We start from the raw sequence: 288358 nt of genomic DNA, 5'->3' as shown, positions 1-288358 counted from the left end.
GGCCCTGACCTTGTGGCTGCCAGGCTCCCAGCCTCCTCACGTGGCCCTGCAGTCGTCACTCTGGCCACAGACTGAAGTGTCTCCACCTCCCTCTGTCCTTTCTTCCCGGCTCCCCTTCCTCTGGGTTTGAAAACCAAAGGAGTGAGGAGGGAGCCATGTTCTTTTCAGAAAGGGTCCGCTTACAATACACAGTTGTCCCCCGAGGAGGTCAGAGAATGGCCGCCTGGCAGCCTGGCTCTTGGAAGGAAGTTCCTGAGTCCAGCAGTTGGAGTGACGGAGGGTCCCGGGAGCCTCTCGAGGGGACCCAGTCACCTAGCCTGCTGCCTGCGGCCCTTCCCTCTGCTCTGTGAGGCTCTAAGGAAGACCCATATGGGGACCAAGGGAGGGGTCTCCTTCATGAAAAGCAGGAGGGAATCCATAGGGGAGAGAAGCCCAAAGTTGAGGCCCTGGAAAGGAGATGGCCCGTTCAAATTCCAGAGAAGTCAGGAGGGTTTTTTTTTTTCTAGGCTTTAACTCTCCCGTGTGAGGTAGAACTTGATGCCTTGGATGGAATGGGGAGCACCAGAAAGTCCTCTCAAAGCTACCGAAGAGTCCTATCCCCCCCACACGCCAACGTCAGCGGCTGGCCGGTGGGAGCACCTTGTGTGGGACTGTGGGGAGATGGGGGAGGCAGCCCCTGGAGTTTCGAAGGATTAAGGGGAAACTTGCCAAGCCGCAGACACAAGTTCTCAGGGAAGAGCGGCCCCCAAGTTTGCCTCCACGAGGCCACAACAGCTGGGACTCAGGGCTCCGGGCCTGGCTTGCCTGGGAGCAGCAGTTGTCTGCACCCGAGGGGCTGAGAACGGCGATCTGGGGGCCTCAGCAGGGAGCACCCAAGTGGGTCCATCCTCACTCCTGGGACCGCTCCTGCCCAAGCAGTGATCCGTTCAGATAAAGCAGATCCAAGCGAGAGCCAGGGCTATGGACTGAATGTTTGTGTCCCCCTAAAACCCACATGGTGAAGCCCTAAGCCCCAAGAGGATGGCCTTTGGGCAGTGGGGGTTTGGGGAGGAAGTAGGCTTAGATGAGGCATGGGTGGGGCCCCACAATAGGGTTATGTCCTCCTGGGAAGAGGAAGACGCCTGAGCTTTCTCTCTCCCCCATGCAAGGACACAGGGAGAAGGCGGCCATCCACAAGCCAGGATGAGCCACCTCACCAGGAACCGATCCCGATGGTGCTCCGATCTTGGACTTGCAGGACCGGGAGAAGCACAGGCTGTTGTTTAAGCCCCCAGTGGGTGGTGGGTGCTTATAGCTCCCGAGTGAGTCGGTAAAACAGCGCAGTGTCGTTGACTTGAACTGACCCCCAGGCAGAGGGCCACTGAGGCCCCCAGGGTCTGCCAGCCGTGTGCCACGGACCCTCCCAGGACTGTGGAAGCCCTGGGGCAGGGGGTGTCGTTTTATTTCATTTTGTTGTTGCTGGTAATTTAGTTTTATTTTCCCAGTTCAAAGGCAAGAGGGGCTTAAGGAGAGACTTTTGATTTCCAGCTAACCCTGGGGGGGGCAGGGTCATAAGAAGACAACTTCTCGGTATACCAGTTTCTCATATTCGTATGACTTTTTAAAAATATTTTATTTATTTGAGAGGGAGAGAGAGAGAACGAGTGGGAGAGGGGCAGAGGGTGAAGCAGACTCCCCGCTGAACAGGGGCCCCATGTGAGACCCGATCCCAGGACCCCAGGATCCCCCAGGTACCCTCTTCATACCGATTTTAAGGGTCCCCCCTCCACTCCAGTTTTGTTGTTTCCTCATTTCCCTGAGCCAAGGCAGCAACACACGAGGAGGCAATGAGCAGCTGGGACCCAGGAGTGTGGAGAAAGGTCTGCAACCAGTAGCTCCACTGTTTACGTAAGATAACATTAAGAAGTGACTGCATCACCTCCAGGGACCTGCCCCCTACAGGTGGGCCCTCCCTCCCTGGTCCAGCTCACGGATGTGGCCTCCAGGAAGGGAAGGAGGGAAGGAAGGAAAGGAGGAAGGACCTGCCCACTTTGCAGGGTTGATGAGGCCGCAAGTCCAAGGTCAAGGAAACACAGACCTTACAAACGGCCCCAGAGGAGGGTTTCCAGCCAGCAGGACAGTGTAGGAGGTGACAGGGAAGCAGGGAGGTCCACAGATGGGCTGTGCTGGGCCAGGAATTGTAGACTCCCTGGTCCAGACCCAGCCTGACCCCTACCCAGCTAGTTACTGATGGAGGCAACCCCCAAACCACTTCCAGCCTCATTTGTCTCAGCCATAAGACTAGGAAAAACATTGCCAACCCTACGCCTTCACAGGCTTGTCATGAGGACCAAATCGAATGGCTGTGGTTTGTTGAAAGCATTTTTTAACATTGAGGTAGAATTCACAGAACATAAAGTTGATTTTTGAAGTGTAGAATTCCATGGTATTTTGCACACTCGCAATGTTGTCCAGCCAGTCCCAACACGTGTTATTCGCCTGGGAAGAAAGCTCCATGTTCCTTACGCCGTCATTCCCACAGCGCCTACCAAGCACCAGTCTGCATTCTGTCCCTATGGGTTTACTTATTCTGGAATCTTCCATGACGGAATCCTCCACGGTGGGACCTTTTGTGCTTGACTCCTTCCACCCAGTGTGATGTTTTCACAGCTCATGCAAGTGGTAGCAGGTGTCCTTTCTCCTTATGGTTGAATAATTTCCCACTGGAGGGACATCGCATATTGTGGGATCCATTCATGCGCTGGTGGACGCTGAGTGTTTCCGTGTTTCCGCCACTATGAAAAGTGGGGCTGGGAATGTGTGTGTGTGTGTGTGTGTGTGTGTGTGTGTGTATTTGAGTGTCTGCCTACAACTGTTTGGGGTATCTACCTAGACGTGGACGTCTGGGTTGTGCGGTAGCTCATGTTTAACTCCCTGGGAACCATCGCCCTGTTACGTTGAAAGCGTTTTTGTGAAGTCGAGAATGTGTGTATCACCACCTCGGTCCCTGTCCCCTGGGCACACTCTAGTTTGCCATGTTGTCTTTTGAAAAACTGTCCCCTGGGCTTTGGGTACCTCCTGACCCGAGCATACTTCAGAGGAACAGTGATAGTCAACTTCTGTGTAACTATGCTAATATTTGCATTTTCACTTTGTGGCATTCTCTTATCTGGTATCTGGCCAGATTTTTTTTTTTTTTAATTTTTAACTGAAAAGGGGAACTTCATCTGTGTTCATTTGTGTCCATTATATTGTTAGTTTGTATCAGGAACTGAGGCACAAGCAAGGTTAAGTGACTCATCCAAAGACAGATGGCTAGTAGACGGTCAAATCTAGCACCGGGATGATGAGATAGGAGCCCAGGTAAATCCCTGGTGTCTCCCTGATTCTCAGAGTGTGTTGTCGACGGTGCCATCCATCTAGGGCCATCTTCATTCATGTGGTTGATGAAAACAGGTTAGACAGGATCCAGCCAAGGAAAAGTCCCATGGCACAGCGCCAGTGCCCCTCTCCCAGGATGGCATCCACCCCTATAGCAGCCTCTGAGCCTGACTGTGGGATCACTTCCAGCCCTCCAGCCCAACCCACACAAAGACGCAGTAAGAGATGTAATCAGTTGACACCAATTGTAAAACAGAAATTAACTTCGCCTGTGTGACTTTTTCATGTTAATTTCAACTCGCCTCCCAGTATACATATATCCACCTCCTTAGTAATCCACTCTAGAATCTTGGTAGAAAGCAACAGCACTTTACAGGTTGTCTATGATTTATGAAACTCTTACTCTCTTTTCTTCTCTTGGAAATTAAGGTATTTCCCTGTGTCTAGTTTCCTGGGGTTGTTCATTCTCTTTAATCCCATTTATTCATTCAGTCAGCATTTTATTAAGCACCTGCTGTATGCCAGACATGGCACTAGGCACCAAAAGGAATCAGACAGGGATTCTGCTTTCCCATCAGCACCCAGGGGTGTATGTTGTCTGGGCAGGGAGCTGCCTGCCCTCCTGCCCCCCTGGAATGCTCTCTTATATAGTTGGGTCTGCTTTTCCCAGGGAGCAAAACAGAGCTGTTAACTCTGCGCCCTTTACCTCCAGTTCCAGAATGTTCCTGCCCTTGTTGCTCCAGATTCCTTTCCTTCTTCTGTTCTTTGCACTGAAGTCAAACTGGGTCTTTCTGAGGTTGGCCTGACACTTGAACGCAAATCCGTTCTACTTGCCTTCCCATAGTCATCGTTGCTTCTGACCTTGGGCTTCGGTGCTTTGTCCCTTTGATTTCTTAAGTTCTAAGCAGCGTCCAAGGGTTTGGGGTTGTTTCAGATGCCTCCTCCTCCTGTTGTCGTAGTGGTTTCCGTTTTCTCAGTTTGGTTTTTGTAGGAGGAGGAGGAGATTGGGGATCGTGGGCTATGGGGGTGGCATCCCTGTCCTTCTGGAGGGAGGCGACTGCCAGGATGGAAGAGCGGCTGCTTCCAGGGGGTGGAGCTCTGCACGGTCTTGAGGCCCCCGCAAGCAGAGACTATATCCTACCCCTCCGCGTTTTCTCCCCACTTCAAGGGGCTGTCCCACGGGTCACATGGGGTAAACAGCCAAAGGAGGTCAGCGCTGATTGGGCAGCTCTTCCAGAACCCTGGGCTGGCTGAGCCACTCCAGACAAACGGGACTTGAAAAGAGACGCCCTAGTGACGAGTTGCTAATTTTATATTCTCTTTCCCAGGATGCTCGGCAGTGCATCTGATTCTGGTTGTTAAATACATTTCTCTAGCTGTTATAACGAGATGCACCGAGGAACTGTTAAAGGATGCATATGATCGATACTGTGAATATAGTTATTTATGGGCCATGACCGAAATGTCACTGTAAGCTAAAAATGGGCAAAGTCTCGAGCCTTAAATACTTCAAGCCGTATGAAGGAAACTGGCTGGTCCGAAGGTAGTGAGTCATCTCAATTGATTGTTCACAGTCAGTTACAGATTGAACTCCTTGTTCTACTCTTTCCCCCCTTCTCACTACTGCACTTGACTGGTCTTTTGCTGAGTCCCCCTCCCCCTACCACATTAAATTCGTTCTCCACTTTTCTTTATAAAAATGTCAAGTCAAGGGGCCATTGGGTGGCTTGGCGGGTTGAGTCTGTTCGGTGGGCTCAGGTCATGATCTCAGGATCCTAGGGTCAAGCCCCAGACGGGGCTCTCTGCTCAGCAGGGAGCCTGCTTCCCCCTTTCTCTGCCTGACTCTCTGCCTACTTGTGATCTCTGTCAAATAAATAAATAAAATCCTAAAAAAAAAAAAAAAAATTAAGTCAACACTACCAAGTAGTGCTGCTATGTTTGTATCATCAAGGTAAGGGCTGGAAATACAAAACGATATTTTAAAATATAGTCCTTCACCTTTAGGACCTAATGATGAGCTTGGGGAAGCCAACACAGACCCTCCTCCCTGCCCCCCAAATCAAATAGAGATGATGAAGGTAGTATATATATTTTAAGAGATCAAGGAAAGGAAATAAAAAGGCCTTTATTTTTCTCACTTTTTAATAGCGTGTTTTTTTATTCCACAAATCTTTATTGAATACCTGCTACCTGCCAGTAACTCTTTTTTTTCTTCTCCAATGTTTATTTAATTCTAGTTAGTTAACATGCTGTTCAGTGATGAACTCAGTGATTCATCACTTACGAACAGCACCCAGTGCTCATCACGACAAATGTCCTCCTGAATCCCCATCGCCTCTCCAGCCCATCTCCCACCCGCCTCCCTCCATCAACCCGCAATATGTTCTCTAGCATAAAGAGTCTTTAATGGTTTGTTTCCTTCTCTTTCTGGTTTTTCCCCTTCCCCTGTGTTTATCTGTTTTGTTTCTTAAATTCCACATGCGAGTGAAATCATATGGTATTTGTTTTTCTCTGACTTATTTCACTTAGCAGAACACACAAGCTCCATCTGTGTTGTTGCAAATGACAAGATTTCATTCTTTTTGATGGCCGAGTAACATTCCATTGTACAGACATACACCCTATCTTGATCCCATCATCAGTGGAGGAACACGGGCTGCTTCCACAGTGTGGTGTTGCTGATGATGCCGCTGTAAACATCCGGGGCAAGTGCCCATTGAATCTGTATTTTTGTGTCCTTTGGGTGAATGCCTAGTAGTGCAGTTGCTAGATTATCGGGGGGGGGGGTTCTATTTTAGAGTGGGGTTTCTTTTGATTTCTGTATTCCTTATGTCATTTGCAAACCAAACCAAACCAAACACCAAAGGAAAAGTCTTTGATGATGTGCAAGGATTTTTAAATGTGTTGAGTATCCGCAGAATGAGAGACTAAAATGTGATGACACAACTTAATGGGCAAAATTAGGAGACATTTCAAAGTTGGCAATCCCGTTAAGTTTTGAAGACAGAGATATGGACATTCTCAAGGAGGAAACATTTAGGAAGAAGAAAAACCAAGTCCGGGAGTCTGGGGACAGACAAGAAGGTAGAGAAGGGAGAGTGCATTGTGGGACACTCAGGTGGGGCCTCCGAGTCCCTTCGTCATCCTGGTTCTGCCCTTACACTCTTGTGTAACCTTGGGACCCATTCAGCTGCCTCCTCCTCTGTAAGCAGGGGTCATGACACTGATTCACCTTTCTCCTTTATGAAATGGAAGTGTAATTCCTTTTTTTTTTTTTTATTTTAAAATTTTGAGTATTTATTTGATAAAGCACAAGCAGGCAGACAAAAGGACAGGGAGAACCAGAAGGAGGCTTCCCACTGAGCAGGATGCAGGCTCGATCCTGAGACCCTGGGATCATGACCTGCGTGGAGAGCAGGCACTTAGTGGACTGAGCCACCCAAGCACCCTAGAAGTGTAATTCCTAACAGGGTCAGAAGCAAGGTGTAGTGCCATATGCCGGCCACAAATGTGTATCTAATAAAGGAAGCTATTTGGTTTGTTCTCATAGGTTCTCATAGGTGTAGGCAATCCGGGAACACACTGGATTTCCCTAGTGCTTCTGTGAGCACTGTCTTGTGGAGTCTCAAGGTGACCCCATAGGGAGGTAAGACAGTGTTATGAGCAGCACCCTAGGATTTAGAGACCAAGGGCTCCGGTGGGTGTTCTCGATCTGAATCTCATGCCCTTTCCTGTACACTGCCCTGCTTCCTCAGTAATAGATACACATACGAGGCGGACCACCTTACCTACAGTGGCTTGTTCAAGCCAATTGATTAGCTATGATCATACCCCAGCAATTAACACAGGATTACCATGGCTGAAGAGCAATGAGTGATACTCTGAGGAAACAACGGTCTGCTGGCCATGGCCAAATGCTCCACGCTTGCCAAAGAAAATCCCCAGTTCGTACTGTATTTTATAAGATGCAAAATATGTTCATATTATTCATTTCACAATATTCTTTACAACCCAGTTAGGTTAGTGGGGCAGACATTACCATTCCACAAATGAAGAAACTGAGTCTCTGAGAACACATGGGTAGCTCACGGCCCACCACAGAGTTCACGACTTGTGGGACCAACATAACTTTTCTTCTTCAAGAGCTCTCTCTGCTACCCCACAGTGAAAAACCCACAAAGTGGAATGCCTGGGTGGCTCAGTCTGTTGAGCCCCCAACTCTTGATTTTGGCTCAGGTCATGAGCTCAGGGTCCTGGGATGGAGCCCTGCAGCGGGCTCCACGCTCGGGTAGGAGTCTGTTTGAGATTCTCTCCTTCCCCCCACACTTGGTATCTCTCTCTAAAATAATAAATAAATCATTAAAAAAAAACACCACCCTGACAAATAATGGTAACAAAGCCATAAATCAACTGCTGTGGTGACCCAATCAATGGAAACATGTCCTTCAAACACAAATCTAGAGCAATTCCAGATAGGTCGGTAATAAAATGAGATCGGGTTCAGGGGATATAAGTAATTGATGGTGGAATAAACGTCAACAGGGACACAGAGGAACTTGAGAGCAGAGTCAGTTTCTCTGACCCTAAGAAAATCTCATCCTGTAGGCTAGGGGACTGCACAACCCCGTTAGTCTTGATGAGATGCGTCTCCTCTCCTGAGGATTCCTAGCCAGATAATAATACCTGAGAAGCAATAATGAATGGCCGGACCAGAGTAATAGAATAACTCTAGAAGGAACAGTGTCCAGCATTACTTCTTTCCTGAGACTCATGTGACTGAGATAGGGTTGCCAAATAAAATACAAGATGCTAAGATAACAATGATTTTTTTGTATATCCCAAATATTGCATGGTATATTCTGCTGTGTATTTGCTAGTGTATTTGCATACACTGTAGTTTGAAGCCAAAATGATCTTGATTTGCAAAAACCTGGCATTTGAAAAGGGAAAGGGGATTTTTTTCAATACCAAAATCTTGATGTTTTACTGGAAAAGCAAAGCTTGGTGGACCCAGGGTGTGGAGCTAATACCATGAACCACAGAGTCAGCGGAATGCATAAGGGTCCACGGGCAGTTTGTCGAGGGTTCAGAAGAGACTAAAGCATCCCTTCTGCCAAGCCATAACATCCTTGGGATTTCCTTTGTCATCTTTCTCTGTGTTTTCTGTGAACACAAACTTCTAGATACATACATTGTTTTGCTTTACAGAGTGACGCAGAAGCATGCTATGCGAATTACTTTGCAACTTGCTTGTGCTCTTTGCACTCCATTATGCTACCCCCTTGCTCTCCTGCCCTCGCTCCGGCACACCTGACACTGGGGATAAGGAGGCACATGAAGCGTGGTTCATTCCCTAGGTCACCTAAACCCTGGCTCCCCCTGTTTCCAAGAAAATCTGGAGACAAGAGGACGTTCCTTTTCAGCATGATCCATGCAGACCCCAAAATGCTGCTGTCTAGCAGTCCTCTCTCCTGGCAGGTCTTCATCATGCACAATGCGTTTACTGGTGTGTTTAAGAAACCGTCAGTCAGGAGCTAGTAGTTGCCTGGCCTATAGGGGGAAAGAATTGCGGCCCCTACCTTCCCCCCGCGCAGCAAAAGGCTAGTCAAGTGAAGCAGTGGGAGTGGAGAAGGAACAAAGAAATCTGTAACTGGCTGTGATCAATTAATTGTAAACACCACTGCACTCGGACCAGCCGAAGAAAAGGTGCCTATTGCCAGTTATATAAGTCTCCAAAGTTCTTTCTTCTCTTCACTTAGGGTGATTATAGTAGGAATTACTTTTAAACGTCTAAATAAAGTCTTCATATATAAACCACGTATTTTAAAGACAAAAACACGAGACAACTCTGTCGAGAAAAAAGTCTTTCTCTCTTCAATGGACTTAAGAGAGCTCCGGGCCAGGCTGCTCAGAGCATTGTGGGTGATTTGCATGCAAACAAGTAGCGGCCACATCCACCAGAATCCAAAAGGTGGGTGCTGGCGGTTCTGTTAAGTACACCGAAGTGACACGATTTGCCTTAAATCTGCATTTGTCTTGTCAGGGCGTCTTCCTAGGCAGGACGCTTGTGGGGACGGCATGTGGGGGGCGGATCTCTTCCGCCTCTCCGAACTGCCCTTCCCGGGACGCAGGTGCAGGGATGCTCGGCGGCCCTGCGCCCCCAGCCCGGAGCCCGACCGCCTGGGGCCTGATCTTCTTCACCCGCCCGGCGTCCTCGCTCGTGCTTTACCGGCCAGGCTCCATGGCAGTGGTCTGCCGCTCTCACCAAGCGATTTTGTTTCTACGAGAACTGGGTGCTGCCAGCCCCCGTCCCGGGAGAGGATCCGGGGGTCCCCCCGTGCGAACAGAAGGGGACGTGCATGGAGGCCGAGACGGCATATTAGTGGAAGTCAGTTTTACAATGCTGCCAGGCCGAAAAGACGCGCGAGGTAACCGCAGACAGAAGTCGTGGGACGAGCAATTTCCTTGGTTTCCCCCGGGACCTGGAGGCGCGTCTCCCGGGGCCCTTCCCCCGCCCTTCCCCCGCCCGGCCGGGACTGCGCAGTCCCGTCTGAGCGCGCGTCCGCGTCCCGGAGCTTGGCGGGCCGCGGGGTACCGTCTGCCGACCCGGGTGCACAGCCAGAGGTGGGCGCGCGGCGCTTGGGGGAAGTTCTCATCTTCGGGTCCAGCAGCCGCGACCCCCTGCTTGACCCCGGATGGGGTCATTTGGAGCATTCTTCTGTACGACCGATATTTTCAGTCCTACCCCTGTAATCATCAGGACTGATCGCTCTTTCCTTCGTTTGTTTTAAAACAAGCGACTGACAATTTGAAAAGGAAGAAATGTACATTTTAAAGATTTTATCTAAAGTCGGTAAATTATTTCACGTATGAATTAAAATTTGCACTTACTAAATAAAAATATCATAACTCGCAGTTCCCCCTGTGGCTGCCTGTAGAAAATAGACTTTTAAATTTTAAATGGAAAAAAAAATCAATATTAATTTAAAAACCAATTTAAACGAATTTATTTTAAAATAAAACTTCAAAATTCATCTAAATTAATTTTAAATTAAGCTTTCACAAATAACAATTCCAAGTGGTGACATAGGATGATAAAAATCAAGTCTCTCAAGTTCTGTTTCTTGTCTGAACAATCACTATCTTACGATTTTTCAGTGTTGTTAATAGACTTAACTTTTAGGGCAGTTTTAGGATCACAACAAAATTGAACAGAATAAATTTTTCTTGGGGTTTCTTCTCTGACTCATGGGTTATTTGCAAGTGTGCTGTTTAATCACCAAGCATTTTGGATTCCCCAGCTATCTTTCTGTTACTGGAGTGCAGTTTAATTCTTTTGCGGTCTGGAGCAGACATTTTACGATTTCTAGCCTTTTAAATTTGTTAAGGTGTGTTTTATGACCCAGAACTGGTCTGTCTTGGTGAATGTCCCATGCGCGCTAGAGAAGAATGTAAATTCCACTTTTGAATGAAGTGGTCCATAGATGTCCACGTAACTTTTCATAATGTTGAATCCTGGGGAACCACAGGAACTCCCTCCTCAGACAAATAAATGCTCCAGCTGAGTCCACAGGTACTTGTTGACTCTATGCCCAAGGGTTCTCCAAATTAACTTCCATACAGAATAGGATGTGTATTAAAGGGAGCATTTAAAATAGGCGAATCCCAATTTTAGAGATATTTATTAAATTCAAGAGTAGCAGCAATATTTTACAACTCGGACAACCAAGAGATTTGGGGAGAGGAGAATTTTATTTCTGGCGTTGTTTAAAATTACCAGTGCATAATGATAATAAAAAGCAGGCCACCTTCTAATCGGCTTTATGATTGTTTCTTGGTCTCATTGGACAGTGTCCTGTTCCCCGTGAGCCTGCCTCCCTGGCACATCCTCTGGCACATGCTCTCCTTGGATTCGCATGCCGTGGGGACAAGCTGTTTCTCTGTTGTTTTTTCATTTTGAGGGCTTTGGGTCTGAATGGTTCTGCTCATAGCCATCTCCAACCCCCGCTCTCCTCCCCCCACCACACCCAGGCTGACTCCCTTCTGCCTGTGGCTGGCTGCTCGCAGAGCTACTTTATCTTGTTCCCTTTCTGCTGCCCAGTCCCAGCATTTCCCTAAAAGTCACAAGACTCTGCACTTCTACCTCTTCCCAGGTTGCGGATCTGCTGACTTGCCTCCAAATCCCCAGGGAGGCACACATCATTCCTCAGCCTGCATCCTAGCCTCTCCTGGAAACTACACCGGGGACTTATTTCCTTCCTCTATCCTGCTGCGTGGAATTTGTTCCTGAATTGGTCCAGAATTTGGTGGTGGTGGTAGTGGGGGGGAATGTTGGGCATTTCTTTCCACACTCATCATCAGTAACCAGGGTTTCATGTCCCCCTCCCCACCTTACCCAAGAGTGAGGACGGATTTGCCCTAGGCAGGGTTATCAATAGTCTTAGGTAGGCCTAAGTGGTAAAAGGTCCCCTTTCTTAATTTAAAAAAGGATTTTAATGAATGTCATTTATATGTCAATAATTAGCAAAAATACAAAATCATTCCACGTAATGTCTAAACCATGTATAAATGTCCAAATATGAAATACAAGCTAGTAGAAACATGAATTTTAAATCACAATAAATAGAAACTAAAAATCATTCTGATACAATAATTTGCTATACAGTAGTCTTGTGTACAGGTCTTGCTTTTATAAAACGGAAATGGCAGTTTTGATACTTATTTGCATTACTGAATCTTTGTACTGAGAAAATTCCCTCAGCAACAAATAAATTGTTTTTATAATCTAAAATAGTAAACCAGTATAAGGTAGTTTCTAATTTCTGTCTAGGTATATGTGCTGCCGAAGCGAGCACTAATTTCTGTCTAGGTAATACATGCTTTCTGGAGAGTGGAGATGATTGTATGCAAGTTATTACATAATCAGAGTGCTTATGGATGTTATTTGGGAATTCAGCAATATAGTTCTGACCCTGGAAAGAAACCACAATGCAAAGCGTCAAATTAGGCAATGTGCGAGTTAGTGCCCAGAGAGGGTTTCACTTGAAAATAGTCACCAATCAGGGCAGGAGAAGAGCTTCTTGTATAGAAGCATAGGTTATTTCAGATATCGATCAACAAGATTTTTTTCTTATCAAGCTTTTTCCTTCTTTGAAATTCCAGTTGGAATGACCAATATCGATCCTGTTAGAATAAGACTTCTTCCATCTCTTAGAAAGTGTGTACACTAATTTTGTAAAAACAAAAACAAAAAATTATTTTTAAAATTTTATTTTTAATTAATTAATTAAAATTTAAATTATTTAAATTTTGTAAAAACAAAAAATTATTATTGGTGGAACATTATTAAAAATAAACATATATATATCACCCATCATTGGAGTCAATACAATTATAATAAAAATTTAAATATTTTGTAAAATAATGAAGATATCTGCAGTGGGGGTGGCATCCATGCATATATGGTGCCCTTGTGCGGGGCACACCCTGAGCAACTGTACATGGAGCCCAGGCTTTGGAGCATCAGTAGTCCCTCAGGCTCTCTCGTTATAGGTGCACACACACCTTGAGGTGGGTGAAACATCCATAAATAATGAATCTGTGTCTGGAGACCAGGGCTAAGCTAACACTTCTATGGTGGTAATTATATTGATATCCAAATGTGGGGTACTTTAGTCTCCTTAGAAAACTGCTAACCTTCTCTTTGTTTTTGGGTTTTTTTTTTTCAATTTATTTATTTTCAGAAAAACAGTATTCATTATTTTTTCACCACACCCAGTGCTCCATGCAAGCCGTGCCCTCTATAATACCCACCACCTGGTACCCCAACCTCCCACCCCCCCCGCCACTTCAAACCCCTCAGACTGTTTTTCAGAGTCCATAGTCTCTCATGGTTCACCTCCCCTTCCAATTTACCCAAATTCCCTTCTCCTCTCTAACGCCCCTTGTCCTCCATGCTATTTGTTATGCTCCACAAATAAGTGAAACCATCTGATAATTGACTCTCTCTGCTTGACTTATTTCACTCAGCATAATCTCTTCCAGTCCCGTCCATATTGCTACAAAAGTTGGGTATTCATCCTTTCTGATGGAGGCATGATACTCCATAGTGTATATGGACCACATCTTCCTTATCCATTCGTCCGTTGAAGGGCATCTTGGTTCTTTCCATACTTTGGCGACTGTGGCCATTGCTGCTATAAACATTGGGGTACAGATGGCCCTTCTTTTCACGACATCTGTGTCTTTGGGGTAAATACCCAGGAGTGCAATTGCAGGGTCATAGAGAAGCTCTATTTTTAATTTCTTGAGGAATCTCCACACTGTTCTCCAAAGAGGCTGCACCAACTTGCATTCCCACCAACAGTGTAAGAGGGTTCCCCTTTCTCCACATCCTCTCCAACACATGTTGTTTCCTGTTTTGTTAATTTTGGCCATTCTAACTGGTGTAAGGTGATATCTCAATGTGGTTTTAATTTGAATCTCCCTGAGGGCTAATGATGATGAGCATTTTTTCATGTGTCTGATAGCCATTTGTATGTCTTGATTGGAGAAGTGTCTGTTCATATCTTCTGCCCATTTTTTGATGTGTTTGCCTGTTTCGTGTGTGTTGAGTTTGAGGAGTTCATTATAGATCCTGGATATCAACCTTTTGACTGTACTGTCATTTGCAAATATCTTCTCCCATTCCGTGGGTTGCCTCTTTGTTTTTTTGACTGTTTCCTTTGCTGTGCAGAAGCTTTTGATTTTGATGAAGTCCCAAAAGTTTATTTTCGCTTTTGTTTCCTTTGCCTTTGGAGACATATCTTGAAAGAAGTTGCTGTGGCTGATATCGAAGAGATTACTGCCTATGTTCTCCTCTAGGCTTCTGATGGATTCCTGTCTCACGCTGAGGTCTTTTATCCATTTTGAGTTTATCTTTGTGCACGGTGTAAGAGAATGGTCGAGTTTCATTCTTCTACATATAGCTGCCCAGTTTTCCCAGCACCATTTATTGAAGAGACTGTCTTTTTTCCACTGTCTATTTTTTCCTGCTTTGTTGAAGATTAATTGACCATAGAGTTGAGGGTCCATATCTGGGCTCTCTACTCTGTTCCACTGGTCTATATGTGTCTGTTTTTATGCCAGTACCATGCTGTCTTGGTGATCACAGCTTTGTAATAAAGCTTGAAATCAGGTAACATGATGCCGCCAGCTTTATTTTTGTTTTTCAACATTTCCTTAGCGATTCGGGGTCTCTTCTGATTCCATGGTTCTCCCAATTGATGCAGAAAAAGCATTTGACAAAATCCAGCATCCTTTCCTGATTAAAACGCTTCAAAGTATAGGGATAGAGGGAACATTCCTGAACCTCATCAAATCTATCTATGAAAGACCCACAGCAAATATCATCCTCAATGGGAAAAAGCTTGCAGCCTTCCCATTGAGATCAGGAACAAGACAAGGATGCCCACTTTCACCACTCTTGTTCAACATAGTATTAGAAGTCCTAGCAACAGCAATCAGACAACAGAGAGAAATAATAGGTATCCACATTGGTAATGAAGAAGTCAAACTCTCTCTCTTCGCAGATGACATGATTCTTTATATGGAAAACCCAAAAGACTCCACCCCCAAACTACTAGGACTCATACAGCAATTCAGCAACGTGGCAGAATACAAAGTCAATGTGCAGAAATCAGTGGCTTTCTTATACACTAACAATGAAAATACAGAAAGGGAAATTAGAGAATCGATTCCATTTACTATAGCACCAAGAACCATAAGATACCTGGGAATAAACCTAACCAAATAGGTAAAGGATCTGTACTTGAGGAACTACAGAACACTCATGAAAGAAATTGAAGAAGACACAAATAGATGGAAGACCATTCCATGCTCTTGGATTGGAAGAATAAACATTGTTAAAATGTCTATACTGCCTAGAGCAATCTATACTTTTAATGCCATTCCGATCAAAATTCCACCGGCATTCTTCAAAGAGCTGGAGCAAATAATCCTAACCTTCTCTTTGAATATTGAAATAAATATATTGTTTCCAAGGAGTGTCTGAAATTTTCTCTGGTATGTACAGGTGTTTTGCAACTCACAGCCAAACCTATGATAGGAATAATGTGACTTGTAAGCAATGTCTCTTCTTCCATCTGTGTCCCTTGTCCTAATTGCCGCTGGTCCCATAGGCCCAGCAATTGTAACATGTTGCAAGATTGGACCTCCGTCCTGCAGAGCTGTTCCCACAGGCACGGGCAACCCCACCATTCGCACACCGCCTTCAGTGGTTTCCTGTTGTAGGAAAATACACATACCATTCGCCATATTAACCATTTTTAAGTGCGCAGCTCGGTAGCGTTAAATACATTCAGGGTGTTGCATGGCTCTCACCACCATTTACGTCCAGAACCTTTTGCATCTTGTAAAACTGGAACTCTAGATCCATGAAACAAGTACTCCCCGGTTCCCCCTGCCCCTACCCTGCATCTCCACACATCCCACTATAATAAGGATCTCACATAAGCGGAGTCCTACAGTATTTATCTTGTTGCGAGTGCCTTGTGCTCACGTCCTCCAGGTCGGTCCCCCTTGTTGCCGGTTGGGATTTCCTTCCTTTCTAAGGGTGATTGGAGCAAACATACCACGCGTTGCTTACCCATTCATCTGGTGAGCGGCGCGGGGCGGGGGAGGGCGTTGCGTGGGGGTGGGGGGTGGTTCCGCTCTTGGCTGTAGTGAACGATGCCGCTCTGAACACGGATGTTCAACTATCTGTTGGGGGTCCCCGTTTTCAGTTCCTTGGGGTGTATACCCAGAAGCAGGATTGGCTGGATCATCTGGTCATTCGAGATGCAATTTTTTGAGGAACTGCCACGCTGTTCCCTCAGGGGCCGCACCTTCTTGCATTCCCAGCCCGGCACACCTGGGGTCCAACTTCTCCACACTGCTCAATTACTTTTAATCATCTCCTTCTTTCTCCTCGTAGCCATATCCCTTTTCTGAGCGTTTCTTACCTTTCAATACTCGCGTTGCTTTTGCATAAATGAGACAGTTTTCCTAAAAGACTTCCGTACTGCACTCCGGCCGCGACCCCAGCTTGCCTGGGAGGAGGTGGAACGATTGCTTGACCTCCAGCGCCATCTGTTGGCCGTGGACAGCGTAACAACAAGCCTTGGCTCCAACATTAAAAGCCTCGGGAGCCAATACAGCCGACACAAGTTCTGGGCCCGGCTGGTTTGGCCAAAGTGTTCCTTTCTCAGAGGCCTTGGGAAGGTCCCTGGAGAGGATGAGCTCGTATGCCTGGAGGCTTCCGATGAAGGATTGGAGAGAGTTCCATATGCCTGATGCCCAGAGAAGTAGGGTCAAGGGTGAGATGGAGGGGGGTGGACAGTGGCAGAGAGATGTTTATTCAAGGAGTTTCCAAAGAAAAAGGCATGCAAGAGATTTACTAGAGACCAATGCCTGTGAAAGGAAAAGAGGAGAATGGGATTGGGCGGAGGAAAAAGTTGAACTCCTACAACCAGCAATCCACTACTGAGCTCCAGGAGCAAGCTGAGCCCCTCAGAATCAAACTAGCTCTCAGTGCTTACAAGAAAAGGAACACTCAAGCAGATATTTGAACACCGCGTTCGCAGTGACATTATTCCCCACAGCCAGTGTCATGTGTCCATTAACAGATGCACGGGTCCAGCAAATGTGGTACATCTATGCAATGGAATCTTATTCAGCCTTAAAAAGGAAGGAAAGTCTGGGATGCTGGGATGGCTCAGCTGGTTAAGCAGCCGATTCTTGGTTTCATTTCAGGTCACGATCCCAGGGATGTGAAACGGAGCCCGCGTGGTGAGGCCCATACTTGGCAAAGAATCCACTTGTCCCTCTCCCTCCTGCTCTGTGCACATGCTCTCTCTGTCTAAACTAAATACAATTAAAAAAAAAAAAAGGAAGGAAAATCTGACCCATGCGACAAAGGATGAACCTGGAGGACATTATGCAGAGTGAAATAAGCCAGTCACGAAAGGACAAACACTATAAGATCCCACTTATCTGAGGTACCTAGACTGGTCAAAAAGACAGAAAGTGGAACGGTGGTTGGGAAGGGCTGGGAGGAGAGGGAACGGGGAAGGTGTTTAATGGGAGCAGAGTTCCCAAGACGGGTAACACTCGGCGTGACTGTACTTAGGGCTACTCAACCATACACTTCAAATGGTTAAGATGATAAATTTTAAGTTATCTGTACTATACCATGACTTTAAAAAAGAACAAAGGAAGTAAAGAAGTGTATGATACAGAACAGCAGGACATCTAGATGACACCGGACCCTAGGTATGGTCCGGGAAGGGCCCTGACTCAGTTTCCCTGGAATTCCTAGTTCTGCTTCGTGTGTCCGCCTTGGCCTCATGGGGGGCTTCCCTCTTCAGCAGCTGGGGCAACGAGCTCACTTGTTCACATCCAGCAGGAGAGAGGCACCTCCCCCAGCAGTGGAACAAAGTCTTTTCTGTCGATAGGATGGGACCACGTGCCCAGCTCACAGTCGATACCAGACCCAGGTCAAGGCCATGCACAGCTGGGTTGAGATCCGGAACCAGTTGAGGAGGGACTTGGAATTACCATGTTGGAGTGGTCTCAGCAAGGGTGCGGGCTTCCGACAGGGGTGGAGGGTGAGAGCCATTGGTGTCTGCTATAACCTCATCACAGTCCTAACAGCAACACCCTCTCATGCGTTCCCCTCCCCCTACAGCAGCCTTTGGCTTATTACGTATTTGGAATCCGTCTGGGTAACTGAACTTGGACTTGACCCGCAGCAGGAGCCCAATGTAGATTCCTCCATTATTTGACTCAAGTTTCATGTCCTTGAGGGGATAAAATTTAGGAGAATTGCCCAGTTTAGTGGTTGATGTGTTTTCAATAGATAAAACTCCACTTCAGAAAAATGCACTTTTAGTCTTTGAAAAACTTGGTTTAATAAAGCAGCACCGTCAACACTGACCAAGGACAAGCTTACAGGTACAGTGTGACGGCCAGGCCCGCTCTCTGTGGGACCAGGTGGGTCAAATGGCAGAGCAGGACAGGGGCTGCGGGTGGCGGGGGGAGGCGATCGCTGGAGGGTCTGCAGAGCAGAGTTTTATCAAAGTCCAGCCACTCTAAAGGCCGTGGCAGTGGCCTAATAGGTTGAGACAGTGTCGGGCGCCAAGCTGCTGTCTTCCCTCTTTCCCCAGGGCTCTTAGGGAGCGTCTAAATTTTACCTGACTCTCAGGGAGCGTTCCGACCGGAAGTGTTGGTCGGCTCCTTCCTTCCACTCTTAAGATCCCGGATGGAGGGAATTTTAGAACTCCAGAAGCTTCAGGGAATGTTGCCTAATGGAAGACGTTTGTCTCAATAAATCTCCATTTCCAGTGTTAATGGCTCTGTGATTCCCCCGGCGCTCCAGCTCAGCATCCTCCGCTCCCAGCAACCGGGGAGCCGTCGCCAAAGGTGTAGGTCCTGGCCTGTGGGCCTGGGGGCGTCGTTTGGTCAAGGTGGTCTTGGCCAGACCTCCCAGCGTGGTGGGGAGGCTGGCGGGTCACTGTGGGGGATTCGGAGCGGTTGTTCCTTGAGCGGAGCGGAGGAGACCCTGGTCTTTGTCCTCATCTCTGGAGTTCTTCCTTGTCTCCTTATTTCTCTTTCTTCCGTCTTTCTTTTTACTGTAATTCTGTTCTTACTAGCCTAGAGGTGGGACGCAAGTATCTTTTAAAGTGTTCATTGTATTAGTATAGTTCTGTGTTTCCGATAGTTTATTCTTTTTTTTTTTTTTAAAGATTTTATTTATTTATTTGACAGAGAGAAATCACAAGTAGGCAGAGAGGCAGGCAGAGAGAGAGAGAGGGAAGCAGGCTCCCCGCTGAGCAGAGAGCCCGATGCGGGACTCGATCCCAGGACCCTGAGATCATGACCTGAGCTGAAGGCAACGGCTTAACCCACTGAGTCACCCAGGCTCCTAGTTTATTCTTTTTAAAGTGCGTGAACTGAAGGTATTAGAATCATCTCTGAGCAGCGAGATGGGCTCGTCTCCGGAGAGAGGATCAGAAGGGAGCCAGGTCCAGGTTTCTTTCTCTTCCTCCTCCTCCTTCTTCATCTTTGTCCTTGTCGTCGTCGTCGTCGTCGTCTTCTTCTTCTGCTGCTGCTGCTTCTGTTGCTTCTGCTTCTTCTAATGCTTCTGCTTCAGCTGCTTCTGCTTCTCTTTCTGCTTCTGCTTCTTCTGCTTCCGCTTCTGCTTCTGCTTCTTCGTCGTCGTCATTCTCCTCGTAGTCGTCTTCTTCTTCTGCTGCTTCTGCTTCTACTTCTTCTGGTTCTTGTTCTGCTTCTGCTGCTTCTTCTGCTTCTGCTTTTGCTTCTTAATCTGCTTCTGCTGCTTCTTCTGGTTTTCGTTCTGCCTCTGCTGCTTCTGCTTCTGTTGCTTCTGCTTCGTCTTCTCCTTCTTCTGTTTCTCGTTCTGCTTCTGCTTCTTCTACATCTACTTATACTTCTTCTCCTGCTTCTGCTCATCTCCTTCTGCTTCTGTTTCATCTTCTGCTTCTGATTCTTCAGCTGCTGTTTCTCCTCCTCCTCCTCCTCGTCGTCCTCCTCGTCGTCCTCCTCCTCCTCCTCCTCCGCTCCTCCTCCTCCATCCTCATCTTCTTCTGCTGCTGCTTCTTCTGGTTCTGGTTCAGCTACTGCTTCTCCTTCTTCTGTTTATCGTTCTGCCTCTGCTGCTTCTTCTGCTTCTTCTACTTCTGCTTTTGCTTCTTATCTGCTTCTGCTTCTTCTTCTGGTTCTCGTTCTGCCGGTGCTGCTTCTGCTTCTCCTCTATCTGCTTCTGCTTTTCCTTATTCTCTTTCACGTTCTGCTTCTGCTGGTACTTCTACTTCTGATTTTGTTTCTTCTTCTGGTTCTCGTTCTGCCTCTGCTGCCTCTGCTGCTGCTCCTTCTGCTTCTGTTTCTCGTTCTGCTTCTGCTGCTGCTTCTTCTACTTCTGCTTTTGCTTCTTCTCTTTTTGCTTGCCTTTCTGGTTCTCGTTCTGCCTCTGCTGCTTCTGCTTCTCCTTCTCCTTCTTCTGTTTCTCGTTCTGCTTCTGCTGGTACTTCTACTTTTGCTTTTGTTTTTTCTTCTGCTTCTGCTTCTTTTTCTGCTTCTGCTGCCTCTGCTTCTGTTTCTCGTTCTGCTTCTGCTGCTTCTTCTGCTTCTGCTTCTGCTTCTTCTTCTGGTTATCGTTCTGCCTCTGCAGCTTCTGCTTCTGCTGCTTGTGCTTCTCCTTCTTCCCTTTCCCCTTCTGCTTCTGCTGCTTCTTCTACTTCTGTGTTTGCTTCTTATCTGCTTCTGCTTCGTCTTCTGGTTATCGTTCTGCCTCTGCTGCTTCTGCTTCTGTTGCTTCTGCTTCGTCTTCTCCTTCTGATTCTCCTTCTGCTTCTGCTTCTTCTACATCTACTTATGCTTCTACTCCTGTTTCTGCTCATCTCCTTCTGCATCTGTTTCATCTTCTTCTGCTTCTGATTCTTCAGCTGCTGTTTCTCCTCCTCCTCCTCCTCTGCTCCTCCTCCTCCACCCTTATCTTCTTCTGCTGCTGTTTCTTCTGGTTCTGGTTCAGCTACTGCGTCTCCTTCTTCTGTTTATCGTTCTGCCTCTGCTGCTTCTTTTGCTTCTTCTACTTCTGGTTTTGCTTCTTATCTGCTTCTGCTGCTTCTTCTGGTTCTCGTTCTGCCTCTGCTTTTCTTCTTCTGCATTTCCTTCTTCTGTTTCTCGTTCTGCTTCTTCTGGTACTTCTACTTCTGCTTTTGTTCCTTCTGCTTCTCCTTCTTCTGGTTCTCCTTCTGCCTCTGCTGCCTCTGCCGCTGCTCCTTCTGCTTCTGTTTCTCGTTCTGCTTCTGCTGCTGCTTCTTCTACTTCTGCTTTTGCTTCTTCTCTTTTTGCTTGCCTTTCTGGTTCTCGTTCTGCCTCTGCTGCTTCTGCTTCTCCTCCTTCTTCTGTTTCTCATTCTGCTTCTGCTGGTACTTCTACTTTTGCTTTTGTTTTTTTCTTCTGCTTCTTTTTCTGCTTCTGCTGCCTCTGCTTCTGCTCCTTCTGCTTCTGTTTCTCGTTCTGCTTCTGCTGCTTCTTCTGCTTCTGCTTTGGCTTTATCTGCTTTTGCTTCTTCTGGTTATCGTTCTGCCTCTGCAGCTTCTGCTTCTGCTCCTTGTGCTTCTCCTTCTTGCGTTTCTCATTCTGCTACTGCTGCTTCTTCTACTTCTGCTTTTGCTTCTCATTTGCTTCTGCTTCTTCTGGTTATCGTTCTGCCTCTGCTGCTTCTGTTTCTGCTTCTCCTTATTCTGTTTCTCGTTCTGCCTCTGCATCTGCTTCTGCGTCTTCTACTTCTGCTTCTGCTTCTTCTCCTGCTTTTGCTTCTTCTCGTTCTGCTTCTGTGTCGGCTTCTACTGTTTCAGATTTTTCAGCTGCTGTTTCTCCTCCTCCTCCTCTTCCTCCTCCTCCTCCTTCTCCTCCTCCACTCCTCCTCCTCCATCGCCATCTTCTGCTGCTGGTTCTTCTGGTTCTGGTTCAGCTACTGCTTTTCCTTCTTCTGTTTATCGTTCTACCTCTGCTGCTGCTTTTGCTTCTTCTACTTCTGCTTTTGCTTCTTAACTGCTTCTGCTTCTTCTTCTGGTTCTCGTTCTGCCTGTGCTGATTCTGCTTCTGCTGTATCTGCTTCTGCTTTTCCTACTTCTGTTTCTCGTTCTGCTTCTGCTGGTACTTCTACTTTTGCTTTTGTTTTTTCTTCTGCTTCTTTTTCTGCCTCTGTTGCCTCTGCTTCTGCTCCTTCTGCTTCTGTTTCTCATTCTGCTTCTGCTGCTTCTTCTGTTTCTCGTTCTGCTTCTTCTGCTTCTGCTTTGGCTTTATCTGCTTTTGCTTCTTCTCCTGTTTATCGTTCTGCCTCTGCAGCTTCTGCTTCTGCTTCAGCTTCTTGTGCTTCTCCTTCTTCCCTTTCTCCTTCTGCTTCTCGGCTTCTTCTACTTCTCCGTTTGCTTCTTTTCTGCTTCTGCTTCGTCTTCTGGTTATTGTTCTGCTTCTGCTGCTTCTGCTTCGTCTTCTTCTTCTGTTTCTTGTTCTGCTTCTGCTTCTTCTACATCTACTTATGCTTCTTCTCCTGCTTCTGCTCATCTGCTTCTGCTTCTGTTTCATCTTCTTCTGCTTCTGATTCTTCAGCTGCTGTTTCTCCTCGACCTCCTCCTCCTCCTCCTCCTCTTCCTCCTCCTCCTCCTCTTCCTCCTCCTCCTTCTCCGCTCCTCCTCCTCCATCCTCATCTTCTTCTGCTGCTGCTTCTTCTTGTTCTGGTTCAGCTACTGCTTCTCCTTCTTCTGTTTATCGTTCTGCCTCTGTTGCTTCTGCTGCTTCTTCTACTTCTGCTTTTGCTTCTTATCTGCTTCTTCTTCTTCTTCTGGTTCTCGTTCTTCCTCTGCTGCTTCTGCTTCTCCTTTTCCTTCTTCTTTTTCTCGTTCTGCTTCTGCTGGTACTTCTACTTTTGCTTTTGTTTTTTTCTTCTGCTTCTGCTTCTTTTTCTGCTTCTGTTGTCTCTGCTTCAGCTCCTTCTGCTTCTGTTTCTCGTTCTGCTTCTGCTGCTTCTGCTTTGGCTTTATATGCTTTTGTTTCTTCTTCTGGTTATCGTTCTGCCTCTGCAGCTTCTGCTTCTGCTGCTTGTGCTTCTCCTTCTTCCCTTTCTCGTTCTACTTCTGCTGCTTCTTCTACTTCTGCGTTTGCTACTTATCTGCTTCTGCTTCGTCTTCTGGTTATTGTTCTGCCTCTGCTGCTTCTGCTTCGTCTTATTCTTCTTCTGTTTCTCGTTCTGCTTCTGCTTCTTCTACATCTACTTATGCTTCTTCTTCTGCTTCTGCTCATCTCCTTCTGCTTCTGTTTCATCTTCTTCTGCTTCTGATTCTTCAGCTGCTGTTTCTCCTTGACCTCCTCCTCCTCCTCTTCCTCCTCCTCCTCCTCCTCCTCCAGTCTTCCTCCTCCATCCTCATCTTCTTCTGCTGCTGTTTCTTCTGGTTCTGGTTCAGCTACTGCTTCTCCTTCTTCTGTTTATCGTTCTGCCTCTGTTGCTTCTTCTGCTTCTTCTACTTCTGCTTTTGCTTCTTATCTGCTTCTGCTGCTTCTTCTGGTTCTGGTTCTGCCTGTGCTGCTTCTGCTTCTGCTGTATCTGCTTCTGCTTTTCCTTCTGTTTCTCGTTCTGCTTCTGCTGGTACTTCTACTTTTGCTTTTGTTTTTTCTTCTGCTTCTGCTTCTTTTTCTGCCTCTGTTGCCTCTGCTTCTGCTCCTTCTGCTTCTGTTTCTCGTTCTGTTTCTGCTGCTTCTTCTGTTTCTCGTTCTGCTTCTTCTGCTTCTGCTTTGGCTTTTTCTACTTTTGCTTCTCCTTCTGGTTCTCGTTCTGCCTCTGCCGCTTCTGCTTCTGCTGCTTTGCTTCTCCTTCTTCCCTTTCTGGTTCTGCTTCTGCTCCTTCTTCTACTTATGCGTTTGCTTCTTTTCTGCTTCTGCTTCGTCTTCTGGTTATCGTTCTGCCTCTGCTGCTTCTTCTTCTGTTGCTTCTGCTTCGTCTTCTCCTTCTCTGTTTCTCGTTCTGCTTCTGCTTCTTCTACATCTACTTATGCTTCTTCTCCTGCTTCTGCTCATCTCCTTCTGCTTCTATTTCATCTTCTTCTGCTTCTGATTCTTCAGCTGCTGTTTCTCCTCCTCCTCCTCCTCCTCCACTCCTCGTCCTCCATCCTCATCTTCTTCTGCTGCTGCTTCTTCTGTTTCTGGTTCAGCTACTGCTTCTCCTTCTTCTGTTTATTGTTCTGCCTCTGCTGCCTCTTCTGCTCTTCTACTTCTGCTTTTGCTTCTTAACTGCTTCTGCTTCTTCTTCTGGTTCTCGTTCTGCCTGTGCTGCTTCTGCTTCTGCTGTGTCTGCTTCTGATTTTCCTTCTTCTGTTTCTCGTTCTGCTTCTGCTGGTACTTCTACTTCTGATTTTGTTTCTTTATCTGGTTCTCGTTCTGCCTCTGCTGCCTCTGCTGCTGCTCCTTCTGCTTCTTTTTCTCGTTCTGCTTCTGCTGCTTCTTCTTCTACCTCTGCTTTTGCTTCTTTTCTTTTTGCTTCTTCTTCTGGTCCTTGTTCTGCCTCTGCTACTTCTGCTCCTTCTGCTTCCATTTCTCGTTCTGCTTCTGCTTCTTCTTTTTCTACTTCTGCTTTTGCTTCTTCTTCTGTTTTTGCTTCATCTTCTGGTTCTCGTTCTGCCTCTGCTGCTTGTGCTTCTCCTTCTCGCGTTTCTCGTTCTGCTACTGCTGCTTCTTCTACTTCTGCTTTTGCTTCTCATCTGCTTTTGTTTCTTCTGGTTATCGTTCTGCCTCTGCTGCTTCTGTTTCTGCTTCTCCTTCATCTTTTTCTCGTTTTGCCTCTGCATCTGCTTCTGCTTTTTCTACTTCTGCTTCTTCTCCTGCTTCTGCTTCTTCTCGTTCTGCTTCTATGTCGGCTGCTACTGTTTCAGATTTTTCAGCTGCTGTTTCTCCTCCTCCTCCTCCTCCTCCTCCTCCTCCTCCTCTGCTCCTCCTCCTCCATCGCCATCTTCTTCTGATGCTGGTTCTTCTGGTTCTGGTTCAGCTACTGCTTCTCCTTCTTCTGTTTATCGTTCTGCCTCTGCTGCTGCTTTTGCTTCTTCTACTTCTGCTTTTGCTTCTTATCTGCTTCTGCTGCTTCTTCTGGTTCTCGTTCTGCCTGTGCTGCTTCTGCTTCTGCTGTATCTGCTTCTGCTTTTCCTTCTTCTGTTTCTCGTTCTGCTTCTGCTGGTACTTCTACTTTTGCTTTTGTTTTTTCTTCTGCTTCTGCTTCTTTTTCTGCCTCTGTTGCCTCTGCTTCTGCTCCTTCTGCTTCTGTTTCTCGTTCTGCTTCTGCTGCTTCTTCTGCTTCTGCTTTGGCTCTCTCTGCTTTTGCTTCTTCTGGTTCTCGTTCTCCCTCTGCTGCTTCTGCTTCTGCTGCTTGTGTTCCTTCTTCCGTTTCTCGTTCTGCTACTGCTGCTTCTTCTACTTCTGCTTTTGCTTCTCATTTGCTTCTGCTTCTTCTGGTTATCGTTCTGCCGCTGCTGCTTCTGTTTCTGCTTCTCCTTATTCTGTTTCTCGTTCTGCCTCTGCCTCTGCTTCTGCTTCTTCTACTTCTGCTTCTTCTCCTGCTTCTGCTTCTTCTCGTTCTGCTTCTGTATCGGCTGCTACTGTTTCAGACTTTTCAGCTTCTCTTTCTCCTCCTCCTCCTCCTTCTCCTCCTCCTCCTCCTTCTCCTCCTCCTCCTCCTCTTCTTTCTCCTCCTCCTCCTCCTCCTACATCTCCTCCATCGTCATCTTCTTCTGCTACTGCTTCTTCTGGTTCTGGTTCTGCTACCGCTTCCCCTTCTTCTGTTTATCATTCTGCTTCTGCTGCTTCTTTTGCTTCTTCTACTTCTGCCTTTGCTTCTTATCTGCTTCTGCTTCTTCTGGTTCTTGTTCTGCCTCTGCTTTTCTGCTTCTGCTTTTCCTTCTTCTGTTTCTCGTTCTGCTTCTGCTGGTTCTTCTACTTCTGCTTTTGTTTCTTAATCTGCTTCTGCTTCTCCTTCTGGTTCTCCTTCTGCTTCTGTTGCCTCTGCTTCTGCTCCTTCTGCTTCTGTTTCTCGTTCAGCTTCTGCTGCTGCTTCTTCTACTTCTGCTTTTGATTGTTCTCTTTTTGCTTCTTCTTCTTGTTCTCGTTCTGCCTCTGCTGCTTCTGCTTCTGTTTCTCGTACTGCTTCTGCTTCTTCTTCTTCTACTTCTGCTTTTGCTTGTTCTCCTTTTGCTTCTTCTTCTGGTTCTCATTCTGCCTCTGCTGCTTCTGCTTCTCCTTTTCCTTCTTCTGTTTCTCGTTCTGCTTCTGCTGGTACTTCTACTTTTGCTTTTGTTTTTTCTTCTGCTTCTGCTTCTTTTTCTGCCTCTGTTACCTCTGCTTCTGCTCCTTCTGCTTCTGTTTCTTGTTCTGCTTCTGCTGCTTCTTCTGTTTCTCTTTCTGCTTCTGCTGCTTCTTCTGCTTCTGCTTTTGCTTCTTATCTGCTTCTGCTTCGTCTTCTGGTTATCGTTCTGCCTCTGCTGCTTCTGCTTCTGTTGCTTCTGCTTCATCTTCTCCTTCTGTTTCTCGTTCTTCTTCTGCTTCTTCTACATCCACTTATGCTTCTTCTCCTGCTTCTGCTCCTCTCCTTCTGCTTCTGTTTCATCTTCTTCGGCTTCTGATTCTTCAGCTGCTGTTCTCCTCTTCCTCCTCCTCCACCTCCTCCTCCTCCTCCTCCATCCTCATCTTCTTCTGCTGCTGCTTCTACTGGTTCTGATTCAGCTACTGCTTCTCCTTCTTCTGTTTATCGTTCTGCCTCTGCTGCTTCTTCTCTTCTTCTACTTCTGCTTTTGCTTCTTATCTGCTTTTGCTTCTTCTTCTGGTTCTTGTTCTGCCTGTGCTGATTCTGCTTCGGCTCTATCGGCTTCTGCTTTTCCTTATTCTCTTTCTCGTTCTGCTTCTGCTGGTACTTCTACTCTGCTTTTGTTTCTTCTTCTGCTTCTGCTTCTCCTTCTGTTTCTCGTTCTGCCTCTGCTGCCTCTGCTGCCTCTGCTGCTGCTCCTTCTGCTTCTGTTTCTCGTTCTGCTTCTGCTGCTGCTTCTTCTACTTCTGCTTTTGCCTCTTCTCTTTTTGCTTCTTCTTCTGCTTCTCATTCTGCTCTGCTGCTTCAGCTTCTCCTTTTCCTTCTTCTGTTTCTCGTTCTGCTTCTGCTGGTACTTCTACTTTTGCTTTTGTTTTTTTCTTCTGCTTCTGCTTCTTTTTCTGCCTCTGTTGCTTCTGCTTCTGCTCCTTCTGCTTCTGTTTCTCGTTCTGCTTCTGCTGCTTCTTCTGTTTCTCTTTCTGCTTCTGCTGCTTCTTCTGCTTCTGCTTTGGCTTTATTTGCTTTTGCTTCTTCTCCTGTTTATCGTTCTGCCTCTGCAGCTTCTGCTTCTGCTGATTGTGCTTCTCTTTCTTCCCTTTCTCGTTCTGCTTCTGCTCTTCTTCTGTTTCTCTTTCTGCTTCTGCTGCTTCTTCTGCTTCTGCTTTGGCTTTATCTGCTTTTGCTTCTTCTTCTGGTTATCGTTCTGCCTCTGCAGCTTCTGCTGCTTGTGTTTCTCCTTCTTCCCTTTCTCCTCTGCTTCTGCTGCTTCTTCTACTTCTGCGTTTGCTTCTTATCTGCTTCTGCTTCATCTTCTGATTATCGTTCTGCCTCTGCTGCTTCTGCTTCTGTTGCTTCTGCTTCTGTTGCTTCTGCTTCATCTTCTCCTTCTGTTTCTCGTTCTGCTTCTGCTTCTTCTACATCTACTTATGCTTCTTATCCTGCTTCTGCTCATCTCCTTCTGTTTCTGTTTGATCTTCTTCGGCTTCTGATACTTCAGCTGCTGTTTCTCCTCCTCCTCCTCCTCTCCTCGTCCTCCACCTTCTCCTGCTCCGCTCCTCGTCCTCCATCCTCATCTTCTGCTGCTGCTGCTTTTCTGGTTCTTATTCAGCTACTGCTTCTCCTTCTTCTGTTTATCGTTCTGCCTCTGCTGCTTCTTCTGCTTCTTCTACTTCTGCTTCTGCTTCTTCTTCTGGTTCTCGTTCTGCCTGTGCTGCTTCTGTTTCTGCTTCTCCTCTATCTGCTTCTGCTTTTCCTTATTCTCTTTCTCGTTCTGCTTCTGCTGGTACTTCTACTTCTGCTTTTGTTTCTTCTTCTGCTTCTCCTTCTGTTTCTCGTTCTGCCTCTGCTGCTGCTCCTTCTGCTTCTGTTTCTCGTTCTGCTTCTGCTGCTGCTTCTTCTACTTCTGCTTTTGCCTCTTCTCTTTTTGCTTCTTCTTCTGCTTCTCATTCTGCCTCTGCTGCTTCTGCTTCTCCTTTTCCTTCTTCTGTTTCTCGTTCTGCTTCTGCTGGTACTTCTACTTTTGCTTTTGTTTTTTCTTCTGCTTCTGCTTCTTTTTCTGCCTCTGTTGCCTCTGCTTTTGCTGCTTCTTCTGTTTCTCATTCTGCTTCTGCTGCTTCTTCTGCTTCTGCTTTGGCTTTATCTGCTTTTGCTTCTTCTTCTGGTTACCGTTCTGCCTCTGCAGCTTCTGCTTCTGCTGCTTGTCCTTCTCCTTCTTCCCTTTCCCCTTCTGCTTCTGCTGCTTCTTCTACTTCTGCATTTGCTTCTTATCTGCTTCTGCTTCGTCTTCTGGTTATCGTTCTGCCTCTGCTGCTTCTGCTTTTGCTTCTCCTTCTTCTGTTTCTCATTCTGCCTCTGCATCTCCTTCTGTTTTTCTCCTCCTCCTCCTCCTCCTCCTCTCCTCTCCTCTTCCTCCTCCTCCTCCTTCTTCTTCTTCCTCTTCCTCCTCCTCCTCTTCTTCCTCTTCTGTTTTGTCTGCTTCTGCTTCTGATTTTTCAGCTTCTTTTTCCGCTCCTCCTCATTCTCCAACTCCCCCTCCTTCTCCTCTTCCTTCGTCATCTTCTTCTTGTGCTTCCTCTGGTTCTGGTTCTGCTACCGCTTCCCCTTCTTCTGTTTATTGTTCTGCTTCTGCTGCTTCTTCTACATCTTCTTTCGCTTTTTTACTGCTTCGACTTTTTCTTTGGTTTTTGTTCTCTTCTGCTGCTTCTGTTTCTGCTTCTGCTGCTTTTCCTTCTTTTGTTTCTTGTTCTGCTTCTGCTACTACTTCTGCTTCTTTTTTTAAAATTTATTTTTTATTGATTTTCAGCCTAACAGTATTCATTATTTTTGCACCACAGCCATTGCTCCAGGCAATCCATGTCCTCTTTAATACCCACCACCTGGTACCCCAACCTCCCACCCGCCGCCCACTGGAAGAGATTATGCTGACTGAAATAAGTCAAGCCGAGAGAGTCAATTATCATATGGTTTCACTTATTTGTGGATCATAACAAATAGCTTGGGGTATGGGGAGTTAGGGAGGTTAAGGGAGTTGGGCAAAATTGGAAGGGGAGGTGAGCCGTGAGAGACTATGGACTCTGAAAAACAATCTGAGGATTTTGTTTTTGCTTCTTATCTGCTTCTGCTTCTTCTGGTTCTGCTTCTGCTACTTCTGGTTCAACTTCTGCTCTTCTGGTTCTGCTTCTGCTTCTGCTGCTGCTTCATCTTCTGCTTCCTCTACTCTGCCTCTGTTTTTTTCTTCTGCTTCTGCTGCTTCTGCTTCTTTTTTTTTTTTTAAGATTTTTATTTATTTATTGGACAGAGAGAGAGATCACAAGCAGGCAGAGAGAGAGGAGGAAGCGGGCTCCTCGCTGAGCAGAGGGCCCAATGTGGGGCTCGATCCCAGCACCCTGGGATCATGACCCAAGCCGAAGGCAGAGGCTTAACCCACTGAGCCACCCAGACGCCCCTGCTGCTTCTGCTTCTGCTTCTGCTTCTGCTGCTTCTACTTCTTCTGCTTCTTCTTCTGCTTTTCCTTCTTCTTTTTCATCTTCATCCTCATCTTCCTCGTTGTCGTCCTCTTCTGTTTCTTCTACTCCTGCTTCTTCTTCTGGTTCTGCTAATGCTTCTAGTTCCGCTCCTTTCTGCTTATGCTTCTGCTTATGGTTCTGGTCCTGCTTATTCTCGGCCTCTGCTGCTTCTGCTTCTTCTGGTTTTCTTCTTCTCCTTCTCCTCCTCGTCCTCATCCTCCTTCTTCTGCTTATTCTTCTGCTTCTTCTGCTTCTTTTCCTGCTCTTCTTCTGCTTCTTCTTCATCCTCTGGTGCTGCTGCTGCTTTTTCTGCTTCTGCTGCTTCTGCTTGTGCTTCTGCTTCTTCTTCTGTTTCTTTTTCTTCTTTTCCTGATTCTTCTGCTTCTTCTCTACTCCTTCTTCTTCTTCTCCTGCTGCTTCTGCTACTGCTGCTATGTGCTTCTGCTTCTTTTCTTCTTCTTCTTCTTCATCATCATCTTCTTCTTTTTTAAAGATTGGCTCTGTGTCCATTGTATGGTGGCCCAGCACAGAGCTTGACCCCACAATTATGAAATTAAGACCTTAGCAAAGATTAAGAGTTGGATGCTTAACCACCTGAGCCACTAGGCTGCCCAACCAGGCCTGGCATTCTAACAACTTAACATGCTAATTTCCTGGGTGGTGGTTGTATACAGTGGCCGTCAGTGTAATAGAAGTGTCAGAATATATCCAAACAGCACTTTGCACTGGGAAATGTAATTTTCCAAAAGTACTGTCTCTTGGGTACACCAGCAACCCCATACGTGTGACTTGTACCCTCACAAAAACACCTTCTCCCTAACAAGTGAATCACAGTGCTGCAATTGTCAGACTGTTATGAACGCAGAAATCAAACAACTGCTTAGAACCTTATTTTTCTCATATGTAAAAGGAGGGATATATCTAAAGACCTCTAAAATGGATCTCTAGGGTTCTATGATTCTGAAATGATTTTAACTCTATTGACATATACACCGTAAATTTCATACTTTTAAAGTGTATAGTTCAGTGGTTTTCTATATGTTCAGGGTTCTGCAACCATCACTACTACTAATTTTCATTACCCTGAAAAGAAACCACATATCCACCAGTAGTCATTCCCCCACTTCCAACCCCCCACTTCCCCTAGCAACCACTAATCAATCTACTGTCTGTCTTGATGTGCCTGTTGTGGGGGCTGCCTATGTGGCTCAGTGGGTTAAGCATCTGCCTTCAGCTCAGGTCATGATCTCAGTGTTCCGGGATTGAGGTCCTGAGATCGAGTCCTGCATAGGGTCCTTGCTCAACAGCGAGCCTGCTTCTCCTTCTGCATGCCACTTGCCCTGCTTGGGCAGTCTCTCTCTCTATGACAAATAAATAAAATCTTAAAAAAAATTTTTTTTTTTTAGATTTGCCTGTTCTGAACATTTGGAATGTAATCATACAACATGTGGCCCTTTGTGTCTGACTCTTTTGCTTAGGATGTTTTCAGGGCTCTTCCTGCTGTAACAGGTGTCAGTGAGCCATTCCTGTTTGTGGCAGAAGAGCATTTGACTGTATAGATATACCACATTTTGTTTATGCATTTAGCAGAGGATGGACAAGTGAGTTTGAATATTATGACTAATGCTGCCATGAATATCTATGTACAAGTTTCCAATATGATTTTATTTTATTTTTTTAAAAGATTTTATGTATTTATTTGACAGAGAGAGGGAACACAAGCAGGGAAGTGGGAGAGGGAGAAGCAGGCTTTCCGCTGAGCAGGACACCTGATGCTGGGCTCAATCCCAGAACCCTGGGATCATGACCTGAGCCGAAGGCAGACACTTAATGACTGATGCCCCTCCACTATGATTTTATTTTATTTTATTTATTTTTTTTTTATTTTTTAAAGATTTTATTTATTTATTTGACAGAGAGAGATTACAAGTAGGCAGAGAGGCAGGCAGAGAGAGAGAGGAGGAAGCAGGCTCCCTGCTGAGCAGAGAGCCCGATGCGGGACTCGATCCCAGGACCCTGAGATCATGACCTGAGCCGAAGGCAGCGGCTTAACCCACTGAGCCACCCAGGCGCCCCTATGATTTTAAATGGTTCTCAGTTTCAGCAGATCTTGATAGGCTTTGTACCCCTGTGGGTCATGAGATTGCAGGAAAGAAAAGATTCTCCATGCCTGCCCTTCAAAACAAGAGAAGGAAAGCCTACCAAGAGGCATATCCTGGAGTGCTGATACCTATTCGTTGAGTGATTGAAAACAAAGACGGAGAAAAAGAATCCAGTGATGGTAAATGGCCAGATTGCTCTTCCCAGGCATTGATGGTAGATCCAAATGGATTCGATACAAGAGGGGTAAGTCATTATATAGTAATATCCTGGGAGCACATGGGATTAAAAAAACAAAGAGAAAAATGAGGGAAGTGTTCAGAAAGCCTCTCTGCCACCGACATAATTTGTGGGAGACCCAAAGTCACATGATACAACTCAAGGAGCCTCTCAGGAGTACTGTAGACTCAGAATGAGCAATGCTTTCTGGAGTTGTGCAGTGGTCAGCCTGCCTGGTCAAACACAACAGCATGGGCAAGGCCTCTTCGGGGAGGGGCAGAAGGTTGACATTCTCAATCGGCTCTCCCTGTTCGCCGGGGCCAGCGTATCCATGTCTGCTCTGTGGGAGCCTGAAAAAGCGTAGGGTCAATACTGAGGCTTACATTTTCTATTTTAACTAAAACATGACTTCCCAGGGCACCTGAATGTCTTCATTGGTTAAGCTTCTGCCTTCTGCTCAGGTCATGTGATCTCAAGGTCGTGGGATTGAGCCCTGGGTTGGGCTCCCTGATCATCGGGGAGCCTGCTTCTCCCTCTGCCTCTCCCCTCCCCTCCACTCATGCTCTCTCTCTTTCTCAAATAAATAAAACCTTAAAAAAAGAAAAGAAATGGCATCTTGCCATCCCCCCATTGTCTAATTTTTAACAATGATGATTTTTTTAATAAGATTTTAGTTATTTGACAGAGAGACAGCGAGTGAGGGAACACAAGCAGGGGGAGTGGGAGGGGGAGAAACAGGCTTCCTGTGAGCAGGAGCCTGATGTAGGGCTTGATCCCAGGACCCTGGGATCATGACCTGAGCCGAAGGCAGATGTTTAACAACTGAGCCACGCAGGTCATGATGATATTTCATAAACATGCATGTGTATTCTAATAAGAATATAAAATGTAAATATCTGTTATATATAACATAACATAACAGAATAGAATATAGAATATATATGATGTGACATGGGATATTATATTCTATATTCTTCATATTATACTTATCTATAAATAAATAAGCATATGGTTATAAATATGTAAACATGTAATATGTCTATTTGAGATATTGCATGTAGCATAATACATATTGTATGTTATATATAAGATACAATATTTGGAATTAATGTATTCTAATAAGTGAGCTGTGATTAATGAATCATACACATAAGGCCACCTTAATGCTGCAAGGATGAAATGATCACTTACTTCAAAAAATAGATTGCATAGTTCTGTCCAATAGGAGGAAATCACTAATTACAGTAGGCAATTAATCTTTCTATGAGTTCATTTTAAAAATTCAAATATTGTAATTAGAACATTGCCCAGGGATCCAATTTAAACTTAATGATACTTGCTAGCAGGCACTGATGTTTTAACAAAGACGATAATTACGCTGTCGATGAGTGATGCAGTGATTAGCTGGCCCGCGTGTCACTGCTGACAGCGTTGAACAAACAAGGCTTCTCCGCCACTCACGGCCTCTTCACCGCAGGTCACACAAACTGTCTCCTGCTCCCTTGTGATACCCACTTGCCCGGTTCTTGCTCCTTGAGGATATATATTCAAAATACAGAGCAGACTCACTGTATTGAGAGCAAGCTATGCACAAGGAAGGGACAGAATGCTTTGGAAAAGGGGTCTGTGACAGCTCACGTCGGAAGTGTGAGTGTGTGTGCATGGACGTTGGAGTTGTCACGATCAAGAGAAGTCAGGCCACCAGAGGAATGCAAAGATTACAGTGTTAATAGCATTGAGACGCTGGCTGGCTCAACTTACCACCAAAGAGGATGGTATTAGAAGGGAGAGGAAAAAAGAGTAATTTTCCAGTGGAGAAAACTGACAAATCCTCAACCAAGTGAGGCAAAGTTAAGTCCACAGTCAGGAGTCGTATTGATAGTAGGTAACCTTCATATAGTAGGACGGGAATGGTACTCCTGGTACTATTTGTGAGAAAAAGTCAGAGAAATCCCAACGAGGGGACATTCTACAAAATACCCAACCAGCAATCCCCAAAGCTGTCAAGGTTTTCAAAAACATGAGAGTCAAGTATCATATGGTTTCACTTATTTGTGGAGCATAACAAATAGCATGGAGGACATGGGGAATTAGAGAGGAGAAGGGAGTTGGGGGAAATTGGAAGGGGAGGTGAACCATGAGAGACTGTGGACTCTGAAAAACAATCTGAGGGTTTTCAAGTGGCGGGGAGCGGGAGGTTGGGGAACCAGCTGGTGGGTATTGGGGAGGGCACGGATTGCATGGAGCACTGGGTGTGGGGCAAAAATAATGAATACTGTTATGCTGAAAATAAATTAAAAAATTAAAAAATAAACTTAAAATACAAAAAAACCCCACAAAAAAACATGAAAACCTAGAGAAACTGTTAGAGCCAAGAGAAGCCTGAAGAGATTTGACTTTCAAATGTAATGTGGTATCCTGGGCAGGATCCTGGGAGTGAAAAAAGGATATTAGGGGAAAACAGGAAATCTGAATAAAGGATGGACCTTAATTAATAATAAAGTATCAACATGGGTTTACTAGTTGTGGCCACTGTACCCTACTAATGTAAGATAGAGGAAACTGGGTGCCGGGCATATGGAAACTCTCTGCATTATCTGCTGAATAATTCTGTAAATCTAAAATCAAAAAGCTCATCTTTTTATTTAAAACAAACAGGCCCCTTCAAAGTTGGTGAATATTTAGGTGTTCCCTTGTAAAGTGATTTATCCCTTGCAGTGAAGAAACCAAGGAACTCAGAGTTTCAACCAGAAGCAAAGAATGTGTGGTCCGCTTTCCGTGGGGTCCTGGCTGGAAACAGTTTCCCTTCTGAAGTCAACTGTTCACCGTACTGGTGCTGCTAACATCTTCCATCTTCCATCTTTCACCTTGAATTCTTGAATTACGGGGATCAGAGGTACATAGGAGTAACAGGGAGGTATCTTCTAAATTGCTGGAAGGACAGAAATAAGGATACAGTTATTCACTTTGGAAATCACTCCCCAGTTAGCATAAAGTATGGAACCGTCTTATATCAGCTTAGGGCACCTGAACTGGGCTGTAATGAACTGAGCCACACAGACACCCCAGGATTTCATTTTTTAATGGTGAAATGGTTGAATTTTTTCTTTTTTTTTTTTAATTTTTTTTAAAGATTTTTTTTTATTTGTTTATTTGACAGAGAGAGAGATCACAAGTAGATGGAGAGGCAGGCAGAGAGAGAGAGAGAGGGAAGCAGGCTCCCTGCCGAGCAGAGGGTCCAATGCGGGACTCGATCCCAGGACCCTGAGATCATGACCCGAGCCGAAGGCAGCGGCCCAACCCACTGAGCCACCCAGGCACCCCAAATGGTTGAATTTTAATGGGTGAATTGTTGAATAATGTTCCATTGTATATCTACAGTATAGATGCTACATACATAAAGAATGTTGATGGAGGCGCCTGGGTGGCTCAGTGGGTTAAGCCTCTGCCTTTGGCTCAGGTCATGATCTCAGGGTCCTGGGATCAGGCCCTGCATCGGGCTCTCTGCTCAGCAGGGACCCTGCTTCCCTACCTCCCATCCTCTGCCTGCCTCTCTGCCTACTCGTGATCTCTGTCTGTCAAATAAATGAATAAAATGTTTTAAAAAAAATGCCGATGTTCATTCATCCGTGGAGGAACATTCATCCCTTGATGAACACTTAGGTTGCTTTCATATCATAGCTGTTGTAAATCCTGCTGCAATGAACATGGGCGTACAGATAATGATTTCATTTTCTTCAGATGAGTATCTGAAAGTGGGATCGCCGGGTCATAGGGAAGTTCTACTTCTAATTTTTTGAGGACCCTTCATACTGTTTTCCACAATGGCTGCTCCAGTTTGCATTCCCACCTGCATCCCTTTTCTCCACATCCTTGCCAACACTTGTCTTTTGTCTTTTTGTTAAGAGCTACTCTGACAGGCGTGAGTGATACCTCACTGTGGTTTCAATTTGCATGTCCCTGATGGTGAGTGATGTTGAGCATCTTTTCATGTGCCTGTGGGCCATCTGATGTCTTTAGTCAGTTGCGGTTTTTAATTTCTTCTTGAGTCAGTTTTGGTAACATGTATGTTTCTCGAAATCTGTCCATTTCATCTAGATTATCTAATTTGTTGGTGTCCAATTGCTCATAGTATTCTCTGATAATCCTCTTTATTCCTATCAGGTCAGTAATAATATCACGGTGTCTATGTCTGACTTTTTCTTAGTCAGTCTAGCTAAAGGTGTGCCAATTGTATTGATTTCCAAAGGACCAGCTTCTTCCTGTTGTTTCTATTCACGCTCTTGATTTTCAATTTTGTTTATTTCTGCAATAATCTTTATTATTTCCCTCCTTTGTTGGCTTTGGGTTAGTTTGCTCTTTTTCTAGTTCCTTGAGATGTAAACCCAGGTTATTTCTTTGTTTTTGTTTTGTTTTATTTTTTTAAATTTTGTTTATTTTTTTAAGTATGCTCTAGGCCCAATGTGGGGCCCAAACTCAAAACCCCAAGATCAAGAATTGCACACTTCACCAACTGAGCCAGACAGACACCCCTTGTTTGTTTATTTCAAATGTAAGAATTTAGGGGTGCCTGGCTGGTTCAGTTGGTGGAGTGTGCAACTCTTGATCTCCAAGTTGAGTTCTTACTTATAAAATAAATGTAAGCATTTATTTTTCTTTTTTAAAATTAATTTATTTATTTTCAGAAAAACAGTATTCATTATATTTTTATTTTTTTGAAGATTTTATTTATTTATTTGAGAGAGAGTGAGTAAGAGAGAACATGAGAGGGAGAAGGTCAGAGGGAGAAGCAGACTCCCTGTAGAGCTGGGAGCCTGACATGGGACTTGATCCTGGGACTCCAGGATCATGACCTGAGACGAAGGCAGTTTGCTTAACTAACTGAGCCACCCAGGCACCGCTAAATGTAAGCATTTATATCCACGCATTTCTCTCTGATCCCTGCTTTCACTGCATTGCATACATTTTGGTATGCTGTGTTTTCACCTCCAGTTGTTTTTAAGTATTTTCTAGCTTCCTTGGGGATTTTTTTGACCTGCTCATTGTTTAAGAGTTGTTTAATCTCCATTATGTGTGAATTGCTGTCTGTCTCCAGTTAATGATTTCTAGTTTCATTTTATTGTCAGAGAAGACATATTATATGATTCAATCATTTAAAGAGAATTGTCTTATGATCTGAAAACATAACATTAGAAGGTCTGTCCTCATGTGTGCTCCATGTACGCAAGAGGAGAAGGTATATTCTGCTGGCGTGGTAGGGTGCTTTGTGTGTCTGTTAGGCCCCACTGGTCCACAGTATTGTTCAAATCCTCTTTTCCCACATTGATCTTCTGTCTAGATGTTTCATCTACTGTTGAAAGTGGGATATCAAAGTCTCCAACTATAATTGTAGAACTATCAGTTTTTCCCTTTGGTTATCAATGTTGCCTCATATATTTTGGGCCTCTGTGGTTTGGTGTGTATATCTTTCTGTTACACCTTCTTGGTAAGTTGATCCTTTTATCATTACATGAAGTCTTCATCTCTTATAGTGATTTTTTAGTTAAAATCTATTTTGTCTGACATTAACCTAGCCTTCCCAGCTCCTTTGGTTATACTTTGCATGGAGTAATTTTCTATCCTTTTACTTTCTATCTATTTGTGTCTTTGTTTTTTTAAGATGACACTTTTTAAAGTAATCTCTATACCCCACAATAGGCTAGAACTTGCAACCCTGAGATCAAGAGTCATGTGCTTTACTGGCTGAGCCAGCCAGGTGCCACTGTGTCTTTGGATCTACAGTGAGTGTCTTGTAAGCAACATATGGTTGGAATGGGGGAAAATTGACTGGGTCTAGAATGTTCTTCTAGGATATTGACCTCCCTCTAGTGAACTTTTGATTTCAGCTAGTGTATTAAGCTTCAGAATTTCTATTTGGTTCTTTATAAAAATAATACCTTTCTCTTTATGAAGATTCCCTTTTTTTTTTTTCATACTTCAGGCTTATGATTTCCTTGCTTTCTGTGCCCATGGCTCCTTCAGCTTTTGGAGCATATTTAACACAGTTCATTTAAAGTCTTTTTCTTTTAAGTATAATGTCTGGGTTTCTTCAGGGATAGTTTCTTACTATTTCTTTCTTTCCTGTGACTAAGCCATCCTGTTTCTTTGTATGCTTCCTAATGTTTGGTTGAAAACTGGGCAGTTTGAATACTGTAATGTGATAACTCTGGAAAAAAATTTTTTCTCCCTCCCTCAAGATTGATGTTGGTGCTTTTTTTTTTTTTATTTGAGAGACAGAGCACGATGCAGGGGTGGTGGGTGGTTGGTGGAGAAGAGGGAGAGGGAGAAGCAGACTACCTGCTGAGCAAGGAGCCCAATGTGGGGCTCGATCCCAGGACCCCAAGATCATGACCTGAGCCGAAGGCAGATGCTTAACTGACTGAGCCACCTGTTTGTTCAGTGACTTTTCCAAACTGTTTTTTTGCTGACTCTATTCCTTGTTATGTGCAGTCACTGACTTCTCTATTCCATCATCTCCACAATCAGCCTGTGATCTCAACATCTGAATCAGCTACTCCTTTCTTTTTGAAATAAGCATAGAAAGGGGTAGCTGGGTGGCTCAGTTGGTTGACTGTGTCCACTCAGGGCGTGATCTCATGTGTCATGGGTTGAGCCCTGTGATAGGCTCTGCACTTAGCAGGGAGTCTACTTGAAGGTTCTCTCCCTTTGCCCCTCTCCCTACTCATGCTTGCGTGGTCTCTCTCTCTCCCTCTCTCAAGTAAACAGATAAATCTTAAAAAAGGAAGGAAGGAAGAAAAAAATGCTTTATCTCTTTAAATTCTTTTGAGAGAAGCTGCTTCTGCCTGAGCAATTGAAACCTGGCCAGATCTGTGCAGGTCTTTCAATGATTCACCACACAGATCAAAACACACAACCTTGATTTGGGGGCGGGGTGGGGGACACAGTCCTTATGCCCACTCTGGCATCATCATACCACACCAGAAATGTGTGCCACCTTCTCTGAGGCTGCTGGGGAGGGGGCCATGGGCTGGTGGCTGCTCCATAAATACAAGCAAATATTCTTCAAGCTGCTGTCCCAGAGCCTGTTACATGAGGCACAATGGTGACCATGATGGTCAAGCAGCTGGGGGTGTCCTCTGGCTCCTGCAGCTGATAAGTGCGCCACACAACACAGCAGTGCTCAGAAAGCCACCCAGACTTTCTTCAGAAGTCCCCATCACTAGCAGCCACCAAGGAGGTGGGCCACCTTGAATGCAGGTTTCTGTAGCCAATTTTAACCCTTTCCCAGTGCAATCTCTGTTGATAACTCCTTGGTGGATTAGGATGATCACACTTCCATTCTGCAGAGATGGAAGTAAAGAAGAAAAAAAAGAACTGATGCTGAAACAATGCTGATGAGAGCTCCCCTGAGAATCTTATTGGAACCTCCATGCACCTGCCAAGCTGAAACTAACACACACACATGCTTCCTGTTTGTGAGTGGTTTTATTCTGGAGATAAAGTGCAGGGAGGGTTGTACCTAAACATGAAAGCTGGGGGACACAAGGCTACCACATTAACCCTTCTGTGGAAAGGTGCAACTTTCAACAAATAAAACAGGCACCTGCTGGATTCCTGCGAATGACCCTGAGGGAGGCTCTGGGTGATAGGAAACAGCATCAGGGCCTGCCTTCCACTTTCAGAAGTTGGGAAGAAGTGGGACACCTGGGTGGCTCAGTCGCTTACTCATCTGCCTTCGGCTCAGGTCGTGATCCGAGAGTCCTGGGATTGAGTCCAGCATCAGGCTCCTTGCTCAATGGGGAGCCTGCTTTTCCCCTTATTTGTGTTTACTCTCTCTGACAGATAGATAAATAAAACCTTAAAAAAAAAAGTTGGTGAGAAGTGAAGGTGCTTCTGAGCTGCTTCTGAGTTGAGTGGTTTCAGGGGGGCCTTATCAGCATACCTCCAACCACTATGGCTCCAAGCCAGCAGAGAGCTCAAGGCATGACCAGCGTGTTCCAAGAGAGCCACCTTCGGCCTTGTCCATCTCCATTATGTCCTTCTTGCCTCCCCCATTCGCTTAACCCCATAATTTGCTAATCCCCTTCACCACCTGCAGCAGCTCCCACAGGGGGCCCGCTGACTCAGCCCATTCATCAGGAATAAACTATTAGACCTAGGAATTGAAAAATTTGCATATTATGCTTGGTGAATTTTATGAACTATTTATTCAATTGTTCATTCATTCCAGAAACACTTATTGAGTACCTGGGAAGTGGGAGTTTGGGTGTTCGGCACAAGGAAAACTTGGGGAAAAGAACTTAGGAGACACTCACTCTTGAGCTGGGGAGCCAGAAAAGTGGGTGGAGAATGAGAAACTGAAGCCATAGGTGGCAGGAGAAAGACCCCACCAGGGACGCTGCCTGGAGGGAGGGAGGGTTTTTTTTTTGCCAAAGGCAGTGGCTGTGGGTTCAGTGATGTGGTGGGGGATCAGAGAGGTGGGACCCCAGGAGCAATGAGTCTCTCCAAGGGATCAATTTCCATTCTGGCCCCTGGAGAGCAAGACATTTGATATCTGGCTCAATCAATTATTAGTCCTCTAGGGACCATGAGGAGAAAAGGAGTGGGGTTGCTACAATCTCACGGTTCAGGCAACTGAGGAAACGCTATTCAGATATAAAAGTGGGGAGCAATGGGAAGGCTGCCTCAATTATCCAGATATTTGCTTTAGTTCTTCGTTTCCTGTAACTGGTGGAAATGATGATGAAGTTTGGACTAGAGATCATCTAGCATGGTATATCCAGGGATTCTGACTACGTGTGTTTAGTCACTCAGCCCCCAACCATTCCTCTTCTTCCCCACTGCAGAAAAAAGAAAAAGATCTATGCATTATTTCCTCCATAATCAGAAAGTTTTGGGAGTGACTTTACCCTGGTTATGTTCTCTGCTTTGCTCCCATGGGCAACCTTATTCTCTAGGAAGCAAGGATTATGCGGGTTTTATGGTTTTATTATTATTTTTAATCATCATTACTATTTTAAACTAAAGCAAATATAATAGAACAGCATAGAGGAAAAACTTGTGGCTTTCTCCCTCTTTGCCCCGCACCTTAGTTCTCATCCCTAAACTCCTCTAAACAAAGTGGGTAAGCCTGAGCTACTGAGAGATGCTCTCAGAGACAGATAATTGACAAGTATTTGCAGCTTAAATAATAGGTCACCATGACAGCAAGGAGAGCCTTGACCCTCAAAAGAGACAACCAAGGGAGATTGTCTCTGGTCCCCTGAAAACCGCTCCTCCCTCCCAAACAAACAGGCACCTGGCACAGTCCTCTTTCCCCTTCTCTCCCCATCCTCTCGGGCAGCCGCTCCCTCCCAGAAGACTGCTATAGCGCAGGTGCGTGTCCATCCCCGAAGCCATAGGAAACTGGCATTAGGCTAAGCACAGATGGAAGAATCAAACCCGAAAAAGATCATTTCTGGTAGGAAAAAAAGGGGGGGAGGGGAGATTACATACCGTCATCATTAAATTTAGAAAAAGAATGGTATTGTTCCTGATTGTTACAACTGCATTCAATTAAGAATGTTTTCCCCCAAAGTGAATTGTTCACCGTGTTATCTTTGTAATTGGATAGCAAATCAAATGGTAAAAAGCCAGTCAAATTTAGCAGTGGGGGGTTGTATACCAACTTTAGTGACACTAATGTTAATAAGTTCTGATAACCCACTACCATCGGACCAGCCAAAAGAGCTGCTTTCACTTTCATTATATAAATCTCTTAAGGAGCTACTCCAAATCACTTAGGATGACATGTTTTAATAATTTTTAAAAAGCCTTAATGTCACATGAACCATACAGTTGGTTGTGACAAAAAATAGTGTATTTCCTGGTTATTTTCCTTGAGTTTTGGATAGTTTAACACAAACTGATATTCAAAATGAATGTAGTTGCATGATGGGAAATAGAAACAAATGGCCAGGTGGTGGCCTCTTGTCCTTCACAAATATCTTAGGACATGCGGGGCTCGCAGAAAAAAAGTAATGAACATACTTGTGCCAAATTTTCAGCAATAAAGGGAAAAAATATAACGTCAACAAAATAAGCTTTCATTTTTTTTTTTAATCGTCCTCCTGTCTATGAGCTGCAAAATGCCTTTCTGATTCAAGGCAGCAGCAGATGGCAGTAAACACACAGAGGAGTCACTTTCTGTCCAGTTTCTATGTTAGCTTTGGCTAGAACACTTCATAGCCAAGAGCACATTTGGTGTTCACACTTGTTGTTTTCTAGACTTCTTCTTCTTTTCCTAATAATAATCCCTAATAGTCACAGTTGGTGGAATAGTTATGCCAAGTTTAATAAGACTGTATCCTTCCAGTTCCAGAAAGACTGCTGTTGCAATGCAGAGATTGCCATAAATGCTGAAAATAGCCTTTTGCGAATGGTTATGTTGGTGGAGTCCCACTCAATGACAAGGTGTGAGTACCCTGGCCAAATTCCAGGTAAGAAATCTCACATTAGCCAGGAGAAAAAGCATCAAGAAATCTTAGTTATTATCTTTGCCTGCCAAATCATATATTGCTGTTTCAAAGATTTTAAAATACTAAATGTTAAAGTGAATTGAAGCTTTCAATGACAGAAGAAAATGTGTGTTCAAGAGTATGATTAACTTGAATGCTTAAGAAATGTCACTTTCTATGGAATGACGTTTGCCAATTTCATATGCATTGAGCCTGGCTGGTAGCAGGGAGTTTCCTAGGTACACCTGGCATGAGAGTTCGGACAGTTCCCTGGGAATGGGGGCTTAGAGAAGGGAAAAGGCTGAGACTTCTGGAAAGTGTAGAGAGAAGGTAGTCTTTCTCCTCATCCTTCTAATCCATGCAGCAATTACGATCGATTGCCAAAGCAGGCTAGCTGGGGGTTCCTGGAAGCCTGACCACCCCAAAATTACTTTCCCCTTTCCCATATTTGAGAGGTTCCGTTCATTTGCATGGAAGGCCATTCTGGTCTCCGCCATCTCATTAAAATTTAAGTAATCAAATTTTGTTTAACATGGTAGCCTGAACACATGCATTTTTCTGAATTCCTTCTCAAATCCCACTATCACTGAGTGAAATACTAAACACAGGACAAAGAGAAGAGAAAGAAGACACACTTGCATTCCTTCCTCCTGCCTAGAACGGGGATTGGTACCTAGAGTTGGAAAAAAAAATATCTTGGCACATTGAGGACACCTGGGGCCTTGCTCCAGCCCTGGACCCTGTCTAGCTCCACACTTCCTGGGTCATGATGACCGTCAGTGTGCTTGGACTCAAAGCACTGTTATTTGGTTTTACTTTTAGATGCAGCTCAACACATTCCTAACTTACGGAAAGAGTGTACTAAGGCATGGGATATGTTTCACTGGATCACAATCGGGAGATGGGAAGTCCTAGATTGTGCTGTGCATGGGCTTAAATAACACTGACTCCTATAATGAGAACGTCATTCCTTTTGGTCCTTCCGATTGCATCGATGATAGGTCTTTAACACCTCCCATTTGCTCAGCTTCTTTTTTAAGCAAAGGGAGAGGAGCTTTTGCAGCAACAGAATCTCAGTAGAATTTAAGAACATTATTTTGTTTTCATAGTATCCATATTTGTTTTCTTTTATTGATGGTAATTGGTATTGATTTTTTTTAAAGATTTTTAAAAATTTATTTGACACAGAGAGAGAGAGAGTGAGAGCGAGCACACAGGCATGGGGAGCGCAGAGGGAGAGGGAAAAGCAGGATTCCCACTGAGCAGGGTTTCATCCCAGGACCTGAGCTGAAGGCAGACTCTTAACGACTGAGCCACCCAGGTGCCCCAATATTGATTTTCTAATTTGCATAGAGAGATCAATTTTTCTTGAGAAAATAAACGTATTTCTAAAAGTTATTGGGGAACAAAAGGAACAAATTAGCAATAGATGCAATAGCATGAATGAATGTCAAGAACAATAATGAACAAAAGCAGCCAGTTCCAGCAATGTACACAGTGTACAATTTCATTCATATGAAATTCTAGGGGAAAAAATAATCTATGGTAACAAAAGCAGATCTGCAGTTATCTGGGATGGGGATGAAGGTGGGAACTTTGCAAACGGCCCTGAAGGAACTGTTTCGTGGTGATGAAAACATTCTGCATCTTGGTTGTGATTCCGTGTCGGTATACGTTTGTCAAGCATCATTGAACTGCGCAATTACAATGGGTGCATCTTATTATATAAATTATTCCTCAATAAGGAGAAGACATTAAAAAGAAGTACCTAGGGGCGCCTGGGTGGCTCAGTGGGTTAAGCCTCTGCCTTTGGCTCAGGTCATGATCTCAGGGCCCTGGGATGGAGCCCTTCATCGGGCTCTCTGCTCAGTGGGGTGCCTCTTTCTCTGCCTGCCTCTCTGCCTAGTTGTGATCTCTCTCTCTGTCATATAAATAAATAAAATCTTTTTTTTTTTAAAAAAGCACCTAAGTAAAATAATTTATTTGAAGAGTATATTGGGAGCGGCCCCCGGGTGGCTCAGTTGGTTAAGGGACTGAATCTTGGTTTCAGGTCGTGATCTCAGGGTCATGAGATCGAGCCACGCGTTGAGCTCCCACTTAGTACACAGTCTTCTTGGGACTCTCTCTCTCTCTCTGCCCTTCCCCCTGCTTGCTCTCTCTTTCAAATAAATAAACAAATCTTAAGAAAAAAAAAGAAAAGAAAATATCGTGTAGATAACCGTTAGAGTGATATTTGGGCTTCACAAAACCCGTGGAGTGAGCTTCACACGGCTGGGACTTGAATGGGAGTCGAACAGGTGCTGAGCTCAAGGTTCTACAAGGGCACCCAGGAGTGTAGCTTCTGGGGTGGGATCGGGGCCTCAGAAGAGCTAGGGGGCAGCCGGGAAGGGATCGGAGAGGAAGTGGGATGACAGACAACATAATTAGCCTATCTCACAGTTGGGCTTTGGCCTACCTGGAAAAATGGCCATTCTTTGGGCCACTTGGTCATAGGGATGAATACTTTTCATGTGCTAAGCTATTTTTGTCTTCTGAATGTGCTGGAAACTCTTCCATGGCTCTTGCCATCTTCAGATGACATTTAAACGCCCTAATGTCTCTGGGTCCTGTCTTCCACAGGCTCATCTCTGCGAGCTGTCCATGACTTCTGCTCTCCACCCAGACCCAAGAACTGCTTGCCGGTTGCTCCCCACTCTCCAGCTTCCACCCCCCCACCCCTCCATGATAACCAGCCGCTTATTAACCGGTAAGGGAAGCAAGCAAACCCTATTTAAGGGGAATGTTTTTGGGGACAAAAGCATCGTCAGCCAGCTGTGTCTAAGCCGGTCTCCCCTATGATTTCTCCACTTAAAAAAATCTCTCTGCATGGGATGTAAACAGACGCTAAAATGCTGAAGGAGAATATAATTATTGAAACAACACTAGCAAAATGTCCTTTGGGCAAAGATCACATAGGAATATGGTGATGCTATAGTGGTAGAACACCAGGTCATTCTTTTTCGTAAAAATTTACTTGTACCGGGTGCCTGGCTGGCTGGCTGAGTCAGAGGGACACGCAACTCTTGGTTTCAGGATCTTGAGTTTGAGCCCCACATTGAGTGTAGAGAGCACAAAACAACAACAACAACAAAACTTTAAAAAATAAATACAAACAAAAAATTACTTGTATGGGAGGCTGGCCTTAGGGGCCCAGGGAGGGGGTGTCACATGTACTGTGGGGAAGGGGGTAAAGCTACATTGGAGAATGTGGGCAGGCCTCATGGCCCCGGCAGCATTGACCAAACCAGGAAACAGGAACTTGTCTTGTGTTCAGACACGTAAGTCAGCCAGATGATGAAGCTACAGGTGAACCCATGGAGGTAGCAGTTTTGTTCACTGGGGTTTTGTTTTTAAGCGATACATCCCCCCCCCCCTTTCAAGTAGGGTCCATGATGTGGAGCCAGAACTCAGGACCCTAAGATCATGACCAGAGCTGAAACTAACAATCCCATGTTTAACTGACTGTGCCATCCAGAAGCCCCTAAATAAATCTTATTTATTTATTTATTTATTTGTGAGAGAGCGAGCAGAAGCAGGAGGAGCGGGAGGCAGAGAGAGAAGCCGAGTGCCCGCTGAGCGGGGAACCTGATGTGGGACTGGATACCAGGATGCTGGGATCTTGACCCGAGCCGAAGGCTTAACCAACTGGGCCACCCAGGCATCCCAGCCCCTAAATAAATCTTAAAAAAAAAACACATCGTTACACTCTTCCGGATTCTGATAAAAATTATACATCTATGTTCACCAAAGTTCACATACTCTGTGTACAGTATTAGGGTGTTCGAGGACCCCACCTAACCCCGCCCCCCCCAGCCTGACCATGAACTCAGATTAAGAAAATCTGATCCCAGTACGTGGTGGCTCAGTTAAACGTCTGACTCTTGATTTCAGCTCAGGTCATGATCTCAGGGTCATGGAGCTGAGCGCCGTGTCGCAGCGAGGAGTCTGCTTCTCTCCGTCTGTCTCTGCCCCTCCCCCTATTGGTGCGTGTGCGCTCGGTCTCAAATAAATAGGTGAATCTTAGGGGAAGAAAAAGAAAAATCTGATCTAATCTGAGGAATACAGATGGCCGACTGCAAAAATTGTTCAAGTATATCACGTCTTCTGTCCCTTTCTCCGTTGCTTCTCTGTTCCTTTGTCCCATCCTGAGCTGCCCTGGGGCAGCCGTGCCCAGCCTTCAAAATCGGCACTGGGCCCCCAGTCGTAAAAATCCTTGTTCCCCCAGATCGCCTCCAACAAGAAGAAACATAGTAATATATCTTATACATCTAGTTGTAAGATGGAAACCTACACAGATTAAAAGTAGAAAATTGGGAAGACCCGGTAGTACGAAGGAAAAGGTTTAAAATATAAAGTTCAGGGGGAAAGAAACAAAAAGCAAACCAAGTCAGACTGTGCTCAGCACACAGAAGAAGGGCAGGCAAAAGCAAAGAACCCTGAAAACCGGACGCTTGATATTTGGGACAGTGTCTCTTTCCATTGCTTCATGTAGGTATGACCTCCCCGCAGCAGACAGTGTTGGCGGCGTCGTTGGCGCAATAATCCGAAATCTCACCCTCATTGTTTCCGGCTCATCCAGTTAGAAGAAGCAAAGCAGAGGAAACAAGTCCCCCGTGGCGGGAAGAGCGCGTATGAACACCGATGTCTGATGTCGGCGGAATTCTGCAAACCCCAGATGACCCCGCAGAGGAGCTGGAAGCCACCAGAGCATCGTGAGCCGCGGGCTGCGCCGCGGGCTTCTTAGCGCGGCTTCCCGACCGAGAAAGGGAAAAAAAGCGGAACGAAACCGGTGTTTCCTCCCCGTCCGTGAGCCTTCCTCCCGGGGAGGCTTGGATCCCGCCGATGGCACTCGTCGCGGGCCGGGGTCCCGAAGGATGGGAGTCCTCCAGGCGCCGCCCGTGGCTCCGCGGGCTGCGGGACAGGCCGCGCCGGGGTCCGCAGCCCGGGGGTGGGTGGGGGGCGCCGGGCAGAGCCGCGGTTCTCGGCGTTTCCAGGTTTTCTCCCGCAAAAGGCTGCACCTGGACGGTGCGCGCAGCTGCGGGCGGGCGCGGGGCCGAGCCGGGCCGGGGGGCCGGGGGCCTGCGGGGCGCAGAGCCGCGAGCCGCGGGCATCAGCCGGCGCCGGTGCCGACCTCCCGCGCCTCCGCGTCCCGGCGAGGGACCGACGCTGCCGCGTCCTCCGGCTGCCAGGTGAGGCGGCGGCGCCACGGCCGACCAGCGCAGCAGCGCGCTCCGCGTTCTGACCCCTCGGGAGCCCTTTCCCCCTTTCAACTCTTGCTCCTTTCTCCTCTGTACTTACCTCTCCTTCTGCCCAGATGAGACCTCGTGCCCCGTTCTAGAACCGGCTCGTCCGGTCGGTCTCCGCTTCAGGCAGCCGCGCTGGGGCGGGAGGGCGCGGGCGGGGGAGGGGTCGGGGGTCTGGAGTTGTCCCCACTCTGCCGCCACGTGCCACCACGTGCAAGCCGTTTCGTCTCCCCGGGTCTCTCTCCCTTTGTAAAATGGGAATGTGTGTTTGCTGGTGCAGGGGACGCTCGGGGGACCTTGTGGCCACGTTTGCTACGTTCGAGGTCTTGACTCCCCGTGGCCACCACACCCTCTCTTCTTTCTCCTTTATGGTTCCTAAACCAGCTCAGATGGCCTTGTTCCAGGTCTGTCAGTGAGTATGGCATTAGTAAGAGTCACTGCTGGGAGTTAAGTTTTTTTGTTTGTTTGTTTTGTTTTTGTTTTTTTGGGTTTGTTTGTTGTTGTTGTTTTTGTTTTTTTTTTTTTTTTTTTTTTGCATCTATGTTGAAACTGCCTTCAAGGACGATCCTTTATTGCCGCGTCTGGTGTTCTGGGGGAGGTTTTTAGTCACCTGGGCATTTACTCACCCTGCAAAGGCCTCAGAACGGGGTGCTGGAGCCCTGAGATCACTCAGGTCCTCTGCCAGCCCCAGAGGCAGTCTAGAACAAAGTAAAGCTGGTGGTTGAGATCCAGGTTGGCCTGGGGGTGGCGAAACTGACAGGAGGCTAAGCTTGGGACACCAGGAGCAGATCAGCTGGGAGGTATAAGAAGTATAAGAGGTATAAGAAGTCTAGTTCACATCAGTCACCACAGTAGTTACAGTGACAATACTTTTTCTTATGAGAACTTTTAGGATTTATTCTTTTCCTATGGTGAGTGCTGTGAAGTGTGTAAACCTGGAGATTCACAGACCTGTACCCCTGGGGCCAATAATACATTATATGTTAATAAAAAATAAAAAATTTTTAAAAAAGATTCTCTTCGTAACTTTCAAATATACAATACAGTATTATTAACTGGAGTCTCCAAACCTTATATCCCATGACTTATTTGTTTGATAACTGGAAGTTTGTATCTTTCCACCACTTTCATTCATTTGGCCTATCCCCTCTCCCTCCCCCCACCACCCCACCCCACCTCTGGCTACCACCAGTCTGTTTTCTGCATTGAAGGTTTCGTTCTTTGTCTTTTGTTTAAGATTCCATGTGTAAGTGAGAGCATATGAAATAATATTTCATTTAGCATAATGCCCTCAAGGTCCATCCATGTGGTTGCAAGTGGCAAAATTTTCCTTCCTTTTTTATGGCTGAATAATAGTCCATCATATATGTACCACAATTTCTTTATCCATTCATTGCTAAATGGATACTTAGGTTGCTCCCATGTCTTGGCTATTGTAAATAATGCTGTGAACATGGGGGTACAGATATCTTTTCAAGTGAGTGTTTTCATTTCCTTCTTTTTTTTTTTTAAAGATTTTATTTATTTATTTGGCAGAGATCACAAGTAGGCAGAAAGGCAGGCAGAGAGAGAGAGAGAGAGAGAGGAAGGGAAGCAGGCTCCCCACTGAGCAGAGAGCCCGATGCGGGGCTCGATCCGAAGACCCCGAGATCATGATCTGAGCCAAAGGCAGAGCCACCCAGGTGCCCCTTTTCATTTCTGTCTGATAAATACCCTGAAGGGGACTGTTGAATCATGCGGTAGCTCTACTTTTAATTTTTTGAGGAAACTTCATACTGTTTTCCACAGTCGCTGCCCCAAGTTTGGATTCCCACCAACAGACTCCGAGTGTTCCCTTTCTCCACAGAGTCTGGCATGTGTCATTTCATGTCTTTTTTATAATAGCCATCCTGACAGGTGTGTGGCGATATTTCACTATGGTTTTAACTGGCATTTTCCTGATGCTGAGCGATGCTGGGCATCTTCTCCTGTACCTGGTGGCCATTTGTGTGTCTTTTCTGGAGAAATATCTACTCAGATCTTCGGCCCATTTTTAATTGGATTGTTTGGTTATTAAGCTTTATGAGTTCCTTATATATTTTGGATATTACTCCCTTATTGGTAAGATGTATGACTTGCAAATATTTTCTCCTATCCCATAAGGTGACTTTTCATTTTATTGGTGGTTTCATTTGCTTTGCAGCAGCTTTTTAGTTTGAGGTAGAACCACTGTTTATTTTAATTTATTTATTTAATTATTTAAAAGATTTTAATTTCATTCGAGTCATCTCTATTCTGAACACGGGGCTTGAACTTACAATCCTGAGATCAAGAGTTGCATCTCTACCAACTGAGCCAGCTAGGCTCCCCACTCCCACTATTTATTTTTGCTTTTGTTGCCTTTGTTTTGGGTGTTGAATCCAAAAAAGTCATCACCAAGACCCACGGCAAGGAGCTCACACCTATGTTTCCTTATACCCATTTTCATAATGGGAAAACTGAGCCTCCAATGCCTATATTGCACATGATGGCGCTGCTAGTGGCCGAAATGGAATGCGATGGGCCGTGTCCCAGTCAGCTCGGGCTGCAGAAACGAATGACCATAGGCCGGTGGCTCAGAGAGCAAACATTTGTTTCTCAGAGTTCTGGGGGCTGGACGGCCAAGAGCAGTGTGCTTGCTGGCAGATCTGATTTCTGGTGAGGGCTCTTTCCTTGGTTTGCAGAAGTCTGTCTTCTCTCTGTGTCCTCATGTGGTGGAGAGGAAGATCATTTCTCTCTTCTCTTCCTAGAAAGGCACTAATCGCGGTCGTGGAGGCTCCAAACCTCCAAACCTCCAAACACCATTGTGTTGGGGACTGGGGGTTCAACATATGGATTGAGGGGAGACATAAACATTCAGTCCGTAGCAAGGTGGCAACAGCCTCCAGGTTTTAGCACAGCACCCTTCTCTAGGCACTCAGGACCCTTCTCTGTATGTGACATTCAGAGCAAGACACTGGCAACGAAGTCACTGGATTCGGACAGCACCTGTGCCGTGGAATGTGGTTTTCATGTAGCCACAGGTATCTGCCGCGTGTCTGCTGCATACAGGAAGCTACAGATGCTCGCTTGCACCTCTGCTGAGTTGTCCTGCTTATTATCTCCTGGAAGAGGCAAATGGAAACGACAAGTTATTTCCAGGAAAGCAAGACTGCAGTAGAGATTGCTGCCAGTTGTTCCAGCTGTTTCCTTCCCATGAAGTGACCCTGTGTGGCCTCAGAGAGATCTCTGTCCCCTGTTGTAGGGATCCCTTTACCCTCCCATTGCCTAGCAGTTTCCTCCTAACCAAACTCCTTGCCACGAGCACACCCCACTGTCTGTGCTGCCATCACAGGACAGTGGCACGGACTTCCCATCACCAGTCATCAGTCAAAAATCACATATGTTCTTTCCTTGGAAATGCATTCTCTTACCACTCACACTCCTTACTGTGTATATTAGAATTTTATGGAAGCTTTTTTCTTCAGTCATTTTCACAAACTGAATAACCTACCTTGTAAATTTGTATGGCGCTTATCATTTTCTTCAAAATACAGTAAAAGCTCTTTATTTGTTTAGATTTCCTTTTTAACCCAGCATGGGGCTCCAACTTGGAACCCCAAGTCCAAGAGTCACATGTTTCTCTGACCGAGCCAGCCAGATGCCCCTAAAATGCAGTAAAATCTCTTGAAGTCGTATATAGCCTTTCCTTTTCTTTGGAAATACTTCAGGCTGAATGTGTATTCCTACACACCCATCACAGTCGGGGGGCAGTGGCATCAGGCTTGGCATCAGAAAAGTGGAGTGGAGTTTGGGTTGGGTCGCCTTCCAGCGAGCGGCGCATTCTTGGCTGAGCCACGCAGCCTCTCTCGTCTGAAGTTCACTGTCTGTCCGCTGTGCCACGGGACCTTACATCGTGCTTTGGTGTTATCTTATACTTTGGAGAAAAACACAGTGGCAGGTAAATCATGTTATATATACTTGGCTACTCGAGGACAGAGGTTATTTCTCATATGTATTCCTCGCCACGATGCTTCCCCAAAACGGGCACCAGTAAATATTGACAGTCTCCTTATTAAAATGATGGTATTGACGACTTCGTGTAAAGGATGGCAAAGACAGGAGAACTCAAGGGTTAGCTGGAGGCTCTCTTGAATCCCTTTTGAATTCAGGTCCTTAGGGATTAAAAGAAGTCCCTGAAGGCAGTTATTTCAATTGCTGAAGAATGCCCAAATGAATGCAAATCCAGTAACCACTTTAAAAGAACACTGTCCAATAATAGTAGCCTGGGAATGCCTCAAAATGGTCAAGTTCACTGTGAATCCTCTGTCCTGCTGAGTTTCGTCACTAGTCTTAGCAGTTTGGAATCTCAAAAAGGTCGACTGCAGCTGATGGAACATCAGAAATTGATCATCTTTTGGTGCTTGCATGACTTCTGAAGCCACCCACGTCCTGTCTGTAGTTGATAACATGGATCTTGGAGATGAAAACTGTCCATCTACTTAGAAGTAGTCTTCAGAATAAGCGACAGCTCTGTACAAGGTATTGTCAGGCTAATAAAATGGATGCAGTTGCATTCCCACCAGTAAAGAGGTTCGAATTGACCTGGGGGCATAAGACACATTTACAAATTATTATAAAACAACAAAAGATATGTTAATAATAACATACAGCAAAGATATAAAAAGGGTCTTTTGTGGTTCCCAGGAGGAAGGAACAGACTAAGGGTAGAGAATTGTCCCGGGAATGGAATCAGCAATGACCTTTCTCTTGGTTGTAGCCAGCAGGAACACATCCAGCCAGACACCCTCACGGACAAAAAAAGAACATGAAAGAGTGGATTTCTCAGTAAAGGAACCCTGTGAAGTAACTCAGTAGTTCCTCCGAGGCCTCTAACACAGTAGCTCTTGTAAAACCCTCTCCAAAAAGTCATTTGTGCCACACCTGGCACAAATTTTGCTAGCATTGCAGTTGCATAAGACCCCGGTTAGCCGAATGAGTGGAAAGTTCTAGTCAAAGTCTGACCATGTTGCTTAAAAAAAAAAAAAAAAAAGTTGTCAAGTTTTACATAAAGACCCAGATCTTTGTTTGCTCTTTGGAGCTTGTACCTTCTAAATTTGACCAAAGACTTAGATGCTCTGATTTCTTTCCTTTCTCCTATAGGAGAATGTATTTAGAAACATTAATATTTTGTATATTTCCTAAACTCATCACATTGAAATATTATCTGTGTAGAGGTGAGATTTTATCACAGTGAATAAGAATCTGTCCTTTGTTATTATCATGATATTACTGTACGAGATATAACTAGCAATCAAGCAAACAAGCCAGATGGCTTTGTAGCAAAGAGCAAAGGCCCAAACCGGACTGCCCGGATTAGGTTCCTGCTCTGGCACAGACCCTGTACACCCTGCCCTCCAGCAAGTCCTCTGCCTCAGTCTCTGTCATCTGTAAGACAGATAATAGCATGTAACTCAGAGAGTAATCATCAGCGGTATATGTCATACATTTGCTAGATACTAAGTAAACACGGAACAACTCATTCCTTGACTAATTTGTATGTTAAATCTAAAGTAAGCATTATCCCTTTCAAAATGATCCCCTTAGAAGGATTATTCCAGTGAGGTAGTCATTGGTTAAAATCTGCAGGTAAGCGAAATTGTCTTCGGAAGCTGTGGCATATTCTTTCTTAGTGTTCCTAGTGGGGATGAATCTTCCTCATCTTTGGAAGGTAGAGTTTTTTTTTTTTAAACAGGCCAGAGTCTGTCAAACAGAGTCAAGAATCGTGAACACAGTGAGAACAACCTGGGAAGTGCTTCTTGGGAAAACTGAGGCGGGGACTAAAGTAACACAGTCCACTTTTTGTGTGGCTCTCACTTAGAGATTTTGGGAACAGAAGGATTCCAGATCTGCTTAAGCAATGGCAGCACTTTTTGGCAAAGTCTATGGATTAGTTATCTGTTCCTGCACAAGATTAGCCCCAAATTTAGCAACTTAATTTGCAGGGTTTCAGGGTTCTCTCTCACAGAGTCCAAGAATGATTCTCAGGGACAAAAACCTGAAGTGAAGAGAACAGAAAAGAAAGAAAAGAACTCCCCTGAGTGAGAAGGATCCTGAATGGTTGCCACGGGGGCTGCTTTTAATTGGGTCTTTTATGGGAAACTGACCAGGGAAGTTGGTCAATTTCTTGTAGATACCATAGTGGGTTTATGAATATCATGTCTATGTTCAGAACAAACAGGGTGGATGCCTAACTATCATTAGAACAAGCCAGGTGTTCATGTCTATTTGTCCTCTTGAGATTTCTGTGAGCTGGTTACATAGTCCCCCTGGGTAACCCTAGTCACAATGCCCCCTACATGTCTCTCCCTACCTGACCTTGCCTGTCCCTGACTCCTTAAGACAAAGAAGCATTGTCTAACCCCCCCCCCCAAAAAAAATATCTGGGTCAGGAATCTGGCCACAGTCAGCTGGATGCTAGGCACAGGGTCGCTCACTCTGAATGGGCCAAAATGCAGACTATGGTCATCTCAAGGCTCTACTGGAGAGAGATCGGCTTCTAGGCTCACTCACAATGCCTCAGGCCTGACTAGCTGTTGGTGGTAGACATAGTTCTATGCATTTCCATGGGGCTGCTCTCTACCCCCAAGGAAAGAGGGGAGAGAAAGCACAAGAACAAGCATGAGAGCTCTAGAAACACTCATAAAAAATGACCTTTTTCAACCTAATCTTGGAGGTAACACCCCATTACTTTTGCCTTATTATTATTATTTTCTTTTCCCCCCAGAAATGAGTCAGTAAGTTCAGGCCTCACTCAGGGAGCCATGACTACACAAGGACGTGGGTACTAAAAGACAGGATCATTGAATAATTCCCCGGGAGTAACAAGGTTGAATGATAACCCTCATTTCCTTAAGATCTCTCTTTCTCTGATTATTAAAATTTCATTATTTTATAAGGATGCTGCATTTTTTCCTATGATATATTTTTGTGGGAAGATTACCCAACACTAACATCATCTAAGACATTGTCATTGTGGGTCTGAGTCATGGGTTGAATTACATAGGGAAGAACTAACTCCTAGTCCATCTCCTTCAGGAGAACACCTCCCCCCTGGCAGGTTTTTAGTCCTCCAAAGCAGATAATGAAGTGCCCATCGTGTTTACAACATTGAATAAGATTCTGGTCTTCTAACATTTCTAGACTAGCAGTCACCTAGAATTTGGGGACTTTGTATCTTACTGCTTTTTAATCCAGGATTTAACTTATTAAGTCCAACAAGCCTGACTGACAGAAAACACCTGTTTTTAACAATCCCCCAGCAACCTGTGAATGAGAGCTGCTGGTGCCTGCCCGTTAAGCACCGTACTCACTAAGAAATGATGCCCCCCTCCTTTTTTTTTCTATCAAGATTGGTTAAACATAGAGATTTTCCTTCCAGTTTTTTTTTTTTTAAAGCAGAATTACAATAGAAGGTGCACATTTGCAACAAAGCTGTCAAGTTTATTTGCTAATGAAGTAAGTCAGTGTGTTGGAACCTGTTGTTTGAATCTTAGTGTCACCTCTAACATGACAACAAAGAATGAACAAAGCAGATTGACAGCTGGGTGACAACTGCAGGCAGAAAGGGTGGATGAATGTGGAGCAGGAAGCATTGATACAGAGTGGAAACTGACTTACACCTCCTCTCAGACCTGGTTTTAAATTGGATATTGATCAGTGCCTGTGAACCTATGTGCTGTATATATATATGAAATAAGCAAGCTATTGCAAAAAGTGTACGTTTTCTGCTTATTTGCAGACACCTACAAAATTATTAAATTGATAGCGACAAACTTTGTATATTTTTTTTAATTCTGAAAGTTTCTTTAAATGTCCTCCTTATGTTAAACAGTGTTAATAATTTGGTGTATATCTTCCAGATTTTTCCTATCCATCTACTAACGTGCATATATTTATATACATAGACATATGAGATGGTACTATATATATTCTTGAGAGGAAGTTTCTTCAATTGAATTTTTCCTCTTCCCTCCTGATTTGTAATAAGAAATACATTACTGTCTAGCTACAAGTTAACAATCTTCCTTATAGGATTTCTAAAAACCAGCTATATTCTTGAATAAGTTTAAAGCTAATTCAAAACGAAGTCGTTCTTGTTTTTTGTTTTGTGTTGTTTTGTCTTTTTGCAGGCTCTTTGAAGGTTAATGCATAAATGCTGCTGACAAGTTATTTTTTACTAAAAATAATTATGAACAAGTAGGTGATTTTGAAAGGCTTTTCCGATTCAGTTCATGAGCTAAAAATTCCTTTCATTTGCACTTTGGTTAAATTTTTGTAAACATTGCACAGGACCCTTCTTGATTGAGGTAAAACTCTAAGCCAGTCAAGAACGGTTGTGGGGGGAGACAATGTTAAACAGCTTAACAATAACCCACAACCTTCGGACCAACTACAGGAGCTGCTGAATCTCTGACTATTTATAGTTCCCATCCAGACTATTTTCTAGGTAAGGAGACTTTTCATGGCCTATGCCACAACCACAAAAAATAAGACGAGTACAACTTCCCAATTAAACAGAAGGTTAACAAAACAAAATCGCTATTTTAAAAGTAGGATTTGTGAGGATTTCGTTAAATGCTGATCTTTTTTCTTTTATTTTTGCATTTCATTTTTTACAAATGCATTATGGGTAGTGCCTCGCTGACTATGAAAGCAAACCGGGCGGGTGGCGGGCAGCCGGGAGCGTGAGGCTTGCGAAAGCTGCGCCTGGGTCTGGGCGAGGACCGCGGGCCGCGGCGGGGAGGGGCGGCGCTCCCCGGGGCCTGCTGGCCGGGCGCTCCGGGCGGTCCTGTCGCTTTCGTGTCGCCGTCGGCGGCGCGCGGCCGCCTGTGGACCGTGCGCGCACCCAGCACGCGGCCGCTGGGCTGGGGAGGGCGGGGGCGCCCACCGCCTGACCCTCCCCGGGCCCGGCAAGTACCACCCTTCAGCTGCTTTTATCCTTAGGAGCCCTCCCCAATCCCGAGCGTCTACACCCACGTCAGTAGTAGTTAGGGATTAGAGGGGAGTTAGGGAGGGAAACAGGTGGCTCCAGCGAGTCCCTCGCCCCACCCCCCACCCCCGAAAGGAAACCTCGAGTGTGCTAAAAACCCCATTCTGGGAGTTCTTCAGCAGCCTAAATCACCCATAAATGACCAATGCTTTCTCGACCCACCGCAGGGGACCCTGTATTCCTTCTCAAGAACTGATTGGGAATGTGCAAAACCTTTGCTGACCTTTCAAAGCTTTATTATTATTTTTTTTTCAAAGCTTTGAATATGTACAGTGAAAATTTAAGGACAGACAGAGGAGATTGCCCAAAACGTGAAGTTATTTTTCTTAAGGGAGAGGGTTTCGGCGCAGATATGGGGCTGAACTTTGGCTGTATATGTCAGATGTGAATTACTGGTCCCAGAAACCAAACAATGAGATGGATTTAATACATGAGCCTTTTGGAATATTGGCATTATCTGATCCCCCCCCCCCAAGATAGTTTTGTCTTTTTTTTTTTTTTTTTTTTAATTAGAAAATTCCTTTTGGGGAAACTTTGACAGATTTCCTGCACTTAGTCAAACTAAAGTTCTTATTCAATATATTTCTTAAGGTTTTTCCTACTAACTTAGTGTTCGTTCTTCCTGTAAAGACAAAACCAGGAAATTATTTAGAAAAAGGCTTGAGCTGGCTTCCTAACTACCTATTGTGATTAGTGAGAAAAAGTTGGGAAATAGGGACTATTGGGGCTGGGTTGATACTTTTGGAAAAATGGGAAAATCCTCAATTAAAGATTTTAAAGTTATACTACTAAAAATGTACATACAAAAGACCCAGCAAATTCTGTAGTCTGAACTAGCTGATTCAGTGATACTTAAAAAATACATGTAAGAAAGGCAGTAGATGAAGAAAGGTATTTATAATGTTGTCAGTTCCTGCATTTTAAAGGTGAATAATTACTCTAGTGACATCCTTATGAATTTTAGGATTCTTTCTTTTGACTAAGATTGGAATATATATAGTAGTAATCATTGTAGTTTGTACAATTTCCACTTTTCTTTATATTGCCTCATTTATTTTATGTCACTGGTATCTATAATTATCTTTAGGAATTCATAGAACGCATGAGCTTTTACTCCCTTTTGTAATATTAACTGGACCTGAAGGGAATCAGGTCCCCTTTGTGTTACCCCCAAATACGCCACACTGACATACAATTCTTTTGAGGTGAAGGCAATAGAGAATCAACAGAGGAAGAAAGCAGATTGCTCAGAGTTTCCCTTATCTAACCAGAAGCAGCAACTTCTGGGAATTAAGGCTGCTGTAAATTCCCTCTTTGGGGAGTGTCTACTCATAAATGCCCTCTCTGGGAGAGTTTTATGGCCCTGCAGAAGACAGAAAGACCCCTCAAACTTGCATAGATAAACATCACAGACTTTCTTATCTCCTGTTCTTCTCCTGAAAACCTATTTGTCTCTCCTAAAGAAATCTTGTTGTTCATCCCCCAGCAAACTTTTCTCCCCCTTCCTTTCCCCGACTAAGTACATAAATTCCAAATTCTAACCACCCCTTTGAGTTACTCATCATTGAGCACTCTGCTTTCTTCTCTTACTATTGTCTTTTGTCGGAGCAATTCACAGATCTAGACACTCACCATGAGAAGGTAGAGGAAAAGTTTTTTCCTCCCTTACTGATCTGAAGGAATTAACATGAAATATCAGGACATGCGCTGATCAAAGAGGTTAAGGGGGTTTGGGGAAGGGGGCAGAGGGGAGAGGAGTTTAGCCCTTGATCTTTATAGGAATGGTCTTAGTCCTAGATCTGCAATGCCCAAGTTAAGTCAGCTTTCTTTTAATGTTTTACTGAGGTCCACCTCCCTGACAAGCACTGTGCTAAGATCTTTGCTAGCGTTATCTCATTTCACCCTCAAAACAACTCCATCAGGGGTGCCTGGGTGGCTCAGTCGTTAAGCGTCTGTCTTCAGCTCAGGTTATGATCCTAGGGTCCTGAGATCGAGGCCCACATTGGGGTCCCTGCTTGGCAGAAAGCCTGCTTCTCCCTTTCCCACTCCCCTGCTTGTGTGTTCCCCTCTTGCTGTGTCTCTCTCTGTCCAAAGCAACAACAACAAAAAACCACAAAAAACCCCCAAAAAACCAAAACAAAAAAAACCAACAAACAAACAAAAAACCCCCAACTTCATCAGGTTGTTAAGTCAGAGAAAGTAAGTAACATCCTCTGGGGCCACATACTATAAAAACGGAGGAGATGCTCAGTCAGTTGGATGTCTGCTTTTGGCTCAGGTCATGGGCACACGGTCCTGGGATCAAGCCACACAGGGGCTCCCTGCTCAGCAGGGAGTCTGCTTCTGCTTCTCCCTCTCTCACTCCCCCGCATATGCTCTCTCTCTCCCTGTCCCTGTCAAATAAATAAATAAAAACTATATTTAAAAAAAGAAACACAAGATGGGGCAAGTACTTTCTCTGAGCTTAAAAGGCGAAATGCTAATATATCAAAATGCTACTTCGTGCCCCACACATCTTTCTCTCCCTCGAGGATATCACCGCAGGGCTCAAAGTTACATCATCTAATGCCAGGCACATGTCATAGACACTCAAGAAAGATTCATTTGAATTTGTTCATTAATGACCCCTGAGTTTGATTCTCTAGAGTTTTAATAACTGACCCGACCCACTTTGCATCTGTGTCTTTTTTTCCTTTCCTGTTATGATTTTCTATTTTCCTGTATTTACACTAATGATACTTCTTTCCTCTTTAAAGCTACCCAGTTGTGTACAACTGACCCTAGGTTTGAGCCACGCAGGTCCACCTGTAGATCTTTTTTTTTTTTTTTTTTAAGATTTTATTTATTTATTTGACAGAGAGAGATCACAAGTAGGCAGAGAGGCAAGCAGAGGGAGAGGGGAAAGCAGGCTCCCTGCTGAGCAGAGAGCCCAATGCGGGGCTTGACCCCAGGACCCTGAGATCATGACCTAAGCCAAAGGCAGAGGCTTAACCCACTGAGCCCCCCAGGCGCCCTTATATCTTTTTTTAATACAGTACTGTAAATGTATTTTCCTTTCCTCATGACTTTCTTAATATTTTTTCCTCTAACTTATTTGATTATAAGAAAACAATACATAATACATGTAACATACAAAGTAAGTGCTAATCAGCTCTTGTTATCAGTAAAGCTTCTGGCCAATAGTAGGCTGTTATTAGTTAAGTTTTTAGGGAGTCAAAAGTTATATGCAGGGACGTCGGGGTGACTCAGTTGGATATCCTGCTGTTGCTTTCAGCTCCGGTCATGATCTTGGGGTCGTGAGATTGAGCCCCCCCATAGATTTCCATGCCTAGCATAGAGTCAGCTTTGAATTCTCTCTCCCTCTCCCTCTGCCCCTCCTACTTGTGCCCTCACTCTCTCTCAAATAAATCATTGATCTAAAAAAAATCATTATATGCAGACTTCGGACAGGGCGTGTGGTGGGGTAGGGTTGTTCATGGGTTATCTGTAGAGCTGTCCGCACTCATACAGGTAGAGAAAAAAGGATCATATCCGCCGGCCTATGTGGACCACAAGTAGGAATGAGACAGTTCAGGTTAATTTTTAGTTGTCACAACTTTTCTTATCCAGTTTCTTCCACTACTTTTAAGTTTTAAAGTTCTTGATGATAATTTGGTTAAATATTCACCTACATTTCCTTCTAGGTTTTGTTGTTAATTTCATTCAACTCTTTAATTTTATTTCAGTGTGAGTGATGAAAAACCAGTTTCTCATCTTCCTTGCCTGGCTGTTCCCTCTTATCTTAATTCGGATTTCTAATTTCTGTGGGGTTTCTTAGCTTTAAAACATTTCTAAGTCTGGGTGCCTGGGTGGTTCAGTGGGTTAAGCCTCTGCCTTTGGCTTAGGTCCATGATCTCAGGGTCCTGGGGTCAAGCCCTGCATTGGGCTCTCTGCTCAACCGGAAGCCTGCTTTCCCCTCTCCCTCTCTCTGTCAAATAAATAAAATATTAAGAAACAACAACAACAAAAAAGACCATCTCGAGGTAGTGTAAAAATAGTGAAATTTTACTATGCTGCAGGTGATTTTCTGAGAACACCGCGCTCCTTCAAGAACTAATGTGCTAAATGACTCTGGGCAACTCTTTTCACCAGTCTGGGTCTCAGATTTTTCCACAAAATAGGAGACTTGAGCTGGATCAGCCCCCCACCCCCACCTTAGCCCCCTGAATATTCTGAGCCCCACAGGTTTGGCAAGGGTCCATGAGAAGGAATTGTGCGGGCAAACTTGTTTTGGAAATTGAGTTACACAAAGTGTAAAAGAGTTGCTATGTTTTATTTTACCTCTAAGATTACTAGTTATTCGGAAGCCTTTACTGGATGCCTCCTAAGCCAGGCATCCTGAGAGGCAGAGCCCTCCGGCCAAGACACTGTGGCCCCGTGGGGTTCATGCCTGTGCGGAAGGACAAACCATGGACCTTTCTGGGGGGATCTGGGAAGGGCTGTCAGGAGTACCAGGCAGGAGTGGGAGCTGCCCAGGTTAAGGGCAAGGGTGGCAGAGAAAAGAGCAAATAAATGCTCTCTAAGAGAGAGGACATGGAATCCTGGAGAAAGCGGAGAAAGTCAGGCGTGAAGCTAGATCACTAAGGAACTTGAAAGCCTTTAGTGGGATTTTGGACTTTATCCTAGGGGGAAAACAAGCTACTGAGAACTTTATTTTATTTTAAAAAGATTTTACTTATTTGTTTGACAGAGCACAAGTAGGCAGAGAAGCAGGCAGAGAGAGGGAGACGCAGGCTCCCGCCCGATTTGGGCCTCCATCTCAGGACCCCGAGATCGCAACCCGAGCCGAAGGCAGAGGCCCAACCTTCTGAGCCACTCAGGTACCCACTACTGAGAATTTTAACGGGGGGAGTGATATTTATGTTTCTGCAGGGACCCTTCTGGCTGCTTTGTGGAGAGTAGGCAGAGCCGGTAGGCGGCCTGTCATATTTTAGAAGAGATGCTGGTGACATTGGGTGACGGGTGTGAAAATGGGGCAAAAGTGGACAGGCCTGAGAACAATTATGGAGATGTAATTGCAAGAAATAAGGGAGAGAGCATAGTTAGGAACAATTCCCCACTTTCTGGCTTGTGCCATTGGGGGGATATGGTACCCATTTCAGGATGGTGCTGATACTGAAATGGAGAGTATTGAAGGGGTGTGGAGGCCAAGGAGGTTGGTTTTGGAGCCAGTGTTGTGAATCCCTAAAGTAAAGAGTTTGCAGCATTTGTCAAGTTTATTGGACCCTTAATCCATTTCTTCTTGGCAGGATATCTCTCGGGGCCAGGGTTCCAGAGAACACACTTTGGTAAATGCTGTACTAGTTGCTCTGAAGTTCTCTCCCAGCTCAAATAGTATCTTTCCCTATAATGCTAACAATAACCAAAAAGTGAACTGCATTGCTTGATATTTTAAATAATGTTTTGAACTGAAGTGTAAGAAAGATAGAAGGTGCACAATTGAATTTTTATAGTGACCATGCCCGGGTAATCGCCACTTAGAACAGCAGAAGGCATTGTCACAGAAGCCTGGGGGCGTTGTCTGATTTTCAGGTCTGTCCGTGCAACCCTGTCCCAGGGAGGCTGGTGGGGTAGACGGCTTGGCTGAACTATCCCTTCCACTTGACCTCTCGGGGTAGCTCCATCCCCAGGACTTGGTGGCAGAGAGTGGCTTTGAAGTCAGCTCAGCCATCACTATGCCCTGATGTGCATCAAGAGTCAAGGGCCCTTGGTCTCTGTCCTTGAAGAGACTGGTAGTAACCAGTACACAAGCCTTTGTGTAACCTCAGGAAGAAAGGGAAGTGTCTCCATCCATTAGCCGAACAATCTCTAGTAGCTCTTGATTCCTTCTGTTAATGGTGACCCCAGCACCAGGGTCAATAGTATTGACTGGGTTAACAGCTAGCTTCTGTGCTGGGAACTCGGGTAGGGGTCAACTCCATTGACTGGATTTGACGGCTGGTGGCTCCTGCCTCTGGTAGGCTATGACACAGTGGGACTGGAGAGCGTGGGGCTGGGCTCCAAGTACTTGTACTTGTTTCCTGCAGATGTTCATGGTAAGGGAAGTTGTCATAGGTCCTGGTACTGGAAAAGTCTTCCCGCATTCCCCTTCTAAATTTAAATGCTTCTGGCTTTGGTCTCATTCTACATGAAAGTGTTTTTATGGCTCAGGGAGGTAGAAACAGGAAGAAATTTTGGAACATGCACATTTGGTCCTTTATCTTCTGGCTTAGTGAAGATGTGGTTTTGAGGACATTGGGGATCTGTCAGTTCTCCAGATCCCTCCCAGCCCTGTAATTCTATGATCTAATAGAATTTACAACAATATGTATTCTGGTAGTGACTGGTGAATATTGCTTTGAGGGGATTACAGATGGTTCTGTAAGTATATACTTTTAGAAGAACATAATGCAATTTGCTTTCTAGCCCCAAACCCTAAAAATAATTAGGTAGAGTTCAGATGAGTGTTAAAAGGCAGTTGTTTCTGGTGAATCCAAATGGATTTAAAAAATCAATTTCATTTATCCTCAGAGGAAGACTTGCATTTTAGATTTCTTACGGTTTATTGAGTAGTAAAACACAATGACCACGCTGGCATGAGAAAAGTAAGCAATGAGAAAAAATCAGAGCAACACTCCAAATTCAAATTAAGTATAATGGAGTGAGAGGAAGGAATTTCGGAGTGTGGGAGGGAGTAATGCAACCGAGACTTCAAGTGTTGGCCTTGAGGGATTTTCGCTCGGTCAGATGTGTGACTTCAACATATGGCTTCCATCTGACTACGTCTGTAGCCCCTCGTGCTTTGGAATCGTCCTGACCCATCTGGTTTCCTTTCATGAGATCGGAAGGAGACTCTGTCCCTGAAGTTCAGGTCAGAGCTCAGCATCATGGGTGCATCGAAGGGTGGAGACCGTTCAGAGGGGAGCCGAGGGCGTCTGGACAGCGGTGGCCACACTGTGGACAGCCTTCATGTAGGCACGAGAGAACCGTTTTGGGGGTTTGTCTTCAATAACCTTTTATAATGAAAAGATAATACCTTTGATGTGGAAAAATTAGAAGAAAATAGAGAGGTCCTGGGGTGCCTGGGTGGCTCAGTGGGTTAAATCCTCTGCCTTCGGCTCAGGTCATGATCCCAGGGTCCTGGGATCGAGCCCCGCATCAGGCTTTCTACTCAGCAGGGAGCCGGTTTCCCCTGCCCTTTCTGCCTGCCTCTCTGCTTCCTTGTGATCTCTGTCTGTCAAATAAATAAATAAAAATCTTAAAAAAAAAAAAAAAAGAAAAGAAAACAGAGAGGTACCAAGAGGAAGTTGTAATCTTGTTTTTTAGAGCCATTGTGATTGCTTCCTTTTCTTTTTCTTTTTTCTTTTTTTGGCTGGGGAGACTCACTAACTAAGTGATACTTTTAGGAATTAACATGAGATGGCAATGTAGGGTCTATCAAGGGAAGAGCTAAGGCAGGGAGATGACTTAGGAGGCCAATTCATGGGTCACTGGGCAAAATGGTGGTGGTAGCCATGACCAAGAGGAGGAAGGGGCAGATTTGAGGCAACTGGAAATGGGGGATGAGTTGAGATGAGGACAGAGACTGAGATGACGTCACAGGGGACATGGAGAATGCCACTGGATGTGGGAGAATGCACTGTTCATTCATTCAACAGAAGTGGATTGAGTTCCTACCACACTCGTGGAACTTAGAGCACGATGGAGGAAGGCAGGCAGAAAGAACATTAAATAGCTCCAGGACGTAGCATGTTGCGTGATAATAAGTGTTATGGGGTAAAAATCAAGCAAATTGAAAACAACCTGATAATAAAACGCCAAGGTCATAACCAGGAACCATAGATGAACCACAGCATTTCCCCGGAAGCCTCGGCTCGCCAGGTGCGTTTTCATCCTGTGATCGACCTTGATGAAGGACTGATCTTGCTGAAGGACAGTTTATGGCCCTTTCACCTTTTTTTTTTTTTTTTAAATTTTTAAAGCTTATTTTTAAGTAATCTGTACACATAGTGTGGGGCTCAAACTTACAACCTTGAGGGCAAGAGTCACCTGCTCTACTGGCTGAGCCAGCCAACTGCCCCCCTTACCTTTATTTTAATGGATGAATGAATGAGTAGTCAGTTTAAGTCTGACCTCTGATCAGTGTTGAAATCCAGAAGACATTCTAATAGTTAAAGATTCTTAGGACCTTTTTGGTGGGGTCAAAAATGCCCTTGAGAATGCAGTGGAAGATTACGGATCTCCTTCCCGACAAAACCGGACTTATAGTGTTATTACATGCAGTTCCCCAGGATGCACAGGGTCAGCCGGCCCACGAGGAGATGGCCCACCAAGCACCTGAGAGCATGGCCGCGTTTTTCTTGTGAGAACTAGTTGGAACCTCAAATCTTGACCCCAGAAAAGTGTCCCGCCCACGTTACACCCTATAGCATGACAAAGATTTGGGCCTGGAAGTTTTTTCAAGGGCACCAGGGTCCCAGACTGCTTAGAGCAGGGAAGTCTGACCCAGGGAGTCTGTTCAGGAGATGGAAGGCGCGACCCAGGAGAGAGGCTGTGAAGGCCGCACTGCAGCTCTGGGGAAGGTCAAAGCCAGCACACATTCAGAAAGGGCAGAGGGGGTGGGCTACCTGTGGAGAGTGAAGGGAAAAGGATATAGACAGGACTCTGGGGGTGATGCCTGCTTGGCTCAGTTGGTGGAACCTTTGACTCTCAAGCTCAGGGTCATGAGTCCAAGCACCATGCTGGGCCTGGAGCCTACTTAAAAAAAATAAATAAAAAAGAACTCTGGGTTTGCAAGCCCAGAACAGGCAAAAGAGGCCCTCGGATCTAAGGTGAAGAAGGGAACTGTTTTGATAGCAGATTCCACTTGTTGCTTATACAATCATAAAGCCCATAATGTTTGGACACTTTTACCCCTAGTGGCTGAGCTTGTAGACACGATAGAAATGATAAATCACATTTATGAGCATCTTGAACTTTTCTTTCATGGTAAACACGGACTTCGTTGCTCTCAGCTCCAGCGGCCCGGCTCCCCTTTTCTCCACAATCCGTTTCCGGTTGTCCTACGACCTGCATTATATTGTACATAGCTGTGTGATGACCGAGTCCCCAAGTTAGATGAAAATTGCTTTTAAAGGGTATTTACAAATAGTTTCTATTGCATCCGCGACCTAAATCATAACAGCTCAACATTCTAAGGGCACAGTGTGAAATGTTACATTGGGATAAAGTTCAGGTTGAATGTGTAGGCTGTGTCTGGGGGAAAGGACAGCCTATAGGCCTCTGTAAGTTGTGACATCTTAGCTCTCTGAGTGCTTATGGCCATGTGTGTGTGTGCAAACGCACAGGAGAAGTGCTCAACAGGCCAGGCCTGCTGCTAACAGCAGCCACCTTTAAGGAGGAAGGTGGGAATGGGGTAAGGGGACGGGATTTTCCCCTTTTCCCCTACATACTCATTTGAATCTTTTATTTTTTTTTTCAAAGATTTTATTTTTATTTACTTGACAGAAAGAGAGCACAAGCTGGGGCAGGGCAGGCAGAGGGAGAGGGAGAAGCAGGCTCACTGAGCAGGGAGCCTGATGTGGGGCTCGATCCCAGGACCCCAGGACCATGACGTGAACCGAAGGCAGACGCGGAATGACTGAGCCGCCCAGGGGCTCCATCATTTGAATTTTTTAAATGGAGAATATATTTTAAAATCCCTTGTGAAATTTAAAACAACTAAAGAAAGATGGACGCAAAAATCTCGAGGCCAACACAGCTGGTGGAAACAGATTCCTAGACCTTTGAGAAAATAGTAAAGGTCAACTCAATTTCAGGGCACCACAGACAGACTGGCTTTTTTGTTGTCCTGAGTACAACTTGTCATGTGGTCTGCCGTTTTAAGGAGTAAGATAAGTGCTGGTTTCAGAATTTCTTCCTGAGGATGTAGCTGAGACACTTAGCTGTGTCCAGGACACGCCGCAAGCCAGGTGGCTGGACGCCCTCCCAGGCCGGGCTCTTTCCACATCCACGTCAGGGATCGGCATTCTTGGCTTGTTGCTGTTCTCAGAGTGTGACCGAGCTTGTCCCGAGGGTGAAACCCCAAATGCTGAAGGCCAGGGGATCACCACCCCGCTCTTCCTGAGCTTCTTTTAGAAAAGAATCGAATGACACAACTATAACCAGAGTTTTATGGTTATTTTACACAAAGGGCTCCTCACAGTCCTGTGGTATCTGCCTCACAGCCTGTTTTGTACGGTGACAAAATCTCTCGGCAAGATGAGGGTCTCATCCGGTGTCACCTGCTTTCTACATGTGGATCAGCCTCCTCGGGCTGTTTGAACCAAGTGCCATCTGCTGGGCACCGAGAACCCCAGAACTTGATAGTCTGACAGTCCTGGAGGCTCACATCTAAAATCAGGGGGACATCAGGGTCAAGTTCTCTTTGAGACTCTGGGTAGAATCCTTCTTTGCCTCTTCCTGTTTCTGCTGTGGCTGGCAACCCCTGGTGTCCCTTGCTTGGCAGTCAAATCCTCCAATCTTGCCTCCTCCAGTCAGCACATGACATTTCCTTGTATGTCCGTCATCACATGGTGTCTTCCCTCTTCTTGTGAGGACATTAGTCATATTGGATGAAGGGCCCACTCTACTCCAGTGTGACCTCACCTTAACGAATCACATCTGCAAAAAGCCTAGTTCCGGATACGTAATGGGGGTCAGGACTGCAACGTATCTTTTCCCAAGCCATGGTAATTTGCCGAAGCTAGAACGCGAGCACCCATCTTTCTTCCCCACCAAACCAACCTTATGACGATTCATTTCCTCTCTTCTTTTTAAAAAAATCATCATTTGTAGATGTTGGTAACTGATAATGCACTAGGAAAGTTCTGGAAGGAGGATCTAGTACCTGCTGGGAGACTAATCCCAGACAATTACAGAGGAGAATTTGCTGGTGGGGTGATATCCTGGCAGGAAATTGTGGTGCCAAACTCCTGGCTACTGTTAAAACACGTTGGGCTCGTCTTCTCCAGATTTCGCCAAGCCCATAAAATTGTAGTGGGTGTGGCTGACGTCATTTGAAATTCTGTAGGCTTGACATCTCGTAAGTTGAGTGAATGTGTTTGTGCGTGTGTGTGTGTGTGTGTGTGTGTGTGTGCACCTGTGTGTGAGGTCAGCTTTCTGTGTGACGGTGGTGTTCGCTGAGTGGTTCAGGATTTCCATGGACATCTCTTGCTAAAGGAACCTTTATGACCTAAAGCCTGTAAACTTGAATATTATGGCAAATTATACAGAGCAGTTTAAGTGATTTGCTTCTTTTAGTGAATAGTAGAACTCAGGATTTTTTTTTTTTTTCACCGACTCTGATGTGTCCACTGGACACAGGCTTTTGGCTACAAAATTTGAGCAGAGAAAGAAAAACAGAGAAAGCAGGAGCCGTGCTGGGCCACCACTGCCCCCTGGAGCTGCGTGCGGAAAGGAAGGACATCTGAGATGCGCGAGAAGAGACGGGGAGAGAGACAGAGACACCGGACACCAACCTGAATTGGGAAGAATATAGGCCAGTGTTGCTTGCTGGGAGCTGACATCATAGAGTGTGGGTGAATTATAAAGGTGACCTTTTATTTTTTATTTTGTTGTATTTAGAGAGGGAGAGGGAGGGGCAAAGAGAGAGGCAGAAAGAGAATCTCCAGTGCAGACTCTGCACTGAACGTGGGGCCCAGGTCGGGTCCATCTCACGACCCAGAGATCATGACTTGAGCCGAGATCAAGAGTTGGACACTTAACCAACTGAGCCACCCAGGCGCCTCTAAAGGTGACCTTTCTTTTTTTAATGAAGATTATTTACTTATTTACGTGAGAGGGAGAGAGCACGAGAGAGGGTGAGGGGCAGAGGGAGAAGCAGACTCTCCACTGAGCAGGGAGCCCGACACGGGGCTCGATTCATGACCTGAGCCGAAGGCAGACGCTTAAGAGACTGAGCCACCCAGGCGCCCTCCAGCAGTTGTAAGTATATCTGTATGTGTAAGGGGGGATTTACTACCAGACCATGCAATTACGACATCTCTCATCACCTGATGGTGACATCCGTGAACAAAAAGTCAGGACGCCGTGGAGCTGCCTCTCCAGCAAGAGAAGTTGTATGTTTGTTGGGGCAGATTCCCCGGGTCAGTAAGGAGAAAGCTGTGTTTTCAGAAATCAGACCCCTCACACTGAGGCTCGAATATTACAATTCCGTAGTCTTAGGAAACTAATCAATTATCTACTTACCTCTTTACTGAATACATTGATAGGACAGAAATAAATTCTAGAAGTGAATTAAAGCGAAACCTATAAAAAATTGCTTTAGAGACACAGCTAGATGTGGAGGTTTGAGGGTAAAGTAGAACTTCACCAAGTCCTAAAGCTCCGGGAACTGCAATATTCACAGGCAGACAAGATGTGAAACTGGCCCAAGGTCACTGTCAGGGTTGCTGGGTAGATTTGAGTAGGTTTCCTTTTGCAGCGATGGTTGTGCTGGCATGTTCTGAGTCAGACTTAGAAGAAAGTGGATACGCCCTTGGACAAAGTGGAGAAAGGAGAAGTTGAAAAACATAGCCAATATTAGTATCATTAATATGCTAATTCAACAATGAAAATGTATTGAGTGCTTGTTCAATGCTCTACGCTCTTAAGGAGGCATTTTCAGGATGTGCATGTTTTAGGTGCCGGGTTTTTAAATGACACTTCCCTTGCATTTCAAGACAGTGCTTTTTGTTTTGTTTTGTTTTTGGAAAGCCTGTCTGATTTTATAATGGAAGGATTCATTTAGCGGAAATTCAGTTTAAGGAAACTTTAAAAAATTTTGTTCTGCATGAGGTGAGAGATGTTTAGACTGAGAAGGTTGTGGGGCTTTTTTTGGTTGTTTGTTTTTTGCTTTCTGGTTTTTTTTTTTTTTTTTTTTTGAGAGAGAGAGAATGGGTTGTGGAGGGAGGGGGAGAGTGAGAGAGAAGAGAGAGAGCCCCAAGCAGGCTCCACCTCCAGCAGAGAGTCAGATGCGGGGCTCCATCCCATGACCCTGATATCATGACCTGAGCCAAAATCAAGAGTCAGATGCTTAACTGATTGAGGCACCCAGGTGCCCCAAGAAGGGGGTTTTAATATGCACCAATGCAGTAAAAATGCTTACATGATATCGAGTACATGAGCTTGAATCACCAAGAAGTAGAATGTTTTATAGTAGGCTTTGTTTTCTTCTTCTTTTTTTTTTTTTTAAAGATTTTATTTATTTGTCAGAGAAAGAGAGAGAGAGAGAGTAAGCACACACACAAGCAGCCAGAGTGGCAAGCAGAGGGGGAGAGAGAAGCAGGCTGCGGGCCGAGCAAGGAGCCCGATGCGGGTCTCGATCCCAGAGCCCTGGGATCATGACCCGAGCTGAAGGGAGCCACTCAACCGACTGAGCCACCCAGGCACCCCTACAGTAGGTTCTTTCTTAAAGAGAGAAACCATGTCCTAAGAAATCTCTGGAAAGACAGAGAGCCCATCCTTAACCACCTTCATGTCACCCACAGACCCCAGCTCAGAACTTGGAGTCTAAAACTCTCTCAAAGCATCTTCTCGGAAGGAATGCTTGATCTGGGTATCCAAAACCTGAAAGTGTCATTTCTTGACCTACGCTTGTCGTGGTTGTTTTTTAGAAAAACGACATTTTCCCTGCTCTCGGTGATAATTAATGCTTAGTTCAGTCTGCAGGGTTTGGAGGAAGACATCTGAACAATAGCTAGACAAGACAAAGCCTGTTAAATCTTGTGCAGGCTTCTCCCTCTACTAATGTGGTTTAGAATTATATGTTAGGAGCATTGTATACCAGAAGAATATTGATTGCATTTCAGATAATGCAATTTACAGTTAATAAGATGGTTAGGCTGGTCCAAGGAAATATTTGTTTTGTTCAATAATGTTAGATGGAAAACATACATTTTAATAAATACTGCATGAGAACAATCCTTCTGGGTAAACTTTAAGGAAATAAACATACAACCATATGGCTACACATTGGTGAATTTTCACATCTCTGCAGTCTGGAGAGATGTATTCTCAGTAGTTCTTTGCTTTACAAATAGGTTATTTTAAGTTGTTCTCGTAGTATCAGAACTTTGCCTGGCATTTCTTATGTAATCTTTAACATCTAAGGACAATTTGTTATAAAACAGGATACACAGTATGATTCCATTTGTTTAAATATATGGTATGTGTGTGTGTGTGTGTGTGTAGTCACATACACACACCTACATACACACATACAAACATACACACATTTATGGTTACACACACACATACACACACACACACACACACACAAAACGCTGGAAGATTAAACACTTCACAGTGGTCATGATGAGGAGTAGGGCAGAGTGAGATTATAGGTATTTTTACATTTAGAGTGACAGATTGCTATGATACTTGATTTTATAATAAGCACGTGTTTCTTATGCAATCAGAAAAAGATGTAGGGGCGCCTGGGTGGGTCATGATCTCAGGGTCCTGGGATCGAGCCCCACATCAGGCTCCCTGCTCAGCAGGGGGTCTGCTTCTCCCACAGGCCTCTGTTCTTCCCTTGCTTGTGCACTCTCTCTTGCTCGCTCACTCTCTCTCTCTCTCAAATAAATAAAATCTTAAAAAAAAAAAAAGGCTCTGTTCTGGGCCGCACACCACACCTGCTGGTGAGGAGCCAGGATTCTGGTGGGATAGAGCCTCTCGCCTCCCAGTGGCCTCTCCCAGGGGTGTCCGTTATATTCTTCCCCAGACAAGGCTTCTTCAGCCATCGACGGGGAAAGACCAGTTTTGTTTTGCTTTTTATTTCCCCCAAGCCTTCCAGACGGATACTTTAATAAAATCAGTAAAAATGAATTACTGGAAAAATGAAATTAAAAAACAAGGAAGACATACAAAATTCAGGGTCCAATATTTTTATTATTAGATTGAAAAGACATAAAATCCCTTGGGCAAATTGATTTTAAGAAGGGGTTCTCAACTGTGGGTAGGGGTGATTTTCCCCCCCACCCTGAGGGGACGTTTGGCAATGTCTGGAGATAGTTTCGGCTGTTGCAGCTGGGGAGGGGGTTTTCCTGGCGTCTGGTGGGCGGAGACCCGGGAGACTGTGACATGCCCTGCAGTGCCCAGGACAGCCCCCTCACACCCCCCACCCCATGCTAAGGAATAATCAGGCTCAAAATACCAACAGTGCCAAGGCTGAAAAACCCTGTCTTAAAACTTTTTAGGTGATTAGTTTTTATATTTTCCTCTAGGCAGATGGGTGACATTTTGGCCCCCTGCCCCACAGACGACACGTGAAGAACTGCCCTAATGTACGGACTTTGAACTCTGACCCAGTAAGGTTGTCAGACAGTCTTGACCAGAATTCTCTACTCCTTGACACCAGGGAGACTTTGTCATAATCAAGAGGCCAGAAGGAGCACAGGAAGGTGAAGCGCGGTGATGTAATCCAATAAAACATGGAAAAACATGACTCTTGGAGACAGCCGGGTGGGGCTCGCCCAGGAGCCTGGGAAAGCGCTTAGTGGCTCTGGGCCTCCATTTTCCCATCTGTGAAATGGGAACCCCACCCTCTTCAGAAGGCTATGGTGAGGATGGAGTATAACTAATGGGATCCGAAAGGGCTTAAGATGCAGCGGCACCAACACCCAGCCCCGGGGCAGCGCGACTCCTCTGCCAAGGGCCCGGCCGGCCCCAGGTCACGGCCAGCCTCAGAGCACCGTCCCTTCTTGCCAGTCCTCCCGTTTCTGTGGTGCTGCGGCGGGCAACACCGCTGACATTTTCTCCTCGTCAGAGAAGACCGGGGCTCCCCGGGACCTTTCTGCCTCCAGCCAGAGAAGGAGCCAAGGCCCGAGCGAGGCCGACCTCCCCGGGGAAGACGGAGGGAGCCGCTGGTGTGGAAAGTCCAGGCAAGTGCGCGGAGCCGCCGGTGTCCCTGGCCCTCGCTGCACGCCTTTAACATGAAGCGGCGGGAAAGGGAGCTCGGAGGACGAGGAAAGTCCCCGCGGACCTGTGCATTTTGTCCCACCCGAAGCCGTCTGAAGCGCAGAGCCGGGCTCCCGCTCGCTCCCGCGGGCGAAGGGCATCAGGGAGCCCGTTAGTGGAGAAGCTTCCACTCAGCCCACGAGGCGGCCCCAGCGCGGCCAGCTCCGGGCGACCCGAGGTCCCACCTGGCGAATTCCAGCTGCTCCTTCACAAGTGACGTCCCGCTGGCTCCTGTCCCCACCGGGCGAGGCAGGAGCGGCCGGCCCAGCGCCTGGCCCCTGGCACTGCTCCCCATGCTCCGGGGCACCGGGACCCAGACCCGGGCCGAACCGCTCGCTGTCCTCGGTGGGTCCCCGGGGAGAGGCAGCCGGGATAGGTCATCCTGCAAGGCCAAGGCCGGGGCCGAGCCAGGGGTAGGGGTGACCCTCCCTTCAGGGCAGGCGTGCGCTCCTGCCGAGGTGTGGTACCATCTCTGCTTCCAGAACTGTTGGTCGCTTCCAGAACCCTTGTCGCTGCCCGGTCTGAGCCACGCTCTGGACCCGGTGGAAGTGGCGGAGGAGGACCTGTGGGAGGGCGGCTCTGTGTGCGTCGGAGGCAGCGGCAGGTGCTTCGCAGTGACAGCTGCCCTTGAGGCTGCCATGGGGGGGGGGGTGGCGGGTCGGGAGGTCCTCCCCCACCAGTCCAGAGGCTAGAAGCCACCGCGCCAGCAGGGACAGGGATGGATGGGGGGAGCCAAGCATGAATAGCAGGTTTGTTAACAGTTACCAGTAGCTGCGGGTAAGGAAAAATCTGTTCCGTTCCACACGCACATTATTTCAGCTCCCTCTTCACGGCTGCGTCGCCCCCCCCCCCCCAGGATCTTGGCTGCTGTCAGTGGAGGGACTGGAGAAAGATGGCTCATTGATCACCTTCTGTACCCAAGGCACCGGGAGACCCTGGGTCCACAAGACAGTTAAGACATTATTTATCTCCCACAGATGCTCACAGCCCGGACAGGGACATGAACTATAAACTACTAACGACCTTGCATGGGTCAAGTGCTATAAGAATGCGTTTAGAAAGGGTTTAGGAACAGAGGGGAAGGAGCCCAGGAGTGTCCAGGAACAAAGAAATGGTCCCTGCACGCTCTTGACAGGCTTTCCACATTCGGAGCCCGGGATGATTGATACCGTGCTCAGACTAGGTCGCAAACACTTCCTCATGCTATGACTCTTTAATTCTGATTCATATTCTCAGGTTTTGCAATGCTGGCAGAACATAGCGTCTAAAAGTGTATCTTAATCCCACTTACCCAGATTTTTTCTCCTGATATATTATTAAAACATTTTTTTTGTTGTTTTGTTTTGTTTTGTTTAACCGAGCGCATACTTGGTGTTACCATTAACTTGTGTTCTGTATGATGTGCCTTTCATTTCCAAAAGCAAGTCATTTGTAGAGATGTTCCTGCAGATCATTAAGTCTGGTACTCTGGCACTGGGCATAATTGGAGGATGAATCCAATACTCATCTCGAACAAACAATTCCAACACATAGCCATGCAACATTTGAGATCTCTTCCTATTTTCAAAGAAAAAGATATACAAGTATGGGATGTATACATATGTGTATATATCATGTACAGATATATGTATATATCATGTATGTACGATGTAGACTCACCTTTTTAAAAATGTTAGTCTCGATTTTTTTTTCTATTAAATCAGGCAACGAGTGCCTTTGCAAGACTGAGCTCTTGGTAGAGGAGCCCCGTGATTCAGCTTTGCCATGGTCAGGTATTCTAGGGACTTTTATTTTATTTTATTACTTTTTTTTTCCTAGGGGCTTTTAAAAGTATGGAGACATCACCAGGATTAGTAAAAACAGCATCTTCAAAATCATGCAAACTGAAAGTACAAAAAAAGACCATTTTAGCTTTTGATGGTTTGATGAAACTTTCTATTCACTGGCTTCGTAATTCATAAGCATCAAAGTCAAGGAAATTGTGGTGACATAATTTGGCAGCCACGACTTCTGAGTCTCAGAAATGATCCGTTGAATCGAATGTAGTATTTTTTTTTTAATTTGGAATGGGTAAAATATAGATTCGCGGTTTTAGCATCAGAATCAGTTTATTGACTGGAAAAAGCCTTTGAGAAAATTTGCCCCAAACCCATCATTTAACAGATGAATACTATCAGAATACAGCTGGTTTATGACTGGAAACTCCTTGAACCCACTGTGGCTCACCTGCCTGATCTGTGAAATGAGAAACTGGGCTGTATGAACTCTTGTTCCCTACACTGCCAACATATTGTAGGAGTCTAGTAAATGGTTGTTGAATGAATGCACTTAATGCCCAGAGAGGCTGGTTGATTTGCATGAGATCACACAGCTAGTCAGGGACAGAAGCAACTCTTCTGACTCTCTGCCTTTGATAGTTACATAGAATAGGTTTAGAATATAGATCTTGACTTTTGTAAAAGTACATAGAGATTAATGAGGAATACACCATAAGAGAGACATAACAAAATTCTAACTAAAACCAAGTCAAAATGTCAGTTACATTTCAATTATCTGCATATCCACTTAAAAAAAATTTTTTTTACAGGGCGCCTGGGTGGCTCAGTGGGTTAAGCCGCTGCCTTCGGCTCAGGTCATGATCTCAGGGTCCTGGGATCGAGTCCCGCATCGGGCTCTCTGCTCAGCGGGGAGCCTGCTTCCTCCTCTCTCTCTCTTTGCCTGCTTGTGATCTCTCTCTGTCAAATAAATAAAATAAAATCTTTAAAAAAAATAAAAAATAAAATTTTTTTTACAAACATATAATGTATTTTTATCCCCAGGGGTACAGGTGTGTGAATTGCCGGTTTTACACACTTCACAGCACTCACCATAGCACATACCCTCCCCAATGTCCATAACCCCATCCCCCTCTCCCAAACCCCCTCCCCCCAGCAACCCTCAGTTTGTTTTGTGATATTAAGAGTCACTTATGGTTTGTCTCCCTCCCAATCCCATCTTGTTTCATTCATTCTTCTCCTACCCCCTTAAGCTGTTTTCCAGAGTGGCTGCACCAGTTTGCATTCCTACCAACAGTGTAGGAGGGTTCCCCTTTCTCCACATCCTCACCAACATCTGTCATTTCCTGACTTGTTAATTTTAGCCATTCTGACTGGTGTGAGGTGATATCTCATTGTGGTTTTGATTTGTATTTCCCTGATGCCGAGTGATGTGGAGCACTTTTTCATGTGTCTGTTGACCATCTGGATGTCTTCTTTGCAGAAATGTCTGTTCATGTCTTCTGCCCATTTCTTGATTGGATTATTTGTTCTTTGGGTGTTGAGTTTGCTAAGTTCTTTATAGATTTTGGACACTAGCCCTTTATCTGATATGTCATTTGCAAATATCTTCTCCCATTCTGTCAGTTGTCTTTTGGTTTTGTTAACTGTTTCCTTTGCTGTGCAAAAGCTTTTGATCTTGATGAAATCCCAATAGTTCATTTTTGCCCTTGCTTCCCTTGCCTTTGGTGATGTTCCTAGGAAGATATTGCTGCGGCTGAGGTCGAAGAGGTTGCTGCCTGTGTTCTCCTCAAGGATTTTGATGGATTCCTTTCTCACATTGAGGTCCTTTATCCATTTTGAGTCTATTTTTGTGTGTGGTGTAAGGAAATGGTCCAATTTCATTTTTCTGCATGTGGCTGTCCAATTTTCGCAACACCATTTATTGAAGAGGCTGTCTTTTTTCCATTGGACATTCTTTCCTGCTTTGTCGAAGATTAGTTGACCATAGAGTTGAGAGTCTATTTCTGGGCTCTCTATTCTGTTCCACTGATCTATTTGTCTATTTTTGTGCCAGTACCATGCTGTCTTGATGATGACAGCTGTGTAATAGAGCTTGAAGTCCGAAATTGTGATGCCACCAACTTTGGCTTTCTTTTTCAATATTCCTTTGGCTATTCGAGGTCTTTTCTGGTTCCATATAAATTTTAGGGTTATTTGTTCCATTTCTTTGAAAATAAAATGGATGGTATCTTGATAGGAATTGCATTAAATATGTAGATTGCTTTAGGTAGCATAGACATTTTCACAATATTTGTTCTTCCAATCCAGGAGCATGGAACATTTTTCCATTTCTTTGTGTCTTTCTCAGTTTCTTTCATGAGTACTTTATAGTTTTCTGTGTATAGATTCTTAGCCTCTTTGGTTAGGTTTATTGCATATCCACTTTTTTTAAAAAAATGATTTTGTTTATTTATTTGACAGACAGAGATCACAAGTAGGCAGAGAGAGAGGGAAGCAGGCTCCCTGCTGAGCGAAAGCCTGAAACGGGGCTCCATCCCAGGACCCTAAGATCGTGACCTGAGCCGAATGCAGAGGCTTAGCCCACTGAGCCACCCAGGTGCCCCTGCATATCCACTTTTTAATCATAGGCTGGCGTCCCTTAGATGGCCAGCTTCTGTCCCTTGTGTACAAGGGTTATGGGTTAAATTGTGGCTGTCCCCTACTCCCAAAATACATGCTGAAGTTCTAACCCTTGGTAGTTGGAATTGTAACCTTATTTGAAAATAAGATCTTTGCTGATATATCAAGTTAAGATGAGGTTTTTAGGGTGGGTCCAAATCCGGTATAACTGGTGTCTGCACAAGAGGGGGGAAATTGGCCAGAGATATCAGTGAAGGAGGCCGTGTGACACTGGAGGCAGAGATTGGAATTATGTTGCCATTAAGCCAAAGAACACCTGGAACTACCAGAAGCTGGGAGGGGCAAGGAAGGACCCTCCCCTAGAGGCTTCAGAGGGAGCACCTCCCTGCTTACGCCTTGATTTCAGACTTGTAGCATCTAGAACTATGAGAGAATGACCTTCTGTTGTTTTAAGCCACCCAGTTTGTAGTACTGTGGTGGGAAGCCCTAGGAAATGAACGTACCCTTCATATTTCTTTGGGTTTACGGGGGCCTGCTTGGGTTCTTCTCTCTCAGGAATCTCAGATGGTGACTGGGACTGGAGTCATCTGCAGGCCCGGCTGGGTTGGATCTCCAAGATGGGGCAATTCCATAAGCACAGCTGATGCTGAGTTTGGTTGGGGACTCAGGTGGGGCTGTGAGCGGAAATACTAGCACGTGGCCTCTCCTTGTAGCGTGGGTTTCTCACAGCATGGTGGTGGCTCGAGGATGACCATTCCAAAGAGGCGGAAAGTAAAAACTGCTGAGCTAATAAGGCCTTGGCCAGAAATTGGAATGACATCTGTTCTGCTGCATTGTTAGTCACACATATCGAGGGGCTATGACTCAACTCAAAGCCAAATGTTAGTGACCGAAGGACAGTTCTTTGAGATGTTCTGAGCCATTGTACCCTGCTGGTAGTATCAATGAACAAGATTAGGTGGGAGGCTGGGGTGCCTGGGTGGCTCAGTGGGTTAAGCAACTGCCTTCGACTCAGGTCATGATCTCAGGGTCCTGGGATCGAGCCCCACTTTGGGCTCCCTGCTCAGTGGAGAGCTTGCCTGCCCCCCTGCCTGCCTCTCTGCCTACTTGTGATCTCTCTCTGTCAAGTACATAAATAAAAATCTTAAAAAAAAAAAAAGATTAAGTTGGAGGAAACATTATTGCTTAGGATAGCAAATGCTACTCTGGGACCCAGAAGGGCTAATGAAGGGTACTAAAGGGTTCTTAGGTTTCTAAAGGTAAGGAGAGCTTCTTCAATCCACTGTCCCCCGTGAGAAACTTTCTCACCACTGAGTCATACCTTGGGAGGCTAGAGGAGACAGTTCCTTTCTCCTTGCTTTTGAATCATTTATTGTAATGGTTATACCATGTTCAGTGAGTCCCTAGCTCATGAGGAGGGAGTCTCCATAAAGGCCTCACAAAATTCTTTGCTCAGTACACCTTTGTTAAATGCCTCCTGGGGGTCCACATTGTGTTGCCTGCTGAGAGAAGGAAATAAGCAGGAATTTTAGAAGTTAAAATAAAAAATGCCTGTGACCTAGGGAGATACAGCCAGGAAGTGTCTTGTAACTTTCTCTTTCTTTCACCTTTCTGAGCTATAGAAGGGTAGCAGCTCTGGGTCTCCGAGCTGTCCTGGCCCTGTCTGTCTCTAGACATTTTTTCTTTTCCCACAGAGTGGCTGCCCTGAGCTGCTGTCTGGGCCTGAGGAGACCCCCCAGAGTCCACAGCACTGGGGCAAACACATTATAGTTATGTGAAATATATGTGAAATATAGTTCTTATGACCTGAGAGGTTAACACCTGGAAGGATCACCCTCTGGAGATAGATTCCTGCTGTCCCTCTGGGGGAGGAGACCCAGAAACAGAATTCAAAATGGTTAGAAGAAATAGCTCTACCAAACATCTGGTGTGGACTGCACAAGGCTACTTTTGGGATCTTCACAGAAGGCGTTGCCTCTTGTGATGGGGATGATGGCCTTTATATGGCCCATACCCTTGAAGGATCCTTGGTGGCATCAGGGTCCTCCAAAGGGAGGAGTGAGATGGGGGCCGGGGAGAGACTTGAGGCCCCTTATCCTTTTCAAAATAAAATTTCCAGGGGAGGGGAGGGTGGGCCCCTGAGTGGCTCAGTCAGTTAAGCACCTGACTCTTTATTTCGGCTCAGGTCATGATCTCAGGGTTGTGAGATCGAGCCCCATGTTGGGCTCCATGCTGGGCATGGAGCCTGCTTAATATTCTCTCTCTCTCCCTTCTTCTGCCTCTCTCCCCCTCTTAAAAAAAATAATAAAATTTACATAGACTTTATTTTTCAAGCAGTTTTATGTTCACAGCAAAATTGAAAGGAAGGTTCAGAGAGTCCCCATTTCCTTCTGCCCCCACACGTGCACAGCTTCCTGCCAACATCCTCCTCCAGAGTGGGACATTGTTACAAACGGTGAACCTCCACAGACACACCCTCATCACCTAGAGCCCATAGCCAGCACTGGGGTCCCCTCTTGGTGCGGACATTCTGTGGGTTTGACAAATTTACAGTGGTAGGTAGCCCCACTACGGTATCATAAACAGCTATTTCTCTACCTTAAAAATTCTCTGTGCTCCTCCTCCTCATTCCTTCCTCCCTCTACACCCCACAACCACTGATTTTCTTACTATCTCCACAGTTTTACCTTTCCCTTTATCCCTCTCTAACCAGAGCAGATCTGGGTCTTTTTTTTTTTTTTAAGTGTATTTATTATTTATTTAAGTGATCTCTGTGCTCAACGTGGGGCTCAAACTCTTGACCCCTGAATCAGAGTCCTGCACTTCCAACTGAACCAACCAGGCACCCCAGGAGAGCAGATTTGTTTCATGTACTGGGTTTTTGTTTGAGGTTTCATTTCGAGACTAGATTATGCTGCTTAAACAGAAAAAAAAAAAGGTTTTATGTTGCTGGGCAGTGTCTTGACCTCTTTCCTTATTAGCTATGTGAACTTTGGCAAGTCACTTCACCTCTCTGAAACTCAACTTCTCATCCATAAAATGGGGCTAATGAGGGCTGCGTCCCATGAATGCTAATGTGTCTGTGCAGTGCCTGGCACACAGTAGGGCCAACCGGCGGGAATGACCTCTTTCTGCATCTTATGCTCACTTTCCACATTTAGTTCCTAAGGTCTGCCCGTTTTGCCTCTAGAATTCTAGAATCTCTCTCTTCTCTCATCTCATTACAAGCCCTTTCTAGCTTAGGCTTGATCTGATTTAGTGTCTGAAGACAGTGACTGGGCCGCATACCTCTGCTGAAAGTTCTGTAACACAACGAAGCAGGGAGACGTTATTTAGCGGTTTGGAGATGATCCTGGGCAGGAGCAGGCAGACAGGCTGTTTCCTAGCGCAGTTCTCTGGGGTCCCCGCCCCCCCAGCCCCTCAGGGCCCACTGACAAACCACTAGGAGACCTTGCAGTCCCTCTGAGTCCCAGGAGTTATCCCGGTGATGGCATTTAGAGCCCCACTTCCAAGTTGCTTTCTTTCTTCCTTTTTAAAAGATTTTATTTATTTATTTGACAGACAGCACGAGCAGGGGGAGCAGGAGAGGGAGAAGCAAGCTTCCCGCTGAGCAGGGAGCCCCACACGGGGCTCGATCCCAGGATGCTGGGATCATGACCTGAGCGAAAGGCAGAGGCACTTCCCCAACTGAGCCACCCAGGTGCCCTGAAAGAAAATTTCTGAGGCGGAACCTCACCTCCCAGAATTGGTGACGTGTCACCACATGGAACAGAGGACACAGGGAGATGCAGGCTTAGGGACTACGGTATGAGCCAGTTCAGTCTGTGCTCTTTGTGGGACCCGCCAGTGTCGGCATCAATGTTGCCTCTAAGCTTCCGTGAGTCCCAGGTGGGCAGGTGGCTTTGATCCATCCCCAGCTGAATTTCCAGGTCTACTTCTCCCCGTCCATACCCATTTCCTCTCATTTTCCATTTCTTGGGTAATTCGCTCTCACTCACGTCCTATTTACAAGACAATTCTTGTATGAGCTGGCATCTAGCCTGATGTTTTTTTCTATGCAAGTGCTGAGCATTTACATCTGAACTGTTGGCTTATCATTTAGGTAAGTTGATTAGTTCTTGGTGTTTGGGTGCGTGTATGAATACATATTACAAATATTATGAGAGAATTTACCTTACTAGCGATAAGATCATGGAATCCTTAGAGAAGGAAAATTACAGATCATATAATCCAATGCCCTCAAGATATCAAGTAACATAACATGCATTAATGGAGCACCTTCTGTGTGTATATGCAGACATACAGAAAGAGAGAGAGAATGAATGTGAAATGTTAACATTTGGAGACTCTGAGTGAAGAATGTATAAAGATGCTTTGCACTATTTTTTTAACTTCTAATTTTTTTAAAATTAATTTTTCTAAGTTTTTTGAATTAAAAATAAAAGAAGTAGGTGCCTGGGTGGCTCAGTCAGTTAAGCATCTGCCTTTGGCTCCTGTCATGATCCCAGGATCCTTGGATCGAGTCCCACATTGGGCTCCCTGCTCGGCGGGGAGTCTGTTTCTCCCTCTGCCTGTGGCTCCCCCTGCTTGTGCTCTCTCTCTCTCTCTCTTTTGCCTGCACTCTTTCTCTCTTTCAAATAAATAAAATCTTTAAAAATAAGTAAATAAAAAGTTAATACATGCAACTTTTCACCTTAAAGACTGAGAAGGGGTGTAGTGATGGGGCGTGTTAATGATAGGAAGCAGCAAACCTCAACAGTGTTTCTAAGAGATGGTGATCGCACAGCCGGATTCTATATACTCAGCTCAACTTCTCAAACGTCTTGAGAAACAATCTTTTTGGTTTTTTTCCTAGATGCATAGAGATATAGTTGAATAAATCAGGTCGGAAAAAGAAAAGATTCTCTACTTGCTATTATAGTGGTTGTGAATTACATATAAATCTCAGACCAGAGGGAATTAATTTGACTAACGTAGATGTAAAATCAAAACTGATAGGACTATAATCCCTTAGGGGAATCTGTATTTGTTCTGGATATTCTTATCAAATGCTTTGGGGACATAGGACACAATATTATCGTTAAGATACATGGTGGACTTGGCAGAGGGTCGGATGGAGGAAAGATATGGTGGTCATGTGCTTGTCTTGCTGGAAGAAGCCTGATGAAAGCCTGAGATACCAACTAGAGGGCTTGGACTGCGGAACAGGGAACCTGACCCCGGGAGCCTCTTACAGATATGTTTATCCGGACTGAGACGCAGATGTGGCCAGAGCATGTGGTCCTGATTTGTATCAGGGAACTGAGGGCTTATGGTTGATCCCCTGCCTCAAAGGAAACAGAGAGCACTCCTAATTAGTTAAGGTCTTATTAAAGTCTAATAAGATCTGCTCTAAGGGGCAGACCCCACTAGGAAGACAGGGAAGGGCTGCTTATTTGAGTATTGAGTGAGTGCTTTCTGAATACGGGGCACAATGCCAAGAGGAATAACAGAGAACAAGGGAAACAGGACCTACAGCATCGGTCCTTATGAACTGAGGACTGCTGACCAGGGAGTTTTTCAAAGAATTCAGTTTCCCCATCTTTAAAGGGGGAAAACCTACCTCCTTCACGTATGAAACCCAAAGATTAAATGAACTGATGTATGCAAAGTAAGAAGAAAACCCTTGGCAGGTGTCAGGCACTCTATAGCTCCTGGTTTCCCTCCCTCTTTTCTTTGTGGCAAGAGCCTGAGTGGTCCTGGGTTACTCTGGTCTATCACCGGGACAGTTCCATCGTCCCAATCTAGACCTTCTTGTCTTAACCTAAATGTCCTAAGGATGGCTGAACTTGCCCTCCTGGTGCCCCCGGCCCCACACCGAGACTGCTCACTGGAGGGCAAACGTTTATTTGGTTTGGAAGTCCATGGAGTTTTAAAATGTGCATATATCAAGGCTGCAACAGCGGCTTCGATTTGCAGGTTTCACCATGGTTGTGTTACCAGGTGGTGTTCGGGTTTATTGACTTTATATGCATTGGAGTCTTTGAAATTGTTGGTTCATGTGTATGGGAATAAATTTTCATGAAATGAACTGCAAGCTCTGTTATACAGGACATCTTTAATACAAGAATGGCAGGTTTCTGCTATAAATTTGTAGAGAGGAAGGGGGGAAGGGAAAGAAAGCACAGATAAAGCAAAAAGAAAAAAAAAAAAAAGAAAGTGGATGTGAAATCACTGTGCTTTCGGTTATGTTCAGGATGGCAAACCAAGTTCCTCCTGAGCATAAATAAGCCTTGGGAGCTGAAGCCGAGCTAGAAGCTAAATGATAAGGGGCCGAAGTATGGCTGTGATTGAAGGCAGCCTCCAACAGGCATCTGCTGCAGATAACCGGGCTCGGACAGGGAGGAAATAGGATCTCACAGTCTCTGGGCTGCAAGGAGAGCCCAGAGCCTCCCTGGATGGAACCGAGGCTCCTAGGCTGAGCTGTGGACCTGGGGGAGGAGTTGATGCCCCTCCCGCCCCGTGGTTCGCGCTGAGATCACATTGACAGCTGTCTGCCCAGGAGGAAGGCCGCTCAGACTGCTCTTTCCTCTGTCAAGCGAATTTCTCCATCTGCCCTGGGCCACAGCTCGATGGGGGATATTTCATCATCATGTACAGAATGATTCTAGGTCCTCACAAAATCAAAACTCAGGCAAAGTACAGGATTCCACGGAGACCAAGGGGAGGAGCCCTGGAGAATGTCTGCTGGTAGAGAGGAAATGTGGTAAGTTGAACCAGAAGCTCCAATTTTTTTTTTTTAAACAAGCATAAAGTTGTACATGATGCTGCTTTACTGGACTGGCAAAGAAGGAAATGAAATTGAAAAGCAAGCTCTTTTAATCAAGGCAGAAAAAAAGAATTTTATTTACATTTGCCCCCTTCCCCAATTTTCTGTCCTATTCCTTTCCTCTACTTTTTTCTCTGCCTAAGAATGAATTTTGAATCATTGTTCTGTTATCACTGGGAATCTGTCTAACAGTATTTCTAGGTGTGATGGCGGAGTGAGGACGTGAATTCTGCCGGCTGTGCTTACAAATCCCTGTCCTTATTTCACAATCAAAGCGTTCCCGGTAATCTGTTTCTGCAGAGGAGCAGGTGTGATTGAGGACGTCGTTGGCAATCCCTGATTTTACTTGTTGGAACAGGGAGTGAAGACTTAACAACTGAATCCAGAACTTTGCATTTTCACAAGAGTTTGCACGTCTGAAAGCAACAGCATATTATTTAATAACTTAACATCATGCCCTCCCCTTTGATGACCCAAATGAGATTATTACCAGATTGTCACAGATTACGGATTCTCAGCGGTGGGAGCCGGGCTCGTGCAGTTTCCCGTGTCTGATATTCTGGAATGACTGCGCTTTGAAATAGGGAACTCAGGTTTTAACTTTTGGTCTCTTCATTTTTGACATAATGAACCATGAAAATCTCATTTTTCTTGCTATGCTATTTTAGATGTTAAGTTTCCTCTATTGCAAACTCAGGTACGGAGCAATACCACGAAGTTCAGAGTCAGCAAGCAGTAGACCCTACTCACGACTCTCCTGGAAACAGCAGAGCAGAAGCTGGGGACTGTGGGGGACCAGGCTGTGTTTACAAGACTGAGCTGACCTTGATTGGATTTCTTAACTTAGTCACCCAGGGAGGGGTTTCAGGGACTCTAGGCACTCCCTGGGATGCTGTGTTTGGACATTTTGGGGGTAGAGCACTTTATGCTACTTACTCAGATGCCCAAAGCAGTTTACGTTGCCCAGGCTGGGGAAAAAAAAAGGTAAAAGGGTAAAAGCACAGTTCCAGGTTTTATTTATTTTTCTGCTTCCAGCAGGTTGAGAATACAAGGTACGTGAGGGCAGCTAAGGCAACGTGCAAATGCTGTTTACCCAGATCCATTTCCTCCCTTCTTTCTGCTAACAAAACCCAGATTTTGCTCACAGTGACAGTGTGCCCAGCCTGAGAGGATGATTCATCAAGTTTCAAAACCGATCACGACAATCTCATCCTCTCTCACTAGATAGTCAGTTGCCCAGTTTCCCTCTCAGTGAGTAGTGTTGGGGGCACGCGTTCCATTTCTTGCCAATGAGATGCAAGGGGGACTATTCAGGGAAACTTCTAGGGAGTTTTTGCTTTCTTGAGACAGTAGTGGCGGACTCAGCTGTGGCTGCTCCCTCATCCGGCCTGGAATTTGCGTGTGATACTTGGAACAGCAGCAGCCATCTCGCAACCATGAGGTGACATGCACGGGGTGGGGGGGGGTGTTAGGCAAAGTGGGAGGGCAGAAAGACTGAGTTCTTAATGACATTGCTAAACTGGCAGACTTGTCCCAATAGGAACTGTCTCTGAGTTTCCTGTTAGGTAAGCAATAGGTGTTTTTATGGCTTAGTGGAGGGTTTCTGTTCTTGCAGCCAAAATGTACGCTCGTGGATTCAGTGAATAATCTCTTCAGCTTCAAATACAGTCAACTGATTCTGTCTTTTCAGAACATACCCAAAGCATCTAGTAGTCCTCTGAACCAAATAGTATTGTTTCTGATAAAAAGGTTAGCAGAGGGGCACCTGGGTGGCTCAGTGTGTTAAGCTTCTGCCTTCTGCTTAGGTCATGATCTAAGGGTCCTGGTATCCAGCTCCGCATCGGGCTCTCTGCTTGGCGGGGTGCCTGCTTCCTCCTCTCTCTCTGTCTGCCTCCCTGCCTACTTGTGATCTCTCTCTCTCTCTGTCAAATAAATAAATAAAATCTTTTTTAAAAAAGTTTAGAAAGGTTAGTGGATTTTACCTTATTTTTGGCTAATAATACTTAAACCAATGAATAGAAATAATTATAGGCAAAGAGATATAGTTAATTAATGTAATTAATTAATTTTAAGTTTATGTGCTTTTCTGCTCTAGACATTACTATCCTGATAAATTTTTGCGCTATTTCATCCCATTGCTTAAACATACTGACATAAAACACTAACCGACTCATTAAAAATTAGATTTTTGTTTCTTCACCTGTTATTTGTACTCTAATAAAGCCATTTTGATGTGTAACTCACTTGGAAAATTTGAGGAAGGAGAAAGCATATTCTCCTCCAGTAAATTTTGTCACATGTATTTATTTCTATGCTATTTATACAAACCCATCTATTACTTCATCCCTATCTGTATCTGTGGATTTTTGGTTTTTTTAAAAGCTTTGTCTAGAGTACACCAAAGGCGAAAGGACTGGAAGTTTATCAGTTAGCTCTGGCTGTGTAACAAAGTCCTTCAAAACTCAGTGGTTTAAACAGCATGATGTTACCCTTCCTGTGTCTGCAGCTTGGTAGGTCCAGCTTGTGCCTGACTGGGTTTGGCTCCAAGCTCAAGGCTGGATCTGCGTCTGCTCCATATTTCTTGGACTGGCGGGCTGGCTGGGACATGTTTTTCCCATGGCAATGACACGGTGCCAGATGCTAGAAGGCGAGCCCAAATACACACTGCAAGCCTTTGCTTGTATCACATCCACAAACATGTCGTCGGCCAAACTGAGTCACAGGGCCAAACCCAACATCCACGGTGTAGGAAGGGGACGTGAGTGCTGGGCTGTATAGTCATGGGGCAAAGTGTGCAGCAGGACAGGGCAGAGAAGAGCTGGGGAAACAAAGCCGCCCTGTAGGGGAAGGGAGTTGGTAACAGGAACAGCCTCTGATGTTGTTCTGCACGGTTCCTAGAACCCGACAGGACAGGATAGAGAATTAAAGGAATTATCTTAAGCAACAGAGATGCCCAGCACTCTTGGTGTGGGAGATAGCATTGCTCATATGGAACATGATTTAAGCTATGCTTATAAAAACGGTCTCGACAGTGCTTTTGAAAAGATCACCATCCCCCATTGTCCTAGTCATACACCTTTCCAGAGCTAGCCTTATGTTTCTCTGGAAAGAAACGTTATTTTATCGTCATTATTATTGTCATTGTACTATGGGATTATTGAGAGATTATATTTATAAGATCCCTAATGTGCTAATGACCCGTATTTCTTTTTTTTTTTTTTTAAGGTTTTATTTATTTGACAGAGAGCGAGATCACAAATAGGTAGAGAGGCAGGCAGAGAGAGAGGGGGAAGCAGGCTCTCCGCTGAGCAGAGAGGCCAATGCGGGGCTCGATTCCAGGACCCTGAGATCATGACCTGAGCCGAAGGCAGAGGCTTCAACCCACTAAGCCACCCAGGCACCCATGACCTGTATTTCTAGCAACAGTAGCTAAAACAATAGCCATATTCTTCACGTACATTCTTTCGTTTAAGTCTTCACCACAACCTTATGAAGTGGCAATTGTTTATTCTTTCCATTTCACAGAGAAGGAACTTCAGTCCTAGGGTAGATAACCTGCTAAGAGCGCAGCTCCCAGGGCCAGACCTTGAACCTGGTTAGGTCGGTTAGCGCTCACGCGCTTAGCAGGACACACACGGCTGCTCCTTGCACGTCTCGTGCCCTTGTTCTAGCCCAGGCTGGCACGCGAAGCCGCAGCAGCCAAACTGAGATCTTGAAACATAATGTTGTGAAATAAAACAAATTATGCATCTGTACTGCATTTTTGTGTGTTGTCATATAGCAAATTGCCTGTCGAAATTGCTTCTGAGCATTATATCCTGAGGATTTGGGTTGATTGCTAGCGAAAGAATGCATTGTACAAAACAAATGTGAATTTTGCAATGCTCTCTCCGAGCTCTCTCATTTACTGGGGCCATGATTGTCACTGGCCTCATTGGCTTTTCAAACCAGTGTGGCCTGGGCCAGCCTTGCTCACAGTGGCCAGGCAACCTCAAGTCTTGTGCCCAGTTCACCTGCTGCCTCCCTGCACGGCGGGTCCTAGCCCCAGCATCCCTTGCTCCCCTGTGGACCGCTGTGGAGCGTGCTGGCGGTCTCCATGTCCCTTTGGTGCTTAAAAGACTTTTTCATTTTTGGTCTCCTTGATTCTCTGTTATGTTCTGCATACTTTTCTGAAGCCCAGTGTTAGCTCAGCTAACGGAGCAACATTTGAAGAGTGTCTCCAGAATTCAGATCCTCAAAAAGCCTCTTTCTGGATCAGATTTTGCTGTTCCATTTTCAAACTCATCCTTTGTTCATTGATCTGAACAAAATGAGTCTCTGGACTTTGAAATGATTTCAACAGTCATTTGAGTGGTCGTCCTTTTCGTTTGTTCTAAGCTATACATTCTTTTAAAAAGGGTGTTCTTAAAAAAAAAAAATACTTGTGGTATAAACGGGGAATAGTCAAGCACACCCTTTAAGCCCCAAAATGTTTTCACATGACCCACAAGTCAATAGTTATTCCTTCAACCAGTATGTATTTTTGCTTCTTCAACAAGAATGGGATAATTTGGGGGCACTTTGATGACTCAGATAGTAGGGTGTCTGCCTTGGGCTCAAGTCGTGATCTCCAGGTCCTGGGACGGTGCCCCGCATCAGGCTCCCAGCTCAGCGGGGAGTCTCCTTCTCCCTCTGTCTCTCCCCCTACTTGTGCTCTCCTATTTCTCTCTCTCTCTCTCAAATGAATAAATAAAAAAAATCTAAAAAAAAAAAAAGAATGGCATGATTTGGGGGTACTTTGGGGATGACTAATGGAAATGGGAGGGTGATTGAGTTCCCTAGGAGGTGTGAGATTCAAATTATTTTTATTTATTTAAGTTTTTAAAGTTTTATTTTTAAGTAATCTCTACACCCAGCATGGGGCTCGACATCACAACGGTGTGCCGGTGTCCCCTCATTGGCGGACAGGGCGGCTTCCTTCGACACCAACTCCGCCATCCTACTGTCCAGAGGAAGAGGTTTGTCACCATTTAGGAGATTGGGTTCATGAAGGCCATTTCAAAAGAAGGTTTTCAAAGAGAATTTGGACACTGGCTGGAATAAATTATTCCTTCTCCAAGTGGACCGCTAGGTGCTTGAGAGCATAGAAATTCTGGCGTATTTATTCAAAGACTCATATGGTTATTTTGTCGGACTTCCTGGTGACTGATATACTTAGTGACTTCTGGGAACTGACTATTGTTTTGATGACATGTCACGTCAGGGGACAGATATCTGACTTATTTGGAGAAATCCACACCTAGAGACCAAAGGAGATTATGGTTAGATTAGAGCAGGAGGTGGAGAATGACCCCGTTATGAAGGAGAGTCCAAGTTGGAAAGAGAAGCCTGCTGTCCCCGTCTGACCAAGGGCAGTAATGGGGTAGCCTGTGCTGTTTGTGTCCGGGCTGTAGCTTGCGAGACCAGTGCTGTGCACAGGAGAAGCAAGAGTCCTAGAACAGGACTTCCAAAGGCCCAGCCCTGGCCCAGGGCTTTTTTTGCCAACCAGCCTTGCAATATTCTTTTCACAGTGGATTTGCAAATAAGTTCTCTGAAAACCGAGCCAACTAAAGAAGACGTGGGAAATGTGGGTTTGGCTCTGGAGTTTGTGACTGTAATAGAGTAATTCTACCAAGGAGACTACATTTCTTTGCAGCAACTTTAAAATCTTTACCTAGAAAAGAAAATAAAAATGCAATTTGTTCTAATTTTTTTTTTAAAGATTTTCTTTATTCTTTTGACAGAGAGAGAGAGTATGAGTGGGGGGGAGTTAGGCAGAGGGAGAAGCATACTCCTTGCTGAGCTGGGAGCCCAATACAGGGTTCAATTCCAGGACCCTGAGATCATGACCTGAGCCAAAGGCAGATGCTTAATGAATTGAGCTACCCAGGCGCCCTGCTATTTGTTCTAAAATGCCCACTAGGAGGGGATAAGTTGAATAACTATAGCATGTCTATAATATAGAATGTTAATCGGGCATTAAAAGTCATGTTTTTGGCAAAGCTATGCTATGTATTGTCCTCTATGTATGTATATTATATGTAAAATGTCTAAAACTCATATGGGAACCACAAATACCACATTCAAACCAACGCGTTACTTCTGGAGAGAGAGAAGGGAACATGGGGTTGAGGAGTATGCAAATGGAGTTTATTAATCTGTCATGTTTATTTCTTCAGCTGGGCGGTGGGTCCGTGGGTGTTCACCATATGAGTTTCTATGTTTTGATATGCTTGAATTATTTCATAATTTAAAAATCATGTTTCCAAACTCTAACCACATGATACTGTCATGATAAAATATTAAATGAAGGATAAATTAGGATTTAGAATATATATGCAGTATGATCTCAATTTTGTTTTAAAAAATATATATACATATATATGTATATCTGTATACATACTCATATATAGAAATAGAAAAAAGTACAAGAGGCTATCTCTGGTGATTTTTATCTTCTTAATTATGTTTTGACATCATCTGAATGTTTAATAATCATATGTTATCATCTAAGAAATGGTATTTTAAAATACTAAATTAATAGGGTCTCTGAGAATAAAGAAGTGAATTATACAGTTTCACTTTTTAAAGTATGTACATATAAGACAGGGCACCTGCTGGCTTAGTTGGAAGAGCCAGCAACCCTTGATCTTGAGGCTGTGAGTTCGAGCTCCTTGTTGGGTGTAGAGATTACTTAATAAAAAAATCTTAGGGGCACCTGGGTGGCTCAGTCGGTTAAGTGTCTGCCTTCGGCTCAAAAATAAATAAATAAAATTTGAAAATTTGGTAAAAAATTAAATAAAATTAAAAACGATGTAAGTAATACATGCATGCATTCTTTTTTTTTATTTTAAAGATTTTATTTATTTATTTATTTGACAGAGATCACAAGTAGGCAGAGAGGCAGGCAGAGAGAGAGAGGAGGAAGCAGACTCTCCACTGAGCAGAGAGCCCGATTTGGGGCTCGATCCCAGGACCCTGAGATCATGACCTGAGCCGAAGCTAGAGGTTTTAATCCACTGAGCCACCCAGGCGCCCTGAATGCATTCTTTTTAAAAAAAATATTTTATTTATTTAAGAGAGAGAGAGTAAGAGCAGGGGGAGGGGGAGAGGAAGAAGGAGGGACAGACTCCCCGCTGAACAGGGAGCCCCATATGTAGGGCTGGATCCCAGGACAGTGAGATCACTGCCTGAGCTGAAACCAAGAGCCAGATGAGCCACCCAGGAGCCCGTTGGGAGATTCTTAAATATCAGTGTATGTTGGTTGACTTCATGTTTTTAATACAAAAACTTTTAAAATAAACGTGATCTAATTCACTTAATCTCATTCATTTCAATAATGGCACAGTATATATATATATATAAAGGCTGTATCACCATTCATTTAACTCTATCCTTAACGATGGATATTAAGCTGTTTGCTAATTTTTTTCTATTATAAACAGTGTTTCAGTGACTATCCTTACCTTTATGTGCATACACAAGAATTTTTGTGGGAAAGATTCCTGGAGTGTCTAGGTCAGAGGTCCCAGATTTATTCATTAATGAGAGAAACTGCCACATTGCCTTCCTCAGAGATTGGTCACTTAACATTCCCAGCAGAAATGAGTCCAATTTCCTCAGATTCTTGTATTTCAACGAGTGTTGTATTTTGAAAAACACAAATTTATCAAGAATGTTTGGCTGATTTCTTGAATGAGTGTGTATTCCTTTTATAATAAGAAAAAAAAGTTTTGAAATCAAATCAGGGCTCTTGGCTGGCTCAGTCAGAAGAGGGGGTGACTCTTGATCTCGGGGTTGTGAGTTCAAGCCCCATGTCGAGTGCGGAGATGACTTAAAAAAATCATAAAAAATTAAATCAAAAAGTTGCTTTTCGGGACGCCTGGGTGGCTCAGTTGGTTGAGCAGCTGCCTTCGGCTCGGGTCATGATCCCAGCGTCCTGGGATCGAGTCCCACATCGGGCTCCTTGCTCGGCGGGGAGCCTGCTTCTCCCTCTGCCTCTGCCTGCCATTCTACCTGCCTGTGCTCGCTCTCTACCCCCCCCCCCTCTGATAAATAAATCAAATCTTTAAAAAAAAAAAAGTTGCTTTTCAAGACTAGAAGCAAACGTACCAAAATGGTGAAAGTTGTTCTCTTTGGAAGAGAGGCTATGGTAAATTTTCATTTCATTTAATAATCCGAAGCAAAAAAGATAGTTAATTAAAACAAGAATGTTGACATTCACACATAAATGTTACAATACAGTGGCTTTCTACTGGATAGAAATTCTATTCTATAAAATTGGTTCGTTTATACTGCAAAGCAGTGTTGGCTGGGGCATTTGGTATACAAAAACAGTTATTTGGAACAGACATTAGAGTGGATTCTTCAAAAAAAAACATTATTAAAGCACATATAATTATTGTGGTCTGAAATTAGTAATGACTTAACACCTTCAGAAAAAATTGAGTAATCTCATTTTCTGCTAGAATCCAGCCTATGTTACAAGGACCTTGGTTTACAAAATAATATGATTGTTGAGAAATACTAACATTATAGGGGAAGTGAATGTCTTTTTACTGAGAAGTTTTCTGCCAGAGTGTGTTGACTGTTATCTGCATTTGTAACATACACTGAGTCATTGATCATTCTTTTAAGATTATCCTAGGATGATCATGGTATGAAAGTATTCAAAAAGTGACTTATAGGTCTATTTCCAGTGCAGTGTTCTTTTTTTTTTTTTTAGATTTTATTTATTTATTTGACAGAGAGGTGGAACGGCTGGCAGAGGGCAAAGCAGGCAGCGGGACAAGCAGGCAGAGGGAGAAGCAGACTCCCCACCGAACAGGGAGCCCCACGCAGGGCTTGATCCCAGGACCCTAGTTCATGACCTGGGAGGAAAGTGGTCGCTGAACCGACTGAGCCAGCCAGGTGCCCCATAAAACGGCTGCTGCTTAAACATATGGTTCCCGGCTGACATTTCATCACTGCTACGGTTTTTTTCTTCCCAAAAGATTATACATCACGTCGATAAATTTCATCAGTGGGAAAATATTTTCTCCTCAAGTTAGAAATGAATTTCTGCAGTTGGAAACATTCCTTATATTAAAAATATCCAATTGGAGCACGTTCTTCTTTTAATGGTAGGAATGAGTCTTGAGCCAACAGTCAGAACACCGTAACTGTCTGCAGTTGCAAAGCTACGTGACAACAGACTGTCCTGCAACTTATCTAAAACCCAAGTCCGTCCAGCCTGATGTCCTCTTCCGGTGAAGGGCGGTGGCCCTCTGCCCACTGGTCCCCAGGTGCGGGAGGACACAGGGTGGTAGAGGGAACCTTTCAGCTCAGACTCACTGTGGACGTTCACGAGTACGAGGACAGCACTGGCCTGGACCTGGAACAGCAGGACGGGACTTGGGACCCTGGGATCACACCCTGAGCCTAAGGCAGATGCCCAACCGACTGAGCCACCCAGGTGTCCAAGTTTTTTAAGATTTTTAAAAATTTTTTTATTTGAGAGAGAGGGAGAGAGAGAGAGAGAGGAGGAGGAGCAGAGGGAGAGGGAAAAGCAGCCTCTGTGCTGAGCGGAGCTCAGCCTCACGACCCTGAGATCATGACCTGAGCCAAAACCAAGAGTTCAACACTTCACTGGCTGAGCCACCCAGGCACCCCTCTTCTTGCTTTCTTGAGAAATACTTCTCTGTGTTGTCCCTGCCAACCCCTTCTGTATTCCTGATCTGGTACAAGCAGGGCAAGGACCAAAGCAAGCATTAAGTAAATGTCTTTTGAATGAATAAACGATCATGGATGGCTCAGACGTTTAAACATTTATGCTAACATTTTAAATAAACTCTTTTATGTTTGTCTAATTATACTGTATTTTGGGGTAATGAGTTCCTTAAGCTTGTTAATTACCAAATGAAGTAATTCTTAATTGTTTTCAATATACATTGTAGAGAATGCAAGCAGTACTTCTTAATGGAGACATCTTGGGATTCATTGAAGAACAAAACAAAACAAAACCTGGGTTCACTTTATCCAGATCGCTTGTTTTCAAAGAGTTTAAACTCCTGATTCGCTTCTCAACCTTCATGTCTCCAGCCTGAAGAGTTCAGATCTCTCGTCTGTATTTGGTGGAGTCTCTTCTCTTTTCCTCACCAGGCTCTGCCTCCCTCTCACTCTCTCTTAATCCTTCCAGGTGTGGTGATGAAAATGCTTCCTGCTTTTCCCTTTTTTTTAAATTTTTTTTTAATTTTTAATTTTTTATAAACATATATTATATTATTAGCCCCAGGGGTAAGGTCTGTGAATCGTCAGGCTTACACACTTCATAGCACACACCATAGCACACACCTTCCCCAACGTCCATCACCCCACCCCCCTCTCCCTAACGCTGTCCCCCCAGCAGCCCTCAGTTTGTTTTGTGAGATTAAGAGTCTCTTATGGTTTGTCTCCCTCCCAATCCCATCTTGTTTCATTTTTTCCTTCCCTACCCCTCAAACCCCCCGACTTTGCCTCTCAACTTCCTCATATCAGGGAGATCATATATGATAATTGTTTTTCTCCAATTGACTTATTTCGTTCAGCGTAATATCCTCTAGTTCCATCCACGTCGTCGCAAATGGCAAGATTTCATTTCTTTTGATGATGCTGCATTTTCTTTTGTGGACACCTCAGAGATTTTGGTTTTGCTTTTAAGGATTTTTTTGTGTTTGGCTTTGGGAACAGTCCTAAACAAAATTCCATACTGCCTGAGTATTTCTTAGAGCCAAGAGATGATACAATATGCCACCAAATTAGGGAAAACCACATAGAAAAGATTCTATATTTCTTCAGCTACTGGGTCAGATCTGTGAAAAGGAGGCATAGATTCAGGGGATTTTAGAACAAAAAATATTTCATATAACTCATTCACTCATTCTTTTGTTCGCTGATTCACTAATTCATAAAGCCCTTTATCCAGTCGATCGTTACCAGGCACAGCCTGTACACAAGACACAGCATTAAGTACAGCGAAGTCCACAGAGACGAATGTAAGAGGTCCCCTGTCATTAATAAGTAGAACATTATCTGGAATTGAAGTTGAACTAGTGTGTAACTGGTAGTGAGATATTTGAACCACCTAAAAGAAGGATAAAGAGTTTGTGATAAGAGTTTATATTCTTGGGGGCGTTTGGGTGGCTCAGTGGGTTAAGCCTCTGCCTTCGGCTCAGGTCATGATCTCAGGGTCCTGGAATCCAGCCTCGAATCGGGCTCTCTGCTCAGCGGGGAGCCTGCTTCCCTCTCTCTCTGCCTGCCTCTCTGCCTACTTGTGATCTCTCTCTCTGTCAAATAAATAAATAAAATTTTAAAAAAATCTTTAAAAAAGTTTGTATTCTTGAGTTATGCAAAGATCTCTCTGAACAGACTTTCATCTCACAGATTGTATTGGGCTTTGCTTGTAAGTTTGATGGAGAGACAACTACTGTTTTGTTGCCTTTTAGGCTGTAAGACCTCACTTTCAAACAACTGCCTTTCCAACTGCCTTTCCTGAGGCTTTCATCGATGGTGCAGACATCTTCTTTCAATGCATGGAGGGTTTATTTTATCCCTACATAAGCGGTCTTCAATTTGCCTTATGAGCAAATATTTTTCTAGAAATAGGATCTTTTTGTAGAAAAGATGTCCAAACAAGTTCTCCTAGCTTCATTCCTCTGAGTAATCACTGCTTCCTTTTTTAAAAAAGAAAGCAACTTATATAGAATTTATATATTCTGAAAGTCTTGCTTTTAAATTGTGCTATCCAGTGGTTTTTAGTGTTGTACAACCATCACCATGATCTAACTTTAGAACACCTTTATCATCCCTGCAAAGACCTCGTACAATTTAGTGGTCACTGCCCCCTTCCTTCCCTTCGTCCCCTCCAGCCCCAGGCATGGCTGATTTACTCTGTGTGTCTCTAGATTCTCACCTGCTAGACATCGCACGGAACTGGAACTACACAATATGTGGCCTTTTCTCTCTAGCTCCTTTCCCTTATCACGACGTTCTGGAGTTTCATCCTTGTTGAAGCTTGTGCTGAAACCACATTCTTATTCGCTGCCGGGTAATTCTTGATTTTACGCACATATCGTCTTTTGTTTATCCGTTCCTTAGTTGACGGACATTTGGGTTACCTTTTGGTTTATTTTCACTATTCAATATTGTGAATATTGCTGCTATGAACGTTCACGTACAAGCTTTTGTGTTGTTGTGTTTTCATTTCTCTTGGATATATTCCTAGGAGTGGAACTGCTGGTTCTTAGGGTAACTCCGCCCACCATTTTCCATAACTGCCAGACTGGCTTCCTTGGTCTCTATGCCATTTAACACTTCACCTGTAAAGTAGGAGTTTTCCAATTTCTCTACATCCTTGCTAACACTTGTTTTTGTCTGTCTTTTTGATTGTAGCCGTCCCAGAGGGTGTGAAGTGGTTCCTCAGTGTGATTTTGACTTGCATTTCCTTGATGACTAATGACGGTAAACTTCTTTTCATGTGGTTATTAGCCATTCACAGATCTTCTTTGCAGAAATGTCTATTCAAATTCTTTATCCATTTCTAATGGAATATTTGTCTTTTTGATGTTAAGTTGTTAGAGTTCTTTATGTATCTTGGATATATCTCTTCTTTCTTTTTTTTTTTAAGATTTTATTTATTGATTCGAGAGTGCATGTGTGTGGGGACTGGGGTGGTGGGAGGAAGGGCAGAGGGGGAGGGAAAGGGACAAGAAGATTCCCGCTGAGCCTGGAGCAGGTTGCTGGGCTTGATTCCAGGACCCTGAGTTCAAGACCTGAACTCTTGTTCTTCAAGGACCAGCAAGTCCTTTTGGATCTCGGGATGAAAAATTTCTCTGGGCCCTTTCTCAAATTTGTCCAGGTTCATGGCACTTAAGATGGACTTCACAGAGAGAGTTTTTGTGGGACTGTGTGGAAGGCATATTTTCTGGGTACCTGTTTTCCTCCAAAGAATTGCTCGGTATTGAGGGACACGCTGATTGTTTTGGTCAGAGAGGGTCACGGACAGGAAGAAGGGGCTCTTCTCAGCATCATTTCCAATATAATTCTGATGGACTTGTCCTAAAAAATACTTGAAATACCATCTGGTGTGGTATTCTGGGTTCTCTAAGGGCACGTCTGTTCTTCGCCACGTCCCGGGCAGAGCGGTTGCATTCTCATCTGAAGAGCCATTTTCCACTCTGAATCTTCCAGCCCTTTGGATGGCACCATCAGCATCACTGGAAATAAGCAGCTCCACAGATCCATAATGTTTCCTACTGAAATCCCCACGTCTACAGCCTAGGTCTTCCGAGACAGAAAGGTTGACCTGGGACTCTACTTCAGGGTCTTCTGTTGGCCATGACTGCAGAGGCTGGATGCCGAAGGACAGAGACGACTTGGCTTTCCATAGAAGGGTTTGCGCCATCTGACTCCGACAGGACCCCTTGCTCAGCGGCTCCATCGGTGGGCCTGGAGGCCGAGGCGCCGAGCCGGGAATCTCGAAGCTGCACCCCCTGCGCCGCAGCGCCGCCCTCTTCTGCCGCAGAAGCGCAGCGGCCGCCCCGCCGGGCTCCGGCTCCATCGCCCCGGGCGGGGGCTGCTGGCTCGGGCGCACTCGGGTGGGCTCAGGCCTCGGCGGGGCTATCTCTTCTTTCTTGATGAGCTGTTTTCTTTTAAATATTTTTAAATTTATTCATTGGAGAGGGAGAGAGGAAGTGAGAGAGAGAGAGAGAGAGAGGGCATGTGAGTGAGCATGAGCAGGGGGAAGAGGCAGAGGGAGACTCAGACTCCCCATTGAGCAGGGAGCCTCGGATCTTGAGATCATGACCCAAGCAGAAGGCAGACACTCAACCTACTGAGCCATCCAGATGTCCTTGATGAACTATTTTCAAGTGACTTTCTGGGGATTACACGTTTGTTTCTTCTTTCTTCATGGTTTGTCTGCTTCAGTCTTCTTTGCTGGTTCTTTCTCTTCTCCCTGATCTTTTTTTTTTTTTTTTTTTTCTAACTTACTGTTGAAGTATAACATTGAAACAGAAATGGTTTAAATGAGTTCTCATAAGGGGAATGAACTTGTTTAACCAGCACCCCAGAACAGAAATTCTGTTCTCTCTGGTCCCTACCCTTGCCAAGGATAACCAATTGTTCTGATTTCTAACATCATGGGTTAGGCAGAGGCAGGTAGAGAGAGAGGAGGAAGCAGGCTCCCACTGAGCAGAGAGCCTGATGTGGGGCTCGATCCCAGGACCCTGGAATCATGACCCAAGCCGAAGGCAGAGGCCTTAACCTACTGAGCCACCGAGACGCCCCTATGATACATATTTTCTTGTTTGACTTCATTCACTCAATATTATCTTGAGCAGATTTATTCCTCAAGCAGCTAGCTGTAGACTGTTCATTTGCATTGTTGTAGGACATCCCATTATGAAATTTACCACAATTTATTCATTCTGCTGTTGAGGCATTTGGATAGTTTCCAAATTTGTAGCCATTAGTATTAGTGCTCTTAAGAACATTCGGGTATGTGTCTTTTGGTAAATATACACACATTCCTACCTATGTCCATATACACGTATGGCTAGATCCATACCTAGGAGAACGACTAGGTATAGAGTCTTCAATATTTGTTCAAGTTCATCTCTTCTCCATCTTCCAGAGCGGTTATACCAATTTTTACTCCTTTTTAGAGGAGGTAATCAAGAGGACGTGAATGTGGTTGACTTGAAGGCTGGACTCCGGCAGTTGGGAGGTTCCTCCATCCCTCCTGCCCTTGGAATTGACGCTCCGCCCATCGTTCCCACTGTGGGAGCTGTTCTGAGGATGCAGCCTTGAGAGAGTAGGATGTTATGAACACCATCTGGACAACACAGGTGCTGAACCCCATGAAGGGCTCTATATGAACCTTTGAGATTCTGGCAAGTGGAGGCAGAGATCTATGGTTCAAGACGAGCCTTGTATGTAAATTCCCTTGTTTATTAGACTTGCCACCCACCAATCAGGACTGGTCTGCTTCTTTCTTCTTTCCTTCTTTCTTTCTTTTTTTTTTTTTTTTTTAAAGATTTTATTTATTTATTTGATAGACAGAAGTCACAAGTAGGCAGAGAGGCAGTTAGAGAGAGAGGAGGAAGCAGGCTCCCTGCTGAGCAGATGTGGGCCTCAATCCCAGGACCCTGGAATCATGACCTGAGCCGAAGGCAGAGACTTAACCCAATGAGCCACCCAGGCGCGCTGTGGTCTTCTTTCTTTGGTCTCTCCCTACCCTCTGAGGACAGGGTCTAGTTTGTGAACCAGCTCTCCAGTCAGCAGGATAGTAAGCATTTTGGTCTTTCTACGTCTTTGCCAACACTCGATATCTTCTGTATTTTTTTGTTTTAGCCATTCTAATAGATAAATAGTAGTATTTATTATATTATAGTTTTATTTGCATTTCTTGGGTAACTAGTGAAATTTAGTACATTTTTATATTTTATTGGAATTCTGTGTATCTACTCTTTTAGGGTTCCCATTTAAAGTGTTGTGTTGGTGTTTTTTGGATCATTTCCTAATATTTTGGCTTTTTTAGAAGTTGTTTTGTGGAAGCTCTTTATATGATGACCGTTTTTTTTTGTCAGATGAGAGTATGGTGGATTTCTTCTAATCTTTGGCCTGCCCTTTCAGTGTTTCATGGTGTCTTGAATAGAAGTTCCTAATTTTAATTTAGTTCAAAGTATCATTTTTCCCCCTTCTGCTGAATACTTTTTGGGTCTTGCTTAAGCACTTTTTGCCTACTCCAAGATCATAAAGATGTTTCTCTATGTTTTCTTACACATTTAGATCAGTAACCCATCTGGTGTGAGGTAGAGGCCAAGATTTTTTCCCCGAAACGATATCTAGTACTGATTATTGGAAAGACTGTCTTTTCCCACTGTAGCGCCGGGTTGACTCTGTCACGAGTCAGATAATCATATAGGTATGGGTCTGTTCCTGGACTCTATCTCCCTATTGCCCTATTTGTTTATGTTTGTGCCAGTATCATGGTCTTAATTACCATCACTTTAAAAATCTTGGTTTGATACCTAGTAGTGCTGTCTCCCATCTTCATTCTTCAAGATTGCTTTGGCTCTTCTTGGCTTTTTGTGTTGCACGTATATTTTAGAATTAACTTGTCAGTTTACACACGCACATACACATATGCACACACATGCACACATACCTCCGTAAACCCTGCTGGGATTTTGATTGGCATTGTGTTGAGTCTATGTGTCTCTTAAGTCATAAAAATGATAGTCTCTCCATTTACTTGTCTCCTTGTAGTTTCCCCCAATATTGCTTTATAATATTCAGTATATAGGTCTTGCACATTTGTTGTTCATCAGATTCTTTACTAGGTATTTGATGGCTTTCAAAAGGTAAATGATTTCACTTAAAAAAAAAAGATTTATCTATTTGAGAGAGAGGGAGAGAACAGGAGCTGGGGTGAGGGCAGAGGGAAAGAGAGAGAGAGAATCCCCAGCAGACTTCCTGCTGAACAAGAAGCCCAATACATGGTTCCATCCCAGGACCCTGGGATCATGACCTGAGCTGAAGGCAGATGCTTAACCAACTGAGCCACCCAGGTGTCCCCCTAAATGGTTTCACTTTAAACTTAAGTTTAATTTCCTTTTTGTTTATTGCTGGCATAAAGAAATTGATTTTTGTAAACTAGCTTTGTATCCAGGGACCTTACTAACTTTATAATTAATTAATATTTACATAATTAATCTTGTTATAATCATTAAATCTGTTATAATCTATTCATTTGACTTGATCAAATTTCTCTTTAAAAGTCTTAAAATGAAATGGTAACACCTTGATCAATTTCACTGAGTTTGTGTTGAGGAACATGAGTAGCGCGATATGGCTGGAATTTAGGGTGGTGGAAGTATGAGGGAAAACTGATATGACAACTTATTTCATCCAGAGGAAGAGATGAAAGAGACAAGGAGAGAGGGAGATAGAGACAGAGGGAGGGAAAAAGAGGTGTGAGGCAGTTCTAATTTCAGAAGTGATACTCCATCACTCTTCTGGCTGCATTCTATTGGTTAGAGGCGGATCAGGGTCCTGCCCACACTCAAGGGGAGTGGATTGCACAGGGGGTGAGTGTCAGGAGGCAGTGATGATTGGGAGTGTATTTGAAGCTCTGCTTATCACACCTCCCTTTGGCTTTTTGGAGGTGACTATTTCCACCTTATTCTTAAAAGGTCAGGCTAATTTAAATCATGATCAAATTATCTTTTAAAACATTTTTATTTATTATTTTTAAAAGAATTTATTTATTTATTTTAGAGAGAGAGAGAGAGAGAGCATGAGCATGAGAAGGTCAGAGAGAGAAGCAGACTCCCAGTGGAGCTGGGAGCCCGATTCGGGACTCGATCCTGGGAGTCCGGGATCATGACCTGAGCTGAAGGCAGTCACTTAAACAACTGAGCCGAAGGCAGTCACTTAAACAACTGAGCCACCTAGGTACCCATGATCAAATTATCTTACTTTTTTTTCTTTTACTTAAGATTTCTCTGTATGCCACACCTCCCCCTGCCCAGCCTGGGCTGTTCTCCACCCTGCAGGGTAATGCCACTCTTGTTCTTTACGTGACTCATCAGACCTTTAACTGACATTCCCCTCTTGGATGAACTCACATCTCTTACCCAAATTTATATCCCATGGCATTCCATTTGTCCTCCCAAAACTTTTACATTTTTACTTTTGCTCTGTGCTCCCTATGCTTAAAACCAAAGTCATCAGGTTTTTGTTGTTGTTGTTTTTTTTTTTTTTAGTCTTGGTTGGGACTGATAAATTATTTTAAAATGACCAAGAAGAATGAATTGATACACAAAATAATTTTTCACCTTAACAGACTGAGTCCCCTTCTCAGTTACCAATTCTCAATCACCAGTGGGTGTCTGTTGCAAACACATGTAAACTTCTACCGATCTCTCCATGTACCTGCCTTGTGTCCACACACTTTTCTGCTCATGCTCCTGGCAAAGGCCGAGTGCTCCCCTGGGTCTCTAGGACCCACCCCTCTTCACCTGTTCCAGGTCCGGAGTCCACCCCTTCTAACACACTCAAGGATGCTGCACCAGCAATAGTCTTTCAATCCTGAATCACCAATTTCCCCATCTCCACTGGATCTTTCATCAGAATACCAATACAGTATGTTCCTTCTCCTGAAGATCTTAAGAACTTTCTCTTGATTCCACTTATTCTTCCAGCTGTATTTTCTCTCCTTCTCTTTTTAGCACAACCCTTGACAGTTATTTGTAACCGCTGTCTCTAGTCTTCTTTCATTCCGAACCCCCTCCAACCATCCACTGAACCTCTCATCAAGGTCACCATGACCTCCAGATGATGTCACCCAAGAGCCAAGTCTCAATGACCTTGACCTGTTAGCAGCATGTTACCATGTTCCTCCTTGAAACATAATTTCCCTTGACTTCTAGGATCCCCTCTTTGCTGCTTTCACTGGTTACTCCCTCTGTCTTCATGGTCTCATGTTGGTGTACCATGAACAACTTCTCTATCTACATGCATGTCCTTGGTTTATAAGCTGATGAGCTCTAAACTGATATTCCTTGTCATGACCTCTCCCCTAACTCCATACTTGTGTAATGGAGGGACTTATTTATACCAGAAATGGTCTAAAGATGGCATCAAAGTGAAAATATCTGAACTACAGCAGAGATTGAAGACAACTTATCAGAACTTCTCTTACCTGAGCCCTAGGAGTTCCTATCTACTCCCTCCCAAGAACCCAGTCTGGGAGCTGATTAGCCTGGGGTGCCTTGGGCTTTGGGACACTCCAAAACCAATTGTTTAAACAAGTCTATCAGAACCTTCCAGCATTTGGAAACTTAAGCCCCTTTTCTTCTCTCCCCTTTATTAAGCAGGTTATATAAACTTTTACCTCTAGCTGTTGAGGGAGTTACTCCATCTAGGGAAACTCTTGCATGCATAATAAACTTTTCTCCTGTTACTCTGTTGTCAATTAATTTGCAGGTCGTGATAACTAGGACCCAAATTGTTCCAGGAAGAGTTTTCCTCCCCAAAAAACTTACCATCTACTCTGAAAGAGGACTTTACCATCTCCATTTTGACCTCGAACTTCCTAATTAAGTCCTTCTTTCCAGGTTATCTCTTACCTCAGATGAGACCCTGTGGCAAAGCATCCTCTGATAGGAACGGAAACTAGCCCCTTTAGCCCTGGAACCAGCAAGATGCAATACCCTCCCACCCCCACACACACCGTGATGGACCCCAAGACAATAATGACGTGACCTTTTCTGCCCATCTACCTCTACTTACTGACCTTTGTCCCATATTCTCCTTAAAAAGGGGCGCCTGGGTGGCTCAGTGGGTTGGGCCGCTGCCTTCGGCTCAGGTCATGATCTCAGGGTCCTGGGATCGAGTCCCGCATCGGGCTCTCTGCTCAGCAGGGAGCCTGCTTCCCTCACTCTCTCTCTGCCTGCCTCTCCATCTACTTGTGATTTCTCTCTGTCAAATAAATAAATAAAATCTTAAAAAAAAAAAAAAAAAAAGCTCCCAGAAGTATTCTCAACACTGTGGAGACAGTCTTTGAGATGTCAGTCCACTCACTGTCTTCCCTGTGCTGGCTGATGTAGGAAAGACGTTAGGCTTTGAAGCCTGAGGCCAAGTAAGAATTCTTGAGAAATCTTCAGTGGAAAAAGGTGATTTTAGTAAAACATGAGGACAGGACCTGTGGGCAGAAAGAGCTGCACCAGGGTCATGAGGAATGGCCCATTATATACTCTCAAGCTGGAAGGAGGTTAGGGAGAGCCCAAGTTTCCAAGGAATTTTGGAAGCAAGGTTTCCAGGACCTTGAGGGGGCTAGCTATTGTTGGGAAAAGGTCGTTTATTATCGTCTGATAAAACCTTAGTCATGAGACCTTTCAGATGTGTATCAGTGGGCCATATGCTTGGGGGATGATGGCCAACACATATCTGGGGGGTGGGGCTAGGGATAAAGGAAATTTCTAAAGGACTTTTTATATGTTAAAGTAGACTTACAGGATCCTGGGGGTCAAGCTAAGCTTGCCTTTGGCCTTAGCAAAGTATTAACTTAGAGGCAGTGAGACCCTAGAGGCTGTAGGTAGTAAGAAAATTTAGTAATTTTCCTTCCGCCTTTGTTTCCCACATCACTGGACTCACCGAAATAAATTCCTTTCTCATTTCACCACTGCTCCTCTCTCTACCTTTGGATTTTGTCAGTGGTGAGTGGAACCTGGCCTGTTGGGGATTCCCCCTGTGCCCGGGGGGCTACGACTTGACATCTCTACTTGGTTGAAAATAGGCATCTCAAACTCACTATGTCCCAGACCAAACTCTGATCTCCAAACCTCCATCTCCATAAACCCTCCTGTTCCTACTGCCCCCCGCCAGGGTCCAACTCAATTTTGAACCACAGCCTTGTTTCAACGAGGTTGAAAACAACCTTGTTTTGCATCCTATACCAATCTGTCAGCAAATTCTATTGCCTTTTCCTTCAAAATATATTCAGAATCTAACGTTTTCCTACCAGTTCCTCTGTTACCACTTGGGCTTCCTGCCAAGTTCACTGACTCGTAGCTCTTCCTCTGGTCTGGTCCCTGGCCCATTCCTGGCTACTCTCCACACAGTAGCTGGAATGATCTTGCTTTAAAGGCTCAGATCACCTTTCTGCTCAAAATCCTCTCCTTTAAGCAAAACGTAAAGTCCCAACAGTGGCCCACCAGGCCCAAAAAGTCTGTCTGGGCCCCTCATCTCTTCGGCCTCCTTTCCTGTTCCCGCTCCTTTACAGTTCCCACATGAGGCAGGTTCGCCCATGGGGCCCGGCACTCACCATTCGTCCATCAGTTTTTCTTCAAATGCCCTCTTCTCAGAGAGGTCTTCCCGACCAAGCTATTTTAAAACTTTTTTTTTTTTAAGATTTTATTTCTTTATTTGACAGAGAGAAATCACAAGTAGATAGAGAGGCAGGCAGATAGAGAGAGAGGGAAGCAGGCTCCCTGCTGAGCAGAGAGCCCGATGCAGGACTTGATCCCAGGACCCTGAGATCATGACCCGAGCCGAAGGCAGCGGCTTAACCCACTGAGCCACCCAGGCGCCCCCGGCCAAGCTATTTTAAAATTGTTGCATTTGCCCTCCATTCTCTTCCTTTATCTCAATTTTTTCTTCGTATTATTTACCACCACCTCATATGCCGACATTTACTTTGTGTTTCTCTTCACTAGAATGTCAGCTTCATCAAGGCAGGAATTTCTGTTTTGCTCACATTGTATTCCTAGCTGGAGAACCGTGTCTTTCAACTAGTAAGCCCTCCATAAATAGTTGTTGAATGCTGAGTGAATAAATGAGATGTGTGAGAAGTAAATACCATTCATGGGGTTGAAAGGAATGCTCTGTGATGCTAATAGTCTTAACTTTTCACTTGACCTTCTCCTACTCCCCCAAGAACCATGGGGGAGCTTAACTCCCCATTTTTGGTTTCTATCTGCAACTGAAATAGTGCATGTCTGTCTGTAACAGAGGATGGAATGACCTGCCAGTATTATCACAGCTGTAATCGGAGCACCTTTACAGAAATGAAAAAGCCTGGTGACTTTCTCCCTTCACACTCACCTTGTGCTCAGCCTAGCTTTCTGCTTCAGGCCCCCATGGAGACTAGTGCTCCTCTCCCATTTTCTTGCTTTCCATCCTTGGAATCGTAAGAAAATTATTCTTAGTATTGAAAACAAAATACTCCCTCTCAAGTTCCCTGTATCTGTCCATATACAAAACAGAGTTGTAGCACACTGTATGCCCTCTGTATAGAATGAAATCCTTTGGCAATATTTTAAAATTATCCTTCTCCTGCCATCACTGTGACCTAAAATGTTCTGCTTAACTGAATAATGTCAGCCCTGAACTAAGATAATATTGTGATCCACTGGCGTCTCTACTTCCTGCTCCAAGTCCTCCTGCATATTCTATTTAATGTAAATATGTATTATATTATAAACATATTATATTTAATACAGCCCCACTTAACTCTCTAACCTGCTCTCTTACTTGCCCAGTTGGAGCTCTCAGCTTTTATCCTGGGAGTAGATGTTCATTCCCATCTCTAGTGCCCTTATTGCCTCCTCAATCTAGATCTTATGCTTTCTTCAGGGTCCAGCTAAAATTTCCTTTTCTGAGATTTCTTTTTTTGGGGGGTGGGTGGTGGGATTATCTTGATCCACGTCATTCCTTGATTCTAAACGCCCTAGCAATTCAAACGACAATTTACACAACGCTGGATGTGTTTATATATGGCTTTGCTTTCTGAGAACCTCTGTTAATGTGTTTTTCTTGACTTTTCTTTCAATAAGGCCCACATTGTTTTAATATTTAATATAAAGTACAGGTAACACTAGTAATTTGATAAGCAATTTAGGAATAAGTAGTTAACTTTTGAGGTTTAAATTGCTGTTTAAAAAAGCAATTGTAATTTGCTGCTCTAGATGGGAGCCTTTTTACCTCGGAATATGAATGTGCTGGTGACTGTTGGGTGTTTGATAGATGGAATTTTTATAGTTACATCTCAGATGCATAACCTACTCTTGCACTCTTATGTGTTCATAATTGTGCTTTCATTTGGGAACATGATTGTTTTTCTCTGTGGCTTCCCTCCACATGTAATTCTAACACTGAATTGGTTCAAAATGTATGTGGGGAATAGGATGGTGATTTAGCAAAGGTGGAAAAATGATGGGTTAAATCATCAAACGAAGAATTATAGTTTCCTTAATAAGTCTTTGTCAATTAAAAAAATATAACGATTTCTTTAGCTTTTAATTCAACAGTGCATAGCTGACCCTGTCTGAACTCTTAGTATGGAACCCCAGTTCACATGAGTGATTATTTCGCCCTATAACTGCATCCTACTAAAAAGAAGTCGGACTAATCGTAACTGCACTGACAGATAAAGCCAAAGGGCAGATTGTGTCCTAAGCAGAATATTCCTAATTCCTCTGGGTTGAGACAGGTTTACTCCAAGATCACCTTTGAATAATTGAAAAGTGTTGTCATTACCCTAACATTTTCCAGGGGCATTAGCACGAGGCAAGTGAACCACACTCATCCTTGATAAATGATTTTTCACGTTGACACGTGCACGGGAAGGATCTGAACAAGGCGTGTTGAATGAGGAATCTGTAACCGGAACGTCACTCTCGCCCAGGTCTCTAAGGCGATGGGCACTGCGGGCTCCACCGGCCGAAGTCCCGCGGGCCGTGGGGGATCGAGCGGACAGGGAGTCGCTCGGAGGACGCTCGGCCCGGCCGGGGCGGCGCGCGGGCCCCACCGGAGCGCGGGAGGGTCGCGGCTCCTCGCCCGAGCGTAGCGCCTCTCGCGCGCCCGCCGGCCGGCCCCGGCTCGGCGCGCGGGGAAAAGAGAGCGGCCGTTGAAACCGTTACCACCCCCGAGTTTTGAACTGTTCAAACTTGGCTTTCGGCCCCGCCCCGCCTCTCCGGCCCGGGAACTCCGAGGCGACGGTTCCCGCCAAGCGCCGCGAGCGCGCCGTCCCGCCCTCCGGCCGGTTCCCGCCACCCCACCCTGCCCAACCCCCACCCGCCGCCCGGGCTCCAGAGGCCCCGCGCCCCCGCCCGCCGGCCCGCCGCCTTCCTGAGAGGCGCCGTGCGTTCAGAGAAAGAACAAAGAAACGGCGCGGCACTTCCACTCCGCGGCCGCGTCCCTCAGCGCCCGCCCGCGCCCGCGCGCACGCGCCGCCCGCCCGCCCGGCCCGGCCGAGTCCCGCGGGCGCCTCTGCGTGGGGCTGGCTCGGCGCCTCCGAGCCCGGCGGGCCCTGTGATTGGACGAGAGCCCGCCTCGCGTCCCGCCAATCGGGGCGGCGCTTGGTTGGACTGGGGGGGCCAAATAAAAGCGATGGCGATTGGGCTGCCGGGTTTGGCGCTCGGTCCGGGAGCGTCCGACACCCACTGGGACGCAGAAGGCGGTGGGGCCCCGGCGGCGGCGGCGGCGGCGGCGCGCGGGAGCTGCGCGCGGGAGCGGCGCGGGCTGGGGCGCGGGGCGCAGGTAACGCGCCGCTGTCGGGCCGGCCGGCCGGCGGGGCTCTGGAGCCCGGCGAGGGGCGGCGACGGCGCCGGCGGCGCCGGGATATCCCCGCCGCCGCGTTGCCCGTCCGGGTGTCGCCCAGAGCGGGCTCTCCCGGGCGCCGCTTTTGCAGGCGGGGTGAGAGGAGACCCCTCGGTGGGGGGCCTTGGGTCGGGGCTGACCCGCGCGCCCCCCGCGGGCGGGCAGTGCCGGACCCCCGACACCCGAGGCGGGAGCAGGGGCGGGTGCCCGCGGGGGGCGTGCGGAGGGGGTCCTCTCGCGTGCCCGCCCCTCCGGGGGCGCCGGGGCTGGGCTGGGGGCGCTCAGGTGCCCGGGGCGGGCTGGCCGCCCGAGCCCAAGTCTCCTTTGTGTGGAGCGCCGCGGCGGGAGCGCCCGGGTGGGACGGGACACACACAAGTTGGTGGGACCTCGCAGCCGAGTGCGCACTCAGACAAAGGACGGACTGTGTCTCGGGGGAGCTCGGCGCGAGGAAGGGGCAGTGACACCGGGCCTGACAGCAGGCGGGAGAGGGGCGTGGGAAGCCCGGGCCGCGGGCGCGGGTGGGCGGGCTCGGCCCCACGCCCCCTCCCCGCGCGCGCGCAGGCTCGGCGGGGCCGCGGCGGCCGGGACGGCGTGCGGAGACGGGACTCGGAGTGGCCGCGCATCTGACGTTTCCCCCTCGGCAGCCTGGAACCTCGCGGCTGCAGCCGCGCGGACGCGGCAGTGCCGGGCTGCCTTCCCCTTTTCGTCCGTCTTTCGGTTAAGTTTTTGGGCAGGGTCGAGCTGTTCTCCCTCTTTTTGGTTTTGTTCGTTTGGAAGGCTTTCCGTCGAGTCCCCGCGTCATTGTGTGCCCCCTTCCAGCCACCAAAAAGTCTGTGCCACAGGGTCGCTTTTGGAAAATGGGAGGAATTGAGGAGCACGGTATTCTGGAAAACTTGGTGAACTCGCGCCTAGCGAGTTCCCACTTTCTAAAGAATCAAAATCTTAAAAAAAAAAAAAAATTCAAGCTGTTTTGGCCAACTTGTATGATACGTCTGAGAGTGGCGACAGGTGCTAACGAAATCAACTGTCATTTAGTAAGCGATTACTCCCCAGATCCCTAGGGGTTGAATGAGGATGAGATGGTAGAAATAGTTGACCAGATAAAATACTTATGACAAATGTGTATTTACATTATATGGTTGGCTATTTCTTACTGATTGGTCTTAATTTTCCGTGAACAATAGCTTTGAGGAATCAGAAAAGACTGAATGCAGAAATGTTGATTGCTTAAGAAATTGAATGTGTTCTGTCCACAGTTAAGCTAAACTTCCTTTGTTTATCATACAGGATCTGTAAAACTTAAAATTCATTTGGAAATAAAAATCTGGAATTAAAAAATATTTCATTACAAAGTTTACTTTCTTGGTTTTGAAGCTCATCGGTTTAATTTTATGGCGTTTTAAAATGACATAAAACAACATTTGAAAAAACCTTTAAAAGACTCGAATGCTGGTACAGTTGAATATAATCTATAGTTTTATGGGTTTTAGAGTTTATTTTCCATTACTCTTTGTTCATGAGCATTAACAACTGTTAATGGTGTTCAAAACCTGACCAGTTTATTGATAATTTTATTTGCCAGAACATGAAAATGATTAAGATATATTTTAATTTTCTTTTCATAGTCTCTAAGTTGGGGATTGGTGGGATTCTAGTCCTGATATAAAGATTCCTGTCTGTCTTTCTGGAGGTGGATTAGGGTATGCAATGTTTAAACTCTAGGAAACACGTAGGAAAATTGCGTCTTCAATTCTAATTTTTGTGGAAAGTGAATATATTCAAAGAAAAGGAATTGAGAAACACATAGGCACTCTTCTCATTTGCGTCCTGTCAGATAAAGAGCTCATGTGCATCTACAGTCTTATGGTTACATAAAAATGGAGACAAAGAAATGCAATGTAAAAGTCTTTATTATGAGTATTTTGCAGAGTGTTAGACACCCTTGAACAGACATCCCAGTTGCTGCACTAAGCGTTTGGATTGTTAAATAATATTTACATTTAGTTACTGATAGTTACATATTAAAACAACTTGATAGTTCTTGCCCACCGTGAGGAGATGAGTTAGGTAAATTTTGGTAGAAATTTGGATCTTTTAGAATAAAACACATTACTTTTCCCTTGTGTATTCTGTAACTGATAATTACTGTCCTTAATTTTGCCACCAGATTTTCTAAGAAGCCTTTTTGGGGAGTTGGGTTAAAATTTTTGTTTTAATTTTTTTTTCTGGTTGAATTGTGAGTATATACAAGATAGTTTTAAATACCAGTGATTAAAAAAACACTTGTTGATTTGGGCAAAAAAAAAAAAAATTCTAAACTTTTATACCACCTTTGCCTTGCATACCCATATATTAGTAATTGTATTGGCCATTTAAAAATTTTAAGCGGATTTCTCCAGGCCACAGTGAGGTTTTTCTAGAGTATCTTCCATCCCTTGAGCTGGCATGCTCAAGGAGTGTGAATTAATTTCTGTTTTGGCCTAAGGAGTGATTAAGAAAGTTGATCTGCGTTTTAAAAACTGACAACAAGGAAAGTTCCCCCAGTGGGTCTGATGTATTCTGGGGTCAGTTGGAAATGATTTATGGATTTGTCTTGAAGTCTTTATGTCAGTACAAAGGAGGAAAACATTTTCTGTGCATTATGAAGGGTTCTGTATGCATGTAAAATTTTTAGTTAGGAGGAGAGCCGGAGTGGAGATGAACAGCTCATTAAAATCAGAGAAAGGTTCAAAATCAGATGATACCTTTACCTTCTAGAGGCCTTCCCTGAGTTCCCAGGCACCCTTGTGTTCCACAGGGCTTTGTTCATACTTTTTTTATGGCGTGTATCAGATTGTATTGTAATCACTTGTTTATGCATCTGGCTCCTTCACTACACTCTTAAGAGCTTTGAGGCAGAGGCTCTGTCTTGTTTTTCTTTGTATACGTAGTAGTTGCTAGAGAATAGAGGGTTTACAGTTGAATGAAGGAAATAACGAAAAATGTAGCAAAATAATTTGAACTTTGCAAGGCATACAGGATGTATTTATATTTCTGTTGTGAGGAATTTTGGGAGGTGTGTTTCTCCTTTGAGAGGCAGTGGTCATAAAGAAAAACAATCATTAACGTGGTTAAGTTCCAAGGTTTCTCTTAGTTATAATGCTCTGATAGGAAAAATCATGTATCCTTGAGGTAGTCTATTCGTACTCATATTTGGCATTTCAGGCAGCTAGAGAGAAACTTGATGAATCATCTGGATACCTTGCATATAGCATCTGCTTAATTTGATTTGATGTCAGTATTGATGGTCCTTGTCCAAAAATTATAAGGAGGGGAAAGTATTGGAGACAGTAGTGAATCTTTTAATTGAAAGGTGTTTAGTTAAAATTGATGAGTTCTTTCTTGGAATAATTTAAGGTAGATTTTGAAGCTAAAACTGCAGGAAGTAGTGCCAGCGTAATTCCAGGTCCTTTATTGGGATGCTCTTCATTCTTTTAAAATATGGTGAGTGTAGATTAGCAAGTCCAGTAACATCGCAAAAGGCATAGCTTGTGTCTAAGATGGTTCCATATCTTGCCACTGTACTGCTGCGTGGTGCAGAAATATGGTGAAAACAAAGAAAAAAAGAGACAGTAAAGCCCCTATTTATCGGATGCTTTATTCATTTGTTTGGTTTGTTTCTTATTGTGGTAGTATTTACATCAGATGTTTTAATTATTTATTTTTTAATATTTATTTGTTTGAGAGAGAGTGCGCATGAGCAGAGGGAGGGGCAGACTCCCCACCGAGGAGGGGGCCTGATGCTCGGGGCTCCTTCCCAGGATCCCGAGATCATGACCTGAGCTGAAGGCAGCCGTTCAACCGACTGAGCCACCCAGGTGCCCCAGATGCTTTATTTCTAATTATTGTTAAAACCACCCTGCATCCATCCATCAGCAGATGAATGGACGAACAAAGGACGGTATACACGTACAATGGAGTATTATTCAGCCATTAAAAGAATGAAATTCTGGTATGTGCTACAATATGGGTGAACCTTGAAAACATTATGCTAAGTGAAATAAGCCAGACACAAAAGCAGAAAAATTGTATGATCTGTTTATAGGAGATACTGAGAATAGGCAAACTCACAAAGAGAGTAGAATGTCTGTTTCTAGGGGTTGAGAGGAGTGGGAAATTAGTATTTAATGGTACAGTACACAGAGTTTCTGTTTGGGATGATGAAAAAATTCTGGGTATGGGTGTCAGTGATGGCTGAGCAACATTTTGAATGTGCTTAGTGTTACTGAATTATACTCTTAAAATTGTTACAATGTTACATTTTATATATATTTTACAATTAAACTTTAAATGGTAAGATCACACTCTGCAAACCTTTGCAGATTAAGGAAACTTTGGTGTAAAGGGTTTATGAATTTGTCTAAGTTTGTCCAGCTAGGAATTTGTATTCAGGATCCAAATTTAAATTGCTTGACTCCATATTATCTACTCCGTGTTCTCTGCTGGTGTGGTTGATTAACGACATGTTGGTCCCAGGAAGAGTTTATTTGACTCAATCAAAAAGTTATATTTAAAAGTAGGTGATTTGTAGTTTTATGGGAGGGGATGGTCTGATGCCCTAGACAAACTAAAAGATGTCTCTGCAGATTTCTTTCTCAGAGCTGTAATGGTGTGTGCTCTAAGGAGGAATCATTTGAGTTTTAAGTGTGGTCTTCGGGGTCCCAGTTCTGAGCTGCCAGGTTGTGCCCTGGGCAAATTGTCCTTCACGCCTGCATCCTCTACTTGTGACTTGGTGATCATAATGACAGTATTCGTTCCCATAAGGTTCTTGAGGATTGAATGAATTAATACACGTGAAACCCTTAGAACTATATCCAGCACAGATTGTTTAATGAAAGATTGTTAGTTATCGTGCCAGTATTGATTTTTTAGAATTAATATACATTCTCATGAATGGAACTAAACATTTTTCAAGTTTAAGTATGTGCTTAGGACCTGTAAATAAAGAAAATAGTGATACATATGCTTTATGTTAGAAATGTCTATCGAGGGGCACCTGGGCGGCTCCGTCCTTAAGCATCTGCCTTCCGCTCAGGTCCTCACCCCGGGGTCCTGGGATTGAGCCCTGCATTGCCTGCTTTGCCTTCTCCCAGTCTCTCTGCTCGTGTTCCCTCTCTCTGTCAAATAAATAAAATCTTAAAAAAAAAAAGTCTATTGATTAAATACAAGCAATTGGTATTTAGTTTAAAATTCTGGAAACAATTCAGACTTGGAAAGTGAAAGCTTTCTTGATCCCTGTAATCCCATGCCCTACCCTTAATAGTTTGGTGTATATTTTTCTCAAACCTTTCAATGTATTTATATGAATATGCACTTATACATGTATTTTACAAAAATGGGATCAAGTTATTTTGTTCTAGAACAGTTTTTTTAGGGCAATACAGAGACATCTTTGTATTAAAAAATAGGTGCTTTTTTTTAGTGCTTGCTCCGTCCTTGGCACTGTGCTCATTGGTCTCATTTATTTTCTATAACTACTGCAATAATGAGAGATAGAGTGGCCAAAAGCCAGGCAGTGGGAGAGCAAGGGTCTGGATTGGCACACTTGGTTTTCAAGGCTGTGGTCTCTCATGCCTCTCCCTCTCAGCCTGGGTTTTGTTTTGTTTGTTTTGGTAGGGCCCACGAACTGCTTAGAGTTGTGAAACAACAACAAAACTCCCAAAAAAGAATACACGAGGAGAGTGGATGTAGCTTTCCAAGCCTAACATACTTACGATGTGGCCCTTTATAGAAAAAATTTGCTGCTCCCAACTCTGAGCTATTAGGCTGCTTAGTTAAGGGAATACTTGTTACTCCGTTTATGGGTGTATCCTCACACGGTAAACCAACCCCGTGATGGACACTGTGTTGTCAAAAGTGTAGAACATCCTTACATATCTTTGAACGTTTGTGGGACAACTTTCCGTAAGGAGACGTGGCTGTTTGAAGATTATGCACGTTTCAAGTTTTAGTAGACATCGTCAAATGGCTTTCTAGAAATGTACTAATTCTTCAGTTTAAAAATCAACTTTATTGAAATGTGGCTTCTATACAGTGAGACGCACGCATCTGAAGACTGTGGTCTGAAGGCTCTGAGGACGCGTCCATCAGCGTCTGTCGGTGTCACGGCCACCTCAGTCCGTGTAGTCCGTGTGTGACATTGACGTCTGCAGAGTTCACAGTCACTCCTCTCTGCCGTGGATCGGACTGTTCTTATTCAAGAACGTCCTATGAATGCAGTTACACAGTGTATATTCTTCCGTGACGGGCTTCTGTCACCCAGCGTGTTTTTGGGATTTATCTGTGTTGCTTGTTTCAGTAGTTTCTTCTTATTTCTGAGTAGTACTCCGTTGTATGGATACCCTGTTTTTTAATTCATTTACCTGTTGGACACATGGGCTGTTTAGAGTTTTGGCTCTCAGTAAAGCTGTGGTGAGCATTTATGTAAGTCTTTTGTGGACATATCTTTTAATTTCTCTTGGGTGGGTAAATCCCTTGTAGGTGGATTGCTGGGTCATAGAGTGAATAATGATTGAACTTTATGAGGAACTGCCAAACTGTTTTCCTACGTCCTTGTGGCTTTTGGCGGAGGGTTATAGTGGCCGGTGCTGCTCTGCAGGGGGTTTCTCCCGTCTCCTCTCACACTTGGTGTTGCCAGTCTTTTACGTTTGGGCCGGCTCATGAGTGTTCAGTGTCTCGTTGTGGTTTAAATTCATTTTTCCTAGGGGATCAGTGATGTTGAATATAGATCCACGTGCTTCATTGGCCGTTTTTTTGATGAGGCGTTTTACCCATTTAAAAAATTGGGTTTTTTGGTCTAAATGAGTTGTAAGAGGTCTGCGTATGTTCTTGGTACACATTCTCTGTCATATGTTTTGCAGATGTTTTTTCCTTTATTTTCTGCTGTGATTTTGCGTATTATTGACAGTGTATAGGTCTAGTTAAGTCATGTTAATGCAGGAGGTACAGTTGTTTAAATTTAGTTAAATTGTGTGAAAACGAATTTATTCTTACTCCACAAGCCATTTAATTCTTAGTATAACAAAATGTCATGTGTTGGCTTCTGCAAAGTGAAAAAGATACTATTCATACAAATAGTATTATTTGTGTGTGTGTGTGGTTGGCCTGGAATTTTTATTTTTTCAAGTTTTTGTTAGGTGTTTTGGGTATTTTTATTTTTATTTTTTTAAGATTTTATTTATTTGTTGGAGAGAGGGAGAGAGCATGAGTGGGCTGGAGGGGCAGGGGTAGAGGGGTAAGTAGACTTGCCCCTGAGCAGGCCTCCCCAACCCCGACCCCAGGGGCTTAATCCCAGTGCTGTGTGATCCTGACCTAAGCCAAAGGCAGATGCTGAACTGAGCCACCTAGGCACCCCTGTTTTTGGGAAATTTTTAAATTATGCTGTTTTCATGGTAATAATATTTAGTAATTCTTCATATTTTTGGTTTTGGGTAATTCAGACCTTTTCATTTATTAGAATTAAAGGACAAGTGACACTTTTAAAGTAAATCAAAAAAGTAGCCTTGATCTTAGAATCTGGTATGTAAAAAGTGGTGAGATTGCAAGCTTGAGCTACCTGTTTTGATAATTAAGTGAATTTTTTGTTATACAAACAGATGGTTTTAAGAGGTTAGATACTTGATTTCTTCATCCTATTATTTTATTTCTGCAGAGTTTCAGTTCTTTGTTTTGCTCAACACCCAATTTACCCTCACAAAAAGTTCTGGTTTTTCTTCATTATACAAGTAACACATGACTCCTCCTCCTCCTTTAATAAAGGGGGTGGGGAGAGCAAGCCTCTGGGCTTCCCTTGGCTGTCAGACAGCCGTGCCTGCGATCGGGCCATCGCCCAGCTCCGTCTTTCACTGGCTGTCAGTTCAGGTGAGAATCCGTGAAGCCAGGCAGTCAGCAGAACAGTCTTAACTCTCCTCATTAATCTGATCTGATAGTTTTCTTATACCTTTCTCCTACTGAACTTGGTCTTTTTACTAATCTTGAGGAAGTTTCATATGGAAAGTCTGTGCTCGGTCCTCTTTCCAGAATGTCTTCCCTTCCATTTTCAGCATCTCCAGATACTATTTAGCTTGTTTGGTTCAAAACACCCTTGCTCTCTCCCAACCCAACTAGCCCGCTTATCTCCTGCGCAGAAAGAAATACCTCAACGCATCTCTTGTGTTCTCCTCTCCCCTTCATTTAAGCTTTATTTTACTTATGTGCAATGGTGAAGTAGAACAGGGTTTTGTACACAGTGGATAGAAATAAAATTTTTGTGAGGCGGATTTAGGCCCACAGCCATGAATACTTGGGAGATTGCTTCTTTAGGAACAACTTGGTACATACTTATTTAAAGAGCAGCCCTGCCCCGACAACAGAGCCTTGGAAGTTCTGTCCCGGTGAGTTTTGTGCGCTATACTGTGTATCACCCAGTGAACTTTGCTCCCTGTTGTCAGGTACTGTTGTAAAATTTTCATTTATACCCTTCATATACTGTTGGTTAAGGTCAAAAAGGTTGAGAAACTGGGAAAAAGGGAGGAGAATAAGATAGTAATTCTGCAGCTGTCTCTCTGTGCTCCTTGTCCCTCACTTTGCATTTACGTGAGCGGAATTCACAGATCACAACGTCTAGTTACAGACGTGTCAGAAGGATAAAACATCATGTCTATTTTGTCTGTTTTAGTGCCTTGGTTTTTTTTGTTTGTTTGTTTTTAAAGATTTTTATCTATTTATTTATTTGACACAGAGAGAGAGAGAGAGATCACAAGTAAGCAGAGAGGCAGGCAGAGAGAGAGGGGGAAGCAGGCTCCCCGCTGAGCAGAGAGCCAGATGTGGGGTGCTATCCCCGGACCCTAGGATCATGACCCAAGCCGAAGGCAGAGGATTTAATCCACTGAGCCACCCAGGTGCCACAGTGCCTTGGTTTTTGATGCTATCTGAGAAGTGCTTTGTAAACAAATCCCCCCAATTTAAGAAAATAAGATGATTTTTCTTTAAACAGTTGAAATTTTCAATCATTAAAGGAGCTTTGTATGTTTTCAGTGCCAGAGCCTGATAGTGAAATGTCACAGTAGTTTATTTGTAGATGCAGGAGTGCCTGCCCCGTTTCTACAAATAATAGAACTGACAACTGTTTATTGAGGAACCTGCCCTGTGCTTAATAAACATGGAGTCTCTAAACCAAATATTTTATTTTTGAAACTTGTTGAAAATCATGCATATTAATTATTTTAAAATAAGCACCATATATTATTTGCTAAATGGGAAAAAATCTGTCTTGTGAATATTTGAAAGATTCTGTTGAGATAAACTTTAAATTTTTACCATTATACTGATTTATCATTATTAGATGGAATAAGCTGCAGTGTATTCTTATTTATAAAATCTTGATCTAAAATGTTTCCATATACAAATTATTTAATAGTACAAACAAAATTTGCAAAATTGTTTAAAAAAAACCCCCTAATTTGTACTATGAGATATGTTATCATACAGTGTTTATGGGTCAGAAGAGGTTGGGAAATGCCCTTCTAGAGTGATCAAGAGGGACTTTTAAATGATAGAAACGTTGCTTCAACAGGCTAGGAAGGAAATGATGACTTGCTGCCTCACTTTGGCCTCTAAGTAATTTTGCCTGTGGAGGATATTTGCCTGAAATACAGAGCTCAAGTTAGGCTGTAAAGAAGCTATTGTTAAAGGGCACCTTCCACTGGCAGCTGGATATCCTGCAGAGATCCCAGGCTCTAGGCTAAACTAGTTTTATTTCCATAGCAAGTGGCTTTTGTAGATTTCATCTTCATTGCAAAATGAAGCAGATGAACAAGTGAACACCTTGTGATTTTGAGGGTTTACCATGTGCCTTCAAAGAGGAGAGCTCTGTTTTGAAGATAAAGAAATAGAAACTTGTTGAAGGTAAGTAACTTGCCTAGGTTCACACAGCCAGTAGGACCCAAGTCCCTTACAGGGTCCTTCTTGGCTCAAATACTGGGATTCAGGTCTTGGTTTCTCTTACCCACGTAGAGCTATTCCTCTGGAGAGTCTGAGAAATATTGGACTGGAGTTCACATCATCACCACAGGTAATTGTGATCTCCCCTAGCTGGCATTTAATTGAATTGTTATATGCATTTCTCTGAAATTCTTTTTACCAATTAATCCATAAAACCTCTAATGCTGATTAAAAGCCCATTTTTTTCCCCCTTTTTTGTCTCTGCATTATAGGCATAATAGTACCTAAAAGCTTCTTAGGACTATTATGTATCTGACTAAACTAGCTTTGTAAACAGTCATGTTGGGATATTGTGATTTATAATAAATTTATCCTGTTTCTGGCACAGAACCCCTACAACCCTTGGACTTTCCTAAGGGACACACATAAAGGTGTCTTGGTATTCCTAACACACCCCTTTGAATAGTTCCTGAGTTTGTGCAAATGAGATGACTTGTGGAAAGCACCTAAAGATGGGGCTGGGTGCTGGGGGAGCTCACCATGTGTTTGGAAGGGTTGAAACTTTCAGACCCTCCCTTTTCCCCAGCCCTGTGGAGGGAGTGGGGCTGGGCATTGAGTTCAGTCACTAACAGCCAAGGATTGAAGGAATCGTGCTTACATAATGAAGCCTCCATAGAAACCCAGAAAGACAGGGTTGGGAGAGCCAGCTGGGGGACCTGGGGAGCTGCTGGGAGAGGTCCTGCCTCGGGGAGTCTGCAAGCCCTGCGCCCTTCGCATGAACCTCACCCCGTGCCTCTCTTCCATCTGGCTGCTCCTGAGTTGCATCCTTTTGTAACAGACCGCAATTTAGTAAAGAAACTTTTCCTGAGTTCTGTGAGCTGTTCTGGCAAACTAATTGAACCCAAGAAGGGGATCGTGGGTGCCTAGTCTGGACCTGGCTGGTGAGGAGCTCAAGGGACCATCCGGGCTTGCTTTGGGATCTGGAGTCGAGTGAGACAAGTCTTGTGGGACTGAGCCCTTAGCCTGTGGAGTCTGATGCTCTGTCCAGGTAGGTAGTGTCAAAGGTCAGATTGTAGGACACGCGGGTGGTGGTGCCACACACTTGGTGCCCAGAAGTATCAAAAGAGAAGTACTGTTCGGAGAGGACTGTGTGGGTATAAATGGGAATAGTTTTCTCTACACGTTTTTGCTTGGCAAGTTCAAAGTTATTTTCCGAGTTTTCTTACAGAATTTAGTCTTGTGTTTAAAGAAATAGAATAGTGTTCTTTACCATTTGTCACTCGTTGCCCGCTTACAGCACGCAACCAAACAGCCGGCTGTACCTGACGTTCACATTGTCTGGAAAGGAAGATGTCTTCAGAGTATTGGTTACCTCAGTCTTCACCCATTAGGACTATTCAGATGAAGGGTGAGATGTTCTTCTTACCCTCTGTCGGGAGACGGTCTGTACTAGTGGAAATACAGTGTTTAAAGCTGGACTGCCGGACGAACGCGCTCTCCTTGCTAGCCCGAGTCTCAGAGTCCCCCATGCTGGGCATGCGTCGGAGCCTACTCCTGCTTTCCCACGTGGAGGTGCTGGGATGCGGGCTTTTTGCCTGCCTGAAAGCCTTCATACTGGTGTGGAAATTCCAGAGCGGTAACTGCAGGGATTCTGTCCCTGGTTTCCTTGTGGTTGGTGAATTCTTTATACATTTCCTTAGGTATTTAGAGGCTGAAAAAGATTTTTCCCAGGGCTTTAAGTATTAGTGATAAGTGATCTTCTACCAATAAAAAATTCAGTAGACAATATATTTGATAAAACAAATACTGAAAGATATCACTGACTGTAAATAATACTGGAAGGTTCGAAGTTTTCCAGCACCTCAGCAGTGTGTTTATATTCTTGATAAGCTGTACAGATAGGAAAATCATGAAAACGCTTCATAGCTCATAACTGTCCCTACCTTCTTTACTTCCATCTGGTCCCTGAACTATTACTGTTTTTAGCAAGAACATGAACTGCAGGGCTGATACGAGCCAGAGGAATTTCTGAAGGGTCTCACTCACCAAGAGTTCTCTTGGTGTCCGTACGTTAAAGGAATGGCACTTGCAGACGTTTTCCCTCCCGTTACGTGAACTCTGATGCTAAGACTAGCTGACAGCAGCCACTGGTTATAGATAGGGCGCCTGGAAATTCCGAGACATTGCTTTGCACTTAGTAGTTTGAACTACCCAGTCTGGTCTTCTCTTTTCTTTTCTTTTTTTTAAATTCTCTCTTCAGAGTACAGAGGAAACCGCAACTTATTGGGGGCTGCATCTTATTTCTTTTTCATTTTTTTTTAATTCTGTCTTCAGAGTACAGAGGAAACTGCATCTTATTTGGGGGACATAAGGACACTGTGCAAGGCAACAACAGTATGTCCGCACGGTTACCCATGAAACGTTCTAGGAAGATTCCATGTCATAAGTACTTCTCTCCAGGCCCCAAACCAGCCCATCTCTCCTCTAGTATGAGGAATACATCATTTTTTTTTCTTGTTTTTTGAGCACAGTTGTGGGTTTGCACTTCAGGGCCAGTGCTATCAGAAAAACACCTACCTTGAGCACTAGACTCACTGAGCGGCCAAACAGGGCCTCAGAGGCACGTGGCACAGGCTGTGGGAACGGCAGATTCCTGTCACCTGTCTCTTGTACTTGTTGGCTGGAACAGTGGGATACAAGAGCCCTTGTATTTACCTGAACTGAATTTCTCTTAAAATTTTGCACAGTGCGTGTTGTTAAATTGTGTTGGCTTATCAGAGGTATAAGATTTAAAATTGACTTCCTGGAGGGAAGAGCATCTGGCATCAGATTTACCTACATTTTTGCTTCTATCAACTAGTAGTGAATGATCTGAATCTCGTCTTGTCTGCATCATGAGTTGGGTATCATAGTTTTAGTTCCTGAGCCATAATTTTTCTTTTCATTTCCAAGTGTCAGTTAATTTGTTTTGTCTAATTGTTGAAGACATTATTTTTTTTCTTCTTTAAAGATTCACTTATTTTAGGGGCACCTGGGTTAAGCTTCTGCCTTCAGCTCGGGTCATGGTCTCGGAGTCCTGGGATTGAGTCCCGCATCAGATTTTCTGCTCAGCGGGGAGCCTGCTTCATCTTCTCTCTTTGCCTACTCGTGATCTCTCTCTCTCTCTCTCTGTGTCAAATAAATCAATCTTTTTTTTTTTTTTCCTTTTTAAGATTCCTTTATTTTAGAGAGAGGGAGAGCACAAACAAGAGGGGCAGAGGCAGACGGAGAGCGAATCTCACGCAGTGCTCGGTGCAGAGCCCCGTATGGGGCTGGATCTCACGACCCCGAGATCACGACCTGAGCCAAAACCAAGAGTCAGAGAGGCTCAACCACCTGCACCCCCCCAGCACCCGTGTTGAAGCAAATTCTTGACAACATTTATGATAGTTAAATTCTCCAGTTAGTTTAAGTTTATGAAACTTTAAAGAGTAATCTCTACGCCCAGCATGGGGCTTGAACTCAGGGCTCCGAGATCAGGAGTTGTGCACTCCCCGGATGGAGCTGGCCAGGTGCCCTCTCCAGTGGGTTTAAATTTAGATGGCCATTTCTTTTCTAAGACATGTCTTTGTAAACTGATAGTGGCTCAGATGAACACAGGAATGCTGCTCTGTGGACTCCACGTTGGACCTAGAGTTGTTTACTCTTCTAGAAGGAGGAGAGTGAGCTTATTTCTGTGGAAAATGCATTAGTGCAGAGTCTACTCACTTTCACTGTGACAATCAAGTCAATGTTCTCTGCTCCGCTAAGATTGCCCCCGTCACTGTAATTCCTGTGCCATTTAACAGTACTGGCCTTTTTAAGTGCTGCCTAACCCAGGGCTACAAATACGATCCGTATTTTGCCCCTTACTTCTTCGGATCCCCAGTCACCGGCTCGTTTGTTTTCTGAAGCCTCTTCAGCACAGTCTCCATTCACGACACCTGTTGGGCTGTAGCCGCACGTACAAGCGGTCTGCTGGTGTTCAGGCACCAGGATGCCTGTTGCATTACAGGATTTAGCATTTTCAGAGTGCTCCATAAATTCTGGTTGATAATACCTCTCATTTCTGGCTTTTCCAGATCCTTCAAACCAAAATTTCAGAAGTTTCTTCTACTAGTGTTTGGCGGGTTGTTTGGGTGGAATGCTTGGGGCCAGCAGTAGTGAATTTGTCTATTTTTGTCATTATTAACTTTTAATTAATTAATTTAAAAAAGAGATTTATTTATTTATTTATTTATTTATTTATTTGACAGAGATCACAAGTAGGCAGAGAGGCAGGCAGAGAGAGATGGAGAAGCAGGCTCCCTGCTCAGCAGAGAGCCCGCTGCGGGACTCGATCCCAGGACCCCATACCACCCAGGTGCCCTCCTTTTAAATACAAATAGAGGCATTCTAGGAATGGAAAAGGTTCCTGGAACAAGATTTTTATTTTGTCTTTCTTTTATGGGGGTAGGGGTAAGCCTGAGTAAATGGGCATTGGTTGATAGGATGTGGTGGTTTTGGATAGCCTGGACAGTCAGAGGAGTATGACCACTGGGGATACCTTCTTACAGTGGGGAAGGGTAGGACAGATGGGTGGAAACAAGCAATTTGTTGAAAATGCATTTTGTTAGACATGAGTCTCTCGATTTGGCACAGATGTATGGCCTGTTGCCATCCAGAGTCTATAGTTCCACAGGGCAAAGTATCCTTCATTAAATATTCTTCACATGGACTTTTTTTTTTTTTAGTTGCAAGAATGGTGATTTCTAGGCCTTCATCTTATAAATGTGTCTTTAAAATATATAATTTGAATATATTGTCCATTCTAGATGCTTTGCGAGCAGATGAGAAGTCAGGGATTGTTATGACGTGATTCATGAGGTGTCTTGATGTACTTAGAGCGGCTGTTCTCAAAGCCTGGCCTGAGGACCTCAGAGGGTCTGTGAGGTGATCTTTGTCATAACACTAAAATGTTATTTGCCACTGTCTTTTCCTCCTTCCTTGTGTTGACATATGCACCAGTGGTGGAGAAGCAGGGGTGGGTAAAAGCTATTGACCTTGTAGCACTTGGAGTAAAACAAAACACAAAAAACAAAACCCCAAAACAAAACACCAAAAACCAGTTCTAGAGAATGTCCTTGATGAAGTAGTAAAAATTGTTAATTTTCTTACCTCGTGATCCTGAGCGCACGCTGCGGAGGAAGTGTTCTGTGCAGCGCGAGGCCGTGTGCGCGTGGCCTGTGCCGTGGGCCCTGTGCCGTGGGCCCGAGCGGGCTGGGCCTCTAGGAACGGCCCTGAGCTGATGGGGCTGCAAGCTGCCCTTGCCGCGTTTCCGGGGAGAACATTTTTACTTGAAAGAGGGGTTGACAGACAAAGATTATTCAGATGGGTATTTGGCAAACGTTTTTCTGTGAAGGGAACGTGTCCTTCAAGGAAAACAACAGTATTGTTGCCAATGAGAATGTTTGCGCTTTCAAGCCAGAATTAGAATTTTTGGAAAACCTCTACCTGTCGCCGTGAGCTTGACAGCTTCCCAGTAAAGACTTAAAAGACTTTTCTGATGAGATCAGTGGATTTATCAAATATGATTTTTGGGAAAACGTCAATTTTTGGAAAATCTCCATAACCCAGTGGACCAGTATTTTTCAGGTGAGGAATGATTATGCACAGGGTTAGGGTCCTTCAGAGTGAATAGACCAGTGAATTTTAACGGGGCAGGGTTCAGAGGGTTTACTGATGTTATTTCAGATTCTACCTTGCAGTTAATCTTAAGAAACATAGTGTCGTCCTGAGGAAAGGCACCTAGGAGGTTGAGCTGCAAGCTCATCTAGCCACTTTTTTCAGGGAACAGTTTTGATCTAATACCAAAGCCTGACATCCACAATTACCTCAAAAGGCTGTTCAAATACTCTTCTATTTTCTAGCTAAATGCCTGTTTGGAAATGGATTTTCTTCATATTCTTTAACCAAAACAACATATTGGAGCAGATTGAATGCAGAAGCAGATAAGATCCAGCTGTCTTCTATTAAGACAGATACTTAAAAAGTTGGCAAAAATATAAAACAATACCACTCACTGATTCTTTTTCCTTGAAAGGAAAATAGTTTTAAATTAAAATGTGTTACTTCTATTAACATGTAATAGGTTTGCTATTACTATTTTTAAATGAGTTATGTTTCACAAATTTTTCAGGTTGTAATTTCTGAGGGGTTAAATAGCCATAGTTACAGCCCAGATAAACTAAAGAGGTCCTGAGACCAGAGTTTGAGAAGAATGTTGTGTTTCCCGTAACTGCCCATCATTCTGCTGGTCTGTGCTAGGAATGGCCATGTGAGGAATTAGCGTCTCAGTTTGCATCCCAAGTTCCAGATTCTTCCTCTTTTGATCTTTTTTTCCCCCTCTTTATATAAGTGCATCTGGATTTTTAATTTAATTTTTTTTTGGATTTAATTTTGGGCTTTTAATTTTAGAATATCTCTTGGTGTCTCTTTTCTTCATTCACATTGCCGCCAACCCAGTCAGAGCCCCCCTCACTTTGTTCCTGAATTACTTCAGGGCTCCAGTTTTTCCTTATATGTTTTTCAAACTTGAGTGTTGAATAGAATCCGAGGGTTGACTTGACTTTAATTTTACTTGTATGTTCCCTGAAAATGTACAGTCTTACGGTAAAACCAGAGCAGAGGTACAAAGTAAACACTGGTCCCATCAGTAGCACGTACTTAACGATGCTCTCTGGTTAAAGCTGAGAGTCCAGCGGGAGAGCTTGTAACAGAACGTCGTAGCCGCGGGACCAGCTTTATAATACATCTGTTTCTTTATTTTGACTCAATCCTACTAGCCCAGCTAATGGCTACTTGCATAAATATATTTTATAAAACGGCATGCTGACCTCCAGGATAATCAGACGCCGTAGTTAACCTGAACGGCGGCACTAGCAGTCCTTGACTGCCAGTTTTAATGCCAGCGGATCCTCCTGTCACGCTGCATTGATCACTGGAGCATCGTGTGGCGTGGTGAGATCGACGTTGGATGGATATTTAATCCCATTGTCTTGGAAGGTTTACTATAAAATATTGTGCTGCATATTTTACTACTGGGTTTGCTGGTTGGTGGGATCTCTGTATCCCCTTGACTTCGCAACACACACGGGGTGCTGAGTGCCCCCAGCACAGGTCCCTTTGTTTGGGAACTTACCATCCCTGCCTTACTGTGCTTACCTGTTTGGTTTCTTTCTAGCACTCAGCACTGTCTTGCATACTAAACGTTTTACTTTGTTTTCAATCATTTCCATCCAAGTAGATTTTAAGTTCTCTGGGGTTACAGACTTTTGTCTTGTTTTATTTACTGCTAAGTCTTCAGCTTCTGTGTGTTCGATGTTCACTAAACAGGTGTTGAATGAGTGAATGTAGATTAACGCTTTTCTCTGTTCAGACTCTAAACTCAGATGTTCTTTTCTGTGTAATGTGCTTGATGCTGTCTTTCCAGCTGGAGCAAAGAGACGTTTCTCTGACCGTCTTAAACACGGCTAAACTAGACTTGAGTTGTATGGAATCCTGTTGGTTCTTGTGATCATTGCATGTGAAATCAGGGCACAGTTACTTTCCTTGGTATAGATTCTGTATTTCTATTAATGCAGCCTAAATGTGCATTATCTTTTTAAGTAGACACCATCTTAAAGCTTTTATGGAGTTTTTTTTTTCTTCTCCTTTTAAATTGTTCAAGTGTAATGTTACCTGAGTTTTAAAATAGTACAATTGTATGTGGGAATTTTCTCCTCAATTTTGTTTGAAGTTAAGGTTTGTAAGTACCAATTGCCTTAGTTATTGCCTGTTCTTTTTCACTTTTTCAAGAAAAGATTTATTTATTTTAGAGAGAGCAAGCACATGTGTTGGGTTGGGGAGGGGCGGGGGAAAGGGAGTCTTAAGCAGACTCAGGACTGAGTATGAACCCGACTTGGGCCTTGATCTCATAACCCTGAGGTCACAACCTGAGTGGAAACCAAGAGCCACTTAACCAACTGTTCCATCCAGGCACTCCTTAACCTTATGTTTCTAAATAGTTCTAATCATCAGTGCGTTCCCTACCCCCACCTTAACATTTTCTCTCGCATTTTCACATTCTTGACATGTTTTTGTTTACATTTTTAAAAGTAGATGTCATCTTATTAATTTATTTTATAAAATTTATTTATTTAAAGATTTCGTTTTTTTTTTTTAAATTTTTAAAAAGATTTTATTTATTTATTTGACAGAGATCACAAGTAGGCAGAGAGGCAGGCAGAGAGAGTAGGGGAAGCAGGCTCCCTGTCCAACAGAGAGCCCGACGCGGGGCTCGATCCCAGGACCCTGAGATCATGACCCGAGCTGAAGACAGAGGCTTTAACCCACTGAGCCACCAGGCACCCCAAAGATTTTGTTCGTAACTGATGTCTACACTCAATTTGGGGCTCAACCATAACCCTGAGATTGGGAGTCGTATGTTCTACCAGTGGAGCCAGCCAGGCTCCCCCAAAGTGGATGTCATTTTTAAAAAGTTAATGTTTTGAATGGGGCGCCTGGGTGGCTCAGTGGGTTAAAGCCTCTGCCTTTGGCTCAGGTCATGATCCCAGAGTCCTGGGATCGAGCCCCGCATCAGGCTCTCTGCTCAGCGGGAAGCCTGCTTCCTCCTCTCTCTCTGCCTGCCTCTCTGCCTACTTGTGATCTCTGTCTGTCAAATAAATAAATAAAATCTTAAAAAAAAAAAAAGTTAATGTTTTGGGATGCCTGGGTGGCTCAGTCAGTTAAGCATCTGCCTTTGGCTCAGGTCATGATCCCAGAGTCCTGGGATCGAGTCCTGCATGGGGCTCTTTGTTCAGTGGGGAGCCTGTTTTTCCTCTGCCTGTTTTTCCTGCTGCTCCCCCTGCTTTTGCTTTCTCTCTCTCTCTCTGACAAATAAAGTCTTAAAAAAAAATTTAAAAAAAAGTGAATGTTTTTATATTGGGTTGTTGTGTAACTTAATTCTCTCTCCCTTTTTTTTTTTTTAGGATTTTATTTATTTATTTGACAGACAGAGATCACAAGTAGGCAGAGAGGCAGGCAGAGAGAGAGAGAGGAGGAAGCAGGCTCCCTGCCGAGCAGAGACCCCGATGCGGGGCTCGATCCCAGGACCCCGGGATCATGACCCGAGCCGAAGGCAGAGGCTTTAACCCACTGAGCCACCCAGGCGCCCCTCTCTCTCCCTTTTTTACTTTATTTTGGAATAAATTTAGATTTCTGTAACCCTAATACATTTGTTAAAACGTAGACACCAACATCAATCAGTATGTTACTGTTAATTAAACTAGAGATTTTGTTTAGATTTTACCAGTTTTTCTACTGATGTCCTTTTTCTGTCCCAGCATGCAGGTCAGGTGCCACACAGCATTTAGTCGTCTCCTTAGGCCCTCAGATCTGTGATGATTCTTCAGGCTCTCCTTGTTTTCATGAGCTCTTGGTAGTTTTGAGGAATATTGGTCAGGTGTTTTGTAGACCCGTCCTTCAGTTCGGGTTTATCTGATGTGTTTGCACACTTAGACTGAGGTTATGGGTTAGGAGGTTTTGGGGAAGAATTCCACAGAGGTGAAATGTGCTGCTTTTCACGTCACGTTGCAGGGTACATGACGGCAACATGGCTTGTCCCTGATCTTTTATCCATAATCATTTGGGGCGAGGGTGGTGCCTTCTAGGCTTCTCTGCTGGGTATTACTGTTTCCCATGCCAGACTCTGCTGTGGAAGTCCAGCCCCTGCTCACGGGGACGCGACCTGAGCTCGACCTCTCAGGTTAGAGAAGCATACACATTTTATTACTATTTGGAGTTCCCTGTAAGGAAGATTTGTCCCTTCTCTCCCCATTTACTTATTAATCACTTACTTACATCATGGACTCATAGATAATAATTTTGTTAATCCGGTTATAATACAGTACCATTGTGACTTCCTTGGTACTCAGATGGTTCCAGTTTTGGCTGAGCTAGAGCATAGTCCGGCCTCAGATTCCATGTAGACCTAACACTCGAGCGATCGCCTGGGCCAGTGCAGTAGGACTGGCCCACCGGACCTGTCACTCTCCGTCTTCCTTTTCACAGGCCGCATTGTCTTTATTTCCCCTTAGGCATAAGATCTGCTTCTCAGGTAATTAATTTTTATCTCTTACCAAGGGTAACATTTATATACCTCTCTAAATTCTCTTTATTTTTTTTTTATTCTTATTTACAAATGTTAATCACTGTTCATTTATTTTTGAATTTATTAAAGCAATGGATTTTAACTTGAAAAATAAATGAAGGGTGCCTGGGTGGCTCAGTTGGTTAAGGGGCCAACTTTAGAGTTTGGCTCAGGTCATGATCTCAAGGTCCTGGGATTGAGCCCCTCCTCGGGCTCTCTGCTCTGTGCTCCGTGATTGGTGGGGCTACTGCTTGAGAATTCTTCCCCCTCCCTCTCTAAAATAAATAAATAAATCTTTTAAAAAAATTGGGTGGCTGGCTAGCTCAGTCAGTAGAACATGAAATTTGATCTCAGGGTCATGAGTTCGAGCCCCACGCTGGGCACAGCTCAACTTAAAAAAAAAAAAATGAAATTGTTAAATGAGACGAACACCACCTTAAAGCATTTTAAACATAAACACTATTGAAGACGGGCAGTTTTTCAAAGTCGGCAGTTTAATGGCAGGCTCAGTGTGAAGTAGAAAGATGTTTTTGTTGGGGAAGGACATCCAGAGTATTGCAGTCGTACTACTGAAGTTTTGTTAGGTTTGGATTTGACCTTATTGAGTCTGGTAGTAAAGAGTCAGAGGCAATGCTGTTAATTTAGTTCGGGAGGATAAGTAGTATATGTAGTTTATTATTTAGTTTCCGTAAAATAAGTAGTAACAAAACTCAGCAAGACTAAATAGATGGCTAGTGCCTTGATTCAGCGAATCATTTGGGAATGAAGAACCTTTAAAGAAAGGCATCAAAGGGACTAAAGTGCCTAGGGAACTTTTTAAATTCCTTGTCATTGGTCCCTGAGGAAGGAGGGGCAGGGATGCCCCCGCAGGTAAAGGCCGTTCACAGGTTGGACCTGAGAGAGAAGAAAGCTGGTTCTTTGGGCTTTGTGTCCTGGTGCCCCGAGAGGCGGAGACTTGGGTCCTGGCACATCCCTGGGGCTGTCTAGGCCTGAGAGGGTGGAGGAGGCGCCTTACCAGGTGGGCAGCAGAGCCGCACTGTTGTTTCTGGTCCCTCTGGTGATGCCCTCGATGTGGCAGCGAGGAAGTGGTCACCAGAACGCATCTCTTCATTCAGACGTTGTTGCACATGTACTCCCAGTACCAGCATGTATCTCAGTCCCTCTGTATTCGTGTGGCAAGGAAACCTAATCCAAACTGGTTTAAAAGGAAAAAAGGATTTTCTTGACTCATGTAACTGAAGTTCTAGAGGTGGGTTTGGCAAGCACGCCTGGTTCAGGGCTCGGTGAGGTGATTAGAGTCCGTTTCTTGGCTTTGGGTGATTTTCCTTTTGCAGGCTCTTGTCTCATGTTTGCGACTTGGCTTCCAGCAACCGTTCGGGCAATGTATATCCAGCTTGGAATCTAAGTGAGGAGGAGCGAGCATTCTTGTCCGCAGGCTGCAGGGAGCCAGGAGATTGTGCCTGTGACCAGACCAGTCTGGTCACGTATCCAGTGTGTACTGGTGGCGGTCGGTAGGGAGCCGCGGGCTTAGGCGCCAGGTAGCTGGTTGTCCTCAGAGAAAGGTTGGTGGCAAGTTTCCGGAGAAGGCGAGCTGATGCGGGGGGACACAGATGACACCACGTCCGCTCCGTTGGGCAAAGCTGGCTTACAAGGGCCTCCTGCTCAGGTTATGGGAGTTTGTTTTGATCATAAAATAGACTGTGGATGTACTTTTCCTTAAAATTATTTTACCTGTGTGTATATGTTCTGTAAGGTTTTACTGCATTGTATGAAGGTTTTGATGGGTTCCTGCCATAATCTGGTTTGTCTTTTAAATTAAAGAAAACCTGTTGTTTTGGTTTTACTGTATGTGGATAGAGTCTTATTTTAACGACTAGAGGTATTCTGTTTTGAGTAAGAGAAGTCCTTTTCACATTTTGGATAAAAATCCTACTAGTGCCAATTTACCTATGAAACTAAACAAATCTTTTGAATGAGAAATATAAAAATTGGAGGTATTCACAAATCCTCATCCATTTTTAAAGTTAGTTAATTAATGTTTTTAAAAAAAGATTTTGTTTATTTATTTGACAGACAGAGATCACAGGTAGGCAGAGAGGCAGGCAGAGGGAAAGGGGGAAGCAGGCTCTCCGCCGAGCAGAGAACCTGATGTGGGGCTCGATCCCAGGACCCCGAGATCATGACCTGAGCCGAAGGCAGAGGCCTAACCCACTGAGCCACCCAGGTGCCCCTAATTAATTAATTTTTAAGTATTTTATATATTCGAGAGAGAGTGAGTAGGACAGAGGGGGAGAGAGAGAATCTGAAGCTGGCTCCACACTGCGGCCCAGAGCCAGACGTGGAGCTGGATCCCACGACTGTGAGATCATGACCTGATCCGAAACCAAGAGTCAAATATTTAACTGACTAAGACACCCAGGCGCCCCAATCCTCATCCGTTTACTGGCACATTATTTTCATACAGGTTTCTTTCTGCTAATACATGAATGTTTGGAACTTAATACTTGCTGGGCTGTGGTATGGTGGAAAGCGGTCAGAAGACCCGATTCGAGGTGGTCGTGCGCTGGGAAGGGGACGGGGCTGGCTGGCACTTGGAGGCTCCAACCGGCTCAGATCTAGGGGAGTCAGTGTGTTTGGTTGTTTGCAACCAGCAGGGAGGTACTGATATTATCCCTGGATACCAGAAGCTCCAGGTTTTGTATTCAGGATCTGTTGATTGGTAGGGCATCTGGCCATGGGGTCTGAATCGTCCCTGGGACCCCTCTCCTTGGAGGTTTCTTGGTAGTGGAGTACATTTCCCTCCCTTTCCTTGCCCACGCAGGGGAGGCCCCACCCTTCCTTTTCATACCTTGTGGCACATCTAGACTTTGTGAGCAGTTCACCATTGGTGTACTTTTGTAGAAAGTTTTGTTTTTGTTTATATTAAAATGTATTTGTCGGGGGTACCTGGGTGGCTCTGTCGGTTAAGTGTCTGCCTTTGGCTCAGATCATGATCTCAGGGTCCTGGGATCGAGCCCCGCATTGGGCTCTCTGCCTAGCGGGGAGTCTGCTTCTCTGCCCCCATCTACCCTCCCCTCCCCCTCGTGTGAACGGGCACCATTCTCTCTCTCTCTCTCTCTCTCTCAAAAAAGAAAAAAACATATTTGCCAGGCACACAGCCAGGCTCGGAGATTTTACAAATGAATAATAATGGTTCTTGCTGCCGAAGAACTTACAGTGAGGATGAATTGGGGTGAAAAACATGAAAATAGGATTTTAATATGTTGTAAATGCTAGGATAGTGGGAGGGGTTTGTTAACATAAAACATTCTTCTGAGTGGTGCCTTAAATTTTATTACGTTTTAGTCGACCAGCCTTTCTATCCCTGTGTGTTCAAAGAACAGTCCGCTCACTTTTAGCTTGATTTCATAGGTGTTATTTGGAGGTCATGATCCCTGTGTTTGGATAATTTCCCATGAGTGAATTGCCATAATTTCTCTTATTTTCTCTCTGTTGTGCGTGTTTACCAGATCGTCCTGTAGCTTCACACCCTCACTCACATACTCCTTTCGTGGGAGAGCGTGTGGAATTTCTGGACATGGGAATCTTTCTATATGTGCTGTCTTACAGCGGTTCGTTCCAGAATCAATTTTACATGTTCTGTTGTGGATCCTGTAGCTCGTATTGTCACACCTTTGGTCAGAGAAACCGTTCCGTTGTGACCCAGTTCATCAGAGACGTTGTCACTAGTGGCAGGAACACCATGGAAGGGACACCAGACTCTTGCACAAGGAGGGTTCTAGTATGAAACCACGAAATGCTAAACGACGAACGATGCCTGTTCCCCAGCCCAGAAGCCGTGCACCTCGAAGAAACGGGCTGGGGTGCCACCCGCATCCCACGTTGGTGGCAGGTTAGTGCCGGGGTCCTGTGCCCAGTTTCGTCAGGTGCAGGGGTGCTGCCTCCGAGGACCAGGCATTGGTCGAGGCAGCAGATGGACTCGTGGTGATTAGTCCGTGAGCTCATGAAGCAAGATAAGCCCTTTGTACCTGATGGCTTTCCCTTCTAGTTCCTAGGCCTTTGGAGTGCTGCATGTCTGAAAATAATTTGCATAGAATTACTTGAGCTCATCTGTTAACTAGCAGATATGAAAGCAAACGATTACCAGTTACTTCTTCAATAAAGCCCCCTTTTCCCCCCTGATGTCGGTGTCTTTTTGGCCTGCCTCACCATCTTCTGTCTTCCTCACTTTGTGCTTTGCTTCAGAGATAGGGTTCATCTGCCCGAATCTGGGTCTCCGGATTATTTCCTTTGCTGCCAAAAGCAAGGTCCCACTTGGAACCTTTTCAGTTATCTGTGTGGCCTCATCCAGCAGACTTATTAGCCCAAGTTCTGAAATCTCTTCATTCTTCTCGTTCCCTCAGTGCTTGTCATTTGGGGTCTTCAGCTGGTTTCTTGGCCATCTTCGTTAATGGGGTCTACCAGCCGAACCTCCTGGCCTGCAGAGCCCCATATCCAGCTGTCCCCTGCTCAGACCTTAGGGTCCCTTCTGTTCTTTCCTGGCCTTTGGAAGTCCAGCTCGACATTGAGGGTTGAGTTGTCACCTTTCCTGCCATCCCCTCCCCCGGACATTTTCCTGTAGATCTCCTACTGTCTTGTCTTCTTTTCAGCCTTGGTAGGTGGGACCTGAGCTCCACACGGGCAAGTTCTGTGTCATTTATCTGTGTATTCAGGGCCGGGTTCCTGGGAGTGGGTTATCCTGTGCTTATCGTGCTCCGCTTTCAGCCTGAAGAATCCTTGCGGCTCTTGGTGGCTGGGTTTTCTGACCGAGAATTACCCATGGACCTTGAGGCTGTCTTCTCTGAATCTCGTCTCCTTGCGATTTCCTTGCACTCGATGGTTTTACGTGGTCCGGTAAATGAAGCCCTACTCCGTTACCGGCCATTCAAGCCGGAACATCATCCACTCCCATATTTAAGTCATCACCAAGTTTTCTCTTAAGTGACTCTTGAATTCCTTTACTTTGCTCCCATCCGCAGTGTGGTGGGAGCAGCTACCCTCCTCTCGTGCAGAGACTGTACTGCGGCCCCGTCCAACCCCCTGTGCTGGGCAGCAGCTCTTTCCAGAACATCCATCTCCCCCTTCCCTTTTATTTAAAACTATCCTTTGCTCTTAGATAATTTAAACATCCTTGATGTGGCACCTTTGCATGTCTGACAGAGAAATGTCCTAATATTTTGAGGGCACAAGTAACGATTTTAATATTCTGAGAAGCAGATGTTCTAGAAGAGGACATTTGTTTACATTTAAAATGGGGACTCTGTGTTACGGCTTAGGCACCTGCGGGACTATAGGCTTTCCCTACCTTTAAATGTAATTGGTTCCTAGATCCTGCAGCTGAAGGTAAGACTGGAGAATTTACTTGGCATCTGCTGTGGTTTTGGTTGCTAGCCGAGAAACCCCTCATGTGAGTGAAGGTGGCACAGGAGGCAGAAGTACAGACTTTTCTCGGTGTTTCCGGCGAGAAGCACAGTTAAAAGTGTGTGCAGGCGACGGCTTTCCTTTGTATGTTTGTTGTACATTGTACTGTGTATTTTTTAGTTGTAGTGCTGTATGTAAATTTTTCTTTTTCAGATTTCTCTTTTTCAGTCATGTTATTCATTTATGCCTGTAACCTGCTGACTTAACGATGAAAGATGTAGAGTAACGTGTCTACATTTTTTTCCCTCTGGCAGTGTGGATCTCCTAGACTAAAAACTAGCTTGTCGTGGTATGCTTTGTTTCTGTAACAGGATCCCGTTTCTGGAAGACGGCTGCTTTTTAGGGGTGGAGAACCTTGGTCAATAAAAATATCCTTTAAAAGCTGTGTTCAATCAAAACTTACACGCGAACGAGCTGTTCTAAGGCTCTAACCTGTGGCCCGAGTGAGCACCGCTCTCGCACGTGTCACCAGCGACCTGGACTGTTTGGTTGATTGTTAGTTTGCTGGGGATGGAAACACAGGTGATCATATGCAGGCTGGTTAGATTAGTGATTTTAATATGAAACCATTGCTTTTAGAGTAATCATGGGCCAGACTGGGAAGAAATCTGAGAAGGGACCGGTTTGTTGGCGCAAGCGTGTAAAATCTGAGTACATGCGGCTGCGGCAGCTCAAGCGGTTCAGGCGGGCTGACGAAGTGAAGGTACAGCTCTCTCTTCTGGGAAGTGCACCCACGGTTAAGGATCGCCCCCCACCCCCACCCCACCCCAAAAGATAAGTTCCAATTCGCAAGGGTCCATTTTCAGCCAAGGTCATATTTATAGTAAGATAAATGAAGGCTGGGAAGCCCAGGGCCCTGATCTGTCTTAATTAACATGACGATGGTCCCAGGCACAGCATTGAGAATGGAAAGACTGTGATCTAATGGCTGGTCACTGTGCTTCGAAAATCACTATCTTTTTAGTGTATCCTTTGTGTTGCTTGGGCAGATTCGGGACCCAAATATAAAGGGATGTGTCTCAGGGTTTTTTGTTTCTAAAGTCATTGTGATTTTGTTTTTATAAGCTGTTAACAAAGAAAGGATGGAATGATTTTCTGTTCCCTGCCCACTCTTAATAGAATAATATGTGTGGTGCTTTTGTGTTATTCGAATGTGGGAAACTACAGTTTAGTGTAAAATCTGTATGTGTTTGAAGGAATTCTCCTGAAAATTTTGAGAAATCACTAGATTTTAACCTGTGTTAGAGATACTACGAATTTTCTAACAATGAACAATTTCTCTTCTCCTCTCCTTCATTTTTTTTTAAAGAGTATGTTTAGTTCCAATCGTCAGAAAATTTTGGAAAGAACGGAAATCTTAAACCAAGAATGGAAACAGCGAAGGATACAACCTGTGCACATCCTGACTTCTGTGAGCTCATTGCGCGGGACCAGGGAGGTTGGTTAACTCACGCACTGTAGTAATTATCGGTGCATTCTGGTTTTTGCTGTTGCAATGTTGGTTGGTTACGGATAGGAAGTCGTTCACCTCAGGATGTCCATCTTTTTATTGCTCTTTCTTTTTCATGGGTAACTGTTAGTGGTTGCCTTAGGTAACACCAGGAGTTTTTCCTTATAAGAGAGCTGTAGAGTTCAGCATATGTTTTCAGTTACCAGGTAGGTGGTGTGTAGATTTTTATAGGATTGTTGATTAAAAAACCCATAAGTTAAATACTCTTTAATGGTCTCATCAGATCACTGTTTAGAGCAAGGCATTCTGACTCACAATTGTCTTTTTTTTTCTGCCCCTTAATATGAATTAGCTATGTCATAGGAAATGTTTTCTTTTCATTCATTTTCATGGACTAAGGAAGTTATTTATTATTTGAATTATTTTGTTTAAATTCTAAGGCTCTCTAAGAATTTTTAAATTTGCTGTTGAGAGATCAGAAGTCCTTTTTAATAGAATTTTTCTAAAGGAAGGCAGTAGATCTTAAATCCGTTTCCAAAAGAAGGCAATAAGTGTATTGTGGGTTTTATAATTAAAAGACACAGAAAACACAGTGGCAGCAAAATGAAAAAAAAAAATGGCCGAAGCTTGGGGCACCTGGATGGCTTGTTCTGTTAAGTGTCTGACTCTTGATCTCAGGGTTGTGAGTTCAAGCCCTGCATCGGGCTCCATCCGTGCTGGGTGTGGAGCCTATTTAAAAAAAAAAAAAAAAAAAAAGACAATGTCAGAAGCTGACAAACAGTATCGAACCAATCAGTAGGGTTTTGGGTCAAGCGAAGCAGTGCAAGTACTTGTCTGTACAGGAAAACACGGCGTGGGAGGTGGAGGGCTGCTGGGACGGGCGCCCGAACGAGAAGGAAGAGTGATTGGGAGTTGACGTTACAATGCGCAGTGGCTAGTTGTTTCTGAGTGCCTAAACACAGGAAGCCTCTAGACAGTGGGATCGATTCTAAAATGCATTTTCGGTGAGGATGGGATACTTAACGAAACATTGTTAATAAGCAGTAATTGGCTAGCCCGTGAGACGCGCTGGCCTCAGAGGCTAGCCAGTCCTGTCTTCATAGCGCGGTCCTTGTGATGACCGTGATCGTGCTCTGGTGGTCTCCATGGTGGCCCATGACGTGGAATGATGCTTGGTCTTTTCTTCACTTTGTCAGGTGATCGCTCTTTACAGCTTGGGCTTGCCGGTGTGGAAGTGTATATTCTACACTGCTGACACCTTCCGCATCATCTGGGACAGGTCAGGGCCTACATGTTAGAGGTGAATGACTTTAATACACCAAAGGTGGAAGGGGTTCGTTTCTAGGCTAGTCAGTATGATCTCAAAAGGGAGAGGGATGGGGCTTATCAGTCATTCTTTCGAAAGTTTTGTCTGGTGACCTTTTGGAAATTTTGAGGCTAAAGGACAAAGAAACTTTGTTCTTCCCGGTGGACTAGATCTTAGAGATTTGGAGAATTAAGTAGGCACACTTGGAACACTCACTTTTTGCCACCCATTTTGACTCAAAATGCCACCAAAAGCCCATCTTCTATTTAGAAGTGAAAGTTAGCAGCAGTAATGGTTTCTGGTAATGGTGCTAGGTACTCTGCACACACGAACCTCCTTCAATCTTTGTGATCGTTGAATTAGGCCTGTTTCTCCCCGAGATGAAGATGCTGGGCCTTGGAAGGCTAGTGAGTTCACTTGCTCCAGTGATCTGATGCGGGCCCACAAGAGCACACTTTGCTCAGACACATTAGGAAATGAGTAAAGTTCATTGTTTATTTACAACTTGAATTGTTCATAATATAATTTTAAGTACAGTTCACTCAAATGAATATTTACTAATTCAATTTTGCTTTTGGTTCTGTCAAATGGAGATAAATCATTGAATGTAAAGATACTAACTTTTTAATGTGAATTTTTGCGAGAAATTGTAAGAAGAAATAGCATTGTAATAACAGAATTGTTTTCTAAACTTAGTACCCCATGCAGGTTGAGAAAAACCATTTTCACAAAATAGGAGGGAAAGGAGGGAAATCACCCCCTGCCTCAGGAACTCAGTTTTTGTTGCCTGGAACTCTGACCTGGTCAAGGCTGTTAGTTTCGGAGCTACTCTTGAGAGCTGATTCTGCCTCAGATGATTCATCTTTTACTTCCCCCACTGCCAACCCCCTTTAAAGCCATCCTCACCGACTTTTGGAAGTTGAACGCTTATGCAGTTTGTGATAAGCTTTTTGGTGTTCTCACAATAAAAAGAGTAAGACTTTAGGACTGAAAGGACTTTAATGATCTCTGTCTCATATCCTTATTTTGTAGGTGAGACTGTATCCCATTTTATTTTTCTTCAGTTTGAGCATTCCCAGCTGTACATCAATTTCTTTTATATGCTTTAAAAGTTGGAGTCCGAAGTAGGTCAGAAGCAGGAGGATAAATAAGAGTGTGTTGTGCAAAGACTTTCCTAGTAGTAGGCTTGGCGGGAGTTCAGACTGCAGTGTTGGTCCAAACACCTAAAGTCTGTGGCTTTCAACGTTGGGAAGTGCTGTTATAACATTGTTTTAATTAACTGCTTATTTTTATAAACCGATCCTTTGGAAGCCTGTCTTCAGTTTAAGTCCTTTGTGGCATGAGGACCTTTCAACGACAATTTTCAGTTTTTCACTGAAGTCTTATAGTGTAGTTCCTGCTGTGCATGTAAAGTAGATGTGCTCAGTTTTAAAATGACTGGTTTTTATCTAGGTTATTGTAGTGGAGAACGTCTGACAAAGGTCACACACTCCCTGATATAACGAAGCGGCCCCTGTAGACGCTGACCTCAGATCAAGGAGCTCTGCAGCTGAACTTAGAGCTTCCCTTCTTCAGTATCGTGTTTTCTTAACATGTGTTTCTAAGATATCTGTGGGTACTTATTTTTTGGTCTTGAGGTTACAGAACCTAATCAGTGTGGCCCATACAATTTTTATACAGACTGTGTCAATATTTTTCTTTTTAAAAATACTCCTGAATATTTGAAGACCTGGCGGTGTGTTTTACATTTATTTCCTTTGCTCTTTAGTTAATCTCTTCAAGGAACAGGCACCTTAAAAATGTCACTAAGGGGTAAGCACAGCCCAAGGGACGAACACCTTATTGACGAAGTGTGTGGTCGTTTGTAAAAACCATTGCTTCGAGTTGATTTTTGTTCCTTGGTCTTATCGGTAAAAAACTTTATCTTCTCCAAGTCCTCTCACCTTCGTAGTCCTGTTCCTCAATGTGTCTGTTTTTCCAGTTTTAATGAAGAAACTGGTTGAGGAATTACTCTTGTAGTTCTCACGAGTACATTTCTTTTTGTACCTTTGTCCATTTCTTGCTGAAAACCAAATGATGCTTTCCTTCGTTGATTCTTCATATCAAGATTTTTATCCCCTGTGTGTATTATGATTGGAAGAGAGACTCGCTCCAATGATGTCTGTCCTCTGGGCAAGTGGTAGATTGGTTTAGTAATTTAAAAATATCCTGCCAGTATGCATTCCTAGATTCCCAGGAGAATTTAATGTTCTTGTAGGAATTTGGTGTCTTGTTTACTAATGAAAATAGCATTTTTAGTGTATATGGAAATGTGGGGCTTCTTCAGGATGCCTAACACAGCGGCGTCATTAGAAAGACATCATAGTCCTTGCATTTATGAAGAATTAAAACATTTTAATACATGCAGGTTTGATCCTCGTAGTAATATTTGAAATGACTATGAGTTCATCATCTGTCATTTGATATTTGCAAATTTTTTGTGGGAGTGTCGGAGAGGCTTCTATCAAAATAACAGAAAGTAAGTTCTTTTATACCTTTGCAGTTTGGACTCACGATTTTTATTGAAGGAGAGGGATAACGTCTCATTTGCATGTAGACACTTGATTGCATAATACTCATAATACTCTTTCCTTAGTTAATTGTAAATAGAAATTTTTGTTACTATTTACCAAGAAAGAATGATACAATAGTGTAACCTGTATATAATTTAGTGCTCTTAAATACACTCTCAACTTTTAGTATCACAACTGTTTTCTTTCCTTGGTCAATTTCAGGATTGCAGAGCCAGTAGGTCTAGATGCTCACGAACCATCTGAGCAAACATGGCAGGGAGCAAGGTCATTTTTCTCACGTTTTAGAAATAAATGGGTGGTTCTTGGTCTGAACACAGCCTTCCTTTCTTGGTGCTTCAAAGAACCTAGTTTCCAACTTGCTTACTGTAGCTCTTTGACTTTCTTTAATCATTTATTAGTATTTATTTGGAGAGTTGAGTCCTGTGTTAACTCTGCCAGTCCTTCTCACTGATACAACTTTTTAAGAAATCACTGTGGCCTTAGCTTCCTCTTGGCTTTTTTAAGGCTGAAATAGATGGAACGTTTCTTACATGACGTAAAGAGACTTTTCCTGTGCTCGCTTCGGCAGCACATATACTAAAGAGACTTTTCCTTTTTTTTTTTTGGAAAAGAACTAATGTTGTAAGTGTTTTATGCTTTTCCAAGAGGTCATTTTAAAAAAAATAAGGGTCACTTACAATGTTTGCATTTGTATATCACTGTCATATTAAATATACATCATATACTTGATGTCTGAGTTTATTTTTTAGACTTCAGATTCTATATCTGACATTTGGAAAGTGAATTTTTCAAAAATGTCAAATATGTATTTTGTGCACCCAATAAACCAGCAGAAGTTGCTTTCAGTTGCTATTTTTCTCCTAGAACATTGCATATATAGTTGGTGTTTTACATACACGGATAATCAACTGTTTGACTAAAAAGATCGAGCTCATTGATCAAGATCAGTGATCACTGATCTACAAAGATCAGTTCTTTTCCCAAAATGCAGAACCAAAGTTTTACAGCTACTTTAAGAACAGATGGAACCAGAAGAAATGCTTGTCTAGCCTGCATTGTTAAAAATTGTTTATTGCTCTGAAGAAATAAAATTTTATTAGACCTAGAACTTTTGGGATAACATGGATTGACTTAAATTTACTGCTTAGGATATTCTGCTTTATCTTAATAGATTTTATAAAAGAATATTACTGGAGTACCATTTTGGGAAGGTTGGACAGATTTCATGAGTACCTTCTATTGATTGAGGCAGTTTTATACCAGGTCATGTGAATATCTCTGTGGTTAATGAAACTTTAATCGTTCTCTTCAACTGAAAGGCCATTGCAAAATGACTCTTAAGAATTCAAATTACACTGAAATACATAAAACAGAAGGCAAAAGTTCTGTAGTCCAACCCCTGTGATTTTTAATCTTTCTAATCTCTTTTTGTACATAAAACATATTAATAATGATAATATATATTATATTTCAAAAGGTTACTGCCCAGATAAAAGTGTGCCTGCCAATTTGGGCCATCACTTAAAAAATTTTTTTTTTTGAGTATATTTACCCACCCTGTTACATTAGTTTCAGGTGTAGGGCTTACTGGTTCAGTTTCTCTGCTCCTCATGCTGTGCTTACCATGAGTGTGGCCACCGTCTGTCACCACACCCTGTGTCAGTACTATTGATGATACTCCCTGTGCTGCCTTTTACTTTTTTTAAAAATTAATTAATTTTTTTGAAAGAGAGAGCGCATGCGCAAGAATGCGTGGGGGGGGGGGCAGAGGGAGAGGGAGAGAGAGAATCTCAGGGAGACTCTGTTGAGTGCAGAGCCCAAAGGGGCACGAGCCCATGACCATGTGATGGTGACCTGAGCTGAAGCCAACAGTCAGCTGCTCAGTCAACTGAGCTGCCCAGGTACCCCTGCTGTGCTTTTTATTCCCGGGAATTAGTCATTCCCTACTGGAAACTATGTCTCACTCCCCTCCCCCATTTTGCCCATCTCCCCACCCCCTGCATTTTGGGCCATCACTTCTTGCCCCCTCCATCCAGGTCCTCAGTCTCTAAGAATGCAGTGTTTGATACTGTGAATATACCACCATTTATTGTCCTGTTCTTAAATAGGTGTGAACATTTAGGTTTTAAGTTTTTTTACTTTTGCAATGAGTATTTCGGTCTATACCCTTCATCTACATCTTTGCATCTTGAGTGATTTTGTAGGAGGAGTTCCTAGAAATAAAATTACGTGGTCAAGAAGATACAGGCATATTTAAATTTTTATGGGTATCACCATCGCTTTCTCCTGAAAGATTTTCCATCTATGCCACACCAGCTGTTTATGGTAGTGTAGTGTCTGTTTATCTCTGTTCCCAATGCATAATAGTGGTCTTTTGGATCTTTGTCAGTGTGATAGGTAAAAAGTTACCAGTTTGTTTGCTTTATATTACTTATTGAATGAGGTCAAGTTTCTGTTGTTTATATTTCATAAATAACTGTTAGGGTGTTGGATCTGTTAAAATTAAGTTGAACTGTTTCTTAGGATTTTTAAGGACTTTTGTATATTATTAAATACTCATTTTTAAGTCATGTTTTACAGATTCTTACCCCCCCCATTCCCCACATTTTGATGTTATTTCTGGTATATTTTGATTTATAGAAGTTTTACATATTTAGATAGTCAAATTAGAATTTCTTTTGATTTCTGTGTTTCTAAAGGCTTGGAATGTAAAGATTGTATAAATTACCTTTGCATCTTTCTGTTTAGTTGTTTTCACTTATCAGGAATTTCCTTTGGTATAAACAATGAGTGAGGATTTGGTTTTTAGTATTTTTCTGTTTAGCTTTCTAGTTGTTATAGCGCTATTTAGTAAATAGTGAGCAGTCAAGAAGCAGTTATAAATCTTTTCTGTGGGGTGCCTGGGTGTCAGTGGGTTAAGCGTCTGCCTTAGGCTCAGGTCATGATCTCAGGGTCCTGGGGTCGTGGGATCAAGCCCCGCATGGGCCTCCTTGCTTAGCGGGAAGCCTGCTTCTCCCTCTCCTGCTCCCCCTGCTTGTGCTCTCTGTCAAATAAATAAATAAATAATCTTAAAAAAAAATTTTTTTTTTCCTGCAAGAGTCAGGAGATGTGGCTGACCTGACTGGTGGTACCCGCTCTACCCCCTGAGCAGATCTACCCCCTGAGCCGGGACTTTGTGCTTCTTGGAGGCCTGGTGCCGGTGTCGGCTCTCTCCGGAAATTGCGCCACTGCTGCCCTATAGCTTTCATCCCCGTCCACTCATGGAAGCTTCTGGATGAGTGTGCTGCTGCGGCTTATGGAAGCGGGGGTGGTGCTTCACAGTACTCGGTCTCCCATATGTTAGTTTTTGCTTTCTTTTGTTTTCATTTTTTCAGGGGGCAGAAATGATCTTATTTCCCACTCCTAGGACTACTCTTGAATTAGGTATTCGTGTTTGCTCGGCTCCGGTTAGCTGCGTCCTATGCCACTTGGGTGTTCTGTAGTTTGACCAAAACGTATGTATGGGGCTTTTGTTCAGTTTCTGGTTTCCAGTTCTTTTAGCAAAACTGGCATTTGTAGATTATGATTATGGAGAGTGATTTAATACAGCCCCTTCTGACCCCAGACTGCATTGGGTTTTCTCTGTGCATTGGGTTTAATAAGATTCACTTATTACATAGGTTGATATATTTATGGTTGCTTTCATTTGATATTAGCCTTTTGAAATTAGAAGGCAGGGAAGAGTTTTAAGGGTCTACACTTGCTGAAATTGCATTCCAAATGTTCTGTGTTCTATGTTAAATGCGTGTGTGTGTGTGTGTTTCTTCTGGAAAGAACTGTAAGAACTGGCACTTAGAGGATTTTGTCTTTCTGTGATGCTTACGTGAGCTCAGAAGCAAGAGCCCTATGTTGCAGGTCGAGGTTTTCCTGCCAGTCTGGGATGGCTCTGTAACATACTTTACAACAAAAATGGAAATAATCGAGAATCTGGTTATGAGCCACTCTTTGATTCCTTAGCCCTGATGCCCTTGATCAGCTGCTTGTATTAGTACGTCTGTGTCATGATCTGATGAGAAATTTTTCTTCCTGTTGTTTAACTCTCATGTCTTCTACTCCCCTTCTCCTAATCAGCCTCCGAGACCTGGTTAGGGACTGATTCTGTCTAGCTTCTTTTGATCCAAACTTGATATTTACTCATTCTGGTTTTTTTCTTTAGGACTTATCTGCATAAAAGCAGTCAGAAATTAAATTACATGCATTGTCATTTTCACCAGAAGGGCTAGCTTAAGATTTGGATGTGTTTTCTTTTCTCTGCTGGGATTTTGAAGAATAGAGGCAGTTTCAGAAATCATCCTCTGCTTTTCTTTAGAGTTTGGGTGGCAGTTGGTGCCTTCTTTCCTTACCCCTTAGATGTAAGATGGTTCCTTTTTGTTTTTACTTGGAAAGGCTGAAGGATATTAGACAATATCAACAGTGCATTGTGTCTCTGGCATGAATTAAATGGACCAACCAGTATCCAAGAATATTTTTAACTTGGCTAACTGACTGTATTTTTACCCCCCATTGTATGGAAGTTGGACTTCACCCTTCTGATGTTAAAGATTGTTCAGAGACCAGATGGCCATGGCTATTTCCTTTGGGATGTCCCACTATAAAATGGGGAGTCATACCGACCTCATAGGGTAGTGGTGGATTTTAAAGAAGTTAACTTTGGTAAAGTCTCTAGCACAGTGCTTGGCACATAGTAGGTGTGTTAATTTCTTTCCCTTCCCTGCAGGCCATTCACCTGCTCTTCCCTCTACGATTTTCCATAACACAGTTTTTACTTGGAACCAGCCTTCTGCCAAGAGTCTCAGTTTGGTTGTGTACTCCTACAACTACTATTTTTGGCTTGACTTCCCTCTCCAGCTCCCAGTGGTCCAGCCACACAGTCGCCTATTGTACCAGCTGGTTGATGTAAGTCTATCCATCCTCAGAGGAACCCGGTCACTTACCAGTAAGCTGTGTTTCTCTGAAAATGTAGCATCCTTGGTAACTAATAGGCTTTTTTTTTCTTCTTTACCACTGATGATGAATCACCTGTAATGACTTCCTTGTGTGATCCTCAAGTAGGAATGAGAATTGGAGAATTTTATCTGTTGATGTAGGTCTCCTAGTGAGTTCCTGAGCCCAGGACACTTGCCCGATCAGGTAAAATGCTTTGGAGACTCATGAGGTCAAAATCCTTTTCAGTATTGTGATATGAGACTTAATTACATAAACTGTCAAGGATGATACATTTTCAAAGAAAAAAAGTTACTGGTAAGTAACTGGAATTTTTTGAGTAATTTTCCTGTTAAGTCAATAAATAAGAATTCCCAAACTTGTTTTACCAACAAATGCTTTCGCATTTGAATATTATTTCATAAATGAAAGGAATATGGTTATTAGTTAAGGTTAATAGTTAAGGAATGGCTTAGGTTTCTAGAGATACTATGTAGATAATGAGGTGGGTATAGGCCTTCAGTTTTCTAAGTAGATGCTGTCTTAGCATTCAAGAGAAATTGGAGTGAAACCTCCATTAAATCAGCAAAATCAGCAAATGCAGTCTGTTCATTCCAGAAACATTTTTTGAGTGCCTACTCTTTTTTGAGACACTGTGCTGAGTATCGTTGCGAGACAGAGAAATAAAACCACACTGTCTCAGCTGCTTTTGCCCTCAGAGAGCTGATTTCTGGCCCTTGGTGGCTCTGGTGGGTCTCAGGGTTGAGAGGCGGGGGTCTGACAGGTGCGGGCTTGGAGCCGTACTGAGCACTGCAGCCTTTGCCGTCTCATTTTTGTGCTTCTCTAAGTTCTTTCTCTTCAGGGGTAAAAATCACTGGACCTCATTCAGTAGCTCCAGAGCATTTTCTACATCCTTAGAGCAAACAGATGAAGTAGAGTCCCTCCTGTCTGGTAGTTGAAAGGAATAGTAAGCTGTCTAGCCTCAAGTCTGACCTTGGGTTCAGAGGTTAAGTTCACAGGTGGGTAAGTCAGAGTTGGAGAGGCAACACGCTCTCCTTCCCGCCCCAACCTCCACAGGAGGCTAATCTTCAGAAGTAAAGCCACAGTAGTAATTTACTTCCCTCCAAGTGTGAAAGAAAACCCCCAAACTCTAATTTTTTTGGTAAGAAATTACAGTTACTTTGTACTTAAAATCCCTGGACAGTGTATACTACTTGGTTCAGTAGTGGGGAGCCCTGGCCCCACAGTTAGGCAGTTAGGTGGGGAGGGGCAGGGCTGACGTGGGAGCAAGAGACTTGGTGGTGAGAGGACTAAGAGGAGGGCCTGGGGAGAGGGCGTCTGGCCGGCAGCGGCCCGGCGCAGCTGTGCGCGCTCGCTGACCCTGCGAGCATCTCAAGGGCAGGCGCGCAGCACGGAGATGAGGCGCGTGGGTGTTGAAATCAGACTTAGGCTTCCATCCTGGCTTGGTAACTTCCTACCTTTCTGACTAGGCAAGTTATTTAACTTCTGTGAACCTCCGTCTCCTCCTCGTTTGTGAGGTTGTGACGCTGGAGGCTGAGAGGAGCAGTGGTTAAGACGATGTCTACAAAGCACTTAGCACAGTGCCTGCAACATAGTACGTGCTCAATAAATGTTCACTGCTATTACTGGGTCATTGGACGGATGGATGAAGAACCGAATCAGAGACAAGAGCGCGGAGCAGGGAGGGATGCTGGCTCTGGAGTTTTAATGGACTGTACACACCTTCTCATTTACTTGAGCTGTGAGCTTTCTAGTATTATTATCTTTATCTTGGCCCTTTTGGAAAGCAAATTAATGGATTAATCACTGTCACAGTTCTTTCTAACTACTCTTATCTTTAAACCTTCACTTCCACCAGGAAGGAACTGTTTTGTGCCGCAGTGACTGTGACCATGGCAAGATTGTCCCCCTGGCCTGATGAGACGCTGAGGGCCAGGTGTGGCCTGTAAGCCAAAGATTTTCACTGTAATTTCACCAAATCTAGTCCTGCTATTTTTAAGACCTCTCCAATAAAAATCAAACATTTAATAATTATGTGTGTGTATATATATTATTTTTGTTTCATTTTACTCCTTCAATTCTTCTTTTTACTCTATTTTCACTCATTGTAGCTTATGAATATATGTCCGAAGGTATTTTTGAGCAGGTTCTTGGAAGCCTTACGATTGGGTAATGGTCCTCTTTAAGAAAAGCTGGATTCCTAGACAGTATAGAAAGTGCTGTGGTCCTTTGGGCACAGATTTTTACCGTATTTCATAGAATCAAAGATGCAAAATTTTGAACATTTTAACATCTGAAGCTGGAATGCATCTTAGAATTGCTGTGATAAGAAAGCATTATGTTACAGTTTGACTGGCAACATTATTTTCTCACTGATACAGAAAGTAATGGAATGCCTTGAAATTGAGGTCATTACAGGTTGGATGAAATACGGTATTTCAAGAGAGTAGATGCACTTAAACATTCTAGAATACGGTATCGGTGGCAGTATGTGTAGTGGGTAAGAGCTGAGGCTCCAGAGTCAGGCTTTCTTTCTGGGATGAAATTTTAGCACTATCCACTGCATGACTTTGGGCCAGTTACTTACCTTTTTTTCACCTGAGTTTTCTCATCTGTAAAATGGGGGCTAAGAATTAGTCCTCATCTTACAGTGTTGTCAAGAGGACAGAATATGATAAGACATGTAATGTGTTCAAAATAGTGCCTCGCACATAGAAAGTGCTCAATAATGCTAGCTATTCCTATTAATTTAGAGATTATACTTTTGCAGAATGGATATGAACTTCTTTTGTTGTGACTGAAATTCAGATCTGTTACTACCCTTCATTTTTGTTTATCATCTGGTAATATCAGTAAATGATGCTTGGGCTTTTTAAAAGGGAGGATAAAGATAAGAAAGGGGAACCTAACAGTATTCATATTCTTATTAAGTGAGATTTAAGAGGCATATTTGGTATATATAATATTGTTCCATGTGGTTGAGATCTAAAAGAAGTTAAGCATCGAGCTAGGAAATTTATAGTGAGTTAACCTGAGGCTAGCACGTACTGTTTTTGATTCTGGTTGGTATTGGTAAGTATGGGAAGGGTTCTTGGAAGCTTTTGAAAATTTGTGAAATCTGAAGCATTTTTTTCACCTTAAGTAAAAGAAAGCAAGGAGAGAATCCCTCATGGTTGTTAGGAACCTTGTTGTCTTAGTTAAAGGAATTTCCTTTTCAAAATTACCTAAGTGGGCAGCATCCCTTTATAAATGTTGACAGCTTAAGGTTGTCTTTTAATTCTTATGAGTCAATTTTATTTTTTCTGTTCTAGTGTTCAGTGACCAGTGACTTGGATTTTCCAACACAAGTCATCCCATTAAAGACTTTGAATGCAGTTGCTTCAGTACCCATAATGTATTCTTGGTCTCCCCTACAGCAGAATTTTATGGTATGTAAATCATGTGTCATCTGCTTACTTGATAATAACTTATTTTAAATAAAATACAATTTTCTTGTCAAGGTGAATAAAAAATAATATAAGTAAAAGAAGTTATCGAAATGATAACACTCATTGATTTTTTTTAAACTGATATATATTTTTAAATAAACCTTTATGGTGTTGCTCTTTTTCTAGTCTTTCCTAGTTAAAATATTCTCTAAAGAAAGAGTGTTAAGCAGAAATCCTACCTGGGATTAAAAATATGTTTAAAAGATGAAGCTTATAGTTCTTACGCTTGAAAAGGTCAGTCAGTATTCTGTAATTTCAGTCTGATATATAGGTTTTATTAACAGAGAACTTTTGTTGAAACGGTTTTAGGCAGCATGTTATTAAATGATCATGTACATTATGAAATATTCTTAGGACTTATAAAACACAAAGTTTAGCATATTTCCACAGATAAAACTGGCCCAATAGCTTTTGTGACAAAATGCTGGTATTTAATTCTTTATAGAAGTAGGATGAAAGAAGGTGTAACGAGAAATTTGAGTGCGCATTCTTGACTTGTGTTGTTAAGTAAAAAATACATGGTTTTATTACTTACTTGATATGTAAAATAAGCTAGAAGTGTTGGTAGATGTCCTTGATGAGCCTGCTTTAGGGAATTGCTTTTTTTTTTTTTTTTAAGCATCTTCCATGAACTCACAACCCTGAGATCAAGAGTCATGTGCTCTACCAACTGGGCCAGGCACACATGGAGACTTTTTTTTTTAAGTTGTATATTATTATTTTTTAAAGATTTTATTTATTTATTTGACAGACAGAGATCACAAGTAGGCAGAGAAGCAGGCAGAGAGAGGTGGGGAAGCAGGCTCCCCGCTGAGCAGAGAGCTCGATGCAGGGCTCGATCCCAGGACCCTGGGATCATGACCTGAGCCGAAGGCAGAGCCTTTAACCCCCTGAGCCACCCAGGCACCCTAAAAGATGTTTCTAATGTCTTTAGTAACTTACATTTTTTTTTTTTTTAAAGATTTTATTTATTTGACAGAGATCATAAGTAGGAAGAGAGGCAGGCAGAGAGAGAGAGGAAGTGAAGCAGGCTCCCTGCCAAGCAGAGAGCCCAATGCGGGGCTCGATCCCAGGACCCTGGGATCATGACCCAAGTCGAAGGCACAGGCCTTAACCCACTGAGCCACCCAGGCGCCCCAGTAACTTAAAGATTTTATAGCGAGTGATTAAAGACAAACTTCAGATACTCTTCTATAATTGCCTCGTATGTTTAAGGCTTCTTGCAAAAACATTTAGTTTAAGAATTCTGTTGCAAGAGCTTATGGGAGATTTCACATTTTCTTAGACTAAAATCTGAAAGGTTATAGTGTTTAATACTGTTTAGAATTATCCGTGAGTTTTGCTGGTCACTGACCAAGGCAAATAAAGCAGACTATCTTTATTATGATTAGGATATGTTTTGAGGAGCAAAGTTTACAGCATACAGTTAGGAAGACAAAATAGCCAGTTGTGACTTAATTTTGGCTTTTATCGAGAAAAATTAACATTCCTAGTTTAAGTGGGATTAGTGAAAGTGAGATGTGCAGACTGGACCCTTTAGTTGTAAGTTTGGTTCTGGATAGATCAGGGCGTTACAATCTCAATTTTAATTTTCTATCCCTTAGGCGCTTTCCCTCCCAATTCCCCTTTTCCCCGTTCATCTAAGGTTCTGTTGTCTTTCTGAACTTTGCAATTGTCCTAAATTTGTTACCTGGGGATTAGTTGAGATTTTTCCCTTCTCTCCATTTTTTTTCCCGCCTGCTGCTCCGTGACGGTCCCCTGTGTGTCTCGTGGCCTTCTCCTCGTGTGTTCTTCGCTGTCGATCGTGCGCCCCGCCTGAGGCTCCTACCCTGGCCGTAGCTGCCACGTCCTCCTCTCCTCGTAGTCAGTCCGCTCTGTTTATCAGAATTTTCCTTCTAAAATTCTTTTAACCAAGACTTCTTAAGACAGACCTGTCCTTGCTTAAGTCTCTTCAAATATGGACTTCAGAACCCTCCAGTCTTGACCTATCATTACTCTCTCTTTTATCCTTCATTGAAGATTCTCTCCCTCCCATGCACGTCTGCGGCCGGCCCCGTGTGTGCTTCAGTTCTCTGTTCTCCCGAACTTTTCTTAGATCGGCGCTCTCGGCTAAGGTAGTGCCTTTTTTTCCTCCTGTTGTCTTCAGAACCTCAATAAGCTCATCTCTCATCTTGCTTAGCATGATCAGTTTTTTAAAAAATAATATTTTATTTATTTATTTGACAGAGAGAGACACAGCGAGCGAGGGAACACAAGCATGGGGAGTGGGAGAGGGAGAAGCAGGCTTCCCACTGAGTAAGGAGCCTGATGCAGGGCTCAATCCCAGGACCCTGAGATCATGACCTGAGCTGAAGGCAGATGCTTAACCATCTGAGTCACACAGGTGCCCCCAAATGATCAATTTTGATAGGCATCTTTTTCCTGTCAGCATTGAAATATTGTATGTAATTGTAGAATGTTCTTATTTTATGTATAAGAGCAAATCCTTTTGGCATAAGCTTTATGAAACTCTATTTTACATCCCCTAGATTTTTATTATATTGAAGGTCTGAATAGCTAGATCATCAGGTGAAGTTTAGAAATCCTTACGTCATTATCCTGTTTTATGGCTATTTTAAGTGGTTTTGATACAACTATTCTAAGACACTGGGTGTATCTTCAGATTGATTGGTCATGTGGTAATATGCACTACTTTTTCCTTTCTTGAGGAACATAAAATAATGGTAAGTTTTAATGATTGATGACATGTCAGATTAGTGAATAGGGTATTTTTCTTTATTTTTTTCCCTATAAACAGTTTGATTTCTGAGATAATCATTGTTGATGGGAGGGCTCTTTATTTTATATTTTAGAGTTTGCTGTCTATTAGTTTAGATCTGGAGAACTGAGTAGAGACATTTACTTCGTATTTTACATTACACTGATTTAAAAAATACTTTGATATTTAGGATAAGCCTGCTTTTAAAATATATTTTTATTTTTAGGTGGAAGATGAAACTGTTTTACATAACATTCCTTACATGGGGGATGAAGTTTTAGACCAGGATGGGACTTTCATTGAAGAACTAATAAAAAATTATGATGGAAAAGTACATGGGGATAGAGGTGAGCCCTGTGTTTATTCTCTTGGAAAAAGAGGCCAAAGAATTGAGAGATACTTTTAATTTCTTAAGTAGAGGTATGAAAAAGATTTTTAATATCGAAAGTAAGTTTTTTGCTGGACTGACCTGGGCCTATTTTCAAACCTAAACATTTTAATGTTATCCCTAACTATTTTTAAATTGAAAAATCATTTTTGCTGTTTGAAAATGATACATAGTTGGTTATAACATAAATTATGAGGCCAGTAACATGTAAATTAAATAGAGTTGTTGGGGTGTTTGTAGGTTTTAAGGTTCCTTCACGGTAAATTAGGGTCAGGGCCCTGCTTGCGTGACGCGTGGGCTCCAGAAGGCCCCATGCTCAGAAGGACGCCCCACTTAGCTGCCGCAGGACCTACACTTCCGCCACTGCCACCACGGTTTCTGTCCCATCCCGGAGACCCCAGCGAAGCGTCCAGCAGGAGGGTGGCGTGTGTAACATCATCTCCATCCCTTCTCTCGGGAAGAGTTGTTAGGAGGAGGCTGAGACCACAGTTAGTTTCTAGAGAATTAGGTTCGAGTAGCGGGCGCTGGAAACTTGGGGAGGGCGTGCTGAAAGAGAAGGTGCCAGGTGTTGAAGTTAAATTCCTCCTAACTTTGCCTCAGGCCAATCCTAAAAATGATATCCTACCTCATTTCAACGATGTGCTCGTGCTAATTAATAGGTCCTGGCTGTTTCTTCCAGGTTAGAAAAGGCATATGTAAACTTTTGTCATCACCACTTTCCTCTGTGTATTTCTGATATTTGACTTGATGAATTTCAGAATGTGGGTTTATAAATGATGAAATTTTTGTGGAGTTGGTGAATGCTCTTGGTCAGTACAATGATGATGACGATGATGATGATGGAGATGATCCCGATGAAAGAGAAGAGAAACAGAAAGATCTAGAGGAGAACAGAGATGGTATGTCTGTGTATTAGGCTTGTGTGTAGCCCTGACAGCATTTTTCAAAAACAGTAAAGTACAAACAGATGTTCATTCCTTCTTTCTCTTTTTCCTTTTCTGAACTAGCATATCGATAGTAATAGAATCAGAATGAGAATATCATTTGTAACATTTCATCCTCTAGTTAGGCATCTTTGTTTCCTTTGGCTAACGAAAGAACGTACTCTGTTTTGGGGATTTGCTGGGTGATCATCGTAATCATCATCATGGTATAACCTGCTGGTCACTGGCTACGCGCAAGTAGTGAAGGTGCCGGTCGCCTCGTGCTCCGCGAGGTGGCTGTTCGCGTCAGATCTCTTTTGTAGTCGGAGAGACGGGCTTAGTGCAGTGAAGGACCTTACTTAAGACCACACTCTTGGGGAGAAACAGAGCCCAGAGCACTATGATGGTAATCCCTCTGACTGCTCGAGAGTTTTAACCCCTACACTAGTGAAGGCTTATCAGAAAAATAGAGGACCCCACACCCGAGCTCACAGTCGGTGGAGACCCGGCAGAGCACGCTATTCAGCAGCGCAGAGGAATGGGGAAAACGCGCAATCTGAAGGAAGTGTAATGGTTACGTAACAGGCAGTGATCATGTGGTTCCTCTCCTTGGCTTGTCGATGAAGAAACAGACCCCAGTGGAGAGTGGCCAGGCGAGGTCACAGACGCAGTCGGTAGCAGAGCTGCGTTAGAACCCGGCTCTTCGGCCTCCCGGTGTGCCTTAAACTTTGCATATCTGACTTGGAGGTTTTTGTGTGGCTCACCAGCGCTCCGTGGATACGCATAACACGTGTCAGAAGTAAGGGAAACACAGAGTCGATAATTTCTTAGGAAATCCGCTTTGTTAGATAGAGTTGTGTGGAGAGAGGGAAGGATTGAAAGCTTGATTACTATGATTTCTTTTCCCTTTCATATTTCCCCATTTAGATAAAGAAAGCCGCCCACTTCGGAAATTTCCTTCTGATAAAATTTTTGAAGCCATTTCCTCAATGTTTCCAGATAAGGGCACAGCAGAAGAACTAAAGGAAAAGTAAGATTCGTTCTTTTGAGGCGGTCTTTCCTTGTATGGTACGAAGCTCAGCATTTTGGTTTGTCAGAAACGGAACTGATGTAGCTGGTGAGCCCCTGGGCTTCCTCTGTTGACCGGCAGGGTTCTCGAAACCCCTTGTCTGTGGTACTCTTCCTCACGACAGTCGCCATAGGCACAGTAAACACACGACATCACTGACGGTCGTACACGGAGAGGGGAATTTCTCCGGACCCTTTTAGAAACGTTGGTGTCAGTTTATTTTAATTAATACGGTAACATTTTTCATGATCTGGATCCTACCTGTGAACTTGATTCTCGATATACCATGCATAATTTTTAATTGGTTTTTCATCTAAATAGATTATTGTCGGTTAGACCTTTCCTTTTGTGTTTCGGGCAAGACGAACACCACAGCCAGTACACGGCCCCGTTCGGAAATGGTCTTTTCGGAGTTGTTTTGGTCCCACCTTCACTTGGCGTTCTTCTTGGTTAACGTTAGGTACAAAGAGCTCACCGAGCAGCAGCTCCCCGGCGCGCTTCCTCCCGAGTGCACCCCGAACATAGACGGACCAAACGCTAAGTCTGTGCAGAGGGAGCAAAGCTTGCACTCATTTCATACGCTTTTCTGTAGGCGATGTTTTAAATATGACTGCTTCCTACATCGTAAGTGCAATTCTTGTACGTTTTCATTTTTTATCTTTGTTGTGGAATTATGGCTTAAAGCAACTTGGAAAGTGTTGTCGTTTATTATAACTAGAATTTATCAGTTAATCTGGCAGTTATGATTGAAAAACATGTTAGGATCAGAGTATCGTTCTTTTGTACTTTGTTGCTCGAGGGCTGCTGTGCAGTCTTGCACATGTTTAATTTGGACCACGTGCCTCCCATGAATTTGGACTACAGGTCAGTGGTTTTTCCATAAATGCTAACCAAGCACTTGTTTTGTAATACAGCTCTTCCTGTGAACCGATAGCGAGAGCAAACTGTGATATTGATGAACAGATTCTGTTGAATAAGAAATTGGCTGAAAAGATGCTTATATGTTTTTGTCTATTTGGTGTTTTTTTTTTTTTTGTGGGGGGGTCCTCTGAGTAAATTACTTTTAAAAATTTAGTCTGCATTTGGGGGGCAGTCTGGGTGGCTGTCGGCCAAGTGTCCGACTCTTCACTTTGGCTCAGGTCATGGTCTCAGGGTCGTGGCATCAAGGCCCCATCTGGCTCTGCACACAGTGGGGAGTCTGTTGGGGGATTCTCTCTTTCCCTCCGTGTCCCAGTCCCCCAACCCCGTGCCCCTCACTCTCGCTCTCTTTCTCTCAAAAAAAAAAACAAAAAAAAACAAAAAACTGCATTTGAATATGGGAAAAGCATAAATGCTGTGAATGAAATTTAAGTGTGTCACATATGATACTGCTTTATTTTTCTGACACTGGGGAGTGAGGTTTCGTAGGAAATTTTCTAGGTACCGGGAACTTTTTAAGCACCTTTTAAAAAGCACCAGCTACTTTTGAGGTGCATTATTTTGAAAACATATTTGCTATCTCCTTGGTTTCCTAAGCAGAGTTTACTTAATAAAGGTTAGTTTTATCCATGTTACAGTTTAGGGCGCCCATCTCTGTGGCAAGGCCACACTCTCAGGGGCGTCTGACCTGTGCCAAGCTGTTCCCCCCTGTGCTGAGTGGCCCTTTCACATTCTGTGGCTTTTACAGAAGTTCTCCCGTCATTATCCAGTAGCACCTCTTAATGTTAATTAGCCCGCACACGCGGTTACATCTTGTCTCATTTTGAATTTTTGCTATGTCTGCTTTCTTGTGCTGCGTCTCATAATTTGTTGTGTGATAGGTATCTTGACCTGGAAATGGTGTGTGTGTGTGTGTGTGTGTGTGGCGCTTTAGTGGTGTAATTACCTTTAATTAGAAAAATTTGAAGTAGATTTTCAGAATTATTATATTTCCCATGTCCTTGCTATTGTTTACCACCTAGTCTCGGTGATTTCGTGGCCGTAACAGTCTCTGGTGCCAGCCATGTGTTTTTCCAGCCATCGGACAAAGATCAAATATCTTTCTTGGGCTTGGCAGTGTTGTCTTCACACAGCCTTTGAAACAGTCGCCTTTACACACAGTCGTTCTAGAAACTATGTCCAATTTTTATTACAAATATTATAAATTGAAAAAAAATATTATAAATTGCCTGCAGATACACAATAGCAAAAAAAAAATTGGGTGGACTCTCTACTTGGAAGTCTGTAAAATGGCCCCTTTGTTTGTAGATGCAGCATTTCTTGTGTCTTTCTTGTACAGATGAACCAAAAGAAGTAAGATACTACTTTTAACATGAATTATTTTATTGTGATCTTCAGATTTGAGTAATTTCTGTGAACCTTGAACCTGATAATTACCTCTCTATTCAGGCTGGGGAGAAGAAGATAGACAGTTGTTCCCTTTACTGAAGTTGCTTCTGTGGAACGGCAGGCGGCTCACTTGCGGCACTGGGGGAGCAGGGGTCCAGCGGCCGCGGTGGCCCCTTTTCTTTTTCTGGACGCTAGAGCCAGTCTCTTCACGATTTCGCCTTGATAGATCCCATAGGAATTCACTGCTTTCCATGAACTTTGACAAAAACCACACACCATAGGTTTTTCCTAAGTAAAATGAGTCCGTAAATACATTAAACATATTAAAGATAGCATTTTGTGCTTTCATTTTGTCTTTTGTCTGTGTGCGTGGAGAATAACATAGTAGCACATCACAAGCTGCCGGTTGTAAGGATTCAGCTTATTACTCCGTGCAATTTACGCAGAGTCAAATACTCGAAACAGTCCCCGGCTTGTTCTTGTCGTCCTTGCTTGCAGCAGGTTGTCATTCACGTGATGTTGCATTTCAGAATGTATTAAAGGGTACCAAGTGAATGCGCCCTGCCACTTCTGCCCTCCCCCATAGAGTCTGCACCTCACTTCTTACGCCGCTCAGCACGTTTTTTCTGACAAAATGCAGATATTCTTCTTCTTTTTCTGAGTGTCCTATTCAAAAGGTGCCATACTTTTCAGGCTTTTCCCTATTTCATCTAAGTACATATTGGTCAGTATTATTCCTGTCTGGAGATCTGCGTGGTCTTCCGCTGTAGGAGGGGGGAGAACTTACTGAGCTGATTCCTAAGGGTCAGCATTTGGATTGTTCTGTGCCTCGCACGCTAACGGTGCTACAGTGAGTCACCCGGCTGTACCTGTACATCGTTTCCCACAAGTGCAAGTTAACCCAATGCCCAGTGTTTACATAGGCTTCGTTGTTTGGTATCTAACATTGGGTCGCTGGAATTTATTCTGATAGAATTTTTGATGCACCCCCTCCTCCCCACCTCCAAGGCTACTGAGCTGTTTCCATACCTTTTACTGGAAAGTTTCCTGTTTGCTGCCCTGCCCACTGCCTTCGTTCCCCATTACCATGTGTGCTTGGGTCTCTTTTCTTTGCCTTTGTTCCTTGAGTCATTCTGTCCAAGACGCTTTATTCAGAGATCTCCTGGCTATTCTTGCTTATTTTTAATGTAAATTTTCTAATCTTAAGGTTGTCTAACTAAAAAAAAAAAAAAAAGGTCTAGTAGTATGTTTATTGGAATCCCTTTAAATTTATTAATTACCTAAGTGAAAACTGATATTTTAAAATGAGGATTAAGTGTAACTATATGATCAAGTTACCTTTTGTGTCCTTTAATAAACTCAAATTTTCTTCCTGTAGCTCTTGTATGTTCTTTCTTAAGATGATTTCTAGGTATTAATGGGTTTGTTGCCTGACTTTTTCTCTTTCAGTCTTACATATTTTATACCTTGATACTTTACTCAATTGTCCTTGTTTATAAGAGTTTCTCAGTGAATTCTTATTGAGCTTTCTAGCTATGTAAGTTAACTATCTGCAGTTACTAATACTTTCTGTCTTTCCAGTCTTGATGATTTTATTTTCTTGTCTAATTGCAATGTCTTGTATCTTCAGTAGAATGTTAAGTGACACTGGTACTAGTAGATACTTTTTTTTTATTCTTCTAGATTACTTTTGGAAAATTATCCCCTTCACCAGGTTTTGAAATTTATTTGTATAAAGTTGATCTGAGTGTTCTAATGATTCTTTTGTTCTTAAATGTTTCATTCTCTCATTTTTCTTGATGAGCTCATGAAGTGGCTTCTTTTACTTTATTTTGAAAATCCGTTTTGTGTATTTCCCCCTCAGAGAATCAGCTACTGTATTAGGTTTACTATTTTTCTCTTTATTAATGTGATTTTTGCATTGTTTTCATTCTTTCCTCTTTTTTTTTTTTATGTATGTGGTTAACATGGATTGAATTGTCTGCAGAGTACTATTTCAACCTCTCTTATGTTAGTATGTTTGGCATTACTATAATTTATAAGGAATTTATTTTTTTTTATTTTAATAATCTTTTTTTTTTTTTTTAAAGATTTTGTTTATTTATTTGACAGAGAGAGAGATCACAAGTAGATGGAGAGGCAGGCAGAGAGAGAGAGAGAGAGAGGGAGGCAGTCTCCCTGCCGAGCAGAGAGCCCGATGCGGGACTCGATCCCAGGACCCCGAGATCATGACCTGAGCCGAAGGCAGCGGCTTAACCCACTGAGCCACCCAGGCGCCCAGGAATTTATTTTTTAAAGATTTTATTTTTATTTATTTGAGAGAGAGACAATGAGAGAGAGCATGAGCAAGGAGAAGGTCAGAGGGAGAAGCAGACTCACCATGGAGCTGGGAGCCCGATGCGGGACTCGTTCCCAGAACTCCAGGATCGTGACCCGAGCTGAAGGCAGTCGTCCAACCAACTGAGCCACCCAGGTGTCCCTAATTTATAAGGAATTTTAAAGAATATTCTGTGTTCCCTTTTTAGCTCCTTGTTTAAGGGATAACTTTTTAAACTTCTGGGTGAAAAGGCCTTTTTTGGATGTTTTATATTTTTTTATTATTTCTGTGTGATAGCCTTACTGATAATAGGTTATTTAGATGTTAGAGGTGACTACCATTTTTATCTATAAAGAAGATATTTTGATGGTAAGGGTTTGGCAGTTATCTTACCCAGAGCTCAGTATCTGACCGTGGATCTTTTCTGTTAGAGGGACTTGTGTGTTCTACTGAACCTTGAAGGATAAATGGCTTTGGTTTGGGAACAAATCCCACTTTGTATTCCAAATAACTTTGAGACCACGATCCATTTTGTAAATTGGAAACGGGTTGTTCTGCAAACTTGGAATCATGTAATTTCCTTATAAAAGCTTCAGCCTAAAATGGGCTGCCTGGTTGGTCTTTGACACTTGTTAGAGGAACCGGGGTCAGCTCCTGAACTGACTGTAATGTAACATTGACAGAAATGTAACGCATTTCTGATAGGGAGGGAAGGAAGGCAGGCTGGGAAATTAAGGCTGGGAAGTTTTATTTGCTTAAATAGGATCAAAAGTAGAATCTTGAAATAAATGGTTTGCTACATTTTCTATTATCTGTATGGCCTACAGAGGATTTTATGCTTAAAATGGTTTAAGCATAAAATCCAATTCTGTCTGTGTGCCATTTCTGATATTATGTAAACAACCTGTTCTTTTTGGAATGTATTAATGCTTATTGTAGAGGTTTTAATATTTTAATGGTTAGACTTTTAGAAACAGTTCCAAAGTTTGTAGTTGATGGTTGACTTTTTAAAAATTTATTTCAGATGAGTAATGATTAAAATTCAGACATATAGAGTTCATGTCTGCCATGAAATTAGAGTGACTTACCCTCCCTAAATCCCGGTTTTTCTCATCTGTAAAATGGGGTTGGGAATCCGCACACCTGGAGGATTTTGTGGGGATTAAATGAAGTAATGCCCAGAACCTCTTACCGTGTGCTTTGAACACAGGAGCCTTTACTGTGAGCTGCTGTCACTACTGTCCTGTGCTCTTGAGCGTCGATGCTGTTATTTTGTAAGGTACTTAGTATTAAAAATCGGAGATCTGTGATATACACAAGAATTATGTGATTCCAGCCGTAAGTGTACTGAGTGAGAAGTTATTTTAAAGAGTTATTTATCTGGTGGGGGAGCGTGCATGAGGGGAGAGGGGCAGGGAAAGAGACTCTTCAAGCAGACTTCCTGCTCAGCGGGGAGCCCCCTGTGGGGCTCCACCCACAACCCTGAGCTCATGACCTGAGCTCAAACCAGGAGTTGGATACTCAACCGACTGAGCCAGGCACCCCTACTTTGTATTTTGAAGCCATTTTTTTTAGAATTGCCAGTTTACTCACAGGGATAGGGAATAGCTGGAACTGTATATCGTAATAGTATATTGTATATATACATAGACAATGGTATATGTATATATACATAACAGTAACTGTGTATCGTCCTTTTTTTGAATTTATTATTTTTAAAGATTTTATTTTTATTTATTTGGCAGAGATCACAAGTAGGTGGAGAGGCAGGCAGAGAGAGAGAGGAGGAAGCAGGCTCCCCGTGGAGCAGAGAGCCCGATGTAGGGCTCGATCCCAGGACCCTGAGATCATGACCTGAGCTGAAGGCAGAGGTTCAACCCACTGAGCCACCCAGGCGTCCCGTAACAGTCTTTTTACCTTTACTTGAAAACCTTTAGATTTTTTACCAAGATTTTATAGGTTGCTTTTGAAATTAAACAAACAAAAAAAACAAAACCCCTCAACATCCCATATTCTTTCCTTTTTGTACAGTTTTTTAAGAAAGCACCTTGCTTAAATATCCTAATAATTTTTGTGATCAGGGAATTTTACATATTCTACCCCCCAATTATATTTAGCTTAAAAATAGTTTAATAACTTACTTGAAATACAGGTATTTCAAGATGCCTATGTGAAAATATTAAGTATTGTGAAAATCTCAAACAGTCAAGACATTTCTAGAAGAGGGAATTCTTAATATACCTAGTTTTCTTAAACAGTTGAAGTTTGATATTGTGAGGGAAGTCTAGTAAGGAAAATAGTTCTCTTTCTTAAGCTAAATGCTATGGGAAATTAAGAATTTTTTTTACCTTTGATAATAAAGTACCTCTGATTATTAGCAGCTTAATTTTTCCTTCATAGCCAGAACTTGGCTGGCGAGTGTTATGTGACTTTGCTCTGATGCCCCTACGGCGTCTCCCAGCCCAGGACTGGCAGGAGCTGCCCTCCTCCTCTGGGCACGCATGTGTACAGATACGTATGTGCCTTTGTCTTTTTCCCTGGATCAGGTGAAATCAAGAACATCGATTTATGAATAGGGGAGATATCCACACTAAAAACAAATTTTACCAAAAATAGATCACTCTGTATGTGCTGCTCACTGGCTAAGGTCGATCTTGTTTTTTGGATCGAGGTTAATTTTTAGCTGCTGATGTAACCTTAACCTTTTATAGGTTCAGACTTTGTATGGTAGGGGTCCTCACCTGTTCAAAAACATAATCCAATGCTAAATAAGTTGTAGTATCAGTCTCTCATTTCATAGGGAACTCTAACACACACTTGAAACAGAATTTGAGCCTTGAATTTCTCCTTCAAAAACACAACTTTGTCTTTTTTCCCTTGTTTCCCTCATCAGTCTGTCTTTCCCATTTAAGTTCTATGGATAGAGTATGGCTTTTTACAGACTTTGTTTTTTAATTTTTTTAAGATTTCTTTATTTTGGAGAGAGAGAGCACATGCTTGAGTTGGGGGAGGTGCAGAGGCAGAGAATCTGGAACAGACTCCACTGAGCGTGGAGCCCAACCTGGGGCTGGATCCCGTGACCCGTGAGATCAGGACCTGAGCTGAAATCACGAGTCGGTGCTTAATCGACTGAGCCACCCCTACAGATGTTTTTTAAATGGTTTGTTTCATGAATGTGTCACTTATTTGTATCCAAATTAAGATAATTTTCATCTTGTGTAATTCTGAACAGGGCATTTCTAACATTTGCCTTGGCAGCTGGAAGTAGGCTTTCTCGAGGGATTTGTAAGTTCTCACCACTGTGTGTTCGTGTTTATTTAGTTCGGCCTTGTAATAGAATCTGAATCCTTTTGTTATCACATCATTTGGGGATTTTAAGTTTCAAACACTTCTTTCTAGAACCTCTTTTAGGTGACCATGTGTTTCCTGTAGAAGGGTGCTGACTGCAGGCTCTCGTTAGATTCCTGAATTGTGTCGGTCTGAAGAAACTGAATTTCAGTAGTCTGAGGCTGGCCTCTGTAATCATTTAGAAGTTTGCTTGTTTAGTTGCTGCGTCCACCACGAGGCTCCAACTCATGACCCGAGTCCAAGAGCCTCGGGCTCTTCCAGCCGAGCAGCCAGGCGCTCTTGTCCTCTTTATTTGTAAAGATTTATTTATTTGAGAGAGAGTGCGTGCACTAGCAGAGGGGTAGAGGGCGAGGGGGAAGCAGACTCCCCACTGAGCACAGACCCCCCCCCCGCCCCCCGACTAGGGGCGAAATCCCAGGACCCTGAGGTCTTGACCTGAGCCCAAACCAAGAGTTGGCTGCTTAATTGACTGAGCCACCCAGGCGCCCTGTCCTCTGAATTTTTACTTTTTTAATAAGTGCTGTCCTATTTTTTTCCATTTTGACAAGCCGACTGTTGACCTTCTTTTGGAAATTAAGAAATTGTAGATGCTAGGATTCTTTTGGTAAAAATGGGAAATCTGATTTCCTTGTAGAGAGGACATATCAGTTGTTTCTATGGAGATATTAAAGTCTCAGTGAATGTTCATAATCAGAGTTTAGAGGTCTGTGTATCAATTGTAGTTTTAAGGAGAGAAATAGGGAATCACTGATTATTCCAGAATTTACTGTCTCCTCCCTGGTTAGGGGTTGGTGGGGAGGAGTGGCAGTGTTCCGGGGGAGAGCTGAGGAGAACGCATGGAGATGATTCGGTAAGAACTTGAAGGAAAGTTCTGACATGGAGACGATACACTGGCAAGTTTGGAGTGTAGAAAAGTGATTTTTTCCACTGAAACAGTACAAATGAAAATGTAAATCCAGTAAAATCTGGATATTCTGTGTTTATTTTGCAGCTTTTCATGCAACACCCAATACTTACAAGCGGAAGAACACAGAGACGGCTCTAGACAACAAACCCTGTGGACCACAGTGTTATCAGCACTTGGTAAGCTGGCGCGCCGCGCGGCCGGAGGGCAGCGGAGGATTCTTGCTGGGGGTCGGTGGCCAGGTCTGTGAAGGCAGCGTCGCACAGTGGCCCCTGTCCTTGGCCGTGCACCAGCGTGGCGGACATTCTCACCCGCGCGGGTTCCTGCCTTGCTGCCGCGCGCTGCACATTCTAGTCCTTCCTGAATCTTGTATTATTCTTTGTGGTAATCGCTTCAGCAACCTTCCGAGGCCTTTAGGACCAAGGACTGTTAGACCCGCCACCAAACTTATGAGTGTGAGCAGCACAGGTGGCCCCTTCAGCCCCAGAAGCTTGGTGAGCCTTCCTCAGCGTAGGCCGTCTCGTTTTACATGGTAGTCGGTCCCACAGTTGGTTTTTTGTTTGTTTGTTTGTTTTGTTTTTTAATGATGGAGAAAAGGTAAGGGTTTAGGAGAATGTGAGGTAGAAAAGTTGCTTTTTACGGGTACTATCTTATTTTTACCATTTCCCTTTGAACCAAGCCACTCCTACCTAGGAACTAATGGGTATATATTCCCTGTTGGATTTTGGACAGAAGATTCATTGAATGGCACCTGCAGAAGGTATCCTATTTTTAAGCAATTTGATTTTTGTAGAATGAAGTGTAACCTGTTGGCTGCCCTCACACTTCTCCCTTCTCCTGCCACTAGAAATGGGATTCCTGAGCATCATCTTATAATCCTCTCTACAGGCGGAAGTTTATTTGGCCCATCTGGGTGGTGGCTGTGGTCTCTCTCCCCTCCATGATCCTACTGTGGTTTCATCCTAAGTCTGGGTTATTGACTTGCCAGTATAGACTGGAACGCTCACAGCCTCGCTCCTCAGGCTCCTTTCACGACCTCTGGGGGCTCTGCTTCCCTCACAGGGAAAAAAAGGGAGATTTTAATAGTAAGGCTGGAAGCGGCCACACCTGGCCTGCTTCTGCTTCTGTTTCTTGAGTACTTGAATTACTAGCGGAGAGAGGCCTCTTAAAGCCTGAAATAGAAAGTCTGACTCTGGATGCCCATTAGGTATGATTCTTTTCATAACAGTTCATGTTTAAAGAGAGTTTTTTCTTTGTATTTTAACTTACTATAATCACTGTATATAGTTCACAGGCTCGCATAGAATTGTCCATTTCACACCCCTGTAGCACAAAGAGAACCTGTCGTACCTTCCTGAATATTTCAAACTGTCAAAAGCAGTTAGAAAACCAAGAGCATCTAGATAGGGAAATGATGATTTGTACAAATGGATACTGTGATACCATGTATTGGCTTAATTTGCTTTATGCAATCCTTTTTTTTCTCATCCAGCAAAATGAGCTGTAGAACTTGACCGTGATGTGTACCCTTTTCCCTTTGTAGGAGGGAGCAAAGGAGTTTGCTGCTGCCCTCACCGCGGAGCGGATCAAGACCCCGCCGAAGCGGCCTGGTGGCCGCAGGAGAGGCAGACTCCCCAACAGCAGCCGGCCCAGCACCCCCACCATCAGCGTGCTGGAGTCCAAGGACACGGACAGTGACCGGGAAGCAGGGACCGAGACGGGCGGGGAGAACAACGATAAAGAGGAGGAGGAGAAAAAGGACGAGACTTCCAGCTCCTCGGGTGAGCCCCGGATGAGGGAGTGGGTGGTCGCGCCCTGTGCTCAGCGGGGTCGTTCTCGGGCTGAGGACAAACCCGAGAGCAGAGAACTCAGGCTGTGGAGTGGAATGCCTGCTGCCTGCTGCCCGCCCGCTCGCTGGAGGGTCGCCGGTCCCCTGTGTTGTCAGGTTGGGCGTCACTGTTCTTTCTCCGTCCTTCTCATTTTCTTCATTTTATTTAAAAAAAATGTGTTTTACAGTAAGCTTTACACCCAGGGTGGGGCCCGTGCCCGAGATTAGGAGTCACGTGTTTCTTGGAGCCAGCCCGCCGCCCCTCGGCTTGCACCTCAGAGGCTGTGGTCAGGGGAACCAACCCTGGGTTCTGTGGGAGGCTTGACTGTTTATTCTTTTTTTTTTTTTTTCCTAAGACTTTTTATTTATTTATTTGACAGAGATCACAAGAAGGCAGAGAGGCAGGCAGAGAGAGAGGAAGGGAAGCAGGCTCCCTGCCGAGCAGAGAACCCGATGTGGGGCTCGATCTCAGGACCCTGAGATCATGACCTGAGCCGAAGGCAGAGGTTTAACCCACTGAGCCACCCAGGCGCCCCTTGACTATTTATTCTTAAGATGGTTCACTTCTTGCTCCTTTTCTTAGGCACAACTGGAGTCTTACTTTTTTTTTTTTTTTAAAGATTTTATTCATTTATTAGAGAGAGAGAGTGTGCGCACAAGTGGACGGGGAGAGCAGAGGCAAAGGGAGAAGCAGGCTCCCCACTGAGCAGGGAGTCTGACGCGGGGCTCGATCTCAGGACCCGGGGATCATGATCTGAGCTGAAGGCAGACGTTCAACTGACTGAGCCACCCAGGCCCTGTAGTTTTACTTTTTAATACTGTTGTCCAGTTGTCATTTCTCTTGACCAGTGCTTAACTTCGGTTTTCTAGAAGCGAATTCTCGGTGTCAAACACCCATAAAGATGAAGCCAAACATTGAGCCTCCCGAGAACGTGGAGTGGAGCGGTGCGGAGGCCTCGATGTTCAGGGTCCTCATCGGCACGTATTATGACAATTTCTGTGCCATTGCCAGGCTCATTGGGACCAAAACTTGTCGACAGGTAAGCACAGCTGATAAAATACTGTTCAGGAACTTGAGATGGAGGGAAAATAGTCATTGCTGTCCAAACAGAAGACTGTTTGTGGTTACGCTTGAGCTCCTGTTCATGTCCTGAAAAAGAAGTAGATTGATCTGGTTTTTCACAGGGTGGGAGCTGGGGGGAGACGATCCTTCGGACTTGAGGTGTTTCAGGGAGTGGATCTGCGAAGCCAGGAGGACGTTAGGCTGGCCTCGCGGCTCTTGCCCAGAGCGTGGTGGCCGCTGCTGTCCCCGCGCGAGGGTCGGTCCGCGTCTGCTCGCCCCTGGCCCCTGGCAGTGCACGGCCGAGCCGGACAGGTTTCCGGAACGGGTGCGTCTCAGGCTGCTTCGCCCGCACACACGGCACTCAGGGCCCCGTGACTCTGCCTCCTGTCAGGTGTATGAGTTTCGCGTCAAAGAGTCGAGCATCATCGCTCCGGCGCCGGCCGAGGACGTGGACACGCCGCCGAGGAAGAAGAAGAGGAAACACCGGTGAGCGCTTGTGCAGCCGCGGTGGGCTGCGCTCGGCTCCTGCTCCCGAGAGCACTGCGGCCCGCGGGGTCGGGGTGTGCGCAGGGTCCCGGGAGTGTGGTCACCGCGCTGCAGTTTAGCCGAAACCAAGCCAGGAGCTGTGCGCTGGAGGGTTGCTGGGCGTGAATGGTTCACGGGAGCGCCGAGCTGGCTGGTCCAGGAGCCGGACTTCTGTCCCCGAGCCGGCTGGACATCTGTCCCCATGCGGGGCCGCTCTCGGCCCGGTGGGGCTCGCCGTTCCTGGGCGCTCGTGGCAAGGAGCACAGGGTGTCCGGCGGGGGCGGGCCGCATCGGTGAGGGGGTGAGGGGGTGAGGGTTCCGCTCCGCTCCGGCTGTGCACACGCTCACCGTCCCTCGCTTCACGGAAGGCGGGACTGTCGCCTTCCTTTAGAACCAGAGCAGCTCAGGCCGTGCGGCCATCGCAGCCGCAGAGGAGTCTCCTGGTTGACGTCTGACCCCGCAGCTCAGTGGGGAACCGCAGTGGGGGACCGCAGACGCCCCAGATGAGAGAAGCGACACTGTTTCAGGCCAGTCCGCAGCCACAGGAGCCCGGGGGGGTGCGGCCAGCTGTGGAAGTCGGGGCCGCGGGCCGTGGGACAGGCTCCCCCGACAGCGCATCTCCCGCGGGCTTCCTGCTGACCTGCAGACAACATGGGGCCACCCAGTGTGTCCCCTCGTCCCATAACTAGTTTCCCCGTAGCCGCTTCTCTCGCTTGCTTTGTCGGAATGCGGCGGGGCACGTGCAGGACCGAGTCTGTGCAAATCCGTTACCAGTAAGGCTTTTGGTCCACAAGGCTGGGTTTGTGGGGAGTCAGAGCTTACACGCAGATTTGGATGGTGTGGGACATTTGTACCCCAAACCCCGCGCTGGTCCAGGAGACCTGGGTTCAAAGCGCTTGTACGTTCAGGGCACGCGCTGACACGTGCGTCCGCGGCACCGGCGCTGGGTTGGTACCCTTAGCTTCGCAAAGGCGACTTACGGTTTGTGTTTTGCAGGTTGTGGGCCGCACACTGCAGAAAGATCCAGCTGAAAAAGGGTCAGCATCCTTCTGTTCAACTTCGTAACTAACTTAAAACCGTCTACTCCCTTAAGACGGTAGCTGATCCGTGTTCGGGAGTTCCGACACGGCTGACCGCGTCCACGGAACCCCCCGCGACGGAGGACGGCTGCGGCCTCGCTCCCAGTCAGTCCTCCGGTGCAGCGGGAGTGAGTCCGTCCGAGAAGGACGTCCTCTGGGGTCGGGGGACAGTGCTCCGGCCTGGCCAGGCACGTGGGGGAGGGGAGGCAGCGTCTGCCGTCACCCCGCGGACAAGTCGGGGCCGGAAGACGGGCTGCGCGCCCGGCGGGAGAACATCCCCGCGGCTGTGGCCTGACTGCTGTGCCCTCCCCGCAGACGGCTCCTCGAACCACGTGTACAACTACCAGCCCTGCGACCACCCGCGGCAGCCTTGCGACAGCTCGTGCCCTTGTGTGATTGCACAAAACTTTTGTGAAAAGTTTTGTCAGTGTAGTTCAGAGTGTAAGTATCTGTTTTGTTTTGATAAACTGCATGAGAATTTCAGAGGCTTTGGGTCAGCAGTTGAAGCCAGAACGAGATCATAGCAGCGCTTGCCTCATTGTTTCCCTTTTAGCTTTCTGGGAAGTGCGTGCATCCTACAGGGCTTGGTGGGGCGCCGGATCGGGCTCTGCGGGCGGCCAGCAGGGCCTGGGCAGGCCAGGCAGGATTGGGTCGTTTAAATTAGATCTTAGTAACGTCGGCACAGGACATAGAGGGCATCTAGAAATGGCTTCCCAGGGCCTCTGGCTACCAGCAGTTGACAGCAGCCCTGGGTCGGGATTCAGGGTAAAGGGGGCTGGAAGCGTTCAAGGAGACGGCACAGGCAGCTTGGATACCAGGAAGTGTCTAGAACTCTGGGCCCTTAGCAGGGTCGCGAACCACAGCTCTTACAAGATGGCTGCGAAGGAAGGGTTTAGGTTAAATAAAATCAAAGAGCTTTTCAGTCCACATGCCGCCTAACACATGCAGACGGAAAGCCAGGAGCCCGGTGGTGACCGTCCACCGTGACCGCGATTCCCGCCGGCCCGGGCGGGGTGGGCCGGGGGCACCCGGGGTGACTGCTTGCGCCCCGCGTGATGAGGCCTCCCGCGGCAGGTCAGAACCGCTTCCCCGGCTGCCGCTGCAAGGCGCAGTGCAACACCAAGCAGTGCCCGTGCTACCTGGCCGTGCGCGAGTGCGACCCCGACCTCTGCCTCACGTGCGGCGCCGCCGACCACTGGGACAGCAAGAACGTGTCCTGCAAGAACTGCAGCATCCAGCGCGGCTCCAAGAAGGTGCGCCCCCCGCCCCCACCCCCACCCCCCACCCGTCCCCACCCCCCCACCCCTCCACCCCCCACCCGTCCCCACCGCCTGGGGCTGCGGCACACTCGCCGCTGCTATGAAGTAGGGAAAGCAGAGGGGAGCCCTGAATGCCACAGTGGCCAGAGGGAAAATGGGGGACTCGGGGGCGGTTTGGGTCCCAAGGCAGTGTTCCGCGGGCCCCTTCCGCTGGTGTGAGACGAACCAGTGAGTTCAGACCGGCCCGGACGGCGTCATGTTAGGAGAGGAATTTCTCTAGTTTATCCAGAACCCGTGCTCCAGTCCCCCACATGAGTAGGGGGTGGTCCTGTCGGCGGGGAGAGACCCTTTCTTACCAAATAAGACCCCAGGGAAGGGGGAGATTTTCTGGGGTAGTTCTTGCAAATGTAGTTCCCTTTCTTTAATGACATTGACCGCACAGCGGGGCCTGGAGCTGCCGTCCCCGAGGTGCAGGCCGGGTCGGTCATGGCAGCCCCGGGAAGGCGAGGGCTGAGCAGAGGAAGCTGCCCGCGTCGTAGGGGGAAGCTCAGGCCCTTAGGTGAGGCGGACTGAGGGTTTCTTCTCCCGGTAGTGTCCGCTCTTGGAACGGGGCCTGCCGCACGACACAGTCCTTTCTCGAAGCACTGTGTGTCCGCCCACTAGTCCCACTCTGGGAGTTGGGGACGTCCATGCTTCTGGCCCCGAGCCCCCTGCAGCTGAGGCCACAGGACCGTGTTGCCCACGCGTGTAGGGCAGGATGACAGACACGGACAACATTCCCATCTTACGTCCCAGAGCCATTAGGACATAAGCGGGGTGGTGTGCCAGGCAGCGGTGCCTCCACCCGGATCTCTGGCCCCGGCGGCAGCTGTGGGGGCCGGGACAGGCTCCGGTGGTTTTCTGACTCCGAGTTGTTAATTTCGTCCTCACGTCGCAGTGATGCTGGGACAGGCCCCAGGTCCCCTGCTCAGTCCTCACCGTCTCCTTTTCCCTCACTGTCTCCCCCACCCCGGACTTGTGCCACCGTGAACTCCCCTCCGGGTGTTCGGGAACGGTTCATGCTGACGCGCCGCCGCCGTCGACTTCTTTCAGGACTCCTGAAACGAAAGAGAACACACTTTTTCTACCAGCTGGGTTTCATTTGCTGAACGGTGGGACCAAAGATTGCTTTAGTTATTCAAGGAAACCGTGGTTTTCCGATACCTGTTAAGCCGGCCCCGGTTCAGGATGCTCCGAGCTCTCGGGCCGCCGGCGACCGGCCGGATGCCTGCTCGAACGGGCTGGGGACGGCCAGCGCGTCTTCCCGTCGGTCTGTCGGCACGCCGTCCTCGCCGTCCTCTGATGACGCGATCGCGTGTGCTTTCCTCTCTAGCATTTGCTGCTGGCCCCGTCGGACGTGGCAGGCTGGGGCATTTTCATCAAAGATCCTGTCCAGAAGAATGAATTCATCTCGGAGTACTGTGGAGAGGTGAGGCGCGGGGAGCCCGGGTTCAGGCGGTTCAGTGTCTGCTGGTCACGTGTGTTCGCGTGGGGTCGGATGTGACTTTGTTTGGGGCTGAGGTCACCGGACAAGTCTGTTGGATTTGATTGGAAGTGAATTAATAAAAAATGCCTTTTCAGCTCGGACGTACTCCTGCTTGTGGGTTTGGCTTGCTTGGTAAATGGACTGCCTCCGTCCTTGTCACACTTAGCATTTACTGTCGGGGGGCCAGGGGGCGGTTAGGGCTTTGTGCTGTAGAGTCTGCCCTACTGGATCCGCAGCCGGCCCGCTAAGGATCGGAAACAACCATGTCATCGGTTTTTAGTTGTAGAGTTGGGGGAAACGATCGGGCTGGCTTCACTCTGGAATTAACCCATGCAGTTTGTATTTTTCCTCAGCGGAAAGACTGTTGATGACTTTCTGCAACATGGTTCCTTTCGGAGTCGCAGTCTTTAAAAAAGGTGCTGGTTGTGAAACACCAGCCCGTAGCTTGAGTGGGAGGGACAAAGAGAGACACCTGACCGCAGGGACGAAGGTCTCAGATTCTCCCGAGGAGCTTGTGTGTGCACCTGCCAGTCTCGATCACCTAATCCAAAACAATCTTCACCTCTGCCTTTCTTTGTAGATTATTTCTCAAGACGAAGCAGACAGAAGAGGGAAAGTGTACGATAAATACATGTGCAGCTTCCTGTTCAACTTGAACAATGGTACGTTTGACCTGGAGGCCATCCCGGAGGCCTCCCCTGGTTGGAGTGGAGACGTGGGGACAGAGGTCCCTGGGCCGGAGCAGGGCCGACAAGCGCCGGGATCCCTCACGCCCTGGCACAGGCTTCGGGATAGGCTGTGTGTTTGCGAGCCCCCCAGCCGGACCAGATGGTTCCGAGCCATCCGCTGCTGGGGCGGCGCCAGGCGGCTGCGAGCTTGCCGCGGGTTTGCTGCAGCTGCTCTCCTGCTCTGCTCCCGGCGACCTGGGCCCCACTTGGCCCCCGGCCTCTGTGCCGCCCGCACTCCCCCTGACCTGCGACGGGGCTGGGGTGCCGGAGTGGGCCGCCGCGCCCGGACTTCCCGCCTGGGGCGTTCTCAAGGCCTGTGAGAAGAGGGCAGCGGGTTTTCAGATGGGTTCTCGGGTGGGGCATCAGGCCGGAGTGCGGGGGGGCATGAGGAAAATGCAGGGGTGCTTGATCCCCAACCTCAGAGAAACTCCCCTGGGACACGTAGCAGATCTTTCTGCAAACATGTTCCACAGAGAGTAGAGCGAAAAAAATAATCTTAAATGTGAAATGATTACGCTTGAAGTTAGGAATTTTGATTCCTTGTTTGTAAAGGCAAGCCCTGAGGAACGAGCGCCGGGGCTGTGTCCAGAACTGTAAGAACTTCGTGTTCACAGACCTGGGACGGAAACAGTTCACTAGGGAACGCTTGGTTTTTCTCTTTTTTTAGATTTTGTGGTGGATGCAACCCGCAAGGGTAACAAAATTCGTTTTGCAAATCACTCAGTAAATCCAAACTGCTATGCAAAAGGTAGGTGCTGACGGAGCCGCGTGCCCGAGGGAACCTCTCTGAGACCCGCCCGGCGGCCTGGGATGCCCCGCACGATGCTGCCGCGCGCCGGGGTCCGGCCCCCCAGGGCCAGTCTTCCTCCGACTCCCTGACCCCGGTGTGTTTCTCGTTCCAGTCATGATGGTGAACGGCGATCACAGGATAGGGATTTTCGCTAAGAGAGCCATCCAGACTGGCGAAGAGCTGTTTTTTGATTACAGGTTGGTACCGCGTATTTCTGGTGATCCGAGGGCTTCATCTTCCCGAACTCTGCGCTCACAGACAGAGGCTGTCTTTTCACTCTGTCGGATCCCCCATTCTTGGGGGGATTTATTTCTGGTTGTTACGTGTCGGGGGCATTGGTGGGCAGTTAGGCCGTACTTCCTTGGTAATGTAGTTCCAACCACCAAAGTAGTGGTTATTTCTGACATACGGGCTTAGCTCACATGTTGTGGGTTCAGTTCCCAACCACTGCAGTAAAGTGAATTGTAATCTTTCCGCGGGTGGCGGGTCTCGGCGGCGCTGCCGGCTGCTGACCCGTCGGGGTGCTGGGCGCTGGAGGCCCGCGCGGCCCTGCGGTTTGTCGCACCGATGGCTCTTCCGACCCGAACCGTTGCTCGGCGGCAGGCGGTGCCGCCCGATGGCGTGTTACCCACAGAACTGCCTTCGGAGCTGGAGTCCGTCCCCTCGAGCCCTGCCGCTGCTCCGTCCGCGCGGCTCCGTCCGGTTCTGATCCGTCCGTCGTGGCTCCCAGCGGCCGCTCAGGAAGCCCCTCGCTCTGCTCCTCCCGAGGAAGCGCCCCCACGTGCGGTCCCGCCCGACCCTGAGCTTCCCGCAGCCGCGTCCCCTCCTCGGGCTCCGCTCCCGCTTCTGGTCGCCTGCGGTTTCCCTGTTGTGGCATCTCCGGAGCCCAGGCAGAGCCGACCTGGCCTGGTTCTCCAGCGCCGCGGGGTCTCCGAGCGGTCACGGAGCACTGGCTCGGCTCCAGGTCGCCGGCCGCGGTAGCCCCTGGCGACAGGGTCGCCGGCTCGGAAGCTCTGAAGCCGGGCGCTGCCTTCTCGTCTCGGGCTGTGAGAGTCCCAGCTGGCATCTTCTTCCAAGAGAAGGCTGTTCCGGCCGCGCTGAAAACCTGCTGTTTCGGGCGGCCCCGTCGCGGGTGACCGCAGCTACACCGTCGGGAAACCTGGCCGCTTCCCCTTGCACTTGGGTGTTGCGGAGATGCCTTCCGCCCTGGGGCCTCCTGAACCCGCCCCGGCCCACTGCAGACGGTCCTTCTGCAGGTCCTCCCCTCCCCGCCGTCCCAGCACGGGAGAGAGTCCGGGCCTTGCTCCGGATTAGGCTTTGGCGTAAGGGAATGGGTGGCTGGTGTGGTCTCCTGTGCAGACCCTGCCTCTGTCTCCAGGCCAACAGCAAGGCTCTCGTGCCTTCTCGTTTTGTGTGCTCACTGGAGTAGCACTTAAAAAAACAAGGTGTACGTAATCTTCTTTACCCAGTGTGGGGCTCAAACCGATGACCCTAAGACCGAGGGTCACGTGTTCTTCCAACGGAGCCAGCCAGGCACCCTCTTAATTTCCTTCTGTGAACGTTTTCTTCACATTGACGTGTTGGCTCACTCGTGCAAGGGGTCCAGCTCACGTCCTACCTGGTCGGCGTCGGGGTCCTTCCTGTGGGAAGTCATGCTCGCCCTCGTGAGGCCGAGGACACGCGCCCCACCATGGGCCTACCCCGGGCATCAGGTTGGCAGTGTAGTCAAGCCCTGGCGTGGGAGCGGACCACAGTGTTTTCAGATGCAAGCAGAGGACTTTGTAGCCGCATCCATCCTGTGGCTCAATAGTTGTCCCTTAGGCAGTGTAACTTTTGAAGTTCGAGAACGAGGATACGAGTAGTCCCTCCTCAGGGTGACCTGCCACCCCGCTGCAGGCCAGATTGAGGCCCCCTCCCCAACAGGAGCCCAGGAAGCCCCCCTCCTGCAGGGAGGTCACCGCTCCCCGGGCCTCCCGCCTGCCAGCCTCGGGTTCTGCCCGTGGACCCGAGTCCCGGCTGTGGCCAGAGCAGACTTGCCACTCTCTGGCCTCCCGGGTGCCGGGCCCTGGGCCGTGCTGCCCACCTGCGGGCGGTGGGTCTCGGGCCCAAGGGGCGGGCTGGGAGAGAGCCGGGGAAGGGCTGAGCGAGCGGGCTTGTCCAGTTCTCAGCAAGGCTAGAACCCGGGCCCCAGCCGCAGGCCTTGTCTAGAGGCAGGTGGGTCTGCGGGGTTGCCGTGCGGACGTTCTAGCTCGGACACGGCAGGAAGCGGGCTCGACGCGGCGAACTGTCGCTGGGACCGGGCCCTTGCTCATTCCTCTCTTCTCTGTTTCAGATACAGCCAGGCCGACGCCCTGAAGTACGTGGGCATCGAAAGAGAAATGGAAATCCCTTGACGTCTGCTACCTCCTCCTCCCCCTCCTCCTCTCTGGAACAGCTGCCTTAGCTTCAGGAACCTCGAGTACTGTGGGCAATTTAGAAAAATAAAATGCAGTTTGAAATTCTGAATTTGCAAAGTACTGTAAGAATAATTTATAGTAATGAGTTTAAAAATCAACTTTTTATTGCCTTCTCACCAGCTGCAAAGTGTTTTGTACCAGTGAATTTTTGCAATAATGCAGTATGGTACATTTTTCAACTTTGAATAAAGAATACTTGAACTTCCCCCCCGTTGTCGGGTCATTGATTGGTGCGGATCCGTCCGCTGATAAGAGAAAAGGGGCGCAGCTGGTACGGGAGGGCGCGCTCACTTCAGCTCCTGGGCTGTTGCCGCGTTCCGTGAACCTTCCAGACCGTGTGCACGTTGATGTTCCGAGGCCACAGTAGCCAACGGAGGACAGATGTTTATGTAACAGGATACGTCACAGATGTGTGCAGTGTCTAGTTGATGTCTAATTATAACACCGATGCCGTCTGTCAAGAAGTGGCAGATCCCCTCAGTGACCAGCCTCACGGTGCACAGAACCCCAGCCGGACCGGCTGGCTGCAGCGGCCCCACGACAGGTCCGGACGTGGACACTCAAGAGCCCAGCGGTGGCAGGGAGCTTCCTTTCCTACCAGTGGAAGGGGATGGGTATGAGCAAACTGGTCTTCTTTCTTCAGGGGCGCCTGGGTGGCTCAGTGGGTTGGGCTGCTGCCTTCGGCTCAGGTCATGATCTCAGGGTCCTGGGATCGAGTCCCACATCGGGCTCTCTGCTCAGCGAGGAGCCTGCTTCCCTCTCTCTCTCTCTGCCTGCCTCTCCATCTGCTTGTGATTTCTCTCTGTCAAATAAATAAATAAAATCTTTAAAAACAAAACAAAAAACCCAAAACCCTCAAGCGTCAAGGCCATGGGGCTCTCGCTCCCCAGCCTCTGAGAGCGGTCACCATTCTGTGGGGGTAGAGTTGCCTTTATCTGGAGTCACTTTTGTTGATTTACATAATGTAATATTTAATGTGACACGTAATTAAAACCTACCTCCAATGGCGCCGACATGGACAGGACTCAGGTCTCCGTCGCATCGATGCATCAGCCATAGCAACCCCAGGCCTACAATAAAAGAATTTGCTATTTTCCTTTGGCGACGACAAGACCTGGCCTGGGATCCCGTCCCGGACTCGCTGCTCTCTGTGCTCGGCCGGGTTTGGCGCAGGTGCTCAGCCGGCCGCCGCGGACTCCCAGGGGACAGCTGGGGGGGCTCGCCCGCGCTCGGACCTCCTACCCTTTCTGCTCGGCCTGAACAGAGCCCATCTACTCTCACAGCGACGACCCGCCGCACAGGATCCGAGGTCCTGTTCACGCCGGACACCAGACACCCACAGGCGTCCTCCGGACTGAGCATTTTCACGGACAGCGGTCACTTGGAGCCCGCACAGCAAGCTTTCTGTGCCCACATCTGAAGGGTCCGGTGTCACCACGTCTGAAGTGCTGGACCCACCATGCGTGACCAAGGGCCTGCTTTAGGTCTTCCCTGGTTTATCAAGGGGCAGGGTGGGCCACAGAGCATGACATACGAGGTATTCAAACACCCAATATCAGCGCCAAAACGGTTTAAAACAAACCAATGCAGCCTTTTAAAAATGGGGTGCCCCCTTCCCCTCACTGTCCACTGGGTGGAAGTCGGGGAGTCCGGTGCTTACTTCCCAGCAGAGCAAATCAGGCCTGGGGAGGACGAATCCAGGAGCCCAGCACTGCATCAGAGTGTCGGAGCCGGGACGGGCTCGGTGGTGAGGAACATCCGAGGTTGTTCGTGCTGGATGGACGTGCAGGACCACAGCCTGACAGACAAGAGGGTGCCCTGCGGGCCAGTTTCTGTGCTCCCACGGGTCCTCGAGCACATGACCAAAGGCAGGTGACCTGTGGCTGTGGTGACCATGTCACCATCCACAGACCAACCACGGGCAGATCTGAGGGCACCGAGAACGAACATTCTGCTGGGCAAAATTATTTTACAATCAGTGTTTAGTAGTTTCTTGCAAAAACGCAAACTGTAACCGCCCATCTAGAAGATGCTTGGTTACTTCTCAGTTTTTTCTTGGTTCAGCAACCTCCAGCCTTCACGGGGACGCCAAGCCGGGCTTCCACGTCCGCCCTGACGCGTTCACACATCATGTCATTTAAATGCGCGCACAGCTCGTCAAGAAAGCTTCCCAATGTGAGCATTTCCCAAGAATTCCAGGATTCCGCTGGCCATTTTAGGAGCTTTGGGCTTTCACCGGAAACAGCTGAAGATGCCTGGTGGGAAAAGGGGGTCCAGCAGCCCTGGGGGCTCTGATGGGCCTCAAGAAGGCGGGCTAAGCAAGGCCATGCTCACCGACGAGGCCAAGTCTGTCCGGTCCGCCAGCCGACAGGGGCCCGAGCCAGCAGGTGAGACCCGGGCGGCAGAAGCAAGTCCCCCGGCAGCCAAGTTCTAAAACAGAAACTGTCTTCATCCCAAGGGGGATTCGATGCAGATGTCGGTCAGCCGGCGCCGGTTTTCATCTGGCGGCGCAGAAATCTTCATATCTTCCAAAGGAAAATCAGACTCCGGTGTCTGGCAAGGACACAGGCCACCTTCGAGCGCTCGGTCGACGGGAGAACTCGAAACCCCTTGCTCCTCTCCCCTTCCCAGCGCCCCTGCTGCTTTCCCGCGGAGCCGCAACAGGTGGCAGCCTGCGCTGACCGCGGCTGTGCCCCGGAGAACCGGTCACCCCCATGGGCTACTGACCGAGGGCCTACCTTGTGGGTCTCCCCGGGTGTGAGGAAGCCGCCCCCTCAGGCCACGGGCTCCGCGGCCGGGACCCTGGTGGCGCGCTCTCCGGCTCAGCGTCCGCAGGGCCCGTCCCTGCAGGCAGCCTCGGAGGATGACGGTCTGGCAGCTGCTCCTCGCAAGAGAACTGCGGTTAATCGGGGCGTGCGGGAACCCGGTGCCCCTGGCTGGTGGCAGGTGGTGCCCCACGTTGCCAGGCTCCGGCGGTTTGGGGAAGAAAGGCACAAGGCAGAGTCAGTTTTTCTCCCCGCACCCGTGGCAGTTGACCAAACGTGAGGGGCCGGGCCGGGCCGGGCATTTGGGGGGCTGCTGGACTCCCCTCCCCTGGGGTCCTCTCGATCCGGGCCGGCTTCCAGTCGCCGGCGGGGCTCCTGAAGCCTCTCCCGCTTCGACAGACGACACACGTGCTGAAGGGCTCCGTGGGGGGGCAGCAGCGTGTTTGTCCCAGAGGCGGGTCAGGGGACGGTGGAGAGGCAAGGCCAGCATGCACAGGGAGCCCTGGGCACCCCAGGGTCTGTGTGGGGGCTGCTTTCTGTTTACAGTGGGGATCTTTGTAAAACTGGAGAAGATACACTATAGACACCAGAAGCTCTGACACAAATGCTGTTACTGTTGTGATTTTAACAAACCCGCAAGGGCCGAATGTTCCAAGAGATCATGGAGTTGCGCTTCTGCGTCTTCCCCGAGCGTCACCAAGCCTGGGTACGGCCGGAGATGGAGGCCCCCGTCCCTGGAGGAGGCTGGGCCGCGGGGTCTGGGAGTTAAGTCTCTGCAGCCACTTCCCTGGCCAAGAGTGACGGCCAAAGGGACCACAGTGGCCTCGAGCTTAGGGTCCTCTCACCCCAGCTGCTGGCCCGTTGGGAGGCGGGGGTCTCGCCCCTGCCCTTGGGCTGGGGAGGGGGACCGTCGTCTTACCAGGAGGAACAGAGGTGCTTGTCCCAACCGGCTGCCTGTCACACCGGCTGGAAGCAGAGGCGGGAGTGAGGGGGCACGGGGCGGGGGCCGCGGCCGCGGCGACGGCGCTGCGATGGCAGGGAGCCGGCACCAAGCCCCCTCCTCTGGCCGTGGGCAAGGGGGGACACTTCCCTCTGAGGCCGTCAGGACGAACCCACGGAGTCCCCCCACGCGGCCGAGAGAGGCGCCGCGCCGCCGCAGGAGCCCCAGCAGGCGCGTGAGTGCGTGGGGAGGAGGTTACAAGGGGTTTACAGTGTCAAGATGTAACAGACGTTTTCAGTCGGAAGGATGCAGCCTTCCCCACTGGAAGACACGGGATTAGAAATCCGCACAGTCGTTACGGCTTTTATGTACATGTGCAAGTCAGCCAGAACTTAAAACAAAACCAAATGCGACTTGTACAGAAATCCTTTAATTTTCTTTATTTTCACACATTAAAAAATGAAACACACTATACAAATGGTTTTTCATAGCAGATTACACGTGGGTCCATTAGACTTGCTCTCCAAGTGCCGCCAACACGGACCCCGCCCAGGAGGCAGCGGTGAGCCCCGGAGCCCATGTATTGATCTAAACGCAGTAGCATGCAGCCCTCCGCGGGGAGGGTCGAGCCCCCCGTTCTTAAATTAGGTTAAATGGCGTTGGTGTCCGTATGTACAGACGTGAAATGTGTCAATCCTGAGCAGTTCCGATGTGCAGCTGAGACCGGCCGATGGGAGTCTCGGTCTCAGGGTTAAAAAGGGAGGTCAGGTCGGTCCACGTGGCGGCAGGCTGGCTGCGAGGACTCAAGCTCTTCTCTCCACCCGGAAACTATTCGCTGCGGGTCGCACAGTCAGACCCTTCGAGAAGGGTTAAGCCAAGTAACTGTAGGTGTCCTTTTCACCGTCAACTCGCTCCAAATACTCTTTCTCGATCAGAATGTCAATGCATTTCTGGGCGTTGTTTTTAAAAAGGGAGAAGCAGTGAAAGGGGAAGAAAAACACATTTATTATCAGAGCGGGACGGCCACCCTCCGCAGGGATGCCCCCCACCAAGAGCTCAGGCAGCGAGCAGTTTCAGCCCGTGTCCCTTCAGTGCGTGGCTCTACTTCCCCGGCAGCTAAGATCTCGCTTTCCTGAATGGGAAAGCGCCCATTTCCCTGACGTCCCCGCCCAGAGGGGCCCGCATCGCTCCGGGCCTCCCCGCCCCCCGCCATGGGCCAGGCACGGCAGCAGCCCCCGCTCCTGGCAGCGTGTGATCCCAGGGGGCAGCGGGGGCCTCCGCGCTGGCTGCCGTTTCCTGCTGGTGGTCTCGGAGAGCGAGCCGCCGGGTTTCTGTGTTCAACAGCCCACCAGGCCCGAGCGACCCGCGATCGCCTGGAGCTGCGGCCAGCCGAGCGGAGAGGACCGCACGGCAGCGAAGGCGCACACGGCCTGGACAGGCTACAGCCCAACGATGCCCCCGGACGGGCCTCGGAACACAACCTCCGTGGACACAGCAGAGCAGGAACTCTCTAAAGCCGGTTACACTGAGCTCCGAGGGAGGCTATGGCCAGGACAGAGGGGAGTCTAGGAGAACAGGGATACCGGCCAGGAGGTGGCAAGAGGGAAGCTTCTGGAACGCTGGTCACCATCTAACCTCCTGCTCTGGGTCTTGGCTGCACAAGTGGATTTACTTTGGGACAATCAGCAAACCGAACCCTGAGGCTGTGTGCACGGCTCCGCAGATGTCAAGAAGGAAGTTTAAAAATGAAGCCGATTTCCTTCTGTAGAAACCTGGCACGTGTGGATAAGCTGAGTTCCCTGAACCTCGTGTTTGCCACCCCTTCTCGCTCCCAAAAGAACGGAGAGCGCGCTTCGCCGCGCGGGTCATGTACCTTGATCACGGGGACGCGCGGCTTGAACCTGGAGGACAGCTGCGTGAGGACCTCGCCCAGCAGCTGCTGGTGCTTCAGCACCTTCCGCATCTTCATGATCCGCACGATGGCCGCCTGCGGCGCCGGGGGGAAGCCGGGATCCCACGTTACAGGCGGCCCCCGCGTCCAGGACGGCCCGCCCCGCAGGGGACCGCGAGCCCGCGAACGCTCAGACACCCGGACGCGACCTGGCCTCAGAGGCCGCCTCGCCGTGACACCCCCCACCCCCGGCCCCGACCTGCCCCCGCGTCCGGCTCATCCGCTTCCCTCCCTCTGCCCCAAGAAGCTGTCCCCAGCCCGGCGGCCGCCCCAGCCCACAGCCCCCACGCGCGGGGCCAGCCTGGCTTCCGCGGGCCACTCCTCTGCGAGGGACACCCCCGACGTGGGCCCAGAGTCACCTGAATCAGCAGTTTGCGGTCCTCCTCGATGTTTTTGTGTGTGGTTTCTTGTTCCTGCTTCTGCTCGGTCTTCATGGGCACGTTGATGTTCACCCTTAACTTCTTACTGTCAAGAAACAAAGATGAAATGGAGGCTACTGTCTCCAAGGACAGCGCTGGCCGCGTCCTGTCGTGCATCCGCAAGGAGCCCCGGCTCCCCGGGCTGAGGGCAGGGCGGGCGGCCTCGCACTCCGCCGGGGCCACGACACCCGTGTCCTGGGAGACTCAGCGCCGTCCCCGGCTCTCCCAAACTGTGTCAAATGAAATAAAATCAAGACACTTGGACACAGAGGTCCGAGCTTTCTCGGGGAGCCATTGGAGGAGCGCCTGCCTAATGCAGAGACCACCAAAACCTGAGGCGGAGTCAAGTGGAGGAAGCCTTGGATCCTCAGATGGAGGATGCCAGGGCCGCCCCCCCCCCCCGGTCCCCCCACCCCCCACCACCTGCAGCCACGGCACAGATGTGCGGGAGGGAAGGGACGTTAGTGGTCCAGGACCACCCACTTCTTGATTTTCCTTACTTTTTATAACCGAGGTACAACTTTATTAAGGTGTCTGGCTTCAGCTCCACCTCGTCGACGTTGGCATTTTCGTCTTCCAGGACCTGTAAGAGATGACGGTTACCACACGATCTCAGGAGGAGGCTCCGTCCCGGTTTCAGAGAGAAAATGCAAAAAAACGTACCAGTAGTTTCGACTTCAATAAAATCTGCAGCACCTGTGCCAAAATGTCCTGCAATTAAAGAGAAAAAGAGAAGTTAAAGAAAAAAACCAACCGCATTTCTCCTTGCAATAAAAACTACACGCGATCCCATCGCCGTCTTCCTCAGAAACCCAGCAGTCACCCGAACGGAAGAGCGCACCCACGGGAAAACGAGAGGGAAGCTGAAGGGGTCCCCTGAATTCATGACTGAATTCACCAGCCTCCACTTCAAAGTGAAGCCAACCCCTTTCCGGCCGGGAGCAGCTGGTGGTACAAACCGATGATCCGTTCTAGAGATCAAAACCATGCGGACGTCCTCACTCAAACCTACGGGACCCTCTTCAGCCCTCAGCTGCCTGACAGCCCGTCTCGGACACGGATCACACAGAAGCGACGATCGACGGCCGCAGCAGGCCAGCAGCCAGCACTCTGCTCCCGGACGCGACGGGGCCCAGGCTGTCCCCTTCCTTCGGCAAACACCAAGCACCATGTGGCGCCCCTGGCCGTTCCCTCGCCTGGCAGCATGGGTGGTGGGTCACGTCTCAGCTCTCCTTCGGTTCGGGGATGCCATGACCCTAGACGGTACCACCTGCCCGATGTCTAGTCCCCTGGATGCATGTCCCCAACCCCCACCCTGATGGACACAGCAGGCCTGCTCTTGCCTTTAGGGAAACCCATACTTTTCCGAGGTCACAATCCTAAAGCCATGAAGGTGAGAAGCCTCTGGTCCGGTGACGGGGCTAGACCCGCAAAGCAGGGCTGGGACGCTGCTGGACGCGTTGAGAGGGACGCTGGCAGAGGTTTCACTCATGAGCCAGATCTGATGGGGGAATGAGTGCGGAGCAGGGGGGGAGCCCTGACGCCACACGGAGCACTACCCCTGCCTGCAGACCAGCTGAGACGGGCACGGAGCTTTGGTTAGAAAGCCAAGCAGAGAAAACCCATGGACCTGTCAGCGCGGGGGGGGCGGGGGCGCGGCGGCTGGGGACAATGGCCACGTCATCCCCACAACCTGAGCCTCGATCCCGACGCCGGTCCTCCTGACGTGAGGAGGAATGAGAAAGGCTCTTACACACAAAGGGACAGACAAATCCATTTTGTTATTAAATTTGCAAATGTATTTTGGATGAACTTGAAGCATGATCAAAAAATAAATGATTCCCTCAAAGAAATAAAACCTTTAAAAAAAAAAAGATTTTCCTGACATTCAGTGAGGCCAAGATTACCCTGACAGCAAAACCAGGCAAAAACGCCCCAAGAAAACAACAGACCAATCCCTATGAATGTAGACGTAAAAATCCCCAAGAAAATACCAGCAGACCAAGCCCAGCAGCATAGAGAAAAGTATGACAGACGCTGCTCGGTGGGGCTGATCAGCACCGCACGCAAGGTGGCAACGTGAGAAAAGCAATCGCTGTTACCTCCCGCGTTAATAGACAAAAAGTAGACTTCTACCCCCTAGAGCAGAACCAATTTAACAAAATTCAACACTCTTTCAGGATGAAAACACTAAAATACAAAACAAAAAAAAATAAGAAGGGAACTCCTTGAATAAAGGGAATCTAAGAAAAACCGACAGCTGACGTCATATTTATTAGTAGTAAGCTGACAGCTTTCCCCCAAGATCAGGAACAAGACAAGGATCTTACTCGTACCACCTCGATTCAACGCTGATTTGGAGACTCTAGCCAAAGCAATCAGGCAAGAAAAAAAAAAGGCATCCAAATAGGAAAAGGAGGTAAAACTGGCTGTACTTGCAGATGACAGGACAATGTATTAAAAAACCACACAATTCCATTTCCGAGAGCACCAAACACAGTACTTAGAAATAAATGCAACCAAAGCGCAAGACTTGCACATGGAAAGCTATGAAACACAACTGAGAGAAACGAAAGACAACCCACGTGAATGGGAAGTCGCTCATGGTCATGAGTTCGAACAGTTGCTACCGGTAAGACAGAGATTGCCAGCCCCCCTGCACCCACTGGCAATCTGCAGATTCGATGCAGCCTCGAACAATGGATAAGCAAGTTCTGAAATTCATTTGGGAATATAAGAGACCCAGAATAGCCAACACCATTTTGAAAAAGAACAAAGCTGGAGGTCTCGGTTTGACAACTTTACTACAAAATAACCACCAAGATGATGTGGTATTGACATGAAGACAGACACACAGATTACTGGAGAAGGATGGCGAATCCAGAAATAAACACATCTACGTACAGCCAATTTTCGGCAATTTACGGCAGTACCAATCAACAGGGAAAGGAATCTTTGACCTTTATCAGGCAATGGTCTCTTAGGACAACACCAGCATAGGCAACAAAAGAAAAAAAGGCTCTATGTACCAAATATATGAAGAATTCTTACAACTTGACAGAGACAACCCAAATAAACAGTGTGCATGGGCAGAGGATTCAAGTAGACATTTCTGTAAAGAATGCGCAGAAATGGTCACCAAGAACCTGAGCACGCAGCGTCATCAGCTGTGAGGGAAACGCAAATCAGAGCTACAATGAAGGACTGTTTCATATCCACCAGGATGGCTGTAATTTAAAAAAAAAAAAAAAGGAAAATGAGAAATCTTGGCAGGGACGTGGAGAAACTGGACCCTTCCACGCGGCCGGTGAGCCCCTGGAATGTGTGCAGCTGTCGTGGGGCCATCTGGCTGTTGCTCGGTGAGGTAAAACCACCACGACCCGGATATTCCACACCTAGGTAGGTACCAAGACAACTGAAAATACACCCACACAACGGCATGTATACGAATGTTCACAGCAGCACTAGTCCTAGTAATCAAAATGTGAACAGCCTGAACGTCCATGAACCGATGAACGGACAAGCACCCCGTGGTCCATCCATACGCTGGAATGTATTTCAGCCATAAAAGAGAGCAGAAGAGATCTACACACTATCACATGGAGAAACCTTGGGAACGCGGACAGAAGGGGCACACGCTGTGACACCATTAACACGAAAGGCCCAGAGCAGGCAAATGCAGGGACAGAAAGTGAGTTCACGGTGGTCAGGGGCTGAGGTGAGGAGCAGAGGGTAGTTACTGCTATGGTCTAGCGGGTTTCTTTTGGGGATGATGGAGATGTTCTGGAACTGGACAGGGGTGGTGGCTGTACGATCTTGTGAAAACTCACCAAACTGCCTACTTATAAATGGGGACTTTTACGTATGTGAAGTAGGTCTCAAAGAATATGTCGGATAGGAAGACTAACATGATAATTAGTGACATTTGAGCTTCGTAAGAAGAACCTAGCTGGAAAGGGGGTTAAGAAGGAGTTAAACGGGAGAAAGCATGCTGTACTCGTGTGTGTGTGTGTGTGTGTTTAAAAATGAAGTTTTTTTTTTAAAAGGCATCATTTACAGTCCTAAGGCAAGCTGCTGTTTCCAATCAAAGCCTCCCCCTCCTCTCCCACACCCTCCCGGCCACGCTCACGAGCCTAGGGAGGCGGCGAGCTGACACCCGAGGGGCCGGAAGCGCTACGATACCATTTTGATCTGGGTGCTGTCGGTCAGCTGCTGCACGGCGTACGCGTCTTCCGTGTTGTACTGAAGCAGGATGGCCATCTGGAAGGTGGATGCCTTTGAGGCCCCACATATAAAAGAAAGAGAAGCAAAATTTAAATGCATGGAAAAACCTCCAAAATGCTAGAGCTTAAGTCTGAAGAACTTATTTATGAAACGAATTCTTCTGATATATGCAAAAAATCAAGCGGCTCTACGTAAGAGAGGGTTCAAAGCGTCACACTCCGCCGTCACGCAACCTTCTCCTCAAAGACGTCATTTCCCACCTTTCCAACATGGAAACAATTTCGGACTTTCTTCTAGGACGTTGTGTGTACATAAATACACGCTTTTATGCGTCCACACTCACTGAAATTTTGGCTCCGCCACACATAAGCTGGGATCCTGGGGAAGTCACTTAAATTACGGGGCCTCAGTTCTCTGTCAAACTGAAAGTAGTTAACACGGTTCTCGGTAGTCTGTACTCAGTACTGCGGCAAGCTCCGAGGGTTACTGTTAACACGCCACTGTTTGCCGAAGGAAGAGGGCAATGACCATGATTAGGCAGACGCAACTCCGGCTTCCGAAGCTATGCAGTTAGCGGGTGTCAGGCGGGAACTCGGCCAAATGCTTATTAAACACATTATTTCACTCCATTTTCACATCACTTCTGATGCGTAAGCGTCAGCACCCCCCTTTTATGGAGAAGGAAACTGAGGCATCAGTCAGCCACCTGTCTGTCCGCGAGAGGACCAGCTCATCTGACCCTCAGATGCGGGCCGTGTGCCCCCCACAGGACTCTGCCCGCTTTACTCGAGGCTCTGGGGCCCCAAGCGCGGATTCTGACTTCCACGCTCTGTCTTATCCGCATTCAGACTTGAAGAAAACGCGCTCCCCAGCAGAAGGCGATCTCACCTGCAGAGTGTATCTGTTTTTGAAGCAGTTGGTCACCAGTTCGCCTTTAGACAGTTGGTACAACCACGTCAGCTTCCTGCCGCTGTGGCGGCTCGCGTAGAAAGCTGTGAACCGCTGGTAACTGCGCTCCAGCTGGACAAAAGGACAGACAGCGCTGTGTGGAGTGTCTACGTCACCACAGCCCCCAGTCGGCATTTCTCAATACATACACCGTCCCACGTTTACAGGACAAGATGCTTAGGGCACGAAAGTAAAATGCAGAGGTCGGTGTTGGGCTCACGCAGGCCTCCGAGGGGCCTACTGAGAACCGTTTCTAACTGACCGGCGCGTGGGTTCCTGTCGGGGGGCGCAGCACGGCACTGAGCAAGGCCCTGTGGCCTCCGAGCCCGCGCACAGGCAGTACCCAACCCCGCCCCCCCAGCCCGTGGGAAGGCCCCCAGGATCACGGCCAAGACCGTCCTTCTCATTTCTGCTCAGCCCTGACAGAACACCAGGCAAAGCCACACTCACCTCGGACGGCAAGGCGAAGGTGCAAGACTGCTGGAAGGGCCACGACCCGGAGCTCAGCACTTGGATACTGAAATCCACTGAGGCGGGAACGAAACACAGGACACAGTTAGTGCCACGGACCGAACGAGGCTACCGCTCAAACGTGGCCTCGTGTTAACAGAAACGCACTGAAAACAACCTCCGCTTTCGTGTAAGATGAGGAACTGACCGTAGGCCAGGTCAATTATTCCACTCAATTAAAATGAGTAAAAGAGGAAAGAGCCAGAAACTCTCTCTCTCTAGAGAGGGGCAGGGCTCGTTCACTCTCGCTGACGCTGGCGCGGCCCGCCTGCTCCGGTCCGGCTTTCGGCCGGGCCTGGGGGCCCCTCGAGCGCCCTTGAGCTCACGCAGCACGGCCGGCCCCGCAGCCAGCACACACCGTGCGGGACAGGAGAGGGAACCTGTCACCACCAAGAGCGGAGGAGGCCGCTGGCTCCCTGCCAAGCCTAACAACGGAAGGTTCTTCAGTTCTGGGGAAAAGGGAAGTTCCCACTTCTCATTTACGAAGACAACGTCCGCATGTGAGGACGTCGGTGCATCGGCCTGCGACCACCGCCGCGGGTGCCGGCCGGTCCCCAGCTCCACGCCAGCCCGGAGCCGGGAGATCGCGGCTCCTTCTGACGCTGTCATCGATACAGCTGAGTCAGTTTCTCGTACTTTCAAAAAATAAATTCTAGAACGGACCCAAACGAAGGGCAAAGAAATGTATTAACTCTGAAGCTGGGCGTGGAGCCCCCAGCCGGACGGCGCCCGGGGTGGGACAGGTGTGTCAGCAAGCAGGAGAGGACGGGGCTCGGCACCCCCGGCTTCCACCCGGCTGGGGTCCCCCGGGGAAGGCTGGCTTGCTCTGTGCCTGTCACACAGGCTGATGTCACGAGGAGGCAGGACCACCCCAGCGCATCTGAGAGGCACTTCCCGCTTGTCCGTCCCAGAACTCCTGCTAAGGCGACGAGCAGCCTTCCTGGAGATGCGTCCCGTCTGTCCTTCGCCACAACGCCCTGCCCGGCTCCGCAACGCCCGCCCAGAGCAGCGCACGCGCGGTACTCACAGTCCAGCGGCTCCGAGTTCGTCAGGTGCTTTTTGAACTGCTCGTTCAAATCCTTGCTCACGCCGATGTCCTGAAACATCCGCTGAAGCTTAGAGGTGTACTCAAAACCGCACGCTTGCTGAAACGAAGCCACACGACCGTCTTATTAGTTCCTCCAGAAACAGAGCGTAGACACGGGAGGCGCGTGGACACCCCGCACTGCACGGAAGCCACGACTACAGCACGCGTCACCGCAGCACGTGCACGGACCCGGTGAGCCCCGGCCCCGGGCCGCTCGGCCGCAAGCAGCCCGGTGGGTCTTCGTTCCCGCGGGAACTTGCCGTGGAGCATCCAAGAGCCAGGACACGCGACAGAATACGAATGGCGCACTCGGTCTACGGCGCTTACCGACCGCGGGGGGTGGAACTGTGTCCCCGGACTCCTCCGCAGAACGCTCAGCCCCGCGAGATGGTACGGGCTGGGGGGATGGTAGGGTACTGGGGAAATGACCATTTAGAGAAAGTCATGAGGACAGGGCCCTCCTGATGGGAGGAGCGCCCTTGTGAGGGGAGACCGGGGTCTGCTCCCTCCTCGCCACGGAGGACGCAGCGGGCAGGTGACTGTCGCCAGACTGGGAAGACTCGTCGCCAGAAAGGGCATCAGCTGGAACCTCGATCCGGACTGCCCGCCTCCGGCGCTGTGAGAACACGGCTCTGCCGTCAAGGCCCCCGGCCATGGGCCGTGTGACGGCGGGTCCGAGCGGGGTCAGCCAGCCATGACACCACGCTTTCCGCTCCCAGTGACGTATGTGTACGACACCGACAACGAGCGAGGAGCCCAGCACGGGCTCGGTGCGGGGGGTGCTGCGGAACGAGCCAAGGGCCCCACAGTCCTGCAGACACAGCCGCAGACACGGAACGGACACCGGAGTGAAACACAGCACCCACCAGCCCAAAGCCCAGAGCAAGCGTGGGCTGAGCCTGCTGAGCGGTTCCGGCGTGTGGACACAGAGCAGGGGCCGGAGGCGCGGAGCTGGGAGATGCTCCGGGGGCAAGTGGGCCTCCCCGGCCTGATGGCACAGCGCGGCCCCTGAACGTGGCGTGGATGGGTCTGACCGGTGACAGCCCTCCCGTCGTGGGGCAGCGGGGCCACACTGGACAAACTTGTTCTCTACGGACCACGCCGCCACCCAGGGACAACCTGAAACAACCCAGATCCCACGCAATGACCGGACCTTTTCAGGACGTAACTCCACATACCTTTAATTTAGAGATCATGCTCGCTTCGGCGTCATCGCTGGCGCTGTTCTGATGCACGAGCCTTTTGGCCAGCATCTTCGCGTAGAACTTCTGGAACACGTCTTTATCCTCTATGTACTTGAAGACCACCATCTAGCAAAGCCACCGAGAGAGCACACTCAGAGCATTTGCAACCCGCTGTCGCGGGCACACGCCGGCGGCCGCCCGGGCTGCTTCATCCGGCTGGCCCGATGCCAACGTGTGCACAGCGGCCGAAAATACCACCACAGCCTTGAGATACTTTCGTCAACCCCTTAAGTCACAGGAAGTTGATCTAGACGTACTACTAATGAGAAAAGTACAAATGCTAAAATTGAGGACTCAATTTAGGGAGTAAAACCATAGATTCAAAGAAAAATAAATGATCCAGTTAACTGTCTCATTTCAGATGCCCTCCACAAATAACCTGGAAACCTGCTGGAGCCTGGGGTGCGTAGTGAGAGGCGCCTTACCACTTGGTTGAGCGTGTCTTCTAGCTCTGCTTCTTCTGGGTTCTTGGAACTGAAATTTAAAGAAAGAAAAAAAGGCAGACGTTGTCAAATCAGCAAACACTGAATCAGCAAGCACCCCTGAGCCAAACCAACAGAACGGACTGTGGCTCCCAACACCCGAACCATAGTTTTCTTCAGATCAGGGCACGGAGAGGCAGGGAAACTTCCCTCACCCATGGCGATGTGGCCATCCTACACTGAAACTACCACGGAAGAGTACATTCATGAAAAAACCGTTTAAGATTTCTAAGATGAAGTTCAACAGAAGATACTTATTAGGGTTCCCCCAAACAGTCACATTTTCCTTTCATATAATCTATTTAAATACAAAATTAATGAACTTCACTTTGGCAAAATGCTTTTCTACAATATGCTTTAATTCAACTCTGAAAAAAAACAAAGAGGCAGAGAGAGTTTCTGAATGGCCGAATCATTTAAGGTAACGAAAGGGTTTAAACCACTAATGTGCTGCCTTCCTCTGTGGTTCTCTTTAACAACAGATTCTTTCTCTTCTAAGAACAAGCATGACCTGAGAAGTGACTGCAGGGTAAACATTTTTAAGGTTTTACGAGTCCCTCACAGACAAGATCCCCACACATCTGTATAAAATGATCCAGCCGCCAAACAAGCGCTGGAAAGGTGCTTTGCGCTTAGGAACAGCTAACTCAGGAAGTCTGGACCTGTTCTGCGTGTGGGCAGGCCAGGGCGGTTTCTCTCCCAGGAAGTCTTTTACTTCTTAGCTCCGTGCCCCAGTGCGGCTCCCTGAGGCCAGCCCGCCATTCTGCCTGTCTGAGCAGCCTTCCTGAAGGGACCACGGAGAGACTCGGTGAGGGGCCCTTGTGAAAAGGCAACGGATAAAAAGGATAAGACGCATTCTGCCACACAAACTGAAAGTCTGCTAAAGCACGCAATTACAATATTGAAAATTTTCACATCCCCTAGTCTAAAAAAAAAGAAAAAGAAATCAGGTCAGAAGAGACATTCCACTTTGGAGTCCATTTTTACTCCAGGAAGGATGTGACGAGAACAGCGAATCTACACCCTGACCGGCTTTGCAATAAATAGAAAACGACCCTCAAATACTCCATTCTCCCTGGTCTTGGGAAATGGCTTTCTGGCAAAGTCAGAGACAGCCAGTGACCTTACCAAACGTTTTCCCATGTCAGGAAGACCACATCCAGTTCTGTTAATACAGTAAGTAACACTAAATTTGCTACCACAGAGCCATCCCCACCGAATTCTTCAGTTCCCTAAACAATTTTCTCTGCTAACATTCGACTCGTGAGTTCCCCAACTCCGTTCTAGGTAAGAATTGTCTGCAGTGTTTTTCTTGGTCTGTGTAGGTATTCTTAGTTTTTTTTGCAGTGGGGTTGTGCGAGCCTTCGAGACCTGTTCATTCAACTCAAAACCCGGACAACACGGGGGCCTGGGAAAGGACTGCGTTTGCTGCTGGAGCTCTGGAAAAGTGCAACAAGCCTTGAGCGTTTCTGAACCGAGAGAAGCCGTTCAAGTGCAAGAGAAGCTGAGAAAACCCAACACACACACCAAGCCTGGAACGCTAGAAGCACAGGCAGAGGAGAGAAGGGCGCCACAGGGGACCGCGAGGCTGCGGGCTCTCAGCACCCACATGCCGCGGAAGAGCAGGTGAGAAACAACGGTTAACATGGCAGGTGCGTGCCTGGCCGGCTCAGTCGGCGTGGCGTGGGACTCGATCTCGGGGCATGAGCTCAAGCCCCACGCTGGGTGGACAGATGACTTAGAAATAAGCGTTAAAGAAAGAGACGAAGGATACGAAACAGCAGTGAAACAAGCTCATCAACAAGTGAAGACAAGCGTTGGGGGCCACGATACCACGTTGAGGGGCCCACGATACCACGAGAGCCGCAGCCCACGGGGGGTCCTGTTTCGGGCAAGAGCCTGGGGAACTCCTGCAACGGATCTTCCCCTGGATCTTCCCCGGACACACGACCGAGCAGGCCCGCAGGACAGCACCAGGGAGAACGAGACAGACGCTAACTTCCTGCCTCCCTTCCAGCCTTGCAAGCACCGCCTGACCAACCCCTGGAACTTTATTTACCTAAAGAGGTCACAGCGCCTGCCATTCTCAAAATGCCACCAGCAGCATTAACAAACGAACGAACAACAAACGGGGCCTAGAATCACAACATGGCGCACCTTGTAGGGAGCCAGAGAAGTTACGAGGTTTACAGTATTTTCTCCAAAGGCACAAAGATGGCAACTTAGTGTATGTGAACTATTACAAGGTTCAATTCCTCATAGAGAGCTGAGGCTTTAAGCGGATTTACTACGGGAAAACCCAGAGTCCCGAGTACCTTTTCTTCAATAGGGAGTCGCAGTACCGAGCCAGCAGCTCGGGGGATTTACTGGACGACTGGGCCATTTTGGTCACCGCGTTGTTGTTAATGAAGCGCCCACAGGCCTGCGGGGCACAGAGAACACAGTCAGAGGCGCGCAGGCCCGGCCGCCTGCACCCGGCCGCCGCGGCGCCCACTCACCTTGTCGAGCGCAGCCACGAAGCCGGCGTCGTTGTTGAAGGCCGACATTACCAAGGCGTTGTATTTTTTATGAACATCCAACACTGTCTGTACATACATTTTGGGGTCCTCGGTAGGGGAAAAACAAACAAAAGTTGGTTACTGGGGATTAAATGGTATATTAATATGTTACTATAAAATATTCCCGAAGGTCAATAAATTTCTTCAAAGATGTTAAATAAGATCAAGAAATAACCTTGGGGAAAAAGAAAAAAAAAAGAAATAACCTTGGTTCCACCATGAAAATATGCAGGACATTTCACTTATAGACATACTAAAATAGATTCTCCATGCTTGGAATTAAATACTGACTTCCAACTTGTATATAAAAACGATTCTTCAAATTATGTGAACATTCAAAAGATCATAGGAAACACAATTTTTCCAAGTGAGAGCTTGCTTAGCTCATTTTTGCTGTTGTTAAGAATTCAAATTCTGGGGGCGCCTGGGTGGCTCAGTGAGTTAAGGCCTTTGCCTTCGGCTTGGGTAATGATCTCGGGTCCTGGGATTGAGCCCTGCATTGGGCTCTCTGCTCAGAGGGGAGCCTGCTTCCTCCCCGCTCTCTCTGCCTGCCTCTCTGCCTACTTGTGATCTGTCAAATAAATAAATAAATAAATAAATAAATCTAAATGGGGAAAAAAAAAAAGAATTCAAATTCTGGACTTTTCTGGGAAAACTAATCAGTGAGTAAGATCCATAATCAGCTGGGTATCTTGAGCTTAGGTGGTGGTTCAGCCAGTGAAGTGTTTGCCTTCGGCTCAGGTCAGTCTCAGGGTCCTGGGATCAAGCCCTATGTCAGGCTCTCTGCTCAGTGGGGACTCGCTTCTTCCTTTTCCTCTGCCCCTCCCCTCTAGATTGTGTGCTCTCTCTCTCTTTCTCTCTCAAATAAATAAAATCTTAAAAAAGGAAAAAAAAAAAAAAAAGGAACAGTGTAAGACTAAGGTCTGAGGAAGTGCGGGCAGGGCCCTGAGTGGGTCAGGTAAGGCGTAGGGTCCGACTCGCACACCTGACTGTGCTGCAAGACTGGATGAGACCGGCCAGGGCCTGGGAGACAGGCAGAGCGCTAAGGAAAGGGGAAGGCAATGCAAAGATCAGCCACAGGAGAGGCCCTGATTAAGGACACACAAGACGACAGAAGGACCGGGGGGCAGGGACGTGGAGACAGTTTGAGTCACCTGACGCTGGGGACTCACTGCGCGTCCCGTGCCAAGCCCCACACAAGGACTGTCGCAAGCACACTATGAGGTCGCTGCTGTCTGGATCCTCCCTTGACAGGTGGAGAAACTAAGTCAGTTAGGCATCTGGCCAAGGGTGTCAGGAGACAGCAGTCAGGCTTGACCCCAGGCCGCCTCACTCCTGAGTCAGCATTCTCCGCAGCTCTCAGAAGCGGAAAGGCCTAGAGGACACGGCGTCCACAGCGGCGGCAATGTGGACAGACGTCACCCGCCATGGGGATGCCAGCGGCTGGGCCCTTTATGAGCAGGACGCCTGAGTGCGGGGGGCTCACGTGGCTGCCGTGTCTGCAAATTCCTGACAGATACGAGTCTTTGGGGTTCGGGAATAAGAAACCAGAATTCCCCAAATTCTAATTATTCTGCATCTTGTAATACTGTTTTTAAATAATGAGTAAGCACTGAGAACGAATGGTTTTCCTGTGGTAGGTTTATACCAAGAGTTGCAGAGGTTTTCTGTTAAAAAATAAAATAAAAATGGAAAGTTTATTATTATTATGAGCACACTGCAGAAGATTTTAATTTCAACAGTATGTAAAGTGGTCTCTACTGGATACAGACATTTAATAAGGGAAAATGTTAAGAGGGAATGCAAAATGATTGCCAAATAGAAATCAGTTAAGATAGTGGAAGCTAATACCACATATATTGAATATCTAAAAATCATCTATCTTAAAATGTTAAAACACACACAGCATTCACCGCCCCATCAGAGAATCTTGTTTCATGACAACTATTTCAGATGTAGAAAAATTTCTCCATTTTGCAATGGTTTTTAAAAATGTTTTAGCATTCTTTTAAAAAAATTTTATTTATTTGAGAGTGAGAGTGAGAGCAAGTGGTGGGGAGGGGGAGAGGGAGAAGCAGATTTCCCGCTGAGCAGGGAGCCCGATGCAGGCCTTGATCCCAGGACCCCGAGATGATGACCTGAGCTGAAGGCAGACACTTAACCGACTGAGCCACCCAGGTGCCCCCCTGCACTGACAGTCTTAATTTACAAGAGCACCCAAAAGCATCTTCTAACTGGCACACATCTTATTTCATATAAATTCGTTTCTTTTTTTAACAATGAAAATATCGTCTGCCTGACTTAATTTTGGGTTTGCCACTGAAATTGATAGTACTATTGTTGCTAATTCAGGTTTTAGATTGCTTTCTGATTTCATGTCAAATTATTTCTCGATATTCACATTTTCTTGTCTTTGCATTTCTTCTCCTAAAAGTATTTACAAAGAACTCTAGCCTGCAGCGAGCATCCAAGCACAGGAAATGCCAGCAAACATCACTGGGTAGTGTCTGAATAAGGTAACATTCAAGGTTAAGGTCAACAGCATTACAAAGGATCACGTGTCAGGATTGCCAGTTTAAGGACTTACTTTGCTTCCGACACATGGTTTTTTTGGGAACACCACTCAAAGGATTTACATGAAGTGTATTATGTGCATAAACACACTAACGTGTATTTTATTTGTAAGAAGGAGGCCCTCAGCAGCAGAGAGGACGCACCCACGTTTGCAACCTGGCGTCACCAATGAGGAAGACGAACCCGACAGTACCGCTGACAGTACCGCGTTTCTGGAACGTGCGCTCCTCTCGGTTCCAGAGACAACTGTGTGTGTGAGCATCCCTGCCCCTGCCGTCGGTGGGTTCGGCTGAACCAGGAATGTGGACTGTCATGCTTGTAAAATTATGCTTTTCTGTTTTCATGATTTCCTGAACAACTTTTCTCAGACTTGGGATGTGGAAAAACATAAATGTCCCAAGAAATGCCAGGAAGGAATTCCCCGCAGTAAGACCAAGCAGAGGGCTCTTCCCCAAGGACACTGCAATCTTTGGATTCTGATTCCAAGAGTCTTCCTGCTACAGGAGGAGACCTAGCCAGCTCTGGCTGCTGAGAACAGAGGGTCTGAAAGGACCCCATGAAGAGAAACGTATGGGGCATCAAGCCTCAGAAACCTGAAGTGAGAATCTGGCAAGGGCAGACGAAGGCAGGAGCGTGTGGGAATGAGAGAGAAGCAGGTGTTTCCGAGGGCACCAGACTGCAGGGTTAGAAAAGCAACAGAGATAATGAGAGGTGAGATCAGCTAGAACAAACGCATGCTTTTCATGGAACGTGTCAATTTTTGGAGCTTAAGGAAATGAACAGAGCAGTAACTGCTTTGATTCCTGACCATCTGCTTATTCAGTAGTACACAAGGGCTTTCTGCTAAGAAACACGACACCTGTCAGGGCTTGACCCTGAGGGATGTCACCCACCCCAACATGATTTCACTTGTCTGTATAATGCCAGTGACGGTCACATTTATTTCTAGCCCAGACCAGACTTTCCCACCAGCTCACACGGCTTGTCCTTGGCCGTTGCATGGGATTCCCAAACTGCACGTCAGAGCTGTCCGGGTCTCCTCCCTGAACCCGCCGGTCTGCCAGAGCCCTCTCTTTCCATCTCCCTACTTCCAGGGTTTTACTGTAGAAAATTTCAAAGCTCTGCAAAGTTTACCAAGAAGGGTAAAATCTACTCCATGAACCCGTCATCCAGGGTCAACAAGGACCGAGCACAAACACTTGCCCCTCACAAAGTCCAAGAACCCAATTCCTCCTTCTCCCCACCCCCAACCTAACCAACCCATGCGGTCTTCCATCTGGCCACCAACACAGACCACGCTCTTTTCACTTTAAATCTATTTTCTACTCGGGACATATTGTTTAAAAGATCAAGATCTGGAGGCGCCTGGGTGGCTCAGTGGGTTAAGGCTCTGCCTTCGGCTCAGGTCATGATCTCAGGGTCCTGGGATCGAGCCCCGCATCGGGATCTCTGCTTGGCAGGGAGCCTGCTTCCCTCCCCTCTCTACCTGCCTCTCTGCCTGCTTGTGATCTCTGTCAAATAAATAAATAAATAAAATCTTTAAAAAAAAATCTGATTGTGTCCGTTTCATGTCTGTCACTATCACCCAGTCTTCTCTCGCCTCAGGACTCTGGCACCATCCTTAAGGCGGCTCTCAGGGGCTCCTGGCCTGGCCAGCCCCCGCCGACCCTGTCAGTTTCGGTCCGTGCCTTCCCTTCCTCTCGATCACAGCACACTGCCGGGTTCTCAGAACGGGTCGCGTTTACACCCACCGAGGGGCTCTGCTCTGTCTGGGACCCCCTGCCTCGTTAGCTTCTGCTCTTCTACTGGGCTCAAAGATTTTCTCAGGGAAGCTGCCTGAACTGGGAGGACGGGCAGGGCCTGTCCCACGCTGGGCCGCTGACTGGCCCGGCCGGGCGCTGGCTCCGAGAAGCCTGCCGGGCCGTGTCCGCCCTGCTTGTAAGCCCGGCGTGGGACATTCCCCGACCACTGCTCAGACGGCTGCATCAGAAACTCGGACGGTCGTGACTCAAATTATTACCTTTAAGGCCACACGTTTCCACTAAAAAAACCCCCTCGTTTTAAGGACCAATTTTGAAAAGAGAAAAAAACGTGCGCAGGAGCCTCACAGGCCGTCCGTCTCACTCACCCTCTCTGCCCTGAGTCCGTTGGGCACCCGCGGCCCGCGGACAGGTCTGAGCACGAGCTCGTGGCAGCGGGCGTGCAGCACAGGGTCTCTCAGGATGGCCTGTGACCCCAATATCGGAACGCTGCCCAAAGAGCGGCGGGCGCGGCGGGGACAGGCTCGAAGGGCCGCCCTCCACTTCACCAATGTACGCGGGGGCGGCGGGACCGTCCTCGGAAACGTGCCGCCACCCAGAGCGGCCTCGGCTGGCGCGGGACCCACGCCTCTCATCCGCCGAGCCCGTCGCCGCCACGCAGCCCCGCAGCACACGCGGGGCCGTGCCAGACACCGTGGGCAACCCGAGAGCATTATTCTTGGAGAAGGAGAAGTGAAGGCTCGAGTCCTAGGAACGCACGGGGCAGTTACCTGGGGGCAGTGATTCTCCCGTGAGCCTCAGCGCCCGGTCCTCGGCGCGACATTCTCTCCTCCCGCACCACAGAGGAGCAAAAGTTCCGGGAGAGGAACAATCACAAAGCACCACCGACAGAGAGAAGCAGGGAGGGTCCGGGGGCACCGGCTCCGCCAGCCGCTCACTCGCGAAGTACCGTTACTTTCCGCATGAAATGACCCGCAAAACGCGACCCAAACCAGACCCCCAAACGCTGGCGACAACCGCGCAGAGCGGCCTCACGCGCCATCCAGGGACGTGACCGTCTCGCAGTCTCTTCCTGGTGTTCTCTAGTCCGTCATCTCACCTCTTCTGACAAGCAGGAATCACCAGCTTCTCCGAGTGTGGTTTCAAGTCGGAAATGCCGCAACGCAAGAACCTACCGGTGAGACCAGCGCCCCGCACCCCGTCACCACGACCCCGGCCCGCCTGCTCCTCCGGCTTCCACCGCTCGTGTTAATCCCGTAATCGCGGCTCGGAGTCTCTCAGACCAGGAATAACGACTCTTGAGCCATTACCTCTGGGTCTGATAAACTCCTACAAGGCCCTGGTCGCGCTTCCATCACCAGCCCCGGCTCTGGCTCCCGCCCGCACGTGCCTGCGCTGGGCCAGGCGGGCCCCGTCTGCGGCCAGTCCGTGAGGCCCGGTCAGGACCGAGGCCCCAAGCCGACTGGAGTCAGACAGAGCGAAGACAGGCGAAAATACTCAGTTCTGAGAGCGGAACTAAGCTGGACCTGCCCGGAAAACCCGGGCCTCCTCGACGAGAAAGGATGATGCCGCAGAAGTAGTTGCTGCATTAGTTCGGCAACAGAAGCGGTGCGTCCAGGAGGCAAGCGGCGGGGGAACGTGGTGAGAGTTCACGGGTGGCCTTGATCTCGTCTGAAGCCACGCACGGGCCACGTCAGGACTTAAAAATACACAGCAAAGATGAAACCAAAATGTAGTTGGGATGTGGGATGCCAAGTCAGATCTGGGTGGCGAGAGGCTCCGGTAACTGGGCTGCCCGTGGAAAGAGCACGGCCGTGTCCCAGCGGGGAGAGAGAAGGGTACATCCTGGGTATAAAGATGACACAGTGAGTCTTCCCACAGTTTGCTGATCACTAAACCAAAACGAACACCTGTGTCATTTCTCTTCCAAAGAAAATGGGAATTCTTTTCAGCCCACGGCAAGACAGAAAACCGATTTGCAAATTCAGCTACAGGCTTTCTGAACCATTTTCCATTATCAGCATATATCAGTTCTTTGTGTAATTAAATTCGTCAGTTTGACGTACTTTACGAGAGCGCCTCCTTCTGTCCTAAAGCGCCTCCTTGGTCCCACTGCATCAACATCCACATCTATGTCAGAATGCCCTCTTGCTTTTTTATAAAATGTTTTATTACACAAGAATTTCAAACCTCATCAAAATAAAGAATGGTAAAATCAGCCCCCCTTAATGCATCGCTCAGTGGCTCAGTGCTAAGGGACAGCCACGGTTGGGAAAGTCCAGAACTCTCTCACCTTGCCCTCCTCCTACCTTAGGAGGGATGTATATTCCCTCCCTTCTGACCAAAGCAGGCTGGATGCCTGATGTAAGGTTCCTTGTCCAGTTTTATCACTGTGTGTATCATTTTCTTCTATTACTAGCACCCACTGAATGGTGGAGTCGGGACCACGTGACCAGAACATTTTACTCCAGAGGAGAAGGGGAATCCTGGCTGACTGAACGAAACCCAAACCTTGCACCGTGTTCCTCTGTTCACTCTGGTGCAAGTTCATCCAAACAACTGGGTTCCTATAATTATTTCTAACTCAACTTCTCAATCCCCAAACAGGGCTTTTTCCTAATTCTGATAAGGTCCTAGATTCATCACCCCTTAGTCTTACACTGAAAAACATGCTGCCAGAGCTTCCTGATTTCATCTCTGCCTAGATCATTCTTCATTTCAAGCGCTCCCTTTTTATAGGCATCGTCATTCCCGGAGCCAGAGCCCTGGGCTGCTCCTGAAAATGCCTCCTTCTGTTTCAAGTAGAAGATGTCTCTCTAAGCTGCAAATAAACGTTCACGACTTTGCTCACCAGTCCATCTCTGCAGCTCTACGCCCCCATTGTTAGACCAAAGGCCCTGCCGGACATCCAAGAATCTACAAGGCCACTCTTGCTGGGTGACACTTCAGCCCTAATCAGACTGACATTAATCAAGCTATGGTTTCAAAGAGGACCCTGCGCTTATCTGTTGCCATTTCTGCCCTAAAGACAGAGAGTAATGAAATATTCTCTTCTAATCTGATTTATGTGAAGCCCTCTTTGTAGGGAAGTACTACAGCACCCAGATTGCTGTGAAATCACGTGCTAAGGAAAAATTCAACATGTAACCCACCGTATCCTCAAACACTCGTCAGTTAAGTACGCACACGTCTGTACTGACTCTCCTCCTGAACTTTATTTTGGTATTCTCTAGAAGCTACCATCAAGGGAAATTATAAAGCCATCCAAGGACTTGGTATCACGTTTACGTAAGTGTTAAGGTTGACAACTGTCCACGTTACTGGTGTTTTCTCTGGGATGGGCTCCTGCGAACAGCATTCTCAGCTCTGCACGCTAATAAAGTAATTCTCCCGAGTTAGCTTATCCTTTATGGTCACAGGGGTCCAGGAGCGGACTGTACTTCACAGTCCCCACTGCCTTTACCGGTAAGCTCTCCGCACTGACAGCAAAGAACTGGAGGCCCGGCTCTAACCAGGCTAGCAGACTCCACGGCATGGAACGTGAGCACTGTCTACCTCAGCTCGGAGCTCTGTTTCCTATCCCGATTCTGCTTCTCTCTCTCTCATATCCCGTTGTCTTTTATGCATTGTGTTAGCAGCCTTGATACTGCTGGCAACAATGAGGACTACAATTAAAACCTAAGTGGGGTGACTCTCTATTCTGCACAAAGGACTGTGCTAAATTCTGAAGATATGAAGATGGATAAAGCCATTCCTGTAAAAGACATTTCCACAGGTATCTAAAATATAAAGTAGTGTGAATGTCACAGTCCAACATGCTACTATTTCAAAGGGGTGACAGGGAAAGGCTTGTGGAAGAAATGGCATTTGAGCTGGGTTTTAAAAGATAAATAGGTGTTTAACACACAGGAACAAAAAGGGGACACAGCAGAGACAAGTAGGAAGGTACAACAAGGCAGAGTCACGGAAAGGTGAGCAGGTGATGGGTACGATGCAGAGACAGAGAAACGGGATGAAACCATAAAGGGGAGTCTGGCCACGCGGCCGAGGACTCCTCCTCTCCACTGTCATTATGACGGCATCATTATCAAGGGATACTCGGAGCACAAGACACCAGCACTAAAACCATGAGCAGCACGGACTACAGCGAGCTCAGCCGTACTCCCCAGGGATTACAGTCGACGGCAGTGACGGGGACACAGAGGTGACCCACGAACAGAGAAGGGCCCAGGAGAGACTTAAAAATGCCACAGAGGTACAGGACGGGGAGTGGGGAGTCACGGCAGTCACTCAGGGCTCGAAGAGAGAGTGGAGAGTTCTTTTTAGAAGGGAGGATCCGAGCTGGCCTTCAAAGCAGGACAGAGCGAGCAGAAAGCAGGCAGGCCCGTGCTGCAGGCCAAGAGAGGAGCCTGAGTACGAGAAGGGAAGTGATCTGGGGGGAAGACAAAGCTCCTGAGAGCGGGGTTAAATCAGAAGAGGATTCTGATTTAACAGAATGTTGTAAATTTGATATACTATCACAGAGAAGAAGCTGTATTTCGCTGTGCTTAAAACAAGGATGAAGAACGTGGAAGAAGGCGGTCAGAGCGTTCAGTGCTATTTCTGAGAGATGGCAGTGCCAGGCCCCGTGAGGGACGAACAGGAAGGGAAAGGACAGCGGGAAGAGCATCTGGAGAGCGAAGTCATGGGGCCTGGATGAACTTGGTGGGGCAGGGAAGGGGCTCGCCCTCCCCCCACCCTCCCCCGACTCACTTGGGCCACCTCCGTGTGCCCTACCCCTTCCAGGCAAGAAGCCATGCCTTGGAAGCTTCCCATACAACAAACTGGCCTATTTAAAATGATTTATCTGGTTCTTTGTTCAGCTCTAAACCAGTTACGAATCCCATCCTTGAGTATCTTCTGTCTACAAGGTTCCCAAAGTCCTACTGGTACCCAGGGCGAAGGCAGCTGCTCCCGCGCCGTCACCCAGGACTCGGCACATCAGTGGAGCATGCGCGTCCTCAGTTGCGAGGACCTATAAAGGCTGGAGAGAATCTTCCAGATGCCCCGGGACCCTGCCCGGCGCGGGGGTAAGATGGCCCCACCCGGGTCTGCTTGGCTCTGCGGCCTGACGGTGTCTGTCCGGGCAGCTCCGAGCGCCGGCATGTCCGGGAACAGCCCGAGCGCTAAGGGCTCCCTTCCAGCGCCGCTGCACGAGGACTGCGGCTCTCGCTTGGGTCAGGGACATCCGCCTCGCGCCGGTTATTCAGGAACAGCCTTTCATTTTAAAAGTTTACGTTTAACTATAAAAAAAAAAGCCTTGGGAAAATGCTCAGGTAGGTTTTGAGGGTACCAACACATAAAATATTATTTTGAATCACATTATAAGTTTGAAACCTGTAAACTTCAATCTAGGGCAAACCAATCGGTAGCAGAGCTAGCTTTTCAAACAATACCTTTTCAAGGTCAGTTAAAGAGAAGTCCGGCTTCTAAGTAAAATCATTTCTCTATCTTTGGACACTTCACCTGTTTTACTTGATATAAAAAGAATCATAGGACTAGATGAGAAAACTTTTTGGTCCTTAAAGAATCACTTGAACAGTGCTTTCTATGACATTTAATACGCTCACCGCAAATGATTTTCATATACTATGATCCAACTCAACTGGGCAAAAAATGTTCAAACTTTAAAAAAATTGTTTTCTCAAAGTAATTAAGCCCCATTTAAAATTATATATAATATTTTTTTTCTTTTAATTATTAAAGAAAACAGTCTCTTTCCTCTGCTGCTTTTCCTCCAGCATGAGTGAGCTTTGGAAAACCATCATGGCTTGGTTTACAATATCTCTTTTCCATTTGCCATGTTTGTGATAAAAATACCTACTAAAACAAGCATATTTTAAGCAGCTCTATTTATTCTTTCCGACAGTAAATATTTAAGCACCTACTGTGCTTTGGGCTAATAAGCACTGGGTGCACATGCTCTTCCTGAGCTCCTTCCAAGTTTCATAGGTTCCTGTCACTGGTGAGTAAAGGCAGCGGGTGTAACCCAGGCCAGGACAGTGGTGTAAGAACTCACGCATCACTTGGAACACTGCAAATTAGGAGTCAATGAGACTTTAAGTAAGATGGAAATTCAGGAAAAACTCTTGCAGAAAATAGAAGTAAGTATCTACTTCCCCCTAAAAACATTTTTCTTTACAACAACTTGGCTAATCAGTTTCATGAGTTCAATATAAAAATGGCTTTTATAGAGGGAATAATTATAATTATATTATTTATGATCAATAATGTATTAAAAAAGAAATGTCTAACTTTTGAAAGTCAAGGCAGATGCCATATAAGTTTATTAATATGCTATACAGATTACTCTTCCTGGGGGAAAATCCTGTTTCAGTGTTTAAACCCATGGGAATCACTGGCTTACATTTAAGTAACAAAAGGATTACTGAAAAGTTCAATTTTCAGTGAAATATAACTGCTGATGGTCTATTTGTGCTGCATACTGCTGACAGATGAAGGTTCCACCTATAATTTTACTTAGAAATAATTTTACTTAGAAACTAAACTTGTGCTTTAACTGGCCACGAAAAAGTAAAGTTCAGATTTAAGATTCACCAAGTCAGGTGACTGCACCCAAAAGAAAGAGAAAACAGTAGTACTTGAGAATTACAGTGTGATTTAGTTCTCCATCTAGGACCTTACTCTGCTTTGGAAAAGATGGACATTAGAAGTTAACACCCCATCATTCCTATGAAAACAATCTACGTGCATTCGTCTAGACCACGGACCCCGAGGCCACCCCCCAGCACGGAGATCATACACAGCCGGCCACACAGAAAATCGAGCTCTGCTTCCTGCAGTTGCTACTCCAAGCCATGTCTGATGAAATAACGGACTCACCACTTAGATCATTTCAAGGAAAAGAAGTCATTTACTTGGCTCTGCTGCTCATGTGGCTAAGCTGAGTTTCGAATTAACTCCTGTGAAAACACCTCACATTACTGAAAAGTCAGCCCTCCCTGAATGACACGTGTGCACACGCGTGTGTCAGGCTCCTCGAAAAGGAACATTCAGTGTGGAAAGAAGAAAAGCCATCAAAATGTAAGGATGATTTTTAAATGGCTTTTTAAAAGGAAAACTGCCATCACGTACACACCAGATTTAATAAGCACGTTACATGTATCACTTGTTCACAAAAGTCCTGAGGTAGTCACCATCATTTTCTATTAAAAAAAAAAAACACAAAAAACCCCAACTGAAAGAGCCAGAAAAGCAAGTTAGCGGCAAGGTCACACAGCAGGAGCGGGGCTTTGAACCCAGATGGACCGTCAGGGGCCACACTCAACCCGGCCAGGGTAACAACAGCGCCACGGTCCCAACCCAGTCCCGGCGCTGGGACTTCACACTCCAGCTTCACACTTCAGCTCACACTGAAATCTGGAATCTCCTTCTTAATGCCCCAAAAGCCAGGTCCCTTCCATCTTGGAAGTGCAAAATTAATTATTTTATTGACCCAAAGGAAGCAGTTTACATTCACACCATTAGTAATTCATAGCTGTGTCAAAAGAGAAGCAGCAACCCACAGAAAGAAATCTTCCCAAGTTTTAACAAGGAAATGAAGATTTTACAAGATATATTAAAAAGACAGTGTTGTCAAAAAAAAAAAGAAAAAGAAAGAAAGAGCGAGAGAAAGAAAAAGATGGTATGGAAAAAAAATCAGTACTGTCAAAAATAAATTAACATTAAACACAATAAAAATCAGAACTATAAAGTTTTCTGATTCAGACATAAGAGCCAACCATCTTCTAGAAGCCTTTTTAGTTCTCCCAAATACTATCAAAATTAAAGTGTGCAACAGAGACAGAACTGAAGATAACTGACCCGTCTTTTAGGAACACGAGGTACTCCTTAGGTATTCCTACACTAGCAGGAATACTCCCTGTACCCCCTGGGGACGTGGGGGTCAGGAGGAGCACTACACACTTCAGCGCCTTCCCAGGGGCGCTGTTCCCAGGAACAGCCCAGTGACCTTCAACACAAGGGCAGTCCTCGGATCAGAGTCCCCAGCAGGTGCAGCCTGCGGCCTGTGGGTGCCAGAGCCCTGCGTTTGGGAGGCCGCAGCCTGTTAGTTCTATGGAAGAGTCTTCTCTCTCCTAGTGTAAGACATGTAATTGTGAGAAGAAATGAAGGGAAAAAACATATCAAGAAATAACATCCTTAAAGCCTAAAAGGTGCCAGAGAAAAGTTTATGGAGGAATTTACTAAAATGGTCTCTGAACCTTCTACTTTAAAAAGCCAAGACAAGGTTCCCTACTAGAGTTCTAGTGAATTCTTACCACTTGGATTCGTAAATGGAGGCACATGACATTGGCAGTTCCTGTGTGTAAACGTTAGGCCGGACTGATTTCCAATTAAATAGTACTTACATTTAAAGCAGCTTCTCCACACTTTTCAATTGCTGCAAGACCCTGATTATGAATGTGTGTCTCTAGAAGTTTTTTCAATTCTCCTAGGCCATCCTGGATTCTAGATACAAGATTATACATGCGACCCAAATCTGAAAGAAGAAGACGCCACCTTTATACACGGAAACGAACTTCGCACAGCCCTCCCCTACGTATGTATTTATACTGTGATGACAGATACCTCGAAATGAAACAACGATGTTTTTAGATCCAAATAAAAAATGTCTGAATTATAACCAAGTATTTTATATTTAGTGTATATATATTAAGCTGAAAGTAACAACGAAGTTTGTTATTGTAGAAGTCTACTTTTCCCTTTACTATGAGAAACCAGCAACAAAACAGAGAAACAAATGTATCAGGAAGTCTGTCTGATGTTTCCTAAAATTCTCAAGGTTGAGATACTATTTATGCTCGATATATAATAGGCACTCAAATACTTATTTTAAAAAATTTAAGGAGTATTTATGAATATCCACCTCAACTCTACAAACAAATGAGTCACAAAAGGGACCCCAGATTCTTCATTTAATATATGTATGGCATATGGTTAATTTATGAAGGCCAAAGAGAAAACTTTTGAATTTCAACATCAATCTTTTGTTGAGCTCCTAACGTATCCCAGTAAAACCTAGAGGGAAAAAGACAGACTTCTACAAAAGTCCTTTACAAGACTTCACATCTTGAAGGATTTTCCAAATAAAAATCCGCAAGAACAAAATTAGAGCCAGTATCATTTAACACTAAAGTGTAAGGAACACGTTATATTCCAAATTGAACTGAAAAGATATTCTTCCCTCAAAGTTATATCCAAAACTCTCCACAGAGGTCTGAAACCCATAGGCGACAAAGCACACACACATTCATCTTCTAGGAAATGACGCTGGTCATGTTGTGAGCTCTGAGTCTAGAATTTCAAACAGCTTCAACACTGCAGATCACAAGAGACATGCATATACGTCTTTGAGTTTGAGAAGCTCACCTTCATTTTTGTCAGCATCCAGTAAATTCTGGAATTCTGTGTGGAAAATTTCCAAGTGTTTTTCGATGAGCACCTGCTCACACTTCCTCGCGAGTTCGTCCTGCGTGCTCTCGTGCAGGTAGACCTGGACTCTCCGCTGTTCCTCGAGCAGACGGGCCTCTGCCTGTGGGGAGTCATTCAAGTGAATGGTCTGGATTCCTTTTCAAAGAACTGTTACACGAGGCAAGTTCAACTCACAACCCTGCTCTAATAAATGAAGAGAAAAGGGGAGGGGTCCTTTGATTCTGGGTGAACGCAACCATATTTAAGCCATCACAATTTTCTCTGCAATCTATTTCTACTTCCAGTTTCTTTGCTGTTGTTGTTTTTTTAAGATTTTATTTATTTGATACAGACAGAGAGAGAGAGTGAGAGAGGGAACACAGGCAGGGGGAGTGGGAGAGGGAGAAGCAGGCTTCCCACAGAGCAGGGAGCCTGATGTGGGACTCGATCCAAGGACCCTGGGATCATAACCTGAGTTGAAGACACACACTTAAAGACTGAGCCGCGCAGGCGCCCTCCTCCAGCAACTTTTAAACGACTTGTCAAGTCTATCATTAACAATGAACAAAAGCAGTTCAAATGTGTTTATGTCGGCTTTATGTGGCATTTCACCTTTTGGGAGTGCTATCCCCATTCGACTCTGAGAAACCTATGGATCCTCCCTTATGCAGACACCGTGTTCAAGGGCACCTGGGTGGCTCAGTGGGTTAAGCCTCTGCCTTCGGCTCAGGTCATGATCCCAGGGTCCAGGGATCGAGCCCCAGAGATCAAGGGGAATCTCTGCTCAGCGGGGAGCCTGCTTCCCCCCCAAGCCCCACCTCTGCCTACTTGTGATCTGTCAAATAAATAAATAAAATCCTAAAAAAAAAAAAAAAAAAGACACCATGTTCAGAATCCCTGCTTCTGACCGAAAGCTACTTGAAGAGTCACATGAATATATTCCCTGAAATGACCACATGGAAATCATTATTAGTAACCAGACTTTTAAAAATTTTTGAAAAATATTATGGCCTTCTCTTGCCAATCGCTGAGAACATGCCTCTATAACTTTTGGATTATTCATGCATCTCGAGTTCTTATAACTCCCTTCAAGGAAGAGAGGAAAACAAAGATAGCATTTAACAGAGCAACAAAACAAGAAGTCTGTATTTTACGAAGTAGCACAGGAGACGCGTGTTTCGTAAAGTGTCACTAAGGCATCACTAAACTATCGAAGCGACGGTAATATTTCAATGATAATCTCAAATTATTCAGGGGATCTGAATAAAAGAGGAAAACTATTTGGTATGATAAAACTGCTGTGCTTTCTAAAATGATTTTCAATTTGGTATAGTTTTGGAGAAACCTAGAAAAATTCGACTAGAAGAATAAACACTTAGGAGCCAAGAAAACAAGAAAAATGCAGGCAGGCTTTATGCTGTCAAGAATTACAAACGATGGGACAATTACTTAAACAACAGAAGTTAGAACCTTATTATGCATTCCAAATAGTGAAATGTGAACAACAAAATAAACTTGGGAATTGTCTCTAGTGTACATCAAAATGCCGACGTCCTTAATATAGAATGATCTCTGAAAAATCAGTAAGCGCTGCCCAATAAAAAATGTGAAAGGAATTTATAAAAGAAGAAATATAAAAACAACCTAAAGTTTCTCGTAGGAGTTAACAGAAGCACAGAATATTTGGCTAATGGAATACTATTAACCAGTAAAATAAGTAAATATAAAATGTGTTAATGTAATAAAAAGTGTGTGTGGGGGGCAGGTTGTTTAAAAAAACCTACAGATTTATTCCGATTTGCTTTTATTTATTTTTAAAAAATTTATTTGAGGGACGCCTGGGTGGCGCAGTTGGTTGGACGACTGCCTCCGGCTCAGGGCGTGATCCTGGAGTCTCGGGATCGAGTCCCACATCAGGCTCCCAGCTCCATGGGGAGTCTGCTTCGCTCTCTGACCTTCTCCTCGCTCATTCTCTCTCTCACTGTCTCTCTCTCTCAAATAAATAAATAAAATCTTTAAAAAAAAAAAAATTTATTTGAGAGAGAGAAGGGGAGAGAGACAGAGAACATGAGAGGGGAGAGCGTCAAAGGAGAAGCAGGCTCCCCGCCGAAAAGGGAGCCCCATGCGGGACTCGATCCCAGGACTCCAGGATCATGACCTGAGCGGAAGGCAGTTGCTTAACCAACTGAGCCACCCAAGTGCCCCACCAATTTGGTTTTACATACATACTTAGTAACACTGTCCTAAGCTTGAAGGTTTATGTTATGTTTGCATATTTTCTGAAAAATCTACAACAAATGTATATATTTTTTTCTGATGAGTTATTGTAAATAGATTTTTTAATAAAGATTATTTGTTGGGAGAAGAGAGACAGAAAGAACACAAACAGGACCAGTAGGCAGAGGGAGAAGCAGACCCCCCCACTGAACAAGGAGTATAATGTAGGGCCCAATCCCAAGACCCTGAGATCATGACCTGAGCTGAAGGCAGATGCTTAACCCACTGAGCCACCCAGGCGTCCCAACAATAGAGGAGATCTTTATGTGCTTTAAGTCAGAAGTTCTAAGTTAAGCATGTACTGCTTCAGATCTAAAACTTCCCTAAGCCTGTTATCTCACAAATTTGAGCTGATGCAGCACAGGACTGCAGACCCAAAAGCACCACTTTTCCTGTTTGAAGTTATACATGATCCCCGTGGACAGCAAAAACATACTGTCATAAACTTTGCTTTCTCCTAAAACAGACTCTCATCCTTTCCCAGATGAAAGATAAGGCTCTAGTGTCACTGTGGACTCCTTCTCTGGGGGGCACAGTGGCTTTCCAGCCCCTGGAGGACATAGGGTAGCAGCATTCTACCGCGGGACCGTTCCTGCGGGGCCAGGAGGGGAGGGAGGAGTAAGTACACCGGTACCTCGGCGATCACACAAACCCTGAAGAACGGCGGGGCCTCAGTAACAGCTTCTTTTATATACAATGAAGCCAAGGCATGAGCGGCTGCAGCAGGAGGTTTTAGGAAGGACAGCCGTTCGGACTCTTTGTGGATTCTCAGTCGAGCAGGCTCTTGACCATCATTGTCAGATAATTATCTGAGAACACCAGGATCGGATCAAATCAAATCCAAAATGACTCAAGAAAATCAAGCAATTAAGAACTGCCCCTATTAATTCTATTAGGATCGGTTCACAGTGAAAACAAAATGAAAAACAGATAAAAAAAAAAAGTGAGCAAATTAGTGAAGTATTGTAGTTTTTATCTTTTAAAGTTTGTGTGTGTGAGAGACCTAGAAGAGTTAACTAACCTTTTGTAGCTCACGTTAGCCTCAATCACAGGAGACAGCAGGATCTGCAAAGCCATCCCTACTGCAGAGAAGCCAAAGAGCCCCACATGTTTCTACTAAAATACCCCTGGACGTCCCAGAAAAGGGACAGACTCCCAGGGAATTTGCACATCAAGCCCAAAGTGGCAGCTAACGGCTACTTCTCAAAGTCTCATGCTTTAGCTCATTCTGTTCATGAGTTTTGTATTTTACTTCCTGACAATGTTTTAATATAAATACAATTCCTCTTCAAGTCTTTAAATCAAATGTGTCCCCTTCTAACCTGTGGTTTGCACTTTCTCAGCCTTCTGCTGGCGGCTGTGAGTCATGTGTACCAGTACCAACCACCACACGCTTGCTCTTTTCCCAGCACCAAAGGTATACATTACACAATTATCATTCCCATTTTACAGACGAGGAAATGGAGGACCAAAGGGTTAAGGTCGACTCCCCAGTAAATGCTGAGTAGGGAATTAAAACTAGACTCGTAGCCAAGGCTACAGCCAGGGGAACCGTCTACAGGGTTAACTTCCAATTTTGTTCTCACAGATTCTCTGCATTATGGACTTCCAGAAGGTGAAAGAAGTCATGCTGGGTAAGATCCGACTGGGTTTGGGCCAAACCATTAACCTGGCAGCAAAGGAGCCCCCTGTGACACAGGAAGGCCGGGTCGCACCCAGCTGGGAACATCCAGACCACCGGAGGTCCTTGCTCCTCAAGCTGCCTTTGGTTCTGGGCCTGACTGAAAACCCGATCTGCCTGCTTTCGGAGGGCTCACATAGATGCTGGGAACTGAGGACCCACAGACACGGGCTCGTGTGCTCATGCGGATGCGGCCCCGACAAAAGCCCCCCACCAAAGGGCCCCCCACATGCAGCAGAGCTCAAGCAGAGACGGGGTCCCGAAAACCACGCGGCTGAGCTAACCCAGGAAGTAACAGGTACTTACATTCCCAAAAAGTTCAGGTATTTAACGCACAGACATTACACAAAGGATCACTCCTATTTGCAAGTGTAAGACTTCTGAGGAAATTTGTCAAGGACTTCCAAGTTCTAACTCCTTCTAAGGCCCACTTACAAGCACGCTCCCCAAAGGGAAAATGCAGCCAGAACACCACACACAACCGGGATGGGACTCCCGCGCTCAGGTCGGCTGGCTGGTGCTCCCACTGAGCCGCCCGAGAACTTTCCATCTCAGCACGCCGACCACGTGGCTGTGCACGCCCGACCTTCGCTCCCCGTGTGGAGAGAATCAAGGGCAGAGCAGAGATCAGGCACCATGAGCTCCGCCTCCTGGAGATCCCGCACATCTCAGGGGTCAGAAAACGAGAGCCTACGGGCCAAACCCTGCCTGGCGGTAAAATTTCACCAGGCCACGGCGACACTCGCCTGTGCAGAAGCTGTCACAGCTGCTCTTTTCACGGCAGAGCCCCACGGCTGCAGCGGAGACCAGGGAACGAGCGCGAAGGCCAAGCTATTTGCCACCTGACCCTTGGCGGAATGGGTTTGCTGGTTCCTCCCCTAGGTCCCTCCTCACAGTGAGAAGTGCAGGGGACCTGTCTTCCCGAGAAAGAGAACCCAAAAACCACTTACACTAGAACTTCACTGCAATCACTGAGCACAGAAATTCTGATCCGTCTCAGATTCCGTTGACTCAGAAGGACCTCCTCCGCTAGGAACTTGAAAGCTGTACTGGAGATCGTTAGAGAGTATTCCAGACGTGAAAAAGCAAACATCTAAAATTTGGAAATCTTGGGACACCTGGGTGGCTCAGTCGGTTAAGCCCCTGCTTTTGGCTCAGGTCATGATCTCAGGGTCTTGGGATCGAGTCCCACTTCGGGCTCCTTGCTCAGCGGGAAGCCTGCTTCTCTCTCTGCCCCTGCCTGCCTCTCTGCCTACTTGTGATGTCTGACAAATTAATAAATAAATAAAATCTTTAAAAAAATTGGCAAATCTAGTAGCAGTTGTTTCTTGAACACCTCTTTTCTCACTGACACAGGTCTGCGGCTCTCACTAGACACACGCAGATGTGCTGGGGGACCGCTCAGGGCCCAGAAGTCGCGCGGCTATTTCCATCCTCCGAGCAGCAGAGAGAACACGAAGCCATGATGCTCAAATGAATTTATAAAAGCTGCTCGGGGCCCCGGGAGAAACGCCGGCACCGGCCCGGACGCTGCAGGACAAGAGGCCCGAGAGGTGACCTGAGAAAGGAGAGCTCACCGGAGCGGCGGGGACTGTTCTCACTTCGGTCACTGCGCGCGTCACCGTTAACTTACCTTCTTCATATACTCAGTAACCGGGTTCTGCTGCAAGAATTCGGTGCTCTCCCTGGTATAGAATCTCTCTGTGTCAGCCAAAAACTGAGATTCAAAGGACTCTTTATATACGGTCAGCGTAGGGCCCTTGGCAAACGCATCGTCTTCATTCAGTCCCAATTCCACTAGAAACGAAGAGGCACTATATTTCAATCACCCGAGTTTTTATTATATTTTACCCAATATACCCACGTGTGTAGCATTCAGTTTAAGTTTATAAGATGAACGGACAAAGACAAGGCTGAAGGTCAATCTCTTGCTCCCTGGTACTCAAGTACACTGTTCCCGTGGAAGAGAAAAAGACACAAAATCCAAGACATGAAAGCAGGGAATTGTGACCCATGGCCAAGTGTGCTTCAGTTATCATGCAGTGCATTAAAAAAAAAAAAAAAAACTCTTGTATTTCTAAAAGCTTAAAAATAATAAACATGACATTTATTTTTAACTGGAGCCTAACTGCCAAACAGCCTCCTGGTTTCTGGGCTCCGTCACAGCAAGCTGGTATTTGGGTACAAGACGGTCCCCACAGTTAAGTCTAGTCCCCATCTGTCCCTTGAAGAGTCATTATAATATTACTGCTTCTCCCCACGCTGCACCTTATCCACCCCCGTGACTTAGTTGATAACGAGACATTTATAGCTCCTAATCCCCTTCACCAATTTCACCTGCTCCCTAAAAATGTCTAAACTTCCGGAGAAATACGATGCCACCTAAGTTTTTAAAACACTGCCTTAGCTTATTGATTTCTCAATCTCAATTTTTCAACCTGATAGAGACTCTGGTTATCATCCGTTAATGACACTCAACTGTATCAAATATATAGTAGCTCAATGCGAGCCCAGAAAATAACTCAAATGTCTAATTCCTCAAAATTCCCTTAAGGTACAAAGATCAGACAATTCTTCTGATGGGTAAAATTGAACAGAGTCACACTAACAAAGAGAATCCCGACTGCCCTGTAAATGAAAACAATAATCTTAAATCTACTATAAAGTATCTGCAAATGAATCCGGCAGAACACCGTTCCGGCTGTCATTCGGTACAAAAACTCTGGCCATACTGAAGAGAGACTGTTTACCGTAAGACTGCACAACTCCACTTATCAGTCTTGTATTGATGGTTTCACCGTTTCTCTCCTTTTCGATCAGTTTTAAAACAGCATTCGTTACCTTCGGGAAGAACAAAGAAAAAGAGACATGTAGGTCCTAGACTACAGGATGCGGATTCCTACACATCTCTCAGCCTGAGCTCACGAGACAGTGCAAGATGCAAGATACTCGCAGGACGCGCTAGAGGAAGGGGAGATGATGGCCAAGGAGCAAATCTGCGAGGGATTTTTTTTTTTTTAAAGATTTTATTTATTTCTGACAGAGAGAGATCACAAGTAGGCAGAGAGGCAGGCAGAGAGAGGGGTGGAAGGAAGCAGGCTCCCCGCTGAGCAGAGAGCCCGATGCGGGACTTGATTCCAGGACCCTGAGACCATGACCTGAGCAGAAGGCAGAGGCTTTAACCCACTGAGCCACCCAGGCGCCCCCCTGGGAGGGATTCTGAAAGAGAACAGCACACGCTCACCCAAGTACGCACCTGCTTGTTCAGCGGCCTGAACAGACAGTCTCTCCAAGTCACCAATGCAAGCTGCGTGACAAGAAAACAGAGAAGCGTAAGATGTCCATACTTTTACCACTTTTTCTAGGACAGAAGACACAAGAATCCGCCTGCTTCTCACTGATCCATATTTCTCGATTACAACTGAGCACAAATCGATCATCATGAGGAAACGACAGCCACTCTCTCGAGTTCTCAACTTCAGGAAGTACCGGAGTACGATGTTTTTTAGCTCACATTTTAGTAATTAAGATAAAAAGAAAATCTGGATTTTAGAAGAAGATACATATCAGCTTACAGGTCAACAGTAGAGTCAACCTCTAACACTGTTCCCTGGCCCAAATTTAACTTCTGATCTAACACACTGAATGAAGATAATCCCTTTTATCATAGTCTCCTAATAGTAAAATAAGTAACAGACCAAGTTTTGTATCTTAATTGTGGTGATTTATGTTGCCTGGATGCATACAACCGAAAATGCACCAAAATTACATAGAGGCCATTCATTATATGCAAATTACTCAGATTTCCCATTTTACTTGTATTTGTGTGTGTGTGTGTGGGGGGTTCTTTGATGAAGTTTTTAAACTTTCCACAGAGGTAATACCAGAAAAATCACTGGTAAAAGTCACTATAAAATGTCCCCCCAAGAGAGCAATGTTGTAATTCGTTCCCAATTTTTAAGCTGTTTGTTACGAGGGATACTTCTCAGAGTAAAATTCAAATTTACAAGGTTCAGGACTCAAACTGCTGAGGAACTCACACATAAATGCTTTCAGTCTCGTTCTTCCCAAATTTAACCACAGATAAAGCTGGGTTTACAGAAGATCTGTATTTCAGAAACGATTATATGTAATTTAATCAATATAACAAACTGAGTGGTATTTCTACATGAGAAAAGACAGTATGAAAGCAGTATTTAAGAGAAAGCTGTTTTTTAATTTATTATATTAAAAAATTTTAATTCCAGGACAGTTAACCGAGTTACACTGGTTTCCGGGGTCCAGAAATCCCACACATCATCCCCGGCCCGTCGCGGGGAGCGCACGGAGTGCGTGTCTGAATCCCCATCCCGTTGTCCCCCTGCTTCCATCCACCCTCCCCCCTGGTAACCACCAGCTTGTCCTCTATAGGGAAAAGTCTGGTTTTTGGTTTGTCTCTTTTTCTTGGTCTGTTTCTTAAGTTCCACATATGACTGAGATCATATGGTGTTTGTCTTTCTCTGACTGACTTTGCTTCGCGCAGTCCTCTTCAGAGCCATCCATGTTGTTGCCAATGGCGAGATTTCATTCTAACAGAAAACTATTTTTAATAAAGTATGAATACATACTTGTGTAATATTAGCATAAAAATAAGACTTCAGAATTATTTGAAACTATGATATCCAAAAAGATGCTGGAAAGGAAGAGGCTCGTCTTTCAGGAGAAATGCAACCCGGGGCAATTATCCGGAAAATACATTTCTCCCTGTTCAAGTTCTCTGCCGCTCTCCTTTCTCGACTCTTCAGACTTGTTTGATGCAGGAAGGAGGGAAAAGGCGATGCCATGGCTGTGAACTCCCAGTGAAGGGATTCTACACCTTCAAGAATAACTTTTTTCCAAATATTTTTATAAATGAAGACAGCCTTAGAGAGCTCGCATTCGACTCTGGATGATTTGTCATTTGGACCGAAGGAAGGAAGAAGAGTTGGCAAGGTAAGAAAGAAAGGCCAACGGTCCACCAGAGAGAGTTCAGAGGAAGAGTGTCAGGGAAAAAATCTTGCTCAATCACTCTAAGGTATCAATAATGAAATTAATTTATGTCTTCTGGTGGACATGAAAGGAAAACAATTTTCTAAATGAAAAAGGAAGAATTATGAGGAAAAGAGTAAAACTATTTTTTGACAAATCATCCCCACCTTTTGAACTTCTTGAAGATACAGTGAGAGATCGCTGTGCCCCCCGGTTCCACGGCTGATGCTTAAACTTTAAATGAGTTCATCAGGTTCACTGGAAGAGCACACAGAGGAAATTCTGCTTCTAGACAGGTATTAACTGGCCTCTGCTACATTGTATGGCTGCCTATTATATTATCAAATGGTAACTACAGGATTTAAGGATATGAAAATACGAATTTTCAAAGTAAATAAAAAAAAGAAAAGCAGGCCAATCTTGAGGTATACTTGTACTTCCACTTTCTTTAATCGTTCTTGAATATAGTATACAAAAAGCTAAGTTATAATGATTTTTAGGAGTCTGTGATGTTATTGCAGGGTACATGCGGTGTTTCGGGTCAAGGTGGGATCCAAGAGGAAATCAACCCAAATCACGCTGATTCCTACACCGACAACTTTTCGGTCTCAAGAAAGCATTTGCAAATGGTAAAGAAAAGGGCAAGGACAAACGGCTCAAATCAAAACACTAAATCTAGAAAGTTTTGTGTAAACTATACAACCAAGTACCTTTACGAAGTAACAGTTTGGCAGAGTTTGGCGGAGAATATGAACTCTATAAATCGTAAGAGTCTGTCACGCATCTATGATACATCATGTTTTCCTCTTATTAAATTGTCGATAGTGAAGCAACAAGGTACGGAATTATACCAACATTCTCAGATATGGAGAGAACCTCATTATGCAGAACCTGACATCTTCACCCCACTGGTCCCGGGAGAGTACAGCGTGTGCATCGGACAGCCCGTTCTGAACACTCGGCCCGGGCTGCGGTCGAGTCCTCCCCTTCTCCGCGTTCCGACACTGGTGCTCCCCCCCGACTGCACGTCAGACGGAGCGCGAGGGCCTGCGACCACACACTGCTGGGCCCCAGTCATCTGAGTTTCTAACAAGTTCTCAGGGGCCCGAGATGTGGCGGGTTCGGTGACCACATTTTGGAAACCTATGCGCCTGGAACAAGCTTCCCTGACTGAAGAAATGTGATAACGAAGATGATTTAATCGTGCGAACTCTGCCTTTTCAAAATCTATTTTCATGGGGTCTAAAAAAACCCTTCAGTTTCTGGTCATATTGTTCCTATTATTTTGTAAAGTGAGAGGGTAGGAGGACCTCTCCCAGGACAGTCCTCTCCCTGAACAGTTTCTTAAACCCCAAGACCCTAAGGGCCGATCCGTGAGGCCTGGGTTTCGGGCCGGGGCTGCGTTTGCCGGACGTGGGCAGCGTGTGGGGGGCCAGTGCTAAACGGGGACAGTTCTGGCTGCACCGGACGGCTGGTCAAATGACAACAGAAGAAACTTGTTATCAGCCCGTGCATCCTTTCCCTTTCCTGCCTCCAAGATATTTAAGGGTCATTTATTGATAAAGTAGAAGGAATTAGCCTACTATTCTGAAAAGGGCTTCCCATTTGCCTAGATTCCCCTACTGATAGGATCTGGTATCACCATCACTAAGAAAATACACATGTGGAAAGTATTTAAAAAATACGTATTTCTTACAGAATAGATCTCATAGATTCCTTTTCGTCCCTCGTCACATTCACGGCGAACCCAATGTCTGTTGAGGTAGGCACAAATTCCATTCAGCACTTTGCTTGAAAATCGATAATCCTCCCACTGCTGCGTGTAGAACTTGAGGACACTCTCGTCCATCAAATCTTCTCCGTCCTAAAAACAAGTTCACTCAAGCTCTTCATTTGTCACACGATAAAGACAAAAATTAACTAAAACAAATCTACTGCAGTAAAATACATTGATGTGTTTGGTTTTAGATGAGCTTTTTGTTTTGTATACAAAAACATGCTCATTAATACCAATTCTCACCAGACCACAGCTTGTGAGAATCAGACTGGAGAATTTTTTTTTCCTGATGAACCAGTTTAAAGAGTGAATTTTAATAAAAATTTTTTCAAAGTGCAACTTTTTCATTGTGGTATTAAATATGCATATACACTCGAAGAAGCTGGAATATGTATTTATTTAGAACCTTGAACTGTTAGAATGAGAGTAATTTGTTTTTATTAACAAGAAAGGAATTCACCTCAAAATCATCCCTATTTTTGATATTTTCTATTAAAAATTAAAATGTCCTCTGACCACAGGGCTAATACTATTAGATTTTTTTTAATGCCTCTTTTTCCTTTATTAAATTTTATCTAAAAACGATACATGTATAGTTTTTGTAGTAATCTGTCACATTTCTGTAAAAATAAAGTAAGTATAATGGTGCAGTATTTCTTCCTCTTTAGCAAGACCTCAAGGGGAAAATGTGCATTTATCAAAAATTATTTTTACGAAGATTTCCACAACGTAAACCACAAATTTTTATGTGAAGGGCCAACTTGACATTTTTTCCAGGTATTAATGACATCCACAAGGTAAAGCCTATCCTTGGAAAACTGCACGTTCCATGCAGTGGCCCCGACAGATCCTGCGGCAGAAAAGCAGCAGCCGAGGAGGGAGGGAGCCCCGCCGGGGACTAAGGCCCCGCGCAAGCCGCCCCCTTCGCTCACCTCGTCTTCAACTGGACTGTAAGAAGCCCAAGTGCCACAGACATGTGGTACACACGTGATCCCACAAGCTGCGCGAAAACCTGACGGCATCTTGATGCACCCACAGTTTTGTTCATTTATATTTAAAGAAAGGAACTATAAAATGTAAAGCTGAGCCCCTCTGGATTATGCAAAGACATCACTGATGCGGCCCGGCCACCTATATTCTCATACAACACGCTGCACCACTGCTCCTTGCTTCAATGCTGAAGAATGACTCACTCCAGCGTGCGCTTCACCAAGCGTTGTCAACAGAAATAAGGGCACAGGGGGTTTGGCAGGGCATCAGAAACACTGTTTCGGGAACATGAAAATTTTAGTCACAATTTGTGGTCAATCAACTATGGCCTGTTAGAATGATACTAAGTTTCTAATTACCTTGTAAAATGTATTAGGAAAACAATTTTGAAGCATGCTGAAATGTTTGCCTAACACCTGTGTAAATAAAAAAGTCTTTAAAGGATATACACGGAGCACAAAGTTCCCAGGGCAGAAGGTTGAGAGGTCTTCACTCTCTCTACGTGATACGGGCAGCACCAGTTGAAAGGGCCATTTGCCTGCCCATCCTGGGGCTGGATGGAAGGCACCACACTGCCTTTGTTAGAGAGGATAGAGAAGGCAGAAGATGAAGGGGAAAAAACTCCCACCACTGCCTGAGCAATGGCCTGAAGCGCGAGGAACCCATACTCACAAGGCCATGGATATTCGTAGAGAAACCCGTCCTAGCCAAGAGTACGATTTCACTGTGGTTCTGAAATATACTACATGACCTTGTGCAAAAGGCAAGGTCACACAGGAAAAATGTGATTTCCAAAGGCTGGATAATCTTGTGATCATTTATATATTTGTATATAAAATTTATACATTTGTATACAGAACACACTGGGTTCAAAATACATTAGTCATCTGAATTCATAATTATATGCTTGAAATTAGAAGATTCATCAATGTCTAACAACCAAATACAAAATGGTTAGTAATTTAAGGAACGTACTACTATGGTACAGCTATCAAAAACTTCTCATTAACAAATTAAAAAAACAGAGAAAGTTTCACCTTCACAACAGGTAAAAGACTAAGCAACAGCAAAACACCTTCATGCACACATCAATGCCGGAAACAATGAACACGACGTTAACAGTGCGAGATTCAGCATTCACTCAAGTTAGAATCATCACTTCACTACTTTTTCATGTTCTATTATAAAGTGGTCAGCATTATATGTTAAACATCTTACCTTAAGAAGATTTGTCAAGTAATTCTTCAAAAATTCCTTAAGTCGTTTGTACAATTCCAAGCCAACGAACTGAGCTCCCCCAGGCGTCTGTCCCTTTTTCGATTTGGAAGGAGGGACGCCAGCCCCTCGGGCTTGGTTTGACTGGTGAACGCTCGTGCAGTAGTTATAAACATGACTTGGAGAAAAGTTAAGGAAGTCAACACACATCATCAATGTCAACAATGATTAATACTGCAATACTTGTAAAGAAAGTATTCTTTATACCAATATTCCCTATCTATCAACACAAATCTGTTAAAACTAGAGTGGAAAAAAGATTCCATTCAACACCATAAACTGAAGTCAATTAGCATTTCTGCAGGCCCAGGGAGCAGCCTGTTGAGAACAATGGAACGTTCTGAGGAAGGCTGCCCAAGAAACACAGGACTTTCTAATCATGTAACATGATTGACCTTATGGGATACTGTCCTGAGAGCGTATCCGAAGGCATGAGAAGAACTGGCAATTGGTACAAAGCTTCCAAATGAGAGAAAAAAGCAAGTATTACCTTCAAGAAAAACAAAAAGCTATAACCACAGTCTATTATGATGCTTAGCTGTATTTCTAGAAGCATACATTATAATTATCAAAATAACTACAACTTTAAAATTATTTATAAATGAATTTAAAGCTATACTTTGCAGAAGAAGGGCAAAACGCAGAAGAAATGGCAGCGCAAGAGACTACTTATCAGCACCGAAAGTCGCGGGGGTGTAAAACCGGCCATTCACAGAGGGCAGGGCTCCTGTGTGGCTAAGAGGGCTGGCGATGCGGGGATCCGAGAAGACATTGCCAGAGACAGCCAGCAGCCGTGGGGTGCCGCGGGGCACGGGAGACAGGACGGCCACAGCAGAGAACCACTCTACGTGGAACCTTCCATACTCTCTCCGTTTGTCCGCATCTAGTACTTCGGGGCTGAAGCTAACTGAATGATTTAGGAAGGAAAACCCGTAAGGCAAAATACTCTGGCCCATTTGTTTCAAGTCAGTGGATAGAGATAGAAGAGATTTCAAAGAATATCCCATACTCCAAAATACATCACAAATAGATTAAGAATGAAAATATACAAACCGAAACCATAAAACAAAATATGCACAGACATTTGATCTCAGATTGGGGAAGGCTTTTCTAAGCAAAGTCATCAAAGCTCTGAAATTCTGAAAATATTTCAGAAAAAGAGATCTTCAATGAGTGACTATCTTTAACCAATTAAAATAATTAAAAAGTGTGAAAAAGTTCACCTCCATAGAAACATAGGCAGGTAAACCAACAGAAAATCCCAAAGCTGAAAAAGATATATTAATGGCCAAGGGTCAAAACAAAACAAACTTCAACCTCAGCAGTAATCAAAGAACTATGCCTTAAAACAATGAATCATTTTATTAAATGTTTCAAATGTACAAGAATGGCAGATTTTAACACAGGGTGAACTCTCATAAAACTCATGATCCGGTCTGGACAAATCTCATATTCCCACGCCTGTCTCATTCTACCTACATTCCACCTCGACTTTTTAGGAAATTAAATAGAGCAGATTGGCAGCAGACCAGCCTCACAGTCCTCCCGAATACCATTTCTCCTCCTCTCCCTTGGGGCAAACAGCCCCATCAGGCGGTGCCCGGCATTCCTGTGAAGGTCTTCAGAGCTTGCTGTGAAACGATGTAAGAAACCGCTTTTCCACCTGTCCTCAAACATCAGATACAGTAAGATCCACAAGAAATTATCCATCTTCCTGTCCACGGACCTACCAGTGATCACTTGGGTTCCAACTTGGGGTAGTTACAAACAAAGCTGCAAAGAACAGTACTAGCAAGTTCCCTCACATTCGTGTTTGAGTTTCTGACAGTACAGCATCGGCAGGTGACAGGAGAGGGCCACCACGCACTCGATGACGCCTTGTCGGATGTGCTCTACAAGCCACCGGGCAGCCACCGGCAGTGCACGCATTTCATTGCCTACCTCCAAATCGTGGCCTGTCCCGGTTTTCATCAGCATTTGTCTGATTACAGGAGACTAAGAAGCTTAGGAATTTATCATTTTCATTTTCCCTCCTGTATATTCTCTGTCCTATCCTTCATAATCTTTTCAAAAACAGTCTGCTCAGACATTGATGATGACTGTGTAACACGATACAATCCCTTTGGAAAAAAGGGGCAGTTTCTTCTACAAATGGTGGCAGATGCGTAGAGCAGAATACCGCTCAGTGGTGTAAAAAGAAATGCATCATGAATCAGTCTTAAAAACATGTTAAAGGGAAAAAGCCAGATATGCATGGTTCCATTGACAGGAGGTTCTCAAACAGGCAAAAGTAATCTATTGATAGAAATGAGGAGTGATTTCTTCTTCCCTGGAGGGCGAAGACTGACCACCTCTGTACCTTGAATAGGATACCGTTTACCTGGGTGTATATACATGTCAAAAAAAATCTAAAAAAAGAATTCAAATTATCCCCCCTTAAGATCGGCACACTTCACAGTATGTGAATTTTGCCTGAAAAATGTAAGCACGTAATAAGTGTTACAAATTACTGTACACCGAAGTATATAGTGAAAATCCTTGCTTTATCAATTACATAGTCGTTACTATCTTCTCGTAGTTTGTAGATTTTTTTTTAAAGGAAAGCACCATATAAAGAGAAATTCTTATTTGCCATCATCAAATTTTCACAAATTTTCTCTGATGGCTTACACTGTCTTAGGTAGGAAATCCTCCTCTCTGCTAAGGCGCTAGGACCAGTACATTTTCTTCTACAGCTGATTCGCACTGAGATTTGTAGTCTACCTAAGGTAAAACTGTGCATGAGGAAGAAATCTAATTGTATGTTTCTCTGCAGGGACACGCAACGGTTCACAAACTATGTATGACGTCATCTATCCTTTCCCTACTCTGGGTACTGCTGCTTCTAGAAAACTGTCCATTTCAGTGAAGTTTTCAACCATCCTGCGCACTTGTCCAGTCTCTTTTACAAAACCTGTTCTGTGATGTATTTATTGTAAATGTTTTTATGATTAATCATGCAGAAAACCAGTTTGGGGGTTATTTTTATTACGCTATTTTATTTTATTCCTTTTTAATGTACTTCTTTATATTATCCTCTAAAAATCCTTGTTCTGGTCTGTTAGCTTTGTAGTCTTTGTTCTTTTTAATAGAAGCATTTAAAACTTCAGATTTTTTTTTCTTCTTCACATCACCTGGTCCGATATGTATGGGTTTTCCTTACTGTTCAGTTGTATTTTCTCTCTTCCATTATTAGTTCTCTTAAGAGTTATTTAGGATTTTTTAGATTTCCAAAATGACCTCTTTTTTTTTTTTAACTTCTAAACAAACCCCTTAATTTCATTTTAGAATTAATCAGATATTATTTCTTTGATAGTTTTTAAAAATGTGCTGACTGTGATTTTCTTTACATGTGCTTGAAAGGAATTCCCCTTCTCTAGCTGTTGGGTACAGGGAACAATTAGAACAAGTTGGTCAACTCTGTTTTTCAAATCTTAAGTAATTTGTCTGTTTATTAACTACTGAGAACTTTTTAATGGATATCTCCCTAATTACAGATTTGCTAATTTCTCTTATATGTCTCTAAAATATGTTACATATTTTAAGGCTGTTAACGAATATATAAACTTTGAATAATATCACTGATAACTCATCCTTTTTATCACTAGGAAGTAACTGTGTTTACTCTTCACAACAGTGCCTGAGAAAATCCACTGGACCAGATATTAGTACGCATACTCCTATCTCTGGTTAGAATTTACCGCAAATATATTTGTTCCACTTCATTTGCAACTTTTACATCTCTGTGCCTTGGCATGTCTATTGCAAACCACAGCAAAATGCAGTCTTGGAAAAAAAAAATGGTGGAAGTCTAACAGTCTCTGATGGGTAAGTCTGGTTTTATCATAACACCAAAATATAAATATACTTTCACATACTGTTTTATGCATTGTTATCTAGATTAATTTTTACTGTCCTATTTTTTTGGTTTGTATTTTTTGTTTTCTTTTCTTTCTGTTGGATTGATGGATCCCTTAATCTGCTCTAGTTTCTACATCACTCTGGAATTAATGCACTTTACTTGGTTATCTTGAAATCTGACATGCATTCTTTGCCTTTCAACAGTTCTGGAAAATTCTTGGGTTGCCATCCCTTGAAATACTTCTGTTCCCTTATTTTCTAATATATGTATGTCAAACATTTTCATGTTAACTTCCGTATCTCAATTCATGTCTTCAGTTCTGTTCCATCACGTTATCTTTGCTCAAACTTTCTACTTTTTCTTGATTTTCCATCTAGTTAAGTGATTGTGAAGGAATCTGTGTCAAATTTGCTGTCTACTTTTAAACATTTTATTTTACAACTCTAGAAGTTTCTGGGTCCCATCCTCCTACCCCTTGGTTTCTAGTTACTTTTTTAAAGTCTGTTTTCTTTCTCTTGTTTTATTCCTTTGTATTTTTTATTCTTTTATGTAACCACTTTTCACGTTCTTAGGGGCACCCTCTGAAGATGCTTTTGTTGGATGTCCTTGGGGCTCTCATTCTGCTGTTCCTTCTGTGTGACTTGTTCTCATGGAATCTCTCCTCTGCTCTGGTGACCTTCATTTCCGAGCCTGGGGAAATCCCTCCAAAAGCTGGTAATACAAACTCAAACCCAAGGTAACAAATTCTCCAGACATTCCCCACTCCCCCCACACCCACAACTTGGCTGGAACTACTTTCTAGCTGCCTCCAGGGCAGAGTGAGTCCATTACTTTTCCAGTTCACCTTGTCACTGAAGATCTCCATGGAAATAGCAGCTTCACCCTTCCTTGCCCAGGTACAAGGCTTTGTCTCCTTTTCTGTGTGGCCTGTCTTCCACCACCCCACCCCTGGCTGGGGCCCAAATCCTCATACAGGCACACAGACGCTCCTAATTTTGACCTAGCACCCATTCTAGGTGTTTGGGTCCAAAATATTTTCCTTTTTCTCTTCTTTCTTTCCTTTTTTTTAAGATTCTGTCCATTCACCTGCGAGAGAGACCAACAGTGAGAGCCCCACGCAAGCCAGGGGAGGAGCCAACAGGAGGAGGGGGAGAAGCAAACTCCCTGGTGAGCAGAGAGCCTGCCCTGCAGGGCTGGATCCCAAGACCCTGGGATCATGACCGGAGCCAGAGGCAGATGTTTAACCGACTGAGCCAGGTACTCCTCCAAGAAATTTTTTTTCCCTCCTAAGAAATTCCTTAGGTTACCTTGTTCAGACTGACTTGTATTTCATGGCAATATATGCATCTCCAGCTATTAAATTAACAAAGGCCTTTTAAAAAAAAACAAGCCCAATGACAGCTAAGTGCAGGAAAATGGGAGCTTCAGAACGTACACAATTATGATTTTTTTTGGAATAAAATTTGGAAATATTCAAAAGCCTTAAAGTGCATTACTTTGATACAACAAATATATTCATAAGCATTTATCATGGGGAAATTATCACAGAAGCATAAAAATACTTAGCTAGTGAACTACACAGCATTGCTCACAATGGCAAAAACCTTATGTATCATTATTTTAAGTACCACTGAGAAAATGCCGTCAATTAAAATGACAGTCTTAGATGGAATTTTTGTCTTTAAAGATTAGCTGTTTAGACTTAAACAGATTTATCCTAACACTCTTTGTAAGTAAAGTTAAATGAATTGTTTGAGACATTCCCGAAAGCTTTCACAGTCTCATTCCCCTGAGTCCCTCTTAAGCAGGTCTGTGTTTCCCACGTACCACCATCCTCTGGCTCACTGAGGATGTGCGCACGGCCTACGAGCTGTGCACAGAGGAACCAAGGGCTTCAGCACTTCCTTCTCACCTGCTCCCACCCACTTTGTAAGTTTTGGATTGAAAGTTTCTTTCAGGGGCGCCTGGGTGGCTCAGTCGGTTGAGCATCTGTCTGCCTTTGGCTCAGGTCGCGATCCCAGGGTCCTGGAATCCAGCCCCATGTTGGGCTCCTTGCTCAGTGGGAAATCTGCTTTTCCCTCTCCCTGCTTGTGTGTTCTCCCTTCTCCCTCAAATAAATATATAAAATTAAAAAAAATTCTTGAAAGGCTTTCTCAGGATTGATTCTTCACAAAGTCCGTGATGGTCTGCTGACAGAACGAGGTGCAGCCGAGCCCACAGGTGCCCGTAATGACCCCTGTATCGTGACGGCCACCCGACTAACTACGGCACCTGCCACCCACACGAGGATGCACTTAAAAAAAAATAAAAAATGAAAACCCAAATCTAGAATCCATGAACTGTGGTACATTCACAAACCAATATTAAAATATGTTAAAAAGATGCCAATAAATGAAAGAGCAGCTTAGAATAACAGCATCTCAGTCTGGTCCCTTCAGACATGGAGATAAAAGGTGATGCGCCCATTTGGACCTTATTTTAAGTTTTTATTTAGATAATCTCTGCACCGAATGTGGGGCCTGAACTCATGACCCTGAAAGTTAAATACAAACTTTTAGGCACGGATTTCTTTCTCCTTCACCAAATACCCTTGCCAGAGGAAAGGCCAGCGCGCTGGAAACACTCTCCCCCTCCCCACCACTCCGCCCTCCCGGCCTCACCCCCCTCACAGAGGACCTGGACCCAAGGCAAGGAACCTGGGCCTCACGGAACAAGCCAAAAGGCACAACTGCAGTGGAAGGGAAACCTCTTTTAAAGTTTCTACCCAGTATAACTCCACATTCGTTCCCAAATTAGGAATGACCCTCCCCACTGCCCAGTCAGCGCGGACAGCAGTCAGGAGAGGCGAGATGGTAGTGGTTAGGGTTCCTGCCCATTCAAACTCAAACTTTTCTTCTGACAATGTATATCTGAGTTAGACAAGAAACACAGAAAAACATAATAAAAAGCAAGAGTGTTCTGTCTCACCCTCCCCCACCCACAGTGGCAACTGCTCCCGACTGTTTTTTCGATTCAGAGCATGACCTGTCCGGGCAGAATCGAAACCTGTCATCTCCGACGGATCAGCCTTTGCGTAAGTCACTGAAATCCCGCCGGCAGAACACACAGTGCAGTGCAGCCCCCCACCCTGATCCGCCTTCATCCCAGTACTCACGTCACTGTGGACCCTGTATTAGTCTATGCGGAAACTTTAAGTTATACTTTAACCTTCGTTCTGAGGCTAGTACCAGTGTAATACCTAACAGCATTTTGGGCGAAGAGCAACTACGAACTGGAAGAAATATAAAACCAACCGTCAGACACCAGAGAACAAACAAAAGAATTTTATATGGACGGGCATCCTAGTCATGGAAGAAGAGAATGGCACAATCCAATTTTGTTGGTATGAAAAAACAAAACAAGAAAATGAGACCCACTCTCAAGAGATCACTGAAAGACCAACCTGGAGATGACCCAAATGTTGGGGTCAGGAGACAACACACCCCAGAAAAGCTATAATCCAGAAGATAAGGGGAAACACATATAGAATCGAGTGAACACGAACTGCAGTAAAATATAGGAACTATGAAAAAACTCTAGAACTGAATGTTTTTACAAACACACATACACACAATTTTTTTTTTTTTTTAAGATTTTATTTATTTGACAGAGTGAGACCCAGTGAGAGAGGGAACACAAGCAGGGGGAGTGAGAGAAGGAGAAGCAGGCTTCCTGCCGAGCAGGGAACCCGATCCGGGGGCTCGATCCCACGACCCTGAGATCATGACCGGAGCCAAAGGCAGTCGATTAACGACTAAGCCACCTAGGCGCCCCTGAATGTTATATTATCTAGAATAAATTATTTACTAGATGGGCTTGAGAGCAGACTGGCGTTAAGACATTATCTTGAGAGCAGAATGGCGATAAGATGTTATCTTTCGTTGGTACAAAGACACCAACAAAAATGATAAATTCCAAAGTAGAGAGAAAGAAAACGAAAATAAACTGGTGAAATCCAAAGGGGAGAAAAAAACTCTTGAAGGCCGACAGGAGTTTCTTTGTAACATACCAAAAAAGAATTCAAATTACCACTTAGTTTTCATCAAAAATGAGAAAGGCCAGAAGACGGAATAGCACATCTCCTTTAAATGTTGAAAGAAAGAAAAAAGAGGGGTGCCTGGGTGGCTCAGTGGGTTAAGCCGCTGCCTTCGGCTCGGGTCATGATCTCAGGGTCCTGGGATTGAGTCCCGCATCGGGCTCTCTGCTCAGAGGGAGCCTGCTTCCCCCTCTCTCACTGCCTGCCTCTCTGCCTACTTGTGATCTCTCTCTGTTAAATAAATAAATAAAATCTTTAAAAAAAAAGAAAGAAAGAAAGAAAAAAGAAACACCTATCAATCCAAAATGTTTTCTCCAGTAAAAACATTCTCCAAAAATGAAGGCAAAATAAAGGTATTTTCGTATAAAATAAAACTAAGAGACTTCACACAGTACACACTTGCATCTCAAGGGGAAGAGAATACTACATGATACCTTAGAAACAGTAAGTACCTGTTAAGTATAAAAGATGATTTTTCTTAATTCTTTAAAATACAAAGGACAGGGGCACCTGGGTGGCTCCGTTGCTAAGTGTCTGCCTTCCGCTCTGGTCATGATCCCAGAGTCCTGGGACGGAGCCCCGTTTTGGGCTCCCTGCTCAGTGGGAGGTCTGCTTCTCCCTCTCCCACTCCCCTTCCTGTGTTCCCTCTCCTGCTGTGCCTCTGTCAAATAAATAAATCTTTGAAAAAATAAAATACAAAGGATGGTTTAAAACAAAAACTTACAATATTGTCTTGTGGGTTTTAAAGCATATGTAGAGGTGACAAAAAAGATGTAACTCTACAATTACAAGGTTTCTATATTCTCTGACCTCCTACAATATTAACTCTAAATATAGTGCCCCACAGAACAATAAGGAGAGGGTTAAGGGTGCTGGCCCTCAAGGCAGTCAAAAATCCATATACAACTTCTGATTCCCCCCAAATGTAACTACAGTCTAGTGTCGACCAGAAGTACTACTGAAAACATAAACAGTCAATTAGCACACATTTTGCATGTTACATGTTTTATATGCTGTATTCTTACAATAAAGCAAGCTAGAGAAAAGGAAATCCAAAAAAAGAGAAACTACACTGAAATACTGTATTTATTGGAAAAGAAATCTGAGTGTAAGTTGACCCACATAGTGCAAACCCATGTTATTCAAGAGCCAATGTGGTTTAAAAAAAAAAAAAAAAAAAGTATGTTGTAATCCCTAAAGCAGTAACACATACACACAACCTCAGAGGAATAGCGAAAAAGCCAACAGACACATTAACAACTTAGACACTTAGCAACGGAGCCACCCAGGTGCCCCTGCCCTTTGTATTTTAAAGAATTAAGAAAAATAGTCTTTTATACTTACCAGATGCTTACTGTTTCTAAGGTTTCATGTAGTATTAATTCTCTTCCCCTTGAAATGCAAGTGTGTACTATGTGAAGTCTCTTACGCAATTTGAAGCAATTTCAAATAACCCAAAAGAAGGGAGGAAAGTAGGGACAAAGAAATTTTTTAAAGAGCAGGAAAAAAAACAAAACCAAAAACGGTAGACCTAAAAATCAACCTGTTAATACTTAAAATAAATAGAGTAAAACCTACAATCCAAAGACAGGGATGACTGGAAGGCACAAAAGCAGGACCGCTCTACTGCGGTTACAAGAGATACACCGTAAGACACAGGGAGGCGGACGTGAACAGGTGGGAAAATGGGCACGAGGAGGCTGAAGAGATGTAACAGCACCAGACCAAACAGACTTCAAGGAAATACCGGCAGAGACAAGACAGACATTTCATAATAATAAAAGGGTCAATTTATTAGAAAGGCAATCATAAATGTGTATTCTCCTCACAGAGCTTCAAAATACATAAAACAGAATCTCGGGACGCCTGGGTGGCTCAGTTGGTTAAGCAGCTGCCTTCGGCTCAGGTCATGATCCCAGCGTTCTGGGATCGAGTCCCGCATCGGGCTCCTTGCTTGGCGGGGAGCCTGCTTCTGCCTCTGCCTGCCATTCTGTCTGCCTGTGCTCGCTCGCTCTCCCTCTCTCTCTCTCTGACAAATAAATAAAAAATCTTAAAAAAAAAAAAAAAACAAAAAAAAAAACACCAGAATCTGGTGTATTACTTGCCACCGCAGATTTCAAGCTGCTAACATGACCGGACTGAGAAGGGCACAGTTCTCTCCCGCAGGCTGACACGATCCTGCTCTGGCACACCACAGTCTACACCCAATGAATCCATATCCTTTTCAACAGTCCAAGATAATGTTCATCAAATAAGGCTATTTTCTGGGCCCTTTAAATGGCCCTTGATACACTGTAAAGGACTGATATCAGACAGAGTTTGTTCTCTGACCAAAATGGAATTAAATTTGACATCGGTTAACAATGAGCTGCCCTGGAAAACCCCAACTATTTCCCACTAAACAACATTTCTATATAAGATTCAAAAAAGAAATAATAAAGAAAATTATAAAATGTTTAGAGCTAAATAATGAAAAGAAAACAACAGAATTTGTGGTACAAAAACTCTATTGAGAAATTTATACCTTCAAATGCTTACACTAGAAAAGGGAGGAGGACATCATGGCAACACTCCCTGAATTGAGACATAGCCTGTGCAATCCCCATCCGCATCCCAGTTGGTTTCTTTGTAGGAAGTGACAAGCTGATTCTAAAATTCATATGGAATTGCAAGGAAACCCAAAACAGTCTTGAAAAAACATAGTTGGAATATTCATACTTCAAGATTTCAAAACCTTCTGTAAACCACAGTCATTAAGACAGAGAGGTACTGGAAAGGATAGGCATTTTGATCAGAACAGAGGATCCAGAAATAACCCATGCGTGCGTAGACAATGACTTTTAACAAAGGTGCCAAGACCTGTCACTGGGGGAAAACGGGCTTTCAATGACGGGTGCTGGGAGAGCTAAGACAGGCACATGCAAATGAATGAATTTTTGACCCTGTACCTCACACCATAGGAACGCAAAATGGATCAAAGGCGTAAACATGAACACTAAAACTACAAACCATGTAGAAGAAAACGTAAGACTAAATTATGACCTTGGATTTAACAAAGGATTCTTAGACATAACAACAAAAGGATAAGCAACCAAAGGGGGGTGGGAAACAATGAATTGGACTTCATCAATATTTAAAACTTTTCTACCAAAGAACAATCAAGAAAATGAAAAGTCAATCCACAGAATGGGAGAAGATATTTGTAAGTCATATATCTGATAAAGTATTTGTGTTTAGTATAAAAAGCCTTACAATTCAATAAGAAGACAAACCAATTTAAAAAAGGGCAAAGGATCTTAACTGACATTGTTTTAAGCAAGGTATAAAAACCACCAATAGACATACCATTAGTCATGAGGGAAACAAATCAATACCACAGTGAGTAACACTTCATACCCAGCAGGATGGCTAGAATCAAACCCATAATACCAAGTGCTGGTCAGAATGTGGGCAAACCGGAACCCGCACACACAGCTGGTGGGAAAGCAAAATGGTATATATAAAATAGTTATGCAAGATGGTTAAGCCTGGAGCTACCGTGTGACTCAGAAATTCCATTTCTGGGCATCTACCCAACAGTATGAAGACATACATGCATACAAACACTTGTTCGAGTGTTTGTGCAGGTATTTCGAGCAGCACTATTCACAACAGCAAAGAGGCAGAAACAACCAAAATGTCCATCAACTGACGGATGAGCAAAATGGGTTTGCAGTTGGTGTAGTACCGTATGGCCACAAACATGAATGAAATATTGATACATGCCACGGCACAGGTGAAGCTGGAAAACGTTATGGTAAAAAGAAGACAGCAGCCCCAGAAGAGCACGGGCATTAGTCTGCTGAGGCGGTCATAACCGAATACCAAAGACCGGGGTGGGGGGGGGCTTAAACAACAGAAATTTAATTTCTTACAGTTCTAGAGGCTGGAAGTCCAAGATCAAGGCGCCATCAGGATTGGTTCCTGGTGAGATCACTCTTCCTGGCTCGTAGATGGCCACCCTTGCCTTGTCTCCTGTCTCCATGGCCTTTCCTGTTTCTGCTTGGAGATAGCACTCTCTGGGGTCTCTTCCTCCTGAGGATACCAACCTTAAGGGCTCTGGGCCCACCTTAGGATCTCATTTAACATCATTACTCCCCCAAAGGCCCAAACTTCAAACATCATAAAACTGAGGAAATTTAAAACACGTGAATTTGGAGGATACACAATTCTGCCCATAAAACCAAGTATTATATGATTGCATTTATTCCAAAATGTTCAGAGTAGACAAATCTATTACGACAGATTTAGAGACAGAAAACTAGGGGTGGAGAGAGTAAGAGGACGGTAGCTAAAGGGTATAGGGTCTGTGAGGTAATGAAAATGGTTCTAAAACTTTCTGTAGTGACAGTTAAACACACTCGAATATATTAAAAACCCCTGAAAAACCACTTAAATGGATGAATTGTAAGGCATGTGAGTTATTATCTCAATAAAGTCATTATTAAAAAATTCAATCCAATCCTAATCTTAACCCGGGCAGTTTCCAGAAGAAGCCGACAAACTAAATATAAGATTTATAGAGAAATGCAAAGGACCTACAATAATTGATGCAGGGGGAGACAAAGTTGAAAGACTTATACTACCCGACTTCTAAGAATTTTCATGATGCGACAGTAATCAAGAAAAAAAAATGAAGATAGCAATATGCCACATGAACACAGATGCAAAAATATTTCATAAAACACAAACCAAGTAGTAAGATAGCATTCCTTTAAGATGGTATATAGATCAATGAAACACAAGTCTAGAAACAGAACCACACTTACACTAACACTTTAACAAAGGCCCTAAAGCAATCTACTAGAGACAAGTCTTTTCAACAAATGAGGCTGAAATAAAAATGGATCTCCTTGGGGTAGAAAAATTAACCTCAAGCCTATCTCACACAATATACAAAAGTTAACTCAGGATGGATTACAGACCTAAATGTAAAAGCCCAAACCATGAGGCTTTATGAGGAAAACCCCTTATCTTTGTGACCTAGGGGAAGGCTTCTTATAGGTCGCAGAAAGCAGTAAGTGTCCAAAAAAAAAAAAAAATTAAATTAGGTTTCCTCAAAATAAAGAAACATTTGCTCATCCAAAGACACACCATTTAGAAAAGGAATAGCAAGCCTTGGACTGGGAGAACCATTAGCAAAACCTATGTGACAAGACACTGGTCCCTTAAATACAGAAAGAACGCTTACAACTCAATGATGGCCTACAAAGGAAAAGGACGCTGGAATATGGGGATCATCTGTAACTGCGCTTCTGCGACGGGGGGCCTGGGGATTTGGGTATGGCCCATATGCACCTCCTGGTAATTTAAAGCTGGATTTCTTCATGCCCGGTACCCATGGTCTTAATTCTGGCAACATTCACGATGGGTCCCTGGTCTTCCAGCTCCAACACCGACGGGCTGTGCTCTAGACCAACTGGACAATACTACTGGAACTTGATTCTGCTCCCTTAAATTCAGTCCACAGGCATGGTTATCTCTTAATTCTCTGTATATAGAGATTTCCTAATTTCGTTCCTGGTACTGCTCTTCTCATTATCTTGGGCATTAGAGATTTAGCATAGTCAGTTCTGAGAAATGATTTTATATTCTCTTTATAGAAAGATATTGCAAATTTTAAAAAAAATATCACCTGTTTTTCTCCAGAATTTCTAACAGTCAGACATTAGGCCTCCTGTGTAGTTCTCAGTCTCCAAAGCTTCGTGTCCTTTTATTTTAATTTCTGCTATTCTTTTAGCCCTATTACTTTTCTTTTTAAAATCTGAGTTATCATCTGAACTATGGGTTCTTTCTTACGGCATCTTGTTCTTAATTTACTACTGTAAGAAGAAGCTTCTTCTATCTGACAATGCTGACTTCTAAACATTTTCTTCTGTTCCCTGTATTATCAGCTTTTTCCTGTTCCCTTTTGTTCCAAGTTTGTTGATCCTGTTCTTTCACAGAACGACTCCTCCTTTGTACTCATCCCGATAGGTGTGGAAACCCCAACTGGAAACGGCACTGGCCTGCGTGAGAGCCGGCCACCTCACGGCTGCCTCCTAGCAGGCCAATAAATGGGTCTGCTTTTCAGGGCCGTTCATTCTTCCAGAGAGCTGCCCGGTCTCTAGCTTTGCCACTAGGATTTTGATATGGAACTGGGGCCTCATCACTCTAGATGCTTCCTGTCGTAGCCAGTGTTGCTAATTCCTACTTAGGCCAACCTCTAAGGCTCCTGTCTTCTGAGATGGTCCCATGCCAGGTATTCTAAATACGTGGTCTGTCCTTGGGAGTAGAGGGAGATGATGGGCTTTTAATTTTACAGATTTGGGATCTCTCCGTCATCTCCCAAGCACTGGCCCGTCTCACACTACCTCCTGCCACACCAGAGGCTTCAGATCCTGAGCCTTCCCAGTCCTGCAGCAACAGTGGCTTTCCTGCCATGTCTGGCTCTGCGTACCCTCTAAACCAAGGCTTCCTAGATCCTCAGAATCCGTAGGCTGCCTCCATCTGCCTTTCAACTTCCAAAAATTTTTTTTCCTTTTTCGTGTTTTTAAATTCCAGTTAGTTAACATACAGTGTAATAGTTTCAAGTGTAGAATTTAGTGCTTAACTTACATACAGCACCCAGGACTCATCACCTTAAGTCCGCTTTCCTTTATTTCCCCCTCAAAAAAAAAATCTGTTCAGTTCTCACCTATGGTGTTTATTCTCTTCCATCCTTCATCTTCATTGATCTTCAAATCCTTTGACTATTGTTTTAGTGAGGTCATGAATGGGAAAGGCAAAACGTAATTTTCGTCTGTAAGCAGAAGCCCAGAAATTGGCTCCTTTTGTTTCCTATTTCTATTGCGACTACCACAGTTCAGAACTTATGCAATATCCCACATGGATTACTGCTATTAAGACCCAACTGGTCTCTTGCTGCCTGTGATTTCTAGTTTTAATCCCACATGGTTTCCAGATCAAGCCTCCTAAAATTTGTTGATATCATGTCACTGATTCTCAAATCATATACCCAATCTGTATGAACCTCCACTTTCAAAAACAAAATAAACTACAAACTCACATGGTTTTCAAGGTTCACTAAAATGTGGCATCATCCTTTTATCTAAGCCAGTTAACTAACCAATTCATCTAGTTTTGTTTTTTTTTTTAAGATTTTTATTCGCTTGACAGAGAGAGACACAGCAAGAGACGGAATACAAGTAGGGTGAGTGGGAGATGGAGGAAGCAGACTCCCTGCCGAGCAGGGAGCCTGATGCAGGGTTTAATCCCCAGACTCCAGGATCACGACCTGAGCCAAAGGCAGTTGCTCAACTCACAGAGCCACCAGGCGCCCCATCTAGTTATTTTTATACTACAATTCAGGCCAGCCAATGCCATGTCCTCTACAAGTGCTACTTCCCGCTTTCTCATTCATCTTTCTCCCTCGAACCAAAATTGGCAAGAACTTTGTCCCTTCTTTTCTCTGTATCTCTGGTCATCCTCTGAAGTCCACTTAAATTGTACTGGTTCATGGAACTCTCCAACCTTGCCAGAGTCGAACTCTCTCTCCCTCCTAGCTCCCATGCAGTATTACCTGTCTATACAACTCATCACAGACTTTGTAATTAACAAAATGAGACCATCAAAATATCCCATCATAAATATTCCATCACTCACACCCCACGTGCACCAACACATCATCTTCCACTTCATTGGGTATCTGAAATTGATTATAAGAATACCTGAACCATAACAGAAAAAATTTAAAAAAAAAAAAAAAAAGCCAGAATATCTACAGAACAGGAAAATAAAATAGGATACAAAATCGTAATATCTAAGCCAGAATCCTAAAACTTACCTAAACAAAGCAACCTGCATATGAATTACAGAAAAAATATATATATTACCTATCTGGAGGGCTATCTGCCAAAAGCAATTTTGCTTTTATACTACCTTCAGCATTTCTAACAGCATTCAGGTAACACAACCCACTGCTTGCCTGACTCCTCATTCTGACTGATGTACAAATATTATCAGAGCAGCTGAGGAAAAGAACAATAAATTTTAAAGACAAACAATAAATTTGTCTCTAACAAAGGTGCTTGTCTCTAGACGACACAAGAACAGCTACGAATGGTTCGCTATAAGCTCGAAATGGGGTGTAGTCAGGAGACATCTCTGTTCTCTCACAGGGATGGATCAATTACCAGGGAACCATTTGCATTTAAAAAAAAAAAAACCTACAGATGCATGTTTACTTACACTTGAGGATGTGTTTGTGTTAAAGGTGATTTTTAAGTTAATATAAACATCCATTTTCTGTGTGTTTGTATGTGTGTGTACACGTGTGACTGTGTGCAGGTAACACACAGAGAGATGTGCCCAAGAAAGCAGCTACAGGGACCACTGGTGTGCCCAGACTCTAATCGAAGGTGGAAGGAAAGGAGATGTACTTTTCACCACGTGCTTTTTTGGACTTCTAAATTTTACAGAAGGACTACTGACCCGAAAAACAAAAATTCCATTTTAAAAAGCCCCCCAACAGATCTTCTCTTGGGTTCGTGTACTTCTTCCTACAGGTAGATGTGATCCCCACAGCAAGTGGCGGTGTCCAATTGCGGAAGAGTTCAGTCTAAAGTCAGGCTATTCCTCATGAAAACTGCTGGCCCAGGGAGCCCCTGCTTGCTGTTTTCGTGAAGAGGAAACCGAAAACAAAGCTGATATGGAAGACAGTAGTAATAGGTGTACTTTTTTTTTTTTTTTTTTTTTAAGCGAGGGAAGGGAAGGGAGGGGTGAGGGAGAGGGAGAGACCATCCTCCAGCAGACTCCTGGCTGAGCAGAGCCTGACGCGGGGGCTCCATCTCATGACCCCGTGATCACGACCTGAGCCGAAGCCAAGAATTGGATGCTTAACAGACTGAGCCACCCGGGCGCCCCTAGGTGTATACTTCCGAGGGAACAGCAAACCACCTCTTACCAAAACAATGGCACGGACGGAGCTTTGCATCAAGGCTGAGTCATCAGAAAGACAAAAACCATGGCCCACCCACCGGGACAGACTGTATGTAGCTCTGACAACACAATCTTCAGTCTGCGATTTTTTATCTTAGCTTTGAGTTAACCATAGTATGTGAGGAAATGTTATCAGAAATGGATAAAGCAGATTCTTCGTGTGTCTCAGAAGCTACTGGAGAGAAGTCCTCTAACCAGGGGAACTAGTCTTCCTTGAGTCTCCCTTGAGTCCGACGTGAGGACAGACACTATCAGAGTATTTCGAGTGCAGCATCTGGAAGGGAGATTAATCCATGTCGAAAGAAGGACTCTGAAATGGATGCACTCCTCAATGACCGGCTGTGGGTTTTTTCCTGCCGTGGGGAAACCACAGCCCTCAGGCTTCCAGGTGCTTCCTCACAGCATGAAATGGGGCTCCTCGTGTCACTCCGCTCCCAGAGACCACATCTGCCACCCGCCGTTCCAACACATGCCCAACTCCGTGTTAATGTAGCACTGACTTTAGATGAAGAGTAGAAAAACAAAATAAATATGACTAACATTTGGAAGAAAATGGGTCACATCTAAAATTATTTTTAAACCAAAACCAACTAATAGACTATGAGGATAAATTAAATATAGGAATTAAGAGGAAACCATCAAGAGGTAAAAATAAACTAAAAATCTAAGAGACAGCAAAACAGAAGCTCCATTCAGGAGTCAGTGGGTTAGTTGTTTTATACTAAGGAAGCCAGAGTCTAACAAACCTACGTATTTGACTTTTAAGGCATTTGAGAGTCTTTTCAAAAAGTTCTCTGGAGTTTCTCTGGCAACACAGCCAAAGGCGGAAAGTAGACGAGGACCCGAGCAGACACGGGGCCCCTCGGCAGCGGCAGGTGGTGTGGCACTTTGTGCTAAAGAGCTAAGCCCGGTTCTGCCCTCAACACAGGCCATACTCTTCCGTCCCCCCAGACCTCCCCAACCACCCGCCAAAGCATCCTTCTGCACGACTGGTAGGGACAAGTCGCTGAAAGAGGTCATATCCGACGCGGTGGGATCTGACTTTGCAAAGCCCCGCATGTGCACGCTTTCCTGCAGACGTTTCCAGAGCCCTTCCCTGCCGCCGGGACTGTCAGGATGGCTCGTCTCCCGCTGCAGGAGGCCCTGCACACATCCAGCGGTCGGACTGTCGGCATCTGGGGCAACGGGGAGGGGCTCCAGTGCCTTTCACCCCCAGCACCCTGCCTTTCACTTACACGCATCTGGGGAATCTCTCCACGATGTTCAGTTACCACCAAACTCAAACCATTTTCATCTTCCAAAAGAAAAATCAACTCAATTTGAGAAGCAAACTAAACAGATCTATTTTCCACCAACGCTTCCTACAAACTGGAACTTCCAGTGTAATTTTAAGTAGTTAACTTGTATTAAAATCATTTGGAAAGACTACGCTGAAAGTTGCCTTAAAAATACTTTCTATCTTCACACGTCCACACACGTACCACCTGCACAATACGCCAGGGCCCCAAGACCACCTGCCACTTGGTCCAGCTGGTCTGTAAGTCCTGAGAGAACCGGGTTCTCAGGAGGCTGCTGTTGGGTAGGGCTCTGAAAAGGGGTGGCCCATGTAAAACAAATCCACACCCACAGCATATTTCAAAAGCAATGTCTGCCTGCAAGTGACTGCAATGAACATAAATAGGTTGGAAAATGCTCCAAGTGTTCTAAGAAGGTGTGCTAGGAGTCAAATGTAGAAGGACGGGCGCCCGAGTGGCTCCGTCGGTTGAGGGTCAGACCCCTGATTCTGGCTCATTCGGAGTCCGGTCCACGCTCAGCTTGAAGAGTCTCTCCTCTCCCCCTGCTTCTGTGCGTGCTCGCTCTCTCAAAATAATCAATAAATCTTCAAATTTAGAAGGGAAAAACTTGAACAAATCAGGTTTATACTAATAAGAAACAAAAAAATTGCTTCCAGAGGCAACTAAATGCAGTATAATTCTGTGGGCTCTCTCTCAAAGATAAACACAATTTGTCAATCCTGAAAACTATTTTAATAGTATAAAGTCAGCAGTGAAAGGTAGAATTTTACAAGCAAGTATAACTAGGACTTAAATTTCATCATGAAAACAAATTAAATAAACTATACTTTAGTATGTATATTCTACACTGAAAATCTAAAATGCACAGAAGAGCATTTAAAACTTATCATCTATAAAAAAATCTATCAGGACACCTGGGTGGCTCAGTCAGTTAAGCAAGCAACTCCTGGTTTTGGCTCAGGTCACGGGATCTGGTGTCAGCTTCTCGCTCAACATAGAGTCTGCTTGAAATGCTCTCCCACTTCCTCCCTGCCCCTTGTGTGCACTCAATACATAAATAAATCCTTAGAAAAAGTACCATCTATAAGGCCAGCACCTATGGAAGGCTACTTCCAATATGGTGCCCTGTTGTTTCTCAGAAGCAGAGAGCGTGTGCTGAGGGCGCCCAGGGCATGTACCAGTTTGTATCCTGCTTCTCCTTGGTACAGACACTATGACATGCCAATGAATACTCCTCAGTGTATTTTTATTGGCTGCTTGTAACCTTCAAATACCACTTTTCATCCTTAGTGATGAATACTGAGGCTGTTTTCCACTGTTTCCTATTATTAGAATGTTTCTAACAGCCTTGCACATACAATTTGAATGTCACTATTTCCTTAGAATGAAGTTAGAGATTAAAACAAAACATTGGGCCAAAGTACATTTGGGTCTTTGTATTTCTGAATTTTTCTCCAGAAAGACCCCAGCAAACTAACATTTCCATCTCACTACAGGAACTCCACCTCCCTCCACTCTTTGCCAACACTGGCTATAATCATTTCTTTTTAAAACTTTCCAGTTTTGGTATTAGAAAACAATTTTTTAACAAGATTTTACTTATGTGAGAGAGAGAAAGAAAGCATAAGCAGGGGGAGGGGAAGGGGAAGAGGCGGGCTCCCTGCTCAGTGGGAGCACAACAAAGGGTTCGATCCGGGACCCCAGGATCATGACCTGAACCTGCGGCAGATGCTTCACTGACTGAGCCACCCAGGCACTGCTAATTCTTCAATTATGAGGTGGGATATTTTCTCATTTGCACTTCTTCTATGAATCAGTTGTGTCCTTTATGGCTTTACTTTCAAAGCATGGATAAATATATATGAGAACAACAGCTTACATTTGGAAAAATTATACCTTTATGTTTACGTTTATTTGATGTAAACCATGTTTATTAACTTAAGCAAAACATCTCAACGTTAAGACTACTAACAACAACAAAAAAGTACAAGATGAAAATGTCCAGGGTGCCTGGGTGGCTCAGGTCACCATCTCAGGGTCTTGGGATCAAGCCCTATGTGTGTGGGGGGTTTTCCTGCTCAGCAGGGAGTCGGCTTCTCCCTCTTCCTCTGCTCCACCCCCACCACTTGTACTCCCCCCCTCAAATAAATCAATCAATAAAATCTTAAAAACAGAACAAAACAAAACCAAAAAAAAAAAAAAAAAAAAAAGAAAGAAAATGTCCAAATGCATTCGTTAGGCTAGCTGGTTATTTCCATCAGATCATCATGGATGTACTATGAAAAGAATTTGCTATTTTTTTGGCTTGATCTGCTTTTCCGTGAAATTTTGAGTTTCTATAATAGACACATTTGCTACAGGCAGGCCAAGGGAGTGGAAAGGCCACCACCTGGCACACCCGCCAAGTGCCCACAGCTCCCGGGGGACAGCCGGCAAGGGGCTAAGCGTGTGGCGCTGAGAAGAGCGACGGCAGCAGCCGGGACCCGCCGGCACAGCTGGCAAGGACGGAGCAGCAGGACCAGCGTGTCCGGGCATGTCCTCCCTGCAGAGCATGCGCTGCAGGTGGCCCGGGGCTCCGATTCACTCCGGGTGACAAAGTGCCCCCAACTCCGGGGATCATGAACTGTGTCACGGAACATCGGGAGGGAGATTAAGCATGAATCCTGAGCACATGGACGCAACCTCTGCAGAGGTACGCAGCCGAGACTCAGAAAATAGGACTGATTCCCAGCAAACTGGCTGGGGAAAGAGAAGTCTTTCAAAAAAACAGAATAAACTATTTCAGCCCACAGCACTACAGGGTTTAAGAAACCAGAAACTTCAACACTGATGAGAACTTACAGGCATAAGGAAAAAAAAAAGACATCAACGCACAGGTTTCTTTCATCCAAGGCAAAAATCACGATTTGAGTGTATACTGACCAAAATAAAAAAGGATTTTGACCTAGAAATGAGAGGCAGGAAGACGTGGGGCCTGGCAAACACAGACACTTCAACCACCTGGCCCGGCGGGCAGACCCGATCACGTCGCTGCACCACAAGGACCCACACGTCACCCTGCATTCGCCAAGAATAAGGGTGTCACTGCACTAAGAAATTACATTACCTACTTCAAGGTCAAAAGAAAGAATACCTACTATTATTTACCCACCTGACTGTTACAGGCCCACCGGCACAGAATGCACTCCTATATTTACTGCCCCCCCCAAGTCACTGAATTATAAAGACAGCTGACCCCTGCTTGAACAGAGCTCTCAACTACGGGGGGTGGATTCAGCTCAAACGTGGATGTGTTTGATCAATACTGCGCAGTACTGTGAGTGCATTCTCTTCCTTAGGATTCTCCTGGTGACATTTCCTTTCTCCTACTGTATTGTGAGCACAGTAAACAACACACGGACCCATACATATGGGTCAATCGACTGTTTAAGTCATCAGTCAGGCCTCCGGTCAACAGAAGGCTATTAGGTTTTTGGGGGAGTCACGTTCCAGGCAGTTCTGACTGCACAGAAGGTCCATGCTCGTAACTCCAATGTTGTGCAACGGTCAAGTGCACAGTAGGTAAGACCTCGCAGACAGAACTGAAGAGAAGGAGGCACCGAACAGGCGGACGTACCGGGAGGGGCAAGGGCTTGAGGCTAAAACTCTAGAAGGAACATGAGGCCTCGGAGAGTGGCTGGAAAAGAAGTGGACTGAATGAGATCTTTCTGCCCGCGGATGCTCTGGGACTTTTTTCCTTTCCCAAAATATCCTTCTCTTTCCTTTGTCATTCTGAGTTAAAAAGTCAAGAAAAATGTTTACACCATATAATAAGGCTCTAAGACTATTTGCTTCGCACTCAGAAGCAGGGTACTCGTTCTAGAAAGCACGTCACATGTTTCTGCAGGGTAAACAAAGGGTAAAAATCCAGCTGTTAGCTACCAGCCAGAGTCAGGAAGGAAAAGGACCCCCCTTGTCTGACCTGGCTCTTCCCGCTCCCCTGGTTCTAACCCTTCTCCTCCAGGGACGGCTGACAAGGCCTGTCTGACCCTGAAGAGTGAGCAGTGAGGCACACAGTCTGCTCCTCCTTCTCGGGACCCAAAGCACCGGCTCACCTGAACCAGAACCGGACAGTCCCAAGTGTTAGATGTTGCTGTGCACGAGCCCGTGGGACATTACTTTAAGAGGCAATTCAGTAAGTGGTTACACGGGAGATGGAATAAACACCCGGAGAGAAAACTTGATTATCTGCTGCATCAGGCAAACTGAGGCAGGGCTCGAGCCTGCACTGGGGTTTCAGACAAGCGCCGTCTTGGAGAAGCGGAGACGTGCTCGGGAGGGAACGCACGACAGCGACACAGACACGGAAAATGCAGGCGGTGGGGCAGGGGACTCCGTGATCTGCAATACGAAACACAAGCAGATGTTCTACTGCTGCTCGGTCTCCCACAGGTCAACACGGTTAAGTCCAAAACCCTCTTCTGCGGAACCTCATGAGGAAAGTACAGGAAACACTTTGGGAAACGGGACTCCTTCCAGATACAACACATGAGGGCAGTCGGCAGGCCCAGGCAGGCTCAGGGGTCGGACTACTGAGCCGCGGAGCAGTCTAAGGCAGGCTTCCCGCTGCGGCTGCTCTAAGGGGCAAGTCACAGAAACCTCTGGAGAACCGGTTTCTGACACCAGCAGAGGGTGACCCACACCAGCCCTCGGGGGCAACGGGACCCTTGAAGAAGGTGAAGATGGCTGTTAGCACAGTGCCTGACCCATGAGACTCAAACTGTAGCGGGTATTCGTAAGCAGCTACAGACTCGAAGTAAATATTTTAGACTCAGGCCAGACACTCCACTCTTCGTAAACACATGAAGCCGTTGTTTCAGACAACACCAGAAGGAAAAGAACATTCAATGCAAGAGCAGCGTTCCTAAAAATAATTTAAAACTGCAAAACCTACATACTGTAATGATTTGTAGAATGTAAGAGTTCAGCAACTGCAGAAGGCAAAGTCTCTGTGTTCTCAGTGTTCTAAGAGCCTAACACTGTACTGGACACAGGCCCACTCTGATTTAGCAAAAAATGACATATTAAGAAATTCCCCAGCGGCAGATCAGCAATTAAATGTCCGCGGTCTCCACACCAGGGCTCCCCTGGTTGTTCTGCCACCGGAAACCCAGCCAAGGGCCCTGTCTCACCACTGGAATCACCATTTTCAGCGGCATTACATACAAAATTTTTAAAAAATGAAGGTTGTATACCTAAGCAAATCACAACCCTCTTGAGCGGAGTAAAGTCCTCTCATTTGTCAAAGATTCTATCCTTGAAGGTTTTCTGTGTCCGATGACCTAGCAATCCCACTCCGAGCCACCCACTGAAGATAACTGAAAGCACCCGTCCATCCAGAACCTACGATATTCGTAACGGCTCTGTTCATCAACAGCCAAAGGGTGGGAGCAACCCAGATGTCCCGTCACTGTGAACAAATAAACAAAATGCAGCATCCAGGGCCCCTGAGTGGCTCAGTCAGTCAGGCGTCTGCCTTTAGCTCAGGTCATGGTCTCGGGGTCCTGAGATAAGGCCCCACATCGGGCTCCCTGCTCAGTGAGTGCAGAGTCTGCTTCTCCTTTGCCCTCTGGTGTTCCCCCTGCTTGTATACACACACACACACACTCTCACACTCTCTCTTTCTCTGACAAATAAATAAATAAATAAATGAAATTTTTAAAAAAGCATCTATCCAGACGATTCAGCCATACAAATGAATGACGTGCTGACACATGATAGAACAAGGATAAAGACAAAACCCCATGGTGAGTGAAGAAAGCCCCTCTCAAAGGTTATGTATTATGTGATTCCATGTATCTAAAATGTCCAGAATAGGCAAATGCATTGAGACAGAAAGTAGATCAGTGGCTGCCAGGACCGAGGGGAGGGAGAATGGAAAGGGACTGCTAACGGGTCGTGGCTTCTTTTGGGGGTGATGGAAATGTTCCACAATTAGATAATGTCAATGCACAGTGTTAGGAATACACTAAAAATCACTTTAAAGGGGGGTGAATTTTTTCACGCCCACCCAGGGGGGCCCTCCCTGCAAAAAAGGTAAGTATGTGAGGCCTATCTCGATTAAGTTGTTGTTTTTAAACAATGAAAATGTACGTGCACACATGAACGTGTACTCTAATAACCTTTAGGTTAATTTTGAACTAGACATGTAGCTTCATGTCTATTTAAAGTAATGCTAATTTGGGGGCAAAGATTCTAAACGATCAACAAAGCGGAGGGTACCCTGGAATATCACAAAACCAAGTCTGACAATTACCGATACGTACTAGAAGTTTACACTTAAATCTCCATCGAACTAGCAACTTTATACACTACTAGAACCAGCAATCACTAGCAATCTGCTCTCTAGTGAAGGCAGCTGAAGTTTCAATTTCTTGCCCACCGAGCACATAACAGAGAGCAGGAGCTACGACGTTTATACCCTCACGACCTTTGTGGCATTCAGACAGCCCCCTGCACACACCACGAACCACATAACAAGTGAGCGAAATACTTGAATGCCATATTTGTAAAACAAGGTCCTAACTGTAAAACGTCTTGTTCTATGTGGTAATCCTTTAGAGGAAGGTCAGCCAACTGCTCCCATAAAGGGCTGGACAGCAGGTATTTCCGGCTTTTTCTGACGCAACGACTCCGCTCAGCCCCCGAAGCACGAAGGCAGCCATAGACGATACAGGAACCAATCCTCCCTTGGTTTAACCAGCACAGTCCAACAGAACTTTCTGCAATGACAGAGGCTGTTTGCCACCGAGCACTTGAAATACAGGGACCATGACTTGGGAACTGTTCATTTTAGTGACCTTAAATGTAAACAGCCACACATAACGAGTGACGGCCACACTGAACAGCACCACTGTAGACTAACCCTCAGCCGGTTCACTGCTGGTCACAAAACTTAAAAAGAGTGAATTAATTTTTAAAGCTAAAAAAAAGAACTCTGATTACAAAACAGGGTGAACTGAAAAGAGAAAACACGACCTAAAACCTCTAACAATTCGCAGATCATACTAGTAAATAACCAAAATTCTAAGCAAATTAATTTCAGCTCAGGCAGTAGGATACGTGTAGAGTTCCATGTATCTGGACTTCGCCATACTCTGTCTGGTATATACTTGCTGGATTCCAGCTCTGAGGTCGTCCCATATCTGGTCAAGGCCAATCTGCTTCAGTCCATGGGGATTCTGACTCCTGTTTGAGGACATCGTGAGCAATATTCTGAAGTTGTCCAGTGTAGCAATCCTTGTGCAAGGTACAGCTAATTCTCCATCAGATGAAAATATACAGTATCATTCCAGGTTGATTCACAGCAGCTCAGAAAGGATGTCCTTTGACTGTAGAGAATGAAATCTCATTGCAGGCAAACCTGAAGAAGAAATAAAGCAAATTAATGAGTATTTTCTTGACACCCGGGGCGGGTAGTAAGGTGCCTGCCACAGACAGAGACATTCAGTCCAAAGGCATTAGTGGGGTCCACGCTCATTTAGACAATAGTGCTCTTCCTCTGCGGAAACAAACTCATATGCTTTTATGTACAGAGATATACTTACTTAGGGATTTAGTTCGGAATCATACGAACTCACAAGAAAAGTGCTCCCAAGAGAAGCTGGGGAGATGGGACCAGGAGGAAGACAAACCACAAGAGACTCTTAATCTCGGGAAACAAACTGAGGGTTGCTGGGGGCTGAGCGGGAGGGAGGCACAGGGCGGTGGGCTGATGGACATTGGGGAGGGTATATGCTATATAGTGAGTGTTGTGAATTGTGTAAGGCTGATTTTTCACCCCTGAAGCAAATAATACATTGTATGTTAAAAAAAAAAAAGAAAAAAAGAGAGAGAGAGAGAGAGAGAAGCTGGGTGGAAGTCTGCATATGCACTACTAACACTGGTGCATTTCTTTGCCTTCGGAAAGTATCAAAACTTAAACTATAGGACTTGCCCCACATTATAATTAGAAAGGCAAAGGAAACTCCCAGAATCAGAGTTTTGCACTTTGCAAAAATGTGATGTTGGTGAGGCTGAGGTGCAGGGAAATGGTCACTCTCCTTTCAGAAGGGAATCTGGCAAGACTTATCAAAATTTAAGATGTTTCTTAAATTCAGAGACCGGGGTTGGCAGCTCAGCTCCACACCTGCCGGGTAGGAGGTCCTGGGTAAGGCACTTCACTTCTCACTTCTCTAAACTTCAATTTCTCAATCTACAAAAGGAGGCGCCCATCGTTTTCCTCAGACAGTTACTGTGGAGTTTAAATAAGACAACGCACATGCCATATTTAACACAGTAAACGCTGAACAACTAACACTGGCTATTACAAGGGTATAAGGCTACTACAAAATATAACTTCTTTTTTTTTAAATTTTATTTATTTGACAGAGAGAGAGAGAGAAATCACAAGTAGGCAGAGAAGCAGGCAGAGAGAGAGGGGAAAACTGGCTCCCTGCTAAGCAGAGAACCAGATGAGGGGCTTGATCCCAGGACCCTGATATCATGACCTGAGCCGAAGGCAGAGCCTTCAACCCACTGAGCCACCCAGGCGCCCAGGAAATGTAACTTCCAATGCCTCAGGATCTCGGTCCACAGGTCAAGGCCCTCAGGTATCCAGCACCATGTTAACTCAGTACTCCTCGGTACGCAATACTACAGGCACACCTCACGGACTGTGTCTATCACGGCGAGATGTGGAGGTTGTTAAATAAGTACTCCTACCGTAAAATTAAGGAACAATGAATTATTTTAATGGCTCCGTAAAACAGACGTTGGGAGGTGAACAGAGTCCGGGACAATAAGGATGGATTGTCAGAGCCTGCCGATTCAGGTTCGAGCTCAGCAAGTAACTTGGGGCGTCCCGCATCTTAGGGGGCACCGCCAACCTCTTGGCAGGCTAAGGCACAGTTCAGGAGAATGTAGCTCATGCGTGCGGATCAAGACGGAACTACTGAAAACTAAATCATCTCTAATATTTATAATCTAAGCTTTGGGACCTAATATTTTATGAAGCCACAATCCCACTCTAGATCCTGCAAGTATTTTACATGACCCGCTCAGAGAAGTAGGTTTAAGCGCAGAATACAAAGATCGCTAACACAGGAATTCCCTCGAGTAAAGAGGAAACCAACAACTCAGCGACTGCTTTGCAAATGTTCCCTAAATACAAGTGTGATCTGCCTTTCCTTCTATCTACCCTGCGGGGATAAGGCCAACACCCCCAACTGACAGTGAGCTTGGGGCTCAGGTGCTGCCACCTGCCACTGTTACCTACTGAAACCCGCACTCCTTCCTCGCACTTAATTTTCCCCCAAGGGGAAATTAGCACTTCAATTCCCCAGACTCACAAAGTTAATTCTATCTCATACCCATAAGCCTTCTCCTACCCATCCTGATGCTCTTTTACTCCTTTTTCTTCTAATTCTAGTAGCAACTAAGAAAAATGTTCCATTCCTCCCATTTTTACCCTTTCCTCACCCTATTACGTCCACTGGGCAGAAGAGTGACTTCCAGTGAACGGGTTACCATGGAGCCAACATCAACCTTCCTTCTTCAAAGCTCCCCGTGCCAGCGACTCCCTGAGTGTGTCTCCAGCCCGGACGGCCTGTCAGAAGCCCAGGCCCAGCTCTAGCCCGCGTGCCCGGCTCACATCCCCTCCTGGACGCCGCCCACCCGGCAGGTCCAGGGCTGAAAGCAGGGACCGTCCCCAGCTCCACTGTTCGCCACGGTTGCCCATCCCTGTGCGTGGCATCTCCACGTACCACGGGTCAGAAACGTAGGAATAATTCTGATGCCTCGTCCCTAGTCTCTCACATTCTCCGCCACTGATTTTAAGCTCTGGGTCGTGAACATCCACTCACTCACCGCCTCCACTTCCCCCGGACCCCGACGAGGACATCATCGTCATCGCCACACACCAGGCTGCCATCTGAGCAGTCTACACGGGCTCCCAGAGCGCCCCTCCCTTTGACTCACCCCTTCAAGGCTTCACACAGCAGCGGAGTCTAAAAGGATAAATCTGATTCGGCGTCACCCCGAGAATACCAGGGAGTCAAGCTGGAGTCGGAGGCAGGGAAATCCTGAACGAGGCACTCCCACATCTTCTCTTCTCTTTTTGGGAAAACTTGAAACGATTTACTGGGTTCCCACACCACGGCCCCACACCAACACGGCGGGCACAAAAGCCGCAGCCCCTCGCGCACCTGAGCAAGGACCACAGCCCCGGCCCGGGAGCCAGTCCGGCCTGGAGCCCGGCCGCCGTTCGCTCTTCGTGCGCCTCTTACAAACTCCCCTGGGTCCCCTCGGGCACAGGCGGGCAGGCTCCTCCCTCGTCCCTGGCTGTGCTCCCCACTCCGCTCCCCAGTCCCGGGGGCCCCTGCACCTGCTGCCGCTTGTGCTCGCTTTCCACCGGCGCCCAGGCAGGCCAGGCTTACTAGGAAGTCCCAGACAAGGACAAGGTTCCCCTGCTTCACGGGACTTTCCCTTCTTCACCCTTATTCCAAGTTAATTCCCTGCCAGGGTCTCTCCCTTCTCTAGAGAGCAGGGTCCGTGGCACAGAGACCATCTCCTTGGCTCACCACAGGATCCTGAGAAGCCAGTTCAGAACCTGGCACATAGGTCAGTGTTTGGTATGAATACATGAAATAATAAAACCAAGGAATTAAAAAGCTGGATGTTTTTAAAGAATTTTAAGCATCTGAACTTGCCCCCAAGTCCCCTTCAGAATCTCCATTAAATTCTATCTTGTTTCTTCTAAACTTTTTCCTTCAAACACTAGATTTTAGGCTAAAATTTATTTCTTGCTCTCTCATTTAGTAACGCTGTGTGTTATTCCAGTCATTACAAATGTACACATATTGTAAGTCTGTTTAAACACAATGTTAAAAGAGTTCTAGAAATTCAGTCATCATTAATATTTTATTTAACAAATATTTGGTAGGAAACTACCATGTGCCAGGTACCATCATGGGCGCCCTCTTGTGTACTACTAGTAACAAATCAAATCGGGCACAGCACTCACTGCTGCTTTGGGACAAAGCACCTTCCTGAAAGGCTGACCCATTAACTTCTGGTACGTGACAGACTTGTGAACTGAAAAACTTATGTACCACACATTTATGTACCAAAAATATTTGCTCCTAAGAGCCAATTACAACAGGATTAGAGGTTAACCTTAAACATACTTCTGGCCCTTCCTTTTACAGATTTAAAAAACCTCATTCAGAGAAGCAATCAAACCTAACCGAGTTTACAAAGCTCAAAGGGGGCAGGACCCCAAGCAGACCTCTGGAGTCTCAAAAGACAGTGTTTTCCAGTACTCTAGTCTGAATTTTAGATTCTTTCATTTGTAAGGTGCCAAGAAATAGGGCAACTAATTTCAGTATTCACAAATCAATCAATGTGATACATCATATCAAGGAGAAAAGATAAAAACTGTGTTATCATTTCAGTAGATACAGAGAAAGCATTTCACAAAGTACAACATCCACTCATGATAAAAATCCTTAACAAAGTAGATGTGGAGAAAACTTCAACATAATAGAGACCATCTATGGAAAACCCACAGCTGGCATCATCATCCTTCAATGGGGAAATACTGAGAGTCTTTCCCCTATGGTCAGTAACAAGTCAAGGATGTCCACTCTCACCACTTTTATTCAACATAGTTTGGAAGTCCAAGTCACCATCAGACAAGAAAAAGAAATAAAACGCATCCAAGCTGGCAAGATAGAAGTAAAACTCTCAGTATTTGCAGATGGCAAGATAACTATATGTAGAAAACCCTAAAAGCTCTATGAGAAAACTACTAGAACTGAAAAATGGATGCAGTAAATTTAGCGAATCAATATAAAGAAATCTGTTGCATGTCTATACACTAATAATGAAGCAGCAGAACAAGAAATAAGCCCATTTACAACTGCACCAAAAATAATAAAGATGCCTAGGAATAAACTTAGCCAAAGAGGTGAAAGACCGGAACTCTCACACCATAAAACCCTGATGAAAGAAACTGAAGACAACGCAAATGGAAAGACATCCCATGCTCATGGACTGGAAGAACAAATATTGTTAGAATACCTATAACTACCTAAGCAAACTACAGTTTAATGCGATCCCTATCAAAATACCAATGCAATTTTCACAGAACTAGAACAAACAATCCTTAAATTTGTATGGGGCCACAAAAGACCCCAAGTAGCCAAAATCGACATGAAAAAGAAAAAACGGGAGGTATCACAATTCCAGACTTCAAGTTATATTACAAAATTATACAAAGTAATCAAAACAGTATGGTACTGGCACAAAAACAGAGAGATCAGTAGCCTAGAATGGAAAACCCAGAATTAAACATTTGTTTAATTTGTTCTTCAACAAATAGTGTTGGAAAAACAGGACAGCTACCTGAAAAAGAAGGAAACTGGACCACTTTCTTACACCATACACAAAAATAAACTCAAAGTGGACTAAAGACCTAAATGTGAGACCTGAAAGCATAAAAGCCCTTGAAGGGAGCACATGCAGTCATTTCTCTGATATCAGCTGTAGCAATATTTTTCTCGATAGGTTTCCTGAGGCAAGGGAAGTAAAAGCAAAAAAACCCAACCCAACCCAAACCAAAAACTACCAGAACATAAAAAGCTGCTTCAACATGCAAAGAAAATAATCAACAAAACTTAAGGACAACCTACAGAATTGAAGATTATTGGCAAATGGCAAATGGCACATCCAATAAAGGGTTAGTATCCAAAACAGATGAAAAACTGATACAACTCACCACCACCACCCCCAATAATCCAACTAAAAAATGGGCAGAAGACATGAAGAAACATTTCGCCAAAGAAGACATCCAGATGATGAAGAGACATATTAAAAGATGCTCAACACCATTCATCATCATAGAAATACACATCAAAACTACAATGAGGGGGGACGCCTGGGTGGCTCAGTTGGTTGGACGACTGCCTTCGGCTCAGGGCGTGATCCTGGAGTCCCGGGATCGAGTCCCACATCAGGCTCCCAGCTCCATGGGGAGTCTGCTTCGCTCTCTGACCTTCTCCTCGCTCATGCTCTCTCTCACTGTCTCTCTCTCTCAAATAAATAAATAAAATCTTTAAAAAAAAAAAAAAAAAAAACTACAATGAGGGGCGCCTGGGTGGCTCAGTGGGTTAAGCCGCTACCTTCGGCTCAGGTCATGATCCCGGGGTCCTGGGATCGAGTCCCGCATCGGGCTCTCTGCTCAGCAGGGAGCCTGCTTCCCTCTCTCTCTCTCTGCCTGCCTCTCTGTCTACTTGTAATCTCTGTCTGTCAAATAAACAAATAAAATCTTTAAAAAAAAAAAAAAAACTACAATGAGATTTCATTTCAGACCTATCAGAATGGCAAATCAAAAACACAGAGGGGTGCCTGGGTGGCTCAGTGGGTTAAGCTGCTGCCTTTGGCTCAGGTCATAATCCCGGGGTCCTGGGATCGAATCCCGCTTGGGGATCTCTGCTTCAGCCAGGAACCTGCTTCCCTCTTTCTCTTTCTGCCTGCCTCTCTGCCTACTAGTGCTCTCTGTCTGTCAAATAAATAAAAAACAAACAAACCCCCCCCCAAAGAAACAACAGATGTTGGTGGGGATGGGGTGAAAAAGGAATCCTTGTGCACTGTTCTTGGGAATGCAAACTGGTAACAGTATGGATGTTCCTCAGAGAGTTAAAAATAGAACTACCCTGTAATCCCGTAACTGAGCTACTGAGTATTTAACCAAAATATACAAAAATGCTAATTCAAAGGGATGCAAGCACTCTTACGTTTACCGCAGCGTTACTTATAATAGCCAAATTACGGAAGCGGCCTAAGAGTCCGTCAACTGATGAATAAAGCAGATGTGGCACAGATACACAAACAGACTATTACGCAGCCACAAAAAAGAAAACTCTTGCCATTTGCAACAACATGGATGGAGCTAGAGAATATGATACTAAGCAAAATAAGCCAGTCAGAGAAAGACAAATACCATATGGTATCATTTGTAAGTGGAATTTAAGAAACAAAACAAGCAAAGAAAAAAGAGAGAAACCAAGAAACAGACGTAACTACAGAAAAGAAACTGATGGTAACCAGAGGGGAGGTGGGCAGCAGCTGGGGGAGACAGGTGATGGGGTTTACAGCGCACACTTCCCACCACGAGCACGGAGTCAAGTACAGACTGTGGAACCACGGAGTTGTACACCTGAAGCGAATGTCACTGTGTCTGGAATTAAAATTTAAAAAATCTTAAAAATGTTTAAAAAAGCAAGCCAAAAAGCCCAGAAAACCAAAAAAACCCCCAGGGAAACTACCAAAAGAAAAACCCAGATTCACCAATTTTCTATTTATTAATCTTAGGAATCCAAACAGCTCTAATTTAAAAAAGCCAAAAGTTTGAAAGAGCTAACAAGTCAGTCCTAGCTGTATCATTATGAAATTTTGAATATTTTAAAATTTAAGAAAGCCAACTTAAAAAAAAAAATGCCTGACCTTTTTTAAACTAAGAAAACCACGGAACAGCCGAAAGTCAAGACACACCACTTATTCTCTGGCAAAGTTAAAACACACCAGATAAAATGGTCAGTGTGACTTTTCTCTAGAACACCTCCACTTCCCTAGCTCAGCACCAGGGTCTAAGAATGTGCTTTACAAGTGCTTTCGTCCTCTACTACACTTCTTCCTCTACACCAAGACCTGTTGATACCCTACAAAATCATGTTACAATGTCAAGTTTACTGCATTAGACACGCTTCATGTCTAGTCCTACACGTGCTGCTTTGTGCCACAGCACTCCTCAGTTTATACGCAGAATGGTCCCCACGGAGTAATTCATCCACAGCTGATCTGAGGTTCTCAAAAATCCACATCCTCAACTATTTAACTCAAATTTATTTATTTGAGAGAGAGAAAGAGAGGGAGCAAACTCGCACACACGCACAGGGGAGGGTGGGGCAGGGGAGAAGCAGAGGGAGGGAGGGAGAGAGAATCTTAAGCGGGCCCCACATCAAGCGTGGAGCGCAGACACAGGGCTCCATCCCACAACCCTGAGATCAGGACCTCGGTGTAAATCAAGGATCCGACACTTAACCACATAAGCCACCCAGGTGCCTGTATTCAATCCAGAAGTTTAAAGACAGTATCCTTACCTGGTATTTTCAATATCCCCTAGGGAGCCTCACACCTGTATACTTAAACATCTATTACTAATGTTACAGCAAAGAAGTCCAAAACTAAGTCTAAAAGGAAACGATACAAGCAAGCACATCAGGAAAGCATCTTAAAGGTCAGACCACGTGCTGACAGCAGGAGCCGACCTGCTGGAATCTGGGGGACGGGGCGGGAGGGGTCCTCTCCGGAGCAGATGGTCGGCAGGGGGGACAGAGTTTGGGGGGAGATGCTTCTTAGGAATGAAGCGTCTGTGTGACAAGGGAAGCAGGGTCAGGCAGAGGAGTGAGCTGTGACCAAGCCCCTGCCCCCACCCCACAGGAGCTCTGCAGGAAGCACCGTCAGAGCGTCACACACAGGGGTGCAAGGCCTAGCCTTCCTGCTGCCACTGGGCTCAGTGGCTGAAAGAAGGCCAGGCCGGGTTGCTCTCGGCAGGTGAGGCAGGCCCCGGGAGAGCTGAAAGCTGGGGCCATGTGCTGACCAGACTGCCAACTCCCTTCCTGAAGGGGCACCAAGGTGGGGCACCTCGTATCCACCAGGCTGTCCAAAGGGACACACGCAAGGCTCTGGTAATAGTTTCCCACTCCGGGTGTGGTGGGGGCGGGCAAAGGGTTAATCTGCTCAGGCATCAGTCAAGTGTTTGGTGAAGTAAATGGACTGTGAGACGGCTGGGAGTAATAACGTACGACACAGGTGCCCATACAAGATGGGCTTCTCTGTCAATGTTGAAATTTTAAGAAATACACCACTATACACGAACTCTCTAGCCTCCGCCTCACGACCAGGCCATCAAAACTGTCAACAGTCAGTTTCAAATGGTTTTTAGTTAAGGGGTAAAAATATTTTCCCAATAAATCCTATCACATAGCCAAAAAACCTTTGGAGGCCCCAAAAGGCAATCGCTATCAAAAACAAAGGACAAAACTAAAAATCGATACTTAGGAAATTAGGTAGTTTTCCAAAGTACAGCGGACCCTTGACATTACAGAGCTTGCCACCTGTGGTCGTGAACATCCAGGAGTAACACTGATGTTTCCAGACACACAATCTGCAGATATGTACTGGAGACCAAGGCACAAAACACAACCCATCAAGGGCCGGAACCAATGGCCGCGCCAGCGGGCCCCGAGGAGGCCTCAGCAGATCACACCACCTGCGCACGCACGACTCCGCTCTCATCTCTGCCTGGGAAAATACGAGAGTGGAACGGAACTCAGAGTCAAAACAAACAGGTCATAAGGGAACAGGGAGGTTGTGTATTTAAGGACTTCTCTCAAAGACTGTGTTGTTCCAAAGGGGTATGAAAGGCGACGGAATCCATGTTAAACAAACTTTCTAACAATTCAAACTGAACGAACCAAACAGCCTATTTCTCAAGATCAATGGTGCACAAGATCCCTTTGCGGAGTAGTTGTTCAAACTAAATAAGTCACCTCCCAGAAGCCTGAACAATACCTCCTCCTTGATATCAGCAATTTAGAGGCTCATTAGTGCTAAAAGGACTTTTTAAAAATGAGCACTTGGAACAGTCTTTCACCGAACATTTACTGGAACATCAACTGAACAGAACAAAAGAAATACGAACTTAAGCGAAGTCAAATAATTTTGTTTGTTACAAGACTTCAGAGGCCTTACTCAGTGGACAGATCTTATGAATCTCTATCAGAAGAACAGTACAAAGCCCTTTCCCCTCAAGCTGACTTGGCTATAGAGTATTTTTCCTTGGACATATCTCAGGATGGGTTTTTGTTTTGTTTTAGAAAAACTAATGTTTCAAGGAGCAACAAATTATTATTATTATTATTTTTAAGATAACTCTGCACTGACCCTTCTTTATTCCTAACTTTCTTGGGATCAACCACACAGTTACGTAACTTTTTCTTTATAATGAAATACACTACACTTCACTTAATGACATACACCCTTCCTTGTTTTTGGAGCTAAAATTCTAATGTTCATCAAACTAGTCCCCTATTAAAGAGCTTCTAGATGTGTATTTTTCAGTAGTTACAAGTGATACTATAACAAACAGTCTTCTACGGATTCTCTCCTGCTGACTTTGTGCATGATAAACGCATACATGTATCTGTACTGTAAACGGACTACAGAGCCACCTACCGCGTCACAACACGGTAGAGGAGGAACGGATTGGTCGGAGGCAGTTTGCTTGTGGACACAGCGGATCTGAAGTGCTTGTGAATCATCCTAGGAGGCTGGGCTGTGGAGAGATCATCTCTGACAGGCACTACTGGAGTTGGGGAACCAGAGTCAGAGAAACTACAGAAACAGATGGTCCCAAACGGAGTCCTGAAAACATTTGGAAACTGACTAGATGACGGGGAAACCAGAGTCTGTATCTGCAATGTTACAGCCCAAACAATGAGAGGACGCCTATCCTGGAGGTCACAGGAAGAAAAGGGCCATGGTCGGCAGGGCCTCAACATGGTCATAAAAAGGCTCTGCCCTTTACTTCTTGTATGATCTTGGGTAAATCACTCAATATCTGCTGAGGGTCAGGAATAATGAGGCAACATAGTAAATAAATGCCAGCTGTTGTCTTCATCGTCATGAGGGTATCTAAAATGCAGCTTCTGGCTGGAGTTTTAAGTCACTGGCGACATCTCAGCAAGGCAAGTCTCACTGTGGTTTTAAGGATAGAAGAGGAAGTGGAATGGGGTGGGAGGGGCAGAAATGCAGACTACTTTGACCCTGAAGGAGTGAGGAAAGCAGGAAGGTTGGGGGTGAGGTCTGAGAAAGAGAGCAAGGGTCAGGCGGACACAGCGCTGTGGCGGCTGGGGGAGGTCGGATCGATGACCCGGAAAATAGTACTGCATGGGTGCTAAGGCCCAGGCAGAGGGGCCAGGCCTAAGAAGTGACTAGAACAGAATGGAGCTCAAGGAAGTGATGGTCAGGGTACGGGGAGCAATGTCCACGAGGCGGTGCACCACCCGAGACGGCGGGTACCGAGGAAGGAGGGGAGAAGGAGCTGGGGGCCAGCCTGTCCAATGAACTTGTGAAGTCGGTGGCGAGCAGGGGAGCACCACAGGGAGGGAAGTGGCAGTGGCTCCGGAGTCCGTCTCTGAGTGCGGCTGTGAACTTCACAGGGCGCTGACCCAGCCCCACCGTGGGGGTTGTGGGATGTAGGAGAACAGAAAGTGCTGCAGCTCCGCTTCAAGGAGGCTTAACGTCTGAGGACAAGCAACGAAGTTCACGAGTGTGGACAGAGGCTACAGGAGTTTCCTAGTCACGGGGTAGGACTCCAGGGAGCTCCATGAAGAAGTGTGTACAATGCAGCTCTGGGAGGGCTAGTTCAGAAGACAGAGAGATGGCCTGAGGGCTCGTGTCGTGACCCCTGGGAGACACAGAGGGGCTGAAGGCCCGCATTGCAGGAAGGAGGAAGGCTTCCCCGACAGGGCCAAGCATTTCTTCGCTTTGCCATACTTCTAACCAATTAAGCTTCTGGTATTCTCCCAATGTATCATCCCCCTCACAACTGCTCAGTGTAGAAAAGGAATACAAATTCTTAAGATCTTTAAGGAACATGACTACATCTCCACTCCAGGGGAGAAACCTACATATTTTAAAGTGACAGGAGAATCCTATCAACTCAGTTTCAGCTCAACTATGCCAGAAGTCCAGTCACCACACTCTTGCCGATTAATCAACTCGATACTGGCCTCCGTTTCTGTAAGACCAGACACACTGCGAGATGCTGCTGCGGAAGCGAAAGCTGAGGAGTGTCAGAGCAGGACCGTTCAAATCAGAGTTGCACCAGGAATTCAAGAAACAAGGTTTTTTTTGTTTTTTTTTTTTTTTTTTAAAAAAAAAAGCTCTCAACAGTGCTTCAGTTAGGCTGATAGCTTTTGAAAATGTAAAAAGATAAAAGCACTGACTTAAAATGTTAGTTTCTTCTAAAAATAAAGGCTCTATTAGAGTTAGTGGAAACACAGTGAACACTCGCTGTTAAAGAAAACAAAACAAGCTCTTCCTGTAAGTGTCGTGATCTATGAAAATGATCCACTATCCTCATGACCCAGAAACCCCCACAAAATCATGCAAATCAAGTGATTAGAATCTTCATGCTCCCTTTAAGAAACTGCCCAGACCGCCTGAAAAGCCACCAGGTATCTAAGGGTGTCACTTTGCAGAAGCGATGCAGGTGCCGTTCTGTTGCGAAAATGGCAGAGCTGGTGGCCCAGAAAGAGGGAGTTCCTTCTGCATGTGCTTAAAAACAGAGCACTGTGGGCTCCTGGGTGGCTCAGTTGGTTGAGTGACTGCCTTCGGCTCAGGTCATGATCTCAGAGTCCTGGAATCGAGTCCAACATCAGGCTCCCAGCTCCATGGGGAGTCTGCTTTTCCCCTCTCTCACTCTGTCTCTCTCTCTCAAATAATAAATAAAAATCTTTTAAAAAATAAATAAATAAAAATCTTAAGGAAAAAAAAAAAAAGAGCATTGCTATACTTAAGGGTTTAGACATTGACTCTGTGTTCACTGAGGACGTCCAGGTGACCCTCCTGGAAGCGTTCCCAGCCACTCGGAGATGATCCTGACTGAACAAAGAGCAGTAAGAGGAGACTGCACAGAACAAAAGAAACTGAAGAAATAAAAACAAGGTGAAATTTAGCTTTTCTAGTTTGGTAACATTTTAAATCTGATTAAAATTTCAATAATCCTGGGTTTTACTCAATAAAGTAATTACCTGGGGTGCCTGGGTGGCTCAGTGGGTTAAAGCCTCTGCCTTCGGCTCAGGTCATGATCTCGGGGTCCTGGAATCGAGCCCCGCATCGGGCTCTCTGCTCAGCAGGGAGCCTGCTTCCTCCTCTCCCTCTGCCTGCCTCTCTGCCTACTTGTGATCTTTCTTTCTGTCAAATAAATAAAATCTTAAAAAAAAATAAAATAAAGTAATTACTTATTTTCTAACACTTGGATAATTAGAATTCCTAACACCCTGGCTTTGGTTTGCAGCGTGGCAGCCTAAGACACCAACTGTCCCGCACAACAAACAACTTACACCTAGGGAAACTTCTGCGTCTGGACACACCAGCAAACACACAAACACATGTACTCACTGCACTGTTTATATGGACATCAACGAAAACCCAAACCTGATAACAACCCTCATGTCCTCTAACAGGAGAATTCACAGATAAACTGTGGGACAGCCACACAACAGACCACACACAGATTCTGTCCACTTTCACGACACACTTCGACATGGACGACTTTCAGAAAGACTGAGTGAAAACGGTGGCAGAGACTACATCTGGTATGATAATGTTCTATACAGAATATTGACTGTTCTTCTTAAAGAGCACTTCTGTGAGAGCAGGGAAGCTCGCAATCCCCCACCGAGAATGAGAAGACACTTATCTGGATGAGGCACAGGCCGCCCCAGTTTTACTGGGCTTACATGTTGTTTAAAAACAACAAGAAAATACCATACTTGGTAGAGATCCATTCTCTCCTGCATGAAAAGGTGTGATGGCTCGGATTTTTCTCTAAAATACTGCAGGAACAACAGCCGAGTGACAGGTAGGAACACTGTAGTTCCTGGGAGGGGAGAGGACAGTTCAGGGCGGCTGCAGGGAAGGGCCGGGCCGGACGGCGGCACACGGGGCGGGGGGCTCCCAGGAGGCGGTGGGGCGCGGCCCTGGGACGGTCTACTCGGGGAGGTAGGATGTGGTTCACCAGTGTTCGCTGCAGTAGTGTGTCGGACCTCACAGGCCTGGCACATACAGTGACGTTCTAGCAAGATCTAGTTGATACATAGCCCGTAAGAAAATGATTCGGCAGGTGAAAGGGCACACAACGCCATTCAGAACGGAGATCGCACAGGTGCCAGGCTGAGAAATTCTTACACTTTTTATTAGAAATTCTTAAGTTTACTGAAGTTTCAAGCGTACGCAGAGCCCGGGCACGAGGCGGACTGAGCCGGCCTGGGCTGAGTGTGCGGCTGAGGTGCAAGCGCCCGGCAGGACGGCTACTGCCTTCAGCCGGGAACTCTGCAGGCAGTTCTGGTGGGGACACTGATGACACACATCCACAGTGTCATTCTAGAGATTTCAGGAAGAGGACTGGCCTTGCACAGGGTGACGTGGGGCTCCTACCCTGCCTGCACAGCCCTCTGCACACCCGCAGCTCAACCCAGCTCCCCATCCTCCTTGCCTTCCCCGGATCGCAGGGTCCGAAACCGAACGCCTCCCTCTCCGCCTCTCAGCCCTTCTTCCCACCTCAGTTAACAGGAGCCTCAGGTGCGAATGAAAGCACCACCTGCCCCTTAATCGTCTGGGTCCACGTTTTCCCTGTCACTGACACTCCGTCCTCCTCCCCAGGCCCTCTGCTGACCTTTGACATTGGGGCGGCACTGAACCCCCGACCGCCCTTCAACACTCAAACCAACCGCCCTCCTTTCCCAGCTTGGAAAGAAAAGTCGGCCCGGACTCCTCCTGCCCTCACCCTGGCGTGGAGTCATTTCCAGCAGCGCTCCTCGCCCAAGCTCCCGGATCCCCACGGTTCTCCACACGCACCCCAGCTCCCGGCCAAGCGCTGTCATCTCACCTGGGTCACAAACACAGCCCTGCTCACCCGCCTCGCGGTCACCAGTCCTGCCCCCTCCAACACCCCCTCCACACCGCCGCCCGAGTTACTTTCTAAAACAAAAAGAGCCATTCATTCTGTCAAGTGAATTAACCCCAGTGACCTTCGTCTATACCACATCCATGACCACTCCTGGTGTGGACCAAGCGCAACTGCTCCATGTGAGTCATTCCCTGCGTAAGGAAAGGACCCGATATTTACGGCGAGCTAGGATGCCAGACTCTGTGCCAACAGGAGCTTTAATACTCTCCTTTAATCCTTACAGTGACTATATTCTCTACGTGGTAGCATCTCTTACAAATGAGGAAAGTCAAGCTCAGAGATACTCAGTAATCTGCCCAAAGTCACTGCAAATAAGTAGCAAGAGACCCAAGTGTTTAGAGTTCAAAGCCACTTCTTCCAGCACATTCCACACTGCTGCTTTAGAGAGGTGGAGAGCTCTCACTCCACTTCCTTACAAAGCAAGCTACCAAGAGACTGGAACCTGGCTTCCGAAGAAACCACGCAAAACAAGTGACGTGAGTCACTTCTTCAACATGAAGTCACAACTTCATGATGCGAGTATGTCACTGACAAGCCCAAATGACTGCCAACAACAAGGACAAGGAAGAGCTAGCAAATTCAAGGACACTTATTTATACTTACACTCCCAAATCTATGTAAAACTATTTTATTTGAATATTCATTAATTAGTAATTGAATGTTAGCTTTTTTTTTTAAAGATTTTATTTATTTTTTTGACAGATCACAAGTAGGCAGAGAGGTAGGCAGAGAGAGAAGAAGGGAAGCAGGCTCCCCACCGAGCAGAGAACCCGATGTGGGGCTTGATCCCAGGACTCTGTGATCATGACCTGAGCTGAAGGCAGAGGCTTAACTCACTGAGCCACCCAGGTGCCCTGTTAACTAATTATTTAAATGTTTCATCTTTTTAATCAAGAAGGAATCCTGGAGCACCTGGCTCAGTCAGTTATGCATCCAACTCCTGATTTGGGCTCAGGTCCTAATCTCAGGATCATGAGATCAAGCCCTGCGTTTAGGCTCCGCACTGGGCAGGGAGCCTGCTTAAGATTCTCTTTCTCTCTCTCCCTCAGCGCCCCGCCTCTTTAAAAAAAAAAAAAAAAAGATGTAATCTTAAAGATGCTAGTGCAGGGACCAATATAAAGGTAGACCAACAATTTGCATATTCCAGAATCAGGGCTCTAACTTGTACATCTACCAGAAAGGACACTTACCATCTTAGATAAGTCTACATGACTTCATTACTGAATTTCAAGGCTTGCAAACTTTACACTTATTTATAAAATATATTATTCCATTTCTATATAGAACTAAGGGAATAAGTGAAATTAAGTTCAAACAATTACAGCTGACAAGAAGCATAAAAAATTTCAATTAGTATCTTAACAGATGGCTTTTAGAGACATTACCTGAATTACCTACTTATTTAAAGTCACTTAAAAACCTTTAAATCCATGTTATAAACTAAGAGAAGCAAGCAACAGAAACAGGGCCACATGGGAAGTGGGCTTTGGAGTTCTCAAACCAAAATTCCGAAGACCTGAATGCATCCTTTTAAAAAAGAAAAAAAAAGATTTTATTTATTTATGACAGAGAGAGATAGGGAGAGAGGGAACACAAGCACAGGGGAGTGGGAGAGGGAGAAGCAGGCTCCCCGCTGAGCAGGGAGCCCGATACAGGGCTCAATCCCAGGACCCTGGGATCATGACCTGAGCCAAAGGCAGGTAAGTTTAATGACTAAGCCACCCAAGCGCCCCAAGACCTGACTGGATCTTACGTGCTTGAATCGCCTTGTTTATGTCTTTCTTCAAAGCTAGTAATTCAACATTCCGGGCATTACGAGACCAGGTTTAGTTAACATGAACTCACCTCACGACCCATCAGTTCCAGGGCTAGGTATCTACCCAAAACACAAGAAAACATACGTCCCCCCAAAGACCCATGTACAAATCTTCATAGCCTATTTTTATAATAGCCCCAAAGTGGAACAAGCCAAATGTCCAGTAACAGGTGAATGGATAAGCAAAACGTCAGACAGTCCATCCAAACAAACACAATTCAGCAATAACGACCGAAGTACTGGTCTGTGCCACAGCAGAGCACAAACATCGTGTTAAGTGAAAACCGGGGCGACAGACACACATTACATGAGTCCCTTTATTACATGAAATGTCCAGACCAGGCACGCCCCAGGGACAGGCAGCAGAGTGCTGCCTGGCTGGGGATGGAGAGCGACCGCAAACAGGTACACGGGATCTTTCCTCGGTGACGGGAAGGTTCTAAAACTGATCACGTGGTGGCTGCAAAACCCAGTAGGTTTTATTAAAAGTCACTGAATTACGCATTAAAAACAACTGAACTTGGGGCGCCTGGGTGGCTCAGTGGGTTAAGCCGCTGCCTTCGGCTCAGGTCATGATCTCAGGGTCCTGGGATGGAGTCCCGCGTCGGGCTCTCTGCTCAGCAGGGAGCCTGCTTCCTCCTCTCTCTCTCTGCCTGCCTCTCTGCCTACTTGTGATCTCTCTCTGTCAAATAAATAAATAAAATCTTTAAAAAAAAAAAACAAAACACTGAACTTTATGGCATGTGAACTGTACCTCAGTAAAGACGTTAAGAAAAAAAGACAGCTTTAAAGCACGCCAGCTGTAAGCTTGTGTGGGTCAGATTCGGCTCATTCACAAAGAAGGCCCTTCTCTCTCTACGGGACCACCGGGCGCCGCACAGCGGGGCCCCGGCACGACCCGCGCATCCCGGGCAGCTCTACGGTGCTGAGAACCTGCAGAACTGCCAGTTACGGAGCTGGGGACAGAGACGCCTCCATCCCCTGCACCGCAGATGAAGCCGCGGAACGGTCATTTACGAGGCTCAGCTGACTGAGGGTACTGGAGAAGTCCCGTGACCTACTGCCGCCTTACAGACAGACAGACACCGCAGCGTGAGCGCGGCAGGGCTGAAAGCCGGCATTCCTGGCTGCAAGGATCGAGAAGCTTCACAAGATGTGGGCTTTGGACCGCTTCTTGGGGATGAACAGGATTTGAACAGCAGGAGAGGAACAGGTAGGGTGTTCCACTAGGGATGAAGGGCACAAGGCAGAAAAACGAATCGAATAAGGCTGAGTGAGGGGGTGTGCGGGCGCAGGAAGCCAGGCCTTTGTTCTGAGGGGGCAGCAGGTTCTGGAAGATTTCTGAGCGAGGAAGCGGCGTGATGGGACTGTGGAGACGGCAGCGGACAGCCCTGTGGGCCTGCGGTCAAAGAGGACTTACAGGCAGAGAGCCGAACCCAGAGGCGATCAGAGCCGAGAGCAGCTGGACCTCGACTTCCCGCAGCGGGAGGAGGCAGGCCAGCCCCCCCAAAGTCCCCCTAAGTGGGCACTGCGGTAGCAGGGGCCACCGCAAATGGGTGCACGGGGAGGAATCCACGGAGCGTGGCAAGACCTGCCTCTCAAACCTGTACTTTCAAACCTCCTTAAATTTATGCCAATACTTTGCCAGAATCTGGCAGACCTGGTGTTGAAAATTCAAAACTTAACTACTGCTGCTGGGAACGCTCCGTGACCCAAACGGTCACCCAGCGGTGTCGGACCACCTCACAGACACGTTCACCCTTTGACCAAGCAATCGCACTTCTAGCACTTTATCCCCAGAGTGAACTGGCCCAAACCCACAAGAGGTTGTAAATTGAGTTTAGTCACTGTAAAAGCCTGGAAATGCACCCCAAACCCATCACCGGGGACTGGACTGAAGGACGGCACATCCACACAATGGGGCATTGTGCCGGGACAAAGGAAGGCGGCCGACCTCCTCAGGCTGGTAACACAGCGAGTTCTCAGTGTACATTAACTGAAAAAAAGCACAGCTCCTTCTGCGGATGAGGGGAGTAAAATACCAACATGCACTTAGAGAGACATTTTTCTTTTTCAAATAGGAAAAAAAAAAAAATGGGAGGGTAAACCAAAAACTAATAAAAATGTTCTCTGTGGGGGAGGGTGGAGGAGACTTTGGTGCAGGTCCATGGACAGAACTCAGGGTACTGTGATTACAGATGGGGAAAAGTTGCATTTATTTTTCACTAAACTCTAGCTTAAAGTTGGCAATTCCTCCAATCATGAATGTAGGTGACAGACCACAGTAATTTTAGCAATATCTCTGAATGTACCAAGAAATGCACAGATATTTTCATTATTCTTTGCCAGTCAGTGACTGTATGTTCATCAAAACTTGGAAATTACAGGGGCGCCTGGGTGGCTCAGTGGGTTGAGCTTCTGCCTTCGGCTCAGGTCATGGTCTCAGCGTCCTGGGATCAAACACCCACCCCCCCGCCCCCGCCGCTCTCTGCCTGCTTGTGATTTGTGTGTGTCAAATAAATAAAATCTTAAAAAAAAAAAAAAAGACAACTTTGGAATTACAGTAGTTATAAAACTCGCTGAGATCTTCAGTAGGAAATAATGTTAAATATGCTAACATGTAATTCTCGGTGGTAGACATGTCTGCTGTACTTTATTTGACATCTTTCATGATTAAAAGAAGTTATAAAAACATCTGTGAACCACAGTTGGCCTAGGGATCTCAACCAATTACACCCTCTGCTTTAGGTAATCACCTGGCAACCATAACACTGTAAAGCTCGTTTCTCTCTCTTTTTTTTTTTTTTTTTTAAAGATTTTACTTATTTATTTGACAGCAAGAGAAAAAGCATGAGAGGGAACACAAGCAGGGGGAGTGGAGGAGGGAGAAGCAGGCTTCCCGCTGAGCAGGGAGCCCGATATGCTCCGTGGGGATCCCAATGATGACCTGAGCCAAAGGCAGACTCTTAATGACTGAGCCTGGCGCCTCAAGCCCTTTTCTTTTAAGCAGCTCCACGCCCAACGTGGGGCTCAAACTCCTGACCCAACATCAAGAACTGTATGCTCAACCAACTGAGCCGGCCAGAGGCTCAACACTGTAACTGTAAATAAATCTGAGCTTATAAGCACGAAGTCTCATGACAGTTCTAGGGGAAATGATGATCATCGAGACACTCGTAACTCTGCCTAGATGAAATTTTTAATATCACTAAATTCAACAGTCACTGAAAAAGTTCTCATGCTGGCAAAACCCCAGGGGTTAAAAGGAGTTAAAGGGAAACAACCTCATGAGAGAAAGGTCATATTATTAAGAGAGATGTTAGGTTAAGAAGCCTAAATCTAGAGGGAAAATGAAAAGCTTAATTTTAATATATTGAATGTGAAGTGATTTTTAAAAATTACACCAAAATGAGAATACCCAAGACGGTTTAAAAATACAGAACTGTAGCCGAAAGGAAATCACACCTGAAGAAATAAATTTAGTAATTCACAAAAAAGTAAGTTGTTGGCATCAACCCAGATAAAATCTTTAAAGCATAAGGAACAAACTTACTAAAGACGAGGACTGAAGCTTCTATTTTAAGAGCACAGGGAAAATGAGTCCCTGCCTCTCGTCCCCCAAAGAGTCCTCCAAGAGGAAGGGAACCTCCAGGTAGGGGGACCCAGAAATCCAGCAAACAGAAGACAGAGGAGGGCAGTTTTAGGAAATGTCTTGTCCCTGGCTGTGTCAAAGGTCTGGGATAAACCGAGGAACAGGTGTACAATGAGGAAGTCAGATGCCGGCGGTACCAGGAAATCGGGGTCTTCAAGAATGAAGAGTAGAAGCCGAGCTCCGGCCTGGTGCAGCGGCCCCCTCAAAGCCATGCGAGAGGCCGCCGGACTCTACGCGGCTGCGAGATCCAGCCCCCGCCTGCCTCTCCCAGTGCATCTGGTGTCACAGGAGGGCTCCTGCCCTAGCTGGGATGACCCGCTGACTTCTGACCCCCATTCACCAGGACAGAATCAAAGTGTGAGCAAGGCATGAACTTGCCTTTTAAATTCTAAAGCCAGCATCCAGGCATAAATATTACGAACTTATCACTGAATATGGATATGACAACTATCAGGCTTTAGTTTCCAAAACAAACCACATACCTTATTCAAAAATAATGTACGACCAATGATGATTATTTACGACAGTGGTCTCCTAGTAAAAGTTCTCTGCAGGTCTCACAGTTGAACTTAAAGTAACCCTGAATTCAAAGTTCTGATATAAACTTTACTATATTCTGCCTGCATTCACGCTTTCAACTGCCCTCTACCAGGGGCTCCTCTGGTGATCTCCGCAAAGCGGACTCACCAACTCCGATCACCACCCGGTGGGACTGAGAAAACACTACGCCAACCACTACGAAGAGACGACAGAGAATCCAAATCCAGCGAGCACTGCTAATCAGATTCACGTAGAATGCAACACCTGGTTCCTTCAATAATGTCAGCTCTAATTCTGTTAATTCATTTTAAATTAAAGACCCAAATACCAACTGGAGATTTAGAGGAGGTATCAGATGTTAAAATGCCTAGTTCTATGCCTGCTACACAGTAGAACTTCCCTAAATGATAGCCTGTGTTCGTCCTTCGAAAATACAGCAAAGGTAGTAGTAGGTCATCCTAAAAGACCCATCTAGGGATACCTGGGTGGCTCAGTGGGTTAAAGCCTCTGCCTTCAGCTCAGGTCATGATCCTAGAGTCCTGGGATCAAGCCCTGAATCGGGCTCTCTGCTCTGCGGGGAGCCTGCTTCCCCCTCTCTCTCTGCTTGCCTCTCTGCAAACTTGTGATCTCTGTCAAATAAATAAATAAAATCTTAAAAAAAAAAAAAAAAAAGACCCATCTAATTCACCTGATTTTAGCCAGAAAATGATTAAAACCCATTAAATACATAAATACAAGGACATCTTTAATATGTTGAACATTATTCATGTAATATTTGTAAAACCTTCCTTAAAAATGAAAGTGGAGGGGTGCCTGGGTGGCTCAGTAGGTTAAGTGGCTACCTTGGGCTCAGGTCATGATCCCGGGGTTCTGGGATTGACCCCTACATCAGGCTCCTTCTTAGTGGGGAACCTGCTTCTCCCTCTTCCTCTGCCTGCCATTCCACCAAATTGTGCTCACTTTCCCTGTTAAATAAATAAAATAAAATAAGACTTGAGCAGGATGCCTGGGGGGGGCTCAGTCACTTAAGTGTCTGCCTTCGGCTCGGGTCATGATCCCAGGGTCCTGCGATCGACTAACACACTGGGCTCTGTGCTCAGCAGGAGCCTTCTTCTCCCTCTGCCTGCCACTCCCCCTGCTTGTGCTCACTCACTCACTCTGAAAAATAAGTAAATAAAATCTTAAAAAAAGAAAAGAAAGGGCGACTGCCTTCAGCTCAGGTGATGATCCCAGAGTCCTGGGATGGAGTCCCACATCAGGCTCCTTGCTCCATGGGGAGTCTGCTTCTCCCTCTGACCCTCTGACCTCTCGTGCGGTCTCTCACTGTCTCTCTCTCAAATAAATAAATAAAATCTTTAAAAAAGAAAGAAAGAAAGAACAAACAAACAAACATGGAGCAAAACTATGAAACTCCCAGAAGGTAACAGGAGAAAACCTAGATGACCTGGGTGTGCTGGTGCCTTTTTGGACACAACACCAGCTGCACGAAACAAGAAGGAAATCACTGGTAAATCGGACTTCAGGAAAATTTAAAACTTCTGATTTATGAAAGACAATGTCGAGAGGATGAGAAGACAAGCCACAAAGGGAGGGGAAGTATCTGTAAAAGACACATTTTATAAAGGATTACTAACCAAAATATATAAGAACTCTCAAAACTCACTAAGAGAACCACTTGGTTAAAAAACTGGACAAAGAGGGCACCTGGCGGGGGGGCTCAGCTGGTTGAGCAACTGCCTTTGGCTCAGGCCATAATTCTGGAGTCCCGAGATCGAGTCCTGCATCAGGCTCCCGGCTCCACAGGGGGTCTGCTTCTCCTTCTGACCCCCCTCCTCACAGGTTCTGTCTCTCTCTCAAATAAATAAGTAAAATCTTAACAAAGAAAAAAAAGGTTGGCCAAAGACCTTACAAAGAAGATACGCAGATGGCAAACAGATGAAAAGATGTTCCACATCATGTGTCATCAGAGAAATGCAAACTGTCACAAGATACCACCACATACCTGTGAGAAGAGCCTAAGCCTGGAACACGGACACCGCTGAATGCCAGCAAGAACATGGAGCGAAAAGAACCCTCAAACACTGCTGGAGGGAACACACACACACACACAAAGTGCAACCACCTTAGAAGACACAGTCTGGTGGTTTCTTAGAAAACTAAATAAACTTTTACCATAAGATCCAGCGTGTAGGGGTGCCTGGGTGGCTCAGTGGGTTAAGCCTCTGCCTTCAGCTCAGGTCATGAACTCGGGGTCCTGGGATCGAACCCCCTCCACCCCCGCATCGGGCTCTCTGCTTGGCGGGGAGCCTGCTTTCCCCCCAATCCCCCAACCCTGCCTCCCTCTCTGCCTACTTGTGATCTCCATCAAATAAATAAATAAAATCTTAAAAAAAAAAAAAATCCAGCATGTACACTGCTGGGTATTTACCTAAAGGAGTTAAAAACTTACATCCACACACACAAAAAACAAACCTGTGCAAGGATATTTACAGCAACTTGATTCATAATTGCCACAAGTTGCAGGCAACCAAGATGTCCCTCAGCAGAGAAATGTGTCAATGAACTGGCCCACCGGACAATGCAATGTTACTCTTCACTAGAAAGAAATGAACTGTCAAGCCAAGTCACGGAGGGACTTCAAAGGCACATTATGAAGTCAAAGACGCCAACCTCAAGAGGCTACATACTGTATGCATTCCTGAAACAGCGAAACTACAGAAGAGACCGTCAAAAGGTCAGAGTGGCTGCCCGGAATCTGGGGTTGGGGAGGCAGATAAACAAGCAGAACACAGAGGAGTTTTAAGGCAGTGAAAATACCCTGCATCATACTACAATGGTGGATGTAGGTCATTACAAATTTGTCCAAACCCACAGAATGTACTTCACCAAGTGTGAACCCTAATGTCTTTTTTTTTTTTTTTTTAAAGATTTATTTATTTATTTATTTATTTGACAGAGAGAGAGATCACAAGTAGGCAGAGAGGCAGGCAGAGAGAGAGGAGGAAGCAGGCTCCCTGTTGAGCAGAGAGCCCAATGCGGGACTTGATCCCAGGACCCTGAGATCATGACCTGAGCCGAAGGCAGCGGCTTAACCCACTGAGCCACCCAGGCGCCCCTGAACCCTAATGTCTTAAACTACAGGCTTGGGGTGATTATGATGTGTCAGTGTAGGTTCACTGATTTTAACACTGATTTAACCACTCCGGTGCAAGAAGGCTGGTTCAGAGGGTAGTAAGGCTGTATGTGGGGAGCAGGGGTACATGGGGAACCTCTGTACCTTCCTCTTTAATTTTGCTGTGAACCTGTAAGCTCTAAAAAAACAGAACAAAACAAGCAAATAAAAAACCCCCCTAAAAACAGTCTTTGGGGGAAAAATGAAAGAGGCTGATTATTTATTTATTTATTTATTTTACTCATGAAATGAGTATTTTTTTTAACACATGAAATGAGTATTTTTTTTTTACTCATTTTATTTTTACTCATGAAATACACTTGTATTTTATAATCTGGAAAAGAAGTAAACAAAAAGTGTGTATCAAATACTGTATTTGCTTCTTTTCCTGAATTCAAAATAAGGTTCTTTTGCTCATTATTATTTGAGTAATGGAGGTTTCAATAAATGAGTTTTATATGCCTGTTACTCTAAAAATGGAAAAGGTGACGAAACAAAAAGGTTCACGAAAGGTAGCCCTTTGTCAACAGAACCTCTCCCAGGACTGGTCTGTGGCCGGAGGGCAGGTGCCCCATGCACAGTCGAATCCTCAGCACCAAACACACGGCAGTGGCACTCCAAGTGCTTCAGAAATACCAGTCAGCTTACCACTCCAAGGATTTCAAGCACCTGAACCCCCGATGATACTCAGACAAAACCCCACTCAGCCCATCAGCACACAGAACTACTACAACGTAGAGAGGGATGCTGCCGCAGAGTTGTTGACGCGGCCTTTCATTTTCTCCTGGCGCAGAGAGAGAGAGTGTGTCAGAGAGTGAGAATATGTGAGTGTGTGTAGTGGTGTGTGTGTGTGGGGGGGGGAATACAACATTTACATAATGGATAGAATTTACTCAGGATTATGAAAATAATTATTGAAACAAGCCATAAAAAATGTAAAACTGATGGCTTTAAAAGCTGAGAAGGCCAGGACCCACCACCGTAGGGCACAGGATTTCAAGTTTCATGGGGATTCTCTCTGCCTTCTCCCACTCTCTCAACACCAGCAGAGGTTTGAAATTAGCAGGCCCTCAACCTTATACTAAATGAATTAATACAGTTGCCTTCTCGTGTTCAATCTTTGTCTAATTATGTAATATAAATATATGCACATGCTAATTTAATTCATTCCCCAACACACCCACACACATGATTTTATAATTATGAGACATTTCAGATGTCATTAAGTACAGAATTTTCTCCCATGAACATCCTCGAAATTAAACATTTTTTGCTCTTAGGCTTGGGTACTTGAACAATTAATTAACACAAAAAAGAGAGTCCTTTTAAATCCTAAAAATCTACATAACAGAACCTCAATTCAGTCAGCATACAGACCCTTCCTATTTTAATTACCATGTGACCTCCAAATAGGGCGCCCTGAGCTTCACTAGGGTAAAGTGTTTCAGAAAACTCGGAAACCCACGGAAGACCAGACACCGATTAGTCAACAGGTGTGGTACAGACTGACGGGTCTGTCCACAGAAACTCGTTTCCACTGCTAAAGACCGAATTTCAGATCTAGCCTGTGGCACAAAGCACACTTATTCAAGGATCTCACTTGGTGCTGGCATGTATTTTATTTCCAAGCATTTTCGTTCACTTTTTAAAACAAAGAAAAACTGTACTGCATTTGGTCGGGATTACCTACATGTATGTTTTTCAAATTGAGGGCTGCAATTTCATAATGTGTAGATTGTGACATCAACTCGGTAAATGGCAAGTGAATTTTTTAAAAAAGTGAAATAGAAAAAAAACTCCCAGAACACAATGAGAAGTATTACGCAGTGTTATCTTTTATCTGTTATGCCTGTGGGTGACTGGGGTTCTCCCACAAACTGTGTTTCTTACTGCAGAAACAAGTCAGGAAGCATGGATCAACCTCACACAGGGACAGCGCTTTTTCAAATACTGTTGTTAATATATAAATAAAGACATATTTATGTAAATGTATAAAGGTATGTGGCTGTCTGTGGGACTTCAACAGTCCAGCTTCACAACTCACTACCTCTGTGGGCTCGGGCAGATCCCTTGCCTTCTGTGCCTGTAATTCTGTGTCATGGGGATACCAACAGTACCTATCTGACAAGGTTGTTGGAAGGAACAGATGAGTTATGTAAATAAAATATTTACAAGAGCCCCTGGCACGCAGGAAGCACTCTCTACTAGTCTAGTCATCGCAGCGCTACTACACAGGTTATCGGATGTCCGGATAATCCTAACAGTGGTACTTCAATTTAAAACACAACAAAAACTTCTCAGGGGAGAAATGTCAAAGCTAGTGTGCTTATTTTTAGGTCAAAAAGAGGTGAATTAACGTTGCCTGAAAATTTCTGAATATCCTTGATAACGGATGACACCAAGGGCAGTACTTGCTAAAGATTCCCTCAATTAGCAATAATCGCGCCTCGGATAAACCTCAAAGATTCCCTCAGAAGTGTACCTGTCTTCGGAAGATGGGAGCTTGTATTCTGAGGGACCTGGAGATCCAGCCAGAAGTAGTTGCCAGAGGCTCAAATTGTCTTTGAAACTGCATTCTTCCTTAAAAATCATCTGAATCAGGGTGCCTGGGTGGCTCAGTGGGTTAAAGCCTCTGCCTTCGACTCAGGTCATGATCTCAGGGTCCTGGGATCAAGCCGCGCATCTGCTTCCTCCCCTGTCTCTGCCTGCCTCTTTGCCTACTTGTGATCTCTGTCTCTGTCAAATAAATAAATACAATCTTTTTAAAAAATCATCTGAATCTTTCATTCTACTACCAAAAAGTTTTGTTTCAACAGAATGCTTTAAAATACTGGCTTTAAATATGTTTCTTATCTATCTTGCTAGTTAATGAGTGAGCTTCTGTCCTACTGAATCCAGTAAGTTTGGAGAACCCAATACTAAAGAGCTTCCACTGCTCGTCAGCACCCAAGAAATTCCTGCGTTGGTGCCACAGCACTGTCAGATGCTCACACACACACCAAACACAGACAGCAAGGCGTCACTCCCTCCGGAAATGACCGGGATACGGCTGGTACAGGAACCATGTTCGGGCCACTGAGGGTGCGCACAGACGGACCGAAAGCTGGGGAGGCCCGATCACAGGCAGCATACAGGTGGCCTGTCCCACCCTCTTCTGGGAAAGGCTCATGCAGGAGAGTGGTTTCAGGGAAGGGCACATTATTTTACAACAGCTGTAACTTTCACTTAGATGAAGTTTCAACTTCTAGTTCCCACACTGCTGTTCAACTCATCTCCAAATTTTCCCCATGTGTGGTGAACGCTTTGCCCTCTAGTGGGTGGGTGCTAAACCTTGAGATAACATGTGCAGACTGGGAAAGCCACCCCATCTCTACGGGAACAGTCACCTAAGCTGGGTTTTTTCAATCATCACTTCTCTTGCCACTAATACTAAAAAATCAGCCCCGAGGGCGCCTAACTGGCTCTGCCTGTAGAGCATGCAATTCTTGATCTTGGGGTCATGAGTTCAAGTCCCACGTTCAAGGATAGAGATTACTTAAAAAAATAATAATAATCTTTTTTATTTTTTAAGATTTTATTTACTTATTTGATAGAGAGAGAGATCACAAGTAGGCAGAAAGGCAGGCAGAGAGAGAGGAGGAAGCAGGCTCCTTGCTGAGCAGACACCCCGATTCAGGGCTCTATCCCAGGACCCGGAGATCATGACCTGAGCTGAAGGCAGAGGCTTTAACCCCTGAGCCACCCAGGCGCCCCTAAATAAAAAATCTTAAGAACAAAAAAATTCAACCCTGAGTTAAAAATTCTGGTCAGCAACTATCCCTGGCCAAGTGAACTTTCTTTTTTTTTTTTTTAAGATTTTTATTTATTTATTTGACAGAGAGAAATCACAAGTAGGCAGAGAGGCAGGCAGAGAGAGAGGGAAGCAGGCTCCCCGCTGAGCAGAGAGCCCGATGCGGGCCTCGATCCCAGGACCCCGAGATCATGACCTGAGCCGAAGGCAGCGGCTTAACCCACTGAGCCACCCAGGCGCCCCCAAGTGAACTTTCAAAGACACTTCCCATTTCACTACAAACTGGCTGAAAAAGGATAAACAGTGGTGCCTGAGTGGCTCAGTCCGTTAAACGTCCGACTCTTGATTTCAGCTCAGGCTATGACCTCAGAGTCTTGAGACTGAGCCCCGCACCCGCTCAGGCTGCTGAGGGGGTGGCTGGCGCCTGCTTAAGTTTCTCTCCCTCCCTCACCCCCTCAATGAAAACCATTAAAAGGATAAACAACAGTCCTACCTCAACACTCTGATTTACAGCTTTTACGCTCTGGTTTTGTTTTGAATACATTCTAACGATTTATTCACCTTCCGGAAGCTACCAAGAGAAATCAGAATCATCTTCCTGTAGGCGAAATGTTCCCTGCACGGACAATGGCCTGGATTTCTGGGGTTACTGACAGCGCAATGCCTCCTCCCACAGGTCTGCAACCCCCCTACATGCGCATGCTCCGATGCTGTGCTGGAGAAAAAGCAGCTTGTCGAGAAAGTCCTCAGTAGCTACTACAACATCCAGTACTTCTATTTCCCATTTATACATATTGGGGGAAAGCTTGGAGGGCGCCAGGGTGGCTCAGTTGGTTGAGCGGCTGCCTTTAGCCTCAGGTCATGATCCTAGAGTCCAGGGATCCAGTCCCACATCCGGCGCCCTGCTCAGCGGGGGGGGGGGGGGGGGGGGGGGGTCTGCTTCTCCCTCTGACCTTCTCCCTCTCATGCTGCTCGCTCTCATTCTCTCAAATAAAATCTTTAAAAAAAAAAAAAAAAGGAAGAAAGAAAAGGTATGGTAAGGATACATAATACACAACTATGTGTATTTAAAACCAGGGATTTGAGTCAATCAAATGTAAAATTAAATTCAGTCTGTCAATTACTGGAGTACATCTTCTAAGCTCATGAAAACATGCCATTTGATAATAACCTTAATAATAATAACAGGTATGTTTGGTTTGGGTTTTTTTTGTTTGTTTGTTTTTGGAGGCAGGTGAGTGAGGGCTTTTTTTTCCCTTTTAAATCATGCTCCCTACCCCGACTCAAAACAATCTCCATATCCATAACAAAGGGGAAAATGTGGCAAACTCAAAACACCAGTTTCCCCTAAGAGGATTCTGAAACAGATTTAAACTCCTTGCATCTTCACTTAAAAAAAAAAAAAAAAATTTAACTGCTTGGGGTCCAGATATTTCTAGTTGCAAAAATTTGTAGTGAATTTCTCTCAGAAGGTGCACAACTAATGGTTTTTGTAGTCACCATAAAACTAGTCATTTTTTACGTTATTATTTAAGGGCAGAAGAAACATAAAAGAGCCTCTCTTGAACCTCTACAATAATTAAGACCCACACAGAAACACGAAAAAAGGGGGCACGTGGATGGCTCCGAGGATTAAGCATCGATCCGGTTCTTGGTTTTGGCTCAAGTCATGATCTAAGGTGAGATGGAGCCCAACGTCAGGCTCCGTGCTGAGCACTAAAGCCTCCTTATGATTCTTTCTCTCTCTCCCTCTGCCCGCTCCCCTCTGCAAGTTCTCTCTCAAATATATAAATCTTTAAAAAAAAAAAAAAAAGGACACTTCACAAACAACTCAATTTTCTAAAATAAAACTTACACGTCAACACTTTGCAAAGAAACCAACTTGTGCAAGGTGTAAGTGCAATGAGCTATAGAAAGAAGCACATTTTAGGATCAATCTTTTGTCAGACCTCACACACTATGTATGTGTTCACTTAGTCTATACTAACACCTTCAATAAAACAAAACCCTCTCCTCCACATTTTGGGGGGAAAAAATCCTCTTTTTAATGTGAAACTGTAGTTCCATTCACCGCTGCCAAGGGAGTCATCTGAATGTGTTTTGAAATTACTTTTCACTACAACTATTAAGGGAATCTTCTGTCCGAGTTACAAGCACACACACACACCTTTAATGTATCTACCAAAAAAAAGCACTGTAGATGTTTACCTTACACTACATCAAGACGTTCAAAAGTAAATTTTTGTGTAACATGGCTTGTTGGTTAGTCTGAATTCTTTAACCATAGACATTTCCCAATAATCGACCTATCAAAAGAAAATTTCTACAGCACAGTTAAAATCTCAAAGTTAACAGAACTCCAGATTGGTTTGGTTTGTTGAAATTCCATTAAGTTTTATTGCAGACCCACCGTCGAGCGCACCGGGCTGTGCCCAGAGCTGGACTTGCAGTTGAGCTTCTGGGGAGGGGATGGGCTCCTGGTCCTGGGGGGGGGGGGGGCGGTACTCAAGAACCTAAGGGGGCAGTACTCAAGAACCTAAAGCGGACCAAATCACCATGACTCCAATACCACCCCCCCCCCCGGGGACAGGCTCTGGTCACCAGACCCCCAGCAAATCCTGAATACAGGGGAAGGAGCGTGAGGACATAAAGGCAACATGAAGCTCAGACTAGAACCAAAACTGAAGGTGCGAGTACAGAGCATTTGGAAGAAAGAACTGGCAAGGCTGCGTAGCACACGGAACATGGACACGAGAGGAACATGCTGAAGTCTCAGATACGATGCCAGCAAGAGAGAAGTTGGACTCTGCTCACGGAGCCAGAGAGGGGAGTCTGGGCAAGTGGAGATGGAAGGCAGGGCAGGGGGACAGAAAGCCTGGAGGACAGTCAGGAGGAGGAGGGTGTGGTGCTCAGCAGGAGGCCAGTGAGCCAACAGGGGCTGCATAGCTGCTTAGCAGAACAAAACTGCAAAGCCCCAGGGCAGAATTGACTAGAACAGAGAACCAAGTCAAAGAGCGATCTCCTGAATCTCCATCAGGAGAAGAAAAGATCAAACAAAGAGAGCAGAGAGCAGTCTCTGCAGGAGCTACTGTCAAGAGATCTTTGAGAAGAAAAAGGGTGACCCAGCCCAGAACTTTGGGAATCACAGCAAGCTGCAGCCCCCTCCTTAAAGAGGCCGAACTGCTCTAGAAAAGACAACCCCAAACTCATCTGCTGTCTCCTGGATACACCGTTCACACTCTGGAAACCACGGAGCCGGAAATGCAGGAGAACGTATGTCACACACCAGGAAAGAATCTCGGAGAACAGAGACATGAAGTCTGATTTTCAGTGGACTGAAATGCTTTTCCAGTCCAGACAGTTAGGAGTTTAAAAAAAATTTTTTTTTGAAATATCTTTGTAGTTCATGTCATAAACAGTGTTTTCCAGGTTTTTTTTTTTTTTAAAGATTTTATTTTATTTATTTGAGAGAGAGAGAGACAGTGAGAGAGAGCACGAGCGAGGAGAAGGTCAGAGAACGAAACAGACTCCCCATGGAGCTGGGAGCCTGATGTGGGACTCGATCCTGGGACTCCAGGATCACGCCCTAAGCCGGAGGCAGTCGTCCAACCAACTGCGCCACCCAGGCGTCCCAGTTTTCCAGGTTTTAAAGTAGGTTTAATACACCACCACCAAGAAAATGTAAGTGATATACTTTGACTTTGCTGGAGGTCTTCAGCAGTGATTATAGATCCTAAAGCATGCACTTTACAAATCTGTTTCGGCTACTTTCCGGAACAGCATTTAGGATTCAGACGTGGAATGGAGCGAAGCAGAAATCGTTTCTAGACAACTACACGTCTGACCATATTCATTAAGATCCTGGTCTCTATGTCACTTCCCACATTGATCCAAAGAACACAAGCACGTCCAGACTCAATCAGTGCTTCACCAAAGATAGAACAAAAATGAACGCGTCGATTTACTAGTACTGCTTGCCACTGCAAGGCGCGTTATTTTTCATGCTATGATTCTAAACTCAGTATGTGTTCTACAAAACAAAACGCGTTCTTTACTCTGGTAGTAAGGTTCGCTTCCCTCAAAGGCTACATTAAATGAAGAGTGTACCTCGTTACAGACCCACACGCCCTAGCTGACGTATGTCCCCTGGAAGATCCAGATCTCCTGTAATGGCAACATACACCAACATATTAAAGGTCCCTCAAGATGCAACCCAGCATTTCCTAAATGTATTTATTCACCCATCTCCCACCCTCATACCTGACAGGTCACAGAACATATTGGACAGATTCGGGTCTCAACAAACAAATGAAAATACTGGAAATGCAGGAACACGTGCAGCAGTCAATGTACAGTAAAGCTGAGCACGTTTGTATAAAAACAGTGACTGAAAAAGGAACGAACAAAAAAACAAAAGTGAAGGACGCTTCGCCATCTGAGCGGGACTCTCTGCAGGATACGCCTCACCAGACTCGCCCCAGAGCTCGACTGCAGACACTACACAACAACCCACACGCGGCTCCGTCCCCGACACACGGAACACATGCGAGGGTACAATGGAAGGGAGCACTCGGGGCAAACTGCCCCACAGGCTGACGATCTTCACCATCGCCGGGCCCTCCCCGGCTTTGTGTTTTGGGGTCCTCGCATTGGTAGTCTTTCTTCACCACAGCGAACAGGAGACCCCGCCTGGGGGAGTCCCCGGGCACTGGGTGTTGGCGGCTCCCGCCGGCCAGGAACAGAGACAAGGCTTCTGTCCAAGGTGAGGCATTGCCAACAAGCAGGAAGCGAGGGGGAGCGGCTCCAAGGTCACGGCGTGGGTTCGGCCCCCTCTCTGGCTCATACTAAGTGCTGAGCAAATAGTGCTATTATTACACGTTCAGACGGACCTGCAAGGAAATTTTTCATGGATTTTAAGTCTTTAACACAGTGGAAGTCAGAAGAATCCACTCTGGGACTTTCCCTTCTCTATCCTCCTGCGAGCCAAACGCCCCCCAGTGTGGCCAGAGCAGGCCTCCTTCCATCCGGCAGGGAGGGAGGTCTGAGCCCCGGCCTTTCCCTCGCGTCCTGACTTTGGGCGGCTCCTCGGTCACACATAACTATCTCAGTTAGTATACTTCTGTGCACCTCTGCTCTCATCAGTCCAACGGCATTCCTCATTTGTCATTTAGAACACATTTCTTAAGTCGATGGTAACATTTCAATTTTCCAAGCTACAGCACAAGGTGTGCCAAAAAAAATTTTCTTCCAATTTTTAGCAAATGTATAGGAAGCACAACAATAGGTTTACAGTCAATCTAGAAACGCACCTACTCACACTAGGAGTTACGAAGTAAGCAAACAACGGCAAGACGTTCACAGTATCACTAAGAAAAGGAAGCTTCTACACTCAAGACGATCGGGCAGTATGGAATTCGGTGTTATAATAAAATATCAAAACATCAAGGAGTTTCATGAGATGGTTTAACATTAAGATGGTTTCATGGAGAGCATGAGGGGACCTGTCGGAATGAAACGCGGGGGAGAGAAGGGGAAGATCAGGCGGCCCTGTCCTCACATATGGGGCACCAGCACGCGCGACAGGGACCCAGCATGCAGGACAGGGTCGGCTTGCAAAGCCACGCCCAGGCCACATGGGCAGGACACCAAGCAGAAACACCTCACTGGCAAGGAGTCCCAGCAGCTATACTGGCCTTTTTGGGGGCTATTTTGACCAATTACTCCATTGTATTACAGATATATGTGCACTGGAGAAAACTGGAGGAAGAAACAAAAATAAGACTAAACTAAAAATAACTTCTAAATCCACAGCCTGGAGATAATCACTATTCATTTTTTGGTTTAGGCCCTCCACCCCCCCCCCTTTTTTTAATGTATATACTCACATACCAACAACCTAAAATTTTAGACATTACATATATTGTTTTATAGCAGGTTTCGGTCATTTAATATTCTCTGAATAGTCATTAAATACAGAATTGCAGAAATGCAAAGTTATCTAAAAATGATGATGTAATCATCCTGAATAGCAAAAAACTGAAAACACATGCTCAAAGAGGGTGTTAAATATGTTTTCTCATGACAAAGTATTAATCTACTAATCAGTTTCTCTCCTAAACTTCAGAAGTAGATTAGCTATTTCAAAGGGCACACAGATTTTCTGTGTGTGTGTCACATATTTCTCTTGCAAAAGTCATACTAAATTACTTTTTCTAACGTGTGAGTGGGCTCATTCCTCCATGCCCTCACCAGAAGTGGTTTATTTTTTAATCTAGGCCAAAATTTTTAAGACCAGTATCTCACTAACCGGCATTTCTAGGAGTACTGCAGGTGAAGCCGAAACTTTCCTCACGTTTCCTGCACCTTCTTTTAACCTTTTGGTTTACAAGCCCTCTTTTTATAATAAGGAAAGTTAAATTGCTTCTAGGTCACAATATTTCTCTCCGTTAGCCACTTGTCCTTATTCTCTTTATGGCTTTTTAGCATACAGAAGCTTAATAATTCTGATTTTTTCCCTTTAAATAGTTCCCACTTTTGGTGTCGTGCTGGGAGAGGCTTTCACCATCCTAAGATCATTTGTACTATCTTTTGTTTCTTAAAAACTTAATAAAAAAAGGGGGGGGGGTATTAAAAACCACAGAAGCTCACCACCCTAAAATTATAACCTTTTCGTACTATTTTTTTTAAAAGATTTTATTTATTTATTTGACACAGAGAGAAAGTGAGATCACAAGTTGGCAGAGAGGCAGGCAGAGGGGGGGGGGTAGCAGGCTCCCCGCTGAGCAGAGAGCCTGATGTGGGGCTCGATCCCAGGACCCTGAGACCAGGGCCTGAGGCAGAGGCTTAACCCACTGAGCCACCCAGGCGCCCCCTTTTTGTACTATTTTAAATGTTTTCATTCACAGATTTTAAATGGCTGCACACGGGGTGCCTGGGTGGCTCAGTGGGTTAAAACCTCTGCTTTCAGCTCAGGTCATGATCCCGGGGTTGGGGATCAAGCCCCACACCGGGCTTTCTGCTCAGCAGGGAGCCCGCTTCCCCCCTCCAGCCCCCCTCTCTGCCTGCCTCTCTGCCTACTTGTGATCTCTGTCAAATAAATAAATAAAATCTTAAAAAACAAATAAATGGCTGCACACATTTCATACAACCTGTTTTCCAAAATATTTTCTCACACAGGCCTTTTTAAAAATTGCAATTTGTTCGATCTGAATAGTCTTAAAACGGTTTTACAAATTCTGGCAAGGCCAATGAATCACATCACACCCAATTCAACGACAGTTCAAAGTTCCAGAACCGTTTATTTCTATGCCACCAGTGTCCAAGTACTCTCCTTCAGTGACCACCACTTACTAAAAGACCAAGAAGAGTCACTTCAAGCTTTGTGGTCAAAAGAGTTTTGCATAATCGATGTCATAATGACCAATCATCAGTTATCGATGGTTAAAGCACTTTCATTCTGATCTCTTCTCCTCTTCGCACTTTCATATAAAACACTTCGGAAGCCTCTGGTTGTAGCTGGAGCTCTGGAGGCCCTCCGTCCTGTTATAGAATCACTACTTACTAGGCCTGACCTTAACCACTCAAAGCATCACCTTTTCCAGCGACAGGCTGCAAGGGAGCGCAGACAAGGGTACTTACACTTCCAGAAGCTCCGTAAAGATTCCAGGTGGGTGTCTGTTCCTGAACACAGTAGGAGTTAAATCAATGTTGACTCAGCCAGGCAGGCGCTAGGCACAGAGGACAGATGTCTCTCTCACATTCCCAGCCCTAACGGAGGTCCATCGAGTGGGAGAAGCCACCAAGTCCCGTCACAGGGTAAAGTGCTAGGACACCGACCCAGGCAGGGCCTCATGGGGCCCCAGGCAGGGCTCCTAGACCAGGATGGGATGGGACAGGAGGTCAGGGCCTACGTGGAGCCTTTCTGAAGGAGGAGTGTGCCCGGTGACAGAAGGGGATGCGGTACGCTAGACAGAGCAGAAGCCGGAGCGGAAGCAGAAGAAAGATCTGCGCGGGGAACCACGTCAGGGATGCCGGGAGCGGAAGCCAGTGAGGGGACTCTGCTTACTTGATCCAGGTTTCCCAAAGGAAAAAAATTTAAATGACTATCAAACCCAGGCTTCACAAGTCGGCTTTTCAAACATGAGTAAGATCGTGCTTTTAGAAGAGGACAGTTTTTCAAAGGCTATTAAAAGCAATGATATTCCCACGGAATCCACACACTCTGAAGGCCTAAAGAAATCTTAAAATAGTATCAATTAAAAACCTTGTTATTTTACAAATGAGGAAATACAGGCCCAACAAAGTTAAGTTCGAATTAGACCCCAGGTCTTCTCTAACCAGGCAAAATGTCCTATGCAAAATGTCCCAAGCAAAAATAAATGAATAACTAACATATATATGGCTGGAAAATATCTGTATGAATAAAAATTAGCATCATTAAGTATCATAATTCTGATTATAGCACGCATTATTAAATGCATGTGTTATAAACAGGAAGCTGAAAGGCCTTAGAAACAGAATATAGTTAAGGGTTTTACTCAAATTTGATTTTTCATTTAATGTTTACTCCTCTGTTCTGAAAAGCAAACAACACACTTTTCACTGAAAAACTATCAGGTCTCGAAAAAAAGGGCAAAGTGAACCTAGAATTGGCCCTTAAAAATGGTACACTCTTTTCTCTAGGTATATCTAAAAGACAAAGTTCAAAACAAGCCCATGGTTCCCCAAAGCCATCCTGTTCCAGACTGACTTAGCTGCTGAAGACCGAAGGCCCATGGCCTTGGGAACGCTCTAGGGCCGAAATAGCCAGGAAGAAAAACACAAACACATAACTAAGTTTTGGGGGCCCTCATTTTTAATATGAAGAATGGCAAGTAACAACTCCTCGATTTAAAGTACATTCATGGGGCGCCTGGGTGGCTCAGTGGGTTAAAGCCTCTGCCTTTGGCTCAGGTCATGATCCTAGGGTCCTGGGATCGAGCCGCACATCAGGCTCTCTGCTCAGCAGGGAGCCTGCTTCCCCCTTTCTCTCTGCCTGCTGCTCTGCCTACCTGTGATCTCTGTCAAATAAATAAAATCTTTTTAAAAAATAAATAAAGTACATTCATTTTGGGGCACCCAGCTGGCTCAGTTGGAGGACACATGCCTCTTGATCTCAGGGTTGTGGATTCTAGCCCCACGATGGGTACAGAGATTACTTAGAGAAATAAAAATCCTGAAAAAAAAAAATAAATAAAGTACATTCATTTTAATTTTCCATCCTGAAAGAAAGGCACACTAAGCCTGCTGGGTATATTGGGAGTGAATTTCTGAACAAAGGCCCTCAAGGACCCAAGAATGGTCTCTCCAGCGAGAGGCCACATCCCACTCCGGCCTCACCAGTGGGTGTGCACCGGCTCCAGACAGGGAAGAACCTCAGCTACCAAGAGATTTTATTTCAAAAGCAAGGCTGCAATGCTTAACCCGGGGGAAAATACTTCAACCTTCTGCGAAAACCAAACCAAAACAAAACAAAAGCTGCACCTTAAAATGAGTTCTGAAGGAAAACAAGATAATTCACGTTTTGCCACTTGTTTTCTTACCACTTTCCTGGATTTCCATAGCTAAAAAAAACCTGAGCATTTTTTTGTTTTGTTGTATTCCATCCTGGGGTTTTTAACAGCAATTATAACAAAACCTGCATTTCTTACCAGTATTAAGTGTTTTCTGCAGCCCACGTCAGGGGCAGTCAAACACTGGGGGAATTATTCCAGATTTAGTCATTTAAAAAAAACAACTTGAGGTACCAAGTTCTATGCTACTTCCGGGATGCAAAAATAAGGCATATCCCCTACCTTCAAGGAATTCAGAGTCTGAAATGTATAAAGGCTGTAATGACAACAGTAAGTTAATTACCCCCAGAAGACAATATTCAGCAAGAGGCAAAGGAATTCTAGGGCCTGTCATATCAAAGCAAGGGGCAGAATCAGCCCAGCCATTCATGTGTCCCTTAGGCCTCTTGATGTGCCTCCCAGACATGAGGACTGGGAGACATGGCTGTGAAGACTTGAGCATGGAGCTGCAGGAGGAGGGTACTGTAAGTTAAAACCCTAGTGTATCTACAGTGTTTTGAAACTTTCCTTTTTGGCAAAAACGTTTTTTAAAAAATGGTGCCAACGAGGAAAAAAAAAAGTTTAACATTTTCAAAGAGTAATCCAGCCAGCCCTCTCAAACTTAATGAGCAGTCTCCTGAAACCTCCAAAAATGGGCATAGTAGGGTTAAAGCTGGCATGTTTTGTTATTGGAAATGCCACGGGACTACTGGACTTACCATAGAAAGCAACAAACAGCACTTCAAAGTAAAAAGAAAAAAAAAAATCTAGTATTCAAGAACCCTTCCTGAACAAAGAAAGTCCTAATTTCTTTTAAAACAAAACAACTAGTTTTGCTTTTCAAACAATTTTTTCTTATCTTGCTACACAAGCCATGAACTCCCCAGGATTTCAGAAAATCAGGTAAACAAGGCGGCCACAAAATGAAGTGTTAAAACTGCTGCGGAGTGTTAGGATAGGGTTAGGTCCTAGGAACTCTGGGCTCAAAGTAAAAGTGCATTTAGTTCCCCTCTGTCACTCTGATAAGCGCGTTTCAAAAGCTGCGTGACCACTGACTCCGCTCCCAACTTTGTCTTACATGCCACTTCAAGGAAGGGCAATTACACACGGCAAATAAATAACTTGAGTAAGTTAACTGCAATTCCGTATTTGCACACTTAGCACTAACCCCAGCTACGAACTAAAAGCAACACCAGTGATCCAATCGGAAAAGAGAATCCTGTTTTTGGCAAAGAGCTCGCTAAAGAGAGAAAACCCTCAACTTTGGGGATCAGTCTCAAGGAATGTTCATAAAGCAGTTCCCTCTCGCTTAACCATTTCGTCCACAGAACCCAGCGCCGCACAGGTGGCGGACGGAGGCTGGCGGCGACCCCGCCCCACGCCGGCCGCCCGCGCCCGGGTTACCTGCGGGGTCAGCGCGCGCTCCCGCCGGGCGCAGGGCCGGGGGCGCGCCGAGGCCCGGCCCCACTCGCGGGCACCGGGGGGCTCCGTCCGGTTCGGCCGCCGCACTCGCATGCCTGCGCGCCCCCCGGTCCGCTCCCCTGAGAGAACGGGGCAAAGGGGCGACTGTTACCCAATAATAGCGACCTGCACAGTCGCAACAATGCAGGCGGGACCCCGAGAGCCGCGGGCGGGGAACCGGAAAGCAGAGCCCGGCTCCGCGGCTTCTCCTGCGCGCGAACCCAGTACTTTCTTGAGAGCACGAGTCGGGGGGAGGGGGGCAACGCACTGGGGACGAGCGGTCCCCAGGGGCTGGGGGAGAAAGGGCACCAGCCAGGGCGCCCCGAGGGGTCGCCGCACAGGAGGGGCCGAGACGCGCACGCCCGGGCTGCCCCGGGCCGCTCGCCCGCCCGCCGGGTCCCGAAGCCCCGGCCCGGTGGCGGCCGGACGAGAGGCCGGCGCCACCAGGCCGCCGCCGCCTCGGGCGCGATGAATCGGGCTTTTTTTTCTCCCCCGCCCCAGTGCGTAGTCCAGGCCTGGCCGCTCCGAGCCCGCGTCCGGGGCCGCGGCCCAGCCAGGCCCGAGCCGGCCGGGGTGACTCAGGGCCGGGCCCCGCTCGCTCCCCTCCCTACCCAGCGTCCTCCGCCCACGAGTCCCCCGGCCCGGCCGCCATTCCGCCCCGCTGCGGCTCGCCTCGGCGGCTCAGGCCTCGCCGGGCGCCTGGGCTCGGCCGCCGCGGCCCCAGTCACTGCGACACCGCGGCTCCGACCCGGGCCTGCGCCGCCGCCGCCGCCGCCTGCCCTCGGCCCCCGCGCCGCCGCCACTCACCCGCATTTCCCTGGTGCCTAAAGGGCTCTGGCGACGTCTCCACCGGGTCGCTGAGCCCGGGCGCCGGTTAAATCCCCGTCCCGCCAAGGTCTGGCTGCGTCCCTCAGCCGCCGGGGCCGCCCCGCCTGGAGCTGCGTGCGACACGGCTCCCGCCTCCTCCTCCTCCCCTGCCCGCCCGCCGGCCCTCCTCCCGCCGCCGCCGCCGCCGCCTGCACCACGCAACCTCCGCCCTCTCGCCTTTCCTCCTCGGCTCCCCGCCCTCCCGGCCTCACCGGCTCCGGCTACCGTGGGGGAGACGCTGGTGGGGGAGGGCCGGAACGCACCGCCATCGGCGTCCGGGGCGGGGGAGCCGGGAAACCGTCGCCGCCATCTCCCCACAAGCCCGAGGCGCGGGAGGGGCCCGGAACCCCCCCGCCCGGCGCGGCCACGGCCCCGGGGTCGCCCCGCGCACCGGCCGAGCCTCCGCGAGCGGGGCGTGTTTCTACCTGAAAGCCCGCGGCCCCTTCCCCTGGGCGCCCGCGCCAGCCGCGGCCGGGCGCGCCGGGTCCTCCTCCGGGTGTTAGAGCCTCCCTCGCCTTCGGGAGCCTGCGAAGACCCGGCTTCCCGCCACTTCGGACCTAACGAGGAGGGGGTCACCTTTTTAGGTTGGGGGCACCAGCCTCTGGAGAAACTGCCCCAAAACACTCTGAAAGAGAGGGTCTTGCCCCTCCCCCCGTCCCTCTCCGGTGCACGCACACCCCACACACCGGGAGCCAACGTGGAACACGACCCGAGTGCGCCGCGTGGAAAAGCCGCCCGCAGCATCCCCGACGGGGCCGAGGAGCAAGGCCGAGACCGGCCAGCGGCCCCGAAAACCAGGCACAGACTTCCAAGAAAAACGTGTAGTGGGTTCTCGAGCCCCTTTGCACCTGCAGGCCGTAGCAGTCCGCGCCTGGAAGCCTGAGCTTACCGGTCGGTGTGTGTCTCCCTTTAAAACCGTTTCCAAAGGGAAACCCAGCCAGGCTTACCTGGGTCAACTCTTCAACTCTTTTTTGGCAGATAAGGAAGAATCACTTTAGCATTAATCTTCGTAGAGACAAATCAAGAAGACAAGGATTGACATGCGTGGATGGTAGGAGAGGGCTAAAATGTTTTCCCCTGTAACCTCTGGTGGTTAATGACATTCACTTGAAATTAACTGTCACTTGGGTACTTGAAATACTCTCAATACTCATTTCGGCAGCACAAACAGCCACTGGGCTTCCTAGAGTGACAGAGGGTGGGGAAAGCAGGGACTTGCCCGCACTCAGTGAGGGGTTCCCGCTTTTAATACCGTGGCTCCCAGCACACCAGGGGGCTGGCTAATTCCGGGAACAAGGAAGGATTGCCAATGATCCTATCTGGGCAACAGATGTGACCAATGTAACTTCCTGTTTTGCTTCAAACCAAAACAGGACCGAGATTCTAGTAGGCTCTTGGGGTAGAAATCCTAGGCCCAGAGCAGAAAGCTGTCCCCAGAGTCCACAGTTTACCCTGAGTAACCTGGGTTTCCCTTGGAGGAAACATCCCACTGGTGGTATGCGGTTCCTTCGACTGAAATGTGGTCGTTTATAACACCTAAGTGCCTTTAGAAGTATTACATTTCGCCGAAGTGTGTAATCTCAGCCTGTGCAAGGGGTTAACAATTCTTGGTTTATATCCCATACTTATAAATAACCTTGTTGAAAGAACACTTACATACACTTAACAACTTTTTGTGGGCACAGGGTAAGACTGAAGGTAAAAATGGAAGGCTTCTCCCCGTGGATGATGTTTTCCACTATATACGGCTTCGTTTATATCTTCATTTCTTCGCCATTGCTGGAACCTGAGCTTTCCTCCGACAACGGACTGTCTCCTCTTCCCTAACCCGTGTTCTTCAGTGTTACCATTCAATACCGTCTCCTTGTCTGCGACCTCCCGCTGCTAATATACCAGCTGAGCGGGCCAGCTCTCCCTTTACTGTTTGTTTATCCATTCTTTGTTTTTCTTTGATAGAAAGAAGTATTTCATGCCTCTATACTACCCACTCCCTGCCTCAGTCCTGGTTGTTAATTTCCTTCTGTCCTTTACTCTCCACCCATCTGCCCCATCCTTCTCAGCAGCTGGACTATTCCATTGGCTTTCCCGCCACTTCGCAACCAGCCTGCATCTTTCCCACTTCTACTCTGGGCAGGTAACCTAGCCTTAGACCTAATGGAGCAAGGGCATCTCGTCTCTTTCAGCTCCAGAAAAATCCTTCCTCCATCTTTCTCCGCCACCTCAGCAAAACTGATGTCCCTCTCAGAGGACACAAAGTTTGGAGGGATGATTACCTGGATAGAGGTTAGAATCAAAATCCAAAATAGTCTCAGACTAGAATATTAGGGCAAAGCCGGTGAAATAAAATAGAACATAACGAGTCTAAAGCAATATGACGAAGTTCAAAAAGCCCCAGTTTTAGATTTAGGCAGACTCTCATTTATATTCCGACTCAAACTATCTTCTCCTCCAGTTAAGTCAACTGTTAAATGCGGATAAAAATACCTACCTCTTAAGGTTGTTGGGAAGGATAATTCCTTTATTAACCCAGCATAATTCCTAAAACCCTAAGTATTAGTTAGCCTTTCTTTCCTTGTCTTCCATAAAGTGTGTCCCATTTTCCAAGTCCCAGGGGCCTGAAAACTGAAAATTCTGACATGTTTACCTTATACCTCAGAGCCGGTCAGCATCCTAGAGAAATCCTCTGTGTTATTGGGCTCAGTCTATGAGGGCAGACATTTTCATAATCGTACCCATCTTCCAGCGAGGAATCCTAGGACTTAGACAGTAGACACTTTGCTCCAAATCACTGAACGTGGTCAGCGGCATAGCCTGATCCAGTGACCCCCAGGTCCACACTAACGGTAGATTCCCACACCTATATTGTTCCTTTCACCTTCTAAATGGTTTTTCTGGTTCTGATCTCTTGACTGTCCTTCCAGCCTACATGGTGACTGACTACAGAGGGTTCTTTCCCAGCTGATGCCCACCCCCACCATTGTTCATAGGGTTTGGTCCAAGTTCTGACCGAGCACTTATTTAAGGTTTATCATAATCTTGTCCTAACTTACTTTTCCAAGTTTATTTCTAGCCTCCTCCCAAAAGGAAGTCCCAGCTTCACCCAGTCTTGTTGGGCCTCCCATTGGCTCACAAATACCAGTCTTAAATCACTGTTTATGAGAGCTCATTTCCTCCCTTAGCAGAAATAGTTCCCTCTTCCTTTCATACATTTGCAAACCCTGCTTTCTTTTTGAGATCCAGCTCACATCCCCTTCCAGGAAGCCTACACTGCACCTTCTACCTCAGCTTTTCTGATCTCTTCCTAATTGCCAACTTATCACATATGCCTTTAAACTGGATAGTCTGTGCCTTGGGTCATGCCGTAATTCCTAAAGTTCATCAGGCCCCTCAGCATTGTGCCTGAAGAACACTGATCAAATGAAGGAGCACTGTTGTACTGTTGTTTACTGATCAAATGAAGGAGTACTGTGTCACTTGACTGGCCCTAGGAGCTATTATTTCTAAGACACGAGTAAGAAACAGAGCCATCCAGTGAAAAACAAATTCATTTAATGGGATAGTTCCCAAACCTGTCTTTGCTTCAGAATCACCCGAGGACTTGAATACTGATTCCAGATCAGTATTCCAGATCTCATTCCAGATCTACTGGGTCAAAATTGGGTGGGCAGGGGCAGAGAGGGAACTTGAAACTGCCAGAGTTTATATCTTAGCTTTACTAATTACTGGGTAACATTAAGCAAGTTACTTAACCTCTCTGTGCTTCAGTTTCTTCATCCAGGAAAAGGGGGTGATAATTATACTTTATATGAGGTTGTTGGGAATTAAATGCTTAATAAACATAACCTGTGATGATGATGATGATGATGATGATGAAGGAATTACCCAGGGTCAGTCTGGTGACCTGAGTTTTGGGAAACAGTGATTTAATAATGAATCACTCCTTCCTCTGCTAAAGTTTCAAATGTTAAGACCTTAAAACTTGGTATCAGCGGTATGACATATTACCATAAGTCTTACTTGTCTTGACAAGGTGTTTGGTTTTATTTATTTATTTATTTATTCATTTAACAGAGAGGGAGAGTATAAGCAGGGAGAGCAGCAGGCAGAGTCGGGGAGCCAGGAGTCAGATGTGGGACTCGACCCCAGGACCCTGGGATCAGCCCCTGAGCCAAAGGCAGCCGCTTAATGAACTGAGCCACCCGGACATCCCAACAAGGTGTTTTTTAAGGAAGAGGAGCCAAATGAACAGTTTTCAGTTAAATTTGTTTTTTTAATCCATGTCATGCACTGTACATTATGTGTGATTTTTGGAAAAACTAATTCCTCTTAGAAAACAGCGACACTGCTGTAACTACACAGCTAATTTAACCAGCTTAGTATTCAAAGGAAGCAGGAAAGAGATGAAATAACAGCATAATTCCTTCCACTTAGGACAATGAGTCAAATTCTTTTTAAAGAAGTAGACTTTTAAATTCTTTGCTTTCATTCATTAGAAAAAATTTTAAAACTCGTTTTGGTCCACCAGATGCCAAGTCAACAATATTTTAATGATACTAAAGGTAAATGTAGATAAATTGGGAAGCAGAGATTTACTTCCTGAAGTGGCAAACCTAGTAAGTCTGAATGAGAACCCCAGATGTGTAGCCTCATCTTTTCAACATGGCCTACATCAACAAATACACAAAAGCCTTGTTTTGATTACCAAGGATTTGTAGTATCCTCTCTTTAAAGACTTAAATAGTTCTGGGAGGGTAACAGGGTTTGAGAGTCATTCAGAGGTCATGACTAACTAGTTCAATCAGATTGCTTGCTTTCTAACACAGGTCCATAGCACCTCAAGAATGAAAAGTTTGGGGCAAATCAGTTTCGGGAGGAACACAAGTTCCTCATGGCAGGCTGGAAGCCTTGGGTCCAGAACTTTTGGAAAGAGTTTCTGTAAGCAAAGAATAGAATGAAGAAAGAAAATGGAAGTGTTTAAACATCCTCTCTGTCCAATTTCAGATTTTACATATTAAGAAGTCCTAGGCCTCTGGCTTTGGAGACCCGTAATATAGGAAATACTATTGTAAGATAGTCACGAGTTAGGAAAGTCTTCAAGGTCGGACTTGGGAGACCTGACCACCGTTGTAACATTCTGTTAGGTTGGATCATATTAAATGACAACTCCTTTTCAAATGATCCAACCTAATCTCTACGAGAATTATTCGGAGTTCCAAAAAAACTGTCCCAGATCACTTCTTCCAGGAAACTTTCTGTGATCAGCCCCAGTCCCCCATGTGTATATGGGTCCCCAACAAGTGCCCCTCTTTTGTGACCCCTTTTATACCACACATTGACTGTTATGAAAGGGTTTATTAATATTGTATTATAATATTTCCTTTTCTCCATCTCCTACTCCCTCACAGGCTGTGAGCTCCTTGAATTCAGACACTGGGTCTTTTATTACCTTATCTCTAATACTTATCCTAGTGCCTGGCATACAACAGACCGAGAGAATGGTTGGAACCCAACTCACGGTTAGGGTGGTTTAATGTCTGAAACCCAATCGTGTGACCTTCCTGCTCAAAGAAACAATTCTCTGTGTCCTACCCAAAGAATGACAAACACCTCATTCCTAATATTTAAACATGCTCTACACTTTGGCTTCCACGGATTGATGGGTATTTATACATATCTTATACATATCATGCCAAATCCAAACAGGGCTGCCATAAATGCTCAAAAGGCTCCTTGCATTTCTCCATGTAACTACACCTTCCCATTCAACTGCATTTCCCAAATACAATCCGCCCCCCTGGGCCTACCTTAAACATAATCCCTGCAGATAACTTTTCTGGCTCCTCTGCCTGATGGCGAATTCCACCCCTCCCTCACACTGGGTAAGCTTCTTGAGGCCATTCTTAACCAAATTTGTGTCCCTGTAGGACTATATCAGTCAAGATTCTTCCAAGCAACAGAACCAACAGCGTGTATATATAGAGAGAGCTACATACCGATGGGAGAAATGGGAGAGAGAGATCATAAGGAATTGGCTCATGTGATTATGGAGGCTGACAAGTCCCAAATCTAAAGGGCGGGCCAGCACGCTGGAGATGTGAGAAGAACAGACGCTGCAGTCCAGGTCTGAAGGCCTCTGCTGGCTGAACTGCCGCTTGTGCAGGGAAGGTCAGTCTTGGTGCTAGGCAGGTCTTCAACTGATTGGATGAGGCCCACCCACACTCCAGCGAGCACTCTGCTTTACTCAAAGTCCATTAATTAAAGTGTTAATTTCATCCAAAAAACACGCTCACAGAAGCTTCTAGAGTAATGTTTAACTAAATATCAGGGCACCATGGCCCAGCCAAGTTGACAAATGAAAGTAATGTTTCTAAGCCCTGAACATGGTATCCTGGACACAGCAAACGGCGCTTCATTTCTTTAGAAAGTAGCTTATCCTCATTGCCTCTAGTTTC

The 288358-nt window shown here is 45.6% G+C and overlaps 2 protein-coding genes across 12 annotated transcripts; one reads left to right on the top strand and one right to left on the bottom strand.

Moving 5' to 3' along the window:
* Positions 1–83863: 83863 nt before the first annotated feature.
* On the top strand, positions 83864–173156 carry EZH2 (enhancer of zeste 2 polycomb repressive complex 2 subunit). Of its 11 annotated transcripts, none has more exons than XM_044246798.1 (20): positions 132301–132316; positions 134464–134587; positions 135194–135322; positions 147508–147624; positions 150669–150789; positions 151589–151729; positions 152681–152783; positions 153283–153461; positions 161786–161877; positions 163242–163479; positions 164397–164566; positions 164981–165075; positions 166111–166151; positions 166509–166634; positions 167268–167446; positions 168825–168920; positions 169558–169639; positions 170373–170453; positions 170608–170692; positions 172828–173156. In XM_044246798.1, the coding sequence occupies exons 2-20, from the start codon at positions 134471–134473 to the stop codon at positions 172886–172888; spliced, it is 2253 nt and encodes a 750-aa protein (XP_044102733.1). In that variant the 5' UTR covers positions 132301–132316; positions 134464–134470; the 3' UTR covers positions 172889–173156. The 11 variants fall into 11 exon arrangements, with proteins under 11 accessions (XP_044102741.1, XP_044102733.1, XP_044102737.1 ...); XM_044246801.1 differs by lacking the exon at positions 132301–132316 and adding an exon at positions 143970–144148 and having other exon boundaries at positions 134506–134587; positions 135194–135295; XM_044246804.1 differs by lacking the exon at positions 132301–132316 and adding an exon at positions 144012–144148 and having other exon boundaries at positions 134506–134587.
* A 3925-nt stretch (positions 173157–177081) lies between these two features.
* Positions 177082–281992, bottom strand: CUL1 (cullin 1). The gene is made up of 22 exons (XM_044246795.1): positions 281847–281992; positions 242282–242582; positions 216835–217009; positions 214546–214713; positions 211099–211149; positions 210593–210683; positions 209476–209639; positions 203843–204005; positions 202822–202952; positions 190020–190127; positions 189837–189943; positions 187465–187513; positions 186974–187105; positions 185736–185853; positions 184649–184725; positions 184139–184270; positions 183209–183301; positions 179690–179737; positions 179527–179609; positions 178967–179072; positions 178530–178643; positions 177082–177606 (listed from the first exon to the last, which is right to left on the bottom strand). Exons 2-22 carry the CDS (start codon positions 242419–242421, stop codon positions 177526–177528), a joined length of 2331 nt encoding a protein of 776 aa, XP_044102730.1. The 5' UTR covers positions 242422–242582; positions 281847–281992; the 3' UTR covers positions 177082–177525.
* Positions 281993–288358: the final 6366 nt, after the last annotated feature.

This window comes from Neovison vison, chromosome 4, assembly GCF_020171115.1.
Source record: "Neovison vison isolate M4711 chromosome 4, ASM_NN_V1, whole genome shotgun sequence".
NCBI lineage: Eukaryota > Metazoa > Chordata > Mammalia > Carnivora > Mustelidae > Neogale > Neogale vison.
This window is presented reverse-complemented; position numbering and strand designations above follow the sequence as displayed.

Coding starts and splice junctions, on each gene's coding strand:
- EZH2 (XM_044246796.1), top strand. CDS start 135,253: ATGGAAACAGCGAAGGATACAACCTGTGCACATCCTGACTTCTGTGAG. Junction 161,878..163,241: donor CACAGTGTTATCAGCACTTG/GTAAGCTGGCGC, acceptor TTCCCTTTGTAG/GAGGGAGCAAAGGAGTTTGC. Junction 167,447..168,824: donor TCCAGCGCGGCTCCAAGAAG/GTGCGCCCCCCG, acceptor TTTCCTCTCTAG/CATTTGCTGCTGGCCCCGTC.
- CUL1 (XM_044246795.1), bottom strand. CDS start 242,421: ATGTCCTCAAACAGGAGTCAGAATCCCCATGGACTGAAGCAGATTGGC. Junction 190,128..202,821: donor GTGGAGAAGCTGCTTTAAAT/GTAAGTACTATT, acceptor TCCCCTACCGAG/GACCCCAAAATGTATGTACA. Junction 179,073..179,526: donor TTGTACCTCGGTTATAAAAA/GTAAGGAAAATC, acceptor GTTTCTTGACAG/TAAGAAGTTAAGGGTGAACA.